Below are 288,358 nucleotides of genomic sequence, written 5' to 3'. Positions count from 1 at the left end.
TCTATCCACGGAAGGTGGGGGGGTGGGTTGGGGCGCCCGATTGCAGGGGGCGGGTGAAGCAGGTAATCTGGATCCAGCAGCTAAGTGAAAAGGCACTTACTTCCGAGTTCCAGCTCTCCTCCCTTTAGCCACCGGATTAAATTTAAATTGGTCGTTAAATATGAAGCACGCAGTCTCATTCTAATATTTAAATTGCCAACCAGCCTCTTTCTTGAGAGGGTTGGCTGCTTGCCACCGCCCCCCCCCAGTCCCGACTCCGTTAAAGTGGGCAGTTTGGGGTTGGGATTAAGATTTTTAAAATTTGAATATCCCACCTGAGCAGAAAAGGGATAGTGAGGTGAATGATCAGCCATGATCTTATTGAATGGTAGTGCAGGCTTGAAGGGCTGAATGGGCTACTCCTGCACCTATTTTCTATGGCCCCAAGTTTCCACATGATTTGCTCCTGATTTTTAGGAGCAACTGGTGGAGAACGGAGTATCTTAGAAATCAGAATTCTCCACATTTAAATTTTCTGCAGTTCTCGTCAGGTAGAACAGTTTCAGTTTTGAACAGAATTTTTTTTTCAAAAGGGGGCGTGTCTGGCCACTGACGCCTGATTTGAAAGTTTCCACAGTGAAAACGCACTCCAAACTAACTTAGAATGGAGCAAGTGAAGATTTTTGTAGGTTTGAAAAAACCTTGTCTACACATTACAAAATCAGGTGCAGGTTACAAATTAGGTGTCGGGAACGAGGTGGGGGGGGGGGGGGGGAGTCATTAAATTCTACAATCAATCCTTAGTTATACTTATACAAATATTTTACAAATAAATCCAACCTAAATAAAAATTTATAAGCAAAGAAAAGATTAAATAAACCATGTTCCTACCTGTGTGAAAGTGCTTCAGGCAGGCCTTTCAGGCAGCGGTTTGCCGTCGGGACCGACCGACGGCAGGGGGAGAAAGCTGGAAGAAGCCTCAGTGCTTGAGGCAGCGGTTTGCCGTCGGGACCGACCGACAGCAGGGAGAGAAAGCTGGAAGAAGCCTCAGTGCTGATCATGGAAGGGCAATGTGGTTTTATTAAAAAGTGTTAAAAATTGAACAGCTACAAAGAATTTGAATAGTCTCAAACAAGTGCATGTGTCCCGTTTATCACAGTCTATCTTTAATTACAGAATGCACTCCCTCACACACAGAAATATCAAGAAAATTAAAATGCAAGCCTTTGCAAGGGTTCAATAAACAAATTTTCACTTTTTCTGCAGCACTTTTTAAAATGGCCGAGTGCCAATGTTTACTTCAGACTGCGCGTGCGCGAACGCTCCAACGCGCACGCGCAGGGTTGCCGGCACAAAAAAAAACTCATTTAAATTGTACCCGCCCCCTCCTACTTACAAAATCGGCGCGAGTGTTAGGCTTCGCCCCCTGTGCGCCGCGCCAAGCAGACATCGAGCTGCAAGGCGCTCGAGAATACCGCGTTTTTTTTCAGGCGCCGTTTTCGGCGCGAAAAACGGGCGCCCAGCTCAGAGGGGCGCCTGTTTTTCCGCGTGTGGAAATTTGGGGCCTATGTTTCTGACCCAAACCCACCTATTTCTGGGGTTAAAACCCGCCTCCCCCCCCCCTGCCCCCCCCCACCCGATGCCTCTATTTATAAAGCCCAGGATCCCATATGCATTATAACTGCTTTGTTAACCTTCCTTGCCACCTTCAAAGGTTTGTGCACAAACATTTCCAGGTCTCTCTCAGTTCTTGCATCTAACACATGAAAAGATAGGGGGAGAAAAAGACCTGGTCCATCAAGCCACCCTGTTGTGTTGTGGTGTAACTTCTGTATACCATCACCCCAATCACACACACTCCTGGGAGAGGCAAATGAAAAACCAGAGAAAAATGTTAGGCCAAATAAGGTAAATTCTCTCCAAACCCCAAAAACAATCAAGTACATTTCAGAGGCCATGGTGGATATGTTTTCCACTCTCAGGAACGTTTTTATTTTAAAACTTTCATTACACTACAATTCTTTTTATTATCAGAGATGCCATCTTTATAACATTTTCTCCACCAAAAGGCTAAGGGGTGCTGGGTCAATTGAAATTTTCAAGACTGAGATTGATAGATTTGTTAGGCAAGGGTATCAAGGAATATGGAATAAAGATGGGTAAATGGAGTTTAGGTACAGATCAGCCATGATCTCACTGAACGGTCAAACAGGCACGAGAGATTAAATGGCCTACTCCAGTTCCTATGTAATAATACATTCCAGCAGTTCACTGTCTCTACTACTTGAGCGGTTCTGCGTGAAAATTAAAATCTCCCATTAAAACATTGATTTTACTGCATGCTTACATGATCTGATATCCCCGCTACACCGCCCCAAACCCCAACCAGCCACATTATCAGGTCAGTAGACAACTTCCAGCAGTCTTGCATCCTTTGCCGTTCCTTAATTTTACCCAGTGTTTCCACTATGATCACCCTTGCTGAAGTCCCTTCTTTCTACTGCTGTAATTGTGTATTTTATCAATATGGCTACTTGCTGTCCTTTTCAAATTTCCCCGTCCTTTCTAAAGCACATAGCTCAGATAGTAATTTTTTATATATATTCGTTCATGGGCTGTGGGCATCACTGGCAAGGCAAGCATTTATGGCCCATCCCTAACTGCCCTGGAGAAGATGGTGGTGAGCCATCTTCTTGAACCACTGCAATCCATGTAGTGAAGGTATTCCCTGTGCTGTTAGGGAGGGATTTCCAGGATTTTGATCCAGCAACGACAAAGGAAAAGCGATATATTTCCAAGTCAAGATGGTGTGTGACTTAGAGGGGAACGTGGAGGTGATGGTGTTCCCATGTGCCTGCTGCCCTTGTCCTTCGAGGTGGTAGAGGTCATGGGTTTGGGAGGTGCTGCCAAAGAAGCCATGGCGAGTTGCTGCAGTGCATCTTGTAGATGGTACATACTGCAGCCACGGTACGGCGGTGGTGGAGGAAGTAAATGTTTAAGGCAGCGGATGGGGTGCCAATCAAGCAGGCTGCTTTGTCCTGGATGGTGTCGAGCTTCTTGCATGTTGTTGGTGTTGCATTCATCCAGGCAAGTGGAGAATAGTCCATTACACTCCTGACTTGTGCCTTGTAGATGGTGGAAAGGCTTTGGGAAGTCAGGAGGAGAGACACTCTCTGCAGAATACCTGCTCTTGTTGCCACAATGTGTGTGTGGCTGGTCCAGTTAAGTTTCTGGTCAATGGTGACCCCCAGGATGTTGAAGGTGGGGGATTCGGCGATGGTAATGCTGTTGAATGTCAAGGGGCGTTGGTTAGACTCTCACTTGTTGGAAATGGTCATTGCCTGACACTTGTGTGGCGCGAATGTTACTTGCCACTTATCAGCCCAAGCCTAAATGTTGTCCAAGTCTTGCTCCATTATTTGAGGAATTGCGAATGACACTAAACACTGAGCAGTCATCAACAAATATCCCCATTTCTGACATGATGGAGGGAATGTCACTGATGAATCCAGAGATTACCACCCATGAGGCCCTGCATTTTAATTTAGCTCCTAGCACGCGACACTCTCTGACCATGACTTCAGTCCTGTTCTTTCCCATCTTTAGTTACGACATGGATCATGGTAACTGCTTCATCCCCCTCTCTTTCCAGTTGACTGGAGTTATCCCTCCCCTGGCATCAGGTTGGTAACACACACTCCTGGATTCTAGATCGCGACTGCAGAAAATACCCTTTTCCCCCATTATTATTGAATCTTTAACTACAACTTTTCTATTTTGCTTCTCCCCCCTCCCCCCCCCAACTGCCCCACGCACTAGTGCCTTGGTTAACATTCTGGCCATTCTCCTCGCTGTCTTGTTCTTCAGCACCACAGTTAGCAAGTACATTCTACCTGTTTAACCGGATCAGTTTCTGCAGCTCCTCCTTTTCTATCTCTGCTAGGCTCGCCCTCGCCTGTTGACTGTCATACACTCCTCTTCCTGTAACTTTTTTTTATTCATGCACTTGGTCGGTCCCTTTATCCAAGTCATCATTAATATAGATTGCAAATAGTTGAGGACCCAGCACCGATTCCTGCAGCACCTCACTAGTTACTGTTTGCCAACCGGAAAATGACCCATTTATCCCAACTCTGTTTTCTGTTAGTTAGCCAATCCTTGATCCATGCTAATATATTGCCCCCAACCCTGTGAACTTTTATCTTGTGCAGTAACTTGCTGGCATGGTTGGCAGGTGATGATGCACCTTCTTGAACCGCTGCAGTCCGTGTGGTGAAGGTTGGGAGTTTTGACCCAGCGACAATGCTATAGGTTGGGAGTTTTGACCCAGTAACAATGGAAGAATGGCGATACAGGTCCAAGTCAGGATGGAGTGTGACGGTGTTTTTATGCATGTGCTGCCTTTGCCCTTCTAGCTGGTCGTCACAGGTTTGGAAGATGCTGCCAAAGAAACCTTGGCGAGATGCTGCAGTGTATCCTGTAGATAGTACACACTACAACCATGATATGCGATGGTGGAGGGAGTGGAAGTTTAAGCCAGTGAATGGGGGTGCCAATCAAGCAGATTGCTTTGTCTTGGATAGTGTCAAGATTGAGTGTTATTGGAGCTGCATCCATCCAGAAAAGTGGAGAGTATTCTACCATATCCAGGTTTGTGCCTTGTAGGTAGTGGAGAACCTTTGTGAAGTCAAGAGGTGAGATATTTGCTGCAGACCTGCTCTAGTAATCACCTGGATTTCCAGAAGACATTCGATAAGGTGCCACATAAAAAGTTACTGCACAAGATAAAAGTTCACAGGGTTGGGGCAATATATTAGCATGGATCAAGGATTGGCTAACTAACAGAAAACAGAGAGTCGGGATAAACGGGTCATTTTCTGGTTGGCAAACAATAACTAGTGAGGTGCTGCAGGGATCGGTGCTGGGTCCTCAACTATTTACAATCTATATTAATGATGACTTGGATGAAGGGACCGAGTGCAAAGTAGCCAAGTTTTCTGATGATACAAAAATGGGTAGGAAAGCAAATGGTGAAGAGGACACAAAAAATCTGCAAAGGGATATAGACAGGCTAAGTGAGTGGGCAAAAAGTTAGCAGATGGAGTATAATGTAGGAAAATGTGAGGTTATCCACTTTGGCAGAAAAAAATGAAATGCAAATTATAATTTAAAATAGAGAAAAATTGCAAAGTGCTTCAGTACAGAGGGACCTGGGGATTCTTGTGCATGAAACACAAAAAGTTAGTATAGATACAGCAAGTAATCAGGAAGGCAAATGGAATGCTGGCCTTTATTGCAAGGGGGAGGATAGAGTATAAAAGCAGAGAAGTCCTGCTACAACTGAACAGGGTATTAGCGAGGCCACACCTGGAGTACTGCGTACAGTTTTGACCTCCGTATTTAAGGAAGGATCTCTCATCTTGGGCGGTCCCTCGAATCGAGGATGAATTGCTTCCACAGCAAGAAGGGATGAGTTCAATGAGTTCACAGATGTTTCAATGAAGGACCTAATATTCCAGGTCCCGAACTGCATATTGAAGGGTGGAAGATGCCTGTGCGTGGATTTTTTTTAAACGTGTGGTGGCCATTGCACACCAGCCACCACACAGGCTTGACAAAGCTTGGTCTTGATCCAGTGGCAAAGGTTAACCAAGACGACTGGAGACCAGCTCTGCTGCACCAACCTAGTGCGCATACATATCGCTGCGTGGGCGGGCCCGCCTCTTCTGGGCCCCGAACTCACGCCTCTTCTGGGCCCCAATCGCATTGTTCTGCAATCTCTCGCACTACTTCGCCCCGACCTCGCCGCTCCTGCTGTACCAGCCCACGCTCCAATCAGCGACCTGGGTTATGGTGACGTATGCTGTGGCTATCAAGATACACGTGCACTTTATTTTATTGCAATGCTTCCCCCACTGGGAAACTTTTCCATGATAGCAACATTTTGCTGTTATAAATGCCCCTAAGATATGGAAACAGAATTAACAGCCCCATTTTTTAAGGTTTGTCCTTCCATGATTGTTATGAATGCAGATACGATGCCTCCTCTTCAAGCCTATTTGCAGCCACACTAGGATCACTTGGGAGTCTCAGCTGGTGTTTCTTGGAACACTTGAGTATTATCTCTATTTGCTCTCCAAGGTGTTATTATTTGGGGGGGAAAAAAGATCTTTATTAGCTTTGACTGAAAATTCTGAACTTTGAGTGCTTGTGGAGTCAGATTCCATGGGTTGTAGGAAGCAGAGAGTCGGGATAAATGGGTCCTTTTCAGAATGGCAGGCAGTGACTAGTGGGGTGCCGCAGGGCTCAGTGCTGGGACCCCAGCTATTTACAATATACATTAATGACTTAGATGAAGGAATTGAGTGTATATCTCTAAGTTTGCAGATGACATTAAGCTGGGTGGCGGTGTGAGCTGTGAGGAGGACGCTGAGAGACTGCAGGGTGACTTCGACAGGTTAGGTGAGTGGGCAAACGCATGGCAGATGCAGTATAATGTCGATAAATGTGAGTTTATCCACTTCGGTGGCAAAAACACGAAGACAGAATATCTGAATGGCGGCAGATTAGGAAATGGGGAGGTGCAACGAGACCTGGATGTCATGGTACATCAGTCATTGAAAGTTGGCATGCAGGTACAGCAGGCGGTGAAGGAGGCAAATGGTATGTTGGCCTTCATAGCTAGGGGATTTGAGTATAGGAGCAGGGAGGTCTTACTGCAGTTGTACAGGGCCTTAGTGAGGCCTCAACTGGAAGATTTGGTCTCCTAATCGGAGGAAGGACATTCTTGCTGTTGAGAGTGTGCAGCTTAGGTTCACCAGACTGATTCCCGGGATGGCAGGACTGACATATGAGGAGAGACTGGATTGACTGGGCCTGTATTCACTGGAGTTTAGAAGGATGAGAGGGGATCTCATAGAAACATATAAAATTCTGACAGGACTGGACAGATTAGTTGCAAGAAGAATGTTCCCGATGTTGGAGAAGTCCAGAACCAGGGGACATAGTCTAAGGATTCGTGGTAAGCCATTTAGGGACTGAGATGAGGAGAAACCTCTTCACTCAGAGAGTTGTTAACCTGTGGAATTCCCTACCGCAGAGAGTTGTTGATGCCAGTTCACTGGATATATTCAAGAGGGAGTTAGATATGGCCCTTACGACTAAAGGGATCAAGGGGTATGGAGAGAAAGCAGGAAAGGGGTACTGAGGTGAATGATTAGCCATGATCTTATTGAATGGTGGTGCAGGCTCGAAGGGCCGAATGGCCTACTCCTGCAACTATTTTCTATGTTTCTATGTTTCTAAATCTCTACAATCATTTGCAGTTATTCTGCTTGTTAGGCAGGTGAAAAATCTACATAATGTTAACCACACTGGTAAAAGAGCAGTCCTAAATGGCATCAAAATGCTGTCATAATGGCATACTAAACAGTGTAAATTACTCATGGATGGGACTTCAACCCAGTGCATGGATAAAGTTCTCATTTCATGTGCACCCTGAACGTATGCTCTGTTCTCTCAAAATAGCCAAGTCTGTGGATATCTCTCTGGCAGAATCAGGATTCCCCTCTGAATCGGTGACTTGTTGCATATCAAATATGAATTACTAGTTCAAATCATTATATTCTGGGATAAAGCTGTTTTACACCGAATGAAAAACAATAGTGCTTTGACCTCCAAAACAAATATGGGAGCAAAAGGGAGAAAGCAAGTGCATGAAGTTAGATTAATCTGAGCAAACAGAAAATATAGATCAAGTTAGATTACAAAGAGTAAAAAATGGAGAATGGGAAAGAAATGTCAAAAATGGATGAGAATTTTTTTAAATTGTATTTTAAGTATTTACTATAGAAGTTTACAATTAATGTTACTCCATTAATGCTTCAGCGTCTGAGTAAGTCATCTAGAAACTTACAAAAACATTTGGCCCCAGGAGACAGGAATTTTGCCGAGCAGGATATACTTGCATTGGAGGCTGTTCAGAGAAGTGTCACTGGGTTGATTCCAGAGATGAGGGTGTTGACTTATGAAGTTAGGTTGAGACAGTTGGGACTATACTCATTGGAGTTAAGAATGAGAGGTGATCTTATCGAACCATACAAGATAATGAGAGGACTCGACAATCGACAAGTTGGAGGCAGAGGATATTTCCACTCAGAGGGAAACTAAAACTAGGGGGCATAGTCTCGGAATAAGGGAGCACCCATTTAAAACTGAGATGGAGGAATTTCTTCTCTCCGAGGATTGCAATTCTGTGGAATTCTCTGCCCGAGAGCTGTGGAGGCTGGGTCATTGAATATATTGAAGGTGGAGATAGACAGATTTTTGAGCGATAAAGGAATAAAGGTTATGGGGAGCTGCAGGGAAGTGGAGCTGGAATTGAGTCTATGATCAGATCAGCCATGATCTTATTAAATGGCGGAGCAGACTCGAGGGGTCTAATAGCCTGCTCCTATTTCTTATGTTCCCAGCATGTATGTAGCTGGCCAATAGTTTCTGGACAATGGTGAACCTCCCCACCCACCAAAACATGTATTTATGCTGCACCCAAACATCCCAAGGTGCTTCACGGGAGCGTTAGCAAACAACATTTGACAATGAACCACATAAGGAGATATTAGGGCAGAAAGAGGCAAGTTTTAAGGAGCGTCTTAAAAGGAGGAAAGAGAGGCGGAGAGATTTAGAGCTTAGGCAGCTGAAGGCACATCCACCAATGGCAGATTAAAAATCAGGGATGGGCAAGAGGCCACAATTGGAGCAACGGAGGGTTTGTAGGAGATTGCAGCGATAGAGGGCAGGGGAGGGCGGGGGCCATGGAGGGATTTGAAAACAAAGATGAGAATTTTTAAATTGAGGCATTGCTTAACTGGGAGCCAATGTAGGTCAGCAACCACAGGAATGATGGGTGAGCGGGACTTGAGGTGAGTTAGGATACGGGCAGCAGAGTTTTGGATGACCTCAAGTTAATGAAGGGTGGAAGTCGGAGGCTGGCCAGGAGTGCATTGGAATAGTCAAGTCTAGGGATAACAAAGGCATGCATGAGGGTTTCAGCAGCAGATGAGCGGAGGCAGAGATGGAGTCAGGTAATGTTGCGGAGATGGAAATCGGTGGTCTTCGTAATGGCACGGATAAGTAGTCGGAAGCTCATCTCCTCCAGGATGTTGATGGTGGGGGAACTCAGCGATGGTAATGGCACTGAATGTCATGGGGAGGTGGTTTGGCTCTCTCTTGTTGGAAATAGTTATTGCCGGTCACACATAGCATGAATATTACATGCCACTTATCAGCCCAAGCCTGGATGTTATCCAAGTCTTGCTGCATCTAGGCATGACCTGCTTCATTATGCAGAATTATGAATGGAGCTGAACACTGCAATGATCCACTTCTGACTTTATGGTGGAGGAAAGGTCACTGATGAAGCAGCTGAAGATAGTTGGGCCTAGGATATTGCCCTGAGGAAATCCTGCAGCAATGTCCTGGGATGAGTACAACAGACACAACTATCTTCCTTTGTGCCAGATATGACTCCAGCCACTGAATATTTTTTTCCCCCCTGATCTCTATTAACTTCAGTTTTACTGGGGCTCAAATGCTGACTCAGTGTCAAGAGCAGTCACTCTCACCTCACCTGAATTCAGCTTTTGTTTTAATGTTTGGACCTCTCTATGTTATGTGATGGGTGTTCTGGAGTAAACTATCTACATATTCCTCCCCTTGCTTATGCTTCGGATTGTCTCCAACCCCTGCTCCAGATTAACAACTGAGTTGGAGTGACTCAACACAGACATTTCCCACAAGTGTGGTCAATCCAGATGGACTCTCTGTCCACAAATTCCCATACTGCAGTCCTGACACACTGGTTGTACTGCCATTATCCACGTTACTGTAATACACACCATTTTATCTCCTTTCATATTGTTGCTTTTTTTATATATATGTCTTTTTGCAAAAATGCATCCTTAAAGCCGTTGTCTCATTTTGTGTTTGCATATAGAAACTAATTTTGAATTCTCAAAGAAATATTTCTTGTTTTATGGTTGTAATTTCTTCCAGAAATCTATTGAGCAATGTGTCGTTTGTCTGCAGCTGTCACTGCTCTCCACTCATTGCCCCTGGAATTCTTGCCGATCATGGACCGAAAACCTGTCCAACCTGAGGGGATGACTCATCAGGGGAAGGCAGCAGCAGCCAAGTTCATGGCACCGTGGGTGGCTCTGCTGCACAAGAGGGCAGGAAAAAGAGTGGGAGAGCGATAGCAATAGGGGATTCAATTGTAAGGGGAATAGATAGGCGTTTCTGCGGCCGCAACCGAGACTCCAGGATGGTATGTTGCCTCCCTGGTGCAAGGGTCAAGGATGGCTCGGAGTGGACGCAGGACATTCTGAAAAGGGAGGGTGAACAGCCAGTTGTCGTGGTGCATATAGGTACCAATGATATAGGTAAAAAACGGGATGAGGTTCTACGAGACGAATTTAGGGAGCTTGGAGCTAAATTAAAAAGTAGGACCTCAAAAGTAGTAATCTCAGGATTGCTACCATTTCCACGTGCTAGTCAGAGTAGGAATCGCAGGATAGCTCAGATGAATACGTGGCTTGAGGAGTGGTGCAGAAGGGAGGGATTCAAATTCCTGGGACATTAGAACCGGTTCTGGAGGAGGTGGGACCAGTATAAACCAGACGGTCTGCACCTGGGCAGGACCGGAACCAATGTCCTAGGGGGAGTGTTTGCTAGTGCTGTTGGGGAGGAGTTAAACTAATATGGCAGGGGATGGGAACCTATGCAGGGAGGCAGAGGGAAATAAAAGGGAGACAGAGGCAAAAGATAGAATGGAGAATAGTAAAAGTGGAAGGCAGAGAAACCCAAGGCAAAAAACAAAAAGCGCCACATTACAGCAAAATTCTAAAGGGGCAAAGTGTGTTAAAAAGACAAGCCTGAAGGCTCTGTGCCTCAATGCGAGGAGTATTCGGAATAAGGTGGACGAATTAACTGCGCAGATAGCAGTTAATGGATATGATGTAGTTGGCATCACGGAGACATGGCTCCAGGGTGACCAAGGCTGGGAACTCAACATCCAGGGGTATTCAACATTTAGGAAGGACAGACAGAAAGGAAAAGGAGGCGGGGTGGCGTTGCTGGTTAAAGAGGAAATTAATGCAATAATAAGGAAGGACACTGGTTTGGATGATGTGGAATCGGTATGGGCGGAGCCACGGAATACCAAAGGGCAGAAAATGCTGGTGGTAGTTGTGTACAGGTCACCAAACAGTAGTAGTGAGGTTGGGGACAGCATCAAACAAGAAATAAGGAATGTGTGCAATAAAGGTACAGCAGTTATCATGGGCGACTTTAATTTACATATTGATTGGGCTATCCAAACTGATAGCAATGCGGTGGAAGAGGATTTCCTGGAGTGCATTAGGGATGGTTTTCTTGACCAATATGTCGAGGAACCAACTAGAGAGCTGGCCATCCTAGGCTGGGTGATGTGTAATGAGAAGGGACTAATTAGCAATCTTGTTGTGCGAGGAAAGTGACCATAATATGGTAAAATTCTTTATTAAGATGGAGAGTGACACAGTGAAATCAGAAACTAGGGTTCTGAACTTAAGGAAAGCTAACTTCAACGGCATGAGGCGTGAATTGGCTAGAATAGACTGGCGAGTGATACTTAAAGGGTTGACGGTGGATAGGCAATGGCAAGCATTTATAGATCACATGGATGAACTTCAACAATTGTACATCCCTGTCTGGAGTAAAAATAAAACAGGGAAGGTGGCTCAACCGTGGCCAACAAGGGAAATTAAGGATAGTGTTAGATCCAAGGAAGAGGCATATAAATTGGCCAGAAAAAGTAGCAAACCAGAGGACTGGGAGAAATTTATAATTCAGCAGGGGAGGACAAAGGGTTTAATTAGGAGGGGGAAAATAGAGTACGAGAGGAAACTTGCCGGGAACATAAAAACTGACTGCAAAAGCCTCTATAGATATGTGAAGAGAAAAAGATTAGGGAAGACAAACGTAGGTCCCTTGCAGTCGGACTCGGGTGAATTTATAATGGGGAACAAAGAAATGGCAGACCAATTGAACAAATACTTTGGTTCTGTCTTCACGAAGGAAGACACAAATAACCATCCGGATGTACTTGGGGACCGAGTGAGAAAGAAGAATTGAAGGATATCCTAATTAGACGGGAAATTGATGGGATTGAAGGCCGATAAATCCCCAGGGCCTGATGGTCTGCATCCCAGAGTACTTAACGAAGTGGCCCTAGAAATAGTGGATGCATTGGTGATCATTTTCCAACAGTCTATCGACTCTGGATCAGTTCCTATGGACTGTAACACCACTTTATAAAAAAGGAGGGAGAGAGAAAACGGATAATTATAGACCGGTTAGCCTGACATCAGTAATGGGGAAAATATTGGAATCAATTATTAAAGTTGAAATAATAGCGCATTTGGAAAGCAGTGACAGGATCGGTCCAAGTTAACATGGATTTATGAAAGGGAAATCATGCTCAACAAATCTTCTAGAATTTTTTGAGGATGTAACTAGTAGAGTGGACAGGGGAGAACCAGTGGATGTGGTGTATTTGGACTTTCAAAAGGCTTTTGACAAGGTCCCACACAAGAGATTGGTGTGCAAAATTAAAGCACATGGTATTGGGGGTAATGTACTGACGTGGATAGAGAACTGGTTGGCAGACAGGAAGCAGAGAGTCGGGATAAACGGGTCCTTTTCGGAATGGGGGGCAGTGACTAGTAGAGTGCCGCAGGGCTCATTCCTTGGACCCCAGCTCTCTTTACAATATACATCAATGATTTGGATGAAGGAATTGAGTGTAATATCTCCAAGTTTGCAGAGGACACTAAACTGGGTGGCGGTGTGAGCTGTGAGGAGGATGCTAAGAGGCTGCAGGGTGATTTGGACAGGTTAGGTGAGTGGGCAAATGCATGGCAGATGCAGTATAATGTGAATAAATGTGAGGTTATCCACTTTGTTTGCAAAAACACGAAGGCAGATTATCTGAATGGTGGCAGATTAGGAAAAGGGGAGGTGCAACGAGACCTGGGTGTCATGGTTCATTAGTCATTGAAAGTTGGCATGCAGGTACAGCAGGCGGTGAAGAAGGCAAATGGCATGTTGGCCTTCATAGCTAGGGGATTTGAGTATAGGAGCAGGGAGGTCTTACTGCAATTGTACAAGGCCTTGGTGAGGCCTCACCTGGAATAGTGTGTTCAGTCTTGGTCTCCTAATCTGAGGAAGGACGTTCTTGCTATTGAGGGAGTGCAGCGAAGGTTCACCAGACTGATTCCAGGGATGGCTGGACTGACATACCGAGGAGAGACTGGATCAACTGGGCCTTTATACACTGTAGTTTAGAAGGATGAGAGGGGATCTCATAGAAACGTACAAGATTCTGACGGGACGGGACAGGTTAGATGCGGGAAGAATGTTCCCGATATTGGGGAAGTCCAGAACCAGAGGACACAGTCTTAGGATAAGGGGTAGGCCATTTAGGACTGAGATGAGGAGAAACTTCTTCACTGAGAGAGTTGTTAACCTGTGGAACTCCCTGCCGCAGAGAGTTGTTGATGTCAGTTCATTGGATGTATTCAAGAGGGAGTTAGATATGGCCCTTACGGCTAAAGGGATCAAGGGGTATGGAGAGAAAGCGGGAAAGGGTACTGAGGTGAAGGATCAACCACGATCTTATTGAATGGTGGTGCAGGCTCGAAGGTCCGAATGGCCTACTCCTGCACCTATTTTCTATGTTTCTATGTAACACAGTGATTATCAGTGGGAGTATTTTTTACATTTGATCTTGGGAAGTTGGTAATGGTGGTGGGGAATGTAGAGGGATGGAAAATATCAGAGGGCCACTAGCCCAACACATAGTTTAAGGGGTCTTTTTTTTTTTATAAACTTCACGAAAGTATAGACTTTTAGGAGATATGATTGCGGTCTATAAAGTAATAAAAAGATGCTCCTATTTGAGCTGGATAGGCTGTGGAGGATAAGAAATAGGAGCAGGAGCAGGCCATACAGCCCCTTCGAACTTGCTCCGCCATTTAATATAATCATGGCTGATCTGATTATAGACTCAGGTCCACTTCCCTGTCCACTCCCCATAACCCCTTATCGGTTTTTGTTATGTTGATTGAGGAATAAATATTGGCTAGGACAATAGTGCCATGGGATCTTTTACATCTACCTGAGAAAGCAGACAGGGTCTCAGTTTAACGTCTCATCCGAAAGACGGCACCTCCGACAGTGCAGCACTCTCTCAGTACTGCACTGGAGGGTCAGTCTAGATTTGTGTGCTCAAGTCCCTAGAGCGGGACTCAAACCCATAATCTCTGACTCAGGTGAGTGTGCTACCCACTGAGCCACAGCTGACGCTATGACAGATGCTACAGGAGTACTTCTTTTTGCAGTCATAGACTTCTGGAATAAGTTGTCAGCATGTGCAGTATTCAGATTTCCTGCAAACATTCAAAAGGGAGCTAGACAAGTTTGAGTACAGACAACCATAAGTCTTAAACTCAGTTTGTGACATTCAAAGCCACCTAATTATGGCCTTTCAAAAAAACTTGTCACTTTAAAAGAAAACAAAATAGGGTTTTGGGCTCCCTATTTGACTCTGAATCTTCCTTCCACTCCCACAACAAACAAATTGTGCTAATACATAGTGTTACATCTCATCCATGAATAATGTCAGAGCATGACTGAATTATCTTCAGAGAGAGGGCAGAAAACAAGTAGAAAAAAAAAGTTAGAGGCAGCCTTTTTTCTAGAAATCATACTGATATAATATGAAGTTCTACTTCAGCAACATGACTGGGTAGCCCATCATATCAATTCATGAGGTCACTGAAACAGAATTTCATGACATTATATTGGGCAATTTTGCACAAAATGTTTACTTTCCAGACACCTCTGCCGCTTGAACTGTGAAACTTAACTTTCTCTAGACACAAGTGAATTTATTTTCCTACAATTGTGAAAATGTTGATGAAAAATTCACCGTGCCAGTTAATCCTGGCCTCAAAATTAGCAAAATATATTTTAGAACTACTGTTCTTCCAATTTTCAGGTTTCCCGAGATTGTCCCCCCCATCTCCAATTCTCTTTCCTGTATTAACCCTCCACACAATCTGAAGCACAACAACCATGGCAGGCTGCAGTACCAACCAGAGGGCATGATCTTAGAATAAGGGGCCGCCCATTTAAAACAGAGATGAGGAGAAATTTCTTTTCTCCATGGGTTGTAAATCTGTGGAATTCGCTGCCTGAGAGCTGTGGAAGCTGGGACATTGAATAAATTTAAGACAGAAATAGACAGTTTCTTAAATGATAAGGGGATAAGGAGATAAGGGGTTATGGGAAGCGGGCGGGGAAGTGGAGCGGAGTCCATGATCAGATCAGCCATGATCTTATTGAATGGCGGAGCAGGCTCGAGGGGCCGTATGGCCTACTCCTGTTCCTATTTATGTTCTTATTAAGTGGAGAGCGCATCTCACAAGAAATATTAAATCATCAAACATGCATTCAAATCCCACAGAAGGATTTTTCTACATTACAAAAAAGTGACTACACTTAAAGTTAGCCTGTTGGAATAGTTTTAGATTTCTACTGAAAATCATGAAGTATCAGCTTTAAGTCGGATGAGACCGGTTGTTTAGAATGCATGGTAAATAGAATTCAAAACTATTAGATTACACAATCTCTGCATTGGATAACCAAGTAGCCCATCAGTTCCAGATTATAGCAAATTTGAAACCAAAGTCTGCCTCATCACCAGCTATAGTTTGGTACAGGAAAAACAGCATAGGTTTCAGAAGTAAATGTGCAAGTACAGCCTTATAACTTACCAGGACCCAAAATCTGTGTACCTGACTCCCTTTGTGTTTTGATCCTTCTACAACCTTAAAAGACAATGCTAAGCATCACCTAATCACTACTTCCCAAATTACATAACCTTCTATTTTACTTTTATCGACATGGTGTTCTGCACCACATGCCTTGGCCCTTCATGTTTTTTTCTCAATTTAAAAAAATGCAGCGGGAAGGAAACAATTAGGCATCCTACACAGAAAATAGTACTAATTTTGCCCCTTAAATGTTGTGGTCATACATTAATCACTAGCAGTGCAATTCTCTCATCTGGTGGAATTGTGGGGGGGAAAGGGAGGGAGGCACGTAGAGAACAACACGGATTTAAAAATATACAACAAATAAAACTTGCAGAAGTAGCTGGAGTCTTTTACTAACATAGTGCTTATCATGTGTGTTGCTGCAGTTCCAAAAACTGCAGAGAAAGCAGGTTTCAGCAAGATGGTGGTGGCAATGCAGTTAGCTTCAAATCCAAAGCCTAAAGAGAAGAAAAACATATCTTGGCCTGACTGCTATCCAGAGGGCCCTGTTGGAAATACAAGTACACCTATGTAAATGTTTGACAAGTTCAGAAATGAGCTTGTTTTTCACATCTCATTCTACTGACATCAATATCACTGACCATGTAACCATGTGGCAGTATACAGAAGAGAGAAAGAGTAAGGGTTAAACAAAAGGAAAAAAAAACACTCCAGTAACATTTCTATACTGACAAAAGATGTACTCTTGAAAACAAAATTTAGCTTTATTCGTTGAGCCTTCTAAGAGTAACAAATGCCACACAAATGATCAGCCTCACCACACTCGATCACAACCAAACCATGAAAAGCAGTGCCAATTGAAACTAATGACATGAAAACACAGCTTATGTTCAAGTCTGAAGACCTTTGCTTTACTCGTGAGCCCAGCTGAGTTACTAAAATGGAATATGGCCAGACACCTGTGGAGTCTAAGTCGTGAAAGAAAGTCTTTTAAAAATGGACACCAATTCGATCATTAAAATCCAAATTTGAAAATGAGGCATTCAAAATCAAATGTGCATATTTGATTTTTATGCATGTACAAAGCAGTTTTTCGCTCCAAAAATGTAAATAGAGCCTTTTATTATATTGGATAAAAAGGGAATAAATCATTCTCTTATCCAAGTAGTTCACACCTACAGTCATATAATGACTGGATTAACTGGAGTGACAGACATGACTAAGCCAAGTGCATCAACTAGTGTATACGTGCTGCCCGAGAAAATGAGTCAGACTGCAGGCAAGTGGCAAATGGCAACCAGCCTACACAGCTGTTTGCAAAATGGTAGCCCTGCCAGAGTTTAATATATAAACTGACTGATCAGTAGTAATAGAAATGTAACATTAGAATATCAATACTACAACTCTTGTGTTCCCTATTAATTTCCCAAGTTATTGGTGCATTTATTGTAACCCCCAAAACTTGGAATTTTCTTGTGCACTATCCTTATTACCCTTTTCAGCACCTTTCCATCTCTTTTTTTTCTCCTTAAATGGCATGGAGGAAGTTTTTCTCCCTTTAGCTGTAATTTAAAAAATAAAATCCAATCACTACAATATATGTTGCCTTTCTGAATTATTTAAACACTACCATATGTTGAAAGTGCATTTCAAAAGAGTAACACTGTCTCATACAATCACATTATCTTACAAAAATAATTAAAATGCTTGCAAGAAATGCAGAAAAATAGAAACCGAATTGCTAGTTAATTAAAACATTCGCCTTTCTGGGACTTGAGTTCAAGTCCAGCTAGTCAGATGGAATGAAAGTAAATTAGGTTATCTTCCAAATCGCAGAAAGGGTTCAACAAGAAATTAGTTTAGATAGTTTCTATCCAGTAGTCAGTGGCAAAGTAAATACCACTAATTCAGCACAAACTGGCTATCTCATTCAAAGACCATGAATTATGCTGGTATGGAAAATGCAAACATCGTGTCTGTGCAGCAGGGGTGCCAGTTTGTAGTTGGACTAAGAGATATTGGGAAGAGACAACTATTCCCTGGCAACACATCCTATGCTGTATCAGCCTTGGAAATCTTGAAGTTGACAAACATTCCAATGCTCTGAATTATCAACCCCTTTAGTCACGAGGTAAAATGTTGTCCAAAAATAGAAAAATCAAAGTAGGAATCATCTTGGGTAAAGCACTGATTATTTGTACTGTACTTTTTCTGTCCTTCTGTGCATGCAACCTGTCGAGACTCTGCCCCAACCTGAAGTGTGGGCCAGAACCAGAGGTAGGGCCCTGCAATCATTCCGACCATGTTCCGAGAGCTTCCGTGGGGGGGTTAAGGAGGGGAGGGAGGGAGAGGGGGCGGGTTAAGGAGGGGGGAGGGACGAGCGAGAGACGGGGGAGGGACGAGCGAGAGACGGGGGAGGGACGAGCGAGAGACGGGGGAGGGACGAGCGAGAGACGGGGGAGGGACGAGCGAGAGACGGGGGAGGGACGAGCGAGAGACGGGGGAGGGACGAGCGAGAGACGGGGGAGGGACGAGCGAGAGACGGGGGAGGGACGAGCGAGAGACGGGGGAGGGACGAGCGAGAGACGGGGGAGGGACGAGCGAGAGACGGGGGAGGGACGAGCGAGAGACGGGGGAGGGACGAGCGAGAGACGGGGGAGGGACGAGCGAGAGACGGGGGAGGGACGAGCGAGAGACGGGGGAGGGACGAGCGAGAGACGGGGGAGGGACGAGCGAGAGACGGGGGAGGGACGAGCGAGAGACGGGGGAGGGACGAGCGAGAGACGGGGGAGGGACGAGCGAGAGACGGGGGAGGGACGAGCGAGAGACGGGGGAGGGACGAGCGAGAGACGGGGGAGGGACGAGCGAGAGACGGGGGAGGGAAGAGCGAGAGACGGGGGAGGGAAGAGCGAGAGACGGGGGAGGGAAGAGCGAGAGACGGGGGAGGGAAGAGCGAGAGACGGGGGAGGGAAGAGCGAGAGACGGGGGAGGGAAGAGCGAGAGACGGGGGAGGGAAGAGCGAGAGACGGGGGAGGGAAGAGCGAGAGACGGGGGAGGGAAGAGCGAGAGACGGGGGAGGGAAGAGCGAGAGACGGGGGAGGGAAGAGCGAGAGACGGGGGAGGGAAGAGCGAGAGACGGGGGAGGGAAGAGCGAGAGACGGGGGAGGGAAGAGCGAGAGACGGGGGAGGGAAGAGCGAGAGACGGGGGAGGGAAGAGGGAAGAGCGAGAGACGGGGGAGGGAAGAGCGAGAGACGGGGGAGGGGGTGGGAAGAGCGCGAGACGGGGAAGGGGGGAGGGAAGAGCGAGAGACGGGGGAGGGGGAGGGAAGAGCGAGAGACGGGGGAGGGGGGAGGGAAGAGCGAGAGACGGGGGAGGGGGAGGGAAGAGCGAGAGACGGGGGAGGGGGGAGGGAAGAGCGAGACACGGGGGAGGGGGGAGGGAAGAGCGAGACACGGGGGAGGGGGAGGGAAGAGCGAGACACGGGGGAGGGGGGAGGGAAGAGCGAGACACGGGGGAGGGGGGAGGGAAGAGCGAGACACGGGGGAGGGGGGAGGGAAGAGCGAGACATGGGGGAGGGGGGAGGGAAGATTAATTATTTTTGAAGGCTAACATCCCAAAAAATAATCCGAACTTTTTTAATCAGTATGTAACAAGCCCAATAGGAGAGTGGGTGGTTTTGGATTTAGTTTTGGGGAATGAAGCTGGGCTGGTGGAAGGGGTATTAGTGGGAAAGCACTTGGGTGCCAGTGACCATAATTCAGTCAGATTCAAGATAGTTATGGATAAGGACAAGAATCGACCAGGAAAAAAGTCCCAAATTGGAGAAAAGCTAACTTTGCTAAGTTGAGGAGTGATTTGGTCACAGTGAACTGGAAACAGCTACTTGTACGTAAATCAATGTCGGAACAGTGGGAGGCATTCGAGGAGGAGATCCGGAAAGCTCAGGCCAAACATATGCCCTTCAAGAAAAAAGGGTGGGAATAACAATTCTAGAGCCCCTTGGATGTCGAGGGACTTACAGGGGAGAATAAAGAAAAAAGGGAAGCTTGTGTCACATACCAACGGCTAAATACTATGGAAACTTGAGGAATATAGAAAGTTGAGATAAAATTAAAAAGGATATTAGGAATGCTAAGAGAGAGCATGAAAAATTCTTGGCTAGTAAAATTAAGGAAAACCCAAAGATGTTCTATAAATATATTAAGAGCAAGAGGGTAACTAAAGAAAGGATAGGGCCTATTAGAAACCATGAGGGTAATCTTTGTGTGGAGACGGAAGATGTTGGTATCGTTCTTAAATGAATACTTTGCGTCCGTTTTCACAAAGGAAAGAGGCAATGTAGATACTGCTATCAAGGAGGAGTGTGAAATTCTGGATGAAAAAAAGTGAGAGAGGAGGTATTAAGGGGGTTAGCAGCTATGTAAATTGATAAGTTCCCAGGCCCAGATGAAATGTAGCCCAAGCTGTTGAGCAAAGTAAAAGAGGAACTAGCAGGGGCTTTGACCATCATTTTCCAGTCCTCTTTGGAGTCAAGCATGGTGCCGGAGGACTGCTAATGTGATACCCTTATTTAAGAAGGGAGAAAGGGATAGGCCGACTAATTACAGGCCTGTCAGCCTAACCCCAGTGGTGGGAAAATTATTGGGAAAAATCCTGAAAGACAGGATGAATCTACATTTGGAAAGGCAAGGATTAATTAGGGACAGTCAGCACAAATTTGTTAAGGGAAGATCGTGTTTGACTAACCTGATTGAATTTTTTGAGGAGGTAACCAAGAGGGTCGATGAGGGTAGTGCGTACAATGTATAGTATATGACCTTTATCAAAGCTTTTGATAAGGTCCCACATGGTTGACTGGTCACGAAGGTTAAAGCCCATGGGATCCAGGGCAAAGTGGCTAGTTGGATTCAAAAATAGCTTTGAGGTAGGAAACAAAGGGTAATAGTTGATGGATGTTTGTGTGACTTGAAGAATGTTACCAGTGGGGTTCCACAGGGCTCAGTACTGGGTCCCTTGCTTTTTGTGGTATATATCAATGATTTAGATTTGAATTTAGGGAGTATGATTAAGAAGTTTGCAGATGACATTAAAATTGGCTGTGTGGTTGATAATGAAGAGGAAAGTCATAGACTGCAGGAGGATATCAATCTACTGGTTAAGTGGGCAGAGCAGTGGCAAATGGAATTTAATTCAGAGAAGTGTGAGGTAATGCACTTGGGGAGGGTGAATGAGGGTATACACATTAAGTGGTAGGCCACTTAATAGTGTAGATGAACAAAGGGACCTTGGAGTGCTTGTCCACATCTCCCTGAAAGTAGGCGGCCAGGTGGATAGGTGGTTAAGAAGGCATAAGAATACTTGCCTTTATTAGATGAGGCATAGAATATAAGAGCAGGGATGTTATGCTTAAATTGTATAATACTCTGGTTAGGCCACAGCTGGAGTACTGCGTGCAGTTCTGGTCGCCATATTATAGGAAAGACATGATTGCACTAGAGAGGGTGCAGAGGAGATTTATTAGGATGCTGCCTGGAATGGAGAATCTTAGCTATGAGGACAGATTGCCTGCACTTGTTCTCATTGTAACAGGAGGTTCAGAGGAGACCTCATTGAGGTGTACAATTGAGGGGCCTGGATATAGTGGATAGCAAGGACCTATTTCCCTTGGTGGAGGGGTCAATTACAAGGGGGCATAGTTTTAAGGTGGTTGGTGGAAGGCTCAGAGGGGATTTGAGGGGGGGGGGCTTCTTCACACAGAGCATTGTGGGGGTCTGGAACTCACTGCCTGGAAGGGTGGTGGATTTGAAATCCCTCACCACATTTAAACGGTGCTTGGATGGGCACTTGAAGTGCCGTAACCTGCAGGGTTACGGACCTAGAGCTGTAATTGGGATTAGACTGGATAACCTCTTGTTGGCCGGCGCAGATACGATGGTTAAGTACTGCAGGGAATCGAATACGGCCAGGGTGATCACCTGGACTGGTTTCGATCGCCTGGATGGGTCGGAGAGGAATTTTCCCAGATTTTTTTCTCCCCAATTGGCCTCTCCCAGATCACATGGCTCCGGTTGGGGTGGAGTTGTAGAATGTTTCAGTGTATGGGGTGTCGCAGTTGTGTGGGGTGGACTGGTTGCTCTTTACCTTGCCGTCATTGTTCATAGGTTTATATGGAACCTTCAGAGCTGCTGACTGAGGCCGTGTGGCTCTGTGGGCCGGCGCGGACACGATGGGCCAAAATGGCCTCCTCCTGTGCTGTAAATTTCTATGTTTCTATGAACTGAATCGCAGAATTAAGTGCACATTGCTGAGGTATCAATCTATTGCCTGCACTTATTGCAATACTGTAGAATGATTTTAAAATGTTTATGTATTTAATATTCTAAACACAATTGAAAAATCAAACTGTTTTTGTAATCCTGCTCAAAAATATGCCCCTATACTTCACCCAAGGACAGGATCAGGTTTGACGCTTGTTTGGTAAGCATGCCCATCAACATTGACCATGCAGTTTCAAATGTAAAAAGTCAGGACATAGACAAACTACTAAAACAGTACATAGAAGTGAATTTTTAGAAAAATCAAAGGGGATAAAATTACTGGGCCTCATTATAGTCTTATAAATCAGTGGCTTTCAAACCTCCAGGAGAAATTTTTTTTTAAATGAAGGGACGGTGTGGAGCAAAAAAACTTCAAGCAATACCGTACGTTTCAATAGTGCTCTTCAAATAAAGAAAACATAGGCAGGAAAAAGAAATGGGTGAAAATAGTGGCAGAGAAATTTTGGAGCAAACATTGCTGACAGCAGAAATATAGTGACTGACAAAATAGCCATTGATGGTGTAGTAGAGTGAACGGGAGGTAAAGGGTAACCAAGTGCTAAAAACGTGGAGGAGGAAAACTACTCAAAGTGAAGCAAAGCTGTGGAAGAATATTAAAAAAAAGAGGTACTTGAAGTCAAATTTCTCAGACACCAAGATCCTGTGAAGCTTGGCAAGGACGGGGTTGACAAGTTTGCATGCTTTTTATGGAGGAGATGGTACAAGTCTCAGAATTATGAATATGGTGGAAGTCTGTGGAGGATGGAGTGTAGATGGCTGCGTAAAAAAGTGTTGGAGGAATCAATTCTTGAGGGGAGGAAAGTGTGATAAGGATTTTATAATGAGGAAGAGGTGGGCCTACAGGCAGACAATGCTGCTGATGAAAAGCACAAAGGAAAGTGGATACCTTCAGTTGAAAAGCCAGCACCAGCATAGGCGATGGACTGAATGATCTGTCTCTGGTCTGTAATTTCTATGATTCTAGATCTCGGCATTAGACAACACAGGAAACAAGGTTCAAATGAAACAGGATGTAGAGGTTCTAAATCTAGATTTAGTCTGATAAGACTGATGGAGTTGAGCTTAGAGGCACATCAGTGGTGGTAGGAGCCTAAGGAGAAAAGTTCTATGTTAGTAAAATTGAATCTAAGGAAATTTCAACTCGTCCACAATTTAATGTTTCAGCTAAAATCTTTTTATTTTCAGTACTCCTTCAATCTGGTTTCCATTTTCTCTCCTGCCTGTCCCAGAGCAGTCATTAGATCTCTTCCAATGTTTTCTTCTTCCGTGCCCAGTCATCTATTTTGTCTTCTCAGGGCTACATACACAATCCCCTTTTTCTTCATTTATATGCCGCCCATAGTGACATTATCGGCAAGCACAGAATCAGATTTTGCCATGTTTAATATCACCAATATTTAGCTGAAGAAAATTTTGACTCATCCATAATTTAATCATCAGACAGGCAGTTGGAGAGTATAGCAACAGCTTTGACATCAATGGTGCAGGCAGAGAGGTCGAGTTGGGTTATTATCGTAGAAGCTGACCCTGTGTGCTTGTGGGTGGTGTCACCATGATATAGTATATAAAAAAATGAAGAGAGAATTTGTGTCTCGATCAGTTTAGCCCACCCTCAATGCTATCCTGCTCTTAGACATTAAGAATGAGATAGGACAGTCTAAGAATACAGCCTTCAGCACAGATAACAAATGTGCCCATTAAAATCAACCCCTTCAACTTGTATACCAAATGTGGTTCAAATTCAAAGACACAGGAAAGTGATATTTGGCTTGGGCTCAAATCAGGCACTTAAAATAGTATTTTTCCATCAAACTGCTGGGAGAAAAAAATCTGAAGTATCCAATGACTAAAGTCTGGAAGCTCACTCTATAAATGTCTATATGAGATTTGCATTGTTCTAAAAAGCAGAAATGAAAAAGCCTGTCACAAGAAACAATATCCAGCACCAAGATTCTATATAATGAACAAGTACATAAATCACAGCGCTTTTTCCATATGCCCTGCGTATTTTTTTTTGGGGGGGTGGGGAGATAAATTAATGCCATCAGGAGCTGTCAGAGTCTGCAGTATGAAGTGTTTCGTAGCCCTCGTTTTAAGCTACAAATGCCAGTTTGCAAGAGCTGATTCTAGCCTTACTGAATTCAAGAGCACAATATTTGCGCATAACACTATAAATAAAGCTTTTAAAAGCAACATAAAATCATTTCCTGTTTACAGTAAACTGGTCCGGATTCTCTTCGTGATCTAAATCCGATTTCACAGACACACACAGAAAAATCACGATTTACGAAGATTTAAAATGTCTGCATTCCCGAGAGAATTGTAATTCGTACTACCAGACTGTGATGTTATACCGTAATTAAATCTAAGGAATTAAGTTAAATCTACTTCTTCATTTCCGATACATTTCCAAAGCATGTTTAGATGATTATTAAAAAAAACTTCCATTTAATTATCAACAGATTTGATTTGAATCACTTTCCCTTTTTTCTCCCCATAACCTACCTCAACCAACCTGTGCCTCGATCATCCAACACTTAAAATGAAATAAATGGTTGACTAGTCTCAGTTTCTTCCCTTCTTTGCACCGGCATCATGTCATTATGAGATTACTGGTATTATTTGCCAAACGGATTCGGACAACCCACATACAATGCTGCCTTACCACCCAGCGACTACAAGCATAAAGCCATTTTAGTTCAGTATAGTCGCGTCACCACTACCGTCCCTCAGAAAGCTGCAGCATTTTTAAGAGAAATTGCTGTCGAATCATATCTCATTGTCTTCAAATTAAAGAGATAGTATTCCCTTCAACATAAACCTTAAAATCTCAACAGCATTGAAAGTATATATAAACAAAAAGCTTTAAAGGGGTCTCCTTGTAAATTATTTGCTTCAAAATAAAACGTAAAATCCCAACAGCATTTATAAAGAAACATAAACCTATATATTAACAAATAAAGCTTTAAACGGGTCACCTTGTAAACTACTTCCTTCAATATAAACCTTAAAATCTCAAACACCATTGAAAAAAAACACAAACGTATATATTGTTAAAAAAACATATTAGCAAGAAATAAAGCTTTAAAAGGGTCTCCTAGTAAACCATTTCCTCAACATAAACCTTAAAATCTTTTCCAACAGCATTTGGAAAAACACAAACATACAGATTAGCAACAAATAAGGGTCTCCCCTCTCTACTGCAATCGTCATTATACAGTTATCTGTGCAAATATTTACTCCACAATCATAAGGGGAGGGGAGGGAGAGACTCTTAAAATGGGCTGGGAAAAATCTAAAACAAAAAGAAAATCCCAACAAAAAGAAAATCCCCCCAAAAAGCGAAGGGACATTACATTAAGCAATGTAAAAGTTGTTCTTTTTTCCACCCACCCCCCCAGCTCATCACACACACCTCCTGTTTCAGTCAGTCCAACCGCACAACACACAATATCCGATTGCTAGCGCGGGCCTTCGCTTCGCTCTTTTCCATTAAAACATCATTTTCGGCCTTTACCTTTTCGAAGGGACGTGTGAAGAAACGCGTTGAAAATTTCAGGACTGGGACGGAGGAAGGGAGAGGGGGGGGGGGGGGGAAGGTGGAGGGGGGAGAAAAAAAAACACAATTCACGCTGTCGAACCCCCACCAGGGAAAGCACGAGAATAACTATAACGTATTTTTGTTTATATATATTATTATTATAATAAAGCGAGAGAAATTATAAACGGCGAGACCTTTGATAAGGTTCCATCTCCGGGACGGCCTTTGACTTTCCGCGGGCCCAACGTTTCCTCTGGTTGGACGGAGTCGCGTCACGTGACCCGCCAGCCGAAGACTTTTGTTACGGGCCGTCTGATTGGCTGCTTTCCGGACGTCAGCCCGGCCTGGTCTGGTCAACGATTTACAATTTAAAAGGAATCCCGCTTCAGAGGAAAAAAAATAATAATATATTATGTACAATTCTCCTGGATAGGCGACAGATATATATATATATATTTTTTTTTATAAGCGGTTTGTATTGTTAAAAGTTCACCAACAACGGCAGCGAACCGCCAGTTCCCGGCATTCACCGGCGATCCGTGACGTAACGTCTTCGAAGAGACTGGAATGTTCTAGAAAAGGAAGGGGCTCTGCGGCGAGGCAAAGAGCTAGCAGTTGTCGAAGACCGGCTTGAAAAACTTTATACAATTTAAAAAAAATGTAAAGTTCGTTCGTTAGCGCAATTAGTTTTTTTTTTAGGACCCACGAAACGGTTGGTGAATTATAAGTGAGCGAATGTCGCTTTTTTGATATGTGTGTCGGTGGGGCTGGAGGTCGGTTGGGGGAAGAGTTGACAACGACGCGAGGTCCCTTGAGACGATGTTGGTTGCTACTGTTTCTTTTAAGGTGGGGGTTGGGGAAGTAGAGAGGATGTGCGCAGGCGCCGTAGCTTGCGGCGAACTGCTGCTTGTGGGTGAAGGATTTGCGCAGGCGCCGTAGCTTGCAGCTGCTTGTGGGTGAAGGAAGGGTTTGCACCGGCTACTTGAAGTAGTTGATTGTGACGTAGGTGTGGGGAGGGGGAGGAGGGGGGGGAAAGAAAGGATTTGCGGCAGTTGCTTTGTGAGTGCGCTTTGATCGACGGAGACTGACTGGGTGGGTGAAAGAGAAGGGTTTACGCAGGCGCAGAAGCAATTGTGGGGGGAGGGGGCTGTCTGGTAATGGCTTGTCGCAGTGTACGTAGACGCTCGATGGAGAGGAGGAAGCGGGAGGAAGAGTGTTGTGTAGGGGGAGGGGTGGGGTTAACGAACCTTTGGTCTCCTTGGAGCTTGGCAGCGGTACGCGCAGGCGCGGGATGGGGATTCCCGCGGCTCCCGATTATACGGTGTGTGGGGGAGGGGGAGATGGTGGACAATATGCGCCATCTGCAGCTGGGTGGTTCAGTGCAGGCAAAATACCGCCAATGATGCAAAGACACAGTTTGGATAACGGTTGCAGCTGAAGATTTGTAGGTGGGAGTGTTGTGTGTGCTGGCGAAGGGAGGGGAAGCTTGGCGGCTGTCTGTCTGGGAACGTTGTGCGCACGCGCGGTCCTGGCTTTGGAAAGTAATGGGTGAAGTGGAAAGTCCATCAGGTTACATGAGTGTTGGGAATGTTGCGGGCAAGAATTGAGGTGTAAATTTAGTTGTGCGAGGGGAAGTTTTTCAGTTGTACTACTTTGTTTGTTGAAGTCAAAAAAACATCCAATGTCAATGGGCAAAATGTAATCGTAATCCATGTAGCTGGAAAACCCAAATTTGTGCTTTAGTATATATTTTTATAAGTAGGAGTACGCACTTCCTGTATACGCATATGTAGATTGTGAACTTATTGACGGTATTTTTAAATGACGTATTCGTGATTTCTGTATGCTTAATGCAGTACTTAATAAAATTATTGTGCATTAATATGCTTTGTGATTTTTTTTTTTAATTAAAATATATTGGCCCAGAAGGTTTTAAGATAGCTGATCATTTTAACACGTTTGGAGTTTTTGACTACGTTGTCAATAATGTTTACTCGATTTTCGGAAATGTTAGACAATGCAATCCTTTGAGCGATTTATAAATTGTCAACATTCAACGACAAAACTGCATTCTTATTTTGTCTTGTCTAAATTTACAGTTCGGATTCGGTTTGAAGCACTTTATATACCATTTAAAATAAATGCTCATAAGGAAAGAATAGATGTAGCTAATACACTCCCTTTATTTTCGTTTTCTACGACTGGTTGAAAAATACATTGAACATCCGCATTTCCGTCCGAACTGAAGCAATGCCGTTTTTAAGGTCATTAGCTCGAAAACACTTGGTCACCTTGACCTAGTATCGTATAGCACGTGTTTGTTTTAGTACCTTTTACTAATGCATATTACAATTCACTTTTTACTCCGATACAAATTTGTGGTTTTATAATCGGGTCTGTGTTCACGGAGGCAGAAGACTTGAGACATACGCTATTTTTAGTTAAGCGGGGATAACTCACTGATGCAGATGCTTCATGAGTATGTATTTTGTACAACTTGCTGCACGATAAATTTTGATTATTAGATGTGAGTTCTTGAAATGAAAATGTAATGTGTAGTACAAGTTTTATGTTGGTAATAAAAACATTTTACAAAATGCTAGGATAAGATGGTTGCTCGTAGTGCAGTAAATGCAACAAAGATTTTTTTTAAAACCTAACCTATTCTAAAATTAGCAATCTTAATGGTACTTGGAATAAATTTAATATTTTTCCTTATCTAAGCGCCGTTTTATTAATACATAAAACGGGTTTCAAGTCCCTACACTGATTCCTTGCTGAGGAATAGTTTGGAATGCGTCAAGTGCTTCTGTAACAATTCTTGCAAGTCTCTTCTTGGGCGGTCCCTCGGATGGAGAATGACTGGCTTCCATGCCAAAAAGGATTAGTTCACAGGTGTTTCAATGAAGGACCTAATATTCCAGGTCCTGAACTGCATATTGAAGGGTAGAAGATGCTTGTGTGTGAATTTTTTTAACGTGTGGTGGCCGTTGCGCACCAACCACAGAGGGCTTGAGAGCATTAGGTCTTGGTCCAGTGGCAAGGGTTAAAACCAAGACCAGCTCTGCTGAACGGACATAGTGCGCATACGTTGCAGTGTGGGCTGGCCCCTGCAACCTGATCACATCGCTCTGCGATCTCTTGCTCCTTTGCCCCGACCTCGCCGCTTCTGAGATTCCTGCCTATGCTCCAATCATCAACCTGGGTTATGGTGACATCCAATCCATTGTCTCCCGCCTGCACCAGCTCGCGCTGTACCCTGTAGTGGTATGCTCCTTATAAGGCCTGCGGCAGAACATCTTGCCAGTCTAGGCAGTGTTAACAGGCTATTCATTAATGGCAATAGCACAGTCAACAATTTTGTTGAACCTATGAATCAAGTGCAACCTTGTTAAAGAGGCACTAAAACTGACAATTAAACTTTTAACTTTAAATGGTCAAATTAAAATTTGGTTGTTGGGGGTGATGATGCACTCTGGCGCCTACCTCTGTGGAAGGCTGAGAGTACTGGCAGACATCGTATGCTCCATCTCTAGGGACATCCTGGCTCGAATGTAACTGCGGGGGAGGGGCAGGTAGTCGGGCTGAACAACCACCCACTGCCTGGACCAGTTAATGGCCACGCCCAGGAGCAGGGCAACAGCACAGTCAAGTCAGATCCTCTCCGCTCACCTGATATCCACACAAACTGAAAGCAGGGTCACTCAACTGAACAAGAAGCTTGTCAGCTATTTTCTCTTCCCCCACCCTGACACTGAGGCTAATTACACAGTTTCTAATCACAAACTGGGAATTTATTGCAAATTTGGGTTTGATCCAGTTACTGATGGTTGCCATACAATATTAAATGCTTTTGGATGGAATAGGTTAATGATTTAAGCAGTGTAGAATTTTGTCCCTTCAGACTTTATAAAACCTATATGGCAAGTACAAAATAGCATTCCTAAGTCTTGTTTGAGCAGCGGAGGGGAAAAAACTGAACCAAAATCAGCAGTCAAAACCTTAGCTGAATCACAACATATTAAATGCTTGTGGAAAGCATTCCAGTGGAATGTGCTCTTAGTGATCACATTGATCTAATGCTCAAATTGTGCTTGCCAAAACCCACTTACATTAACTGCATTTTCCATCCGTCATGCTAATCAGTTTTGTACTAGACTCTCCATTTACCTTCTGATGCGGTCACCGCTCACGACCACCTTCTGATGTTGTTTTAATGCTGATGAGCAGCTGAGACTTTAAACAATAGAGCAATAAGCTATAAAAGCCCTGATATGCTGCTGCTTCATTTTTAAAGTCAGTGCTATAACTTACACTTTTGAATGTTGTTCCATTCATTGCTGTCAACCTAAAAGGTGATGTGGTTTCTGACCAGAGCTTTAGGATAATAGCAACAAATTGAATAAAATGAGACTATTTCATATATATGGCTTTTAAAACTTTATAAACCTTTAAAATAGTGTATCTGCAGCACACACTAACTTGCATAGAATATGGACACAACTATTTGTGCTAATAAAATGGCCTCTGTGTCTGGCTCACCATTATTACATGGCCTATTGCAAATTGGTCCCCTTGGAGGATAAGCCACACCTTGAAGTTTCTCTGGACTGTATAAATGGAACCGCCCAGCCCAAGTTCTGACTGACTTTGCGAATTGTAATTTGATCCATTCTGACATCTGAAGCCATAGAGGACAGATCTCAAACAACACAGCAAAAACTTCCCAGGTTCCAGCCGCAGTCCCCTACCCCAGTGCAAGTCTTGCCTCTCCCAGCCACCGTCCCTTACCCCAGCGCAAGTGCATGACCTTACCCCCTCCCCCGACAATCAAAGATGGGGCAGTGTGTGTGGATTGTCAACAGGTTTATTGGGTATAAAGTGAATAGTGACAGTGTCGTGACATCTGGATTTCATCCACTCCAACGATGTCCCTTGTAACACACGCACAGAGTTTTCCGAGAAATCGGGTGTGGGTGTAAAGGAGGTTGGAAGAACGTGATCTGTCTTCCCTGAGTTTCCCTCAAATCCCACACCTACCGACCTGTGTGTGTGTCTCTGTCTCTCCCCACCTCCTGGTGCTCTCTCTCTGCCACTGGTTCGGAGAAACAGCGTGATCAATTGCGGGGCCCCACTTCCAGTTGGGGGCAGAGTCCAACAGGCGCAGAAGGAACAGAAAAGTATTAATCACTCTGATACAATATACAGCACAGAAACAGGCCATTTGGCCCAACTAGTTTGTGCTGGTGACCAGTATCGTATAGCAGGTGTTTGTTTTAGTACCTTTACCAATGCATATTACAATTCACTTCACACTAGTCTCCTCCCATTCCATCTATCTATCTCTGTCTTTCAGCGTATCTTCCTATTCACCTTTCTCTCGGTGTCTCTCTCTCTCTCCCTCCCCCCTAAAGATTGGTATCTGCAAATTGATCATTGTTACTTATTCCCAAGTCCAAATCATTAATATAAAGCGGTGTTCAACAAGTGGTCCCAGCACTGGTTCTTGAGACACAGCTTTCCTCCTTCCTCTAATTTGTATAATTACCCTTTTACCTGTACTCTTTTTTTTTTTTAAAGCCAACTTTTATAGTCCCTTTGAATTTAAAAAAAGTCTCCAAAGAATTTAGGACAAAAAATAGATGGATACCAAGCAGTGCTGGGAAAAGGTTCAGGGCTCGTGACGAAAGCAAGATCAAAGGGGTGGGTTTTGATGGAATGAAGAGAGGTAGGGAGGTATGGAATACGGGGAGAGCATTCCAGGGTATGGGACAGAGACACCATTGTCTGGTTGCTGTCTAGTATGGCAGCTAAGTAAAAGCAGAATAGTAGTCAGAAGTGGAAGGCATTTTTAAAATTGACACTCATTTATACTTACACTCCTTGAATCATAAGTGGCATAAATATGAAATGCTGTATTCAGATCATGGTTGGTGCAATGTGTCATGGAAGCAAAAAATGTATAACTGTAGTGCTGCATATGTTGTATTTTAGTTTTGCTTCAATTCATTTTAGTTGCCACACTGGGTAGTGCACCAAATACACATAGCTGTGTGCTTGATTTGTATTCCACAGTAAAGGAAAGCTGGTAGTTCCCCTGTTGGCTCATCTAATGTTTGTGAAACATACGGACCAGGAGGGTCCCAGGTTTGATCCCTTTACACTGAGGCTCACTGTCTAGGCTTGCTTTTTTTTAAAATGGGGTGAGATACTGACTGGTTTGCATGTACCTGCAGAGCCATACCCGAACTTGATGAGACATAAGATAAAGTAGGGAATGGCTTTGTGTTGAAGATCTGTGTTTGTATGCTGCTTTTATTTTGCTTGGCTGTTTGTTATATCATAACATCACTATTTAATTTTGTTATATCATAACATCACTATTTAGTTTTGTATTAATGAGTAGTCGGCATTTTAAGGGAGTCCCACTTCAATCTGCATCATTCAATTCCCAATTTATAATTAGGATGTTGCATTTTTTTGTACAAAATATATTGTATAGATTAGCACACTTTGTACTTATGAAATTATTTTTCATATTTCCACACACCAGTGGCCACAAAAGGCAGCTGTGTTTTAACTTTATGGATATCTGTTGTCAATCTGGGTCACAAGGGTAATTTTTTTTCACTTTGAAGCTGTGCTCTGCTTTTAGTTTTCCTTTTCTGGAGCCTGAAGATGCAGATTTCCTTAGCATTTCTAATGCTCCCTCAGCTGAATCTGATTTTTTTTTTAAATAGAATACTGCGTGTGTGGTGCAATATGATTCCACTGATACTGCTGTCTTTTTTGTGCATTTGTAATGTCAATCCGCTTAGTTACTTCTGTTCTACTCCCTCCCTGTCCAGTGTCCTCTATATGTACTTGAAAGCTATCGGGTTATCCTTTGTTCAACCTGCTCTAGCTATGAATAATGGACTTGTTAAATACGTCACAATCAAAACTGCAACAGTTTTCCACTTACTGTTGACAGGATAATAACATTTTGAATGCTGGATGAAATAGCTAAATACTGTGCATTGCCCTTTCGCAGATGGACTTTATGTTTTTATTTATTCATTCACAGGATGTGGGTGTCGCTGACAAGGCTAGCATTTATTGCCCATCCCTAATTGCTCTTGAGAAGAAGGTGTGCTGACTTTTTGAACCACTGCAGTCTGTGTGATGCAGGTTTTCCCACAGTGCTGTTGGGTAGAGAGTTAATACCGAGTATTTAAAGGAATGATAAAACTAAAGGTGTATCTCTGGAATACTTATCCTTAGCATTTGCGAGCATTTGAGTACGTTGTGGTTTTTATTTTAAATATGCTACTCCACTAAATGCATGATGGGATAAGCCTAGTTGTTTTGAGACCAAGATGATGGTCCTGCCAATAATGGGCAAGCTGGTCAAAAAGGGTGGGGCTAACAAATCTAGAGACCCCTGGGTGTCAAAGGACTTACAGGGTAAGATAAATAACGAAAGGGAAACTTATGACAGATACCGAGAACTCAACACTGCAGAAACACGGAGTATAAGAAGTTTAATTAATAAAGATATCAGGAAAGTAAAGAGCATGAAAGAATGTTGGCAAGTAAAATCAGGGAAAACCCATAGGATCCAGGGCAAAGTGGCAAGTTGGATCCAAAATTGGCTGAGGCAGGAAGCAAAGGGTAATGATTGGGTTTTTTTAATGACTGGAAGGCTATATCCAGTGGGTTTTTGCAGGGTTTCATTGCTGGGTCCCTTGCTTTTTGTGGTATATATCAATGACTTGGACTTAAATGTTGGGAGTATAATTAAGAAGTTTGCAGGTGACACTAAAATAGGCTGTGTGGTTGATAATGAAGAAGAAAGCTGCAGACTGCAGTAAGATATCAATGTGGTGGGCAGAACAGTGGTAAATGGAATTCAATCTGGATAAGTGTGAGGTAATGCATTTCGGGAGGTCTAACGAGGCAAAGGAATTCACATTAAATGGTATGACGCTGAAAAGTGTAGAGGAACAAAGGAACCTTGGAGTGCAGGTCCACAGATCCCTGAAGGTAGCAGGCCAGGTGGATAAGGTGGTTAAGAAAGCCTACGGAATATTTGCCTATTAGTCGAGGCATGGAATACAAGAGCAAGGAGGTTATGCTTGAACTGTATAAAACACTATTTAGGCCACAGCTGGAGTATTGTGTGCAGTTCTGGTCACCACATTGCAGGAAAGATGTGATTGCACTGGAAAGGGTGCAGAGGAGATTTACAAGAATGTTGCCTGGACTGGAAAATTTTGGCTATGAGGAAAGATTGGAGATGCTAGGTCTGTTTTCTTTGGAACAGAAGATGCTGAGTGGAGACCCGATTGAGGTGTGTAAAATGATGAGGAGCCTGGATAGAGTGGATAGGAAGGACCCGTTTCCCTTGGCAGAGGGGTCAACAACTAGGGGGCATAGATTTAAAGTAATTGGGGGGTGGTTTAGAGGAGATATGAGAGGGTAATTTCTTCACCCAGAGGGTGGTGGAGGTCTGGAACTCATTGCCTGAAAGGATGGTAGAGGCAGAAACCCACACATTTAAAAGATACTTGGATGTGCATTTAAAGTGCCGTAACCTACAGGGCTACGGCCCAAGAGCTGGAAAGTGGGATTAGGCTGGATAGCTGTTGGTCGGCCGACGCAGACATGGGCCAAAATGGTCTCCTTCTGTGCTGTAACTTTCTATGATTTTAAGAAAATTGGTAGCCGTTTAAAATGGTTTTATTTAAATAAAAGCCATATGGATTTAAAAGTTATGACCACCTGAGTCAGAAGGTTGTGCGTTCAAGTCCCACTCCAGAGAATTGAGCACATAAATCTCGGCTAACACTGCTGTGCAGTACTGAGGGAGTGCTGCACTGTTAGAGATGCCACCTTTCGGATAAGGCATTAAACCGAAGCCCCATCTGCTCTCTTAGGTGGACATAAAAGATCCCATGGCACTATTTGGAAAAAGAGCAGGGGAGTTATCCCCAGTTACCTGGCCATTTATCCCTCAATCAACATCACTAAAAAAAACAGATTATCTGGTCATTATCACATTGCTGTTTGTGGGAGCTTAATGTGTGCAAATTAGCTGCTGTGTTTCCTACATTACAACCGTGAACACTTCAAAAAGTACTTCATTGGCTGTAAAGCACTTTGGGACGTCCAGTAGTCGTGAAATGCGCTAAAAAATGCAAGTTTTTTTTTTACATGATCTTGACATATATAACTGTTTAAGAATTAAACTAAAACACAGCACTAGGGTTTATTTGGAGTTATGGAATCTTTTCTACAGGCCATGTCCCTGTGACCTTTCTGGATAAGGGTGGACAACAACCTACAGAACCTTCAGAGCCAGTGTGTTGGGAGTCATGTGACATAAGCCATTTTAGTTACTTTCAGGAGCAAGATATGTGTTTATGCTGTTAAACCTGTTCTCTGTAGCTCAGTGGTATACTTGAAGACTAATTTTTAACCTAAGCTGCTGGGCAAATTGATCCAGAATCCAAATTAAATGAACAGTATAAAAGCAGCTTCTAGTTCTTTTTCCCAAATTTTCCTCCTTCCCTTACTTCTGCCTGCCCTACAAAAATATGTATGCTGAATTTTAGTTGGGTTAAGTTCCGTGTTATAGTGACAATGAACTACTTCATGGTAATTAATAACATTTGGAAAGGGGTACAGGTATATGGTGAAAGAAAGATTGCATTTAAATAGCAATCTCCGGACATCCCAAAGTGCTTTACAATCAAAGAAGTACTTTTGAAGTGTAGTTACCGCTGTAATGTAGGAAATACAGCCGTGTGTTAACCTCAAACATAGAAACATAGAAAATAGGTGCAGGAGTAGGCCATTCGGCCCTTCGAGCCTGCTCTGCCATTCAATGAGTTCATGGCTGAACATGCAACTTCAGTACCCCATTCCTGCTTTTTCGCCATACCCCTTGATCCCTCTAGTAGTAAGGACTTCATCTAACTCCTTTTTGAATATATTTAGTGAATTGGCCTCAACAACTTTCTGTGGTAGAGAATTCCACAGGTTCACCACTCTCTGGGTGAAGAAGTTCCTCCTCATCTCGATCCTAAATGGCTTACCCCATGTCCTTAGACTGTGACCCCTGGTTCTGGACTTCCCCAACATTGGGAACATTCTTCCTGCATCTAACCTGTCTAAACCCATCAGAATTTTAAATGTTTCCATGAGGTCCCCTCTCATTCTTCTGAACTCCAGTGAATACAAGCCCAGTTGATCCAGTCTTTCTTGATAGGTCAGTCCCGCCATCCTGGGAATCAGTCTGGTGAACCTTCGCTGCACTCCCTCAATAGCAAGAATGTCCTTCCTCAGGTTAGGAGACCAAAACTGTACACAACACTCCAGGTGTGGCCTCACCAAAGCCCTGTACAACTATAGCAACACCTCCCTGCCCCTGTACTCCAATCCCCTCACTATGAAGGCCAACATGCCATTTGCTTTCTTAACCGCCTGCTGTACCTGCATGCCAACCTTTAATGACCTTTAATGACATGACACCCAGGTCTCTTTGCACCTCCCCTTTTCCTAATCTGTCACCTTTCAGATAATAGTCTGTCTCTCTGTTTTTACCACCAAAGTGGATAACCTCACATTTATCCACATTATACTTCATCTGCCATGCATTTGCCCACTCACCTAACCTATCCAAGTTGCTCTGCAGCCTCATAGCAACCTCCTCGCAGCTCACACTGCCACCCAACTTAGTGTCATCCGCAAATTTGGAGATACTACATTTAATCCCCTTGTCTAAATCATTAATGTACAGTGTAAACAGCTGGGGCCCCAGCACAGAACCTTGCGGTACCCCACTAGTCACTGCCTGCCATTCTGAAAAGTCCCCATTTACTCCTACTCTTTGCTTCCTGTCTGACAACCAGTTCTCAATCCATGTCAGCACACTATCCCCAATCCCATGTGCTTTAAAACTATGCACGGCGCTGGCAGCTATTCAACTTGACTTTGGAATCTTGCGTCGGTGTTTTAGAAGTAGCCCGTTGATATTTAGAGTATGGCAACAGAATTATTGTATGCTGACCTTTTCTTAAACATGTCTGTAAATATGAAACTCTTTAAAATACAAGTATCTTGCAAAGTTATATGTATACTTAAACTGTTCTGGCTGTATTGACATTCACTTTCCTCAGTAATTCATTTCAAAGGAAATGCATTGTAGTCACTGAGATGGAAGTTTTGCATTTAAAAACTGAGAATCTGGTATAACACCAGATGTTATCTGGTATAACATCTGATATTACAGTTACCATATTGGTACAAATCTTAGTGATATTAGTCTGTAAATAGTTTGACAATATACTTCAGAATATTGTCAGTGCATTTCATGTTAAATGCTGGAATCTGCTTTGGAAATGGTTTTATAGGGAATGTATTCAGTTCTTTCCCCACCCTCTTCCCAGCAGTAAATGCCCAGTTTTGAAAAGAGTTCTACACCAAAATGTTAACTACCGTTCTTCACAGATGCTGTCTGACTTGTTATTTCCAGTATTTTTTGTTTTTATATTTAGTTCAAAACAGCATGTTACATGATTTACAAATTTGAGAATCTTTTTCAAGAGTAAGAAAGAAAAAACTTGTTTTTACATCGCAAAGTGCTTGACTACCATTAAATACTATTGAATTCCTTTTGTAGTGACTGTTGTAATACAGAAAAATGTGACTGCCAATTGGCAGACAGCAAGGTTCCCAAACCAACAATGAGATAAATGACCGTATAATTTTTTTTGCTGTTGGGGGATAAATATTAGTTAGGACACTGGGAGAACTCCCTTGCTTTTCTTTTAATAGTGCCATGGGATCTTTTACATCCACCTGAGGCCTTGGTTTAACATCTCATCCAAAGGACAGCATATCTGACATTTCAGTACAGAGCTGCACTGAAATGTCAGCTTTGATTATGTGCTTAAATCCTGGATTGGGACTGGAATCCACAACCGTGTGATTCTGATGAGAATGATATTATTGAGGCAAGGCTGACTTCTAAATCATTGCCTCTGCCCTGCGCTGTTTAGATTTGATCAAAAATGGTCATACCTGCTTTTCATAACGTTGTAATCTGATTGCAACCAGTTATAGCTCTAAATGACAAGTAAATTTATATTTAAAATAGTAAACATGTGACCAGTGAAAATGGAATATAATCTGACTTCTTTACTCGACCATCTGTGTAAGATCACGACTGCACGTTAGGCTGGAATCAGGAACAGATAGTTCGGGAGGGGTCATAAGCCTGGAGAAGGTTAGAGGCAAGGATGGGAAAGGCTATGCAGGGATACAAGGACAAAAATTTTGAATGTGAGGCAGATTTTATGGATAATTTTCACTTGTGAAACAGCAGCATACTTTTCTATGCTTTACCGATCATACCATTAAATATAGTGTGTTGGAATCCAATGGTAAAGATGAGGAATGAAACATAACTTTCTGCATTCCCACTCTACTTGTAGTTTTTAATACTGCATGGTCACCAATGAATGACGAGACTAAAATTACACTAAGATGCTCGTGTAGATCTTAGTGTTGAATGTGACAGCAATTGTTCCCATTTAGAAGGTTGTGAACTGAATTTTTTAAATTAATCTAGAATTTTTTAGCTGCAGATTTTTTTATTATTGTCATCCAAGGCCTAGGAACTCCATGGGCTAGGTTAGTACAGAAATATTTATCGTCCTATATTAAAATACCTATTTGGCAACATTGTCAATTTGCATCGTGATATCGACAGCTGCTATCAATCATTATTGCATCTGAATTTATATAATCCTCCCTTGTGTAGGAAATTGGCATTCAAACTGGAAATGAGGCAACAGTATACACCAGTTTGGCACCACTTTGGCAACTCCATGCCAAAAAGCCTGTTTCCCACAATGTCCAGTCTGGAGACAAACAATAAACCAAATCAGTAAGTTCTGCAGTTGTATAGATCTTAGATTAATGTGGATCACCTGTAATTCACCATTGACTGATATTATCTGTAAAGTTTTACAATAAATTACTGCTGCAATAGTGTTTCAGGTTAAATTTTGTTTGAGAAAGTAGTGAATTCTTCCCATCCACATCTACTTACTATTGCTAGGTTATACTTAGTAACTGTACTACATTGCTTTCTTTCTAATCCTTTGATTATGTTGCTACCACAGTTATAGGCTCAAGGACCTGTATGGTAACAAAATGGGGGATGGAAAAATTTCAGATATTTAAATCAATGACAAAATATTGTCATGTTACTATGGGGTTTTCATTATAAATATTGACATGAAGGTGTTACTCAAGTTGTGAAATCAGGAAGTAAGATTGTTGACAATTGTGTGCCATATCCAAATTTTCACATTTAGGTATGTAAAACCTCATTTTCATCTTGAATTACATCGAATATATGGTACAGAAACAGGCTATTCAGCCCAACCAGTCCATGCCAGCGTTTGTGCTCCCTCGCGAGCCTAAACATTCTTAAAACATAATGTTGCTTTTAACTTGCAAAAGTGCTATGAAAATGGCCTCATTAAACATTTTAGTGAAAGGCAAGAGCCTGAAGTGGACTAAATTCATAATGCTAAAAAAGATGGAAAAGGGAGGAAACTGAACCAGGAACAAATTAAGTTATAATTCAACAGGGGACAGCTGGCAATATCACTAATGTGGAAACTGAAGTCTGAATTTAATACTCATCATGGTCTTTAGAGCAGTAGATAAAAATCTGAATACAAGAATGATGGGAAGAATGCCTCTGGTACACGAACATGAAATAATGCAACTGTAATGATGATCTGCCAAACAAACACTAAGATTATAAATCAGAACATGTGGTGAGTTTAACTAGAGTTGTAAGAATTTATTGTATTCTAGTGTATCTGCTTCTCTTAACTGGTACTTTCCTACATGTGAGGATAAGACTTTTAAACCTATTTGTAGGTGTAGGACAAGATGTGGTCGGTATCAAGTTTTCCCAAATATAGGGCCCAAATTTGCCCAGGAGTTGCTCCCGTTTTTTTGCACCAACTTGATTTTTCTGGAGTATCTTAAAAATCCCCGTTCTGCACTTTCAATTTGTTATAGTTTTTTTTTCCAAAATGGGGCGTTACTAGCCACCTACGCCTGTTTTAGCCACTTAAGCCAGTTTGGACAGCTAATAGTTGCTCTAAACTAACTTAGGCCAGCGTATGTGGCCGCACAGAAAACCCTTGCGGAGAGTTACGAAATCAGCACAGGTAGGTACTTAATGACTTGACTAAAGAATGTGAATAGGATCAAACAGCTATACAGGACATATGACAAACTTCGCAAAGTTAATTTACTATACAACAGAAGCATTCTACAAAAATAAAAGTAGAGACAAAACATATTTACATAATTTTTTCAAAATATCCAAATAAAAAATAGAAGTACCTCCTGCTCGTAGGAAAGTATTTTCATCAACAGGGTTAAGGAAAGCCTGGAGTATGCTTATTAAAATTACTGGCTACACAGTTATCACCCACCCCCCCAAATCAAAACTCTCCTCTCTTTCCCTCCCCCCCCCCCCCCAAACTCTCTCTTCTTCACCCACCCCCCACCAAACTCTCCCCTCTCCTCCCACCCCGATCAAAAGTCTCCCTGCACCAACCATTTTTTTGTAGCCTTCAGCGCGGGAAGGCAGTGGCCGGCCTGGGCGGTTGGCCACTCGGCCCGGGACACGTTGGGTCCCACGCTGCAGGCACGCATCAAACATGGGAGGAGCTACTACACATGCGTGAACGCTCCACTGCCCATGTGGACAGCTGCCGGCACTCTTAGGCGCAGGGCCTTAGCTCTGCCCCCCAATGGACTCGCCGCGTTAAGCCCTGGGAGAGTCGGCAGAGGGGCCAGAGTCCGGGGGCACCTTTATGGATTGTAGGAAGTCGGCGCATCTCACGTGAGTGCGCTGAAAAAACGGATGGACCAAATTTGGGCCCATACTCTTTAGTTCTACCTCCCTCTGCTGGACAACTTCAGGGGTATTTCAGAAGGAACCAACCTGTTCTATTGAAACGGCTTTGTTAGTCACACTTAAAATTTAGAGCAGAGAGGATTTCAGTTGTCTACCTGGATGTCTTTTTTAATTAATTCTTGGGATGTGAGGCTCGCTGACAAGGCCGGCATTTATTGGTCATCCCCAGTTGCCCTCGTGGAGGGCTGCCTTCTTGAACCACAGGTAGCACTTTGAACCAGAGTGGCTTGCTAGGTCACTACAGAGGACAGTTAGGACATTGGTGTGAGACTGAAGTCACATACACCACACCTGGTAAGGACAGATGTGCTTCCCTAAAAGGACATTAGTGAACCAGCTTTGGTCACTTTTTTTTTTTAAATTTCCAGATTTTGTTTTAATGCTGAATTCAAATTCTCTACCTTTCATGGTGAGATTTGAACACTCATTTTCTGATTAGTCCAGTAACATAACCACTACACTACTATGCCTGTTGAAATTCAAACTATTCAGTGGATATAGTACCAATACAAAACCAGCTGTTACAATTGGTTCACACGGCTCAGCATTAGGCGGTCATTGTCAGCTGCCAGATTCAATCTGCAGAAGTCACATTTGTGTACTTCATGTGGAAACAGAAATTCAGGCAGAGGTGAGGGTGACTGCCCCAGAAATCAAGCAAGCATTCCACCATTGTGGTGCCAAAGAGCTCTAGTAAAACTGAGTAAATCTCTAGTGGCTAGAGTCATACCTAGCACAAAGGAAGATGGTTATGGTTGAGGCCAATTACCTCAGCCCCAGGACATTGCTGAAGAGCTCCTTAGGGCAATGCTCTTGGCCCAACTACCTTCCCTCCATCATAAGGTCAGCAATGGAGCTGTCTAATTTGATTAGAGTGTTAAGTTCCATTCACAATTCCTCAGATAATGAAGTTGTCCATGATTGCATGCAAGGTTCAGGTAATTAACATTCGTGCTGCATGACTACAAGGCAATGGCCACCTCTCCTTGATATTACTATCACCGAATCTCCTACCATGAATATTCTGGGGTTCACCATTGACCACAAACTCAACTGGATCAGCCACTTAAATGTCATAGTTAAGAGGCTGGTTATGCGGTGGCATGTAGCTCACCTTCTGGCCCTTCAAAGCCTCTCCACTTGCCTGGATGTGTGCAGTTACAACAATACCAAGTTCAACACCATCCAGGTCCAAGCAGTTCACCTGATCGACAGCCATCCACTACCTTAAACAGCTACTCCCTCCACCACCACTGCAGCGATATCTACAGGATGCACTGCAAAAACTCGCTGAGGCTTTTTTGACAGCAGTCTCAACCACCTAAATGGACAAGATCAGCAGGTGCATGGGAACATCATCACCTCCCAAGTTCTTCACAATCACACACCATTCCGACTTAGACATATATTGGTATTTCTTCATTGTCACTCGGTCAAAATCCTGGAACTCCCTACTAAACACCACTGTCTGCGCACCAGTTTATTGCTACTCTGTTTTCTGTCTGTTAACCAATCCTCAATCCATGCTAGTATATTACCCCCAATCCCATAAACCCTAATTTTGTTTAATAACCTCTTATGTGGGACCTTGTCAAAAGCCTTTTGAAAGTCCAAATACACCACATCCACTGGTTCCCTCCTATCTATTCTGCTAGTTACATCCTCAAAAAATTCTAACATTCGGCAAACATGATTTCCCTTTCATAAATCCATGTTGACTCTGTCCAATCCTATTTTCCATAAGTCCTGGCACTACGTCCTTAATAGATTCTAACATTTTCCTTACTACTGTCAGGTTTATCATCATAGGCGGTCCCTCGAACGAGGATGACTTGCTTCCACATGGGTTCACAGATGTTTCAATTAAGGACCCAATATTCCAGTCCTGAACTCCAATTGAAGGGGTGGAAGATGCGTGTGTGTGAATTTTTTTTAATGTGTGGTGACCGTTGCACATCAGCCACCACATGCCTTTATCCAGTGGCAAAGGTTAACCAGGACGACTGGAGACCTGCTCTGCTGCACGGACCTAGTGCACGCACATCGCAGAGTGTACTGGCCCCGTACTGCCCCTGGGCCCTCGGCTTTTCTGGGGCCCATACACTCATTTGCCGCTCCTCCGCCACGATCTCTCACTGCTGCTCTGCAGTACCTGGGTCCTGCCGATGCTCCAAATGGCGATCTGGGTTTTGATGACATCACCCAGTCATCCACTTCAAAGCCGTCGCACACTTGTAGTAGCTTGCCCTGGAAGGTGCAGTAGTATGTTCTTTTATGTCCCCGACCTGCGATGGTGTCCTCTCAGGTCAGGGGGCCAGGCTAACTGGTCTGTAGTTCCGTTTTCTCTCTCCCTCCTTTCTTAAAATAGTGGGGTTACATGTGCTATCTTCCAATCCGTGAGAACCATTCTAGAATCTATGGATTTTTGAATGATGACAACCAATTTATCTATTGCCACCTCTCTTAAAACCCTAGGATGTTGGCCATTAGGTCCAGGGGATTTATCAATTTTCAGTACTGGAGATATTAATTGGACTCTCTTTTAAACTGTAGCTGCACATATACAAGTTTGGGTGGGTTAGTAATTACATTTTTCTTCCAGCTGTATGGGATCCCAATTTTGAAACATTTCATCGACAGGGGAAGGGGGGACTGATAGAATAAAGTTGCATGGGGAGAAGGATACAATTAATGGCTTGAGCTAAAATGCCTGACATTAATAAGGGCAGATCTTTTGCAAGGGGAACATTTATTCTGAACAAAATCAGCTATTAGGGTACTTTGAAACAGTTGCTACAAAGTAGATTAAAGTAAACTGCCCTGGTAGTACAGAAAGCTATGACAACCTTTCTACTTGTATACTGAGTTCTGGGGTGAGTAGGAATAAATGTACTTAATAAAACAGCACCACAGGTTCAGACTTTATGGTGGGAAGAAAATGTTTTATTTTATATACATTTATACTTTGTGTACACAGACACTGAGATTACCTCAAATTCAAGACATAACTGATCTTGTAGATGGAAGGAGCTGGTTAAAGCCCTGGTTGAATTCCAAAACCAGGTCCCTTGGGTGGTTCTGTTAATGAAGTTAAACTTCCAGCAGGCTCACAAGAAAAACGGCCATTCCTAGAAAGGGCAAAAGGTAAACTGAAGCACTTTATATTATGTTTAAACACTATACAGTAAATGTTTGTCACAGTTTTTTCTTCATTCAAATATATGCTTGCATTCAGTATTATACCAGAGTGCTGAGCCCCATTAAAAGTTCAAATATAAAATGACTTTTTTCAGAATTTCTTTTCAAACATTTCACCCGATTAGTGTACTAACAACAACTACTTGCAATTATATAGCGCCTTTAACATAGTAAAACATCCAAAATAACTTCACAGGAGCAAACAAAATTTGACACTGAGCCACATATTGGGACAAATGAACAAAAGCTTGGTCAAAGTGAAAGGTTTATCAGGAGCATCTTAAAGGAGGAGAGATAGAGAACTGGAGATGTTTAGAGAAGGGAATTCTGGAGCCTAGAGTCTAAGCAGCTAAAAGCATGGCTGCTAATAGTGGAGCCATTTAAAATTGTGCTCAATGAGCCAGAATTGGATAGCCACAGAGATGTGAGGGTTGAAGGGCTAGAGGAGGTTACTGATAGGAAGGGGCGAGGCTAGGGAGGAATTTGAAAACAAAGATATTTGCTAACTTGAGGACCAACTTAAGTGGTTAGCAGCTTGGTGGAAATGGGGTTGAGGTAACAGGAGGCGGGTCTTATGGACAAGATCAGCTCAGAGGGCACGAGGAGAGCTAGGGAAGAAACTAGAGAAAGATGTGAGTTCAGAACTAGGGCAGCAGTGAACCTTGGGGACGTTTGGCCTGGTGGGCCAAGGGAATGGGCACAGGCAGTAGAACAGATGGTCTCAATCATAGTGACGAAGTCCATAAGCTCCTCACATTTGTTGGAGGTGAGGATAGAGGAGGCAGAGGAGAGGGGTTTAAGATGATGTTTGTAGTGAAGAGAAGTTAGGGGTTATCTTTTCATTCCCACTATATTACTGGGATAACTGACGTAAATGCTCTTAGTGTTACATCTGTAAAGATTTTTCAGAAGATTTTTATTGGCACATAGCATACATTACTGGGTCCCACAAGGAAAGTTGCGGCTTCCCCTGCCCCAGACTCCAACCCCTCCCCGCGACTTATTTTCTTGCCTCTGGCTCTCCTCTGAACTTCTATTTTGGGAAGACAGCTAACCAACATACAGATGAGGTTTGGAAGTTAAAAAGCCCGGCCTGAAAGTGTTTTACACTCGCCCACCCCACCCAAAGGTTGCTGAGAGTTAAAGTAGACCCCTTTGGCTAATATAGACGAAAGTTGAAGTGTCGAGGTAGATTAAATGAGATTCTGACATAGGTGAAGAAAAGAATAAAACCCAACATACCCTGACAGTTTTCTCCACAGCACAGTTGATACTGCCCTTCAGCTTCCTACATCAGACAAATGGAGCTGACCATTTGTCATTAACATTGGCATCAATTTTAAAAGGCGCGCTTAAAACTATTAAGCGCGCCAACTATTTTGAAAAGTTCAAGCAACTATTTACAATTACCTGTAAGTAGGACTTTTGTTTTGAATATTTCTCAATTAATTTTCCCTCGTGGAAAAAATGTTTCTTGAAGTTTAACAAGAGGAAATTACTTTAAAAAGCCTCTAGAACTCCTGTCTGCTGCTACGAGCCCTTCTTGCTGAGCTCGACACCTTCCAGCTCAGAATTAAAATGAAATACTGAAGACATGTTTGAAAAATCTGAATATGTGAAGATGTTCTGATAATGATACCGACTGCTGCTTTTGTTAATTTTGTCAGATGCTTTTAAATTTAGTTTGGATATTGAGAAAGCAGTTCTGGCTTCACTTCAGCCGGCATTCCAGCCATCACGTATAGCGGGCAAATCGTGTTCGCACAAACGCATCTGCTATAAGCGGTGAGGACTGCTGCCCTCAAGATCTGCTGCCTGATGAATTCACATGACTGAATAATGCAAAACTGATTAACTGAAACTTGGGAGCAAAGAGTCTTTTCAAACGCAGTGAACAAATCTACTCGATTTATTTATAGTACAATATACAGAACATATTTTATGCAAACCTACATTAGAATGTGCCATACAGCTTTTAAGTCAAAAAGCAAATGTTGAAGAATTGGACTGATTTACATAAACCCACTTTATATTTAGAAATTTCTGAAACTTGATCCAATTTGTCATTGGTTAATTTGACAAGAACCTAACAAGTAAACAGCTGACATATTCAGACATGTGACTGCCTGTTCTACATTCCCAAGTACAACAGAGGAGCTTGACTAATGTAACTGTCTAAACACATGCTTATGTAACAGAAAAACAAGATGGAAATTAAAATGCATCACAGTAGCTGCTGTTGGCTGTTTTTAATAACCCTCCTAAAAGTTTTTCAAATAAAATTGAGACTCAATTACTTTGTCTGAGAGCCGAAATACAAGATTATAGGATTTTGTATTAAATTACATAATAACTATAAATCAAATTTTATACCAGTGCTATAAGGATTAAAAAGGAAGCCCATTTAACAAGGCCAAATTCCCCTTACTCTCGTTCGGAAGTGCAACCATCAGCCACGATTCCAGTTCCTGATTACTATTCATAGTGTTTCTGGAAAATGCACTGTGCAGAAAAATCCGGTTGAGGACAAGATGAGTGTTAATTTCCATTCCATCATGATCAAAAACTGAATCGTGGTTATCTAAGCTGACAGGAATAATCACTTTCGGAAGAATTTCACATATTCTTGGAACTATACCCAAGCATAAAAGTTAGTATCTTTGGCGGGGAAATATGTAAGAGAAATTAAGATATTTAAAAAAAAATAATCACCTTAGCCCCAAAACTGGTATTTTGAGGGAATAAAGGTTATTTGGTTTGTAAGTTACTTTATAACAAAACAATAGGGTCAATTTTAACCCCAAGAGGATTTTGGGTAGGGAGAGGGCCAGCAGAAGATAAGAAATAGGAGCAGGAGTAGGCCATTTGGCCCTTCAAGCCTGCTCCGCCATTCAACAAGATCATGGCTGATCATCTACTTCAATTCCACTTTCCCGCACTATTCCCATATCCCTTAATTCCCTAAAATTTATCAACCTCTGTCTTGAATAAACTCAACTACTCAGGAGAGTGCAAAACGAATTTGTTAGCCTAAATTTCAGGACTGGATATTTTAACTGCTGGTCCCTTGCCCGCTCAGAACAGGTGGGTAGAAGGCACAGAGCTGCCAGGGGCAGGGAAAGGTCAGGCAGCCGGCAGCTTGCAGGTAAGTGGCGGCCCGGAGGAGTACTCCGTTTTACACTTCCCTTAGACGGCTTCTCTGCTCAGGCCCCAGTTAAAATGCAATTTTGGTCCTATTGATGCAATGGAACCCCAATTTAGGTAAATTCATAAGGCCCCTGGCTGCTTTAGGCAGATGTCGCATCCACCTGCAGGTTAGTCAGAAATGGCAGGAAATGGTCAAGACCCAAGAGGGTGAGTAACCTGTTTTTTTTTTTAAAGTGACCACTTGCAGAGTTTGTGCTGGGAAAATCAACCCCAAAATGTCAGTTTCTGTAAACAATCATCTCTAAGGCTAGATGTCAAACACAGATGACAGCATGAGGGCATAAATCCATCAAAACCCCACATGAAGGTCACAATCTTATCTATTTGCTAACACTGAAACTTTATTTACAGGTTCCTAAAACTAAGCATCTGGACTAACTGTAGAATTAGAAGTGGGGGGAAGTGAGTGTCTAAATTAAAAAGCACTGGATAATGCACAATATTATGGATTAAGAGGATAGTGTGAGCTGTGAGGAGGATGCTAAGAGGCTGCAGGGTGACTTGGACAGGGTGGTGAGTGGGCAAATACATGGCAGATGCGGTATAATGTAGATAAATGTGAAGTTATCCACCTTGGTGATAAAAACAGGAAGGCAGACTATTATCTGGATGGCGACAGATTAGGAAAAGGGGAGGTGCAACGAGACCTGGGTGTCATGGTACATCAGTCACTGAAAGCTGGTATGCAGGTACAGCAGGTGGTGAAGAAGGCAAATGGCATGTTGGCCTTCATAGCGTGAAGATTTGAGAATAGGAGCAGGGAGGTCATACTACAGTTGTACAGGGCCTTGGTGAGGCCACACCTTGAATATTGTGTACAGTTTTGGTCTCCTAATCTGAGGAAGGATATTCTTGCTATTGAGGGAGTGCAGCAAAGGTTCACCAGATCGATTCCCAGGAATGACAGGACTGACATATGAAGAAAGACTGGATCGACTAGGCTTGGATTCAATGGAATTTAGAAGATTGAGAGGGGATCTCATAGAAACATATAAAATTCTGACGGGATTGGACAGGTTAGATGCAGGAAGAATGTTCCCGATGTTGGGGAAGTCCAGTACCAGGGGTCACAGTCTAAGGATAAGGGGTAAGCTATTTAGGACCGAGATGAGGAGAAACTTCATGAGTTGTGAGCATGCGAAATTCTCTACCACAGAAAGGTGTTGAGGCCAGTTCGTTAGATATATTCAAAAGAGTTAGATGTGGCCCTTACGGCTAAAGGGATCAAGGGGTATGGAGAGAAAGCAGGAATGGGGTACTGAAGTGCATGATCAGCCATGATCATATTGAATGGTGGTGCAGGCTCGAAGGGCCGAATGTCCTACACCTGCACCTATTTTCTATGTGCAAAATATGAAAAATTAATTTACAGAATTAACAATATAGATTTAACATTTCATAATAGATGGAAGGATCTGAATGAAACAATAATTTAGATTCCAGTAAGCGTTTAGTGGCTCACGTTTCGGCCTGAGTTGCTCCTATTTTTTTTGGAGCAACTAGTTTAGAACGGAGCATCTTAGAAATTGCAATTCTCGGCATTTAGTTTGCTCCAGTTCTAGTGAGTTAGAATAGTTTCATTTTAGAACAGTTTTTTTTTTCAAAAGGGGGCGTGTCCAGCCACTTACGCCTGTTTTGCAAGTTTAGGCAGTGAAAATGTACTCCAAACTAATTTAGAATGGAGTAAGTGTAGATTTTTGTACACTCAGAAAAACCTTGCCTACACTTTAGAAATTAGGCGTAAGGAACGAGATGGAGGGGATGGGGGGAGTTTACAAGCATTAAACACTTCACTTTTACAAAAAGAGCCATCAATAATAAATGATAAATAAATCCATAAATAAATCAATCAAAATTAAATAAAAATAAAAAATAAATAATAAATCAATCAATAAATAAAAAAATAAGTTTCTACTCACCTACTGCACCACCAGGAGCCCCCCCAACATGCTGGGACGGGCTCCCCAGGAGATGCTGGTCAGACGGGCCCCGCCGCCGACCAGGAATTCGGGCGGGCCCCCACTGAGGACTTTGGGTGGGTTCCGCCCCAATGAGATGCCGGGTGGGCGGGCCCCGCCGCTGATGAGGCAAGGGCCGTCAGGCCACTCGGCCCGGGCTAGGAACGACGTCCCTTCGGCCAGGGATTGGGTCGTCGCCCGGACACGCTGGGAGGGCCAGGAGCTACTGCGCACGCGCGCAGCTGCCGGCACTGTTTTTGGCGCAGGGCTGTAGCTCCGCCCCCAGCAGTTCCTGCTATGCCGCGCCGAGCTGGAAACGAGCCTACAGATATCGGAGAATCGCGAGGTAAGTATTCTGCGCAATTTCTGTTCTACAAATTAGGCGGGCCTCTCCAATGTGCGGCTTTCTAATGAGGGTCCGAAACTTGAGCCCTATAGGTGAGTGTTTTAAAATCCTAGCACTCAAAAGCTTATTTAACTTTCTGCTATTACTCCAAATTAAAAAAATTTTTTGCAAACATTGCACTTTACAGCATTACTTTTTATTTACCTTGGGCCAGGTTTGGGAATCTTGCCAGCTTTTAATTCATCAATTATTTCCTCCATATCTTTCGGCGTTAGATCTTCCTGTAATGCAAATATGACGTTACTATCAGATGTAATTGTATACTCTGTTACCGTGAGGAAAGGTTCCAAGTACATGTATTTTAATGTAAATATAGCACATTCCCATGTAGTTTGATGGAAAGGATAGAGGGAACACCCAGTGCAGTGCTAAAGCTAAAAATCATAAACCCCAAGGTTCAATTCTTGATTTAAATTGAGTTCGCTGACGTCAGCTAGGGTTCCTACTCCTGATCATTAGTAGAAAGTACGAGTGTGTGGGCATTAGGTGAGAACAAGATCTGGCACCCTCCACAATCGGACAGCTTGCCAACATTCACTGTACTGACTCCGACAAGAAGAACGGCACTTGTGTTAGGTAGTGGGAAACGATTGGGTGCTCGTGGGACCATACACAAGGAAGAATCCAGAGGAGAAAATGTTGACAAGTAAACATTATAAATCTAATTGTGAAGCATATTTCCTTGAACAAAATGGTTTATGTCAAATTAATTTATGTAAATTCCAAATTACTAACTGCTTCAGTTAACAGCCACACTAGGTAAGTTAAGCAAGATTTTTATGCAATTGAAATTATAATTATCCTTAGTGCCGACAGTTGGATAGAGAGGGGTGTTGCGAATATTAAATGGCAGCCATTTCAATTTCCTTCAATTCTAAAATCTTCATGCTTTGGGAGCTTTGGATCGATTTTGAAAGTAGATTTACTAAAAGTTCTTGGAGTACAGAAGTATTGTTCCAGTTTCTGCCATTAAGATTGAATAGTTGCTTGAAGTTTTAGATTTATACAGTGTTTCAACTATTTCCATTATCTTTTTATTTTATCACCAATGGCAAAGCTGTACATGAAGGCCTAAAACAGTGACAATCCAGTTAAAAGACTTACATAATAGTTGTCATTAATTTGGACCATTGGTGCATTCACACAGGCACCCAGACACTCCACCTCTGCGACCGTGAACAGTTTGTCAGGCGTAGTTTCTCCAATAGCAATATCTAAAAATGAAATTAACTAAACTGAAAGCCATTTCACATCAAAAATACTGATGCACTTTGAGACCCATCAGAACCAGCCTGGATGGAGTAGTTTTAACAAAAAAACTTCAACTAGTTTAAAGGCTGGGTATCTTGCTACCATTGCTATACAGTTTTAGAAAAGGCACTTAAAAAAAACGGTAATTTAACTTTTGCAAAAACATAAATCAACTAAGAAATGTTTATTTTGGGCCTCTAAATATATAAAAAGTGGCATGACTTTAAGTTGAGTAAAACAATACATAATATGTATGCTTAATTTTTGTATAATCAACAGTCAAGGTTTGTCAATTGCCTTTAACCAAGAAAATAAAACAATTTACAATAGGATTCAAAATAATGAAGCCAAGAAAATTTAGACAAGAATTAAAATTTTAACTATCAAAATTATATACAGCACCAACTGGAATTTGGGTTATCCATTAGTTTCAATGGTAGAGCTCTTAACTCTCGACCAAGAGATCACAGCTTAAATCACAATCTCACCATCACCAATGTTTTCTGTTCTATTTTAAGAACATAAGAATTAGGAGTAGGCCGTACCACCCCTCGAGCCTACTGCTATTCAATAAGATCATGGCTGCTCTTCGACCTCAACTCCATGATCCCCATATCCCTTGATTCCCCTAGAATCCAAAAATCTATCGATCTCATCCTTGAACATACTCAATGATTCAGCATCCACAGCCCTTTTGTGATAGAGAATTCCAAAGAGTCACAACCTTTTGAGTGAAAAAATTCCTCCATCTCAGTCTTAAATGGATGACCCTTTATCCTGAGTCTATGCCCCATAGTTCTAGACTCTCCAGCCAGGGGAAACAACCTCTCAGCATCTAACCTGTCAATCCCCCTCAGAATCTTATCTTTCAATGAGATCGCCTCTCATTCTTCTAAACTCGAGAGCACAGGCCCAATCTACTCAACCTCTCCTCATTTTCTTTAGGCAAGTCTGTCAATTTGACAGGGGGGGGGGGGGGGGGGGGAAGGTAATTTCTAATTGCCAATTAAAGAGTAATTGGCAATTAGTGACGACTCCTGAGGACTGAACCCTGCTGACAGAAGCAGGGCGGTCTCTGGGAAGAAAATAGGAAAGTTAGTTACCATCTCCAGGATTCTTCCATAAATTAGAACAAGAGAATGAAGAGCTGTAGGTTATGATTTATAGCCGAGGAATGGTCAACCTGATTATCACTCGTGAGTGATAGTCACATGAGTTCTGGTCAGCAGTTCGCATGGGATACAATTCACATCCTATGTTCATATATTCTGAGCCATAGGGCATGAAGGTCTTCAATTCGATCTACGACTGCTCTGGGTTAGTTCTCAGCTGGGATAATGGTAGGGTCGTGTGTCTCCGAATTAGGAAGGAAGGGGAGAAAGAGGAAAAAAAAGGGATCAATACTTGAGCAGGAGGGTTAGGAAGAAAAGGGAGGATAAAGCAGAGTTAAAAGTATTATAGATGCTTCTTCAAAGAAATTGGATTCTAGATGAACAAAATGATTTAAAAAATCTTTTGAGAGCAAGAATGTAGATGGAAACGCTATAAAGAAGCCAAATGGGATCCTTTATTTTATAGGTAGGAGTATTAAATACAAAAGTAAGCAAATAATGATGAATTTGTATAAATAATTGATTAGGCCACAGTTGGAATAGTATGTGCCGTTTTAGAAAGGAAATTGGGCCTATGAAAAATGCAACAAACTTAAAAGCATGACACCGGGGATAAGAAGATATAGTTGTGGTAAGAAACTTGAAGTAGGACTGTATTTACTAGAGCAGAGGTTAATGGATCCAATAAAGTTCTGAAAATGTTTGAGACGGTAAATAACATAAGAAATAGGAGCAGGAGTAGGCCACCTGGCCCCTCGAGCCTGTTCCGCCATTTAATAAGATCATGGCTGATCTGATCATGGACTCTTCCTCTATGAAATATACTCTAGTGCATTTTACAGAGTATTCTGATGTTGTTAAATCAAATCTGCAGCTAGTGTTTAAAAAAAAACCAATCCTAACAAACCACTGCTATGACCTTGGGAGGTACACAAGAGTTACTTAATGACCAAGACCTATGTATGGGGATTCAGAAACAAAAAAGATACGGGCCTTCACCTTGACCAACATTTATCCTGCAACCAAGACCACCAAAACAGAATAATTGGTCTTTCACCTCATTGCTGTTTGTGACACCTTGCTATGTTCAAATTGGTTCAAACACAATCCTGTCAGTAATGTGGATTAAATTCTTTTAAGTACAAAAGTTTTCCCATTTCAGTAACTAACTGGAATATCCAGACTTTCTGCTTACCAAGCTTTTTCTTGATGCATGTTACAATGCTGTCAGAGTCTCGGAGCATGCATGGTGTGGTTGTGCAGATCTGAATGTGGTATTTTCCCATTGGCTTGCGATTAAACATAGTGTAAAATGTTGCTACTTCATATACCCTCATGGCAGGCATATTCAGAAGCTCACCAACCTTTTAAGGAAAAAATACAGAAATGAAATTATAGAAAGCTATTCTAACATTTGCTTCCTGGAATGGACTCCAACAGAAACAGGATTGCAACTCCTTCAACTTCTCATTCAGTCCTGCATTTTCAAATAACTCAATATTTTAATACAATGTATGCAATTGATGAGATTTTCTCTGTATATTTCATTGTATGTCAACACATCTTTTCGTGCTTCCCAACATATATGAACTGACACAAGTGAAAGTCCAGCAAAGAAATGCTACATTTCTGAGACTATGGAAATACATAATGATGTCTTCTGTTTAAAAATCTTTATCTAATTGAATACATCCTGACGTATCAGTTGATCTTTATGGGAGAAAGCTAACCCCTTAAATTTTAGGCAGTAAAATCAAACTAAGTCTTCAGAGGATCACCAACTTAGTCAAATTTATTGAAGAGGTCATAAAGTTGATGGATAATGGTTGCCTGGTTGATATGATGCTTCTGGACTTCAAAAACCCTTTGATAAAGTACCACATGAAAGACTGCATCCTGTGGGATTACAAATTGGTTCCAATTACAAATTAGAATCTTGTCTCAGATAATCTCGGATACACTGATGATAGCTACTTCCATAAGCAGTCTTGGATTTTAAAAAGTGTGCATAAACTGCCCAATATATAACGGATAGTGTAACCCAGCATTGTAACAATAGTATCCCCCTTGTGATTTGAACAGGATATTCATATCTTTCACAAAGCCTCTAATCTTTTCCAAAGTGGACCAAGAAAATGTTTGGTAAAGAAAAGGCCAGATACAAAATAATTAAACATTTATTTCACAGGTAAGCATATCAAGGAATATGGACTTATCAATGAATATGGACTTATCAAGGAATATCAATGAATATGAAGATGGTAAATAGAATTGAGGTACAGATGAGCCATGATCTAACTGAATGGCGGAACAGGCTCAAGGGGCTGAAATACTACACTTCCCCATGTCAATGGATTGCGTTGCTTGATTTAAACAAAATAACTTCTAAGTAACTTCCTGCATTCTAACCTCTTTACTCTGGCAAAAGCTTGGCCACGCAACTTTCTGTTTAAAAACACCTGATGTATTGAGTGTTTGTCTGAAATCTGTACAGGCAGAGTACAAAAGCAAGGAAGCTATGCTCAATCTTTACTAAATCATAGTTTGGACTCAGCTGGAATATTGTGTCCAATTCTGCGGACCTCAGTTGAGGAACGATGTCAAGGCTTTGGAGTTGGTGCAGAGGAAATGTATGAGAATGATTCCAGGGATGGAGAGACCAGCTTTTGAGAGAGACTAGAGAAGTTGAGATTGTTCTCCTTCACACAGAGAAGGTTAAGGGGCGATTTAATAGAAATGATCAAAATTATGAAGGAGAAACTGGTGGTTGGATCAGTAACTAGAAGACATAGAAACATATAAAATAGGTGCAGGAATAGGCCATTCGGCCCTTCTAGCCTGCACCACCATTCAATGAGTTCATGGCTGAACATGCAACTTCAGTACCCCATTCCTGCTTTCTCGCCATACCCCTTGATCCCCCTAGTAGTAAGGACTTCATCTAACTCCTTTTTGAAAATATTTAGTGAATTGGCCTCAACAACTTTCTGTGGTAGAGAATTCCACAGGTTCACCACTCTCTGCGTGAAGAAGTTTCTCCTCATCTCGGTCCTAAATGGCTTACCCCTTGTCCTTAGACTGTGTCCCCTGGTTCTGGACTTCCCCAACATTGGGAACATTCTTCCTGCATCTAACCAGTCTAACCCCGTCAGAATTTTAAACGTTTCTATGAGGTCCCCTCTCATTCGTCTGAACTCCAGTGAATACAAGCCCAGTTGATCCAGTCTTTCTTGATAGGTCAGTCCCGCCATCCCGGGAATCAGTCTGGTGAACCTTCGCTGCACTCCCTCAATAGCAAGAACGTCCTTCCTCAGGTTAGGAGACCAAAACTGTACACAATACTCCAGGTGTGGCCTCACCAAGGCCCTGTACAACTGTAGCAACACCTCCCTGCCCCTGTACTCAAATCCCCTCGCTATGAAGGCCAACATGCCATTTGCTTTCTTAACCGCCTGCTGTACCTGCATGCCAACCTTCAATGACTGATGTACCATGACACCCAGGTCTCTTTGCACCTCCCCTTTTCCTAATCTGTCACCATTCAGATAATAGTCTGTCTCTCTGTTTTTACCACCAAAGTGGATAACCTCACATTTATCCACATTATACTTCATCTGCCATGCATTTGCCCACTCACATAACCTATCCAAGTCGCTCTGCAGCCTCATAGCATCCTCCTCGTAGCTCACACTGCCGCCCAACTTAGTGTCATCCGCAAATTTGGAGATACTACATTTAATCCCCTCGTCTAAATCATTAACGTACAGTGTAAACAGCTGGGGCCCCAGCACAGAACCTTGCGGTACCCCACTAGTCACTGCCTGCCATTCTGAAAAGTACCCATTTACTCCTACTCTTTGCTTCCTGTCTGACAACCAGTTCTCAATACATGTCAGCGCACTACCCCCAATCTCATGTGCTTTAACTTTGCACATTAATCTCTTGTGTGGGACCTTGTCGAAAGCCTTCTGAAAGTCCAAATATACCACATCAATTGATTCTCCCTTGTCCACTCTACTGGAAACATCCTCAAAAAATTCCAGATTTGTCAAGCATGATTTCCCTTTCACAAATCCATGCTGACTTGGACCTATCATGTCACCTCTTTCCAAATGCACTGCTATGACATCTTTAATAATTGATTCCATCATTTTACCCACTACTGAGGTCAGGCTGACCGGTCTATAATTCCCTGTTATCTCTCTCCCTCCTTTTTTTAAAAAGTGGGGTTACATTGGCTACCCTCCACTCCATAGGAACTGATCCCGAGTCAATGGAATGTTGGAAAATGACTGTCAATGCATCCACTATTTCCAAGGCCACCTCCTCAAGTACTCTGGGATGCAGTCCATCAGGCCCTGGGGATTTATCGGCCTTCAATCCCATCAATTTCCCCAACACAATTTCCCGACTAATAAGGATTTCCCTCAGTTCCTCCTCCTTACTAGACCCTCCGACCCCTTTTATATCCGGAAGGTTGTTTGTGTCCTCCTTAGTGAATACCGAACCAAAGTACTTGTTCAATTGGTCCGCCATTTCTTTGTTCCCCGTTATGACTTCCCCTGATTCTGACTGCAGGGGATCTACGTTTGTCTTTACTAACCTTTTTCTCTTTACATATCTATAGCAGCTTTTGCAATCCGTCTTAATGTTCCCTGCAAGCTTCTTCTCGTACTCCATTTTCCCTGCCCTAATCAAACCCTTTGTCCTTCTCTGCTGAGTTCTAAATTTCTCCCAGTCCCCGGGTTCGCTGCTATTTCTGGCCAATTTGTATGCCACTTCCTTGGCTTTAATACTATCCCTGATTTCCCTTGATAGCCACGGTTGAGCCACCTTCCCTTTTTTATTTTTACACCAGACAGGAATGTACAATTCTTGTAGTTCATCCATGCGGTCTCTAAATGTCTGCCATTGCCTATCCACAGTCAACCCCTTCAGTATCATTCGCCAATCTATCCTAGCCAATTCACGCCTCATACCTTCAAAGTTACCCTTCTTTAAGTTCTGGACCATGGTCTCCATCCTAATGCAGAATTCCACCATATTATGGTCGCTCTTCCCCAAGGGGCCTCGCACAACGAGATTGCTAATTAATCTCCTCTCATTACACAACACCCAGTCTAAGATGGCCTCCCCCTAGTTGGTTCCTCGACATATTGGTCTCGAAAACCATCCCTTATGCATTCCAGGAAATCCTCCTCCACCGTATTGCTTCCAGTTTGGTTTGCCCTATCTATATGCATATTAAAGTCACCCATGATAACTGCTGCACCTTTATTGCATGCACCCCTAATTTCCTGTTTGATGCCCTCCCCAACATCACTACGACTGTTTGGAGGTCTGTACACAACTCCCACTAACGTTTTTTGCCCTTTGGTGTTCTGCAGCTCTACCCATATAGATTCCACATCATACAAGCTAATGTCCTTCCTAACTATTGCATTAATCTCCTCCTTAACCAGCAATGCTACCCCACCTCCTTTTCCTTTTATTCTATCCTTCCTGAATGTTGAATACCCCCGGATGTTGAGTTCCCAGCCCTGATCATCCTGGAGCCACGTCTCTGTAATCCCAATCACATCATATTTGTTAACATCTATTTGCACAGTTAATTCATCCACCTTATTATGGATACTCCTTGCGTTAAGACACAAAGCCTTCAGGCTTGTTTTTTTAACACCCTTTGTCCTTTTAGAATTTTGCTGTACAATGGCCTTTTTGTTCTTTGCCTTGGGTTTCTCTGCCCTCCACTTTTCCTCATCTCCTTTCTGTCTTTTGCTTTTGTCTCCTTTTTGTTTCCCTCCGAGTCCCTGCATTGGTTCTCATCCCCCTGCCATATTAGTTTAACTCCTCCCCAACAGCACTAGCAAACAAACAAAGACATATATTTAAGAAAATTGGCAAAAGAACCAGAGGAAAGAGTAGGATAAAAAAATTTACACAGCAAGTTATGATCTGGAATGGACTGCCTGAGAGTGGTGAAAGCAGATCCAAGGCTGGGAACTCAACATCCAGGGGTAAATGATTGGCTGGTGATTGGTGAGTAGCTTTTCTTTTTCTTTTTTATATCAGTAAGTAACCTGTTAACATTGTTGTCGCCAAATTAAGTGTATCTAAGGGTTAATTCATGGCAGGAGAGCTCGGTCACGTGGTATGCTCCTCCTGTACCATGTGGGAACTCAGGGACACTTCCGGTGTCCCTGACGACTACGTGTGCGGGAAGTGTATCCGCCTCCAGCTCCTGACGGTCCGGGTTGCGGAATTGGAGCTGAGGGTGGATTCACTGTGGAGCATCCACGATGCTGAGAATGACGTTATAATGGGTGACTTTAATATGCACATAGATTGGGCTAACCAAACTGGAAGCAATACGGTGGAGGAGGATTTCCTGGAGTGCATAAGGGATGGTTTTCTAGACCAATATGTCAAGGAACCAACTAGGGGGGAGGCCATCTTAGACTGGGTGTTGTGTAATGAGAGAGGATTAATTAGCAATCTCGTTCTGCGAGGCCCCTTGGGGAAGAGTGACCATAATATGGTGGAATTCTGCATTAGGATGGAGAATGAAACAGTTAATTCAGAGACCATGGTCCAGAACTTAAAGAAGGGTAACTTTGAAGGTATGAGGCGTGAATTGGCTAGGATAGATTGGCGAATGATACTGAAGGGGTTGACTGTGGATGGGCAATGGCAGACATTTAGAGACCGCATGGATGAACTACAACAATTGTACATTCCTGTCTGGCGTAAAAATAAAAAAGGGAAGGTGGCTCAACCGTGTCTATCAAGGGAAATCAGGGATAGTATTAAAGCCAAGGAAGTGGCATACAAATTGGCCAGAAATAGCAGCGAACCCGGGTACTGGGAGAAATTTAGAACTCAGCAGAGGAGGACAAAGGGTTTGATTAGGGCAGGGAAAATGGAGTACGAGAAGAAGCTTGCAGGGAACATTAAGACGGATTGCAAAAGTTTCTATAGATATGTAAAGAGAAAAAGGTTAGTAAAGACAAACGTAGGTCCCCTGCAGTCAGAATCAGGGGAAGTCATAACGGGGAACAAAGAAATGGCAGACCAATTGAACAAGTACTTTGGTTCGGTATTCACTAAGGAGGACACAAACAACCTTCCGGATAGAAAAGGGGTCGGAGGGTCTAGTAAGGAGGAGGAACTGAGGGAAATCCTTATTAGTCGGGAAATTGTGTTGGGGAAATCGATGGGATTGAAGGCCGATAAATCCCCAGGGCCTGATGGACTGCATCCCAGAGTACTTAAGGAGGTGGCCTTGGAAATAGTGGATGCATTGACAGTCATTTTCCAACATTCCATTGACTCGGGATCAGTTCCTATGGAGTGGAGGGTAGGCAAAGTAACCCCACTTTTTAAAAAAGGAGGGAGAGAGATAACAGGGAATTATAGACTGGTCAGTCTGACATCGGTAGTGGGTAAAATGATGGAATCAATTATTAAAGATGTCATAGCAGTGCATTTGGAAAGAGGTGATATGATAGGTCCAAGTCAGCATGGATTTGTGAAAGGGAAATCATGCTTGACAAATCTTCTGGAATATTTTGAGGATGTTTCCAGTGGAGTGGACAAGGGAGAACCAGTTGATGTGGTATATTTGGACTTTCAGAAGGCTTTCGACAAGGTCCCACACAAGAGATTAATGTGCAAAGTTAAAGCACATGGGATTGGGGGTAGTGTGCTGACATGGATTGAGAACTGGTTGTCAGACAGGAAGCAAAGAGTAGGAGTAAATGGGTACTTTTCAGAATGGCAGGCAGTGACTAGTGGGGTACCGCAAGGTTCTGTGCTGGGGCCCCAGCTGTTTACACTGTACATTAATGATTTAGACGAGGGGATTAAATGTAGTATCTCCAAATTTGCGGATGACACTAAGTTGGGTGGCAGTGTGAGCTGCGAGGAGGATGCTATGAGGCTGCAGAGCGACTTGGATAGGTTAGGTGAGTGGGCAAATGCATGGCAGATGAAGTATAATGTGGATAAATGTGAGGTTATCCACTTTGGTGGTAAAAACAGAGAGACAGACTATTATCTGAATGGTGACAGATTAGGAAAAGGGGAGGTGCAAAGAGACCTGGGTGTCATGGTACATCAGTCATTGAAGGTTGGCATGCAGGTACAGCAGGCGGTTAAGAAAGAAAATGGCATGTTGGCCTTCATAGCGAGGGGATTTGAGTATAGGGGCAGGGAGGTGTTGCTACAGTTGTACAGGGCCTTGGTGAGGCCACACCTGGAGTATTGTGTACAGTTTTGGTCTCCTAACCTGAGGAAGGACATTCTTGCTATTGAGGGAGGCAGCGAAGGTTCACCAGACTGATTCCCGGGATGGCGGGACTGACCTATCAAGAAAGACTGGATCAACTGGGCTTGTATTCACTGGAGTTCAGAAGAATGAGAGGGGACCTCATAGAAACATTTAAAATTCTGACAGGGTTAGACAGGTTAGTTGCAGGAAGAATGTTCCCAATGTTGGGGAAGTCCAGAACCAGGGGACACAGTCTAAGGACAAGGGGTAAGCCATTTAGGACCGAGATGAGGAGGAATTTCTTCACCCAGAGAGTGGTGAACCTGTGGAATTCTCTACCACAGAAAGTTGTTGAGGCCAATTCACTAAATATATTCAAAAAGGAGTTAGATGAAGTCCTTACTACTAGGGGGATCAAGGGGTATGGTGAGAAAGCAGTAATGGGGTACTGAAGTTGCATGTTCAGCCATGAACTCATTGAATGGCGGTGCAGGCTAGAAGGGCCTAATGGCCTACTCCTGCACCTATTTTCAATGTTTCTATGTTTCTATGACGTGAGTAGCACATGTAGCGAGTTGGTCTTACTGCAGGTGAAGGGTCCACAGCCCGATAAGGAATGGAAGACCAGAAGGAAGAGCAGTGCAAGGAAGGTAGTGCAGGGGTCCCCTGCGGTCATCCCACTGCAAAACAGATACACCTCTTTGAGTACTGTTGAGGGGGATGACTCATCAGGGGAGGGCAGCAGCAGCCAAGTTCATGGCACCATGGCTGGCTCTGCTGCATAGGAGGGCAGGAAAAAGTGGGAGAGCGATAGTGATAGGGGATTCAATTGTAAGGGGAATAGACAGGCGTTTCTGCGGCCGCAACCAAGACTCCACGATGGTATGTTGCCTCCCTGGTGCAAGGGTCAAGGATGTCTCGGAGCGGGTGCAGGACATTCTGAAAAGGGAGGGTGAACAGCCAGTTGTCGTGGTGCATATAGGTACCAACGATATAGGTAAAAAATGGGATGAGGTCCTACGAGACGAATTTAAGGAGCTATATTAAAAAGTAGGACCTCAAAAGTAGTAATCTCAGGATTGCTACCAGTGGCACGAGCTAGTCAGAGTAGGAATCGCAGGATAGCTCAGATGAATACGTGGCTTGAGCAGTGGTGCAGCAGGGAGGGATTCAAATTCCTGGGGCATTGGAACCGGTTCTGGGGGAGGTGGGACCAGTACAAACCGGACGGTCTGCACCTAGCCAGGACCGGAACCAATGTCCTAGGGGGAAGTGTTTGCTAGTGCTGTTGGGGAGGAGTTAAACTAATATGGCAGGGGGATGGGAACCAATACAGAGAGACAGAGGAAAAAAAATGGAGACAGAAGCAAAAGACAGAAAGGAGATGAGTAAAAGTGGAGGGCAGAGAAGCCCAAGGCAAAAAATAAAAAGGGCCACTGTATAGCAAAATTCTAAAAGGTCAAAAGTGTAATAAAAAGGCAAGCCTGAAAGCTCGGTGCCTCAATGCGAGGAGTATTCGGAACCCAGGAGAGGGCTCTGAGCTAGTTAGAGTGGGTGAGAACTCAGATGAACAGGACCCCAAGAAAGAATGCAAAAGGCAGGAGGCAGGAGGCAACAGAGCAGACTAGCACTGGGGTAAGTGTAAACCACAAGGTGATAGGAAGGGACAATATGTATGAATATAAAGGGGCTGCAGGAGGGGTCAAAACTAAAAATCATGGTTTAAAAACTAGTATTAAAACACTCTACCTAATTGCACGCAGCATTCGAAAAAAAGTAAATGAGTTGACGGCACAAATCATTACAAATGGTATGATTTGGTGGCCATTACAGAAACGTGGTTGCAGGGTGGCCAAGACTGGGAATTAAACATACAGGGGTATCTGACAATTCGGAAAGATAGACAAGAAGGGAAAGGAGGTGGGGTAGCTCTGTTAATAAAGGATGATATCAGGGCAGTTGTGAGAGATGATATTGGCTCTAATGAACAAAATGTTGAATCATTGTGGGTGGAGATTAGAGATAGCAAAGGGAAAAAGTCACTGGTGGGCGTAGTTTAAAGGCCCCCAAATAATAACTTCACGGTGGGGCGGACAATAATCAAGGGAATAATGGAGGCATGTGAAAAAGGAACGGCAGTAATCATGGGAGATTTTAACCTACATATCGATTGGTCAAATCAAATCGCACGGGGTAGCCTTGAGGAGGAATTCATAGAATGCATACGGGATTGTTTCTTAGAACAGTATGTTACAGAACCTACAAGGGAGCAAGCTATCTTAGATCTGGTCCTGTGTAATGAGACAGGAATAATAACCGATCTTCTAGTAAAAGATCCTCTCGGAATGAGTGATCACAGTATAGTTGAATTTGTAATACAGATTGAGGGTGAGGGAGTCGTGTCTCAAACAAGCGTACTATGCTTCAACAAAGGGGACTACAGTGGCAGACAGGCTAATGGGACTCAAGGTAGACAAGTCCCCTGGTCCTGATGAAATGCATCCCAGGGTATTAAAAGAGATGGCGGAAGTTATAGCAGATGCATTCGTTATAATCTACTAAAATTCTCTGGACTCTGGGGAGGTGCAATCGGATTGGAAAGCAGCTAATGTAACGCCTCTGTTTAAAAAAGGGGGCAGACAAAAGGCAGGTAACTATAGGCCGGTTAGTTTAGCATCTGTAGTGGGGAAAATGCTTGAAGCTATCATTAAGGAAGAAATAGCAGGACATCTAGATAGGAATAGTGCAATCAAGCAGGCGCAACATGGATTCATGAAGGGGAAATCATGCTTAACTAATTTATTGGAATTCTTTGAGGATATAACAAGCATGGTGGATAGAGGTGTACCGATGGATGTGGTGTAATTAGATTTCCAAAAGGCATTCGATAAGGTGCCACACAAAAGGTTACTGCAGAAGATAAAGGTACGCGGAGTCAGAAGAAATGTATTAAGCATGGATCGAGAATTGGCTGGCTAACAGAAAGCAGAGAGCCAGGATAAATGGGTCCTTGTTGGGTTGGAAATCGGTGGTTAGTGGTGTGCCACAGGGATCGGTGCTGGGACAACTGTTTACAATATACATAGATGACCTGGAAGAGGGGACAGAGTGTAGTGTAACAAAATTTGCAGATGACACAAAGATTAGTGGGAAAGCGGGTTGTGTAGAGGACACAGAAAGGCTGCAAAGGTTAAGATAGGTTAAGCGAATGGGCTAAGGTTTGGCAGATGGAATACAATGTCGGAAAATGTGAGGTCATCCACCTTGGAAAAAAAAAGTCAAAGGGAATATTAATTGAATGGGAAGAAATTACAACATGCTGAGGTGCAGAGGGACCTGGGGGTCCTTGTGCATGAAACTCTTTTAGAGTCTACCTATAAAACATAAAACATTAAACCGTGCCACCAGACCTGGGTGACACACCAGACATTTACAAGGCCCTTTTTTTTCTTTTTTTGGTTTTTTTTTTGTGTTTTTCTTTTTTTTGGTTTTTTTTTTTGGGGCGCTAAAATCAAATTTTTTCCAGTGCCCCCTATAAAAGCGGAGGGGGACACTAAATGCTCCGGCAATTAAAACAAATTAAACTTTAAAACGTAAAATCAAATTAAAATTTGGTTGCCGGGCGTGATGATGCACTCCAGTCCCTCCGGTGCCCACCTCTCGCGGAAGGCCGCGAGCGTACCGGTGGACACCGCGTGCTCCATCTCCAAGGACACCCTGGACCGGATGTAAGAGCGGAAGAGAGGCAGGCAGTCAGGTTGAACGACCCCCTCGACCGCCCGCTGCCTGGACCGGCTGATGGCTCCCTTGGCCGTGCCCAGGAGCAGTCCTACAAGGAGGCCTTCGGACCTACCCGCTCCCCTCCGCACAGGGTGCCCAAAGATCAGGAGAGTGGGACTGAAGTGCAGCCAGAATTTCAGGAGCAGCCCCTTCAAATAATGGAACAGGGGCTGCAACCTCGTGCACTCAATAAAAACATGGAACACGGACTCCTCCAGACCGCAGAAATTGCAGGCGGCCTGGGAGTCCGTGAACCGGCTTAAAAATTTGTTGCACGGCACTGCTCCGTGCATCCCAAAAAGTTAGTTTGCAGGTGCAGCAGGTAATCAAAAAGGCAAATGGAATGTTGGCCTTCATTGCGAGAGGGATGGAGTACAAAAGCAGGGAGGTCCTGCTGCAACTGTACAGGGTATTGGTGAGGCCGTACCTGGAGTACTGAGTGCAGTTTTGGTCACCTTACTTAAGGAAGGATATACTAGCTTTGGAGGGGGTACAGAGACGATTCACTAGGCTGATTCCGGAGCTGAGGGGGTTACCTTATGATGATAGATTGAATAGACTGGGTCTTTACTCGTTGGGAGTTCAGAAGGATGTGGGGTGATCTTATAGAAACATTTAAAATAATGAAAGGGATAGACAAGATAGAGGCAGAGAGGTTGTTTCCACTGGTTGGGGAGACTAGAACTAGGGGGCACAGCCTCAAAATACGGGGGAGCCAATTTAAAACCGAGTTGAGAAGGAATTTCTTCTCCCAGAGGGTTGTGAATCTGTGGAATTCTCTGCCCAAAGAAGCAGTTGAGGCTAGCTCATTAAATGTATTCAAATCACAGATAGATAGATTTTTAACCAATAAGGGAATTAAGGGTTACAGGGAGCGGGCGGGTAAGTGGAGCTGAGTCCACGGCCAGATCAGCAATGATCTTGTTGAATGGCGTAGCAGGCTCGAGGGGCTAGATGGCCTATTCCTGTTCCTAATTCTTAATTCAACATTCAGGAAGAATAGACAGAAAGGAAAAGGAGGTGGGGTAGCGTTGCTGGTTAAAGAGGAAATTAACACAATAGTAAGGAAGGACATTAGCTTGGATGATGTGGAATCTGTATGGGTGGAGCAGCGGAACACCAAAGGGCAGAAAACGCTAGTGGGAGTTGTGTACAGACCACCAAACAGTAGTAGTGAGGTTGGGGACAGCATCAAACAAGAAATTAGGGATACGTGCAATAAAGGTACAGCAGTTATCATGGGCGACTTTAATCTACATATAGATTGGGCTATCCAAACTGGTAGCAAAACAATGGAGGAGGATTTCCTGGAGTGGATTAGGGATGGTTTTCTGGATCAATATGTCGAGGAACCAACTAGAGAGCTGGCCATCCTAGACTGGGTGATGTGTAATGAGAAGGGACTAATTAGCAATCTTGTTGTGCGAGGCCCCTTGGGGAAGAATGACCATAATATGGTAGAATTCTTTATTAAGATGGAGTGTGACACAGTTAAATCAGAAACTAGGGTCCTGAACTTAAGGAAAGCTAACTTCAACGGCATGAGGCATGAATTGGCTAGAATAGACTGGCGAGTGATACTTAAAGGGTTGACGGTGGATAGGCAATGGCAAACATTTATAGATCACATGGATGAACGTCAACAATTGTACATCCCTGTCTGGAGTAAAAATGAAACAGGGAAGGTGGCTCAACCGTGGCTAACAAGGGAAATTAAGGATAGTGTTAAATCCAAGGAAGAGGCATATAAATTGGCCAGAAAAAGTAGCAAACCAAAGGACTGGGAGAAATTTAGAATTCAGCAGAGGAGGACAAAGGGTTTAATTAGGAGGGGGAAAATAGAGTACGAAAGGAAGCTTGCCGGGAACATAAAAACTGACTGCAAAAACCTCTATAGATATGTGAAGAGAAAAAGATTAGTGAAGACAAACGTAAGTCCCTTGCAGTCGGACTCGGGTGAATTTATAATGGGGAACAAAGAAATGGCAGACCAATTGAACAAATACTTTGGTTCTGTCTTCACGAAGGAAGACACAAATAACCTTCCGGATGGACTAGGGGACCGAGGATCTAGTGAGAAAGAGGAATTGAAGGATATCCTAATTAGGCGGGAAATTGCGTTGGGGAAATTGATGGGATTGAAGGCCGATAAATCCCCGGGGCCTGATTGTCTGCATCCCAGAGTACTCAACGAAGTGGCCCTAGAAATAATGGATGCATTGGTGATCATTTTCCAACAGTCTATCGACTCTGGATCAGTTCATATGGACTGGAGGGTAGCTAATGTAACACCACTTTTTAAAAAAGGAGGGAGAGAGAAAACGGGTAATTATAGACTGGTTAGCCTGACATCAGTAATGGGGAAAATATTGGAATCAATTATTAAAGTTGAAATAATAGTGCATTTGGAAAGCAGTGACAGGATCGGTCCAAGTCAGCATGGATTTATGAAAGGGAAATCATGCTTAACAAATCTTCTGGAATTTTTTGAGAATGTAACTAGTAGAGTGGACAAGGGAGAACCAGTGGATGTGGTGTATTTGGACTTTCAAAAGGCTTTTGACAAGGTCCCACACAAGAGTTTGGTGTGCAAAATTAAAGCACATGGTATTGGGTGTAATGTACTGACGTGGATAGAGAACTGGTTGGCAGACAGGAAGCAGAGAGTCGGGATAAACGGGTCCTTTTCAGAATGGCAGGCGGTGACCAGTGGGGTGCTGCAGGGCTCAGTGCTGGGACCCCTGCTATTTACAATATACATTAATGATTTAGATGAAGGAATTGAATATAATATCTCCAAGTTTGCAGATGACACTAAACTGGGTGGTGGTGTGAGCTGTGAGGAGGACGCTAAGAGGCTGCAGGATGACTTGGACAGGTTAGGTGAGTGGGCAAATGCATGGCAGATGCAGTATAATGTGAAGTCATCCACTTTGGGGGCAAAAACATGAAGGCAGAATATTATCCGAATGGCGGCAGATCAGGAAAAGGGGAGGTGCAACGAGAGCTGGGTGTCATGGTACATCAGTTATTGAAAGTTGGCATGCAGGTACAGCAGGCGGTAAATGGTAGGGGTTTATAGCTAGGGATTTTGAGTATAGGAGCAGGGAGGTCTTACTGCAGTTGTACAGGGCCCTAGTGAGGCCTCACCTGGAATATTGTGTTCAGTTTTGGTCTCCTAATCTGAGGAAGGACATTCTTGCTATTGAGGGAGTGCAGCGAAGGTTCACCAGACTGATTCCCGGGATGGCTGGACTAACATATGAGAAGAGACTGGATCGACTGGGCCTTTATTCACTGGAGTTTAGAAAGATGAGAGGGGATCTCATAGAAACATATAAAATTCTGACGGGACTGGACAGGTTAGATACAGGATGTTGGGGAAGCTCAGAACTAGGGGACACAGTCTAAGGACAAGGGGTAAGCCATTTAGGACTGAGATGAGGAGAAACTCTTCACTCAGAGAATTGTGAACCTGTGGAATTCTCTACCGCAGAGAGTTGTTGATGCAAGTTCATTGGATATATTCAAGAGGGAGTTAGATGTGGCCCTTAAGGCTAAAGGGATCAAGGGGTATGGAGAGAAAGCAGGAAAGGGGTACTGTGGTGAATGATCAGCCATGATCTTATTGAATGGTGGTGCAGACTCGAAGGGCCGAATGGCCTACTCCAGAACCTATTTTCTATGTTTCAATAGTAACTTTCAGAAGGAAATTGGATATATACATGAACGAAATATTTGCAGAGCTATGGGGAAAGAGCAGGGGAGTGGGACTCATTGGATAGCTCTTCCAAAGAACCGGCACAGGCACAATGGGCCGAATGGCCTCCTATGTGATAAAATTATTACTTTGTTCCCTGAATGTCTTGGGCATTGCAAGCTGGGTGATGGGGAGAGGGGGTGGTGGTAAGTGGGTTAATGGTGCACATACTGTACCATGTCTGGATGGACAAGCTGGATGGACTAGTTGGTCCTTTCCTGGCTTTAATGTCTGATGCACTTCATTTTAATATCACAAATTGGAAAGAAGCTGCATTCTAGTTTGACCATCATCTATATATACAATATATCTTTCAGAATCCAATCCCCATTTATCAACAAAAAAAGATAATATAAAGCCCCTAGTTTTGCTTACTCAAGTGTCAGCTCATAAAACCTGTAAATATGTTTGACATTTTACTATCGGTTGCTTTCTACCATCACATGCGTTTATTTCGTGACTGTTTTTGTCCCCTGGGCCTCTTACTGCCAACATCATAATAACATGGATGCCGTTTACTGAGCTAAAAAACATCAGAGCAAAATTGCATTTAACTGGAACAGAAGACCAACAAAATTGTGCCTGAATAGATCTGATGTGCTGCAACACACAACAGATGGCAGACAACACAATGCCTGATATATAGTACTCCCGAAACCAAGGTTATTTCTCAGTAATTCTACAGGACCATCAGATCAATCTCTGCAGTAAGTCACCATTCTGAAGGAGGCACTCACTATCAAAGTAATATTATGTAGTATTGTTTTTAAGTAGGTAAAAGAAACAGACTACATAACTGAAGAAAAGTGATAAACAGGAACATGCACAAAAACACAGCAGATGGTCAGAATTACAATGTTGAGTCATTCATATGGCATATACTGAGTTTGGCGCGCTCTCAATAATTTTAAACACACCATCTGATCAAGCTAGGTGCAGCACTGAACTATTTAAAGGCCTCCCAATTAGTAGAAAGGAATTGTTGGGTCATTTGTTTGAATCATATTAAATGCATTAAACTGTGGACAAAGCATAAACATTGAAAGATTTTCTTTCCCTTCTATTCATATCGATATTATTCACACTTGTATACAGTATACCGAAGCTAAAATGTTACCTTCTAAATCATGATTGAAAAATAATTTTTAAAATTGTGAACCCAGTGAAACATTTTCTTTCAACCCTGTAACTTGTGAATTTAATTTTCAGGACAGCCAGACATTCAAATTTTCCACCAGACAGAAGTATTTCTGATTTAATTTCAGGGTGTGGGCAACCTTGCCATGGCTGCAATTTTGCCCATCCCTAGTTGCCCTGAAGTGATGGTGGTGGGCAGTCCTCTTGAACCGATATAGTCTAAATGATGGAAGAAGAGTTGTATATATCCAAGTTAGGATGATCAGGGGGAGGAGAGAGAAGAGGAATTGATCAGGTTTTCCATCACAACTCCCAGTGGTGACTCCCCATACTGCAAGGCACATAAAGGAAGGTAAAATCCCTGCATGCAGATCAGGAGGTTGAAAAAAAACTGGAAAGGAGTTTCCCCATGATACCCATGTAAAGTTCCTACAGACTAATACCAGAATAAGAGTAGCAAAGTCACTTGCCCAGCTTATATGGGAAAATGTGGTATGGGAGGTTATTTTAAAATATATAACTGAATGAGGGGAAAAAATATATAGTATTATGCCAATCACAAACTTTTGATCCTGCTTATTATTTACCTTATTCATGGCAGAGATAGGTAGCCAACCATGTTGTCTCTGTGCCAGATCTAGCACTGGAATTACACCAGCTGACTTATGCCCTTCTGGATAACTACTGAGAATGACCTCTAGCCGCTGCAAAAATGAACATAAAAAGGTAGATTACTTTCAGAAAGTGTTTTGTTAACTATGACTAAAATTGCAAAAGTACAATCAGTCTGGAGGCAATTGGAACACAGGCACACTGGTTTACAGAATGATGTGACATGGGTTGATGCCACAGCCTTCACACTATTGACTTCCCAGCTGCGTTGTTGGAGGGAGGAAATACTTGCATTTCTATAGTTTCTTTCTCGACCTCAAGGCATCCCAAAGTACTTCACAGCCAGAGGACGAGGAGGGAGGCAAGAGTAATGTTTTTATCCTAACCCTAAGAATATGAAAGCACCAATTCTACACCAAAGAATGTATCATGATTATTAATACCACTCCATGTTTAACAAACTTATCCACTCAGTAGTATAGTTTAACATTTAAGTGGTACCTTATTAGGTTCCAAGCACATCTAAAGTGCTTCACAATCAATTAATTACTTTTGAAGAGCAGTCAATATGACTTCTATACAAGTCACACACCCATTTTCAATCCCCAATGATCTAAATTTCTAAATTTTACATGCGAGTCGAATACAATGGACAGAATTAGGGTGGGGTGGGGGGTAGAAAGTAGCAGTCTTGGCTCACTCCAGCTGAAAACTCTCGCTCAGAATGTGAAGACTCAGGCAGTAGTAGGATGCAGGCTAATGGTTGCAAGCATACACATGCAGAATTCCCAACCTCAGCTATGCTGTATGGAAAATCTGCAAGCATGGATAAAGTACTCTTACTAAATAAATAGCCATGGTTACATAAGGAAAATAGGCCATATCCAGCTGAAGATGGATAGCTTTTAGGGGTTTGGATTTGGACTTTCAACTTTCCAATAGAAATTTCTCAAAATGGCTGTAACATGATTTTTTCCGTGTATGAATAGCAAACATTTAAGAGGTAAATATTCAGGAGTTACTGAAATTGTGTGTTTTTTTTTAAAAAGGGTAGACAAGTTCTCAAAGATATTTACTTTTATTAAAGCTACATTGGAGTCTTACCGAAAAAGTTAACCTATTTTTTTTTCTTTACAGATGCTGAAGAATGAACTGTGTATTTCCAACATTGTGTGTTTTAATTTCAGGTCAATTAAACTTACAATGTAAAATCTGTTATGTGCAAAACATATTTCCCTGTTTTTAAAAAAAACTGTAGAAACAAAGTCTCCCCAAATATTGTTATACAAAATCTTCATGGCTACTGTCTAGGAAGTACACCTTGGGTTGACTTGCTCACTATATGGAATCAGCTCACCTCCAAGGAGGTGTCTCTCTCTCTCTCTCGCATTTTCCTCCTCCATTGCTCCCACCCACTCTCCAAGGAACAGATCTGAAACTCCCCATCTGAGGAAAAGCTGCTAGCCTAATACCACATATCCACAAATAAGCTGCAATGTCATCTTAAGATTATTTAACACTGCAAATATTATTTTATTGAATTTGCCAAAAATTACTTCTGGGCAAGACCTCCAAAAGAAGAAAACTTAAGAGTTACAAATGCCATGGTTTTCTTACCTTATAATTTTCTGGTGTGAAATCAAATGGTGTTTCTTGATTGTTTTCAGGTGTATCCCTATGCTTAATGGAAGAAGAAGTGTTAAATATACATTGATAATGGAAAGTAGCTCACTTCACCATACAACACACACTTTTATAGTGCCATTTAACATATTAAAATATCTGAAAGCACTTCAGAGAAGCAAAAATAAGACGACATCAAGCAGTGGTGCAAGAAGGGTTGGGTGGTGAAAGCAAGTACGAAGAAGTAGATTTTGAGAAGACTACTAAGAACATAATAGGAGCAGGATTAGGCCATTTGGCCCCTCGAGCCTGCTCCGCCATTCAATAAGATCATGGACTCAGCTCCACTTCCCTTCCCGCTCCCCATACCTTTACTCTCATCATTCAAAAATCTGTCCGTCTCCGCCTTAAATATATTCAATGACCCAGCCTCCACAGCTCTCTGGGGCAGAGAATTCCACAGATTTACAACCTTCAGAAGAAATTCCTCCTCATCTCAGTTTAAATGGACGACCCCTTATTCTAAAACTATACCCCCTCGTTCTAGATTCCCCCATGAGTGGAAACATCCTCTCTGCATCTACCTTGTCGAGCCCCCTCAGTATCTTACATGTTTCAATAAGATCACCTCTCAATGGAGTGAAGTAGTAAGTTGGAGGGATTTAGGGAGAACATTTCAGAAGGCAGGCTGAGACAGCTAAGACTCTGGAGCAGAGGGATAGGAGATGCAAAGGAGGCCAGTCGGAAGAATGAAGGAGTGTGAAGGAACATAGGACTGAGGAAGGTTTCAGAGGTAGTGAAAGGTAAGGCCATGGAAGATTGTCGCTGAGGGCGAGGATTTTATAAATGATGCATTGCGACAATAGGCAATGAGCGTTGATGAGGACAGAAGTTATGGGGTGTGGGATGGGGAAATGGTGTGGAGTTCTGGACTAGTTTCAATTTGCAAAAGGCAGAACTAAGGTCTGCAAAGGCACCATTGCAATAATTGAGACTGGAGGTGACCAAGACCTAAAACATTTCAGTGGTGGTGGGGAAAGGATAGGAATAGAGGCAACTAGGTTGCATATGTGAAAAATTAAGGTCTTGCGGGTGGCTAAGATAAGGGGTTTGAAGCCCACTTAGGGCCAAACATGACACTAAGGTTGCTTTTGTTTTGCTAATATTGAGTTGAAGGAAGATCTTGCTCAGTCAGGCAGTCGGACAGCACAATAACATCAAAGGTAATGCTAACTGTTGTCTACAACTAGCCTACAAATGATGCACCAAGGGGCAGCATGTAGGTGAGAGAAAAAAAAAGGGTGCCAGGGATGGACCATTAGACACGCTTAAGGTGACCATGCAGTGGTGGAAGATGTGCTGTCTTTGTTAGGACAGTTAAAAGTGGAACCAAGCTAGAGCATTAACTCAGAAGGACTACTGAAGGAGGATGGGGCAGAAGAGGACTTTTACAGAGGAAGGGACATTGGAAATAGGATGAGAGGAGTATTGAGGGTTTTTTCAAAGAGGTAATAGTCTTGAAGCGTGAGGTAGACAGAACCAAAGGAGAGGGAAACTGATGATGATGATGATAGCAAGCACTGGGCCAAACAGGATTAGAGGGAAGTCTATTGGTGGAGCCTGGAGGATAAAAGCTGTAGAGTGATATGGTGCTGCTCAAAGACAGATAATATTGTTGCATCAGGATTCTAAAATCTCATTAATTTCTTAGAAATTTTGGGTGGTAGCAAACAATATTTAATGTGATCAGCTTTTTTTCTAAATTAATTTCTCAGCTAGTCTATAAACACAAACCAGCAGTCTATCAAATCTTGAACACCATTATCTGCTGTAGGTCTGCTGTACTCAAAAGGCTAGGGTATTCTTAATGCAATTCACACAAGTTCCCCAATGGCCTATATCATGTTTATAAGTGACTGTTTTAAGTAGAGAAATTTGGAATAGGCTGCATCACTATGTGCTATAGAACCAGTTAAGTGTACAGTATATTGCAAGTCAGTCACAGTACTAACAGCAACAAAATAAGTATCCCATAAGCTTGCAAATCCAGGGAAGTCAAACAGGGTAGCATGCAGAATTTCTAGCCTCTACAGCCAGCTGAGCTTCTTCAGGTGGGTCTTTGCACCTCTGCAAGTAAAATTGCTGCCTAATTTGCCTTGTAGTACTGCCAATGCTGTTAGACTGAATGTAATGCTGCATTTACCTAAGGTAGTCATCATAAAACCTTGTAGAAACGACAGCATGGTAGTTCTTAACCAGGACATCAACTTATCTGGATCTTGGCTCAAGACTACAACTTAAAACAATGCACTTCCATTTAGCAATCTAATAGTACAATGGTCATTATACCCATCAATGGAGTAATGATTTTCAAATCATGAGGTTGCAGACTTTAATCAATTTGATAGTAATTACGATTCTAACCCTGATTTTACATTTCTTTGTCAAGATACATGCTGCTTTCAGAAATATCCTATATAAGGCATTAGAGACCACATCTGGAGTATTGTGTACAGTTTTGGTCTCCTTATGTAAGAAATGATATACTTGTCATAGAGGGAGTCCAGACTGATTCCTGGGATGGGGGTTTGTCCTATGAGGAGAGATTGAGTAGACTAGGTCTATATTCTATAGGTTTAGAAGAATGAAAGGTGGTGTCACTGAAACATACAGGGTTTGACGGGGTAGACACAGGAGGATGTTTCCCCTAGCTGGGGAGTCTTAAACTGGGGGTCACAATCTCAATAAGAGGTTGGCCATTTAGGACTGAGATGAGGAGAAACTTCTTCACTCAGTAGGTGGCGAATCTTTGGAATTCTCCACCCTAGAGGCTGTGGTGGCTCAGTCGTTGAGTATATTCAAGACAGATTTTTGGATATTAAGGGAATCAAGGGATATGGGGATAGTGCAGGAAAATGGAGTTGCGTTAGAAGATATTATTATAATAACTTATTTATATAGCACCTTTAACGTAGTAAAATATCCCAAGGCGCTTCACAACAGTGTTACAGACAAACAGATAAATTTGACACCGAGCCACAGAAGAAATTAAGGCAGATGATCAAAAGCTTGTTTAAAGAGGTAGGTTTTAACGAGCGTCTTAGAGGAGGAAAGAGAGGTGGAGGGACTTAGGGAGGAAGTTCCAGTGCTTTGGGCCCAGGCAGCTGAAAGCACGTCCACTGATGGTTGCGCAGTTATAATGAGGGATGTTCACGAGGCCAGAATTTGAGGAGCGCAGAATCTCGTGGGGTTGAAAAAGATTGCAGGGATAGGGAGGCCGTGGAGTGATTTGTAAACAAGGATGAAAATTTTGAAATTAAGGCGTTGTTTAACTGGGACCCAATGTAGGTCAGAAAGCACAGGGGTGATGGGTGATCTTGACTTGGTGCGGGTTAGTACACGGGCTGCTGAGTTTTGGATCACTTCCAAGTTTGCGTAGTGTGGAATGTGGGAGGCCGGCCAGGAGTGAGTTGGAGTAGTTAAGTCTGGAGGTAACATCGGCACGAATGAGGGTTTCAGCAGCAGAAGAGCTGAGGCAGAGTTGGAGGCGGACAATGTTACGGAGGTGGAAAAAGGCGGGCTTTAGTTATGCCATGGATATGTGGCTGGAAACTCATTTCAGGGTCAAATAAGAAACCTAGGTTGCGAACAATCTTGTTCACCCTCAGATTGATGCTAGGGAGAGGGATGGAGTCAGTGGTTAGGGAGCGCAGTTTGTGGCAGGGACCAAAGTTAATGGCTTCGGTCTTCCCAATATTTAACTGGAGAAAATTTCTGCTCATCCAGTACTGGATGTCAGACAAGCAATCTGATAATTTAGATACCAAGCAGGGGTCGACAGAAGTGGTGGAGAGGTAGAGCTGGGTGTCGTCTGCATACGTGTGGAAACTGACTCCGTGCTTTCGGATGATATCGCCAAGGGGCAGCATATATATGAGAAATAAGAGGGGACCAAGGACAGATTCTTGGGGGACACCAGAGGTAACGATGTGGGAGTGGGAAGAGAAGCCATTGCTGGAGATTTTCTGGCTATGATTGGATAGATAAGAATGGAACCAGGTGAGTTCAGTCCCACCTAGCTGGACATTGGTGGAGAGGCACTGGAGGAGGATGGAGTGGTCAACTGTGTCAAAGGCTGCAGACAGGTCCAGAAGGATCTGCCATGTACATAAGAACATAGGAAATAGGAGCAGGAGTAGGCCATTTGACACCTCGAGCCGTACTGCCATTTAATAAGATCATGGCTGATCTGATCATGGACTCAACTCCACTTCCCTGCCCGCTCCCCATAACCCTTTATTCCCTTATCGCTCAAAAATCTGTCTATCTCAGCCTTAAATATATTCAATGACACAGCCTCCACAGCTCTCTGGGGCAGAGAATTCCACAGATTTACAACCCTCAGAAGAAATTCCTCCTCATCTCAGTTTAAATGGGCGGCCCCTTATTCTGAGACTATGCTCCCTAGTTTTAGTTTCCCCTATGAGTGGAATTATCCTCTCTGCATCCACCTTGTCAAATCCCCTCATTATCTTATATGTTTCAATAAGATCACGTCTCATTCTTCTGAACTCCAATGAGTATAGGCCCAACCTACTCAACCTATCTTCGTAAGTCAACACCCTCATCTCCGGAATCAACCCAGTGAACCTTCTCTGAACAGCCTCTGTACTTATCCTTCCTTAGATACGGAGACATAGAAACATAGGAACATAGAAAATAGGTGCAGGAGTAGGCCATTCGGCCCTTCGAGCCTGCACCACCATTCAATAAGATCATGGCTAATCATTCACCTCAGTACCCCTTTCCTGCTTTCTCTCCATACCCCTTGATCCCTTTAGTTGCAAGGGCCATATCTAACTCCCTCTTGAATACATCCAACGAACTGGCATCAAGACCAAAACTGTACGCAGTACTCAAGGTGCGGCCTCACCAGTATCCTGTACAGTTGTAGCAGGACTTCTCTGCTTTTATACTCTATCCCTCTTTTATACAGCCTCTGTACTTATCCTTCCTTAGATACGGAGACATAGAAACATAGGAACATAGAAAATAGGTGCAGGAGTAGACCATTCGGCCCTTCGGAAGGATAAAGACCTTCCTGATTACTTGCTGTACATGTATACTCACTTTTTGTGTTTCATGCATAAGGACCCCCAGGTCCCTTTGTACTACAGCACTTTGCAATTTTTCTCCATTTAAATTATAATTTGCTTTTCTATTATTTCTGCCAAACTGAATAACCTCACATTTTCCCACATTGTACTCCATCTGCCAAATTTTTGCCCACTCACTTAGCCTGTCAATATCCCTTTGCAGATTGTTTGTGTTCTCCTCACAACTTGCTTTCCCACCTATCTTTGTATCATCAGCAAACTTGGCTACATTACCACTCGGTCCCTTCATCCAAGTCATTAATATAGATTGTAAATAGTTGAGGCCCCAGCACCGATCCCTGCGGCATCCCATTAGTTACTGTTTGTCAACCGGAAAATGACCCGTTTATCCCGACTCTCTGTTTTCTGTTAGATAGGCAATCCTCTATCCATGCTAATATATTACCCCCAACCTCGTGAACTTTTATTTTGTGCAGTAACCTTTTATGTGGCATCTTAGCGAATGCCTTCTGGAAATCCAAATACATCACATCCACTCGTTCCCCCTTATCCACCTTACATCCTCAAAGAATTCCAGCAAATTTGTCAAACACGATATCCCTTTCATAAAACCATGTTGACTCTGCTTGATTGAATTATGTTTTTCCAAACTTCCTGCTACTGCTTCCTTAATAATGGACTCCAGTATTTTCCCAATGACAGATGTTAGGCTAACCGGTCTATAGTTTCCTGCTTTCTGTCTGCCTCTTTTTTTAAATAGGGGCGTTACATTTGCGATTTTCCAATCCGCTGGGATTGGGATCCGCCCCCATGATCTTACTGAATGGCGGAGCAGGCTTGAGAGGCCAAATGGTCAACTCCTGCTCATATTTCTTATGTTCTTAATACAAGTTTCACAGATAGTTCTATTCTAGATGCAATTCTTACAGGCACTTTGCAAGGATTTGAAAAACATTTTACTATGCCGCTGAAATTATTTTTAAATTTTTCTTTACATGAAGTCACTTGCAAAATGACAGCTGAAATATTTTCAGTTCTGTCGTTGTTCATAGATTGCTAATACTTCTGCAATGTACAAAAGCATATTGGAAAAACCCATTAATCTCATGTGCAACAAATAATGGTTAAATGGTCTTCCAAGTGACCTCAATTTAAATACCATGCATTTGCTACTCTCCACATTTTAACAAAGACTGCTTGTCATATATATTTGAGCGGGATACAAGAATAATGCCCCATGTCTGGTAAACTGAACTACTGGGCAGACATTACAGAACTTGTAATACTGTATACAACAGACACAAAATGTCCCAAAACAATGCTGAGTGGAAGGTCAAATCAGTGATTTCAATGACAAGAGGACCTCTGAACTTCACTTATTTCGTGGTCTCTCTCTTTCTATCGTGAGGCGAGCAGTGAGCAGATTTTTTGGTTACTACTGTCTGTTTATGCAGTGTCACAGAGAAGCAAAGGTAGGAAGGAGTGATGTTTTCATCCCTAACCTTTTCGAAACCCATTGTAATGCTGAGTTTCTGAAAAAATAAATCGATTGTGCAAAATCCTGTCATTTATAGTGACAAATAGGATTGACTGAGGAGTTCCATTTACTTCAATCTACTATTTTAAATAGAATGCTATTTGCAGGCTACAGCTGCTGCTACACTACTCCACCAATGTAACACCAAATATTTCCACTTAAGTGTCAATTACATCCGATATGGGCAGTAGTGCTGTTAATTTGTCGTGGGTTGAGCCTACCCTAAATTGCTTTTACTTAAGATCCTTACAGCCAGAGAGAAAAAAAAGTTTCAACCCATCACCTCTAGTACCTGGATGCAAACCCAGGTACCAGAGGTGAAGGCAGAATTCTAATTACTGCACCATCAAGTTAATCCAAATGAAAAATAGCTGAATGAAAATAAAGACTTATTTATAAAATTTCAACTTTGTTTTATTAAATGGATATTGTATATATTGTGCACTGATTGCTTACCACAAACGAGGCTGCACCACTTCCTCCTGCACATTGTGCTGTCCTTTGTATAGAACGGATCTGTCTCACCTAGAATGCAAGAATAAAAGTTTCAAATTCTCAGACCCAGTATCAGGAATAGAAATACTGTTTTATTGTAGTCATTGTCAAAATGTAATTTCATTTTAGAGCATTTTTAAACTGGCTGATCCAAAACCACTACTAAAGGCTAATATGGCGTGACGTCCGGTCACTTGCCGACATAATTACCGCAGTTAGTAAGAGCCACAATACTGGAATTTGAAAATGTTTTAAAATCCATTGTTGCAGACAATATAAAAATACACAGATCCCTCAATGATTCAAATATTAAGCAAGCATTCACAAGAAGTTACATGATTAAGTTTAGCATTGGTGGGGGGAGGGGTAGAGTTATAATTCTACCTGTAATTTGTTAATAACGTTAAAAAAATATACAAATAGAGAAGCACTCTTAACCCCGCAACGGTCAACATGTTAAAAGTTGGTAGCCTGAGTAGATTGCAACTGGGCCTTCTCGTTCATTATGAGTAGTGACAAGACACGAGAAGTTACAATAACGAATCTATGCCTGGAAATATAACACAGGCACACTAAATAAAAATAGGGGGCAGAGAGAGAGAGCAGCACACACTGGATTCTTGCCTGGTACATTGTGAAGTGGCAGGGCACTGGTTCACATTTGCAACCTCCATAATGGAGGATGTCTAGCTGCGGTGTTCAAAGCAGCACTAGAGAAGGTATGGGAACAGTCCCCTCACCTTCAAATTATAAAGGAAGTCTCAAGATAAGGGAAAAGAACAGAAATAAAATATATTAAGGGAGGAACATTCATGCCCAAGACAATAATACACTAAATTTACAATTTTTGAGCACTAATGTAACATATTATCAGCTCAACACTAAAGCACAATGTTCTAATATACCAACCATTCTTTGGAAATTTTTAATTCAAGATAACTGTATTCTGAATATGGTCATAGCGCTTTATGAGTTGCTTTCTCTCACTTTGCATCTCTTAATATAGCAATACGCTTCCTCACTAAAACCTTGATGCAGGGTGCGTTGGAGGAGCTGTCTCTCCATTAAATCCTTCAATTTAGGGCCTTCAGCTGTTCATGCTGAGCTTGTGACAACTGGTTCTTGAACTGGAATTTCAAAAAGTGCATCTTTGAAAATCCTCTTGCAACAGACACTACCATCAGACCAAAGGCTTCAGAATTCTTCGAGTGCAACTCGAGTCCAACCTAGTGATGGCGGACATTTGTTCCACCTTTGAAGATGTATTATACAGTTGTTTAGGAGTACAAAAACAGCTGCGAATTGTCTACAAGAGCACTTTGGCTTCAGAGTCCATTTTAATAAAAACTAGAGAACTTCAACAGATTGTCAAGATCGTGGGAATACTGGTAAGTAACACCACCGTTCAAAAATAACAACTCATTCACATCAAGGGATTGGATCAGTAACTGGCCTTTCAAGTTGGGCAGGAAAGAAATAGTAAATAAAACAGTCCAGGAAGAGTGGTATTGAAATTTCCATCTCCCAGTCTGGCCTATTTATTCTGCCACTAACTCCAAATGAGGTCAGGAAACCCTTGATTCCCATCAATAAGTGGGCTTCCTGGAATCGAGCCTGCATTCTTTGTATGCTGGCACACTTCTATACCCAGCAGTGCACCCGCCAGCTGAGCTACTGGTGTGCCTCTATTCATTTTAACGAAAAAATATACTCAGGTGAAATCGAACAATTGCCTTTCTCATCAGCTAATTAAATCTATTGTTCACCCAAGTGCATTTAAAATGATTTAATAGCAAGTTTGTACAAGTGTTTAACTGCCAGCGGCAACTCCAAGGTCGACTAAGTAAATGAACTGGTGCTCCTACTGCTGCATGCGGTACAGAACACCAAAGTGATTTATCTAATGACATGACTTGAGACATTAAATGTAAATGCAGCACTGAAGGCAAAGGCACCCAAAAAAACCGACATACTCCTGTGTGTCCAGTACAAGCTGTTGCACTGTCCTCCAGTCCTCTGGCACCATTCCCATATCGAAGGAGCATTGGAAGACTGAGGCCAGAGCCTCTGCAATTTCCACCTTCATTTCCCTCAGCAACCTAGGATGCTTCCCATCTGGATCAGATGACTTTTAAAAAATTTTGAACCCTGCTAATCTTTTAAGTGCCTCCTCTTTGTCTATTTTTATTTTATCCAATTTTTCTACTACCTCCTCCTTTGTTATGATATTGACAGCATCCTCTTCTTTACTGAAGACAGATGCAAAGTACTCATTTAGTACATTATGCCATGCCCTCTGCCTCCACAAGATGATCTCCTTTGTGGTCCCTAATCGACCCCACCTTTCCTTTGACGAACATTTTACTATTTATATGTTTATAAAAGACTTCTGTGTTCGTTTTATGTTACCTGATAACCTATTCTTATACACTGTCTTTGCCCTTCTTAGTTCCTTGTTCAGTTCTCTATACTTTTTGTATTCCGCTTAGTTCTCTATTGAATTATGAACCAGACGTTTATTATAGGCCACATTTATCTGTTTCATTTTAATCTCTACTTAGTCACCCAGGGAGCTCTAGCTTTGGATGTCCTTTCTTTCTCCCTCATGGGAATGTGACCAGTCTATACGTGAACTATCTCCTCTTTGAAGGCCTCCCATTGCTCATTTATTGTTTTACCTGCCAATCTTTGATTCTAATCAACCTGGGCCAGATCCTCTTTCAACCCAATGAAATTAGCTCTCTTCCAGTTCAGTATTTTCACATTTGATTTTTCCTTGTCCTTTTCCACAGCTACTTTAAACCTACTGATACTGTTATCACTGTTTCCCCACCTGACACCATTGTGGGAGCACAATCCCCACAAGAACTTCCAAAGTTCAAGGAGAAAGTCTACTTCTTGCGGTAATTCAGGGTGGCCAATAAATTAAGCCTTGCCAGCGCCACTCACATCCAGAAAACAATGCCTAATTTTTCAGTAAAACCCCACACCAATCACATGCAATTTTTTAGGGTATTCAAAAAATAAATTGCGTTAATTGTTTATGCTGTCCATAGACCCACTGGAATCTAATTTTGAAAAGAGAGACGAGGTCTTCTGTCATTCCAAAACAGTTTCCAACAGGCCTTCAGGAGAATGGAGTGAAAGGACAATATAAAACAAGTGTACAGAGGTTAATTCAGCATTGGCTCTCCCAAAACTATGATTAAATGAAAAGCACCTTTAGTGACAACACTAATTGACGGCCAGTGATTACAGCAATTGCTTTAAGATCACTGGAAAATTCGTGAACCAATAAATTACATATTCTTAATTTGTAGTAGAATTACAAGAGCAGTTAATTATTCACAAACTGAAGCAAAAACATTCATAGCCTTTGATAAAAAGACTTGCATTTATATAGCGCCTTTCACGACCACAGGACGTCTCAAAGCCATTTTACAACCAATGAAGTACTTTTGGAATTTAGTCAGTGTTGTAATGTAGGAAATCCAGCAGCCAATTTGCGCACAGCACAGCTCCCACAAATAGCAATGTGATAATGACCAGATAATCTGTTTTTGTTACGTTGATTGACCAGGACATCAGGGATAACTCCTCTACTCTTCTTCGAAATAGTACCATGGGATCTTTTACGTCCACCTGAGACAGCAGACGCGACCTCAGTTTTATCTTCTCATCCAAAAGACAACACTCCCTCAGCAATGCCCTAGTGTTTCAGCCAAGATCTGGAGTGGGACTTGAATCCACAACCTTCTTAAATCAGAGGCGAGAGTGCTACCCACTGAGCCACAGGTATCACCACAATTGACTACTGCAGCTCGCATCTACTGTATATCCTTATATATCCCAAGGCATTTTAACAGAGGCATAAACAGACAAAAATGGATACTAAGCCAAAGGAGGAGTTATTAGGGAAGAGGGATCTGGGCTGAAGGTCATCAAAGGAGGAGACACCAGAGTGTCAACACATTAATATTCATTTGAAATTTTTAAAACTACATTAAATCAAATAGAATTGGGGATATTGAGCTGTTGGGGTTCAGTTCCTGAGGTTACTAAATAAAGCCTATAGTCTTTCAGATGAGACATTAAACTGAGGCTGCGTCTGGCCGCTCAGGTGGACATAAAAAATCCCCTTGACACTATTGCGAAGAGTAGAGAAGTTATCCCCAGTGTCCTGGCCAATAGTTATTTCTCGACCAACATCACTAAAAAACAGATTATCTGGTCATTATCACATTGCTGTTTGTGGGAGCTTGCTGTGCGCAAATTGGCTGCGCGTTTCCCACATTACAACAGTGCACTTTGGGGGGGGGAGAGGGGAAGTACTTCATTAGCTGTAAAATGCTTTGAGACGTCTTGAAATCGTGAAAGGCGCTATATAAATGCAAGTCGTTCTTTCAGTGGAACTCATTTAGCCCCCTATTGGAGAGGGAGAGAGAATTAAAAGCTGAGACAACTATAAATAAATAGGGGTTTAAAAAAGCTGGTGCAGCGCCGGTGGGTGGATGGTTTTAAATAAAGGCTGCGGCTGCAGCGACCTTTGGGAGGGGACGATCTCCCCGCGAAGGTCGAGCCGCCGGCACCGCCGCCATCATAACTCTTCGCCCGGCCCGGCCACCGAGGGCCCCACAACAAGCGGCTTTAACTCATCCTTTTCAAACCGGTTCTTTCCCCGCCTCCCAAACAATCCCACTCGGATTTGGGGGGAAAAAACACCCGTGAATGATTTTAACCAGTCAGTTCTTACGGAGTGCGAGGCGACAGAGCGACACAGGCCTGACAGCAACATGGCGGCGGCGACGCTCCCCTGGCAACTCTCAGCATCGACACGATCGTTCAGCCACTGCGCAGCGCCGACAATCGAACTCCGAACGCTTGACGCAGCCAGATGTGGCAGCTGCATCTGATGCACATGTATCAATGGCAGATTGGGGTGACCACATTTTCTAAACCAAAGCAGGGGCACTGCAAAAATAGCCAGGACGAAAAATGTAGGTTGCGCAGCGAGGCAAAATGTTTTTTTTTAAGCTGCCTACTTTTTTTAAATAGTTGCACAGATACACTACAAATGCAAAGCAAATGTGCAAATCATTACAAAAGGGAAAATACTGGAATCTGAAATAAAAACAGAATGCTAGCAATCTCAGCGGGCCAGGCAGCATCTGTGGAGAGAAAAACAGAGTTAATAATTACCTTGGATGTGATGTCACACTATTGAAGCGCATTCAGACACTGTTTCATTTATAAATACCAGGTTGAACCTCCCATTATCCGGAACCCTCGGGACCTGGCCCGTTGAGGATTTTTCCGGACGAGGGGTGGTCACATCAAATTGGATGGTCCAGGTACTGAGCAAGGAGATATCGGGGCTGGCGGGCTTGGGGCTGGGAGTGCGGCAGAGAGATCATGGGAGGGACGGCGATTGCAGGAGTCTGCAGCGAGGAAGGACTTCAATTTGTTCATGTCGAAGTTCTGCGCATGCGCCACCCAGTGGCCGGGAATGGTTTCTGACGAGGGGTGGTTCCGGATAAGGGAATTCTGGATAAGGGAGGTTCATCCTGTAATACAACAACACTGTTCGGTCCAGTGACCTGAAACTGTGATTCTATCTAGCGGTATGATGTGTGTATATTCCAATTACTATGGCTCTGGTTGATTCGGGGATGAATTTCATGAACCGGGGACTCTTCCGGGGCAGTGTTTGCCCAGGGACATAGTACCTCATCCGGGAACTGTCCCCGGAAAACGGGGACGTATGGTCATCCTTTTTTATATACTGTATATTTATATACCTATATTACATACAGGTGGCTTATATATTGCATTGTGTCCTGAACAATAGTTATCCTTCAACCAATATCACTAAAACTGATTATCTGGTCATTTACCACATTGCTGTTTGTGGGAGCTTGCTGTGCGCAAATTGGCTGCTGCATTGCCTACATTACAACGGTGACTACACTCCAAAAGTACTTCATTGTCTGTAAAGTGGCTTTGAGATGTCCGGTGGTCGTGAAAGGTGCTATATAAATGCAAGTCTTTCTCTGAATGTATATATGCTGTCCCTTCTCTTTCTCTCTCTCCATATTGTATATATATATATGTAGTGTGTGTATGTATATATAGTGAGAGAGCTACTAGAGCAGGTCAGAGGCTGGGTATTCTGTTGCAAGCTCACCTCCTGATTCTCCAACGACTCTCCACCACCTGCAAGACAAGAGTGGTGAGAATATGGAGTGGTTGAGGCAAATCGCATGGATGCATTTAAGGGGAAACTAGATAAGTACAAAAAGGAGAAAAGAACGGAAGGATATGTTGATAGGGTGAGATGAAATAAGGTGGGAGGAGGCTCTTGGGGAGCATAAACACTGGCATAGACATGTTGGGCTGAGTGGCCTGTTTTCTGTGCTGTAAAATTCTATGTAAGGCACAAGTCAGGAACGTGATGGAATACTCTCCACTTGCCTGGATGGGTGCAGATGAACTCAAGAAGCTCAACACCAACCAGGACAATGCAGTAAGCTGGATCGACACCCAGCCACCAGCTTAAACATCCACTCAATCCACCAGCAATGTACCATGGATGCTCTCTACTGGATGCACTGCTGCAACTTGCCAGCAACTCCCAAACCTGTGACCTCCACCATCTAGAAGGACATGGGAATATTATCACCTGCAAGTTCCCCTCCAAATCACACGCCATTTAACTTAGCTGGGGCAAGATCCTGCGGGATGTTGTGGGAGCACTGTAGCGGTTAAAGAAGAAGGCCCAACACTATCTTCTCAAGAGCACCGAGGGATAGTAATAAATAAGAATATGTGCTTATCATAACTTAAGCTGCATTAACTCTTATAATAGAGTTTGCAAAAGAGTTAGGTTTAGAAATGACTGAAGGGGCATGTGAGTACCGATGGCATGAGGTTTATTTTCTGGAGGGTGATACGTGGATATAACAGCCCGTCTGAAATTTTTTTGACATCTAATTTGGTGAATTTTCTGGCAATTTTGAACCTATTATAATTCTGAGTGTGAATCTTTTAAAATAAACAACTTGCATTTGTATAGAGGCTATAATGTAGTGAAACGTCCAAAGGTGTTTCACAGGAACATTAAATTAAAACTCATCAGCACTCCAACGCTGCTCCCTATAGTCCCAGTTTGTTGGTTAGCTGAGTGGACTCCCCGACCTTGGTACTAAGGAGACTAGTCGTGCCTGTGCCTGCGCATCCCAGGGTATTAAAAGAGATGGTGGAAGTTATAGCAGATGCATTCGTTATAATCTACCAAAATTCTCTGGACTCTGGGGAGGTACCAGCGGATTGGAAAGCAGCTAATGTAACGCCTCTGTTTAAAAAAGGGGGCAGACAAAAGGCAGGTAACTACAGGCCAGTTAGTTTAACATCTGTAGTGGGGAAAATGCTTGAAGCTATCAATAAGGAAGAAATAGCGGGACACCTAGATAGGAATAGTGCAATCAAGCAGACGCAACATGGATTCATGAAGGGGAAATCATGTTTAACTAATTTACTGGAATTCTTTGAGGATATAACGAGCATGGTGGATAGAGGTGTACCGATGGATGTGGTGAATTTAGATTTCCAAAAGGCATTCGATAAGGTGCCACACAAAAGGTTACTGCAGAAGATAAAGGTACGCGGAGTCAGAGGAAATGTATTAGCATGGATCGAGAAAGCAGAGAGCCAGGATAAATGGGTCCTTTTCGGGTTGGAAATCGGTGGTTAGTGGTGTGCCACAGGGATCGGTGCTGGGACCACAACTGTTTACAATATACATAGATGACCTGGAAGAGGGGACAGAGTGTAGTGTAACAAAATTTGCAGATGACAGAAAGATTAGTGGGAAAGCAGGTTGTGTAGAGGACACAGAGAGGCTGCAAAGAGATTTAGATAGGTTAAGCGAATGGGCTAAGGTTTGGCAGATGGAATACAATGTCGTAAAATGTGAGGTCATCCACCTTGGGGAAAAAAAAACAGTAAAAGGGAATATTATTTGAATGGGGAGAAATTACAACATGCTGCAGTGCAGAGGGACCTGGGGGTCCTTGTGCATGAAACTCTTTTGAGTTTACCTGTGAAAACATAAAACATGTATCCGTGCCACCCGACCTGGATGACACACACAAGACATTTACAAGGCCCTTTTTTTTTTTTTTTGTGTTTTTTTTTGTGTTTTTTTTTGGGCACTAAAATCAAATTTTCCTTTTTTCCAGTGCCCCCTATAAAAGGAGAGGGGGACACTAAAAGCACCGGCAATTAAAACAAATTAAACTTTAAAACGTAAAATCAAATTAAAATTTGGTTGCCGGGCGTGATGATGCACTCCAGTCCCTCCGGTGCCCACCTCTCGTCCTTGTGCATGAATCCCAAAAAGTTAGTTTGCAGGTGCAGCAGGTAATCAGGAAGGCGAATGGAATGTTGGCCTTCATTGCGAGAGGGATGGAGTACAAAAGCAGGGAGGTCCTGCTGCAACTGTATAGGGTATTGGTGAGGCCGCACCTGGAGTACTGCGTACAGTTTTGGTCACCTTACTTAAGGAAGGATATACTAGCTTTGGAGGGGGTACAGAGACGATTCACTAGGCTGATTCCAGAGATGAGGGGGTTACCTTATGATGTTAGATTGAGTAGACTGGGTCTTTACTCATTGGAGTTCAGAAGGATGTGGGGTGATCTTATAGAAACATTTAAAATAATGAAAGGGATAGATAAGATAGAGGCAGAGAGGTTGTTTCCACTGGTCGGGGAGACTAGAACTAGGGCGCACAGCCTCAAAATAAGGGGGAGCCAATTTAAAACTGAGTTGAGAAGGAATTTCTTCTCCCAGAGGGTTGTGAATCTGTGGAATTCTCTGCCCAAGGAAGCAGTTGAGGCTAGCTCATTGAATGTATTCAAGTCACAGATAGATAGATTTTTAACCAATAAGGGAATTAAGGGTTATGGGGAGTGGGCGGGTAAATGGAGCTGAGTCCACGGCCAGATCAGCCATGATCTTGTTGAATGGCGGAGCAGGCTCGAGGGGCTAGATGGCCTACTCCTGTTCCTAATTCTTATGTTCTTATGCCGCCGGCATATACTCCCAGCGGTGGGCAGACACTGTCAGTGTGTCTGAGCGAGGCAGCTAGCCATGGCGTCTCCTTCACAGCTCACAATTCATGCTTCACTTGACCTGTGAAAATGACAGTTAATTAAGACAGCATAGGGGCGGCCATGGCCATGGCAACAATGAATGGTACTCCTCAAGTTTCTCAAGTGTGGCTTCTGATGCTGCAGAAACATTTCAATGGATGGGGCGGGGTGTGTGGGGTGGGGGCTGCAGTGGTGGAGGCAGTGAGGTGAACATTCTGGGAACCCAGGATCCCAAAAATTCTTAATGCGGCTCTGCTTAAAGGAGTAGTTACAACCTTGGAAAGTAAGGTGCAGGAATTTAACAAGGGACAGACAAAAGAACATGATTTTTGAGGGTAAATGGATAATATTAGATTCAATAAGTGAGTCATCCCAGGAGACATAGCTAGGTTAGCATCAGATCTCAAGAGTGAACTTTGAGGGATTGTTATTCAGTATGACATTGTCCTTTCAATAGTTATGGTCTTGAGCATAGGTGAAACCCCTTTATAACCTGATAGCTGGATAATTTTATTTATGCTAAGGGGTATGTGCAAAAACTGTCACTAAGTTTGTACATAAGAAGTAGGAGCAGGAGTAGGCCGTTTGGCCCCTCAAGCCTGCTCCGCCATTCAGTGAGATCAAGCTGATCTGATCTTGGCCTCAAATCCACTTTCCTGCCTGTTTCCCATAACTCTTGACTCTTCTATAAATCCAGAATCTGTCTATCTCTGCCTTGAATATATTCAATGACCCGGTCACCACAGCTCGCTGGGGTAGAGAATTACAAAGATTCACCACCCTCTGAGAGAAGAAATTCCTCCTCATCTCTGTCTTAAATGGGCAACCTCTTATTCTGAAACTATATCCCCTAGTTCTAGAATCCCCCATGAAGGGAAACATCCTCTCAGCATCTGTCATTTTAAGCCCCCTCAAAATCTTATATGGTTCAATAAGATCACCTCTCATTCTTCTAAACTCCAATAAGTACAGGCCCAACCTGCACAACCTTTCCTCATAAAACAACCCCTTCACCCCAGGAATCAACTTAGTGAGCCTTCTCTGAACTGCCTCCTGTAGTGTATGGAGAAAGAGTCAGACAGAACACTGTGAGCTCAAAGTAAAGTGTGACCGTAGTCTTTTATTGCAGGTCTCCAGAGTGCCTCTCCAATCTGTGAAGCACTCTTAAATACCTGTGCTCCCAAGGTATTATGAGATCCTTTGGGACTCCGGGGAATGAGCTCTCTGGTGGCTGTACAGAGTATATACAAGTCCAGATAGATAACACCTCCAATGCAAGTATATCCTTCCCTTATGTACCATACTGTTAAAGTACTCAAACATCAGTCACTAAGTCTTCATTCCTAAATACACAGGAGATCTCTAAGGGAATGAATGGATATGGGGATAGTGCAGGAAAGTGGAGTTGAAGTAGAAGATCAGCCATGATCTTATTGAATGGCGGAGCAGGCTTGAGGAGCCAAATGGCCCACTCCTGCGTTTAATTCTTATGATTTTATGTCTCTAAGGCAGTTTTAAAAGTATTTGAACAATATTTGACACCTATGTCTCCGTATTCAATACATGCATAATTAGATCGCTCCCTATTGCGCTACTATTGTACGTAGTGTCAGCTTGGCTCGGTGGTAGCATTCTGCCCTCTGAGCCATAGGTTGTAGGTTGAAGGTCCATGCCAGGATTTGAGTACATAAACGACATTGACACTTCATGCGTTCTGAGGGAGTGCTGCATTGTTGAAGGTGGCGTTTTTCCACTTGGAATGTTATTGTGAGACTCGGTTACCCATTCAGTGGGATGTGAAAGCACACGTTAAAAGAACAGCAGAGAATTCTCGTTGTGCCCTGGTCAACATTCATCTTTTAACCACCATCAAAATAAAAAAACAAATTAACTAGTCATTCATTACACTACTGCTTCAGGGACCTTACTGTGCGCTGATTGACTGCTGCGTTTGCCTTATAAAAATAACTGTGACTGCATGCCAAACGTAGTTTGGGACATCATGTGGCCATGAAAGGTGCTGTATAAATGCTCGTTCCTTCGTTCTTAACTCTTCCTAGCAACTGAGTTGCTGAAACTGGTCAGCAGTAGCGACAAACCTCTGTAAAACTGTGCAGTGAAATATTAGTAATAAATACAGTACAATAAAACAACTTGTATTTATATAACACCTTTAATCTAGTCCCCAGGCACGCCACAGGAGTATTATAAGACAAAACAATTGACAGTGAGCCAAATATTGAGAAATTAAGGCAGATGACTAAAAACTTGGTCAAAGTGGTAGGTTTTAAAGAAGAAAGAGATGTAGTGAGATGGAGAAATTTACGGAGGGAATTCCAGAGCTTAGGACTTAGGCAGCTTAAGGCACGGCTACCAATGGTTGAGCAATTATAATCAGGGATGGTCAAGGGGGCAGAATTCAAAGCGTGCAGACATCTCTGGGGGGTTGTGGGGCTGGAGGTGATTACAGAGATAGGGAGGGGTGAGACCATGGAGAGACTTGAAAACAAGGATGAGAATTTTAAAATTGAAGCGTTGCTTAACCACGAGCCAATGTAGGTCAGCGAGCACAGGGGTGACGGGTGAACTTGGTGCGAGTTAGGACACGTGCAGCCGAGTTTTGGATGATCTCAAGTTTATGTAGGGTAGAACGTGGGAGTCCAGCCAGGAATGCGTTGGAATGGTCAAGTTTAGAGGTAACAAAGGCATGGATGATGGTTTCAGCAGCAGATGAGCTGAGGCAAGGGCGGAGTCGGGCGATGTTACAGAGGTGGAAATAGGCAGTCTTAGTCATGGCACGGATATGTGGTCAGAAGCTCATTTCAGGGTCAATTATGACACATAGGTTGTGAACAGTCTGGTTCAGCCTCAGACAGGTGCTATGGATGGAGTCAGTGGCTAGGGAACAGAATTTGTGGTGGGGCCCAAAGACAGTGGCTTCGATCTTTCCGAAATTTAATTGACTGATGCTGTGTTTTCGGATGATGTAATTGAGGGGCAGCATCTAGATGAGAACTAGGAGGGGCCCAAGGACAGATCCTTCGGGGACACCAGAGGTAACGATGCAGGAATTGGGAGAAGCCATTGCAGTTAATGCTCTGGCTACGATTAGATAGGTAAGAATGGAACCAGTCGAGTGCAGTCCCATCCAGGCGGACAACGGTGGGAGGCGTTGGAGGAAAATGGAATAGTCAACCATCAAAGGCTGCAGACATGCCAAAGAGGACGAGGAGGGATAGTTTGCCTTTGTCACAGTAAAAAAAAAAGATGTCATTTGTGACTTTGATGAGAGCCATTTTGGTACAATGGCAGGCGCAGAAACTGGATTTGTATGAAATTTATTTGTAATTTAAACAAATAATATGCAACACTTCAGTATTCTGTGCAAATAGATGTTAACAAATATGATGTGATTGGGATTACGGAGACGTGGCTCCAGGATGAGCAGGGCTGGGAACTCAACATCCAGGGGTATTCAACATTCAGGAAGGATAGAATAAAAGGAAAAGGAGGTGGGGTAGCATTGCTGGTTAAGGAGGAGATTAAGGCAATAGTTAGGAAGGACATTAGCTTGGATGATGTGGAATCTATATGGGTAGAGCTGCAGAACACCAAAGGGCAAAAAATGTTAGTGGGAGTTGTGTACAGACCTCCAAACAGTAGTAGTGATGTTGGGGAGGGCATCAAACAGGAAATTAGGGGTGCGTGCAATAAAGGTGCAGCAGTTATAATGGGTGACTTTAATATGCACATAGATTGGGCTAACCAAACTGGAAGCAATACGGTGGAGGAGGATTTTCTGGAGTGCATAAGGGATGGTTTTTTAGACCAATATGTCGAGGAACCAACTAGGGGGGAGGCCATCTTAGACTGGGTGTTATGTAATGAGAAAGGATTAATTAGCAATCTCGTTGTGCGAGGCCCCTTGGGGAAGAGTGACCATAATATGGTGGAATTCTGCATTAGGATGGAGAATGAAACAGTTAATTCAGAGACCATGGTCCAGAACTTAAAGAAGGCTAACTTTGAAGGTATGAGGCGTGAATTGGCTGAGATGGATTGGCGAATGATACTTAAGGGGTTGACTGTGGATGGGCAATGGCAGACATTTAGAGACCGCATGGATGAACTACAACAATTGTACATTCCTGTCTGGCATAGAAATAAAAAAGGGAAGGTGGCTCAACCGTGGCTATCAAGGGAAATCAGGGATAGTATTAAAGCCAAGGAAGTGGCATACAAATTGGCCAGAAATAGCAGCGAACCTGGGGACTGGGAGAAATTTAGAACTCAGCAGAGGAGGACAAAGGGTTTGATTAGGGCAGGGAAAATGGAGTATGAGAAGAAGCTTGCAGGGAACATTAAGACGGATTGCAAAAGTTTCTATAGATATGTAAAGAGAAAAAGGTTAGTAAAGACAAATGTAGGTCCCCTGCAGTCAGAATCAGGGGAAGTCATAACGGGGAACAAAGAAATGGCGGACCAATTGAACAAGTACTTTGGTTCGGTATTCACGAAGGAGGACACGAACAACCTTCCGGTTATAAAAGGGGTCGGGGGGTCTAGTAAGGAGGAGGAACTGAGGGAAATCCTTATTAGTCGGGAAATTGTGTTGGGGAAATTGATGGGATTGAAGGCCGATAAATCCCCAGGGCCTGATGGACTGCATCCCAGAGTACTTAAGGAGGTGGCCTTGGAAATAGTGGATGCGTTGACAGTCATTTTCCAACATTCCATTGACTCTGGATCAGTTCCTATGGAGTGGAGGGTAGCCAATGTAACCCCACTTTTTAAAAAAGGAGGGAGAGAGAAAACAGGGAATTATAGACCGGTCAGCCTGACATCGGTAGTGGGTAAAATGATGGAATCAATTATTAAGGATGTCATAGCAGTGCATTTGGAAAGAGGTGACATGATAGGTCCAAGTCAGCATGGATTTGTGAAAGGGAAATCATGCTTGACAAATCTTCTGGAATTTTTTGAGGATGTTTCCAGTAGAGTGGATAAGGGAGAACCAGTTGATGTGGTATATTTGGACTTTCAGAAGGCGTTCGACAAGGTCCCACACAAGAGATTGATGTGCAAAGTTAGAGCACATGGGATTGGGGGTAGTGTACTGACATGGATTGAGAACTGGTTGTCAGACAGGAAGCAAAGAGTAGGAGTAAATGGGTACTTTTCAGAATGGCAGGCAGTGACTAGTGGGGTACCGCAAGGTTCTGTGCTGGGGCCCCAGCTGTTTACACTGTACATTAATGATTTAGATGAGGGGATTAAATGTAGTATCTCCAAATTTGCGGATGACACTAAGTTGGGTGGCAGTGTGAGCTGCGAGGAGGATGCTGTGAGGCTGCAGAGCGACTTGGATAGGTTAGGTGAGTGGGCAAATGCATGGCAGATGAAGTATAATGTGGATAAATGTGAGGTTATCCACTTTGGTGGTAAAAACAGAGAGACAGACTATTATCTGAATGGTGACAGATTAGGAAAAGGGGAGGTGCAAAGAGACCTGGGTGTCATGGTACATCAGTCATTGAAGGTTGGCATGCAGGTGCAGCAGGCGGTTAAGAAAGCAAATGGCATGTTGGCCTTCATAGCAAGGGGATTTGAGTACAGGGGCAGGGAGGTGTTGCTACAGTTGTACAGGGCATTGGTGAGGCCACACCTGGAGTATTGTGTACAGTTTTGGTCTCCTAACCTGAGGAAGGACATTCTTGCTATTGAGGGAGTGCAGCGAAGGTTCACCAGACTGATTCCCGGGATGGCGGGACTGACCTATCAAGAAAGACTGGATCAACTGGGCTTGTATTCACTGGAGTTCAGAAGAATGAGAGGGGACCTCATAGAAACATATAAAATTCTGACGGGGTTAGACAGGTTAGATGCAGGAAGAATGTTCCCAATGTTGGGGAAGTCCAGAACCAGGGGTCACAGTCTAAGGATAAGAGGTAAGCCATTTAGGACCGAGATGCGGAGGAACTTCTTCACCCAGAGAGTGGTGAACCTGTGGAATTCTCTACCACAGAAAGTTGTTGAGGCCAATTCACTAAATATATTCAAAAAGGAGTTAGATGAGGTCCTTACTGCTAGGGGGATCAAGGGGTATGGCGAGAAAGCAGGAATGGGGTACTGAAGTTGAATGTTCAGCCATGAACTCATTGAATGGCGGTGCAGGCTAGAAGGGCCGAATGGCCTACTCCTGCACCTATTTTCTATGTTTCTATGTTTCTATTCTGCCTGAAGCACCATTCACAATGAGTGCTGGCTGGCAGGCTATTTGTTGAGGGCTTAAAATAAATGGGTTTACCCTATTTAAATTTTAACATGACCTTGTTAACATGTTCATTAGTAATATCAAAGAGCATGATTTCAACCCATTGGTCAAGTACAGAAAGACCTGCGTTTTCAAAAAATGAAGTTTAAATATTAATAAAGAAATTAAGGAGACATTTTTAGTGAAGAAGCACTTTGTTTTCAAGGAGAAAATCTTTCCATTTAGCGTCTCAAATTAGGAAGCAGTCTCTAGCGCCCCCCTCTTGGCAACATTGGAAATGCTGATTAAATAACTGAACTCCAAATAAAATAATCACAGGAGCTGTAATTTTATAGTATTGCATTTTTATAGTAATCGAGGTTGCTACTATAAGCAATGTTGCTTATAATATATGTTCCTCCCTCATCCCTTTCTGGGATAAGGTGTCATGGGAACCTTTTGTGCTCCAGTGACTGGCCAAAGCTTACCATAATTCATAATTCAGGGCTGTGCTAGATAGATTCTTGAACTCCAGCGATATGGAAATCTGGCAGGAAAGTGGAGTTGAGGTTGAAGATCAGCCATGATCTTATTGAATGGCTTACTCCTGCTCCTAATTCTTATGTTTTTACATAGGATTACATAGGGTATATAGGACAGAACAGGCCATTCAGCCCAACCAGCCCAGGCCGACATTTATGCTCCACTCAAGCCTCCTCCCGTCCTTCCTCATATAAATCTATCAGCATAACCTTCTATTCCCTTCTCCCTCATGTTCTTGTCTAGCCTCCCCTTAAAAGCAACTATACTATTCGCTTTAACCACTCCCTGTGGTCGTGAGTTCCACATTCTCACCACTCTTTGGGTAAAGAATTTTATTTTGAATTCCCTATTGGATTTCTTGGTGACTATCTTATATTGATGGCCTTGCTCTTCCCCACAAGTGGCAACATTCTCTCTTTGTCCACCCTGTAAAGTCCTTACACAATACCACAAATCCACACGAGGCACATTCTATGCACAAGGTCACTCCATGACCTGAACTTTATTCACAGGACCAAGAAGTGATGACCCTGCATGGAACCTTCCTTTATATACCTGGATGACCAGGTGAGGAGTGTCTTCCACAAGTTCACCCCCCTGTGGTCAAGGTGTGCATTTCTTACATATATACAGTATTGCAATGTTGTTACATAAAGGTTACATACATGACATCACCTCCCCTCAACATCTTATTGGGATCATAGGTTAAGTCTCTCGGGTGGTCTGCGCTCTCTCGTGGAGTGCCGCAGTTGGGGCTCTGGTTGTTGAGCCTTGGTATGCGTGTCTGTCCTCTGTGGTGATTCCGGCCTGTCCGGGCTGACCGCAGGGACTGTGCATGCTGCTGAATGTTCTTGTTGCTCGTTCACTGGCGGTGGTGTGAGCACCATCTCATGATCTTCCTCAGGTTCCTCAGTGTCCATGCTGAACCTTTTTTTTACTTGATCCAGATGCTTGCGGCATATCTGCCCATTGTTAAGTTTAACCACTATGACCCTATTCCCCGCTTTGTCTATTACAGTACCCTCAAGCCATTTGGGCCCCAAAGCATGATTGAGAACAAATACGGGGTCATCAATTTCTATACATCTCCCCCTTGAATTTCGGTCATGGTACTCGTTTTGGGACTGGCGCTTGCCCTCAGCAATGTCGGATAGGACTGGATGAATGAGGGACAGCCGAGATTTGAGTGTTCGTTTCATGAGTAGCTCCGCGGGCGGGATCCCCGTGAGTGAGTGCGGTTGGGACCTATAGGCCAGCAGGAGGCGCGATAGGCGGCATTGAAGGGAGGGTCCTTGAATCCGGAGCATGCCTTGTTTTATGATTTGGACCGCACGTTCAGCCTGGCCATTGGAGGCCGGCTTGAACGGTGCTGTCCTGACATGGTTAATGCCATTACCCGACATGAACTCCCGGAATTCGTAGCTTGTGAAACATGGGCCATTATCGCTAACAAGGATGTTCAGCAAGCCGTGGGTTGCAAAGACCGCACGCAGACTCTCCACTGTGGCGAATGTCGTGCACGAATTCAAAATGATGCACTCGATCCATTTCGAGTACGCACCAACCACAATGAGAAACATTTTTCCCATGAACGGGCCCGCGTAGTCTATGTGAATACGTGACCATGGCCTGGTGGGCCGGGGTCACGGGCTGAGTGGGGCCTCCCTGGGGGCATTACCTAGCTGGGGACACCTGCGAACACAGTGTTCCAGGTCTGAGTCAATTCCCGGCCACCATACATGTGACCGGGCAATGGCCTTCATCAGCACGATGCCTGGGTGCTCGCTGTGGAGTTCCCTGATGAATGCTTCCCTGCCCCTCTGGGGCATGACTATCCGGCTGCCCCATAGTAGGCAGTCGGCTTGGATGGTGAGCTCATCCATCCGTCTGTGAAACGGTCTGACCTCCTCAGGGCATGCTCCGTGTGCGGGCGCCCAATCCACACTCAGGGCAAATTTCTTAATCAAGGATAAGAGGGGATCTCTGTTGGTCCAAATTCTGATCTGGCGGGCTGTGATGGGGGAGCCTGTGCTGTCAAAGGCATCGACAGCCATGACCATCTCAGCGCTTTGCTCCGCTGCCCCCTCAGTGGTGGCCAGTGGAAGCCTGCTGAGTGCGTCAGCGCAGTTTTTGGTGCCGGGCCGGTGCCGGATGGTGTAGTCATACGCAGCAAGCGTGTGAGCCCATCGATGTATGCGAGCTGACGCATTGGCATTGACAGCCTTGCTGTCTGACAGCAGGGATGTTAACGGCTTATGGTCCATTTCTAATTTGAACCTCCTGCCAAAAAGGTACTGATGCATCTTTTTCACCCCATAGACACATGCGAGTGCTTCCTTTTCAACCATCCCATATCCACGTTCAGCTTGAGAGAGCGACCTGGAGGCAAATGCCACAGGTTGGAGTTGGACCTCAGCGTTACCCTGCTGCAACACGCACCCAACCCCATAGGACGATGCATCACATGTCAGAACCAATTTCTTACGGGGGTCGTACAGGGTCAACAACTTATTTGAACAAAGTAGGTTCCGCGCCCGATTGAAAGCCCGTTCCTGACAGTCCCCCCAAAACCAATCGCAACCCTTATGCAGGGGCACGTGTAGCAGCTCCAACAATGTGCTTAAGTTCGGCAGAAAGTTCCCGAAATAGTTCAAGAGTCCCAGAAATGAACGCAGCTCTGATGTGTTGCAGGGCCTGGGCGCACGATGAATCGCCTCCGTTTTGGATTCGGTAGGCTGGATCCTGTCTGTGGCAACCCTCCTGCCCAGAAACTTGACCTTGGGAGCCAAAAACACACATTTAGAACTTCTTGAGCCGCAGGCCTACCCGGTCCAGTCGGTGAAGCACCTCCTCCAGGTTGTGGAGATGTTCCTCGATCTCTCGACCCGTGATGAGGATGTTGTCTTGAAATACGATCGTTCCAGGAATGGATTTGAGCAGGCTTTCCATGTTTCTTTGAAAAATCGCGGCCGCTGACCGAATGCCAAACGGACACCTGTTGTAAACAAACAGTCCCTTGTGCGTGGTGATTGTGGTCAGTAGTTTAGATTCATCGGCCAGTTCTTGGGTCATGTAAGCTGAAGTGAGGTCCAACTTGGTGAACAGCTTGCCGCCTGCCAGCGTGGCAAAAAGGTCCTCCGCTCTCGGGAGCGGGACACCCGGTTGATAGTGGCCTTGTGGTCGCCACAGATCCTGACCGAGCCATCCGCTTTTAGGATGGGAACGATGGGGCTCGCCCAGTCGCTAAATTCAACAGGCGAGATGATGCCCTCTCTCAGCAACTGTCCAACTCGCTCTCAATTTTCTCCCGCATCACATACGGCACAGCTCTGGCTTTGGTACCTTTGAACGTTCCGACGCCAGGTTGAAATAGTGACTCAAATTGCTGTAGGACCTGTGAGCATGAACTTCGCTCCACAGATGACATGGCGTGCACATTCCCCCATTTCCAGTTCATCTCAGCTAACCAGCTCCTCCCCAATTGTGCGGGACCATTGCTCGGGACAATCCAGAGCGGCAGCCGGTTCACCGATCCATTGTGTGTGACCGCCAACATTGCACTGCCTAGCACTGGAATGATTTCTTTGGTGTACGTCCGTAATTGCGTCTCAATGCGTTCTACTTTGGGTCTGCTGGCTTTGAGTGGCCACAGCTTTTTGAATTGTTGAACACTCATGAGTGACTGGCTGGCCCCGTGTCCAGCTCCACGCATACAGGGATGCCGTTTAATAGGACTTTCATCATCATAGGTGGTGTTTTGGTATATGAGCTGTGAATGTGGCTTGACCCATCCACCTCCACGGAGGTGTGTGGGGGACCTGACCCATCCACCTCCATGGCACGAACCTGGTATTGCAGTACTTCCAGGAACGGTGCAGTGGCTCTAGGCCTTTTGGCTAAGAGCATTGGCGCAGAGTGATCCTTGGCGTGTGCAAGGTGACCTCTGGCGTTTGTGATTTGACAAAGAATTGGAACGATTGGCTACGAATTTCAAAAAAAAAAAAAAAAAAATATGACCTGTGAATGTTTGCCACATAAACCCGCTGAACTTCAGCGTCCATTGATTTGCCCCAAGCGTCATCCTGCCTCGCAGACCTCTCATCTGGTTCATCCACCTCCTATATTAGCCTGGCTACAGGCTTTCTGCATATTCTGGCTAAATGGCCAATGAGGTTACAATTTCTGCAGGCGAACTGTTGAAACCTGCAAGTCCTGGCAGCATGTCTGCCCCCACACCTCCAGCATGAACTGAGGTTCCCATTGTTGTGAACAAAAGAGCAGTTACAAGGCATTCCTCGCTGATTGTCCCTTTGACTGCTCTTGAGCACCCTGTTAGTGGGTGTCAATGGCCCCATCCCGGGCCTCATTGTCCACTGGGGGGGTGTAAATGTCCATTCAGCCTGCCATTGTCTCTGTTGGAGACTTACTCTTGGGTCTACTGCTGCCTGGGATGTGTCGAACTGCCCTTGCCTGCCTGCAGGGCTCTGTGTCGCGTTTATGATATTGACTCCCTGATCCATCGCCACGTTGGAGGTAGAATTGCGCGCGTATATTATCTTGGTTTCCTCCTCCCCCGCCATAAAAGTCTAAGCCATCAATGCCGCCGCTTCCAAGGTCAAGTTCTTGGTCTCGATTAACTTTCTGAAAATCCCAGCATGACAGATGCTCTAATAAAGAAATCCCTTAGCATCTCCCCTCTTCAGGCGTCTGTAAACTTAGAGGCTGGCCAAGCGCTAGAGGTCCGCAACAAAATCTGGTATGCTCTGTCCTTCCCGACGTCGGTGGGTATAGAATCTGTGTCGGGCCAAGTGTACGCTGCTTGCCGTTTTGAGGTGCTCACCGATTAGTTTGCTGAGCTCTTCAAAGGTTTTGTCCGCCGGCTTCTCGGGTGCTAGCAGGTCTTTCATGAGCGCATAAGTCTTAGGTCCACAGCTGGTCAGCAGATGAGCCCTTCGCTTTCGGTCGCTGTGTCTCCCAGCCAGTCCTTTGTGACAAAACTCTGCTGGAGCCTCTCAATGAAATCGTCCCAGTCCTCACCAACACAGTACCGTTCATCTGTGCTGCCGGTGGCCATTCTCATGGGTCGTTGATTCCCGTTTCTCATCACCAATGTAAAGTCCTTGCACAATACCACAAATCCACCCGAGGCACATTCTATGGACAAGGTCACTCCATGACCTGAACCTTTATTCACGGGACCAAGAAGTGATGACCATGCGTGGGACCTCCCTTTATATACCTGGATGACCAGGTGAGGAGTGTCTCCCACAAGTTCACCCCCTGTGGTTAAGGTGTGCATTTCTTATGTATATACAGTATTGCAGTGTTGTTACATAAAGGTTACATACATGTCACACCCTATCAAAACCTTTCATAATTTTAAAGACCTCTATTAGGTCACCCCTGAACCTTTTTTCAAATGAAAAGAGACCCAGCCTGTTCATCCTTTCCTGACTGCTAATGTGGTACCTTTGTTTAAGAAGGGAGAAAGGGATAGACCGAGTAATTACAGGGCCAGTCAGCCTAACCTCAGTAGTGGGAAAATTATTGGAAAAAATCCTGAAGGACAGGATAAATCTACATTTAGAAAGACACAGATTAATCAAGGACAGTCAGCACGGATTTGTTAAGGGAAGGTCGTGTCTGACTAACTTGATTGAATTTTTCGAGGAGGTAACCAGGAGGGTCGATGAGGGAAGTGTGTATGATGTAGTGTATATGGATTTTAGCAAAGCTTTTGATAAGGTCCCACGTGGCAGACTGGTCACGAAAGTAAAAGCCCATGGAATCCAGGGCAAAGTGGCAAATTGGATCCAAAATTGGTTCAGAGGCAGGAAGCAAAGGGTAACGGTTGATGGGTGTTTTTGTGATTGGAAGGATGTTTCTGCAGGGCTCAGTGCTGGATCCCTTGCTTTTTGTGGTATACATCAATGATCTAGACTTGAATATAGCGGGTATGATTAAGAAGTTTGCAGATGATACAAAAATAAGCTGTGTGGTTGACAACGAAGAAAAAAGCTGCGGACTGCAGGAAGATATTAATCAACTGGTCAGGTGGGCAGAACAGTGGCAAATGGAATTTAATCCAGGGAAGTGTGAGGTAATGCATTTGGGGAGGGCTAACAAGGCAAGGGAATATACATTAAGTGGTAGGACACTGAGAAGTGTAGAGGAACAAAGTGACCTTGGAGTGCAGGTCCACAGATCCCTCAAGGTAGCAGGCCAGGTAGATAAGGTGGTTAAAAAGGCAAATGGAATTCTTGCCTTTATTAGCCGAGGCATAGAATATAAGAGCAGGGGGGTTATGCTTGAACTGTATAAAACACTTGTTAGGCCACAGCTGGAGTACTGCGTGTAGTTCTGGTCACCGCATTACAGGAAGGATGTGATTGCACTGGAGAGGGTACAGAGGAGATTTACGAGGATGTTGCCAGGAGTGGAGGCTGAGGGGAGACCTCATTGAGGTGTATAAAATTATGAGGGGCCTAGATATAGTGGATAGGAAGGGCCTATTTCCCTTAGCAGAGGGGTCAATAACCAGGAGACATAAATTTAAAGTAATTGGTAGAAGGTTTAGAGGGGATTTGAGGGGAAATGTCTTCACTCAGAGGGTGGTGGGGGTCTGGAACTCACTGCCTGAAAGGGTGGTAGAGGCAGAAACCCTCACCACATTTAAAAAGTACTTGGATGTGCACTTGTAGTGCCGTAACGGCAGGGGTTACAGACCTGGAGCTGGAAAGTGGGATTAGGCTGGGCAGCCTCTTGTTGGCCGGCGCGGACACGATGGGCCGAAATGGCCTCCTTCCGTGCTGTAAACGTCTATGATTCTATGGGGCCACATTTGGTGCAGGTTGCGCCCGCAGCCGCCGAGGATCCACTGGAAATGTATGTTTTCTGGGTGATTCCTCCAGAACCGCCCATCTGCCGTCCAGGTTCCGTCCGGCGCCAGATTGGTTGCGGAGGGATCCGCCGGCGTGACGTCACATCTCCCGCCCATGCCAGATGCTGCAAATCGGCCATTTTGGTGAGGGATGCTAGCCTCAGATCAACCCGCCGCCCGCCAGAAGGACCACTCGCAAAAAGCAGGTGTGACCTGGCCGTGAGTGAGGCAGCAGGGAGAAGGGCTCCGAGTGCTGCAGCACTGCACGCCGCGGCTATGGTGCAGAGGCTGGACCCTCCTGAGTGGGACTGCTGGAAAAAAGTTAGGCGGATGTTGCTTTACTTTATTGCTGATGGTCAGGTTTAATTTGGATGTGATAAAAGCGACTGGAATGTGTCTAGGCTGATGGAAGCTTTTTTCTTTGACCTTGCTGAAAGATCTTCATTGAGAAGCCCAATGGCGAAGGCAAAGTAATTATGAATAAGTGAAAAGTTACATTTTGTCCATCCAAGCTGATTAATTAATTCTGTGACGCAGCCCTTCAAGAAGTTCTGAGGGAAGCACCACATATCACATAGAGGGTGAGAGGGTTAGGGTTAGAATGATCTATTGTAAGCCTCAGGCAGCAGCAGACTCTGACAACATTTGTTTGGGAGGAAAACGGTATAAAGTTACAGCTATTCGACTTTAGGGGCAGCGCGATTACAGACCAAACTGAGGAAGGACTACGGTCAATGGAACACAGCAAGAGACAAGCGCTGCGGTGATTCAGTAGCCTACCGTTGAGGTTTCAACGACTAGACTGTCACTATCGCCTTGGTAATGTGTCTTTCTTTGTACTGCAAGGAAACTACTTCATAAAATCTGTTCTGATACATCACAAAAGACCTGTACCCAGCATGCCTTGTTGTGGTGATGGACATAACGCTATTCTGAGAGATGTAATTAATCTGACACATCGGATAACCCTCACAGCACAAAGCGTGTTGCGATGGCCTGATGACCGCACCCATTATACAGTACAGGCATATGTGGATGGGAAGATATTCCTGATAAAGCAGATGACCTGAGGGACAGATGTGTGATTCTCACAAGGCACCACACATGACGTTAAAATCGGACACTCACCAAGAGAGGGTCAACAATGTGAGTGTATTTACAAGTGCACAATAACAAAGGTTACATAACATTTACACCACCAACACCCACTCCTCTACCCGGCACCACCATCTCTCTCCCCACCCCTTGAAGCGATACCCAAGCTCCTCTTCCTCGCCCCGCCTACACCACGGTATTCCGCTCCCCTGCCCCTCTCTGCCTCTGGTTGACGAGGTTGTGCAGGAGGGCAGTGGGATGTCTGCAGACGTGTGCGTCTTGGTGAGAAGGCAGGGGGCGCGGCCGAAGGTGCCGGGATCTCCTGCTCCCCCGGACCAGTCTACCTTGAGGGTTTAGGGTCGGGGGCTTGAACTGCGTGTCCAGAAGCCATCTCTTGCCTCATCGCCTCAACGGTCTCAGTTGTGCGCTCCTACACAGTGATGAGCCGGTCCCTCGTCATCATGCTGCTGGGTGAAGGTGGCCATGCTGGTATCTATCCCAGCCATGGTCTGGAGCATATCGCGACCTATCTGCAGGCTTGTCCGTGATAGCTGGACCATCTCCAGGATTACAGAGAGCCGTGGTGAATGCTCAGGTGGGTGCTCGTTCCTGGTGGGTTCTGGCACCTTGCTTGCCTTCGCGCCGCGGCCTCTGCACTTGGTTGAGCTTGTCAGTGTGGAGTCCGTTCCAAACCCCAGGAACTCTGAGGCCAACGCCGAGGTTCTGCTGATACCTGGCTCACATGGCAGGAGGCTGCTGTTATCCTCTTCCTGCTCCTGGAGCTCAAGGGGCTCAGACGGGCCCTTCTCCCTCTGCTCTCTCCTCTTTTTTGTGGCTCAGGGTGGCAGAGGTGGGAGTGGTGGAAATGGGTGATCTAGGGAGGGGTGGGGGAGAGGAGGAGGGATCTGCTGTCTTGGGCTGGGGGCGACGTCGGCGTGGGAAATGTTGGGGTCTGACGACTTCTCTGAAGGCCAGAGATCAATGGTGTGCCTTGATCCGTGCAGTCCAAGTCATCATCTGCAAGTAGAGGATGACATTTCAGTCAGTGGGGGGCTGGGGTGGGTGGTGCTGGTCAAGCTGAGATGTCAGCCGTGCTATCTCACATTCTGCCACCAAGGAGTTCCATCTCTACATGGGCACAACAATAATGGCCAACAAAATGGTAGGCCACTTAATAGCCTAGATGAACAAAGGGACCTTGGAGTGTTTGTCCATAGATCCCTGAAAGTAGCAGGCCAGGTGGATAAGGTGGTTAAGAAGACATACAGAATGCTTGCCTTTATTGGCCGAGGCATAGAACACAAGAGCAGGGAGGTTATGCTTAAATTGTTTAGGCCACAACTGGAGTAATGCGTGCAGTTCTGGTCGCTGTTTTTTAGGAAGGACGTGATTGCACTAGAGAGGGTGCAGTGGAGATTTACTAGGATGCTGCCTGGAATGGAGAATGTTAGTTATGAGGACAGATTGGATAGGCTGGGTTTGTTCTCATTGGAACAGAGGAGGTTGGGAGGAGACCTCATTGAGGGGCCTAGATATAGTGGATAGCAAGGGCCTATTTCCATTGGTGGAGGGGCCAATTACAAGGGGGCATAGTTTTAAGGTGGTTGGTGGAAGGTTCAGAGGGGATTTGAGGGGGGTCTTCTTCACGCAGAGGGTTGTGGGGGTCTGGAACTCACTGCCTCGAAGGGTGGTGGATACAGAAACCCTCACCACATTTAAAAGGTGCTTGGATGGGCATTTAACATGCCGTAACCTGCAGGGTTACCTGCACGGCCAGGGTGGTCTCCTGGACTAGTTTCGATCACCTGGATGGGTCGGAGAGGAATTTCTGCAGATTTTTTTCCCCAATTGGCCTGGGTTTTTATATGTTTTTTTCCCCAGGAGATCACATGGCTCCAGTTGGGGTGGAGTGTAGAATGTTTTAGTTTAAGGTGTGGGGCGGACTGATTGGGCCCGATGCTCTTTACCTTTCCGCCATTGTTCATTGTTCATAGGTTTATATGTAACCTTCAGGGCTGCTGACCGAGGGCCATGCGGCTCTTTGTCAGCCGGCGTGGACACGATGGGCCAACATGGCCTCCTTCTGCGCTGTAACTTTCTATGTTCTATGTTAAAGTGTGCGGTAAACCGCGAGTGCATTGACATCGCATGTCCTTTCATTCCATGAGCGTGGCTCACACCGGAGATTAATATAACCTTACCATGCTGTGGCATCAGATCTGCATCACCCTTTGTGGTTGCACGGCAACGGGCACCCACCAATGCCAATGCACACTCCTCCAGCCTGCTCAATTTGAGCACTTCTGCTGGGCCCACTCCCGTCACTCTCAGCTTGCTGCCTTGAATGCTTTTTTCTTCTGCACAGAAACGTTGCAGCATTTAGCCCCTTTCTGATGCCCCCCCCCCGCCCCCCGCCACACACACGCACACACACATCTGGTGCATTACCTTTTTGCCGTTGGACAGGAGGAGGCGAATACATTTGTACTTACTCTTGCTGCCGTCAGCAAATCATTCCAATCGTTTCTGACATTGGTCCCCATCGCACTCCACGTTGCCCATTGCACTCACGATCTCACCGATCTCCCTCCAAATGTGTTAGTATTGGGGTGGTGGAGGCTTGCCATGACCATCCCAGGTGAGGTCTTTGTACCCGCACTCCACCTCCATTACTAGCTCCTCCAATTCCTGCTCATTAAACCAGGGAGCTCTGGGCCTGGTTTTGCCGGTGTCCATTGCTGGTTTCTGACCACTCATCGTCAATGATGAAACGAAGGCTGCTCAACAGTTTGTGTGTCTCAGTTTCCCCGACTGCCCCCTTTGCAACCTCCAACTCTGTCCTCTCCAACCTCCAACTCTCTCCTCTCCAACCTCCAACTCTCTCCTCTCCAACCTCCAACTCTCTCCTCTCCAACCTCCAACTCTCTCCTCTCCCACCTCCAACTCTTTTCTCTCCAATCTCCAAATCTGTCCTCTCCTCAGCTTCCAACTCTTTCCTCTCCAACCTCCAACTCTCTCCCCTCCAACCTCCAACCCTATCCTCACAAATGCCAACTCTCCCCTCTCACACTCACAGGTGGAATTAAGTGGTGTGCCTTTATGCGCATGCGAAGTATAGCAATGAGCCTCATGCAGCCCCAAAATGACAACACGTCGGAAGACAAAAACTGACAAAAAAAATTCGCAAAGTCTCGCGCATGTGCAGTGGAGACCCTCCGAAGATCCCCGCGTGGAGAGGCTTCCAACTGCCGCACACTGATGAAGCTGGCCGTTCCCACCCGCTCCCACCCAGCAACTGCCGCGGCCGCCCACACAACGGAGCCGAAAGTGGCTCCCGATGGGACCCGGCGGAAGCTAGGTGCCGCCCGGGAACCACCGAAAAGTAGGCGGCGACTAAGTTCGGCCCCTATGATTCTGATATGTATACCCTCGCAATTCTGGTATCATCCGTGTAAATCTTCTCTGCACCCTCTCCAGTGCCTCTATATCCTTTTTATAATATGGTGACCAGAACTCTAAGTGTGGTCTAGCTAAGGTTCAATACAGGTTTAGCATAACTTCCCTACTCTTCAATTCTATACCTCGAGAAATAAGCGCTAGTGCTTGGTTTGCTTTTTATGGCCTTGCTAACCTGTGTCGTAACTTTTAGAGATTTGTGTATTAGTACTCCGAGATCGCTTTGTTCCTCTGCCCCACCCAGACTCGCACCCTCCAAGTAATAAGTGACCTCCCTATTCTTCCTATCAAAATGTAATACCTCACATTTATCTGTGCTGAACTTCATTTGCCAATTATATGCCCATTCTGCAAGTTTATTAATGTCCTCCTGTAATTTGTTGCCGCCCTCCTCAGTATTGACTATCCCCTCCTCCAATTTGGCGTCATCCACAAATTTAGAAATTGTGTTTTTGATTCCAAAGTCTAAATTGATAATGGTCCTGAAATCCCGGCCTACCCGGGTCCGTACAGAGTTTCTACGGACCCGGGAAGGCATCGGAAAATGCGCACAATGCGCATGCGCTGAAAACCGGCTTTTCCGAGCTTCACAGATCCAACGCAGATCGGGAGCGAGGACATTTGCACGGGCAAGATTGCGGGATTTACCGATATCTTGTCCGGCAAATGTCCTCAAAACTCTTGCGCCTGATTAAAAGCAGGCGCACAACCTACTTTTACAGGCGTAAGATTTTTAAAACATACAAAAATATAATTCAATTAAATTTAAAAAATTAAATTATTTTTTAAAAACCCTGCCACTACGTTACATTTATTTTTAACCATAATTTTAAAAACTTTTTTAAAACTCCGGAAAAAAAATTCTCTAAGGTATTTAATTTCAATTAATTTTAGTTATGTGAGGTGTGTTTTTTATTTTTTATTATATGTGTTTAGTGTCTGTTTTTTTTCTTCTCATTAATAGCAATGAAAATTCGTAGATACGGAGTTCTCATTGCTATTAATGAGAAAGCTGTGGAATACTGTACCTGATTGGCTGAGCAGTCACATGTGACTGCACCTTCTGTGTGGGAACCTGGAGGACGGGAGCACGCTTTGCAGCGCGGGAAGAGAAGGCCTCCCCACCGGGATCGCAGGCTCCTCCGGGATCACCAGCTACATTCGTAGAAATGTTTCAGGTCGGAGGCAATTGCCCGCGGGAAGCCTTCGTCCGGAATTTCAGCCCCAGTATAAATTGTGAACAACAGTGGTCCCAGCACTGATCCTTGTGAAACATCACTACCCACCCTCTGCCACTGTGAATAGCTACCTTTTACCCCTACTCTCTGCTTTCTGTCTTGAAGCCAACTAGCTATCCATTCTGCTACTTGTCCCCTGATTCTGCATTCTCTGACCTTGTTATCAGTCTATTATGGGGTACCTGTTCTGATATGTGAGCCGATACAGTGAGTGTCAGGAAATTATTTAACTGTAGGGGCATCACAGTTGAGCCCAATCCTCCCCCCTCCCCCCACCCAAAGTCAGCACACATGTACTTATCAGATGTGGCCACTGGACAACAATCAGAAGTGGGAAGCTTGTCTGATTTCTACTCTTCCTCCCTGCCCAGAGTGCTGATCTTAATCGTGGGCCCCTCATCATAGGCAGTCCTTCGAAATCGAAGAAGACTTGCTTCCACTCTAAAAGTGAGTTCTCAGGTGACCGTACAGTCCAATACAGGAATTACAGTTTCTGTCACAGGTGGGACAGACAGTGGTTGAAGGAAAGGGTGGTGGGGAGTCTGGTTTGCCGCACGCTCCTTCCGCTGCCTGCACTTGTTTTCCGCATGCTCTCGACGACGAGACTCGAGGAGCTCAGCGCCCTCCCGGATGCTCTTCCTCCACTTTGGGCGGTCTTGGGCTAGGGACTCCCAGGTGTCGGTGGGGATGTTGCACTCTATCAAGGAAGCTTTGATGGTGTCCTTGAAAGGTTTCTTCTGCCCATCTGGAGCTCGCTTGCCGTGTAGGACTTCCGAGTAGAGCGCTTGCTTTGGGAATCTTGCGAACAATGTGGCCCGCCCAACGGAGCTGGTCGAGTGTGGTCAGTGCTTCAATGCTGGGCCCTTACTGTTAGGCATGCTGAGATCAGTCAACTCAGTACAAACCAAATATTGGAACTGGGGTTTATCCTGATCTGTTCCACAATGAGCAGCGCATTTACCAACTAAGCCATTGTGGGGGTTCATAATATAACATTTTCAATGTGAAAACTCACTGTTGCTTGCCTTTTTAAAGTGGAATAATGTATATTGTTGGAACTGGACGCGGTGCTCTTTCAGGTTGTCAGGCCATTTTGGCTGTTCAGAGAGCATGTACATTTCCTACCTCCATGTCCATGCCACTAAACCGTTCAGAAACAGACACAATAGGATCATTATCCCAGCCGCAACTGTGACTGGCCTTGAAAGCACAGATGTCAGTGAGACTGTCCTAATTGAGGTCTTGCTACAATAATATTTAAAAATTGTATTAAAATATTATTAACAACATATTTGGAGGGGCAGCGAGTATTTATGTGATAATGCTCTTTAAATAGACAAATTAGAATGTCCTTGACATTCCTGATTTGTTTTCGAAACAATGAGGAATGTTTTGTTCTTAAATTCAGCAAAGCAGCTCTCCCAATTCCTCAGCGGGTACATGAATCACTCGTGTTCTACCAAGTTATACATGCCAGCAGGATCCCAGGTTTGATCCCAGATCTGTGCAGTATTAACTGATCAGTCGAATGAGTAGCGCAGAGGCAACAATTAAGCTCAAAATTCCTGGATTAGGGAGTGAAAATATAAAAGAAAAGAAAGACTTACATTATACAGCGCCTTTCATGACCACCGGACGCCCCAAAGCGCTTTACAGTTGAAGTACTTTTGAAGTGTAGTCACTGTTGTAACGTAGGAAACGCGGCAGCCAATTTGAGTATAGCAAGCTCCCATAGGAGCAGATAATCTATTTTAGTGATGTTGATTGAGGGATAAACTTTTGGTTAGGACACCGGGGATAACTCCCCTGTTTTTCTTCGAAATAGTGCCAAGGGATCTTTTACATACACCCAAGAGGACAGATGGGGCCTCGGTTTAGCGTCTCAACCGAAAGACGGCACATCTGACAGAGCAGCACTCCCTCAGTACTGCACTGGAGTGTCAGCCTAGATTTATGTCTCTGGAGGGGCACTTAAACCCACAACCTTCTGACACAAGGGCGAAGAGTGCTACCACTGAGCCACAGCTGACACTAAAAGATACACATAAAATACGATTCTCACCGAGTGATGCTTGCTGGAAAATGCACATTTTTTGATATCAGTGAAACCGAGATTGGCCTTAACTATGATGCCTCTCCCAAGTCGAATAGTCCAACTTTCACTACGCAGCCTCACACATCAAGAACGGCCACTCGGTTGAGCTACTGGATTGCTGCTGGTGCTCATAGGCAGACACCCATCGGGAGCACAAATATAAAATTCTGACGGGATTGGACAGGTTAGATGCAGGAAGAATGTTCCCGATGTTGGGGGAGTCCATAACCAGGGGACACAGTCTAAGGATAAGGGGTAAGCCATTTAGGACTGAGATGAGGAGAAACTTCTTCACTCAGAGAGTTGTTAACCTGTGGAATTCTCTTCCTCAGAGAGTTGTTGATGCCAATTCATTAGATATATTCAAGAGGGAGTTGGATATGGCCCTTACGGCTAAAGGGATCAAGGGGTATGGAGAGAAAGCAGGAAAGGGGTACTGAGGCGAATGATCAGCCATGATCTTATTGAATGGTGGTGCAGGCTCGAAGGACTGAATGGCCAACTCCTGCACCTATTTTCTATGTTTCTATGTTTCTATGTCTTACCCAGCGTGAGGCACCATGAAAGCAGAGGACAACATGATCAGGAAAAGAAATCTGAAAAGAGTCATTTTTTTAAAGCATTTCAAAACTGCTTTAAAAATAAAATTTCTCAAATATTCCTTTCCTTCTTAAAGCACTGTTGCATGCTCTTAGTACAGTTACTGAATAAGAACATCAGACTGTACGGAGTTCCAAGGCTTCCTGTTGGAAATGTTTGTGTATGGATGTTTGGGCTCAGCAGATGCGATGAATACTCGGGGTTCACAGGAAGAATTATCACTTGGGTGAAAATGTATCAGAGGGCAACTGATACCCATGGAACCGTAAATGAGTAAGGAGTGAATTCTTCATGACAGGAGATGGGGAAGGGAGACAATTAGCAGGGTACAGTAGTGCAGTGGTTAAGGAAGCAACTCAGTCTAAGTTGAGTTCAAGTTCCACCATGGCATTTTGTGAAAGTTTGAACTCAATAAGTATGCTGCTTTGTGTGGTAGCTCCAGAAAAATTGACAATGAAAGCTGCCGGATTGTCATAACAAACCAACTTACCACTCTTACCTGGTCAAGGTAAGGCCTATATAAAGCCTATTTAAAAAAGGAGGCAGATAAAAAACAGGAACTATAGACCAGTTAGCCTAACATCTGTGGTTGGTATTATGTTCAGAATAACTCCACAAGACTGTGTTGTAAGCTCAAACCATTGTGACCTTGGTCTCTTTAATGTAACTCCAAAGTGAGGAAACAGCTTGGTGTTTTATGCCTGCTTGCCCAGGGTGCACAGGTTACCATTAGGTCTCCCACAGGTGTGCCCCCTGGCGGCAAGTCTTACACATTGGTGAGGTTTGCATACATAACATCACTCCCCCCCCCCCCCCCAAAGTCTTATGTACAAGTTATTTACAGGTTGAGGCGATCTGGCGCTCTGCGTTCCCAGGTCGATCACCTGAGTTGAAGTCCTGGCATGGATGAGTTGGTTGAATCATTGCTGGACTGCAGCGCGGCTGGTCTGATTGGACTGTCAGGCATGGTGGGTTCATCCTCGTGGTTGGCAGCAAAGTCGATTGTGTTATGTCTTTAGATGCTCTGATAATGACTCCCCGGCAAGTACTGTGCACAGAGTGGCGCCTTTTAGAGGCTGGACTATAGAACGTGAACCTTCTCAGGGAAGAGAGAACAGGCCCCCGAGTCCCTTAAGTCAGAGTCCGCCGAGGGGGGCTAACCGAGTAGCTCCATGCTGGCGTTGTAGAGGGAATCACAGGGCTCACCAGTGCCGCTTTAAAGACTATGTGTGTAAAAGCTGCAACACAAAGGGCCACCTTCAGCGAATGTGTAAGAGAAATATGACTCACTGTGTTGATGAAGAGTCTGCAGATGGCCATGAATCCAGCGCGGATTATGCAACGATAGTCAGAAAGGCAGCTCAGCCCCACGATGAGGTATATGGCATGTTTACCTGCACCACCGACGTTCCTCGTTGAGGATGGAAGTCGAAATAAATGGCGTTCTAGTCTTCATGGAAATGGACATGGGGGCGAGCCAGTCAGTAATGAATCAAGAAGCCTTTGAGTCGCCTGCTGTGAAGAAATGGTCGAGCCTCTCCACAAAGGTGTCCCAAGCATCACCATCGGCGAACTGCTGCAACATACCAGGGGTAGCCATTTTTGCGTGAAGGTCCGTAATCTCGTCCCAATTGTTATGTCTTTAGATGCTCTGATAATGACTCCACGAGGCAATGTATTGTACTTGAACTGTAGTGACCTTAGTCCTTTATTGATAACTCCAGAGTGAGGATCACACCTGCCTTTTATACTAGGCCTGGCACACCTGTACAGGTAAACTATAAGTCTCCCACTGAGGTGCCCCCTGGTGGCACACCTTGTAATAGTCCAAGCAGTAACCATGTAGGATACATGATAGATTGCTGCTTGGGTGTGTCTTGGTGGATCATAGATGGTAAAGTCTTCTTCAAACTGTTCTTGTTTGTCAGTGAATCACAGTTTGGTCTGATCCAAGTGCTTTCTACACGTTTGCCCATTCAACAGTTTAACAAACACTCTATTCCCCTCCTTGGCTAAAACAGTGCCAACAATCCATTTGGGACCGTGACCATAATTGAGAACAAACACCGGATCATTAACCTCAATGTCATGCGATACAGCTGTGCGATCGTGGCACACGTTATGCCGCTGCTGCCAGGTTTCTACGTAATCATTGCGGTCCAGGTGGACTAAGGAGAGCCTGGTTTTGAGTGCTCTCTTCATTAACAATTCTGCAGGGGGAACCCGGTGAGCAAGTGGGGGCGTGTCCGGTAGCTGAGCAAGATCCGAGATAACCGGGTATGCAAGGAGCCATCCATGATGGCTTGAACTGCCCGTTCCGCTTGACCATTGGAAGTGGGCTTAAATGGGACAGACCTGACATGCTTAATTCCATTGCGGGTCATGAACTTGTTGAATTCTGAGCTGGTGAAACATGGTCCATTGTCACTAACAAGGACGTCGGGCAAACCATGGGTGGTGAACATGGCCCTGAGGCTTTCAATGGTGGCAGTGGACGTACATGATGACATTATTATACATTCAATCTATTTGGAGTAAGCATCCACTGCTACTAGAAACATCTTTCCTAGCCAGCAAAATCTACGTGGACCCTGGACCACAGTTTGGAGGGCCATGACCACCGGCTCAGTGGGGCCTACCTGGGTGCATTGCTCAACTGTGAGCAAGTGTTGCATTGGTGTATGCATGACTCCAATTCGGAGTCAATACCGAGCCACCAAACGAGCGATCTGGCGATAGCCTTCATCATGACTATGCCTGAGTGGGTACTGTGTAGGTCGTGTATAAATGTTTCCCTGCCTTTTTTTGGCAAAACCACGCGATTCCCCTATAGGAGACAATTGGATGGACAATTCATCCTTATGACGGTGGAACGGCTTAATTTCATCTTGCATTTCCCCGGGAACCGCCGACCAGCTCCCATTGAGAATGCAGCTTTTTACTAGTGATAGCACAGGGTCTTGGCTAGTCCAGGTCCTGATCTGGCAAGCCGTGACGGGTGACCCCTTGCTCTCAAAAGCACCATTACCAGAAGCAAGTCTGCGGGTTGCGTCATTTCCACCCTGGTGGTGGGCAATGGTAGCCGACTGAGGGCGTCAGCGCAGTTCTCAGTGCCTGGTCTGTGGAGGGTCATACGCAAACAATGTTAGTGCCCATCTTTGGATGTGGGCCGAAGCATTAGTATTGATACCTTTGCTTTCTGAGAGCAGTGAGGTAAGCAGTTTGTGGTTGGTTTCAAGCTCGAACCAGAGACCAAATAGGTATTGGTGCATTTTCTTAACCCTGTATACACATGCTAATGCTTCTCTCTCAACCATATTGTAGGCTCTTTCAGCCTTGGATAAATTTCTGGACACATATGCAACTGATTGCAGTTGGCCTGACACATTTGCTTGTTGTAACACATAACTGACCCCGTACGATAAAGCATCACAAGCTAGTACTAAATGTTTACATGAGTCATACAATACAAGTAACTTGTTAGAGCATAGCAGGTATCTGGCCTTATTAAAGGTTGTCTCTTGAGATTTACCCCAAACCCAGTTGTCACCCTTGCGTAGCAATAAATGCAAGGGTTCCAGCAACGTGCTCAACCCCGGTAGAAAGTTACCAAAATAGTTGAGGAGTCCCAAGAACGAACGCAGCCCCATCACATTCTGTGGTCTGGGTGCATTCTTGATGGCCTCCGTCTTGGAGTCTGTGGGTCTGATGCCGTCTGTGCAATCTTTCTCCCCAGAAATTCGACCTCTGGCGCCAGGAAAGCACACTTGGAGCGTTTCAGCCTGAGTCCCACCCTGTCCAGTCGCTTTAGAACCTCTTCTAGATTGTGCAAGTGTTCGGTGGTGTTGCGACCAGTGATTAAGATGTCGTCTTGGAACACCACGGTGCATGGAACCGATTTCAGCAGACACTCCATATTCCTCTGGAAGATGGACGCAGCCGAGCGAATTCCGAAGGGGCATCTGTGGTACACGAACAGTCCTTTGTGCATGTCGATGCACGTCAATTTCTTTGATGGTTCAGCCAGCTCCTGTGTCATGTAAGCAGAGGTTAGATCTAGCTTGGTGAATTACTTTCCCCCTGCTAGCGTTGCGAATAGGTCCTCCGCTTTAGGTAGTGGATACTGGTCCTGTAACGAGACTTGGTTGATCGTTACCTTGTAGGCCCAGCAGATTCTGACCGTCCCATTGCTCTTTAGCACTGGCACAATTGGACTGGCTCACTCATTGAACTTGATTGGCGATATGATTCCCTCTCATTGGAGTCTGTCCAGCTCGATCTTGACTTTCTCTTGCATCGTATATGGGATTGCTCGGGCTTTGTGATGAACGGGGCATGCCCCAGGAACAAGATGGATCTGCACCTTGGTGCCTGTGAAGTTGTCGATGCCTGGCTCAATTAACGGCTGGAATTTGTTTAGCACCTGAGCGCACGAGGCGTCTTCCACCGAAGACAGTGCTTTGATGTCGTCCCAGTTCCACCGGATCTTTCCTAACCAGCTTCTGCCGAACAGCATTGGGCCATCGCCTGGTACAATCCAAAGCGGTAAATCATGCACCATTCCATCGTACGATACTTTCACTGCCACACTGCTGATAACAGGTATGAGTTCTTTGATGTACGTATGCAGTGTTGTGTGAATCGGGCTCAGTTTTGGCTTCTGTGCCTTGTTGCCCCACAGTTTCTCAAAAGCCTTCTGGCTCATGATTGATTGACTCGTCCCTGTGTCCAATTCCATGGAGACTGGGATGCTGTTAAGTTTAACTTTTAACATTATCGGAGGGCTTTTGGTGGTGGAGGTGTGTACCCCATACACTTCCTCGTCATCCTCTGGTTGAGTTGCCTCTCCTGCTCGTTCAGCGTGATCCGTGCTGGATCGGTCATCCTCTGCTGACTCTGCCACGTGATGAGTCAGAGATCGTTTGCACTTTCGCTGGAGGTGCCCCATTGTTCCACAGCCCTTGCACACATAGTGCATGAATCGACATTGATGGGCTCTATGACTGCCCCCGCAGCACCAACATGGTGTTAATGGATACGCATTCACACCCCACAGTGGCCTCTGAGTCACCCTAGGCCTGGCCTCTGCAGTCGTGTAGGCCCTGCCATGTACAGTTCTGCCTGCTGAAGGCATTATTTTATGCACAGTACTTGCTGGTGAGCTTCGATGCTGTGAAGATATCTGTTTCGTGTTGTCGCTCGTGGATATGAAGGCTTGGGCTATTGTGATGGCCTTGCTCAGATCTAGGAACTCGGCAGACAGCAGTTTGCGAAGAATGACCTCATGGCCGATTCCAAGCACGAAAAAGTCCCGCAACATTTCCCCCCAAAATCCGACAAATTCACACTGTCTCGCAAGGCATCTTAGGTCGGCGACAAAGCTCGCCACGTTCTGGCCCTCGGAGCGTGTAAAAGCGATACCTGGTCATTAGGATGCTCTCCTTTGGCTTGAGGTGTTGCCGAACCAGCGTGCACAGCTCTGTGTAAGTCTTGTCCGTTGGTTTGACCAGCAGATTTTTGAGGAGACCCACATATGGTGAGGAGAATCACCCTGCGCTTGACTGCCGTCTCAGCCGTGTCCAGCTCGTTGGCCACAAAGTACTGGTCAAGACGCTCAACGAAGGCTTCCCAATCATCACCCTCAACAAATCTCTCAAGAATACCAATGGCAGCCATTACCACAAGAAAGTTCGTGATCTGCAACTCGTCGCTAATTATTATGTTCAGAATAACCCACAAGACTGTGTTGTAAGCTCAAACCATTATGACCTTGGTCTCTTTAATGTAACTCCAAAGTGAGGAAGCAGCATGGTGGATTGCCTTTTACACCTGCTTGCCTAGGGTGCACAGGTGACCCTTAGGTCTCCCACAGGTGTGCCTCCTGGCGGTAAGTCTTACACATTGGTGAGATTTGCATGTATAACACTTGGGAAAATGTTGGAGTCCATTATTAAAGAAGCAGTAGCAGGACATTTGGAAAAGCAAAATTCAGTCAGGCAGAGTCAGCATGGATTTATGAAGAGGAAGCCATGTTTGACAAATTTGCTGGAATTCTTTGAGGATGTCACAAACAGGGTGGATCAAGGGGAACCAGTGGATGTGGTGTATTTGGACTTCCAAAAGGCATTTGACAAGGTGCCACATAAAAGGTTACTGCACAAGATAAAAGTTCACAGGGTTGGGGGTAATATATTAGCATGGATAGAGGATTGGGTAACTAACAGAGAACAGAGAGTCGGAATAAATGGTTCATTCTCGGGTTGGCAATCAGTAACCAGTGGGGTGCCGCAGGAATCAGTGCTGGGACCCCAACGATTAACGACTTGGAGGAAGGGACTAAGTGTAACGTAGCCAAGTTTGCTGACGATACAAAGGTGGAAGGGAAAGCAATGCATGAGGAGGACACAAAAATCTGCAAACGGATATAAACAGGCTAAGTGAGTGGGCAAAAATTTGGCAGATGGAGTATAATGTTGGAAAGTGTGAGGTCATGCACTTTGGCAGAAAAAAAATCAAAGAGCAAGTTATTATTTAAATGAAGAAAGATTGCAAAGTGCTGCAGTACAGCAGGACCTGGGGGTACTTGTGCATGAAACACAAAAGGTTAGTATGCAGGAACAGCAATTGATCAGGAAGGCCAATGGAATCTTGGTCTTTATTGCAACGGGGATGGAGTAGAAAAGCAGGGACGTCTTGCTACAGTTGTACAGAGTATTGGTGAGGCCACACCTGGAATATTCACAGAGAAGGTTCACAAGATTGATTCCAGAGATGAGGGGGTTGATATATGAGGAAAGGTTGAGTAGGTTGGGCCTCTACTCATTGGAATTCAGAAGAATGAGGGATGATCTTATCGAAATGTATAAGATTATCAGGGGGTTTGACAAGGTGGATGCAGAGAGGATGTTTCCACTGATAGGGGAGACTAGAACTAGAGGGCATAATCTTAGAATAAGGGGCCGCCTATTTAAAACTGAGATGAGCAGACATTTCTTCTCTCAGAGAGCTGTGGAAGCTGGGACATTGACTAAACTTAAGACAGAAATAGACAGTTTCTTAAACGATAAGGGAATAAAGGGTTATGGAGAGCAGGCAGGGAAGTGGACCTGAGTCGATGATCAGATTAGCCATGATCGTATTAAATGGCTGAGCAGGCCCGAGGGGCCGTATGGCCTACTCCTGTTCCAATTTCTTACGTTCTTATGTTCTTATGTTTTTATAATCTATGTAAGTCGATATTCACTAGAGTTTAGAGAATGAGAGGTGATCTAATTGAAACATATATAATTCTTAAGTGGTTGAGAGAGTTAATACTGAGAAGATGCTTCCCCTGGCTGGGGAGACTAGAACACAGGATCACAGTCTCAGAATAAGGGGTCGGCCATTTAGGACTGAGATGTGGAGACATTTCTTGAATCAAAGGGTTGTGAATCTTTGGAATTTGTGGAGGCTCAGTCATTGAGTATATTCAAGCCAGAGGTTGATAAATTTTGGGGAACAAGGGAATTAAGGGATATGTGGATAGTGTGGGAAGGTAGAGTTGAGGTAGAAGATCAGCCATGAGCTTATTGAATGGCGGAGCTTGCTCGAGGGGCAGAATGGCCTACTCCTGCTCCTAACAACCTTCTGGATATAAACCTTAACAAACAACCTTCCGGATATAAAAGGGGTCAGAGGGTCTAGTAAGCAGGAGGAACTGAGGGAAATCCTTATTAGTCAGGAAATTGTGTTGGGGAAATTGATGGGATTGAAGGCCGATAAATCCCCAGGGCCTGATGGACTGCATCCCAGAGTACTTAAGGAGGTGGCCTTGCAAATAGCGGATGCATTCTCAGTCATTTTCCAACATTCCATAGACTCTGGATCAGTTCTTATGGAGTGGAGGGTAGCCAATGTAACCCCACTTTTTAAGAAAGGAGGGAGAGAGAAAACAGGGAATTATAGACCGGTCAGCCTGACATCGGTAGTGAGTAAAATGATGGAATCAATTATTAAGGATATCATAGCAGTGCATTTGGAAAGAGGTGACATGATAGGTCCAAGTCTGCATGGATTTGTGAAAGGGAAATCATGCTTGACAAATCTTCTGGAATTTTTTGAGGATGTTTCCAGTAGAGTGGACAAGGGAGAACCAGTTGATGTGGTATATTTGGACTTTCAGAAGGCTTTCGACAAGGTCCCACACAAGAGATTAATGTGCAAAGTTAGAGCACATGGGATTGGGGGTAGTGTGCTGACATGGATTGAGAACTGGTTGTCAGACAGGAAGCAAAGAGTAGGAGTAAATGGATACTTTTCAGAATGGCAGGCAGTGACTAGTGGGGTACCGCAAGGTTCTGTGCTGGGGCCCCAGCTGTTTACATTGTACATTAATGATTTAGACAAGGCGATTAAATGTAGTATCTCTAAATTTGCGGATGACACTAAGTTGGATGGCAGTGTGAGCTGCGAGAAGGATGCTATGAGGCTGCAGAGTGACTTGGATAGGTTAGGTGAGTGGGCAAATGCATGGCAGATGAAGTATAATGTGGATAAATGTGAGGTTATCCACTTTGGTGGTAAAAACAGAGGCAGACTATTATCTGAATGGTGACAGATTAGGAAAAGGGGAGGTGCAACGAGACCTGGGTGTCATGGTACATCAGTCATTGAAGGTTGGCATGCAGGTACAGCAGGCGGTTAAGAAAGCAAATGTCATGTTGGCCTTCATAGCGAGGGGATTTGAGTACAAGGGCAGGGAGGTGTTGCTACAGTTGTACAGGGCCTTGGTGAGGCCACACCTGGAGTATTGTGTACAGTTTTGGTCTCCTAACTTGAGGAAGGACATTCTTGCTATTGAGGGAGTGCAGCGAAGGTTCACCAGACTAATTCCCGGGATGGCGAGACTGACATATCAAGAAAGACTGGATCAACTGGGCTTGTATTCACTGGAGTTCAGAAGAATGAGAGGGGATCTCATAGAAACGTTTAAAATTCTGACAGGTTTAGACAGGTTAGATGCAGGAAGAATGTTCCCAATGTTGGGGAAGTGCAGAACCAGGGGTCACAGTCTAAGTTTAAGGGGTAAGCCATTTAGGACCGAGATGAGGAGAAACTTCTTCACCCAGAGAGTGGTGAACCTGTGGAATTCTCTACCACAGAAAGTTGTTGAGGCCAATTCACTAAATATATTCAAAAAGGAGTTAGATGTAGTCCTTACTACTAGGGGGATCAAGGGGTATGGCGAGAAAGCAGGAATGGGGTACTGAAGTTACATGTTCAGCCATGAACTCATTGAATGGCGGTGCAGGCTCGAAGGGCCGAATGGCCTACTCCTGCACCTATTTTCTATGTTTCTATGTTTTTATGTTTCTATAATTCTTATGTTCTTATGTTCTAGACTATATGTGACTCCAGTCCCACAATATGTGGTTGACTCTTTAAGCCCTCTGAAGTGGCCAAGCAAGCCGCTCAGTTGTAAAAACAATTGCTGTTCAGGGCAATTTGGGATGAGCAATAAATATGGCCTTGCCAGTGTTGAACACTTTCTGAAATCAATTATTTCTTTTTAAAGTGATGTAACATATTCTGCAAATCATAGAAAATATGAATAATATGATATATACTAATTGATTTGTACATCACTGCAACATCCACAGTCTCAAGTCTTCTCTCTCCTGAATATATCCATGTTTAGCTTTTTATACTTTTTGTTACGTATAAGACTCTTGGTTACTCTACCAGAAAACATCAAGACTGGTTCAATGAGAACGACCAGGAGATCCAGGAGCTAATAAACTGCAAACGCAAGGCATTTTTGAATTGGAAACAACACCACAACCTGAGTGAAGGAAAGCAGATCTACAGACAACTGAAGGCCGAGGTCCAACAAAAACCTCGGGACCTAAAGAACACATGGTGAGTGGAAACAGCATAGGATTTACAGCAACTAGCCGACAATCACCTACGGCCCAAGCACTCAAGGTTCTATTCCACTGAGAACCAAGAACAGAGGGGTGTTCATCAAGGACAGAGAGGTAGTCAGTTCCCACTGGAAAGGAGCACTTCGAGGGTCTCCTCAACCAACACTGTGTCTTTGACATGAGTGTCCTTGACTCCACCCCACAACATGCTACCCGTCACCACCTCGGCACAATCCCAGCCCGGCATAAGGTTGAAAAGGCCATCCGTCAACTGAAAAACAACAAGGCCTCAGGAGCAGATGGAATCCCCGCCGAAGTACTGAAGCATGGCAGAGAAGTACTCGGCGCAAATCCATGACCGCATCTCTCTTATCTGGAAAGAGGAGAGCATGTCAGGGGATCTCAGAGACGCCGTAATCATCACCATTGTCAAGAAAGGTGACAAGTCTGATTGTGGTAATTACAGAGGAGTTTCCCTGCTGTCTGCCGCAGGGAAAATCATTGCAAGAATCCTCCTCACAATCATCTCCTCCTAGTGGCTGAAGAGCTCCTCCCAGAGTCGCAATGCAGATTCTTCCCACTAAGCGGCACAATGGACATGATCTTCACCACGTGACAAATCGAAGAAAAATGAAGGAACCAGCATCAACCTCTGCACATGGCTTTCTTTGACCTAACAAAAGCCTTCACCTCTGTCAACCATGAGGGATTATGGAGCGTCCTTATCAAATTTGGCTGCCCTCAAAAATTTGTCACCATTCACCAACTGATCCACCATAGACCCAATACAAGTGTAGACCGGGGTCAAGCAAGGCTGTGTCATCGCACCAATGCTCTTCTCAATCTTCCTTGCTGCAATGCTTCATCTCACCTTTAACAAGCTCCCCGCTGGAGTGAAGTTAATCTACAGGACGTGGAAACTTGTTCACCTCCGACGCCTCCAATCCAGATCCAAGGTTGCTCCAACCTCTGCCATTGAATTACAGTAAGCAAATGAGGCTTGCGTTTGTGCACACTCAGAGTCGGAACCCCAATCATTGACACCTTCACCGAAGCGTACGAGAGTCTGGGCCTTACATTAAACATCAGTAAGACAAAGGTTCTCTACCAAACTGCCCTCACCACACACTACTGCCCCCTGATTATCAAGATCCATGACGAGACCTTGGACAATGTGGACCACTTCCCATATGTTGAGAGCCAACTATCAGCAAGGACAGACATCAATGACGAAATCCAACACCACCTTCAGTGTGCCAGTGCAGCCTTCGGCCGCCTGAGGAAAAGAGTGTTCGAAGTCTAGGCTCTAAAATCTGACACCATGCTAATGGTCGACAGAGCAGTCGTGATACCCACCCCCCTAGATGCCTCAGAGACATGGACTATATACAGTAGGCACCTCAATGCACTGGAGAAGTACCACCAACGCTGCATCCGCAAAATCCTGCAAATTCATTGGCAGGATAGGCACACAAACATCAGCATTCCCTCTCAGGCCAACAACCCCATCATCGAGGCATTGACCACTCTTGATCAGCTCCGATGAGCGGGCCACATTGTCCCCAAGCCCGATACTAGACTCCTGAAACAAGCACTCTACTCTGAGCTACGTCATAGTAGGTGAGCCCCAGGAGGGCAGAGAAAACGTTTCAAAGACATCCTCAAAGCCTCCTTAAAAAAATGTAACATCCCCACCAACTCTTGGGAATCCTTGGCTGAACATAAGAACATAAGAACACAAGAATTAGGAACAGGAGTAGGCCATCTAGCCCCTCGAGCCTGCTCTGCCACTCAATAAGATCATGGCTGATCTGGCCGTGGACTCAGCTCCACTTACCCGCCCACTCCCCATAGCCCTTAATTCCCTTATTGGTTAAAAATCTATCTATCTATGATTTCAATACATTCAATGAGCTAGCCTCAACTGCTTCCTTGGGCAGAGAATTCCACAGATTTGCAACCCTCTGGGAGAAGAAATTCCTTCTCAACTCGGTTTTAAATTGGCTCCCCCGTATTTTGAGGCTGTGCCCCATAGTTCTAGTCTCCCCGACCAGTGGAAACAACCTCTCTGCCTCTATCTTATCTATCCCTTTCATTATTTTAAATGTTTCTATAAGATCACCCCACATCCTTCTGAACTCCAATGAGTAAAGACCCAGTCTACTCAATCTATCATCATAAGGTAACCCCCTCATCTCCGGAATCAGCCTAATGAATCGTCTCTGTACCCTCTCCAAGGCTAGTATATCCTTCCTTAAGTAAGGTCACCAAAACTGCACGCAGTACTCCAGGTGCGGCCTCACCAGTACCCTGTACAGTTGCAGCAGGACCTCCCTGCTTTTGTACTCCATCCCTCTCGCAATGAAGGCCAACATTGCATTCGCCTTCCTGATTACCTGCTGCACCTGCAAATTAACTTTTTGGGATTCATGCACAAGGAGCCCCAGGTCCCTCTGCACTGCAACATGTTGTAATTTCTCCCCATTCAAGTAATATTCCCTTTTACTGTTTTTTTTTTCCAAGGTGGATGACCTCACATTTTCCAACATTATATTCCATCTGCCAAACCTTAGCCCATTCGCTTAACCTATCTAAATCTCTTTGCAGCCTCTCTGTGTCCTCTACACAACCCGCATTCCCACTAATCTTTATGTCATCTGCAAATTTTGTTACACTACACTTTGTCCCCTCTTTCAGGTCATCTATGTATATTGTAAACAGTTGTGGTCCCAGCACCGATCCCTGTGGCACACCACTAACCACCGATTTCCAACCCGAAAAGGATCCATTTATTCCGACTCTCTGCTTTCTGTTAGCCAGCCAATTCTCGATCCATGCTAATAAATTTCCTCTGACTCCGCGTACCTTTATCTTCTGCAGTAACCTTTTGTGTGGCACCTTATCGAATGCCTTTTGGAAATCCAAATACACCACATCCATCGGTACACCTCTATCCACCATGCTCGTTATATCCTCAAAGAATTCTAGTAAATTAGTTAAACATGATTTCCCCTTCATGAATCCATGTTGCGTCTGCTTGATTGCACTGTTCCTATCTAGATGTCCCGCTATTTCTTCCTTAATGATAGCTTCAAGCATTTTCCCCACTACAGATGTTAAACTAACTGGCCTATAGTTACCTGCCTTTTGTCTGCCCCCTTTTTTAAACAGAGGCATTATATTAGCTGCTTTCCAATCCGCTGGTACCTCCCCAGTGTCCAGAGAATTTTGGTAGTTTATAACGAATGCATCTGCTATAACTTCCGCCATCTCTTTTAATACCCTTGGATGCATTTCATCAGGACCAGGGGACTTGTCTACCATGAGTCCCATTAGCCTGTCCAGCACTACCTCCCTAGTGATAGTGATTGTCTCAAGGTCCTCCCTTCCCACATTCCCGTGACCAGCAATTTTTGGCATGGTTTTTGTGTCTTCCACTGTGAAGACCGAAGCAAAATAATTGCTTAAGGTCTCAGCCATTTCCACATTTCCCATTATTAAATCTCCCTTCTCATCTTCTAAGGGACCAACATTTACTTTAGTTTTATATATCGGTAAAAGCTTTTACTATCTGTTTTTATGTTTTGCGCAAGTTTACTTTCGTAATCTATCTTTCCTTTCTTTATTGCTTTCTTAGTCATTCTTTGCTGTCATTTAAAAGTTTCCCAATCTTCTAGTTTCCCACTAACCTTGGCCACCTTATACGCATTGGTTTTTAATTTGATACTCTCCTTTATTTCCTTGGTTATCCACCGCTGGTTATCTCTTCTCTTACCGCCCTTCTTTTTCACTGGAATATATTTTTGTTGAGCACAATGAAAGAGCTCCTTAAAAGTCCTCCACTGTTCCTCAAGGCCGCTCAAAGTGGAGGAGAAGCATCCAAGAAGGTCCGAATACTTTGAATCTCTTGGCCGGGAGCACGCGGAAGTCAAGCACAAACAGCGGAAGGAGTGTACAACAACCCAAGCACCCCACGCACCCATCCCTCCAACCACCACCTGCCCCAGCTGTGACAGAGACTGCAGATCTCGCATTGGTCTAATCAATCACTTTAGAACTTATTTTAGTGTGGAAGCAATTCATCCTTGACTCCGGGGGACTGCATAAAAAGGATACTTATTGAGACGTTTCTTCTGATAGGCTCCACTATTTGTTGCAGGCTGAACATGTGTAATTATGTGTGTTATTTCCTTTCCATCAGGAGAGGATGAACAGGCTGGTTCTCTTGAAAAAAGAAGGCTGAGGGGTGACCTAATAGAGGTCTTTAAAATTATGAAAGGTTTTAATAGAATGGGTGCAGAGAGAATGATTCCACTTGTGGGGAAGAGCATAACTAGAGGCCGTCAATATAAGATCGTCACCAAGAAATCCAATAAGAAATTCAGAAGAAACTCTTTACCCAAAGAATGTGGTGAGAATGTGGAACTCACTACCACAGGGAGTGGCTGAAGCGAATAGTATAGATGCATTTAAAGGGAGGCTAGACAAGCATATGAGGGAAAAGGGAGTAGAGGGTTATGCTAATAGAGTTAGATAATGAACATCATGGGCCTCCCTGACCGCAGGTCGGTGCTATAAATAGAGCTGGAGCGTCGGGCCCTGGAACATCATGGGCCTCCCTGACCTGTGTGAGAACACCACTGCAGGTCGGTGCTATAAATAGAGCTGGAGCGTCGGGCCCTGGAACATCGTGGGCCTCCCTGACCTGTGTGAGAACACCACTGCAGGTCGGTGCTATAAATAGAGCTGGAGCGTCGGGCCCTGGAACATCGTGGGCGAAGTTGCGGCAAATGAGGGTTTGGGGCCCAGAAAGGCCGAGGGCCCAGGGACAGCACGGACCTGCCCACACTGCGATATGTGTGCGCACTAGGTCTGTGCAGCAGAGCAGGTCTCCAGTCGTGCTGGTTAATCCTTGCCACTAGATAAAGGCCTAGTTCTGCCAAGCCCGTGTGGTGGCTGAAGTGCAACGGTTACCACACGTTAAAAAAAAATTCACGCACAGGCATCTTCCATCCCCTCACCTGGAGTTCAGGACTGAAACATCTGTGAACTCTCGCAGAAGCAAGTCACCCTCGTTCGAGGGACCGCCTATGATATGATGCGATAATGAAAGATGGGAGGAGGCTGGAGTCAAGCATAAACGCCGGCATGGACTGGTTGGGCCGAATGCTATGCCGTATATCCTAAGTAATCCTATGTAAAGTGGATTCATCCTTTTTTTAATCATTTTTTGCAGTAAGTGCAATGGTTGAAGGGCCGATAACCAGAGGGCACAGACTGGCAAAAGAACAATTGGCGACATGAGGAAAACTTTCTTACACAGCGAGTGGTTAGGATTTGGACTGCACTGCCTGATAGGGTGATGGAAATAGAATCGATAGTTGCCTTCAAAAGGGAATTGGATAAATGCTTGAAGGAGAAAAAATTGCAATGCGTGTGGGGAAAGAGCGGGGGAATGGGACTAACTGGATTCCTGTTGGACAGAGCCGGTGCACTCGATGGGCCGAATTGCTGTACAATTCTATGATTCTATGATAATTGCAGTGATTGTTCCCGCCAATTTTAGTGCTTCTTTGCTGTGCTTCGCAAACAGCACTTGCTCGACTTCTTAAAGCTGTACCTCATCTCCTATCTTAAATCTGTGCCCTCTGGTTAGCTGTGCACGTTTTGTCAGAGAACTGTCGTTCCTTTACCGGAAGCCTTTCCCTCCCTCTATCTGAAGATTCTGGAGCCGGATCGGAGGAGCCGTTCAGAACAAGAGCATCTGAAAGTCAGGCGATTTAAGCGGGAATCGCCTGTGTGTCCAGCTCCAGGCAATCCTACTTGGAGATAGCCGAAGACACATGTCTGGAGAGATTAGCAAGCCCCAAATGATACAGGAATAAGCCCAACCTGATTGGGTCCCTGTTTCCTGGGGGTGGAACTTTCGAAACCTGCAATTGGACAGCCCGTCCTATGGACCACATCACCATATAGAAACATAGAAAATAGGTGCAGAGTAGGCCATTCGGCCCTTCGAGCCTGCACCACCATTCAATAAGATCATGGCTGATCATTCACTTCAGTACCCCTTTCCTGCTTTCTCTCCAGATCCCTTGATCCCTTTAGCCGTAAGGGCCATATCTAACTCCCTCTTGAATATATCCAATGAACTAGTGGGTGGCACCAGCCAGAGAGAACAGTGAGGGCACTGCCAATGTAACCAGAAACTACGAGGGGGAGCGTCATGTACTTGGTTTGCGTTTAGAAACATTATGCACTGCGACACTTGAATTAAAATGTATCCGTTGAGCTATGATTTCTGCATTGGCGGTATATTATCACGGTGCAGAGGGGTTTTAGCTTGACGTGAACCAGTTAGTGGGAGCCAAGTATTGCAGCGGGCTGGTCTGTGGCAGGTACCCGGGGCGGAGCCTGTCGAGGTCCCTGGTACATTGTGCGAATCGCCTCCCCAGTTGTGTTCAGTGCAGTCTTTGCCAGAGCGGTTTCCCCCATTCAGGAGATGACTATGACTTCCGAAAGAGTTTCTGTGAAAAAGTTGGTGTACCAGCCCGACCCATTTCTCCAGCCAGGCGCTCACGTCGCAGATTTGGAAACGTACAGAAAACTACACAAGAAATCTGTTGAAAACCCAGAAGGTATGTTTTTTTTAAACAAACGGACGAATAAAAACGAGCTGACGGACATCCAATTGGGCATAAATATTTATCTATATATTTAGTCTGTATAACTCGTCTAACATTGAGGTGTTTGCCAACTTCAGCTTTATGTTTTTGATGTTCTGTTTGTAGCAATGATTGAATAAACAAACTTGGTTCACGGTCCAGTTAAAAGCTGAGTATGTACAGAACTGCCTTTCTGTGATACAGACAACCATAGACATTTACGGCACAGAAGGAGGCCATTCGACCCATCTGTTTATGCCGGTCAAAAAAGAGCTATTCAGCCTAATCCCACTTTCCAGCTCTTGGTCCTACACTTCAAATGCATGTCCAAGTACTTCTTAAATGTGGTTAGGGTTTCTGCCTCTACACCCTTTCCAGGCCCTCACCACCCTCTCAACTCTCAACTCCCGTCTCATCCTGCTACCAATTACTTAAAATCTATGCCCCCTGCTTATTAATCCCTCTGCTAAGGGAAATAGATCCTTCATATCCACTCTATCTAGGCCCCTCATCATATTACAGTCAATTAAGTCTCCCCTCAGCCTCCTCTGCTCCAAAGAAAATAATCTTAGCTTATCCAAATTTTCCTCATAGCTAAAATTATTCAGTCCAGGCACCATCCTTGTAAATCTCCTCTGTGCCCTCTCTCATGCGACCAATATTTTACATAGAGCATTTTTTGTGAGCGGTCTATGGGCAAAGCAATCTTCCCAATATCTGGCAGGCATTTTACAACAATAGCATTTGGCCCCTGTCTGATGTTTAATGCATTAAAGAGAAAATTGAGGATGTATTTACCAGCGATTGGAGGAGTTCAATGATGTCACAAAATATGATGGTGAAGTTTGGTTCAAAATTGTCATTCAACCTCAGGGATGATATTTTTGATCGAAAGTCACCGCATGCATCATGTGTATTGGTGCATCACAAGATCACAAGATAATTACAGGTGATGAAGGCCATTCTGACTATATTTGTTCAGCCATTCAGAGTTACCTTAAAATCCCCTCCCCCATTGCAACATCCAATTGTTTCTTAATTATTCCCGAATGTTTGCCTCCACTGCTCCATCTGGGAGTCTAATCCAAGTGTTGATCACTCTATGTATGATGTAGAATTGGTGCCAGTCTTGGCTCAACGGAAGCCATCTCAGTTCTGAGCCAGAAAATTGTGGGTCCAAATCCAGATTTGAGCACATAATCAAGGCTGACACTTAAGTGGAGTGCTGCACTGTTGGGGATGCCGACCGGCAAATTGGGCCTGTTTACATAGGATTACAGAGGATATACAGCACATGAAACAAACCATTTGGCACAACTAGTCCATGCCGGCGTTTATGTTCCATTTGAGCCTCCTTTCGTATTTCCTCATCTAAATCTAACAGTCGTTAAGGCTGTTTTGGAAGTAAAAATGGCGGCGCGGAACGGGTTGGGCGCCATTTTGAGCAGGTCGTCAGCGCTGCCGTTGCCTGCGCTCGCTCCAGATATTTAGCTGAGCCAGATCGTGACGTCAATCAGCGTGAAACGCTGAATTGGTGCACAATCTGGTATTTTCCTTTTAATGTCCTCTCCAATGCTGCAGCAGTATGACAGATCCCCTACCAGCGCTTCTTAAAGGCACAGACGCAACTTTCAGGTAAGTTTAGATTTTTGCTTTTGTGCTGGTTTCTTGACATTTTATTGGTATAAGGACATGAGAAAATAAGAAATAAGAGCTAGAGTAGGCCATTTGGCCTTTCGAGCCTGCTCAGCCAGTCAACAAGATCATGGCTGATCTTCTACCGCATCTCCACCTTCCCGCACAATCCCCATATCCTTTAATTCCCTTAGTTCCCAAACATTTATCGACCTCTGTCGTGAATATACTCAAAGACTGAGCATCCACAGCCCTCTGGGGTAGAGAATCCCAAAGATTCACCACCCTTTGAATGAAGAAATTTCTCCTCATCTCAGTCGTAAATGGCCGACCTCTTATTCTGTGACTGTCACCCCGTGTTCTAGATTCATCAGCCAGGGGAAACATTTTCTCAGCATTAACCCTGTTAAGAATTGTATATGTTTCAATTAGATCACCTCTCATTCTTCTAAACTCTAGGGAATATATACCGAGACTACTCAATCTCTCCTCAGATTGAGGATTTTAAAAGTTGTTAAAGTATGCACAGAGTGCTGCTGGACATTTGCAAGGCTTTGGCTCTTCAAGGAAGGCCTCTGAGAACGTCACTTGCTCTCAGTCATAGAAATTTATGGCACAGAAAGAGGCCATTTGACCCATCGTGCCTGAGTCCTTGGGGCTCCAATTATAATCCCTCTTGGGTTGCAGTATGACATGCAGATGGAGCAGAGGCAGTAAAAGGTACAAACTGCTCGCAGAGGTAAGAGGAGAGGAGGAGGAAGAGGAGGAAAAAGCAGAAGAAGAAAAAGCAGGAGGAAGCAGAATGAAGGAGAAAACCCAGACTGCCCCTTTCTGGCCGGGATAGTGGAGATCAAATCATCCGCTGTAGTACCAGTGAACACAACCCCAATTCCCCTTTAAACATTAGTCCCACACCGTACCTTCCCTCTGTTACTGGCCATTACAGCAGCCTCTTGGCCACGATGCAGAAATAAAAGCCACCACAAAGCAAATTTTCCAATCCAACTTTATCCAAATATGCATCCAATATTACAGCAAAAAAATAACAAATCACCCTTGTGCATTCCTCTAGTGACTGTCTTGTGTGTGCTTTTGCTTTTCTTAGTGCTCTTACGCAATGCTACCCCAGTGGCTGCAGCATGGCTGGTGGAAGGCTGCTAACTTTCAGCGGGGGATGGCTTTGCAGGATGACCTTGAGAAGCTGGTGGCTGGGAGTGTGAATTTGAGTGACCGTGTTTCCACTTTTTCTTCTTCACTCTCCTCTCTCTCTTCGGGTGACCCACTGGCTGGGCAGGCAGGATTTCTTGGGTGTCTGAAATGGGGAAAGCACAAGGGTAGGGTTGTGGTGAGGGGAGGGCATAGATGCTTGCTTGCGCCATGTGCAGCTTGTAAATCAGAAGATATTGTGGAATGAGGGGCAAGTGGGATGTGAGTATAATGTATGTGGATACCAGCGCTTTGTACTCTTTCAGCCCCCTGCTGGCCAAGGGCTCAGCCATGCCCCTGCCAAGAATGGCCGCCATCGTCTCCTCCAAGGGGGTGAAGTGAAGTTTGGAATTTGAGGTGCGCTTCGTGTTTGGTAGAGATTGTTGGCAAGGGAGTGATGGGAGGAGGGAATATCGTTCATTGAACAGTGTGTAAGGCTAGTGCTGCAGTTGGTAGGAGACGGCTTTTGAAGATGCATTCACTGACTTTGACTACACGTCTGATGTCATGAAACTTTTTTGGGAACTGGAGCCAGGTCCTGCGGGCAACACTGCTGGCAGTGACCGCCTTGGCCATCTGGTCCCACATCTTTCTTTCTGAAGGGCCTCCTGGCCCCCTGCTGATAGAGGACCCCTCTTGCAGTGCTGACCCCATGCACAAAGCTCTAGTGCTGGTCCAAGACCCTGAGTGCCCTTTCCCTGGCCTGTTAATTCAGTTGGGTTAGTGCTGAAGCACTTTTACCATTTTTCATCAGCAGAAGGCAGCTCACTTTTAAGAGGTGCAGACTGCCTTTAATGGGTGTGGGGATATCTCGCATTGCGGTGCCCGCACCTGTTTTTTGGATTATCTGGTTTCTGGGCTGCCATCTTTCAGATTAGGTATTAATTCGAGGTCCCATCTGCCTTCTCATGTGGATGTAAATGTCTCGTGGCATTAATTTGAAGAACAGAAGGGGTGTTCTTCTGGTGTCCTGGCCAATATTTATCACTCAACCAACATCGCTGAAAACAGATTATGTCTGTGGGAGCTTGCTATGCACAAATTGGCTGCTGGTGTCCCTTATACCACAATGGTAACTACAGCTCAAAAGCACTTCATTGGCTGTAAAGCACTTTGGGATGTCGTGAGGTCATGGAAGGTGACCTATAAATGCAACTTCTTTACTTAAATGCTGTCTTTTATTAGTTTGCATCTATTGCCCCTTGTTCTACTCATGCCTTTTATTTTAATGTAATCTTCGGATTTACCTTTTCCATACCACTCACATTTTACTTACCACTCTAAGATCACCTCACAGAGAGAATAGGGGCAAAATTGCTCCTTTTTAAAGCCTCGTTAGCGCCTCCATGGGAAGGGGGGGGCACTAATGGGGCAAAGGAGAATTTTTGCCTGAGGGAGGATGACGCTACCACCTCCCAGGAACGTGCCCGGGAATTTGTGGAGGCGCTGCCATGGCAGTGTCGCGCCCCACGGTTAGTGCCCCGGGCCGCTGCGCAACCGGCTATGACGTCATCGCCATGCTTGCCGACCTCTCACCGTCCCGTGCTGACCTCTCACCGTCCTGTGCTGACCTCTCACCGTCCCATGCTGACCTCTCACCGTCCCGTACTGACCTCTCACTGTCCCGTACTGACCTTCACCGTCCCGTACTGACCTCTCACCGTCCCATGCTGACCTCTCACCGTCCCGTACTGACCTCTCACCGTCCCATGCTGACCTCTCACCGTCCCATACTGACCTCTCACCGTCCCGTACTGACCTCTCACCGTCCCGTACTGACCTCTCCACCGTCCCATGCTGACCTCTCACCGTCCCATGCTGACCTCTCACCGTCCCGTACTGACCTCTCACCGTCCCGTACTGACCCCTCACCATCCTGTACTGACCCCTCACTGCACCGTACTGACCTCTCACCGTCCCGTACTGACCCCTCAGCGGCCCGTACTGACCTCTCACCGTCCCATGCTGACCTCTCACCGTCCCGTACTGACCTCTCACCATCCCGTACTGACCCCTCACCGTCCCGTGCTGACCTCTCACCGTCTCGTACTGACCTCTCACCGTCCCGTACTGACCTCTCACCGTCCCGTACTGACCCCTCACTGCACCGTACTGACCTCTCACCGTCCCATACTGACCCCTCACTGCACCATGCTGACCTCTCACCGTCCCGTGCTGACCTCTCACCGTCCCGTACTGACCCCTCACTGCACCATGCTGACCTCACTGCACCGTACTGACCTCTCACCGTCCCGTACTGACCTCTCACGGTCCCGTACTGACCCCTCACGGTCCCGTACTGACCCCTCACCGTCCCGTACTGACCTCTCACCGTCCCGTACTGACCTCTCACCGTCCCGTACTGACCCCTCACCGTCCCGTGCTGACCTCTCACCGTCCCGTACTGACCCCTCAATGCACCGTACTGACCTCTCACCGTCCCGTACTGACCCCTCACCGTCCCGTGTTGACCCCTCACCATCCCGTATGACCTCTCACCGTCCTGTACTGACCTCTCACCGTCCCGTACTGACCTCTCACTGCACCGTACTGACCTCTCACCGTCCCGTGTTGACCTCTCACCGTCCCGTACTGACCCCTCACCGTCCCGTGTTGACCCCTCACCGTCCCGTACTGACCTCTCACCGTCCCGTACTGACCTCTCACCATCCCGTACTGACCCCTCACTGCACCGTACTGACCTCTCACCGTCCTGTACTGACCCCTCACTGCACCATGCTGACCTCTCACCGTCCCGTGCTGACCTCTCACTGCACCGTACTGACCTCTCACCGTCCCGTGCTGACCTCTCACCGTCCCGTGCTGACCTCTCACTGCACCGTACTGACCTTTCACCGTCCCGTGCTGACCTCTCACCGTCCCGTACTGACCCCTCACTGCACCATGCTGACCTCTCACCGTCCCGTACTGACCCCTCACCGTCCCGTACTGACCTCTCACTGCACCGTACTGACCTCTCACCGTCCCGTACTGACCTCTCACTGCACCGTGCTGACCTCTCACCGTCCCGTGCTGACCTCTCACCGTCCCATGCTGACCTCTCACTGCACCGTGCTGACCTCTCACCGTCCCGTGCTGACTTCTCACTGCACCGAACTGACCTCTCACTGCACCGTACTGACCTCTCACTGCACCGTACTGACCTCTCACTGCACCATGCTGACCTTTCACCGTCCCGTGCTGACCTCTCACTGCACCGTACTGACCTCTCACTGCACCGTACTGACCTCTCACTGCACCGTACTGACCTCTCACCGTCCCGTACTGACCCCTCACCGTCCCGTGCTGACCCCTCACCGTCCCGTGCTGACCTCTCACCGTCCCGTGCTGACCTCTCACCGTCCCGTGCTGACCTCTCACCGTCCCGTACTGACCTCTCACTGCACCGTGCTGACCTCTCACCGTCCCGTGCTGACCTCTCACCGTCCCATGCTGACCTCTCACTGCACCGTGCTGACTTCTCACCATCCTGTGCTGACCTCTCACTGCACCGTACTGACCCCTAACCGTGCCGTGCTGACCTCTCACTGTCCCGTGCTGACCGCTCACCGTCCCGTGCTAACCTCTCACTGCACCGTACTGACCTCTCACTGCACCATGCTGACCTTTCACCGTCCCGTGCTGACCTCTCACTGCACCGTACTGACCTCTCACTGCACCGTACTGACCTCTCACCGTCCCGTACTGACCCCTCACCGTCCCGTGCTGACCCCTCACCGTCCCGTGCTGACCTCTCACCGTCCCGTGCTGACCTCTCACCGTCCCGTACTGACCTCTCACTGCACCGTGCTGACTTCTCACCGTCCCGTGCTGACCTCTCACCGTCCCATGCTGACCTCTCACTGCACCGTGCTGACCTCTCACCATCCTGTGCTGACCTCTCACTGCACCGTACTGACCCCTCACCGTGCCGTGCTGACCTCTCACTGCACCGTACTGACCTCTCACCGTCCCGTACTGACCTCTCACCATCCCATACTGACCTCTCACTCCCGTGCTGACCTCTCACTGCACCGTACTGACCTCTCACTGTCCCGTGCTGACCGCTCACCGTCCCGTGCTAACCTCTCACTGCACCGTACTGACCTCTCACCGTCCCGTACTGACCTCTCACCGTCCCATGCTGACCTCTCACCGTCCCGTGCTGACCTCTCACCGTCCCGTACTGACCCCTCACCGTCCCGTACTGACCTCTCACCGTCCCGTACTGACCTCTCACCGTCCCGTGCTGACCTCTCACCGTCCCGTGCTGACCTCTCACCGTCCCGTGCTGACCTCTCACCGTCCCGTGCTGACCTCTCACTGCACCATGCTGACCCCTTACCGTCCCACGGGAGAAATTGCCCCGCGGGCTGCGAGGCTGCCGCGAGCTAATGTCAACTCCAGCTTTGCGGGTCGCGAAGCTGGCCGACATCCGCTCTCGGGGCGCTCCTGAAAGGGGAGGGCACAAATGCCGTGGACCTACATCTTTTTTGCATTGCCGACACTCGGGTCGGCTCACCGTTGGCGGCCCTAGCGTGGCCCGGTCCGCCATCGTGCAGCCTGGCACTCTGTTTTGGAAAGTTCCCGCCCCCCAATCGGGACGCAGGGCAATTTCGCCCCCAATATTTCCAGTTATGGGGAAGAGCAAAACTAGAGGGCATCAATATAAGATAATCACCAAGAAATCCAATAGGGAATTCAGAAGAAATGTCTTTACCCAGAGAGTGGTGAGAATGTGGAACTCGCTACCACAGGGAGTGGTTGAAGCGAATAGTATAGATGCAGTCAAGGGGAAGCTAGATAAGCATATAAGGGAGAATGGAATAGAGGGTTATGCTGATGGTGTTAGATGAGGAAAGACGGGAGGTGGCTCAAGTGGAGCATAAACGCCGGCATGGGCTGGTTGGGCCAATTGTCCTGTTTCTGTACTGTTATATTCTATGTAATCCTATGTAATACCTTGTTTGAAGGATGAAAAGCCCAAGTTTCTGCAATCTTTTCTCATAACTCAACCCTTGACACTAGGGATCCACCTCAGGTCTTCTCTGCACTACCTCTAAATCATAAATGACTCCAATGTGTTTAATGGATTAGAACCATACACTGCACTAAAGGTGTGTGAATAGTACAAGAAATCTCTGACCTTGTATTCTACTGTTTTGACTATGTCGATTACCATTCTATTGGCTTTGTTGATTGCTGCTCTTCATTGGTTGAACATGTTTGGCGTTAAATCTCTACGTGGCGGGGGGGAAGAAATTGAACATCTCTGTGCTTGCTTTTGTGGGCATTAAATCATCACGGGGGAGACTAATTTCAAGCCACGACTCCAATCTCTAATTATTTCCAGGTGTACAGGGCGCCCGCCTGAAACGAGTTAGGCACTTAGCATAGTCAACTGAGGGTCCTAAGGCAAGTTGTAGGACCCGGATCAAAATTGGTCAGCACGTGGGCGGAGCTTGTGCCGCGCTTGCTCCGCCCAGCTGTTCTGCTTCTTCAGCGGCCTAATCAGAGCTGCTGAAAGGACCTGCTGGAGGCCCCTCCAAAAAATAAGAATGCTCCTCCTGGCTCCACAAAAATACTGCAGGCCACTGATGGCCTGTGCCCATCCCCTCCACTTTGCCTCCTGTGGTCTGGCCCAGCACCAGAGCCGACCGGAACTGGACAGGCCCCGACCAGCGACGTGCATAGGGGGACCCATTTGGCGTCTGCAGCTCGCCGATTCATTGCAAACAAAGCTCGAGGCTCAGTTTTGCTCAGGCCTCAGTCTTCGGGTGTGCGCTGGGATTGTGGCCCCCATTTTGTGCCGCAAACTGGCACGAGTTGAATTTCTCCCTCTAGGTCTTTTTCAATTTAATCTTGAACTAATTGAAGGGGCCGACTTTCATCGATGTCCCGTCTGCAGCCGCCGAGGTTCCGCCGGAAATGGCCGATTTCTGGGCGATTCCTCTGGAACCGCCCATCTCCCGTCAAGGATCCGCCCGGCAGAAGATTGGTGGGGAAGGGTTCCGCCCATGTCGCAGTGCCCCGCCCGCCCATGCCGGAAGTCAGAGAATCGCCATTTTGATCACTTTTGCTGCACTCCCGCTGACCTGCCGCCCGCCAGAAGGACCTCCAGTGAGCTGGGCGGCAGTGGGCCAGCAATCACTCATCAGGCAGAAGGCAGCACTATTAGCGGTTTGAATCGGGAGGGCGGGAAGGCGGGAGCAGTGTGAGCGGTGTCAATCCGGAGATCGGGAAGAAGACAGCACTATTTCGGCATCAGTCGGGAGGGCAGGAGCAGTGTAATCGGGCAGCAATCACACATCGGCTGGGTGGGAGGGAGGGAGAGTTGGAGTGCATTGGGGCAGCTCTGGCACATCGACTGGGAGGAAGCGCTGGTGGCTATCACATCACGGCAGCCAGTCGGATTCTGCACCATATCAGTGGGACTGCTGGAAAGAAGTTAGGTCAATGTTGCATAACTTTCTTGCTGATGGTGATGTTTAAATTGGATGTGATAAAACCGACTGAAATGTGTGTAAGCTAATGGAAGCTTTTTTGTTGCATCTTGTTGAAAGTCCTTCATTGAGAAGGCAAAGGGAAAATTATTATGAGTGACTGAAAAGTCTTCAGCATCTCCCATGTTGTACATCCAAGCTGATTCATTAATTGTCTCGCACAACGTACTGCAATGCAACTGATGACCATGTCACTCCTCCATGTTTGGCCTCGCAAGAAGAGGGTTGAAGTGCAAGCCTTAAGGTCTGCCCTGCAACTTGGTAAACCGGTGTAATTGAATGGCAGCCTTCCTGCATTCATTGTCGTCTTGCGACGGCCTGATGACAGGACACATTATACACTGCAGTCAGACGTGGATGGGAAGATATTCCTGATGAAGCAGATGACCTGAGGGACAGATGTGTGGTTGGCGCAACGCACCACAAATATGACGCTAAAATGACACACACAAGCAGAGGGTCAACAATGTGAGTGTATTTACAAGTGCACAATGATAAACGTTACATAATATTCTCACATATACATACAGTTACACGAGGAAGCAACACCCACCTCTTGACCCAGCACCACACTTCTCTTTCCACTCCCCTTTGCAGCCATGCCCGCTTTCCTCTTCCTCCCCACGCCTACACGATGGAGTGGCCCTCCCCTGCCCCTCACTGCCTCTGGTTCAGGAGGTTGTGTAGGAGGGCAGCGCGATGTGTGTAGATGTGTGCGTCTCGGTGAGAACGTAGGGCGCGGGACCGAAGGCGTCGGGATCTCCTGCTCCTCCGCCTCTGTCTGCCTTGAGGGTGTGGAGTCCGGGGCTTGCACCACGCGTGCAGAAGCCATCTCCTGCCGAATGGCTTTGATGTTTTCTGACGTGCGCTCCAACACTGTGGGAGGGGGCGCCCCATCCTTTCATCGTGCTGCTGAGCGATTGTGGCGATTGCGGTGATTATGTATCCCAGCCATGGTCTGCTGAATCTCGCGACCTACCTCCAAGCCGGTGGTTGAGAGTTGGACCATCTGGCTCAATAGAATGATCCGTCCTGCATCCGCAGGTGGCTGCTTGCTGCTGCTGGGTGCTGGGGCCTTGTTTCCCTTTGCACCACGGACTCTGCGCTTGCTTGAGCTTGCTTGTTGAGTTTGTTGGAAACCCCAGGAAATCTGAGCCCGACGCCGGGGTTCTGCGGACACTTGGCTGACTTGGCAGGGAGCTGATGTCAGGCACTTCCGGATCCTCCAGGAGAAGAGGCACAAATATGGGCCTTTTTCCCTCGTCTCTCTCCTCTTCTTCCTGGCCCTGGATGGCGGAGGTGGGAGCGGTGGACATGGGTAATGTGGGCTGGGGATGAAAGAAGGATCCAATGTCCTCGGGTGTGGAGAATGTCGGGGTGGAAGATTCTGAGGCGTGACGGCTTCTGTGAAGGCCAGAGATCGATGGTCTCTCTAGATCCGTGGTGTCTGAGTCATCATCTGCAAGTAGAGGACAACATTTCAATCTATAGTGGGGGCGGGGGGGGGGGGCGGGGGGAGGGGGGGGGGGTGCGATGGTGGTGAAAGTGAGTTGTGAGCTGTTCCATCTCACATTATGCCAGCAAGGAGTCCCATCCCTACATGTCCACACCAATAATGGCCGACAAAATCTGCATTCAACGATGAGTGCCTTAACATTGCAAGTACTTTCATGCCATGACCATCGCTGACACCAGAGATGAGTGTAGCCTTACCCTGTGGTAGCACCGGATCTGCAGAAACGTTTGTGGTTGGAATGCGACGATGTCCCACGAATACCAACGCAGGCTCCTCCAGCCTGTTCAATTCCACCACATCTTCTGGGCCCCCTCCGGTTGCACTCGGGCTTGCCTGTTTGGCTGCTTGTTTTCTCTGCAGAAAGAAACATTGCAGCCTTTACCCCCTTTGCTGATGCCCCCCACACACACTCCCACACACACACACACACACACACACATCGCGCGCACAATCTTTTTGGCCTTGGACAGCAGGGGCTGAAAACATTTGTACTCAGTTTAGCTGCCGCCACCAAATCGTTCCACCATTTGCGGCGTCGGTTCCCATCCCGCTCCACGTTGCCCGTTGCACTAACCATCTGACCTATGTCCACCCAAAGATGTCGGTATTGGGCTGGCGGAGGCTTGCCACGCCCATCCAGGGTGAGTTTGCTGTACCTGCGCTCCACCTCTGTCACTAGCTCCTCCAACTCCAGCTCACTGAACCACAGAGTTCTGGGCCTGGTTCTGCCAGTCTTCATTGATGCTTTCTGCCCACTCATCCTCTATGATGAAAGGAATGGCTGCTCAACAGTTTGGTTATAAAGTTGTCACACTGCCCCCTCTGCAACTCAGACTGGCCCCTCTCCAATGCCACCTCTGCTCTCTAACCTCCAACTCTCTCCTCTCTCTCTCCTCTCTCTCTCCTCTCTCCTTCCTCTCTCTCTCCTCTCTCTCTCTCTCTCCTCTCTCTCTCTCTCCTCTCTCTCTCTCTCCTCTTTCTCCCTCCTCTCCTCTCTCCTTCCTCTCTCCTCTCTCCTTCCTCTCTCTCTCCTCTCTCTCCTCTCTCTCTTTCCTCTCTCTCTCTCTTCTCTCCTTCCTCTCGCTCTCCTCGCTCTCTCCTCTCTCCTTCCTCTCTCTCTCCTCTCTCTCTCCCTCTCTCCTCTCTCTCCTCTCTCTCTTTCCTCTCTCTCTCTCCTCTCTCCTTTCTCTCTCTCTCCTCTCTCTCCTCTTTCTCCCTCCTCTCCTCTCTCCTTCCTCTCTCTCCTCTCTCTCTTTCCTCTCTCCTCTCTCCTCTATATTCTCTCTCTCCTCCTCTCTCTCTCTTCTCTCTCTCCTCTCCCCTCTCTCTCTCTCCTCTCTCTCCTCCTCTCTCCTTCCTCACTCTCTCCTCTCTCCTCCTCTCTCCTTCCTCTCTTTCTCCTCGCTCCTCTCTCCTCTCTCTCCTCTCCTCTCCCCTCTCTCTCTCCTCTCTCTCCTCCTCTCTCCTTCCTCTCTCTCTCTCCTCTCTCTCTCCTCTCTCCTCTCTCTCCTCTCCAGACTGGCCCCTCTCCAATGTCAACTGTGCAAATGGACATAGACAGGCTAAGTGAGTGGGCAAAAATTTGGCAGATGGAGTATAATGTTGGAAAATATGAGGTCATGCACTTTGTCAGAAAAAAAATCAAAGAGCAAGTTATATTTAAATGGAGAAAGATTGCAAAGTGCCGCAGTACAGCAGGACCTGGGGGTACTTGTGCATGAAACACAAAAGGATAGTATGCAGGTACAGCAAGTGATCAGGAAGACCAATGGTATCTTGGCCTTTATTGCAAAGGAGATGGAGTATAAAAGCAGGGACGTCTTGGTACAGCTATATAAGGTATTGGTGATGCCACACCTGGAATACTGCGTGCAGTTTTGATGTCCGAGAAAGGGATAAAATGTCTTTCACAGAGGAAAGTCCACCCAGAATGAAACCTGTACCCACTACATCCTGTCAGCCTGAAGTGAAATTTACGAAAGGATATACTTGCTTTGGAGGCAGTTCAGAGAAGGTTCACTACATTGATTCTGGGGATGAAGGGGTTGACTTATGAGGAAATGTTGAGTAGGTTGGGCTTCTACTCATTGGAATGCAGAAGAATGAGAGGTGACCTTATCAAAACGTATAAGATTATGAGGGGGCTTTACAAGGTGGATGCAGAGAGAATGTTTCCACTGATGGGGGAGACTAGACCGAGAGTGCATGATCTTAGAATAAGGGGCCGCTCATTTAAAACTGAGATGAGGAGAAATTTCTTCTCTCAGAGGGTTGTAAATCTGTGGAATTCACTGCCTCAGAGAGCTATGGAAGCTGGAACATTGAATAAATTTAAGACAGAAATAGACAGTTTCTTAAACGATAAGGGAATAAGGAGTTATGGGGAGCGGGCGGGGAAGTGGAGCCGAGTCCATGATCAGATCAGCCATGATCGTATTAAATGGTGGAGCAGGTCGAGGGGCCGTATGGCCTACTCCTGCCCCTATTTCTTATGTTCTTATATTCTCTCTCTTCTCCTCTCCTCTCCTCTCCTCTCCTCTCAACTCCTCTCGCAGGTGAAATTGAGTGATGACCTTTTATGGCCCTGAGCACTTACTCAATTAGCGTACAAGGGCCACAAAAGGACTACAACAGGCTACACAGAACTACAATTTAAAAAAACGCCTAAATCCCGTGCATGCGCAGTGGAGGCCCCCCGAAAAAAAAACAAGTTTTGTGCCTCCCTGGTGCCAGGGTCAAGGATGACACCAAACGGACACAGGGCATTCTGGGGAGGGAGGGTAAACAGCTCGAGGTCGTGGTCCATATCGGGACCAACGACATAGGTAAAAGGGCGGATGAGGTCCTACAGGCAGAATTCAGGGAGCTAGGAAGAAAATTAAAGGGTAGGACCTCAAAGGTAGTAATCTCCGGGTTACTACCGGTGCCATGTGCTAATGAGTATAAGAATAGAAGGATCGAGAGGATGAACACCTGGCTGGAAAATTGGTGTAGGAGGGAGGGCTTTAAATTCTTGAGGCATTGGGACCGCTTCTGGAGGAGATAGGATCTGTACAAACTGGACAGGTTGTACCGCAATAGCGCCGGGACCAATATCCTCGCGGGGAGTTTTACTGGTGGGAGAGTTTAAACGAGCTTGGCAGGGGGATGGGAACCTGAGAACAAATTCAAGAGGGAAGGAAGTAAAGCAGAAATTGAATAGCAAGAATCTAGAAAGTGAATATGTTAGAAAGAGGAAACAAGGCTTAGTAAGTAATAAGCAAGGAGGTCTTCCTGTGCTAAATGGTATATACTTTAATGCAAGGAGCATAGTGAATAAGGCAGATGAGCTAAGAGCACAGGTAGACACTTGTGAGTATGACATTATAGTCATTACAGAAACATGGCTGAAAGAGGGGCAGGTTTCCCAGATCAATATTCCTGGTTACAGGATTTTTAGACAAGATAGAGGGGGGGGGCGTAAAAAGAGGAGTGGTGTCACGGTACTGATTAAAGAAACTATTACAGAGGTGAGGAGGGAGGATATGTTAGAGGGATCATCAAATGAGGCCATTTGGGTCGAATTAAAAAATTAAAAAAGGGTGATCACGCTGCGGGGCGTGTATTATAGACCCCCAAACAGTGGGATAGAGATAGAGGAGCAAATATGTAGGTAAGTTGCTGTGTAGTCCAAAAACCATAGGGTAGTAATAGTAGGGGATTTTAACTATCGAAACATAGAAACATAGAAAATAGGTGCAGGAGTAAGCCATTCGGCCCTTCTATCCTGCACCACCATTCAATGAGTTCATGGCTGAACATGCAACTTCAGTACCCCATTCCTGCTTTCTCGCCATACCCCTTGATCCCCCTAGTAGTAAGGACTTCATCTAACTCCTTTTTGAATATATTTAGTGAATTGGCCTCAACAACTTTCTGTGATAGAGAATTCCACAGATTCACCACTCTCTGGGTGAAGAAGTTCCTCCGCATCTCGGTCCTAAATGGCTTACCCCTTATCCTTAGACTGTGTCCCCTGGTTCTGGACTTCCCCAACATTGGGAACATTCTTCCTGCATCTAACCTGTCTAACCCCGTCAGAATTTTAAACGTTTCTATGAGGTCCCCTCTCATTCTTCTGAACTCCAGTGAATACAAGCCCAGTTGATCCAGTCTTTCTTGATAGGTCAGTCCCGCCATCCCGGGAATCAGTCTGGTGAACCTTCGCTGCACTCCCTCAATAGCAAGAATGTCCTTCCTCAGGTTAGGAGACCAAAACTGTACACAATACTCCAGGTGTGGCCTCACCAAGGCCCTGTACAACTGTAGCAACACCTCCCTGCCCCTATACTCAAATCCCTTCGCTATGAAGGCCAACATGCCATTTGCTTTCTTAACCGCCTGCTGTACCTGCATGCCAACCTTCAATGACTGATGTACCATGACACCCAGGTCTCGTTGCACCTCCCCTTTTCCTAATCTGTTACCATTCAGATAATAGTCTGTCTCTCTGTTTTTACCACCAGAGTGGATAACCTCACATTTATCCACATTATACTTCATCTGCCATGCATTTGCCCACTCACCTAACCTATCCAAGTCGCTCTGCAGCCTCATAGCATCCTCCTCGCAGCTCACACTGCCACCCAACTTAGTGTCATCCGCAAATTTGGAGATACTACATTTAATCCCCTTGTCTAAATCATTGATGTACAGTGTAAACATCTGGGGCCCCAGAACAGAACCTTGCGGTACCCCACTAGTCACTGCCTGCCATTCTGAAAAGTACCCATTTACTCCTACTCTTTGCTTCCTGTCTGACAACCAGTTCTCAATCCATGTCAGCACACTACACCCAATCCCATGTGCTTTAACTTTGCACATTAATCTCTTGTGTGGGACCTTGTCGAAAGCCTTCTGAAAGTTCAAATATACCACATCAACTGGTTCTCCCTTGTCCACTCTACTGGAAACATCCTCAAAAAATCCCAGAAGATTTGTCAAGCATGATTTCGCTTTCACAAATCTATGCAGACTTGGACCTATCATGTCACCTCTTTCCAAATGCGCTGCTATGACATCCTTAATAATTGATTCCATCATTTTACCCACTACCGATGTCAGGCTGACCGGTCTATAATTCCCTGTTTTCTCTCTCCCTCCTTTTTTAAAAAGTGGGGTTACATTGGCTACCCTCTACTCCATATGAACTGATCCAGAGTCCAAATATTGATTGGGACAAATATAGTGTGAAGGGTATAGAGGGTGCGGAATTCTTGAAATGCATTCAAGGCAACTTTTTTAGTTAGTATGTAGCTAGCCCAACATGAGAAGGGGCGGTCTTAGATTTAGTTTTGGGGAAAGAAGCTGGGCAGGTTGAAGGGGTATTAGTGGGAGAGCAGTTGGGTGCCAGTGACCATAATTCAGTCAGATTCAAGTTGGTTATGGATAAGGACAAGGATAGGCCTGAATTGGGGAAAAACTAATTTTGCTAAGTTAAGGAGTGATTTGGCCGCAGTGGACTGGAAACAACTACTTGTGGGTAAATCGGTGTCAGAACAGTGGGAGGCATTCAAGGAGGAGATCTGGAAGGCTCAGGCCAAACATGTGCGCTTAAAGAAAAGGGTTAGGAATAATAATTCTAGAGCCCCCTGGATGTCTAGGGATAAAGAAAAAAAGGGACGCTTAAGTCATATACCAACGGCTAAATACTATAGAATCTTTAGAGGAATATAGAAAGTTAAGAGGTAAAATTAAAAAGGATATTAGGAATGCTAAGAGAGAGCATGAGAAATTCTTGGCTAGTAAAACTAAAGAAAACCCTAAGATGTTCTATGAATATATTAAGAGTAAGAGGATAACTAAAGAAAGGGTGGGGGTTATTAGAGAGCATGAGGGTGATCGTTGTGTGGAGGCAGAAGATGTTGGTAAGATTCTTAACGAATACTTTGCATCTGTTTTCACAAAGGAAAGGGGCAATGCAGATACTGCTATTGAGGAGGAGTGTGATATTCTGGATGAAATAAATATAGTGAGAGAGGAAGTATTAAGGGGTTTAGCAGCTTTGAAAGTAGATAAGTCCCCAGGCCCGGATGAAATGCATCCCAGGCTGTTGAGCAAAGTAATAAAGGAAATAGCAGAGGCCTTGACCATCATTTTCCAGTCCTCTTTGGATTTCGGCATGGTGCCAGAGGATTGGAGGACTGCTAATGTAGTACCCTTGTTTAAGAAGGGAGAAAGGATAGGCTGAGTAATTACAGGCTTGTCAGTCTAACCTTGGTGGTGGGAAAATTATTGGAAAAAGTCCTGAAAGGCAGGATAAATCTACATTTGGAAAGGCAAGGATTAATTAGGGACAGTCAGCACGGATTTGTTAAGGGAAGATCGTCTTTGACTAACGTGATTGAATTTTTTGAGGAGATAACCAAAAGGGTCGATGAGGGTAGTATGTACGATATAGTATATATGGACTTTAGCAAGGCTTTTGATAAGGTCCCACATGGTAGACTTGTCAAGAAGGTTAAAGCCCATGGGATCCAGGGCAAAGTGGCAAGTTGGATCCAAAATTGGCTTGGAGGTAGGAAGGAACTGGTAATGGTTGATGGATGATTTTTTGACTGGAAAGATGTTTCCAGTGGGGTCCCGTAGGGCTCAGTACTGGGTCCCGTCGGGCTCAGTACTGGATCCCTTGCTTTTTGTGGTATATATCAATGATTTAGATTTGAATATAGGGAGTAGGATTAAGAAGTTTGCAGACGACACTAAAATTGGCTGTGTGGTTGATAATGAAGAGGAAAGTCATGGGCTGCAGGAGGATATCAATCTACTGGTCAAGTGGGCAGAGCAATGGCAAATGGAATTGAATTTAGAGAAGTGTGAGGTGATGCACTTTAGGAGGGCTAATAAGGAAAGGGTATATACATTAAGCGATAGGCCACTTAATAGCGTAGATGAACAAAGGGACCTTGGAGTGCTTGTCCACAGATCCCTGAAAGTAGCAGGCCAGGTGGTAAGGTGGTTAAGAAGGCATATGGAATGCTTGCCTTTATTGGCCGAGGCATATAATATAAGAGCGGAGAGGTTATGCTTGGATTGTATAATACTTTGGTTACGCCACAGCTGGAGTATTGCGTGCAGTTCTGGTCGCCGTATTATAGGAAAGACGTGATTGCACTAGAAAGGGTGCAGAGGAGATTTACTAGGATGCTGCCTGGAATGGAGAATGTTAGTTATGAGGACAGATTAGATAGGCTGGGTTTGTTCTCATTGGAACAGAGGAGGCTGAGAGTAGACCTCATTGAGGTGTACCAAATATTGAGGGGCGTGGACATAGTGGATAATAAGGGTCTATTTCCATGGGTGGAGGGGTCTATTATGAGGGGGCATAGTTTTAAGGTGGCGGGTGGAAGTTTTAGAGGGGGGGGGCTTCTTTACGCAGAGGGTTGTGGGTATCTGGAACTCGCTGCCTGGAAGGATGATGGATGCAGAAACTCGCACCACTTTTAAGAGATGGTTGGATGGGCACTTAAAGTGCTGTAACCTGCAGGGTTTTGGACCTAGAGCTGGTAATTGTGATTAGACTGGATGACCTTTTGTTGGCCGGCACAGATATAATGGTAAGTACTGCAGGGAATCGAATACGTCCAGGGTGATCTCCAGGACTAGTTTCGATCGCCTGGATGGGTCAGAGAGGAATTTTCCCAGATTTTTTTTTCCCTAAATTGGCCTGGGTTTTTATCTGGTTTTTGCCTCTCCCAGGAAATCACATGGCTCTGGTTGGGTGGAGGGTAGAATGTTTCAGTATAAGAGGTGTCGCAGTTGTGTGAGGCAGACTGGTTGGGCTGGGTACTCTTTGCCTTTCGTCATTGTTCATAGGTTTATATGTAACCTTCAGGGCTGCTGACCGAGGGCCGTGCGGCTCTTTTTCGGCTGGTGTGGACACGATGGGCCGAAATGACCTCCTTCTGCGCTGTATGTTTCTATGTTTCTATGAGTGCAGAGGCTTCCACCTGATGCATTCTGATGATGCTTGCCGCCCAGTCCCGCTCCCACTCACCGATTGACGTTCGCTGTCCCTCCCGTTGCTGCCCACACAAAGGCGACCAAAGTGGCTCCCAATGGGATCGCAGGCAGCGGGCATAAAAATGGACCTCCTGCTTGGTGGCCACCGAGAAATGGGCGGCTATCAAAGTTGTCCTCCTAGATTCATGGAATATGTGCGTTGCTCATCTTTGCTTCCTATGAGCAGTACTTTACACCTGTCTGTATTAAAATCCCTCTGCCTTTTTCTGCCCCCTTACATCCAACTCATTCTGTAATTTCTGAGCTGCCTCCTAATGATATTCTGATTGAAGAATGAACGATTGTGACATAATCGATACAAATTTACTGATATTTAATCTATAATTCAGTATGAGGCAACCGCACAGCCATTAGGTGGGGATTAATGGTAGGCTCTCCATGTTGGCTCAGTGGGTAAATAGCAGCTCAAAGTGGTATTAAGGCTTAGACTCGGAGAGTCAATTTCAATCTCTGATCTGACCTAAGTTAGCTGATCGCTAGCTATAGGAGTACGTCAGACCCCACTGAGCTTAGTGGAGGGCTGGGCTGCAGAGTGCGCATGTTCAGGCAATGGATGAGAGCAGGATCAGAATTAGCTGTATTGACCGTCCAAATTTTTGAAGAGTTTGGCAGCTCGCACTGACTATGGTTGTATATTAAGAATGCATACAAAGAGATTGGCTACTTGACTGACGTTTCAGACCAGATTATGTGGTCAAATCTCTGGAGTGGGGATTGAACCAACAACATTCAGAGGTAAGGGAGCTACCACTGAGCCACTGCAGATGTAAATGCCATGGTTACTAGAGCAGGTTAGAGGCTCGTTATTCTCACCTCCTGACTCCTCAAAGACACAAGTCAGGAGTGTGATGGAATGATCTCCACTTGCCTGGATGGGTACAAGCTGCAACAACGCTTGAATCGCTCGTACCATCCAGGACAAAACCGTCCAGTTGATTGGCACTTCATCTATCCTAAATATTCACCCCTCCATAACTGGCGTAAAATAAAAAAAATATATAAAATTCTGACGGGATTGGACAGGTTAGATGCAGGAAGAATGTTCCCGATGTTGGGGAAGACCAGAACCAGGGGTCATAGTCTAAGGATAAGGGGTAAGCCATTTAGGAGCGAGATGATGAGAAACCTCTTCACTCAGAGAATTGTGAACCTGTGGAATTCTCTACCACAGAAAGTTGTTGAGGCCAGTTCATTAGATGTATTCAAAAGTGAGTTAGATGTGGCCCTTGCGGCTAAAAGGATCAAAGGGTATGGAGAGAAAGCAGGAATGGGGTACTGAAGTTGCATGATCAGCCATGATCTTATTGAATGGTGGTGCAGGCTCGAAGGGCCGAATGGCCTACTCCTGCATCTATTTTCTATGTTTCTATGTTTTCTATGTGACAGAAATAGACAGTTTCTTAAACGATAAGGGGATAAGGGTTAATGGAGAGCGGACAGGGAAGTGGAGCTGAGTCCATGATTAGATCAGCCATGATCATATTGAATGGCGGAGCAGGCTTGAGGGGCCGTATGGCCTACTCCTGTTCCTATTTCTTATGTTCTTATATGACTGCACTGTGTGCTATCTACAGATAGCTTGCAGCAAGTCCCCAAGTCTTCTTCGTCAGCACCTCACAAATCCGTGACCGCCACCGCCTAGAAGGACAGGGCAGTAGGTGCATAGGAGCACCACCACCTCCACGTTCCCCTCCAAGCCACACAATATTTTGACTTGAACATCTATCACTGTTTATTCATCATCGCTGGATCAAAATCCTAGAGCTTCCTACCTAATAGTGCTGTGGGAGTACCATCACAACACAGATTGCAGCAGTTCAAGAAAGCAGCCCACCACCACCTTCACAAGGGCAACTAGCGATGGACAATAAGTGCTGGCCTTGCCTCACATCTTCAGAATGGAATAAAAAATAGTTGCAATAATTATCATTATGTTCATGACATCATCTCGTCAAGAATAAAAGACTTTTAACCTGTGGCCAATTTCTGGGAAATAGCACTGCTTGTATGTTTCAGTTTTTTTGAAAGGTATGTTCTATTATTTATAGATCTTGTTCTACACATTATTCTATTTTTCAGTGTCAGCCACGGCTCAGTGGATAGCACTTTCACCTCTGGGCCAGAAAGTTGTGGGTTCAAGTCCCACTCCAGAGACTTGAGCACAAAAATCTTGGCTGACACTCCAGTGCAGTGCTGAGGGAGCATTGCAATGTCAGAGGTGCTGTCTTTTGGATGAGGCATTAAACCGAGGCCCTGTCTGCTCTCTCAGATGGAAGTAAAAGATCCCACGGCACTATTTCCAAGAAGAGCAGGGGAATTATCCCCGGTGTCCTGGCCAATATTTATCCCTCAATCAACATCACTAAAATATATTATCTGGTCATTATCACATTACTGTTTGTGGGAGCTTGCGTACAAATTGGCTGCCGCATTTCCTACATTAAAACAGTGACTACGCTTCAAAAGTACTTCCTTGGCTGTAAAGTGCTTTGAGATGTCCGGTGGTCGTGAAAGGCGCTATATAAATCCAATTCTTTCTTCTTTTTTCAAACAGAATTCTGGAGTGAGCTTGCTAAAGAGTTTTATTGGAACAGTCCGCCGACAGGACTAATTCTAGACTACAATTTTGATGTGACGAAGGGGAAAGTGTATGTGAAGTTCATGGAAGGAGCAACTACAAACATCTGCTACAACGTTCTGGATAGAAACATACAAGAAAATGACCATGGAGAGAAAATAGCTTATTACTGGTAATCAAAGGCTTTATATTGTTGTTCTTCCTTTATATATATAGTTAATTAAAAAAATTTACTTATCAAAAATGATTTGAGATCCAGTAGATGATTAATGTTCTAAACCATAACTTTTGCTTAGATCTCAAAAAGAATAGACAAAATGTTAATTTTATTGATCCAGGCAATAATTCAAGAGGATGACAACTCCCTTTGTCTCCTAAAGACACTGACTAATGTTGGAGTATGGCTCCGTTGCAGCCAACACCCTATGGTACCTCACCCAAGTGGTTACTCTTCATGTGATAGAATACCGTGAAAGAAAAAATGAAAGGAAAATGCAGAGATGTGGGATTGGAGTCGATGGCCTCATTTGAAGAGTTAGCACCAGTGCAGGACTAAATCGTCCCCCTGCAGTAATATCTATAATTTATATGATTCTATGTATCAGGGGAAGGGAGAGATATCTGAGAGTGATCACTGGATTGGCTGCTGTTACCAACTCCCTTAAGGGTGGAACAATGGCTCTGGTGGAGGCAAGGGAATAGGTTTTCTGGTTGGCATTGCAGTTGCAGTAAGTGTGTGTGAGCCTGGTGTTGGGGATATGTATAGGTTGAAAAATGAGTAAAGGGTAAAAAGTGATTTCCATATTCTGAACCTTATCTGGCTCTTCAACATTGATTCATCATATGATTTTCTATATAACTAAACCAAATATTTGGCAACAATTTGGCAGATGGAGTATAATGTTGGAAAGTGTGAGGTCATGCACTTTGGCAGAAAACATCAAAGAGCGAGTTATTATTTAAATGGAAAGTGCCACAGTACAGCGGGGCCTGGGGGTACTTGTGCATGAAACACAAAAGGACTGAATGCAGGTACAGCAAGTGATCAGGAAGGCCAATGGTATCTTGACCTTTATTGCAAAGGAGATGGAGTATAAAAGCAGGGAAGTTTTGCTACAGCTATATAAGGTGTTGGTGAGGCCACACCTGGAATACTGTGTGCAGTTTTGGTTTCCATATTTACGAAAGGATATACTTGCTTTGGAGGCAGTTCAGAGAAGGTTCACTGGGTTGATTCCAGAGATGAGGGGGTTGACTTATGAGGAAAGGTTGAGTAGGTTGGGCCTCTACTCATTGGAATTCAGAAGAATGAGAGGTAATCTTATCGAAACGTATAAGATTATGAGGGGGCTTGACAGGGTGGATGCAGAGAGGATGTTTCCACTGATGGGGGAGACTAGAACTAGAGGGCATGACCTTAGAATAAGGGCCCGTCCATTTAAAACAGAGATGAGGAGAAATTTCTTCTCTCAGAGGGTTGTAAATCTGTGGAATTCGCTGCCTCAGAGAGCTGTGGAAGCTGGGACATTGAATAAATTTAAGACAGAAATAGACAGTTTCGTAAACGATAAGGGGATAAGGGGATATGGTGAGCGGGCAGGGAAGTGGAGCTGAGTCCATGATCAGATCAGCCATAATCTAATTGAATGGCGGAGCAGGTGCGAGGGGCCGTCTGGTCTACTCCTGTTCCTATTTCTTATGTTCTTATGTTCTTAAATTAAAGTAACACAATAAGGCACAGTAGCCTAGTGGTTATGGTAGTAGACTAGTAACCCAGAGGTTGTGAGTTTAAACCCAGCAAGTTTTTCAAACCTTGCGCCCCCCGCCCCCACACCCCACCTTCCAAACATTTAGAAGGACTCAGCTGGAATGGCCTTCCCAATGGGAATGCCCCTGTTCTGCATTATAATGGAGGAGGAAGAGGAGCAGCAGAGGCAAGAGGCTACGAGAGTGAGGTAGAAGACAGGTACCTATTTGATGTTACCCATATTGGTGGTGCTACATTTGTACCTGTTTTATGGTGGTTTTTACATTCTGGTGTAGGCAAATGAAAACCGCTGGAAATTTTGGCATAAGTTTGCATCAGCAAGTTCATCACAGGAACCGTCGCACATTTTGGCTTAATTTTTATGTAAGTGCAATCCAGAAAATTCTGTTGAATACGCTTAAACCTACCTATAAAGTGTTTGCTGTGTCTTTAAGTGATGGATTTTCCTGTCGAGGACAAGAGTAGCAATGGGTGGGACTTCCACCTGACCCCAACTCTACCCCAACCATGACCCATTTCCCTGGAGCACGAGACATTTTTCCTGGCAGGATTTCCACAGCCAAGTGAGAGCAGCCCCGATGGTCCCGAGACACTGCTACTGCAGCACCGCAAGAAGCAGGTGCCATGTTAAAGGGGCAGAAAAGCGCCAAAGGTTGGAAGAGCTATCCCATTGAAGGCCTTGACTGAGACCGTGACCTTCAGCGCTTGGCCTGCAGGCAGGTAAGCAAGGCTGGTGGTGATCTCGGCAGGGGAAAGGGGGCGGAGTCAGGTAATCATCCTCACCACCTGCATTTTCCCTCATTTGCCCTCAGTGTCAGCTGTGGCTCAGTGGGGAGTACTCTCGCCTCTGGATCCAAAGGTTGTGGGTTCACGCCCCACTCCAGGAACTTGAGTATAAAAATCTAGGCTGATATTCCAGTGCAGTGATGAGGGAGTGCTGCACTGTCAGAGGTGCCATCTTTCGGATGTGACATTAAACCGAGGCCCTGGTCTGCTCTCTCAAGTGGGTGTAAAAGATCCCATAGCACTATTTTAAAGAAGAGCAGGGGCATTATCCCTGGTGTCTTAGCCATTATTTAACCCTCAATCAACATCACTAAAACAGATTATCTAGTCATTATCACATTGCTGTTGGAAAAATTGACGACCACGTTTCCTACACTCCAAAAGTACTCCATTGGATGTAAAGTGCTTTGAGATGTCCGGTGGTCGTGAAAGACGCTATATAAATGCAAGTTATTCTTTCTTTCTTCTTTAACTTGCGGCATGCACCACTATTTTCATATGGGATCTTCTTTCTTGGCATATTTTTAAATTTTCCAACAAAATTACACGGGTTTTTGATCCTGAAAATTCATTTGATGGTCATTTTATTTTTTATTCTGAACCCTGATTGCTGGGCTGCACCTGATTCTTGAAAATTATTTTCTACCATTTTACGAAGTTTTATTGGGCCTGCAGCATGTATGTGACCCCCGCCCAATCACCATGGGCTAGAAATTGATCAAAGGTCGCCACTGCCCATTTACTGCCCAGAAAACTGCTAAGATTCTGCCATTAACGCCGGCGGAAAATTGACCATAAAATAGAAAAAATACCGGCCAGCGGTAAAAATGAGCATTGCACGTGGATTCTCGGTGGTCCTGGTCAAATTAAGTCCGAGGCTAGAGTCGGCCGAGGGAGGGGGGGGAAAACATGAAAAATATCTTTTCAAAAAATAAAATATAAAACATCGGAAAACATTCACAGGACCCTTTTCCACTGAATCGCTGCAAAAGAATGAAAAAAGAACGTTCACTTACCTTTTTTAGCAGGGTTACATACCTACCGTCCATCGAAAGGCTGCTCCAACTGGGCGTTTTTTTTTAAGAAGTACGGATCATCGCTCCCACCAAACTTAGGCGGGAGCGGTTTTCTCAGCGGTGTACACCAGCGTCTGCTCCCTAACGGTATTTCAAAACCGCCGGCGGAAGACTGCAATGAATTTTCCACCGATTCGTTTTCAGCCCAAAATGCCGAAATACCGCCGAGAAACCCAGCGTTAGGCTGATCAATTTCTAGCTCTAAGAATTTAAAAGCTGGATATCTGAAACACAGAAAATGCTGGACATACTGAGCGTTCCCAGCATTTTCTGCTTTTATAACCAAAAATTTAGAGTGAGGTACAGGTTGAACCTCCCTTATCCTGGACTCCCTTATCCAGCACCACCTCTTGTCCAGAACCATTCCCGGCCGCTCCGACATGAACAAATTGAAGTCCTTCCTCACTGCCGACTCCAGCAATCGCTGGCCTGACCCCGTGATCCACTCCACATGATCTCTCTGTCGAACTCCCAGCCCCAAGCCAGCCAGCCCTGATATCCCTTTGCTCAGTGCCTGTTCCATATAATTTAACATGACCACCCCTCGCCCGGAAAAATACCTTATCCAGAACAGGCCAGGTCCCAAGGGTTCTGGGTAAGGGAGGTTCAACCTGTATTTGCACTTATATATTTTTCTTTTTTTTCTGCATATACTTGGCATATACCCCATACAAATGATTTGTTTTCAGTTTCATTACGTTTTTTTATTAATTCACCGGATGTGGGCGTCGCTGGCAAGGCTAGCATTTATTGCCCATGCCTAATTGCTCTCGAGAAGGTGGTGGTGAGCCGCCTTATACAACGGAGTGTCTTGCTAAGCTGTTTCAGAGGGCAGTTAAGAATCAACCACATTGCTGTGGGTCTGGAGCCACTTATAGACCAGACCAAGTGAGGAAGGCAGATTTCCTTCCCTAAAAGACAATAGTGAACCAGTTAGGTTTTTATGACAATCCGGTGGTTTCATGGTCACCATTACTGATACTAGTTTTTTATTTCAGATTTTTAAAGTTAAATGAAATAAAAATTCCCCAGCTGTTGTGGTGGGATTTGACTCGTGTTTCACGATCATTAGTCTAGGCCTTTGAATTACTGGTACAGTAACATAATTACTATGCTACCGTACCCTTAATCATGCAACCTCCCTTTACTTGTACATGAGTAAGGGAGTTGCATTAACTGTAAGACATATACTTTTCGATACAAGAATCACAGAAACATGGAATGGTTACTGTTATGTATGCAACCCTATGTAACGAGCATTATTCTGCCACCAGAGGGTGTTTCTGTTGGAGTCCCAAAGGATCCCAGCATCCTTTGGGAGCACTGTATATAAGCAGCCCTCCCATGCTGTACTAGCACTCTGGAGTTAGAATAAGGAGACTAAAGTCACACTTACTCATGTCTATAATACTCAGTCACATTGCTTTATTCAAGACATAACAACTGGCGACGAGATAACGAACCATGCAGAGAATGCAGAGAACTGTTGGTATCCTGGTGAAGTTCTCAGAAGGGGATGATTGGAAGGCCTTTGTGGAGCAACTGGACCAATATTTCGTGGCCAATGAGCTGGAAGGGAGTGCGAATGCTGCCAAACAAAGGGAAATCTGCGGGGCAACAACCTATGGCCTCATGAAGAATCTTCTTGTTCCGGTGAAACCAACAACCAAATCGTATGAAGAACTCTGTACGCTGGTCTGGGAGCACCTACATCCGAAGGAGAGCATTCTGATGGCAAGATATCGATTTTACACATGTCAATGGTCTGAAGGCCAGGAAGTGGCGAGCTACGTTGCCGAACTAAGGCGCCTTGCAGGACATTGCAAATTCGTTGGATTCCTGGAGCAAATGCGAAGAGACGTTTTTGTGCTTGGCATTGGCCATCAGGTTATCCTCCGCAAACTATTGACTGTTGAAACACCGAACCTGAGCAAAGCCATAACGATAGCCCAGGCATTTATGTCCATCAGCAATAACACCAAAGAAATTTTGCAGCATAAAGATGTTTCGGCAAGTACTGTACACAAAGTAACATCATTTTCAGCCAGGAATGCATGTGGCAGAACGTACACGCCTGCAACTGCACGACCTCAGATGACTCAGAGTCCGCCATCAAGTGTGAATGCGAGGCAATTGACACCTTGTTGGCGCTGTGGAGGTGATCATCGAGCCCATCAATGCCTCTTCAAACACCGCTGCAAAGGCCGTGGAACAATGGGACACCTCCAGCGAATGTGCAGACGAGCTGCAAACCCTGAAAACTACCACGTTGCAGAGGAAGACCGATCCATGGCGGATCAAACTGAACTAGAGACTCAAACCGAAGAGGCAGAAGTGTACAGGGTACAAACCTTCACCACGAAATGTCCACCGGTCATGTTAAAAGTTGAACTGAACGGAATTCCAGTATCCATGGAATTGGACACTGGGTGTGAGTCAGTCCATTATGAGCAAAAAGGCCTTCGACAGGCTGTGGAGCAACAAGGCACACAGGCCCAAGCTGAGCCCTATTCATACCAAGCTGAGAACTTACACTAAAGAGCTGATCCCTGTAATTGGCAGCGCAGCAGTAAAAGTCTCCTATGATGGAGCAGTGCACGAACTGCCACTATGGATTGTACCAGGAGATGGCCCCACATTGTTCGGCAGAAGCTGGCTGGGAAAAATCCGCTGGAACTGAGACGACATCCAAGGGCTTTCGCCCGTCGACGATGCCTCATGTGCCCAGGTTCTGAGTAAGTTTCCGTCGTTGTTTGAGGCAGGCATCAGAAGTTTCTTGGGGGTGGGGGTGTAGATCCACTTGATTCTCGGTACACGACCCATCCATCACAAGGCACGGGCAGTGCCATATATGATGCGAGAGAAAGTGGAAATTGAGCTGGACAGGCTGCAACAAGAGGGCATCATCGCGCCGGTGGAGTTCAATGAGTGGGCCAGTCCGATTGTTCCGGTTCTCAAGGGCGATGGCATGGTCAGAATTTGTGGGGTCTATAAAGTAACGATTAACCGTTTTTTAGCTGCAGGATCAGTACCCACTACCCAAGGCAGATGACCTATTTGCAAGGCTGGCAGGAGGAAAGACTTTCACCAAGTTGGACCTGACCTCGGCCTACGTGATGCAGGAACTGGCGGAATCTTCGAAAGGCCTCACCTGCATCAACACGCACAAAGGTCTGTTCATCTTCAATAGATGCCCGTTTGGGATTCGATTGGCCGCGGCAATTTTCCAAAGGAACATGGAGAGTCTGCTAAAGTCGGTTCCACGCACCATGGTTTTCCAGGACGATATATTGATCACAGGTCAGGACACCATCGAACACTTGCAGAACCTGGAAGAGGTTCTAAGTCGGCTAGATCGTGTGGGACTCAGGTTGAAACGCTCGAAGTGTGTTCTCCTGGCGCCAGAGGTTGAGTACTTAGGCTGAAGAATCGCGGCAGATGGCTTCAGACCCACCAACGCCAAGACGGAGGCCATCAAGAACGCGCCGAGACCACTGAATGTGACGGAGCTGTGGTTGTTCCTGGGACTCCTCAATTATTTTGGTAATTTCCTACCCGGGTTAAGCACCTTGCTAGAAACTCTACACGTGTTGCTACGCAAGGGAGATGTCTGGGTATGAGGGAAATCACAAGAGACAGCTTTTGAGAAAGCCCGAAATCTGTTATATTCCAACAAACTGCTTGTCCTGTATGATCCTTGTAAACGTTTAGTGCTAGCTTGCGATGCGTCTTCGTATGGGGTTGGGTGTGTGTTACTACAAGCAAACGAATCGGGAACATTGCAACCAGTCGCTTATGTGTCCAGGAACTTGTCCAAGGCCAAAAGGTCCTACAGCATGATTGAAAAAGAAGCTCTGGCATGCGTTTACGGGGTAATAAAAATGCATCAGTATCTGTTTGGGCTTAAGTTCGAGTTAGAAACTGACCATAAGCCACTCATATCGCTATTCTCAGAGAGCAAAGGTATCAATACCAATGCCTCTGCTCGCATCCAAAGATGGGCACTCACGCTGTCTGCATATAAATGTAATTCACCACAGGGAACTATGTAATTCATCGCAGAGAACTGTGCTGACGTCCTCAGTCGGCTACCATTGCTCACCACCGGGGTGGAAATGGCACAGCCTGCAAACTTGCTCTTGGTGATGGATGCATTTGAAAACGAAAAGTCACCCGTTGCGGCCTGCCAGATCAGGACCTGGACCAGCCAGGATCCTTTACTGTCTCTTGTAAAAAACTGTGTCCTCCATGGGAGCTGGTCCAGCATCACAGCGGAGATGCATGAAGCGATCAAGCCATTCCAGCGGCGTAAAGATGAAATGTCCATACAGGTGGACTTCCTTTTGTGGGGTAATTGCGTGGTTTTGCCCAAGAAAGGCAGGGAAACATTCATACAGTACCTACCCAGGCATAGTAATGATGAAAGCTATAGCCATCCCATGTGTGGTGGCCCGTCATCAACTCAGATTTGGAGTTTTGTGTGCGCCAAAGAAACACTTGCTCTCAACTGAGCAATGCACCAGGGAAGCACCGCTAAGTTTGTGGTCATGGTCCTCCATGGTCTAGGATCCACATTGACTTTGCTGGCCCATTTCTAGGCAAAATTTTCTTGGTTGCTGTGGATGCTTATTCAAAATGGATTGAGTGTGTAATAATATCTGTAATCATGTCCACTGCCACCATCGAAAACCTACGAGCCATGTTTGCCACGCACGGCCTGCCTGATGACCTTGTCAGCGACAACGGACCGTACTTCACTAGCGCTGAATTCAAGGAATTCATGACCCGCAATGGGATCAAGCACGTCACATCTACCCTGTTAAAGCCCGCATCCAACGGTCAGGCAGAACGGGCAGTCCAAACCATCAAGCAAAGCTTGAAACATGTGTCGGACGGCTCCCTGCAGACCCACCTATCCCGCGTCCTGCTTAGCTACCACACTAGATCTCACTCGCTGGGGATCCCCCAGCTGAGCTGCTCATGAAAAGGGCGCTCAAATCAAGGCTCTCTCTCATGCACCCTGATCTCCATGGTCACGTCGAGGGCAGGCGGCATCAACACAGTATGTACCATGATCGTGCAAATTTGTCACGCAATATTGAAGTCAATGACCCTATATTTATACTCAACTATGGACATGATCCCAAATGGCTTGCTGGCACTGTCATAGCCAAAGAAGGGAGTAGGGTGTTTCAGGTCAAACTCGCAAATGGACGAACTTGCAGAAAGCATTTGGACCAAACCAAACTGTGATTCACAGACAGCCATGAGTAACCTGAAGAGGACACCACCAACTTCGATCCTCCGACACACACACAAGTGGCAACCGACAGCACGGTTGACCATGAAGCTGAACTTATCATCCCCAGCAGCCCAGCAAGGCCAGCTGCGCAGCAGCCCAGCGAAGGCCCAACCAACTCACCTGCATTTGTACCAAGACGATCGACAAGGGAGCGAAAAGCCCCAGATCGTCTCACCCTGTAAATAAGTGTACTATTGACTTTGGGATGGAGTGATGTTATGTATGCAACCCTATGTTGTAACCAGCATTCTACTGCCACCAGAGAGCGTATCTGTTGGAGTCCCAAGGGATCCCAGCATCCCTTGGGAGCACTGTATATAAGCAGGCCTCCCATGCTGTACCAGCAACCTGGAGTCAGAATAAAGAGACTAAGGTCACACTTACTTAAGTCTACAGTACTCAGTCACATTACTTTATTTCTGACATAACAGTTGCAGCATTGAAGGAGGCTATTCGGCCCGTCAAGCCTGTGCCGGCTCTCTGCAAGAGCACTTCAGCCAGTCACAATCCCCGTAGCCCTGCAATTTTTTTTCCTTCAGGTACTTATCCAATTCCCTTTTGAAAGCCACAGATTGTATCTGCCTCCACCACCCTTTCAGCCAGTGCATTCCAGATCCTACCCACTCGCTGCGTAAAAAGGTTTTTCCTCATGTCGCCTTTGGTTCTTTTGCCAATCACCATAAATCTGTGTCCTCTGGTTCTCGACCCTTCCGCCAATGGGAACAGTTTCTCTCTATCTACTCTGTCCAGACCCCTCATGATTTTGAACACCTCTATCAAATCTCCTCTCAACCTTCTCTGCTATAAGGAGAACAACCAGCTTCTCCAGTCTTGGAAAAACCTAGGATTTGAGTTGATATTATTTCTAGAGCTAACACTATCTACTGAGGAGAAGTATCTGTACCTCTGCCTGCATTCTCTGGATGCCGCAGTCTGAACACGTGCAGTGTATGGAATCTTAATCTTCAGCACTTCCCAGATCCTTCCTCATGGGTTATTGACATGCCTCCACTCTATTCTCCTTGACCTCATGCTCTGGATGATCTCTGATGCCGCTATGTACCTAGTGCAGCAACTATCACTAAGTGCTCTCAAACCCAGACCCATCTCCAAGACCCATCATCACCGGTAAGTACTTCCAACCCAATACCCATAAGATTATAAGAACATCAGAAATAGGAGCAGGAGTAGGCCATTTGGCCCCTCGAGCCTGCTCCGCCATTCAATAAGATCATGATTTTGGCCTCAACTCCACTTCCCTGCCCGCTCCCCATTACACTTGACTCCCTTATCATTCAAAAATCTGTCTATCTCCACTTAAAATACATTCAATGACCCAGCCTCCACAGCGCTCTGGGTAGAGAATTCCATAGATTCACGACCCTCTGAGAGAAGAAATTCCTCCTCATCTCCTTTTTAAATGCGCGACCACTTATTCTGAAACTATGCTTTATAGTTCTAGATTTCCCAATGTGGGGAAACATCCTCTCTGCATCTACCCTGTCAATCCTCCTCAGAATCTTATATGTTTCAATAAGATCACCTCTCATTCTTCTAAACTCCAATGTATAGACCCAAACTGCTCAACCTTTCTTCAAAAAACAACTCCTTCATCTCAGGAATCAACATAGTGAATCTTCTCTGAATAGCCTCCAATGCAAGTACATCCCCCCTTAAATAAGGAGACCAAAACTGTACACAGTACTCCAGGTGTGGTCTCACCAACCACCTGTACAGTTGTAGCAGAACTTCCCTACTTTTATATTCCATCACCCTTGCATCACCATTTGCCTTCTTAATTATTTGCTGTACCTGCATTCTAACTTTTTGTGTTTCATGTACAAGGACCCCCTGATCTCTTTGTACCGGAGCATTTTATAATCTCTCCCAATTTAAATAATAATTTGCTTTTTTATGTTTCCTACCAACGTGGATAACCTCACATTTTCCCACATTATACTCTAGCTGTCAAATTTTTGTCCACTCACTTAGCCTATCTATATCCCTTTGCAGATTCTTTGCGGTCTCCTCACAACTTGCTTTACCATCTTTGTATCATCAGCAAATTTAGCTACATTACACTTGGTCCCTTCATCCAAGTCATTAATATAGATTGTAAATAGTTGAGGCCCCAGCACTGATCCCTGTAGCACCCCAGTAGTTACAGTTTGCCAACCTGAAAATGTTCCATTTATCCTGACTCTCTGTTTTCTGTTAGTTAACCAATTCTCTATCCATGCTAATATATTACCCCCAATCCCGTGAGCTCTTAACTTGTGCAGTAACCTTTTACGTGGCACCTTATCGAATGCCTTCTGGAAATCCAAATACACAACATCTACTGGTTCCCTTTATCCACCCTGCTCATTACATTCTCAAAGAATTCCAGCAAATTTGTCAAATGTGATTTCCCTTTCATAAAACCATGCTGACTCTGCCTGACTTGTATTATGATTTTCTAAATGTCCTGCTACTACTTCCTTATTAATGGACTCCAGCATTTTCCCAATGACAGATGTTAGGCTAACTGGTCTATAGTTTCCTGCTTTTTGTCTCTCTCCTTTCTTAAATAGGGGCGTTACATTTGCGGTTTTTCAATGCGCTGGGCCTCTCCAGAATCCAGGGAATATTGGTAGATTACATCCAATACAGCCACTTCTTTTAAGACCCTAGGAAGCAGATCGTCAGGTCCAGGGGACTTGTCCACCTTTAGTCCCATTAGTTTGCCTAGAACTTTTTCTCCAGTGATAGTGATTGTTTTAAGTTGCCCCCTCCCTATAGCCCCTTGATTATCAATTATTGGGATGCTTTTATAAAGTATCTTCTACTGTGAAGACCGATGCAAAATATTTGTTCAAATTCTCTGCCATTTCCCTGTTTCCCATTATTAATTCCTCAGTCTCATCCGCTAAGGGACCAATGTTTTCTTTAGCTACTCTCTTCCTTTCCGTATACCTGTGGAATCTCTTACTGTCAGTTTTTAGATTTCTTGCTAGTTAACTCTCCTAATCTATCTGCTCTCTATTTATTACTTTGTTAGTCATCCTTTGCTGGTTTCTAAACATTTCCTAATCCTTTGGCCTTCGCAGCATTGTATGCCTTTGTTTTCAATTTGATACCATCCTTAACTTCCTTAGTTGGCCACTGATGGTTCATCCTTCTCTTAGAGTCTTTCTTTCTCACTGGTATATATCTTTACTGAGAGTTATGGAATATCTCCTTAAATATCTCCGCCTTACCCTTAATCTATTTTCCCAGTCCACTTTAGCCAACTCTGTCTTCATACCTTTGTAATTGCCTTTATTTAAGTTCAGGACACTAGTTTGAGACCTAGCTTTCTCACCCTCAAACTGATTTTGAAATTCTACCATGCTATGATCACTCTTCCCAAGAGGATCCTTTACTATAAGATCATTAATTACTCCAGTCTCATTACACATTACCAGATCTAAAATAGTCTGCTCCCTGGTTGGTTCCACAACGTATTGTTCTAAGAAATCATCCCGAATACACTCTATGAACTCTTCCTCAAGGCTACCTTTGCCAATTTGATTTGTCCAATCAATAAGAAGATTAAAATCACCCATGATTATTGCCATACCTTTCTTACAAGCCTCCATTATTTTTTGATTTATACTCTGTGCTACAGTGTGGCTACTGTTAGGGGGCCTATAGACTACTCCCACCAGTGACTTCTTTCCCTTATTATTTCTTATCTCCACCCACACTGATTCTACATCTTGATCTTCTGAGCCAATATCGTTTCTCACTAACGCACTGATCTCATCCTTTATTAACAGAGCTACCCCACCTCCTTTTCCTTTCTGTCTATCCTTCCAAAATGGCAAATACCCCTGAATATTCAGTTCCCAGCCTTGGTCACCTTGCAACCACATCTCTGTAATGGCTGTCAGAACATACCCATTTATTTCTATTTGTGCCGTCAGCTCATCTATCTTGTTACGAATGCTCCGCGCATTCAGATAAAGAATTTTGAATTTTGTCTTTGTGCCATTTTTTCCTTACTCTGACCCCACTTTCTGATGCACTCTTTTTTATTTAAATGCTCTGTCTCTTCCTGTCACACTCTGGTTAATCATTACCCCTATCGCTACCCCGCACTATTGCCTTCTCCTTTCTCTTGACTTTTTAAATTTCCACTCACCTGAACCCTCCCCCCGCCCCCCCAAAAAAATTTAGTTGAAAGCCTTCTCTACAACCCTAGTTATTCGATCCGCCAGGATACTGGTCCCAGCCTGGTTCAAGTGAAGCCCGTCCCAATGGAACAGCTCCCTTTTACCCCAGTACTGGTGCCAGTGCCCCATGAATCGAAACCCGTTTCTCCCACACCAATCTTTGAGCCACGCATTCATCGCTCTGATCTTATTTGCACTATGCAAGTTTCCTCGTGACTCAGGTAGTAATTCAGAGCTTTTTAATTTAGCCCCTAGCTGCTCATACTCCCTCAGCAGAACCTCTTTCTTTGTCCTGCCTATGTCGTCTCTGTAAAGTCCTTACTCCACAGCATGAAACCACACGAGGCACATTCCAGGGACAAAGCCACTCTGTGACCATAACTCTTTATTACAGGACTCCAGAAGTGATGACCCTGCGTGGGACCTCCCTTCATATACCTGTGTGATCAGGTAAGGAGTGTCTCTCACAAGTTCACCCCCTGTGGTCAAGGTGTGCATCTAAGTTGAGTGTATACAGTAATACAGTGGTGTTACATTGTAGTTACAAACATGACATCACCTTCCCCCCACCCCCCAAAGTCTTACAGGGATCATAGGTTTAGTCTTTCAGGTGGTCTACGCTCCCTCGTGGAGCGCCGCAGTTGGGGCTCTGGTTGTTGGACGCTGACGTGAGTGTCTGTCGTCTGTGGTGATTCCGGCCTGTCCGGGCTGACCTCAGGGACTGTGCATTCTTCTGAATGCTCTTGTTGCACGTTCGCTGGCGGTAGTGTGAGCTCCATCTCATGGTCTTCTTCAGGTTCCTCCATGTCCATGCTGAACCTATTTTTTACTTGGTCCAGATGCTTGCGGCATGTCTGGCCATTGTTGAGTTTTACCACATCTCCTCCCAAACCAACTCCTCTTAGTAACTCCCACCCCTTTGCTTCCCCTTCCTCGCAGCATAAGTCCTCACTTCCACACTTTCCCTTTTACATGCAGCCTCATTACAGCCTTGGCCCAAACATGGACAAAAAAGCTGAATCCCAGAGATGAGGTGAGAGTGATTGCCCGTGAGCCCTAGTAAAATTGAAGTCAATGGGAATCAGGGGGAAAACTCCCCCCTGGCTGGAGTCACACCAAGCACAAAGGAAGATGGTTGTGGCTGTTGGAAGTCAATCATCCCAGTCCCAGGATATCGCTGCGGGAGTTCCCCAGGGCATGTACTAGGCTCAACCATCTTCAGCTGCTTCATCAATCACCTTCCCTCCATCATAAGGTCAGAAGTGGGGATGTTCGCTGATGACTGCACCGTGTTCAGTTCCATTCGCAACTCCTCAGTAAATGAAGCACTTCATGCCCGCATACAGCAAGACCTGGACGACATTCAGGCTTGGGCTGATAAGTGGCAAGTAACATTCGCGCCACACAAGTGCCAGGCAATGACCATCTCCAACAAGCGAGAGTCTAACCACCACCCCTTGACATTCAACAGCATTACCATCGCCAAATCACCCACCATCACCATCCTGCAGGTCACCATTGACCAGAAACTTAACTGAATCAGCCACATAAATACCGTGGCAACAAGAGCAGGTCAGAGGCTGGGTATTCTGTGGCAAGCGTCTCATCTCCTGACTCCCCAAAGCCTTTCCACCATCTACAAGGCACAAGTCAGGAGTGTGATGGACTACTTTCCACTTGCCTGAATGAGTGCAGCCCCAACAGCACTCAAGAAGATTGGTACCCATCCACCACCTTCAACATTCACTTCCTCCACCACCAGCGCACCGTGGCTGCAGTGTGCACCATCTACAAGATGCAGTGCAGCAACTCACCAAGGCTTCTTCGCCAGCACCTCCCAAACCAGCAACCTCTACGACCTAGAAGGACAAGGGCAGCAGGCGCATGGAACCACCACCACCTCCACCTTCCCCTCTAAGTCACACACAATCCTGACTTGGAAATATATCGGCGTTCCTTCATCATCGCTGGGTCAAAATCCTCAAACTCCCTCCGTAACAGCACTGTGGGAGTACCTTCACCACAAGGACTGCAGCGGTTAAAGAAGGTGGCTGACCACCACCGTCTCAAGGGCAGTTAGGGATGTGCAATAAATGCGGGCCTTGCCAACGACGCCCACATCCCGGAACGAATACAAAAACGTGCACCACATAAATACATAGGAATAAGTCGAAATTACAACATGACAACTGGCCTGAAGAGTGTGTGTTGGTGTTGATCCTCCATGTGAGCAAATAGTTTGAATCACATTTACCCAATATGTTCCCATATCCCTTCAACCCCTTTTCCTTCATCCACCTATCCACTCCAATCTTGATATTTAACATAGGGGGCCAAATTTCCTACTGCCCTGGCTGCTAAATTGGGCTTACTGCCCCAGAGCGGACGTGCAGCACAATATCGCATGCGCCACTTCCTTTTGGGGGCGGGACTGGGGCGTTAACTTCGGGAATTTTGCAGCACTACGCAGAGAGCCACGTAGGGGGGGGGGGGTGGGCGGGGGGCGGGAAGTGAGAGGATTTTCCAAAGAATTAAACACTTCACTTTTAACAATAAAGAAGCATAGAAACCATCATCAATAATAAGTGAAAAATAAATCAATTAATAAAAAATTAAAAGGTCCTACCTCACATACTGCAGCACGCAGCGCCTATCCGTTCAGGCCGTTCGGTCAGGGGCTAGAGGCGGGATCCAAAGAATGAGCACCAGGAGCCTTCCGGGGCAGCACACGCAGCAGCGCCTATCCATTCAGGCTGTTCGGCCAGGGGCTAGGGGCGGGAACCAATGGCCGATTGCCAATGTTTGTGAGCCAATGCGCATGCACAACGCTGCTGGCACTCAGAGACACGCTGGGCCCTAGCCCCGCCCCCTGCCGGCTGTGTTCACACAGCACGGCCATAGCTCCGCCCCCTGCTGGTTCTGCTGCACTTTTTTTTCCAGAAAGTTGGCGCACCCCACGGAGGTGTGCCATTCTAAGGGTCGGGGGAAGCTTGGGCCCATAGTTTCTGTCTCAACCACCAACCCTTGAAGTGAATTCAACATCCTCACAACTCGGTGTGAAGAATTTTATCCTGCTCTCAGTTCTCAACATTTAATTTTGTATTTATGGCCGCATATTCATCACCTGTCAACTCCTGGAAACAGTCTGCTTCTATTTACCCTGTCCTATCCTTCCATAATTTCAACCACTTCTATCATACGGCCCTCTAATCTGCAGTGTTCTAATGAATAAAGACCCAAGTTTTCAAGTCTTTCTTTGGATTTGTATTTCCTCAATCCAGGCAACATCCTCGTGAATCTGCATTGTACCTTCTCTAAAGCCTCAGTATCGTTCCTCTAATGGGGAGCCCTTCCTGATCCTGATAGCTACCTCTAAAGTGGTACATGTTGCCTCTCACCTTGTGTTGTAGATCATGGGGCTAGAACCTCCACTTTTTTTGCATGCTTAACGCCCATTTAACGCCCATTTTACCGCTGAAATGATGTATAACACCCATATATCGCCCATTTTGGCACAAAATGGAAACTGGCGGGCATTTTTCGGAAACTTATCGCCGAGCGTTACTTTCCCCATGTGCTTAACGGCAAGAAAAAATATTACCGTCTATCCACTTTTTTGGGGCAGAATCAGCAGAATGGGCGAATTCAACGCCCATAATATCGGCCAACGTTACTTTCCGCACGGATTTAACGGCGAGATTCAATATTAACGCCTGCTCACTTTTTTTTTGTCGTAAAGAGCATATTTACCGCAACTAGCGGCCATGAGATCGCCCAGTTTCAATTTCACCACCTCGCACACGCATCGCCCACAATATCGCTCTCCCAAAAAAGCGCCCACAAACAGTGGAACTAACCAGAACTAATCACAGCGTTATGGACGCCATGTTCTAGATCACATGTCGCATTCTTTAAAAGGCTGCTGTGCTTCAACCTCGGCGGAGTTCGGATGTACTCTGCAGGTCATTGGAGTTGATGTGAACATCTGTAAAAACATCTTGACTATACTGTGACCGATTAGAATTGAAAAGGTGTCTTCATCGGGACATTCCTTGTTTGTGACCAATCGGTGGAAAACAGAGCTATTGCAATGGGGCATGTCCTTTCTCACCCTCTTTTGGTGACCAAATACATGCAGCAGACTCGACATCACTGAAAGAACGCTCCACTAAATTATGTGCCCAATGTAAAACATACAGACAGATGAGGAGGACCAGACGTTACACCCCCCGCAAGTACAAAGAGAAGCAGTCTTACCTCAACTTGCCCGACACCACCTGCCTTGGGAGATGGCGCTTCCACAAAGAGGTTATCACTGAGGTATACCAGCTGATAAGGGCAGATCTGCACCATCAGAACTGCACTGTCCGTCGAGGTCAAAGTCACCATGGCACTGTCGTTCTACGCCTCATGTTCTTTTCAGGCCACAGCTGGCGACATTTGCAGACTTTCTCAGCATGCCATACATCGCTGCATTAGACAGGTCACTGAAGCCCTGTATGCACGCAGGAGGGACTTGATCAGCTTCCCTGTGACCAGGGAGGCACAGAGTGACAGGGCTCTAGGATTCTCCAGAATTGCAAACTTACCCAAGGTGCAGGGAGCAATAGACTGTACGCACATCGCGATGCAGGCATCTTTTCAGGATGCTGAAGTTTTCAGGAACCGCAAGGGATTTCACTCCCTGAATGTCCAGCTAGTTGTCGACCACCAGCAAATTATACTGGCTATGAATGCTCAATTTCCAGGCAGCATCCATGATGCTCACATCCTGCGTGAGAGCACTGTATCTGACTTGTTTAACAATGAGCCACAAGGTCAATGCTGGATGCTTGGTGACAAAGGATATGGCTTCGCCACCTGGCTGATGACCCCCCCTGCGTGACACCCACACTGAGGCTGAGAGGCAATACAACGAGAGCCACAGAGCAACTCGCAATATTATGGAGAAAACCATTGGAGTGCTGAAGCAGCGCTTTAGATGCCTGGACCACTCAGGAGGCGAACTCCAATACCACCCTCAGCAGGTCGCTCAATTCGTGGTGGTGTGCTCCATGCTACACAACTTGGCTATCAGGAGGGGACAAGAATTGCCTGATGAGTCTGACAGTCCATCTCACCAGAGAGAGGAAGAGGAGGATGAGGAGGCGGACGCTGACATCGGGCCAGACAATCAGGCTGACGCTGAAGCCATGTCCCTGCTCCCCCCTGTAAACCGCATGAAAGGGCCCATGGTGGCATGATAACTGCAAGAGCCTTACGTCAGGAGCTCATCAATGATCGCTTTGCCTGAAAGAACGTTGGTGTTATTTACAAGGCTGACACACTGCTGGGTGGGGTGTGCAGGTCATACATCAATGGTGGGCATCACCTTGGTGACAGTTAAAGTTTAAGTTGATTGAAGTTAAGTGTGATTATACCCTTTGATGTCAAGGAATCACCAGTGTGTAATTGTGCAGCTATTTGAGCCAATGTGACACAAGGTTTTGTTAAATAAAAAACATTTAAACTGAACATTAGTCTGAAATCATCAGTATTTCTGTACAAACCAACTCTTCCCTTCCCCCCCCCCCCCGCCCGCTTTTCCTCCCCACCTCTACCCCTTCCCCTTCCCCTCCTGACTCCAAGCCGCCTGGCTGAGGAGCTCCTCAGGCGATGCTTCATTGGTGGGGGGGGGGGGTGGAATGGCAGCCAAACCGCTGCTTGGACGGATACAGGAGAGGATGGTCCAGAGGTGGGAACGTGCTCCGAGCCAGAAGCAAAATGTTGCTGCTGGCTCTCATGTGTGGTTGGCAATGGGGGTGCAGCACCTTGGGGTGCAGTGCCCCGCTCCGGGACCACTGGGAGCTCTCTGCCACCAGTGTTCCTGGCTACTAGCTCCAAGCCCTCCTCCATCCCTTCCATGTTATATCTTATTTGTGGGACAAAAACTCGGTGCCAACTATGTTCTTGGTGCTTAGTAGGCTTTTTGCTGCTGGTGAATCTCCCTTGTGTCTCCCACAACAGCCAGACAAGCACACACCACAGCCACACATGCTTTCAGTCCCTCTGAGCTCCCTCTCTCTCTGTCTCCTCTTCTGCGCATTTCATGATGACCCTTGACCTCCTGAATTGCAGGAATCAAGCGTTGCCATGCCGTTGCTAAGGATGGCCACACTTTATGGCAGAAGGTCAAAAACATTTAACGCTACATTTGATATCCCATTTTCAAAAATGGAAATGAGGTGTTTTGAGAATGGGTGAGAAGCCGGCGATCTGAAAGCCCTTTTTTAACACCCACGCTGGAAATAACACCCATTTTTGGGTGATAAGCACAAAAGTGGAGGTTCTAGCCCATAGGCTTTAAAGAAGTTAAGAAATGGGGAAATGGGGTTTGCGGTGGGCTAGACCCTTGCCTTTCACCTCTGAAACCTCGTGAATGCAGCACATGCTGTACATTTAAATTCATGGTAAATTTAATTCTGTGCTCAATTTAAATGTTCAAATATAGCAACATTAATTTGGCTGTGAACATTTCCTGCATTGCAATATTTAAGTTGTAACATAAAATAAATGTGGTACCTGAAACATGTATGCTCAATTTCGGCTGTCTTACATATTTGACTTGTATTGGTAGAACAACAACAACTTGTGTTTATATAGCGCCTTTAACGTAGTAAAACATCCCAAGGTGTTTCACAGATGTATTATAAGACAACAAATTTGATGCTGAGCCATTTAAGGAGAAATTAGGGCAGATAATCAAAAACTTGGTCAAAGAGATTGATTTTAAGGAGCATCTTAAGGGAGGAATGAGAGGCAGAGAGTATTAGGCAGTGAATTCCAGACATCTCAGGAGGTTGTGGGGCTGGAGGACATTACAGAGATAGCGAGGGCTCAGGCAATATGCTTAGAGTGATACTTTCTTTGTCTGAAAACTGTTATGGTGAGGTAGCAGAAACACATACTTGATGCTTGAACTGTATAAAACACTGGTTAGGCCGCAGCTGGAATACTGTGTGCAGTTCTGGTCACCACATTACAGGAAACATGTGATTGCACTGGAAAAGGTGCAGAGGAGATTTGTTGCCTGGACTGCAGAATTTTGGCTATGAGGAAAGGTTGGAGATGCTGGGTCTGTTTTCTTTGGAACAGAGGAGGCTAAGGGGAGACCTGATTGAGGTGTATAAAATGATGAGGGGCCTGAATAGAGTGGATAGGAAGGATCTGTTTCCCTTGGCAGAAGGGTCAACAACGAGGGGACATAGATTTAAAGTAATTGGTAGGAGGTATAGAGGAGATATGAGGGGACATTTCTTTACCCAGAGGGTGGTGGAGGTCTGGAACTCACTGCCTGAAAGGGTGGTAGAGGCAGGAACCCTCGCCACATTTAAAAGATACTTAAAGTGCCATAACCTACAGGGCTACAGACCAAGAGCTGGAAAGTGGGATTAGACTGGCTAACTCTTGGTCGGCCGCGCGGACACGATGGGATGAAATGGCTTCCTTCCTTGCTCTAAATTTCTATGATTCTATGATTCAATGACATACATATTCAAAATCAGTGGGGGTAATTTTTAACCATGGATGATGTTGTAAAACAGGGGATATCAAATTGGCTGACCATTATACACTGCACCCGATTTCCCTTCCAATGTCTTCGATGGGAAGCAAGATGGGCCATGGTATATAATGGATGGCCGAGTCAATAGTGCCCAAAGTTAAAATTATCCCACTGAATTTTTTAACGCCATGTTCCAGGAGGTTATAAGGTGCACGATGGCCTGGTGCTTATGGTACTGGACGAGCAACTCAGAGATTGTGAGCTCAAATCTGGCTAATAGGAAATTGAATGTAATAGATCTGCTAAGTTGTGGCTCGCACTAGAAACAAGATGACCATAAAAGCTTCAAGGAAGACAAACTACCATCCCTTACTGGTCTCATCATCATATCATAGGCAGTCCCTCGGAATCGAGAAAGACTTGTTTCCACTCTAAAAATGAATCCGCTGTGGTTGAACAGTCCACTGCGAGAACCAGAGTCCCTGTCACAGGTGGGACAGATTGTCGTTGAGGGAAAGGGTGGGTGGGGAGTCTGGTTTTCCACACGCTCTTTCCGCTGTCTGCGCTTGGTTTCTGCGTGCGCTCGGCGATGAGACTCGGGGTGCTCAGGGCCCTCCCGGATGTACTTCCTCCACTTAGTCTTTGGCCAGGGACTCCCAGGTATCAGTGGGGTGTTGCACTTTATCAGGGAGGCTTTGAGGGTTTCCTTGTAACGTTTCCTCTGCCTACCTTTGAAGGAGTTCCGAGTGCTTTGGGAGTCTCGTGTCTGGCATGTGAACAATGTGGCCTGCCCATCGGAGCTGATCGAGTGTGGTCAGTGCTTCAATGCTTGGGATGTTGGCCTCGTCGAGGATGCTAACGTCGGTGCATCTGTCCTCCCAAAGGGATTTGCAGGATCTTGCGGAGACACCATTGGTGGTATTTCTCCAGTGACTTGAGGTGTCTACTGTACATGGTCCATGTCTCTGAGCCATATAGGAGGGCGGCTATTACTACCATGAGCTTGGTGGCAGATTTGAGGGCTTGGTCTTCAAACACTCTTTTCCTCAGGTGGCCGAAGGCTGCACTGGCGCACTGGAGGCGGTGTTGAATCTCGTCGTCAATGTCTGCTCTTATTGATAAGAGGCTCCCGAGGTATGGAAAATGGTCCACGTTTTCCAGGGCCACGGCATGGATCTTGATGACTGGGTGTCAGTGCTGTGCGGCAAGGACAGGTTGGTGTAGGACCTTTGTCTTATGATATTTAGTGTAAGGCCATGCTTTCATATGCCTCAGTAAATACGTAGACTATGACTTGGAGTTCGGTCTCTGTATGTGCGCAGACGCAGGCATCGTCCGCGTACTGTAGCTCGACGACAGAGGTTGGGGTCGTCTTGGACCTGGCCTGGAGACAACGAAGTTTGAATACGTTCTCACTGGTTCTGTAGTTTAGTTCCACTCTAGTGGGAGCTTGTCGACTGTGAGGTGGATCATGGCAGCGAGGAAGATTGAGAAGAGGGTTGGGGCGATGACGCAGCCCTGTTTCACCCCAGTCCGGATGTGGATTGGGTCTGTGATGGATCAGTTGGTAAGGATCACGGCCTGCATGTCGTCATGGAGCAGGCGGAGGATGGTGACGAACTTTTGGGGGCATCCGAAACGGAGGAGGACGCTCCATAGACCCTCGCGATTGACAGTGTCAAAGGCCTTTGTAAGGTCGAAGAAGGCCATGTATAAGGGTTGGTACTGTTCCCTGCATTTTTCCTGCAGCTGTCACGCTGCAAAAATCATGTCCGTTTTGCCCCGAAGGGGACGAAATCCGCACTGCGACTTCGGGAGGAGCTCCTCGGCCACAGGGAGAAGACGGTTGAGGAGGTCTGGCCTACATGTGACTCCAGTCTCACAATATGTCATTGACTTTCAATCTCCTCAGGCAACTAGGTATTGATGGGAAGTAAATATTGCCTATGTCTAAATGGCAACATAAAAATGAACATATTTACTCAGTGAAAACTGGATTTTATGCAGCTCTTGAGCACAGTCAGTGCGACTAGCATCTTTCTGAGTTTGGACATGAAGGTTAGAGTTTGTATATGCTCCCCCCTGGCTCAGTTGGGAAGTATACAATTTAGCCCCGATTTTAACTCCGGCCAGAAATCGGTGATGCGGGGGCCAAAGTGGGCGGCGATCCGTCCGGCCTCCTGGAGTGTGAGGCCTGCGAGATTTTAACTCCCGAGTCTCCTCATCATACTCTTGTTACTGACTCCAGCCTGAAGCTGCTGGGAATGGCGTCACCGATGTGGGCGGAGTTGAAAATTGAGACGGGGGCTGGGGAGGGTCAGTTCACTGCCGGGGACCACGGAAACGGTCCCCGGTAAGGTAAGTGAGGAAGGGGTGAATTGTTAAAGTCTGGAATTGAAGGAAGTGGGAAGCCCAGGACAATGGGGGCTCAAGGTAACAATTTAAAAAAAAATGAGCATACCTGGGCCTCCTGTGGCCAGGATTCTTGCATTGGCAGGTTTGAGACTCTGTGGATCTTAGTCGGGCCCGCAGTTAAAATGGCGTGTGTGTCCTGGTGAGGCCCCTGTTCATGCATTTCATTGGCTGTAAAGTGCTTTGGGATGTGCTGAGGTCGTGAAAGGCGCTATATAAATGCAAGTCTTTTTTCTTTTACAACCTGCCAACCCAGAAATGACCCGTTTATTCCTACTCTCTGTTTTCTGTCCGTTAACCAATCATCAATCAATGCTAATATATTACCTTCAATCCCTTGAGTCCTAATCTTGTGTAAAAACCTCTTGTATGGCACCTTATCGAAAACCTTCTTTACTCACTGGAATAACAGAGCTAGAGTCACTGGAATAACACAGCACTGCTCGACTCATTGGAATAACACAGCTAGAGTCACTGGAATAACAGAGCTCTCTGCTCACTGGAATAACACAGCTAGAGTCACTGAAATAACACAGCACAGCTAGACTCACTGGAATAACAAATCTTTCTTTCTTGTCTATGGAATGGGAGGCTTTTCCGTACCTGAATTCAGACAAATTAAAATAGGGAGGGTTGCGGGAGCACGGCACAAATGACTGCTCCCCCCCACACCCCCCACGACTTAACCCCCTCCACACTGTACCTGCCAGGTTGGGGGCAAGGGGTTAAAATACCTCCTAAAAATTTGTGTATGCCTCTGATATTTGGGGAAAAAACTGGTTCTAGAAACCTCCCTGTTTTATGTAAGAGGAGAATTCACAAACTGCCGTGCAGTTAAAAAAACCATCTGGCACTCTTTGCACTCTTTTGTGCAATATTTTTCTTTACCCTGCTTTAGCCTTTAAGGATAGCTAAAGAAATCTAGAGTAAAAGAAAAATCAACTGCTATTCATGAGTAATCTTATACAGTAACTTTTTCGAATTTACTTTTTTTTTGATGGGCCCATGCAGTGAATACAATGCAGTGAAAGTGCTGCATAAACAATAATCAGCCAACTCATGCAAACTTTGGCTTGGAAATTGGCCTCCTTCGCGCCTCCCATTATCGCCTCTAGGGAGCGATAACTGGGCGCTAAGCACTTACCGACCAGGCTATATTTGGAGAGAATATTTGGCGGGAGGCTTGCGGCGACGGTACGGCGTTGCACCCCGATCTCCTTCGCCCGGAGATCGTGATGTCATCGCCATGGTAGCGCCCCAAACCCGAACTACGGATCTGCCCTCTGCAACATCGCCGGGCAAAAACACCGGCAGCAGGAGGCAATCATCGGCAGGCCGGGTGCTTCGGGAGCGATGCTTAAAGACGAGGTGGCCGAGGTTGGTGAACAAAGTTTTTTGCCTGCGATTGATCAGCCCGGCACTCTGCTGCGTGCATCGGGCTGATCGGGCCGGATCGCCGTTGCCGTCGGGGAACAGCTGAGTTCTTCTTTTGCAGAGCCTGCAGCGATGGCCCTTCCCTTTAAGGGAGGGAAGGAGCCTTCCAATCCGGCAGTGCTACACGGCCCAGTGTGTAACGCTGCACACCTACCGCCTCTTGTGCTCCAGGAAGGAAGCGAAGCGCTTGATTTAGCACTCCATTTCCTTCCTGAAGGGCAAATGCCGAACTTTTGAAAAGTTAAAAAACATGAGCGCCTGCCGTTAACTTTTTCAAAAGTTAGTGCGCCCAAATGCGGTGCTCCTGAATTTCTCCACCTTTGTCCCTTGGCTCAATACCGGACTGTGCAGTTACCATCTGAGCAATACAGCAGCTGATATATGCTTTTTAGTATATCTTTTATAAACTTTAGGCACACTGTATATACAGTGTGTAGCCATGGCTCAGGCTAGCACTCTCAACCTCTGAGTCAGAAGGTTCTGGCTTCACCCCCAACTTCCGACACTTGAATACATCATTCAAGCTAACACCTCGGTGCAGTACTGAGGGAGTGCTGCATCGTCGATGAGACGTTAAACCGAGGCCACGCCTGCCCTCTCAGATGGATGTAAAAGATCCGAAGGCACTATTCGGCGAAGATCAGCGGAGTATTCATGGAGTCCTGGCCAATATTTATCCCTCAACCAACATCAGTAAAACAGATTATCTGGTCATATATCTCATTGCTGTTTATGGAACCTTGCTGTGCGCAAATTGGCAGCTGTATTCCTCTACACTCCAATAGTGGCAAAACGTCAAAAGCACTTCAGTGGCTGTTAATCGCTTTAAGAACATAAGAACATAAGAATTAGGAGCAGGAATAGACCATTTGGTCCCTTGAGCCTGCTCCACCATTCAATAAGATCATGGCTGATCTGATCTTGGCCTCAACTCCACTTCCCTGCCTGTTCCCCATAAGTTGACTCTCCTATAATTCAAAAATCTGTCTATCTCTGCCTTCAATATATTCAATGACCCAGCCTCCACAGCTCTCTGGGGTAGAGAATTCCAAAGATTCACGACCCTCTGAGAGAAGAAATTCCTCCTCATCTCCGTCTTAAATGGCCTTATTCTGAAACGATGCCCCCTGGTTCCAGATTCCCCCTCAAAATCTTGTATGTTTCAATAAGATCAACTCTCATTCTTCTAAACTCCAGTGAGTATAGGCCCAACCTGCTCAATGTTGGCATAAGACAATCCTTTCATCTCAGGAATCAACCAAATGAACCTTCTCTGAACTGCCTCCAATGCAAGTATATCCCTCTTTAAATAAGGAGAGCAAAACTGTATGCAGTGCACGAGGTGTGATCTCATCAATGCACTGTACAGTTGTAGCAGGACTTCTCTGCTTTTATAGTCCTGGGATATTCTGAGGTTATATAAATGCAAGTCTTTTCCTTTTCTTTTCTTTCTTTTCCTGGATGAATGAGATCTCATTGAAATATATAAGATTCTGAGGGGGCTTGACAAGGTAGATGCTGAAAGGTTGTTTCCCCTGGATGGAGAATCTAGAACTAGGGGGCATAGACTCAGGGGTCGGCCATTTAAGACTGAGATGAGGTTGAATTTTTTTCACTCAGAGGGTTGTAAATCTTTTGAATTTTCTGCCCCAGAGGGCTGTAGAAGCTGAGTCATTGAACATATTCAAAGCTGAGATAGATAGATTTTTGGGCCCCAGGTTTCCACATGATTTGCTCCTGATTTTTAGGAGCAACTGGTGGAGAACGGACTATCTTAGAAATCGCAATTCTCCACATTTTTCTTTCTGCAGTTCTAGTCAGGTAGAACAGTTTCACTTTGGAACAGAATTTTTTCTTCAAAAGGGGGCGTGTCCGGCCACTGACGCCTGATTTCAAAGTTTCCACAGTGAAAACGTACTCCAAACTAACTTAGAATGGAACAAGTGAAGATTTTTGTCGGCCTGAAAAAACCTTGTCTACACATTAAAAAATCAGACGCAGGTTACAAATTAGGCATCGGGAACGAGGTGGGGGGGGGGGGGAGGGGGGAAGGGAAGTCATTACATTCGACAATAAATCCTTAGTTATACTTATACAAATATTATACAAATAAATCCAACCTGAATAAACATTTATAAGCAAAGAAAAGATTAAATAAACCATCTTCCTACCTGTGTGAAAGTGCTTCAGGCAGGGAGAATGCTGCAGGAAGCCTCACAAAACGAGGCAGCCATTCCCGACGGCGGGGGGGGGGGAGGCAGTAAGGGCCTGACCGACCGCAGCGGGGGGCAGGCAGGGAGGAGGCAGCCGTTCCCGACGGCAGGGGGCGGGGAGGAGGCAGTGAGAAGGCTGCAGGAAGCCTCAGAAGTTGAGCAGCCATTCCCGATGCAGCGGGGGAGAGGCCGTCGGGAAACGGCTGCCTCAACTTCTGAGGCTTCCTGCAGCCTTCTCACTGCTGCAAGAAGCCTCAGTGCTGATGGCAATGTGCTTTTATTAAAAAATGTTAAAAAATTAAACAGCTACAAAGAACTATAAAAATGGCCGAGTGCCAATGTTTCCTTCACACTGCGCGTGCGCGAACGCTCCAACGCGCACGCGCAGGGTTGCCGGCACGAAAAAAACTAATTTAAATGGTACCCGCCCCCTCCTACTTACAAAATCGGCGCGAGTGGTAGGCTCCGCCCCCTGGGCGCCGCGCCAAGCTGCCATGGAGCTGCAGGGCGCTCCAGAATCGCGCGTTTTTTTCAGGCGCCGTTTTCGGCGCGAAAAACGGGCGCCCAGCTCGGAGGGGCGCCCGTTTTGTAGCGTTTGGAAACTTGGGGCCTTGGACTCTAAGGAAATCAAGGGATATGGGGATCGGGTGGGAAAGTGGAGTTGAAGTCAAAGATCAGCTATTATCTTATTGAATGGTGGAGCAGGCTTGAAGGGCTGCACGGCCTACTCCTGCTCCTATTTCTTACGTTCTTATTTTCTTTAACTGATATACTCTCTATGGAGAAAATGCAGACAAGTACTATCCTGGTAACCGAGTAAGTAAATGGCTTTATGTGGTGTGGTTCTGAACTGCATGGACCAGAATAGTTCCTTAATCGGAGCTGAATTAGCTGACCTCAGACACGTGGCAAATAAAATAGTTCCTGCTTGTGAAAACTACCCAACAAACCCTGTTGGAAGTGGTAGAGACGGCCCATTGTTTTAGACCTGGTCATTAGAGTAGATGTACCTCTGGTATGGTAGTTATCCTTAGTCAAGTAGGAGTAAAGGAAGAAAATTGCAGAAGGATATGAATAATAAGAAACAAACTGGACCAGTATTTAGCTGACCAGCATCACCTTGACAAACAAAGCAACATAGAAAATAGGTGTAGGAGTAGGCCATTCGGCCCTTCGAGCCTGCACCACCATTCAATATGATCATGGCTGATCATGCAACTTTAGTCACTGCCTGCCATTCTGAAAAGGACTCGTTTATTCCTACTCTTTGCTTCCTGTCTGCCAACCAGTTCTCTATCCACGTCAATACATTACCCCCAATACCATGTGCTTTAATTTTGCACACTAATCTCTTGTGTGGGACCTTGCCAAAAGCCTTTTGAAAGTCCAAATACACCACATCCACTGGTTCTCCCTTGTCCACTTCACTAGTTTCATCCTCAAAAAATTGTAGAAGATTTGTCAAGCATGATTTCCCTTTCATAAATCCATGCTGACTTGGACCGATCCTGTCACTGCTTTTCAAATGCACTGCTATTATATCTTTAATAATTGATTCCAACATTTTCCCCACTACCGATGTCAGGCTAACCGGTCTATAATTCCCTGTTTTCTCTCTCCTTTTTTAAAAAGCGGGGTTACATTAGCTACCCTCCAATCCATAGGAACTGATCCAGAGTCGAAGGAATGTTGGAAAATGACCACCAATGTATCCACTATTTCTAGGGCCACTTCCTTAAGTACTCTGGGATGCAGACTATCAGGCCCTGGGGATTTATTGGCCTTCACTCTCATCAATTTCCCTAACACAATTTCCTGAGTAATAAGGATTTCCTTCAGTTCCTCCTTCTTGCTAGTCCCTTGGTCCCCTAGTATTTCCGGAAGGTTATTTGTGTCTTCCTTTGTGAAGACAGAACCAAAGTATTTGTTCAATTGATCTGCCATTTTTTTGTTCCCCATTATAAATTCACCTAATTTCTGATGGCAAGCGACCTACATTTGTCTTCACTAATCTTTTTCTCTTCACATATCTATAGAAGCTTTTGCAGTCAATGATCCCTGCAGGCTTACTCTCATACTCTATTTTACCCCTCCTAATTAAACCCTTTGTCCTCCTCTGCTTAATTCCACATTTCTCCCAGTCCTCAGGTTTGCTGCTTTTTCTGGCCAATTTATATGCCTCTTCTTTGGATTTAACACTATCCCTAATTTTCCTTGTGAGCCACCTTCCTTGTTTTATTTTTACGCCAGACAGGGATGTACAATTGTTGAAGTTCATCCATGTAATCTTTAAATGTCTGCCATTGCCTATCCACCGTCAACCCTTTAAGTATCATTCTCCAGTCTATCCTAACCAATTCACGTCTCATACCATCGAAGTTACCTTTCTTTAAGTTCAGGACCCTAGTCTCTGAATTAACTGTATCACTCTCCATCTTAATGAACAATTCTACCATATTATGGTCACTCTTCCCCAAGGGGCTTCTCACAACAAGATTGCTAATTAATCCTCTCTCATTACACAAGACCCAGTCTAGGATGGCCAGCTCTCTAGTTGGATGTTCGACATATTGGTCTAGAAAACCATCCCTCATACACTCCAGGAAATCCTCCACCACCGTATTGCTACCAGTTTGGTTAGCCCAATCAATATGTAGATTAAAGTCACCCATGATAACTGCTATACCTTTATTGCATGCATCCCTAATGTCCTGTTTGATGCCATCACTACTACTGTTTGGTGGTCTGTACACAACTCCCAGTAGTGTTTTCTGCCCTTTATTGTTCCGCAGCTCTATCCATACAGATTCCACATCATCCAAGCTAATGTCCTTCCTTACTATTGCGTTAATCTCTTTAACCAGCAACGCTACCCCACCTCCTTTTCCTTTCTGTCTATCCTTCCTGAATATTGAATACCCCTGGATGTTGAGTTCCCAGCCTTGGTCACCCTGGAGCCATGTCTCCGTAATCCCAATTACAACATATCCGTTAACAGCTATTTGCGCAGTTAATTCATCCACATTATTACGAATGCTCTTTGCATTGAGACACAGAGACGTCAAGCTTGTTTTTTGTCCTTTTAGAATCATGTTGTAATGTGGCCTTTTTTGATTTTTGCCTTTGATTTCTCTGCCCTCCACTTTTCCTTACCTCCTTTCTACCTTTTGCTTCTGCCCGAATTTTACTTCCCTCTCTCTCCATGCATAGATTCCCATCACCCTGCCATATTAGTTTAAACCCTCCCCAACAGCACTAGCAAACACTCTCCCTAGGTCATTGGTTCCAGAGGTGCAGGACCCACCTCCCCCAGAACCGGTTCCAATGTCCCAGGAATTTGAATCCCTCCCTCTTGTACCATTCCTCAAGCCACGTATTCATCTTAACTATCCTGCTATTTCTACTCTGACTGGCACGTGGCACTGGTAGCAATCCTGAGATTACTACCTTTGAGGTCCTACTTTTTAATTTAACTCCTAGCTCCCTAAATTCAGCTTGTAGGACCTCATTCCATTTTTTACCTATATCGTTGGTATCTATATGTACCACGACAACTGGTTGTTCACCCTTCCCCTCTATAATGCCCTGTAGATGCTCTGAGACATCCTTGACCCTTGCACCAGGGAGGCAACATACCATCCTGGAGTCTTGGTTGTGGCCGCAGAAATGCCTATCTATTCCCCTTACAATAGAATCCCTACCACTATCGCTCTCCCACTCTTTTTCCTGCCCTCCTGTGCAGCAGAACCACCCATGGTGCCATGAACTTGGCTGCTGCTGCCTTCCCCTGATGAGTCATCTCCCCCAACAATATCCAAAACAGTATATCTGTTTTGGAGGAAGATGACCGCAGGGGACCCCTGCACTACCTTCTTTCCACTGCTCTGCTTGATGGTCATCCATTCCCTATCTGCCTATGTAACCTTTACCTGCGGTGTGACCAACTCACTAAGCATGCTATTCACGACATCCTCAGCATCGCGGATGCTCCAGAGTGAATCCATGCGCAGCTCCAGTGCCGCAATGCGGTCTATCAGTAGCTGCAGCTGGACACATTTCCTGCACACATAGTAGTCAGGGACACTGGAAGCGTGCCTGACTTCCCACATGGCACAGGAGGGGCATGACACAGTTCTGGGCTCTCCTGCCATGACTTAACCCTTAAATTAACTTAATTTGGCAACAATGCCAAAGGTTACCTACTGATAAGAAAAGAAAAAGAAAACGAAAAAGATTAAATACTCACCAATCCACCAGCCAATCACTTACCCGCTTGGCTGTGACGTTACACTTCGATTTCTTATTACTTCTTTGTTTACTTTTGTCCCTGCACCAGCTTCCGCTCCCGACTGCTGCTCCCGACTGCCATTGCACCTGGCCTTTTATAGGCCTCGATCCTCGACCTCCCGCTCCCGATTACCGCTCCCGACTAGCCTGAATAAATTAGGAAATTGGGTTAGACTTTACACTCAATAATAGTGAATGTGCAGAAATGTAGCCCTTCGAATGTCTACATATAGTGCACATGGAACGGTTCGTGATCCATGACTGCCCCACCCACAGCCCTTCACTACGCCAATGGAAGGGACCCTGCTCTTCACTGCCCACATCAACGCTCCCTGAGACTACTCACTGAACAAATCTCACCCACATACAGTGAGCTTCTTGACCTTGCTCTAAGCCCGCCTCTATCAAGGAATGACACAATTAGTTTTCAATCCCAAATCTATGGCCGAAGTTTTCTCCAAGTAGGCGGGGGCCTCCGAGGTGGTCGGGATACCTGGGCGGCCTGACGACTTTAACGGCTAGATCTGATTTGCACGTGAGGCCTCGGATTCCCGCCCACAGCCAGCCAGATTGAGAGGCTGGCTGGCTGCAGGCACGTAGGCCTGCGATGTGGAGGGGGAGCGAGGGGTCGTCGGGGGGGGGGGGGGGGAGGTCGTGAGGCGGTGGGTCCGGGGATTGGCTGGCTCGGTCGGGAATTGCGGGAGGTCTGGGGGTGGGGGTCATGGATTGGCGGCGGAGGATCGGGGATCGCAGGAGGGGAGGATTGGGATGGGGGAGGTCAGGCATCATTGGGGGTAGACAGGGTTGGAGCGGGCACGATAAGATCGTGGCCGGCTTCAGCATCATCATTGGGGTAGACGGGGAGAGGCCTCATGGTGGGGATCGGAGACCTGGTGAGGCGATCGGTGGCCCTGTGAAGTAGTCTCTGATCGCGGGGGTGGGTTAGGCAGGGACCCTGGATCCAGGAGGTAGGTATAAAGCCAATTACCTCCTGGATCCACAAGTCCCTGTCTCGGTTTAACTGCCGGGTTTCACAGGTTGGTCGGCCGCCCCCATCCTGCCTCCATTAAAACCGTAAGTGGGTGAGTTGGAGGTGGGATCAGGTCCGGAATCCCATTTTTAACAATTTAACTGTCCCCACGCTCCAAACCCAACTGTTTTATTTCGGGGGAAATTCCGGCCTATCTATCTGCTGGAACCAAGCAACCTGTAATGCACGTGGACCTACAGAAGCAAATAACTTCCACTGAACATTTTTTAGCTTAAAAGAAAATTTGAAAATGGATGATCTTCTATCACACAATTAATGCTTTGGAAGTCGTTTGAGAGCACGACACTGTGCTTGAACGATTAGCCTATGGGAATAATGCATTGTGCTTGGACTATAAGATCTTGGGAACTAGGTCAGGCATCATTGGGGGTAGACAGGGTTGGAGCGGGCACGATAAGATCGTGGCCGGCTTCAGCATCATCACTGGGGTAGACGGGGAGAGGCCTCATGGTGGGGATCGGAGACCTGGTGAGGCGATCGGTGGCCCTGTGAAGTAGTCTCCGATCGCGGGGGTGGGTTAGGCAGGGACCCTGGATCCAGGAGGTAGGTATAAAGCCTATGAGACATTGCAACAATCCAGAACCCTTACTTACTGAAGACTGGCTGTCATATTGGTGATCGCTTGTTGTCTTTATCTGTTGTTATTGAACAAAGAGCTGTGTCACTTTTTCAGAGCATGGTTTCAGCAAGACCTTGGTAATGCAAGTCATTCAAGGTCTTTCACTGTAAAGATATTTTCAATCTGTAACTAGGAAGTTTCAGCCTTGGCATTTTATTCTGCAATATTGTCCTTGAAATGCGTGTACACAATGTTGAGTAGCAGGCAGCAAATGTAGCTAGGCAGCTGGCGAACGATTTATTTGTCCATTTTGAATCTTATGCAGTGGACAACTGTCAAGAATGATTTTCGGAGTGACTGGAGGTGTGGTTGATTACAAGTGCTCTCTGATATAAGTGACAGGATACTCGAGTGATATTAACAGGACACCACTCTTTGGGGCCGAAATTGCCCTGTTCTGCGCCTCCAGTTAGCGCCTCCGGAGGGGGGGGGGGGGAACGCTAATGGGGCGCAAAACTGTTTTTGTCCTGGGGTGGGGTGGGGTGGGGGGGGTGGGCGTTAATGGCTCCCACGAAATTGTATGGGACTTAGTGGAGGCACGAACACGGCAACGTCATGCCCCGCTAATACCGCCCAGAGCCGCCGCGCCTCCGCCGATGATGTCACCGCCGTGCTTGGCGACCCCTTTCCGCCCCGCGGTGGAAATTGCCTCGCGCCCCGTGAGGCTGGCGTGGGCATCGGAAGTTAAAAGGGAGTTGCGCTGAGCAGTGCACCGCCATTTTCTTTCTTCAGCCGACTCACCGGTCGGCCCATGCTCCAGCGATGCTGCGTGGTCCGGGCCTCCATCGTGCAGCGCGCCACTCCATTTTTTTGTTAATTCCATATTTATTTAATTAATTGAATTTAAATTCTCCCCAGCTGCTGTGGTGGGATTTGAACTCACGTCTCCAGATTATTTGTCAAGGTCCCTGGATTACTAGTCCAGTAACTTAACCGTACCCAGTAAAATTGACCCCACTATGTCCTGCCGAGCTTTGCTGGGATGATGGGCCTTCCACAGGAGATCTTGAATGAGGACGAGAAGCCAATATAAAGAGCGCTTTACCAGCAGCAGCAGTAGCAGGAGGAAGAAGCGGGATGAGCCCTTGGAACTGAGAGAGACATATTAAGCAAAATCCGATAAATACCACCTTCTCCAACCAACCTTTTTCTTCTTAGGCAGTCCCCCGGAGTCGAGAATGACTTGCTGCCACACTAAAATGAGTTCTAAGGTGACTGATGAGATCAATGCGGGATCTACAGTCTGTGTCACATGTGGGGCAGACGGTAATTGGAGGGACGGGTGGGTGGGGTGTTTGATTTGTCGTATGCTCCTTCTGCTGTTTGTACTTCTCCTCCACTTTGAATGGTCTTGGGCCAGGGACTCCCAAGATTCAGTGGGGATGTTACATTTTTTTAAGGAGGCTTTGAGGATGTACCTTGAAGCGTTTTCTCTGCCCTCCTGTGTCTTGCCTGCCGTGACGTAGCTCAGAGTAGAGTGCTTTATTTGGAAGTCTAGTATCGGGCATGCGGACAATATGGTTCGTCCATCGGAGCTGATCGAGCGTGGTCAATGCCTCGATGTTGGGGATGTTGGCCTGAGAGAGAATGCAGACATTGGTGTACCTATCTTGCCAATGAAGTTGCAGGATTTTGCAGAGGCAGAGTTGGTGATATGGAAGGGGTTAGGGAAAACCAACTCCACTGGTATCTTCCTCCTGATGAAATGCTCAGAACGTCATCATCATCATCAGAGGCAGTCCCTCGGAATCGAGAAAGACTTGCTTCCACTCTTAAAATGAGTCCTTAGGTGACTGAACAGTCCAATATGAGAGCCACTGTCACAGGTGGGACAGATAGTCGTTGAGGGAAGGGGTGGGTGGGACTGGTTTGCCGCACGCTCTTTCCGCTGCCTGCGCTTGATTTCTGCATGCTCTCGGCGATGAGACTCGAGGGGCTCAGCGCCCTCCCGGATGCACTTTCTCCACTTAGGGTGGTCTTTGGCCAGGGACTCCCAGGTGTCAGTGGGGATGTTGCACTTTATCAAGGAGGCTTTGAGGGTGTCCCTGTAATGTTTCCTCTGCCCACCTTTGGCTTGTTTGCCGCGAGGAGTTCCAAGTAGAACGCTTGCCTTGGGAGTCTCGTGTCTGGCATGCGAACATTGAAGCAAAGCTGACCAAGTGTGGTCAGTGCTTCAATGCTGGTGATTTTAGCCTGGACGAGGACGCTAACGTTGGTGCATCTGTCCTCCCAGAGGATTTGTAGGATCTTGCGGAGGCATCGTTGGTGATATTTCTCCAGCGACTTGAGGTGCCTACTGTACATGGTCCATGTCTCTGAGCCATACAGGAGGGCGGGTATTACTACAGCCCTGTAGACCATGAGCTTGGTGGCAGTTTTGAGGGTCTGGTCTTCAAACACTCCTTTCCTCAGGCGGCTGAAGGCTGCACTGGAGGCGGTGGAGATGCTCAACATCTATAAGATAAACGTCCTCCACCAGCCTGTCCTCGCCGCACAGCACTGCCCCCTGGTCATCAAGATCCATGGCACGGCCCTGGACAACGTGGACCATTTCCAATACTTCTTATCAACAAGAGCAGACATTGGCGACGAGATTCAGAACATAGTCTTGTCATAACCAATATCTTGTTTCGTCCAACCAACCAGTAAAGAGGTGGCCCTCTGTTGTAGCCCTTATACTGACACAATCCTTTGTCCTTATTGTCAACCAAATGGCCTTTCCTGTTCCCTTTTACCTTGGTTCAAGAATAGCACTTCTGCCTCTGTGTTAGAAGATCTGAAGTGTCCAGAGACTTAAGCTCATAATCTGGGATGACACTTCAGTGCAGTATTGAGGGAGCGCTGCACTGTCGGAGCTGGCGTCCTTCAGATGAGATGTTACCCTCACAGGTAGATATAAAATATCCTATGGCAATATTTGAAGAATAGTAAAGGCAGTTCTCTTAGAAGATAAATGCAGTATTATTTCCAATCTTATAAGTACACCTCTTAATGCGGTAGACATTCAAAATTTATGCTGAACTATGGAGAGTCTTGCGATCTATGCTTATGGCAGCTCGGAACTAGGCTGATCCTGGGCCAATGCCACATCCACTATAGCCAGCAGAGAGAGGACACTTTCATTCATTCAAACACAGGAGCTCTTTCACTGTGCCTCACTGTACCCCTGACACAGGCCAGATGAGTTTCATCAGGTTTGGAGAAGGCTCCATGGAAGAAAGTGGTTAAAAGGCCAATGAAGGCCGTGAAAAAAGCAAACCAAGCACTAGGGTTTATTTCTAGAGGCATAGAATTGAAAAGTAGGGAAGTTATACGAAACCTGTATCGAATCTTGCTTGGACCACACTTAAAGTACTGCATACAGTTCTGGTCGCCATATTATAAAAAGGATATAGAGGCACTGGAGGGGGTGCAGAGAAGATTTACAAGGATGATACCAGAAATGCGAGGCTATACATATCAGGAAAGGATGACCAGACTGCGTCTCTTTTCTCTTGAAAAATGAAGGCTGACGACCTAATAGAGGTCTTTAAAATTTTGAAAGGTTTTGATAGAGTGGATACAGAGAGAATGTTTCCACTTGTGGGAAAATGCATAACTAGAGGCCATCGATATAAGATAGTCACCAAGAAATCCAATGGGGGATTGAGCAGTGTGGGTAGAATGTGGAACTTGCTACCACAGGGAGTGGTTGAAGCAAATAGTATAGATACATTTAAGGGGAGGCTAGACAAGCATTTGAGGGAGGAGGGAATAGAGAGTTATACTGATAGATTTAGATGAGGAAAGATGGGAGGAGGCTCGAGTGGAGTATAAACGGCAGTATGAACTGGTTGGGCCGAATGGCCTGTTTCTGTGCCGTTACCCTATGTAATCTATATAATAAATAATGAAATTGATTAAAAGGGGTGCGGGGGGGAGGGGGGGTTGCTGCGCTGTGGCTGCGTGTTTAGCTAAATCACAGAGATCAGGAAAAACCTAGGCTTGTGCTGAGTAATCGGAACTCAAACAGGGCAGCATTCAGCATTACAACTGGCTTCAGCGGCTCCGGGTTAACAAGGGGGAATTTGGCTTGACTTCCAGCTCCTGATTGCTTTTCAATGATCCCTATGTAGGTTTCAGCATTAGGTGAGGACAGGACTGAGTTTTACTGAGGTGCCCATTCGATTGAAACATATGATAATGTTCACTGTCACGGGCACACCCCTGAATAATGGCCACTTGGATGAGGTACTGGAGGACAAACAATGCCCATAGAACCAAACTTCAGATTGGATCACCGGCTTCAGGAATGGAGGGGAGAAATTCACTGAGATAAAAAGAAGGGGTTTGAAGAGAGAGTGTAATAAAACAAAACATTCTGTTGATTTCCAAACAGAGAGGCATTGATGATGTTGGTGTTGTACATTTTTTTAATCAGGATAATTTTTGACTTACTATTCCAGGGAAGGAAATGAGCCCCATGACTGCTCCACCATAACCTACTCTCAGCTCCTAAAGGAAGTCTGCAAGTTTGCCAATGTCCTACGGACTTTAGGTGAATAATCCCTTTTTCCAGGCAGGACTAGAGAGTTCTTATCTTATCCATGTAAGTAGCGAGCTCTGTTATTCCAGTAAGTAGAGAAGGTATTCGATAAGATGCCACACAAGAGATTGTGACACAAGATTAGGGCTTGGGGGTAATATATTAGTATGAATTGAGGATTGGTTAACGGACAGAAAACCTAGAGTAGGGATAAATGGGTCATTTTTGGGTTGGCAGGCATAACTAGTGGGGTGCCGCAAGGATCAGTGCTTCGGCCTGAGCTAATTACAATCTATATCAATGACTTAGATGAAAGGACCGAGTGTAACATATCCAAGTTTGACAATACAAAGCTAGGTGGGAAAATAAGCTGTGAGGAGGATGCAAAGAGACTGCAAAGGGATATAGACAGGTTAAGTGATTGGGCAAGAAGGTGGCAGATGGAGTATAATGTGGAGAAATGTGAAATTATCCACTTTACTAGGAAGAATAGAAAAGCAGAATATTTTAAGAAGGTGAGAGACTAGTACATGGGATTCAGAGGGACCTGGGTGTCCTTGTACACAAATCACAGAACGTTAGCATGCAGGTACAGCTAGCAATTAGGAAGGCAAATGGTACGTTAGCCTTTAATGCAAGGGGGTTGGAGTACAAGAGTAAGGAAGTCTTGCTGCAGTTATATAGGCCCCCACCTCATTGGTGAGACCACACCTGGAGTACTGGTCTCCTTACCTAAGGAAGGATATACTTGTCAGAGGGGGTGCAACGAAGGTTCACTAGATTGAATCCTGGGATGAGAGGGTTGTCCTATGAGGAGAGATTGATTAGAATGAGATTATATTCCCTAGAGTTTAGAAAAATGAGAAGTCATCTTAGAGGGCTTGACAGGGTAGATGCTGAGAGCTTGTTTCACCTGGCTGGTGTGTCTAAAACTAGGGGTCACAATCTCAGAATAAGGGGTCAACCATTTACGACTAAGTTGAGGAGAAATTTCTTCACTCAGTTGGTTGTGAATTTTTGGAATTCTCTTCTCCAGATGGCTGTGAATGCTCAGTCACTGAGGCTATTGAATTCTAAGATCAATAGATTTTTGGGCACTCAGGGAATCCAGGGATATGGCGGGAAATTGGAGTTGATATAAAAGATCAGTCATGACCTTATTAAATGGCGGAGCTTGATCAAGTGGCTGTATGGCCTACTCCTACTCTTGCCCGTATTTCTTACAGAGCTCTGTTATTCCAGTGAGTAGAGAGCTCTGTTATTCTACTGAGTAGGGCACTCTGTTATTTCAGAGAGTGACTGTATCTGCAGTGTGATAGCAGGATGTAACTGAGCTGCATGATTCTCCAGTCAGTTTCTGGTATGAGCCAGGCATTGTGAGGGCATCCAGAGATACTTCCCCCAGGAAAGGGACTGAAGGTAAAGAAAGAGGAGAAAAACAAATGCAGGTTGCTATCATACAGCTCCAAGTGGTTGATAATAGTCTCGTTACAGGAGTCAGGGTTCTAAAGGTAGAAGGATTATAATACAACTTGATTTTCTAAAAAAAAAACAGGAGAGTGTAGGCAATAAGAAATGGGAGATTTTCGCCCTCAATCTTCTATTAAATCAAAGTAATAGAAGAATATTTCTTTTTCTTTTATGGTGTCTTGTGATAAATCTTTTTTGTGTGCATTTTACTTACATAAAACTACATACAATATACTGCACTGATCAGGCCATTTGGCCCAACCAGTCTGTGCTGGTGTTTAACTCGACATGAGTCTCCATCCACTCCATCTGCCTCATTGCAGCCTTTCAGCATATCTATCTATTCCATTTTCTCTCAAGTACTCATGTAGTTTCCTTTTGAAAGCATCTAAGCATCTAATCTATTGCCTTAACCACTTCCTAACCACTCTCTGAGCAAAGACATTTTTTCTTATTTCCCAATTGAATTGATTAGTAACCATCTTTAGTAACCAGGCAGGGAAGTCATCCCCGGTGTCCTGGCCAATATTTATCCCTCAATCAACGTAACAAAAACGATTATCTGGCCATTATCACATTGCTGTTTGTGGGAGCTTGCTGTGCGCAAATTGGCTGCTGCGTTTCCCACATTACAACAGTCACTACACTCCAAAAAGTACTTCATTGGCTGTAAAGCGCTTTGAGACGTCCGGTGGTCGTGAAAGGCACTGTATAAATGCAATTATTTCTTTCTTTTATTTATGGCCTCTAGTTCTAGATTCTCCCACAAGTGGAAACATTCTCTTCCTTGGTGCGATTTTTTATAAAGTCTGGTGCCATTGCAGGAAATATGCACCACTTTAGGAGTAAAGTCACAGCAACAGACATCAAAAGCACAACCAAGAACAGGAAATGCTGAACATTGCCAGGGTAACCTTAGAGAAGCTATCATAGCATCATAGAATGGTTACAGCGCAGAAGGAGGCCATTCGGCCCATCGAGCCCGTACTGGCTCTCTGCAAGAACACGTCAGCTAGACCCACTCCCCTGCCCTTTCCCCGTAGCTTTGCAAATGTTATTCCCTCAGGTACTTATCTACCGTAATTCCCTTTTGAAAGCCACGATTGAATCTGCCTCCACCACCCTCTCAGGCAGTGCATGCCAGATCCTAACCACTCGCACAACATACCATGCAGGTATACCCAACTTTTCATCACACTTGTTACAGTACACACAAGCAGAGTTAGCAGCAGGCGTTTGACGGGGGCTGTGACATGATCTTGTGAATTTACTGCCATTTCTGAATTGTCATTATGAATGCCCATCAGTATGTTTTAATGAAATAAAATGATTAACACTCCAACTTACTCCCGTTTCATTTCATCACCATGGCAATTCCACCACAGAGACAACAAATTAAACCAGTTAATGCACTCATATCAGGTAACAGCCACCTTATCTCCAGAAAGCAGCTGTAGCTAATATTACACAAAATTAAACCTTCATATAAGACGACAGCTATTCATGCCCCAGAAGGTTCTTGTCGAAGTAAATAAAAACATTAATAAGTGCATTTTAACCATATAATTGTTATATATCACATTGCAGAATTGACATAATCCCATCTGTTAGGTTATGATTGTGCCCCCTGGAGCTCTCTAGTGTAGACTCCAGCAGGGTAAGCAGGGTCAGAAGGAGGCCCACCTCATCGGCATGGGGCCGGTGAGTGAGTGCCTGTGTCACTCTGGTCCATACTGCTGGACACCCTTTGTCATAATCATCATCATCATCATAGGCAGTCCCTCGGGATCGAGGAAGACTTGCTTCCACTCTTAGCATGGGTTCTTAGGTGGCTCTGTACAGTCCAATATGAGAACCACAGTCTCTGTCACAGGTCGGACAGACAGTGGTTGAAGGAAAGGGTGGGCGGGGAGTCTGGTTTGCTGCACGCTCCTTCTGCTGCATGCGCTTGATTTCTGCATGCACTCGGTGACGAGACTCGAGGATGCACTTCCTCCACTTAGGGCGGTCTATGGCCACGGACTCCCAGGTGCCAGTGGGGATGTCGCACTTTATCAGGGAGGCGTTGAGGATGTCCTTGAAACGTTTCCGCTGTCCACCTTTGGCTCGTTTGCTGTGGATGAGTTCCGAGTAGAGCACTTGTTTTGGGAGTCTCGTGTCTGGCATGCGAACTATGTGGCCTGCCCAGCGGAGTTGATCAAGTGTGGTCAGTGCTTCAATGCTGGGGATGTTGGCCTGGACGAGGACGCTAACGTTGGTGCATCTGTCCTCCCAGGGGATTTGTAAGGGCGCCATGGGTGGCACATTTTCACAAATAAACTTGCATTTTCTTTGGGGGCTCCATAACCCGGACACCCACCACACGCCCTCTCTCTCCCTTTCTCCCCCATGGGGCCTACACGTGCCTTTCTGGAGGCTGGTGTGCCTCACCCAACTCACCATATCAGCATCCAAACATATGCCGGGTCCCATTAGGACCGGGCAAGCCGGAATTCCTCGTGTGGTGGTGCCCTGCCCCCTCGCCCTCAGTGTCCTGGTTTAGCGCAGGCAGAGGTCTTTGCTCCAAGCAAGGCCACTACACACTCCTGTATAAGGCTGGAACCCACCATGTCTGGATCCCAGTTGACAGAGTTCAGTTGGGAGTTCATAAGAACATAAGAACATGAGAAATAGGAGCAGGAGTAGGACAGCTGGCCCCTCGAGCCTGCTCCGCCATTTAATAAGATCATGACTGATCTGATCATGGACTCAGCTCCACTTCCCTGCCCGCTCCCCATAACCTTTCACTCCCTTATTGCTCAAAAATTTGTCTATCTCCACCTTAAATATATTCAATGACCCAACCTCCACAGCTCTCTGGGTCAGAGAATTCCACAGATTTATGACCCTCTGAGAGAAGAAATTCCTCCTCATCTCAGTTCTAAATGGGCAGTGCCTTATTCTGAAATTATGCCCCCTAGTTCTAGATTTCCCCATGAAGGGAAACATCCTCTCTGCATCTACCTTGTTGAGCCCCCTCAGTATCTTATATGTTATATAAGGGGTTATGGGGAGCGGGCGGGGAAGTGGAGCTGAATCCATGATCAGATCAGCCATGATCGTATTGAATGGCGGAGCAGGCTCAAGGGACCGTATGGCCTACTCCTGTTCCTATTTCTTATGTTCTTATGTTCTTATGTTCAATAAGATCACCTCTAGTTCGCTAGAACAGTAAGTTGGAGTTAATTTCTTTGAGGGCAAACATAACAAAACTGTGACTCTCAGAAATCAACTATTTATTTTAAAATTTTCTGCCTCAAGTTTGTGCACAAAAAAAATGACAAAAGAAGTAATGTCTGATTGGTTCCAGCTCTGCCCTCCAACCTATCTGGTTCTGACAGGCTCCAGTCGAACATCTCAAATGATCTGATTGGTGATTGGGCCTCGCCAGAAACTCTGTATCCTCACCATCGATTCCATCTCCCTCCCTTGCCATTGTCTCATCCCCAATTTTCATTGCACCACCATTGGCGGCCTTGCCTTCAATTGCCGAGGCCCTAAGTTCTGCAATTCCCTCCCGTGACTTCTCCGCCTCTCGCTCCTCCTTTAATACGCTCCTTAAAACCAACCTCTTTGACCAAGCTTTTGGTCACTTGTCGTAATATCTCCTAAGTTTCTCAATGTCAAATATTGTTTGATAACGCTCCTGTGACATGCCTTGGGTTGCTTTACCGTTTAATGGCGCTATATAAATGCAAGTTATTATTGTTGGATCAGACTGCGCACAATCTTTGCAACTGATTCGACCCAAGTTGGGCTTCGGACTCCATACACTCATCATTACAAAAACAGTTTATTGACACCTCTGTACCATTGTCACCCCTACCCCTGCCTCAACCCACCTGCTGCTGACACCCTTGTCCATGTCTTTATGACCTCAAGACTCAGCTATTGCAATACTTGTCTGGATGGCCTCCCATCCTCCGCGCTCTGTAAGCTTCAGCAATTGACTTGCAACACTTCAAATTTAAAATCTTACCTTCGTACTTAAATCCCATTGTGGCCTCGCCGCTCCCTATCTCTGTAAGCTCCCCCAGCCCTATCCTGAGCTCTCCGTTACTCTGAACCTTTGTGCTTTCTCCCCTCTCTTGCCCCACCATTGATGTAAACTCTAAAAGTTCCCTCCCTTTCTCCTCTGCCTCTCCATCTCCTCCTTAAAACCTACCTCTTTGACCAAACTTTCGGTCACCCTTCCTTGTATCTCCTTTGTCTCAGTGTTCATATTTGTCTCATTTTGCCTCTGTGAAGCACCTTGGAATGTTTTTTCTACATTACTGTTGCTGTTGTTATTGACAAGCTTCTAATGCCAGTGAGAAAAAAGCAGATTTTTTTCTTCTGAAATACTGACAAGCAAACACATGAGTCAACAAAAAAAGTTGTCAGCTTAAAATGCTGATGCATGTATGTTGGAGAGAAAATAAAGTGAAATTCTTGAGGAAAGGCTATAAATGGAACACAGAGACTGAAGGTGATGCTGTTGGAGAGAGACAGAATTTTCCACTGGTTGGGACATTCATTCAGGACTGATAGACTGAACCCTTGTCAAGTTTCATAGCCCTGTCAATTTAAATCCAAACACTTAACATCAGAAATCTTCCAATCAGTCATAACTAAACTGCAGAATATCTAATTCTCTTTGTAGGGGTGCAGAAAGGAGACAGGGTTGCCATATACTTACCAGTGATCCCGGAGCTGATATATGCAATGCTGGCATGCGCAAGAATAGGAGCAGTACACTCAATAGTGGTATGTATGTCCTTGGAATATCCGACTGCTCGATGAGCATTGTGTTTTTAAATCAATAAATGCAGGTGAGGGGCCAAAAAACCATTGTAAAATACAACGCCAAGGTTGAAAGAGTAGAACAAAAGACAAGGTGCACATGAAACATGGAGGGCAGGTTCGCTGTCCTCGGGGAAGGCGGGGGGTGGGGATCGCTGGGGAGTGCAAGCTGGTATGACTGGTGAGACATAAAGCTGAGGCCCCATCCATCCACTCAGGTGAATGTAAAAAAGTCAAAGACTAAATCTGAAAAAGAGTATGGGCGTTCTCCTGATGTCCTAGCCAACATTTATTTATCAACCAACACCACTACAAATAAGATTATCTGGCTATTTAACTCACTGTTTTTTTTATAGGGACCTTGCTATGTGCAAATTGGCCGCTGTGGCAGATTACATTCAAATATATATTTCATTGGCTGCGAAGTATTTTGTACCTGGGGCGGCATTAGGACCTTGCAACCAGTGCAATTTCACGGGGTTCTGAGCTAGTCAGGGGTCACAAGCCAGTCAGGTGTCACAAGCCAGTCAGCGGTCGCGAGTTAATCAGGAGTCATGAGCCAGTCAGTGGTGGTGAGCCAGTCAGGGGTCGCGAGTCAATCAGGGGTTATGAGCCAGTCAGGGTTCGTGAGCCAGTCAGAGGTCGTGAGCCAGTCAGGGGTTATGAGCCAGTCAGGGGTCGTGAGCCAGTCAGGGGTCGTGAGCCAGTCAGGGGTTATGAGCCAGTCAGAGTTCGTGAGCCAGTCAGGGTTCGTGAGCCAGTCAGGGGTTGTGAGCCAGTCAGGGATTATGAGCCAGTCAGGGGTCGTGAGCCAGTCAGGGGTCATGAGCCAGTCAGGGGTTATGAGCCAGTCAGAGGTCGTGAGCCAGTCAGGGGTCGCGAGTCAATCAGGGGTTATGAGCCAGTCAGGGATCGTGAGCCAGTCAGGGGTCGAGAGTCAGTCAGGGATTATGAGCCAGGGGTTCCAAGGGTACATCAGCGGCAGGTCAGGGCCACAAAAGGAGCGGGAAGTGGCGGCCATGGGCAGCGTGGAGGCCCTGACCTGTGAGAAACCATCAACGGCAGGTCGGGGCAATAAAAGGAATGGTGAGCGACCCAGGGAGCAGCGTGGAGGCATGCCACTACAAAGTACAGCACGTGCTGGTGCAGAAGGGTGACGGCTGTGAAGAGTGACGTCATCAAGATCCAGGTCCATGATTGGGGCCTAGGGGAGGTGTGAGTTCGGAACTGGGGGCCCAGGGGCAGCATGGGCCAGCCCACATTGCGATAGGTCCGTGCAGCAGAGCTGGTCTCCAGTCGTCTTGGGTAATCCTTGCTACTGCACCAAGACATAGCTCTGTCAAGCCCGTGTGGTGGCTGGTGTGCAATGGCCACCCCACATTAAAAAAATTGATGCACAGGCATCTTCCACCCTTAAGGATGTAGTTCGGATCCTTCATTGAAACACTGTGAACTCTTCCTTTTTTTGGCGTGGAAGCAAGTCATCTTCGTTTGAAGGGGTGCCTATGATGAACTAGTCAAGGATCCCGAGCCAGTCAGGGGTCATGAATCAATCAGGGGTTGCGAGCCAGTCAGGGGTCATGAGCCAGTCAGGGGTCATGAGCCAGTCAGTGGTCATGAGCCAGTCAGGGGTCACGAGTGAATCAGGGGTGCCAAGCCATTCAGGGATTCTGAACCAGTCAGGGGTCACGAGCCAGTCATGAGTCACGAGCCAATCAGGGATCACGAGCTAGTCAGGGGTCACGAGCCAGTCAGGGGTGGGAGCGGATCCAGTGAAAGGATACCATGCAGTGGTAATAGTTGATCCTTGATCATTTTGTCAACTTTTTATATTACATATTGCAAACATGCCTTTTGATGATTGTACTTCTGTGGATTTGACACCAAATTAAGTAGATAGTGTTGTGTATCTGTAAAGCATGCACTCCTATGTTCTGCCACCAGGGACCGCATCCCCTGAAGTCCCAAAGGATCCCAGCATCCCTTGGGAGCACTGTATATAAGCTGGCCTTTAAGGTCTGTTACTCACTCTGGAGTGTCTTAATAAAGACTGAGGTCACTGTTACTTTAACCTCCCTGTGTGCAGTCTCATCTGTGTTAGGAACACAACAACTGGCGACGAGTACACGAATCCAACGCAAAGATGCAGCAAACTGTGGGCATCCTGGAGAAGTTCTCGGAGGATGAGGACTGGGAAGCCTATGTCGAATGGTTAGACCAGTACTTTGTAGTCAACGAGCTGGACGGAGAAGGAAGCGCTGCAAAAAGGAGAGCGGTCCTCCTCACGGTCTGCGGGGCACCGACCTACAGCCTCATGAAAAATCTTCTGGCTCAGGTGAAACCCACAGATAAGTCGTATGAGGAGCTGTGTACACTGGTTCTGGAGCATCTTAACATGAGGGAGAACGTGCTGATGGTGAGGTATTGGTTCTTTACATACCAGCGATCTGAAGGTCAGGCAGTGGCGAGCTACGTCGCCGAGCTAAGGCGACTTGCAGGACAATGTGAGTTTGATGGCTACCTGGAGCAAATGCTCAGAGACTTTTTTGTACTGGGCATTGGCCACGAGACCATCCTACGAGAACTTTTGACTGTAGAGACACCGACCCTCAGCAAGACCATTGCGATAGCACAGGCGTTTATGTCCACCAGTGATAACACCAAACAAATCTCTCAGCACACAAGTGTTAACAATGTTCATAAATTAACTGGAACTGTGCTTGCGAGCAGAAATGTACAGGGCAGAACCCACGAGTCTGCAACTACCAGCGCCTCAGATGACTCAGAGTCCACAACAAAGGATGAATGCAAGGCAATTCATACCTTGTTAGCATTGTGGAGGCTTCCATTCAGCCTATTCATGTCGCTTCAAAGGGTATGTTTGCAAGAGCTGTGGAACAATGGGGCACCTCCAACGAGCTTGCAGATGAGCTGCAAGCTCTCCAAAACCTGCTAACCACCACATGGCAGAGGAAGATCGGTCCATGGTGGATCAAAGCAATTTTGAGCCACAGAGAGAGGAGGCAGATGCTGAAGTACATGGGATGCACACAGTTTCGACGAAATGTCCACTTATAATGCTAAACGCAAAATTGAATGGCTTACCCGTAGCCATGGAAGTGGACACTGGCGCTAGCCAATCCATTATGAGTAAAAAGATGTTTGAGAGACTGTGGTGCAACAAGGCATTCAGACCAGCCCTGCGCCCCATCCATACGAAACTGAGAACGTACACTAAAGAGCTTATCACTGTCCTGGGCAGCTCCATGGTCAAGGTCACCTACGAGGGCATGGTGCACGAGCTGCCACTCTGGATTGTCCCGGGCGATGGCCCCACACTGCTTGGAAGGAACTGGCTGGGCAAAATCCGCTGGAACTGGGATGACATCCGAGCGCTATCACATGTCGATGAGGCCTCATATACCCAGGTTCTGAACAAATTTCCTTCCCTTTTTGAGCCAGGCATTGGAAACTTTTCCGGGGCGAAGGTGTGGATCCACTTGGTCCCAGAGGCACGACCCATTCACCACAAGGCGCGAGCGGTACCTCATATGATGAGGGGGAGAGTGGAAATCGAGCTGGACAGGCTGCAACGTGAGGGAATCATCTCCCCAGTGGAATTCAGTGAGTGGGCCAGCCCGATTGTTCCAGTACTCAAAAGTGATGGCACGGTCAGGATTTGCGGCGATTATAAAGTAACTATTAATCGTTTCTCGCTTCAAGACCAATAGCCGCTACCTAAGGCAGATGACCTATTTGCGACGCTAGCAGGAGGCAAGACGTTCACCAAGCTCGACCTGACTTCGGCCTACATGACGCAGGAGCTGGAGGAGTCTTCGAAGGGCCTCACCTGCATCAACACGCACAAGGGACTGTTCATCTACAACAGATGCCCGTTTGGAATTCGGTCGGCTGCAGCGATCTTCCAGAGAAACATGGAGAGCCTACTCAAGTCGGTACCACCCACGGTGGTTTTTCAGGAAGACATATTGGTCACGGGTTGGGACACTGCCGAGCATCTACAAATCCTGCAGGAGGTCCTCCAGCAACTGGATCGCGTAGGGCTGCGGCTGAAGAGGTTGAAATGCATCTTCATGGCAACAGAAGTGGAGTTTTTGGGGAGAAAGATCACGGCGGACGGCATTCGGCCCACAGACGCCAAGACAGAGGCTATCAGGAACACGCCCAGGTCACAGAACGTCACGGAGCTGTGGTCGTTCTTGGGACTCCTCAACTATTTTGGTAACTTCCTACCGGGGTTAAGCACCCTTTTAGAGCCCCTACATGTGTTATTGCGCAAAGGTGAGAACTGGGTATGGGGTAAAAAATCAAGTAATTGCTTTTGAGAAAGCCAGAAGCATTTTATGCTCCAACAAGCTGCTTGTATTGTATAACCCGTATAAAAGACCGTACGAGCATGTGATGCGTCGTCGTACGGAGTTGGGTGTGTATTACAACAAGCTAACGTTGCGGGAAAGTTGCAACCTGTCGCCTATGCTTCCAGGAGCTTGTCTAAGGCCGAGAGGGCCTACAGTATGATTGAGAAAGAGGTATTAGCGTGTGTGCTCGGGGTAAAGAAAAGGCATCAGTACCTGTTTGGCCTCAAATTTGAGCTGAAAACCGGCCACAAGCCCCTCATATCACTGTTCGCTGAAAACAAGGGGATAAATACTAATGCCTCAGCCCGCATACAAAGGTGGGCACTTGCACTATCAGCGTATAACTATACCATCCGCCACAGGCCAGGCACCGAGAACTGTACGGATACTCTCAGTCGGCTACCATTGCCCACCACGGGGGTGGAAATGGCGCAGCCTGCAAACTTGTTGATGGTGGCGCAGCCCGCAGACTTGTTGATAGTCATGGAAGCATTTGAAAATGATAAATCACCTGTCACGGCCTGCCAAATTAGGACTTGGACCAGCCAAGATCCTCTGCTGTCCCTAGTAAAAAACTGCGTACTGCATGGGAGCTGGGCCAGCCTCCCCGTTGAAATGCAAGAGCTAATCAAGCCGTTCCAGCGGCGAAAGGACAAGCTGTCCATTCAGGCAGACTGCCTGTTGTGGGGTAACCGCATAGTGCTACCCAAAAAAGGGTAGGGAGACGTTCATCTCGGATCTCCACAGCACACACCCGGGTATAGTAATGATGAAAGCGATAGCCAGATCCCACATGTGGTGGCTCGGTATCGACTCTGACTTAGAGTCCTGTGTACGGCAATGCAGCGTATGTGCTCAGTTGAGCAATGCGTCCCGAGAGACACCACTAAGTTTGAGGTCCTGGCCCTCCAGACCATGGTCGAGGATCCATGTCGACTATGTGGGCCCGTTTCTCGTTAAAATGTTCCTGGTGGTGGTGATGCTTTTTCAAAATGGATTGAATGTGAAATAATGTCGGGAAGCACCGCCACCGCCACCATTGAAAGCCTGAGGGCCATGTTTGCCACCCACGGCCTGCCTGACATACTGGTCAGTGACAACAGGCCATGTTTCACCAGTGCCGAATTTAAAGAATTGATGACCCGCAATGGGATCAAACATGTCACCTCGGCCCCGTTTAAACCAGCCTCCAATGAACAGGCAGAGCGGGCAGTACAAACCATCAAACAGAGCCTCAAACGAGTTACAGAAGGCTCATTCCAAACCCGCCTGTCCCGAGTACTGCTCAGCTATTGCACGAGACCCCACTCGCTCACAGGGGTGCCCCCGGCTGAGCTACTCATGAAAAGGACATTTAAAACCCGACTCTCGCTGGTTCACCCCAAGCTGCATGATCAGGTAGAGAGCAGGCGGCAGCAACAAAATGTAAACGATGGTCGCGCCATTGTGTCACGGGAAATTGATCTGAATGACCCTGTGTATGTGCTAAACTATGGACATGGTGGATCGCGGGCACGATGATAGCTAAAGAAGGGAATAGGGTGTTTGTAGTCAAACTAGACAATGGACAAATTTGCAGAAAACACCTGGACCAAACGAGGCTGCGGTTCACAGACTGCCCTGAGCAACCCACAGCAGACACCACCTTTTTCGAGCCCACAACACACATCCAAAGGATCACACCACCCCGGACCAGGAAATCAAACCCATCACGCCCAACAGCCAAGCAAGGCCAGGCTCACCCAGCAGCCCTGCAGGGCCAACAACATGCCAGCCCAGCGAGGGCACAGCAAACACACCAGAACAGACATTTGTACCAGGGAAAGAAAGACTCCCGACCGCCTCACCTTGTAAATAGTTTTCACTTTGACTTTGTGGGGGAGTGATGTTGTGTATCTGTAAAGCATGCACTCCCATGTTCCGCCACCAGGGAGCGCATCCCCTGAAGTCCCAAGGAATCCCAGCATCCCTTGGGAGCACTGTATATAAGCCAGCCCCTAAGGCCTGTTCCTCACTCTGGAGTGTCTTATTAAAGACTGAGGTCACTGTTACTTTAACCTCCCTGTGTGCAGTCTCATCTGTGTTAGGAACACAACAGATAGTATTTAGTATCAGTGTCTAGTAAAATGCAGAGGTCCCAAACCAAGCTTTTGCAAGGGGCCCTCGCAGGCAAACACCGCTCCTGTTTGTGACATCCTGAGATCATGAAGGGTATTTTAAGTTTTTCTTATTAATCATCTTTTGTGTGAAGAACTATTTTCTGACATCAATTGGGGATTTGCTGCTGTGTGGTGCATATAATACCCAATGGCATTAGTCAAGTGTTGTAGCTTTCAGCTCGTGAAGTGCAGGGTTAGCAGCTTGACAAGTGACTTAGCATTACTGCTGGGGTGTTCTGATTGGCTCTTCAGTTGTGCGTTAAGTGGAACGCCTCTGACCTTGTGGAAATGCCACAAAAAGTTGTGCATTGAGGGGACAAATAAATTGATTCTCATTTAACATATTCCCTGTGTGGTAAGACCAATTTCAGGCCCTTATAACTCGAGTTCCTTCAAGGTTTGATGGGAACTAAGACTTGGGCTAAACCACACTATTTATTCCCATTGGCCACCATGGGTAGGGCACTCACCAAAAGCCTTTGTCCGCTGTGCTGATTAAACAGCACACGTCATTACAGCTGTTTTATGTGTTTCTTGTTTAGTTTGCAGGTTTCTCAGCTGAATCTCTGTGTGAAAGAATATTAGACTCCCAATGTATATTACTGGTTACTGCAGGTAAGGAATCTGTCATTCCTCTTTGTGATTCAATTGTGACTGACTGTGCTCTCTCTAATCGTCTGAATCTTATTCTAGTAAGTGGCTGTAGCTGTAAGTGCCAGAAAGCTTTGCCGACCTGTGCTGGAAAAGTCATGTTACTTCACACTTCTATTTTTCTGCCACTCAGATGGTTTTTACAGAGGAGAAAAGCTGGTAAACCTAAAGCAGATCGCAGACGACGCTTTGGAGAAGTGCAAAGACAAGTGAGCTTTTTGCTATGAGCACCTTTTTGAGTGTTACCTTGTGAGGGAGACAGTGCTCAGTAAAACCCACTGTTCAGTTCATGCTGAATTGCAGCTGATCAATAGAGGATATTGCAAAGGACATAAGAACATAAGTACATAACATAAGAATTAGGAAGAGGAGTAGGCCATCTAGCCCTCGAGCCTGCTCCGCCATTCAACAAGATCATGGCTGATCTGGCCGTGGACTCAGCTCCACTTACCCGCCCGCTCCCCGTAACCCTTAATTCCCTTATTGGTTAAAAATCTATCTATCTGTGATTTGAATACATTCAATGAGCTCACCTCAACTGCTTCCTTGGGCAGAGAATTCCACAGATTCACAACTCTCTGGGAGAAGAAATTCCTTCTCAACTCAGTTTTAAATTGGCTCCCCTGTATTTTGAGGCTGTGCCCCCTAGTTCTAGTCTCCCTGACCAGTGAAAACAATTTCTCTGCCTCTATCTTGTCTATCCCTTTCATTATTTTAAATGTTTCTATAAGATCACCCCTCATCCTTCTGAACACCAACAAGTAAAGACCCAGTTTACTCAATCTATCATCATAAAGTAACCCTCTCATCTCCGGAATCAGCCTAGTGAATCGTCTCTGTACCCTCTCCAAGGCTAGTATATCCTTCCTTAAGTAAGGTCACCAAAACTGCACGCAGTACTCCAGGTGCGGCCTCACCAGTACCCTGTACAGTTGCAGCAGGACCTCCCTGCTTTTGTACTCCATCCCTCTCGCAATGAAGGCCAACATTCCATTCGCCTTCCTGATTACCTGCTGCACCTGCAAACTAACTTTTTGGGATTCATGCACAAGGACCCCCAGGTCCCTCTGCACCGCAGCATGTTGTAATTTCTCCCCATTCAAATAATATTCCCTTTTACTGTTTTTTTTTTCCAAGGTGGATGACCTCACATTTTCCAACATTGTATTCCATCTGCCAAACCTTAGCCCATTCGCTTAACCTATCTAAATCTCTTTGCAGCCTCTCTGTGTCCTCTACAGAACCCGCTTTCCCACTAATCTTTGTGTCATCTGCAAATTTTGTTACCCTACACTCTGTCCCCTCTTCCAGGTCATCTATGTATATTGTAAACAGTTGTGGTCCCAGCACCAATCCCTGTGGCACACCACTAACCACCGATTTCCAACCCGAAAATAACCCATTTATCCCGACTCTCTGCTTTCTGTTAGCCAGCCAATTCTCGATCCATGCTAATACATTTCCTCTGACTCCGCATACCTTTATCTTCTGCAGTAACCTTTTGTGTGGCACCTTATCGCACATTATTGAATACCACATTCATTTCATGTGTGTAAGAGACCCTCGAACGTGAGCCATGGAGTTAAACAGTTCTCCCTAAATGGAATAAACACGGAGCTGGATTTGCGGTTTTTCTGTTTTCGGGGCGATAATGGCGGCGGGGCGGGAAAGTTAGCGGCGGGGAATAGTTTGCACTTTAGTTGTTAAGTTTGGGCATCTAGGCCGTGCGTCAGGGGGCTCAGCACTAAGCGAGGCGTTGTACACCTCTCGTGGCGCAAAGATGGGAAACTCCCGAGCTAAACAAGGAGCGCTCCGAGAGAGGCCTGGGGGGGGGGGGCAACTTAAAAAAAACCACAAAAAACTTTCCTAAATCATTGCCCATGCCACCACAGTACAAATCGCACAAAAAATTACAACAAAAAACAATCGAACTTACTTTTGGAGTCCATTACCCTCCTCTCCGCCGCTGGGATCGCTGGACTACTCTGATTTCCCAGACGGTCATTGCGGGCGGACGGGTCGGGCAGGACTCAAAACTCACGCTGGTATCGCACCTGGAGGATCGTGATGGAACGCTGTAGACCTCACCGCCGCCTTTCACGCCGCTCCGGGGTGAAACCCGGAGTGCAAAGTACCGGAAAATCCAGTCCATTGAGTTGAAGAATTTTTAGTGCAGTATTCCGTTTTATATGTTTGGTATGTATGTCAACCAAATTCTAACGTACAATCCTAATTCTTTATTCTATAAATTACAGGATTACTTTCAGCTAAGGCTACTTCCCAAAAATTTCACTCTACTTTATTTATTTTTATTACAGCAATGTGAAATACTTAATTCTGAGCATTGATTGAGTAAGTTTTATTACACATTGTTAGATGAAGATATTGTGTGAGAAACAGTAAGCATAGATTTCATTGCACAGTTAAAATACACAGGTTGCCCTTGTGACTGGAATTAACTTTGTTTTATGCCAAATTCCTTACATTTCTCTGCATCATACTGGCTCTTGCACAATACTCTCACTCTCGTTCCCATATATTGCAGGTACTCCGAGTCATGTCGACCATTGCTCCTTACTCTCTGATTCTAGTTACTTTGCATTATTCTTAGGAACATAGGAACATAGGAGCAGGAGTAGGCCATTTAACCCCTTGAGCCTGTTCTGTCATTCAGTGAGATCATGGCTGATCTGCGACCTAACTCCATATACCCAACTTTGGACCATATCCCTTAATACCACTGGTTAACAAAATCTATCAATCTCAGATTTAAAATTAACAATTGATCTAGCATCAATTGCCATTTGTGGAAGGGAGTTCCAAACTTCTACCACCCTAGGGGCCCAATTTTGGCCATGACTTGCATCAATTTTTTTGGAGTAAGTTGTTTTTTCTGGCGTAAGTTAGAAAATGCCATTTTCCTCCTAAAATTTGCTCCAGAGTAAGTCAGTTAGGTACGATTTTCTTTAGGTCAGTTTTTTTTTTCAAAAGGGGGACGTTCCCAGACACTTTTGGCCATTTATGCCACTTTGGCCAGCAAAAAAGTACTCCGGATCCACTTAGATCAGCGTATGTGGCCAGCTCTGAAAAACCTTGCAGGCAGTTAAGAAAAAGCAGCTCACATTCAACAGACATTAGGACAGGGATAGGGGAGGGAAGGGAACTGGAGAGGACCTCAACATACAAGCAGCAAACATTAAAGAAAAGCTCAAACCAATAAAATACAATAAAAAAAGAAGTAAATCCTACCTTATCTTTAAAGTCTGCCCAGGAAAGGCAGCGGGCCTGGGATTCGGCCTGGGATAGGGGAGGGAAGTTGCAGCTGCTGGAGCCAAGTTTTCTTTCTATTTCTGTTTATTGCGCATGTGCGCACGTCGGGGCCGGCACCACGGTGCATGCGCGAAGGTGCCGGCAGTGTTTTCGGTGCGGGTGTTTGGCTCTGCCCCCCCACTTCAACATCGACGCCACGCCAGGACTCCGGGGACTGCACGCAGCGGCCAGGATGGGCCGGGTTTTTGCCAGCGCCGTTTCCAGCGCGCAAAGTCAGCGCGCTTGAGGTCAATTCGCCCACAAATCTTGTTGGGAAAATCTAGCCCTTTGTGTGTAGAAGTGTTTCCTAATTTCACTCCTGAAAGGTCTGGCTCTAACTTTTAGACTATCCGCCCTAGTCCTCATCTCCCCAACCAGCAGAAATAGTTTATCTCTATATCTACCCCCATCTGTTCCCTTTAATACCTTACACATTACTCTCTCACTGCAGTACCTGCATGCTCCTGCACATTACCCTCTGTCAACTTCGTGAATGATAAGGGAGTTAAGCGTTTTGGGGAGCGGGCAGGGAAGTGGAGTTGAGGTCAAGATCAGATCAGCCATGATCTTATTGAATGGCGGAGCAGGCTCGAGGGGCCAAATGGCCTACTCCTGTTCCTATTTCTTTAGTTCTTATGTTCTTATGACCATGTATTATTTTATTATGTCTCCTCCTGCCCATTACTTTCTACTACACTAGTTCCTGGACCTTACTATGAGTTATGTTGGCTCTTTTGTCCTGATCAGTTTGTGCGACAGGATATTTTTATTTTACAGTTTCCAATTTAAATGAACAATGCTCTCAGAATCCTTGGCAGCTCATTCAGTTGTTCTGTGGGAGGAGTCTGACAGACTTGGAGAGGATCAGAGTGGGAGAGAAATCAGGAGGAAACAAAATCTACAAGTCGAAGGGAAGCGACTGGGGAAAGCAACAGAGCAGGGCAGCAGTTGCAACATTGAACCCACAGCCAGTCGAGAGAGTGGCAATGGTGGAACTATAGCAAAAGCTGCGGAGTGCCACAAATATCAAAATAATATGTTCAAATCCCCTCAAAATGTGCTATTTCTTATGGCATAAAAAGGCAGTCCTGCTATCTGTAGAATATATGACATTTTTATTGTATTTTTTAAAATGGAACGTTCTTTATAATTTGATTTATAATTTCTGTTAGAGAGGATTTTGTTGTGAAAAAGTGCATTGTAGTGCAACATCTTGGCGACAAGGTGAAGAACAACCATGGACAAACGTGCTGTAACATACTGCAGGTAAATGCTGATTCAATAAAAAAATAACTAAATGATGACTAATGGTTGATATGTGACATAAATCTGGGATCGGGAAAAGACCATTTGGCCCATCAAGCCTGCCCCTCCCACAGTCCGTGCATGACTCCCTCATTCAGAAACATCCCCTCCCTCCTCCCTCCACCCTCCCTCCCCCTTCTGCCCCATCCACCCTCTCTCCCTCCCCTCCATCCCCTCCATCCTCCCTGCCCTCCCCTCCACCCTCCCTGCCCACCCTCCACCCTCCCTCCCGGCCTCATCCACCCTCCTTCTCTCACACACTCCTCCCTCCTCCCTCCCCCCGCCCCCATCCACCCTCTTCCCCTCCATCCTCCCTCTCCCCCTCCTCCCTCCACCCTCCCTCACCCCTCCCTTCCCTTCTCCCGCCCCCATCCACCCTCCTCTCTCCCCTCCCTCCTCCCTCCACCTTCCCTCCCCCCCTCCCGCCCCCATCCATCCTCCCTCCCTTCCCTCCTCCCTCGCCCTTCCACCCTCCCTCCCCGCTCCTGCTTCCATCCTCCCTCCACCCTCCCGCCCCCAAGATCTCAACACTCTTCTTAACTCCCATGGAACAGTGAATATTTTTATAGACTTTAGTTTGGATCCCAGGGCAACAAATAAACAATTTAAATTTTTTTTAGCCCACTCAGACTCAGAATTATTATTTTCTATTCACTTGTCTCCACTCCCCACCTCTCCCAAGAAACTGTTAACTCTGTTACTGGGCTATGATTTCAGAGGAGATAGTTGCAGTCCGGTGCCTTGCTAAAGTGGCTGTCATTTGTGTATGTTAAACCAACTGTGCGGAGCATTATAATCCGGCCCGATCCTGTCCGCAGCTGGCTTCTACAATACACACTTAGGAGTAAGCTTGGTTGCATCGTGATGAGGAGCAGCAGTTCAGACAAATTTCCCATTTCTAATCCAGGGCCCAGTTGTAGCACCCTTACTGGTGCAGTAATGGTGACTAGCTAACCTGGCATAGACCATGCGACGGACACCTCGAGCCTCTTCGCCGGGAGCACGCGGAAGCCAAGTGTAAACAGCGGAAGGAGCATACAACAACCCAAACACCCTACCCACCCGTCCCTCCAACCACCATCTGCCCCACCTGTGACAGAGACTGTAGGTCCCGCATTGGACTCATCAATCACCTGAGAACTCGTATTAGTGTGGAAGCAAGTCATCCTTGACTCCGAGGGACTGCCTAAGAAGAAGAGAAAATAGAGCAGAGAATTACTTCCTGTTTTTTCCTTTTCGTAGCTTCATCATTTTTACTGAGGAGAGAACACAGGCTTTCTGCTGTTTCTTAACAAACTTATAGGATCAACCAGCACCTGCGTGTACGGTAGCATAGTGGTAATGTTACTGGATGAGTAATCCTGAGGCCTGGACTAATGAAATAGAGACAAGAGTTCAAATCCCACCATGGCAGCTGGGGAATTTAAATTTGGTTATTAAATAAATCTGGAATAAAAAGCTAGTGCCAGTAATGGTGACTGTGAAACTACCGGATTGTTGTAAAAACCCAACTGGTTCACTGGTGTCCTTTAGGGAAGGAAATCTGCTGCCCTTACCTGGTCTGGCCTACATGTGACTCCTGACCCACAGCAATGAGATTGATTTTTATCTGTCCTCTGAAATGGCCTAGCAAGCCACTCAAGGGCAATTAGGGATGGACAATTAATGCTGGCCTTGCCAGCGATGCCCACATATCATGAATGAATAAAAATAAACTCGAGGAGCGCTTGCCAAGAGTGCGAGGGTGTGAGTTTGGCTTGTGATTTCCCCACATGGCAAGTTACCACTGTATTGTCACACAGAGGTGCCAGGTGTTCTCAGCACTCGAGAGGGAATATTGGAGAGATGTCTTTTTAAAAATGTGCTCATGGGATGTGGGCATCGCTGGCAAGGCCAACATTTATTGCCCATCACTAATTGCCCTTAAGGTGGTGATGAGCTGCTGCATGGTGTGTGGTGAAGGAACTTCCACAGTAGCAGTTTGGTACGACTAATTCCTTAGTTGTTGAAATGGCTAGTTAAGAGTCAACCATATAGCTGTGGGTCTGGTGGCAGATTTCCTTCCCTAAGGACATTAGTGGGTTTTACGACAATTCATAGTCACCCTTATTAATACTAGCTTTTTATTCCAGAGTTTTGATTTAATTAGCTGAATTTAAATTTCTCAGTTGCCGTGGTGGATTTGAACTCATGTTTCCGGAATGTCCAGGGTGGCGAAATTTCCCTTTATTATAGCCCCATTAGCGCTGCCGGGCGGGGGGGGGGGGGGCTATTGGGGTGCAACGAGGTTATTGCCTGGGGGAAGGAGTCAGTAGCGCCTCCGGGAAAATTGCCCCGGAGGTTTTGGGGGGTGGAGACGGTGTGTCGTTAGCACGCGCCCCGCGATTTGCGCCCTGGGCTGGTGCACACACGGCGACGAAGCAGAGATCCGCATAGCGCCGGCGGGGCGCTGGGCTCCAATAGCGCTCCGCCTCCATTGAAGGGCGGAAGGGACGAATTCCACGCTGGGAATGGAACATCCGCGCCGGGCGCTAAATGTCTCGGCTCCGGAAGGTTACCGCCTCCAAACAGCGCGCGGGGCGATTTCGCCCCCCCAGGTCTCTGGATTACTAGCCCAGTAACATAACCACTAGGCTACTGCACCCCAATGCCGTGAATGACATTCCATTGCAGTGAAGAACAATTCACTGTCGGCCTGTTTTACTGAAATGAATGGAAGGAAAAGTCCTGCGGGATCTATAAAGCACGTGCGATCCTCCCTGTCAGAATTTCCTTTTTGTGCTTAATGCCCAGGGGGTAAGCATGAAAATCTAGTCTATTATATTGATAGAACAAGTGGCATTTTCTCATTCTGAGCTTTATTATGTGGCCGCCACATGGTACATTCGGAAATACGTTAATGCCCTAATTCTTTGTGTTTTTCTCACAGTTATTCTGGAACTCTGTGACTGACATGCGCTGGGATGTACTAATGAAGGATGCCATTGAGCAGTGTGAGCCAGAGTGGGTAGATGCTGAGCATCCACTCTTCATCCTCTACACAAGTGGCTCTACTGGGAAACCCAAGGTAAGTCTTCTGTCTGCATGTGATTTTCACCATTGTACCCTACTTGTACAAAAATATCTACCTCTCTCTTACACTTTCACTGTGTTGAAATCAAGTCAGATTGTACACCTCCTATTCTAACCAATGCTTTCCACAACCTCGCAACTGTCGAACTCTTTACCTCCCTCAGTCTTTTCTTCCTTCGACAAGCTATTAAAACCCAACCTTCATTCACCTTATCACAGACAGACAAAGAGGACCAAGCAGGTAGTGCAGGAGTCTCCTGAGTGTATCTCGCTCTCCAACCAGTATTCTGTCAAGGGCAATAGTTCCTCGGGTGTATAGCCAGAGCCAATCCATGGCACCACGGGTGGCTCAGCTGTACAGGGAGGGAGGAGGACAATCAGGGAAGCAATAGTGATAGGAGATTCAATAGTTAGGGGAACAGACAGACGTTTCTGCGGCCACAGACTTGATTCCAGGATGGTATGTTGCCTCCCTGGTGCCAGGGTCAAGGATGTCACTGAGCAGCTGCAGAACATTTTGAGGGGGTAGGGTGAACAGCCAGATGTCATGGTCCATATCGGTATCAGCAACATAGGTAGAAAGAGGGATGAGGTCCTGCAAGCAGAGATTAGGGAGCTAGGAGAGAGATTAAAAAGCAGGACCTCAAAGTAATCTCCGCTAGTGAGTACCGAAATAGGAGGATAGAGCAGATGAAAGCGTGGCTGGAGAGATGGTGCAGGAGGGAGGGCTTTAGATTCCTGAGGCATTGGGACTGTTTCTGGAGGAGGTGGGACCTGTACGGGCCAGACGGGTTGCACCTCAACAGAGCTGGGACCAATGTCCTCACGGCAGGTTTTGCTAGTGCTGTTGGGGAGGGTTTAAACTAATTTGGCAGGGGTGGGCACCAGGATGTAACATTAATAAGGAGAAACAAAGGGCACAAAGGATTGGGAGAGACAGGTATCACTAGAGTAAGAAATAGTGCCGTATTAGGTTGGGTCAGACTTAGCGAGAATACAAGAAGGTTTACGATAGGTTTACAGTGCATGTGTGTAAATGCACGAAATGTGGTAAATAAGACTGGTGAGCTGCAGGTACAAATAGACACATGGGAATATCATGTTGTGGCGATAAAGGAGCCCAGGCTCAAAAAAGGGCAGGATTGGGTGCTAAATATTCCTGGATATAAGCAGTTCAGGAAAGATAGGGAAGGAAAGAAAGAGGGGGGTGGGTGGCAGTATTGATTAAGGAGAATGTTCGTGCTGGAGAGGAAGGATGTCCTGGAGGAATCAAGGAGATAATCTATTTGGTTAGAGTTGAGAAACAAAAGAGGTGCCATTATACTAGTAGGTGTATTTTATCGGCCACCAATTAGTGGGAAGGATATAGAGGAGCAAAGTTGCAGAGAAGTTACAGAGAGGTGCAAGAACTATAGAGCAGTGACATTGGGAGACTTCAACTATCCTAATATAGACTGGGATAGTAATAGTGTAAAGGGCAGAGAGGGAGAAGTATGTTCAGGAGCACTTTTTTGATCAGTACGTTTCTGTCATTGTTGGATCTGGTTCTGGGGAATGAGGTGGGTCAAGTACAGGAAGTGTCAACAACAAAAACAGCTTTTATTTATCTAGCGCCTTTAACATAGTGAAACATCCCAAGGCGCTTCACAGGAGTATTATGAGATAAAAAATTTGACACCAAGCCACATAAGTAGAAATTAGCGCACTTGGTCAAAGAGGTATGTTTTAAGAAGCATCTTGAAGGAGGAAAGAGAAGTAGAGAGGCGGAGAGGTTTAGGCAGGGAGTTCCAGAGCTTGGGGCCCAGGCAACAGAAGGCACGGCCACCAATGGTTGAGCGATTATAATCAGGAATGCTCAAGAGGGCAGAATTAGAGGAGCGCAGACATCTGGTGGGGCTGGAGGAGATTATAGGGATAGGGAGAGGAGAGGAGAGGCATGGAGGGATTTGAAAATAAGGAGGAGAATTTTAAAATCGAGGTGTTGCTTAACTGGAACCCAATGTAGGTCAGCGAGCACAGGGGTGATGGGTGAGCGGGACTTGGTGCGACTTGGTGCAGGGCGTGGAGGAGGAGGCGCGGTGAGTCGGGAGGCCTATAAAAGGTCCAACAGGCTGGGAGCAGCCAGCGGGACGTCAAGGAGCAGGCGTGGTGAGTCAGGAGGCCTATAAAAGGTCCAACAGGCAGGGAGCAGCCAGCGGGATGATGAGGAGGCAGTGCGGTGAGTCGGGAGGCCAGCTGGTGCAGTAGCAGGAAGAGAAGGCAAAAAAGATGTAGAAAGAAATCGAAGGATGATATCACAGCCAAGGGGGTAAGCGATTGGCTGGTGATTGGTGAGTAGTTTTTGTTTTTCTTTTCCTTTATCAGTAGGTAACCTTTATCATTGTTGCCAAATTAAGTTAATCTAGAGATTAAGTCATGGCAGGAGAGCTCGGACACGTGTCATGCTCCTCCTATGCTATGTGGGAACTCAGGGACGCTTCATGTGCGGGAAGTGTATCCTGCTGCAGCTCCTGACGGACCGCATTGCGGCACTGGAGCTGTGGGTGGATTCACTCTGGAGCATCCGCGATGCTGAGGATGTCGTGAATAGCACATTTACTGAGTTGGTCACACCGCAGGTAAAGGTTACACAGACAGATCGCGAATGGGTGACCAGCAGGAAGAGCAGTGGAAGGAAGGTAGTGCAGGGGTCCCCTGCGATCATCCCCCTCCAAAACAGATACACCGTTTTGGGTACTGTTGGGGGGGATGACTCATCAGGGGAGGGCAGCAGCAGCCAAGTTCATGGCACCGAGGGTGGCTCTGCTGCACAGGAGGGCAAGAAAACGAGTGGGAGAGCTATAGTAGTAGGGGATTCTATTTGTAAGGGGAATAGATAGGTGTTTCTGCAACTGCAATCGAGACTCCAGGATGGTATGTTGCCTCCCTGGTGCAAGGGTCAAGGATGTCTCGGAGTGGCTGCAGGACATTTTGGAGGGGGAGGGTGAACAGCCAGTTGTCGTGGTGCATATAGGTACCAACGATATAGATAAAAAATGGGATGAGGTCCTACAAGCTGAATTTAGGGAGCTAGGAGTTAAATTAAAAAGTAGAACCTCAAAGGTAGTAATCTCAGGATTGCTACCAGTGCCACATGCTAGTCAGAGTAGGAATTTCAGGATAGCTAAGATGAATACGTGGCTTGAAGAGTGGTGCAGAAGGTAGGGATTCAAATTCCTGGGACATTGGAACCGGTTCTGGGGGAGGTGGGTCCAGTACAAACCGGACGGTCTACACCTGGGCAGGACCAGAACCAATGTCCTAGGGGGAGTGTTTGCTAGTGCTGTTGTGGAGGGGTTAAATTAATATGGAAGGTGGATGGGAACCTATACAGGGAGAGAGACGGAAGTAGAATGGGGGCAGATGCAAAAGATAGAAAGAAGAAAAGTAAAAGTGGAAGGCAGAGAAACCCAAGGCAAAAATCAAAAAGGGCCACTTACAGCAAAATTCTAAAGGGGCAAAGTGTGTTAAAAAGACAAGCCTGAAGGCTCTGTGCCTCAATGAGAGGAGTATTCGTAATAAGGTGGACGAATTAACTGCGCAGGCAGCAATTAACGAATATGATGTAATTGGCATCTCGGAGACATGGTTCCAGGGTGACCAAGGCTGGGAACTCAACATCCAGGGGTATTCAACATTCAGGAAGGATAGATAGAAAGGAAAAGGAGGTGGGGTAGCATTGCTGGTTAAAGAGGAAATTAACGCAATAGTAAGGAAGGACATTAGCTTGGATGATGTGGAATCTGTATGGGTGGAGCTACGGAATACCAAAGGGCAGAAAACATTAGTGGGAGTTGTGTACAGACCACCAAACAGTAGAAGTGAGGTTGGGGACAGCATCAAACAAAAAATTAGGGATGCGTGCAATAAAGATACATCATGGGCGACTTTAATCTACATATAGATTGGGCTAACCAAACTGGTAGCAATACGGTGGAGGAGGATTTCTTGGAGTGTATTAGGGATGGTTTTCTAGACCAATATGTCAAGGAACCAACTAGAGGGCTTGCCAACCTAGACTGGTTGATGTGTAATGAGAAAGGACTAATTAGCAATCTTGTTGTGCGAGGCCCCTTGGGGAAAAGTGACCATAATATGGTAGAATTCTTTATTAAGATGGAGAGTGACACAGTTAATTCAGAGACTAGGGTCCTGAACTTAAGGAGCAGTAACTTCGATGGTATGAGATGTGATTTGGCTAGAATAGACTGGCAAATAATAGTTAAAGGGTTGACGGTGGATAGGCAATGGCAAACATTTAAAAATCACATGGATGAACTTCAACAATTGTAGATCCCTGTCTGGAGTAAAAATAAAACTGGGAAGGTGGCTCAACCATGGCTAACAAGGGAAATTAAGGAAAGTGTTAAATCCAAGGAAGAGGCACATAAGTTGGCCAGAAAAAGCAGCAAACCTGAGGACTGGGAGAAATTTAGAATTCAGCAGAAAAGGACAAAGGATTTAATTAGGAGGGGGAAAATAGAGTATGAGAGGAAGTGTGCTGGAAACATAAAAACTGACTGCAAAAGCTTCTATAGATATGTGAAGAGAAAAAGATTAGTGATGACAAACATTGGTCCCTTGCAGTCAGATTCAGGTGAATTTATAATGGGGAACAAAGAATTGGCAAACTAGTTGAACAAATACTTTAGTTCTGTCTTCACGAAGGAAGACACAACTAACCTTCCGGAAATACTAGGGGACCGAGGGTCTAGTGAGAAGGAGGAACTGAAGGAAATTCTTATTTGGCGGAAAATTGTGTTCGGGAAATTGATGGGATTGAAGGCTGATAAATCCCTGGGGCCTGAAAGTGTGCAATCCAGAGAACTTAAGCAAGTGGCCCTAGAAATAGTGGATGCATTGGTGATCATTTTCCAACAGTCTATCGACTGTGGATCAGTTCCTATGGACTGGAGGGTAGCTAATGTAACACCACTTTTTCAAAAAGGAGGGAGAGAGAAAACGGATAATTATAGACCGGTTAGCCTGACATCAGTGGTGGGGAAAATGTTGGAATCAATTATTAAGGATGAAATAGCAGCGCATTTGAAAAGCAGTGACAGGATTGGTCCAAGTCAGCATGTATTTATGAAAGGGAAATCATGCTTGACAAATCTTCTACAATTTTTTGAGGATGTAACTAGTAGAGTGGACAAGGGAGAACCAGTGGATGTAGTGCATTTGGACTTTCAAAAGGCCTTTGACAAGGTCCCACAAAAGAGATTGGTGCTCAAAATTAAAGCACATGGTATTGGGGGTAATGTACTGATGTGGATAGAGAACTGGTTGGCACAAAGGAAGCAGAGAGTCAGGATAAACGGGTCCTTTTTAGAATGGCAGGCAGTGGCTAGAGGGGCGCTGCAGGACTCAGTGCTGGAACCCCAGCTATTTACAATATACATCAATGATTTAGATGAAGGAATAGAGTGTAATATCTCCAAGTTTGCAGATGACACTAAGCTGGGTGGCGGTGTGAGCTGTGAGGAGGATGCTAAGAGGCTGCAGGGTGACTTGGACAGGTTAGGTGTGTGGATAAATGCATGGCAAATGCAGATAATGTGAATAACTGTGAGATTATCCACTTTGCTGGAAAAAACACGAAGTCAGAATATTATCTGAATGGTGGCAGATTAGGAAAAGGGGAGGTGCAACGAGACCTGGGTGTCATGGTACATCAGTCATTGAAAGTTGCCATACAGGTACAGCAGGTGGTGAAGAAGGCAAATGGTATGTTGGCCTTCATAGCTAGGGGATTTGAGTATAGGAGCAGAGAGGTCTTACTTCAATTGTACAGGGCCTTAGTGAGGCCTCACCTGGAAAATTGTGTTCAGTTTTGGTCTCCTAATCTGAGGAAGGACGTTCTTGCTATTGAGGGAATGCAGCGAAGGTTCATCAGACTGATTTCCGGCATGGCAGTACTGACATATGAGGAGAGACTTGATCGACTGGGCCTGTATTCATTGGAGTTTAGAAGGATGAGAGGGGATCTTATAGAAACATATAAAATTGTGACGTGACTGGACAGGTTAGATGCAGGAAGAATATTCCCAATGTTGGGGAAGTCCAGAACCAGGGGACACAGTCTAAGGATAAGGGGTAAGCCATTTAGGACTGAGATGAGGAAAAACCTCTTCACTCAGAGAGTTGTTAACCTGTGGAATTCCCTACCGCAGAGAATTGTTGATGCCAGTTCAAGAGGGAGTTAGATATGGCCCTTACAGCTAAAGGGAGCAAGGGGTATGGAGAGAAAGCAGGAAAGGGGTACTGAGGTGAATGATCAGCCATGATCTTATTGAATGGTTGTGCAGGCTCGAAGGGCTGAATGGCCTACTCCTGCACCTATTTTCTATGTTTCTATGAGTTAGGTGGTGTCATTCGGGGAAGATTTAGGGAACAGTGATCACAATAACATAATTTAGATTAGCTGTGAAAAAGGACAGGGAGCAATGTAGAGTAAACATACTTAATTGGAGGAGGGCTAATTTTATTGGGTTGAGAATGGATGTGGCCCGGGTAAAATGGAATCAAAGATTGGCAGGCACAACTGTAATTGAACAATAGGCAGCCATTAAAGTGGGGATGGTTTGGGTACAGTCGACGTACATTACCAAGAGGGGGAAAGGTAGGGCAACCAGAGTCAGAACTCCCTGGATGACGAAGGAGATTGTGAGTAAGATGAAGCAGAAAAAGAGGATGTATGACAGATGTCAGGCTGAGAATACAAGTGGGAACCAGGCTGAATACAGGAAGTTCAGAGGGGAAGTGCAAAAGGAAATAAGAGGGGCAAAGAGAGAGTATGAGAATAGATTGGCAGCTAACATAAAAGGGAATCCAAAAGTCTTCTATAGGTATATAAATAGTAAACGGGTGATAAGAGGAGGGCTGGGGCCAATTAGAAACCAAAATGGAGACCTACGCATGGAGGCAGAGGGTATGGCTGAGGTACTAAATGAGTACTTTGTGTCAGTCTTTATCAAGGAAGAAGATGCTGCCAAAGTTATAGTGAAAGAGGAGGTAGTGGAGATACTGGATGGGATAAAAATTGATAAGGAGGAGGTACTTGAAAGACTGGCTGTACTTAAAGTAGATAAGTCACCAGGACCGGATAGGAAGCATCCTAGGATGCTGAGTGAAGTAAAGATGGAAATTGCAGAGGTACTCGCCATAATCTTCCAATCATTGAAGGTGGCAGGGCAGGTTGAGAAAGCGGTTAAAAAAGATTACAGGATCCTGGACTTCATAAACAGAGGCATAGAGTACAAAATCAAGGAAGTTATAAGGAACCTTTATAAAACAATGGTTCGGCCTCAACTGGAGTATTGTTTCTAATTCTGGGCATCACACTTTAGGAAGGATGTGAAGTCCTTAGAAAGGGTACAGAAAAGATTTACAAGAGTGGTTCCAGGGAATGAAGGACTTAGTTTATTCGATAGACGAGAAGCTGCGGTTGTTCTCCTTCGAGTAGAGAAGGTTGAGAGAAGATTTGATAGAGGTGTTCAAAATGATGAGGGTCTGGACAGAGTAGAGAGCGAGAAATTGTTCCCATTGACAGAAAGGGCCGAGGACCAGAGGACACAGATTTAAGGTGATTGGTTGAAGAACCAAAGGCGACATGAGGAAAAACCTTTTTACACAGCGAGTGATTAGGATCTGGAATGCACTGCCTGAAAGGGTGGAGGAGGCAGATTTAATCGTGGCGTTTAAAAAGAAATTGGATAAGTACCTGAAGGAAAATAAATTGCAGAACTATGGGGAAAGGGCGGGGGAGTGGGACTAGCCGAAGTGCTCTTGCAATGAGCCGGCATGTGCTCGATGGGCCGAATGGCCCCCTTCTGTGCTGTAACCATTCTATGATACTATCACTACTTCTTGATTTTACCTTTCCTTCTCTGTTGCTCTTTTTAACCATGGTGGCGTCCTGCACTGCCCTCCTTAATTCTTCACCTCCGTTTGTCAGCAAAAAAAAGTAAAGCACTTAAGTGCAATTTAATATATTTTATAAATAAATGTACTCAGTGATTTATACATTTGCAATTTCCTTATTTTTCTGTGCCTCAATTACCTCAATGACATTAAGTACCTTATTTAGATTAACCTAACATTCAAGTTTCTGTTTGCGACGGAAGGATGCCGAGTTATTGCAGTGTGCAGCGAGTCGCTCTCAGTCCCAAGCTCCTGGAGGTTGCCAACCACATACGCACAGGAGGATGGAGTTCTGGGTGGAGTGCAGGTTGAGGATGGGGGTGTGTGATGGAGGAGTAGTTGGGGGGTGGGCTGGGGATGGGTTAGGGAGTGTTAGGCTGGGGGGATGGTGTTGTGGGGGGGGTTGGGAGGGTTGGGGGCGGGAGCCTGTGGGAGGTGGGCTGGGGCTGTGGGGGTTCGATGGTTGGAAGGGGTTGGAGTGGTTGGGTGGTGGGAGGGGGTGTAGGGGTTGGGGATTGGGAGTGTTGGGGTGGGAGTGGTTGGGGGGTGGGCTGGGGGAATGGAGGTTGGGGTGCTGGGCTCGGGGCGAGTTTGGGAGGGTTGGGGCGGGAGCCTGTGAGAGGTGGGCTAAGGCGGTGGGGGTTCGATGGTTGGAGTGGTTGGGTGGTGGGGGGGAGGGTAGTGTTGGGAGTGGGGATTGGGAGGGTTGGGGTGGGAGCATGCGGGGGGTGGGCTGGGGGAATGGAGGTTGGTGGGGGGAGAAAATGGGCTCGGGCCAGGTTGGAATGGTTGGGAGTGGGAGCGTGTGCGGTGTGGGCTGGGGAAGTGGGGTTGAGAGGGTTGAGGTGGGGATGTGTAGTGGGTGGACTAGTAGATGAGGACTGGAGGCGGGGGTTGGGGGAGGGGTTGGGAGGGTTGGGGTGGGAGCGTGTGGGAGGGCTGGGGTTTGAGGTTTGGGTGGTGGGCTGGGAGTGGTGTTGGGAGGGTTATTGTGGGAGTGTGTAGGGGGAGGGCTAGGGGATGAGGATTGGGGGATGGGGTTGGGAAGGTTGGGGTGGGAGTGTGTGTCGGTGGGCTGGAAGATGGGGGTTGGAGGCATGGGCTGGGGGAGCGGTTGGGAGTGTTGGGGTGGGAGCATGTGGGATGTGGGGATTGGATGGTTGGAGGGGGTTGGAGTGGTTGGGGGGGAGGGGGGAGTTGGGGGTAGGGATTGTTCTCGTGTACCTCCTCTCCTTTTGTCAGTGGTTGCATCAATTCCTGTAGCTGTTGAGCGATAGTCTCCAGAATGAAGACTGACTGCATATGGAGCCAGTGGTAATCAACAAGCTGGTGGCAGTCAGTTTCACCACCATGACTCAACATGTTGCCACAAGGCAGACTCTACTGATCATCACCTTGTTGCTTTAATTCTAGGGCGTACTACACACTGTTGCGGGCTACCTCATTTACACAGCAATCAGTTTTAAATACGTTTTTGACTACCACGCTGATGATGTGTACTGGTGCACGGCTGATATTGGATGGATTACTGGACATTCATACGTTGCCTATGGGCCGCTGGCAAACGGGGCAACAAGTGTTCTAGTGAGTAGAGGCAGTATTGTGTGCATGTGTTGGAATCGGGAAGATATTCTAAATAGGTCTGGCTAATGTATAGAAGGTAAATCATCATCATAGGCAGTCCCTCAGAATCGAGGAATACTTGCTTCCACTCCTGAAGTGAGTTCTTTGGTGGCTGAACAGTCCAATACGAGAGCCACAGACTCTGTCACAGGTGGGACAGATAGTCATTGAGGGAAGGGGTGGATGGGACTGGTTTGCCGCACGCCCTTTGCGTTTGATTGCTGCACGCTCTCGGCGTTGAGACTCGAGGTGCTCAGCGCCCTCCCGGATGCACTTCCTCCACTTAGGGCAGTCTTTGGCCAGGGACTTCCAGGTGTCAGTGGTGATGTTGCACTTTATCAGGGAGGCTTTGAGGGTGTCCTTGTACTGTTTCCTCTGCCCACCTTTGGCTCGTTTGCCGTGAAGGAGCTCCGCATAGGGCACTTGCTTGGGGTAAAAGTTCCCACCTTGTTGAGGTCCTTTCATTCTCTTTGCAGGTCTAGCACTGCATGGCACTGCCCCTGTCTGAGAGACAATCTACTCCCAGCCTGCTAGTCAGTGTCATTATTATTTCATTCATTTTGGGTCATAAACAGTGCTAAAGATATAAGGGTTCACAACTGAAGAGTTAGAATCATGGAATCATAGAATCCTGTAGCACAGAAGGGGGCATTTGGGCCATTGTGCCTGTGTCGACACTCTGAAGGAGCTGACAATTGGTCCCACTCTCCTGCTCTTTCCTCATAGCCCCGCAAATTTATAGAATCATTACAGCACTGTTGACATCCCATTTACTAGAATTGTGGGATAATTCTCTTTGGCTTCAGCTTACACCAACTGTGTGCAATTGATTTTACACAAGCTTTTCAGTATGTATTTATCAGCTGTTCAGTAAGGTGCAAGAGAGGAGGTCGGGACAGGCTAACAGGAGCGAAATACATTGGCGGTGTCTTCACCTCGTGCCACATCACATGGCCTGGCTGATTCAGAATTTATAATGTGGGATAGTAAAGTGGGGGGGGGGGGGGGCGGGGTTTGCAGCGTGTTGTAGATAAAAGCGGGAGAGCTTGGGGCAGCAGAGGCCCAGACTTCCCATGTGGGGCTTGGAGGAGTGCTCCTGGCACCATAAAGATCAATTTGAAGGTTTAAAGGCAGCCCCTTAAGTCATCAATTAATATGCCTTTGGGGTCCTAATGACATTGTAAGTCCCTGATTTACATGATCAGGCAGGCCCCTCGGCTGCCTAAACAAAGGCCCAGTTAAAGTGGCGGCAGGTGGGAATGGAGCGGGGTGATAAGTTTTTGGAGGCGATTGTAACTGTGGGCCTGTTGGGCGGAGTGGGTTAAATCGCCTCCTTGGGCTCTGGTGATCATTGCACAGTTCATAGAATCATAGAATGATACATCACAAAAGGAGGCTGTTCAGTCCGTCGAGCCGGGTTGAGCTATCCAATTAGTCCCACTCCCCTGCTCTTTCCCCATAGCCCTGTAAGGTTTTTCCCTTCACGTACTTATCCAATTCGCTTTTAAAACTTACTATTGAATCTGCTTCCACCACCCTTGTAGGCAGTGCATTACAGGTCACAACTCGCTGCGTAAAAAAATGTTTCCTCATATTGCCTCCGGCTCTTTTACCAATCACCTTAAATCTGTGCCCTCTGGTTACCGACCCTTCTGCCATTGGAAACAATTTCATGGAATCAAAGAATGGTTACTGCACAGAAGGAGGCCATTTGGCCCGTCGAGCCTATGTCAGCTCTCTGCAAGAGCACCTCAGCCAGTCCCACTCCCCTAACCTTTCCCCCGTAGCCTTGCAATTATTTTCCTTCAGGTACTTATCCAACTCCCTTTCAAAAGTCACAATTGAATCTGCCTCCACCCCCCTCTCAGGCAGTGCATTCCAGGTCATAACTCACTAGCTGCGTAAAAAATGGTTTTCCTTATGTCGCCTTTGGTTCTTTGGACAATCACCTTAAATCTGTGTCCTCTGGATCTCGACCCTTCCTTATTTACTCTATCAAAACCATTCATGATTTTGAACACCTCCATCAAATGTCGTCTTAAGCTTCTCTGCTCTAAGGAGAACAACCCCAACTTCTCCAGTCTATCCATGTAACTGATCCCTGGAACCATTCTGGTAAACCTTTTCTGCACCCTCTCTAAGGCCTTCACATCCTTCCTAAATATGATGCCCAGAATTGGACACAATAATGTTAATATTGAATTAAATAACGATATACAGGAGCACAACTTTAGAATCATTTAGAGAGCTCTGGGAGATATTAGTAGGTTACAGCATGAGAAAGTAACGCAGAAGCGAATGAGTTTTAAAAAAATAATTTAAGCGATATGGGGAGAAATACAACCATTCTTTGATCACAATGGCTAAATGAGGAGGTGAAGCCAAGTTACAGTAGCACACTTTCTCACATTCAGTTACAGGACAGCAAAGGCAGAGGTCCAGAATTAAATCACTTGCTTAGACTCCCAGTAATGTGGAGAAATGTAAAGAGGGAGAGGGTGGAATATATAAGGTGGATGTGCAATACCGACCACCAAACAGTGGCGATATGATTGACATGGAGATGAGATAGAGGAGGAATCCTGCAGAGTTCAGAGAGATATGTAAGAACAACAAAACAATAATATTACATGGTTTTAACTATCCCAAGATAGACTGGAATAAATGCAATCTTTATGGTCAAAGTGAGAGACGTGTTTTTGTCTCATAATAATCCTGTGAAGCGCCTTGGGACATTTCACTACATTAAAGGCACCATATAAATACATGTTTTTGTTGTTGTTGCTTTAGAAAGAATAGGGTAGCTTCCTACATCAGTCCAGCAATGAATGAAGCATTGCTTGATTCAGATCGGGGAAATGAAGTGGTGCAAATCACTGGTGAGAGTAGGAGAACAATTGGGAAATAGTGACCCCCAACAATATAAAATAGAAAAAGGATAACGAATAATCAAAAGGAAGGTTGTTGGATTGTAAAAAAGATAAAGTTCAACAAGGTAAAATTGGATCTGGCCCAAATGAACTGAACAGAAAAGTTAACAAACGGGTCAAAGGATTAACAGTGGGAAATCTTCAAATATCAGTTGGCTAGTGCACAGAATAACTATGTTCCTATAAGATGAAAAGAGCATCATTGGGGAATAATTCCGTGGATCTGGAGAGATTAAAGCTTCTACGTTCTATTGTGGCCATCAGCCATCCCTCCCGACATTAGGAATCAGCGGAAATGGAAGCATGGAGGATGTTATGAAAAAGATTGATAGGTCTCTTTTTGACTTAGCGTATACAAGCGGGAAAGATAAAATGAATGATGCATTTGTGCCATGCTGCCCGCCCAAAGTCAACGTTGGGGGTTTTGGGCCATTTGCGATTTGGGCCTCATTTAAATGGCGGCACCTAGACGCCAACACCAAGCCCCGCTGTAGCTCGCCTATTGCGGCAGCTCGGGAACTCAGCTGGCTCACACGCTGAGCTGACTGCCAGGTCTGGCCAGGAACATAACAAATAGGAGCAGGAGTAGGCCACCTGGCCTCTCAAGCCTGCTCTGCCATTTAATAAGATCATGGCTGACCTGATCATGGACTCAGCTCCACTTCCCTTATTCTGAGACTAAGGGTTCAAATTTGGCCCACCCCTTTTTTCAGCGCACTTACTGGAGATGCGCCGCTTTTTTCCGTCGATAAGTGGGCCAAAATAAATCGCTCCCCACTTTGGCCGCTGTCCAGCCTCTTCTCAGTCTTCGCGCAGTGTGGCCAGTCGAGTTGAGGGCGGAGCCAGCGTCCTGCACTGAAAACAGTGCCGGGACGTCTGAGCATGCGCAATGGAGTGTCCAAGCATGTGTAGTAGCTCCTCGCCCCCAGCCTCTCTGTGTGCGTGCTGCAGCCGTTGTGTGTGTGGGACCTGATGCCCGCCTCTAGCCCTGGTCGAGTGGTGTCCCAGTGCGACCGACCTCAGGTTTGAAATTTTATGCATTGTAGCTATTTTTGAACTTTCTTAATGGCTTGTCATTTTTCTGGACTTTAGGATATTTTGAAAAAATTATGTAAATGTGTTTTGTCTCTTGTGAATAATGGTGACCATTTGTCAAGTCTATTCACCTGGTGCTATTGTGAAAGAAGAACATAAGTGACGGAGGAACACTGAGAGAATATCTTATTTATTGAAGTAGATTTTATTTAGATAATATGGGCTCAATTTTGTCCCAGTATAATCATTGCAAACAAATAGTTGTTTAAATTAGTTGTGAGATTAGGGCAATTTAATTCAACTACTTTTACTTCTTTTATTTTTGTAGTTTAAGCTTCATGAATGCTTCTGTTGTATAGTAAATTAACTTTGCGAAGTTTGTCATATGATGTCTTGTAAAGCTGTTTGATCCTATTCACATTCTTTAGTCAAGTCATTAAGTTCTGCTGGCCTCCGATGTACCTACCTGCGCTGATTTCTTAACTCTCCACAGGGGTTTTCTGAAGTGGCCATATACGCTGGCCTAAGTAGATTTGGAGTAACTATTAGCTGGCCAAAGTGGCCTAAATAGCCAAAACTGGCATAGGTGGCTGGTAACGCCCCCTTTTGAGAAAAACTAAACTAAACTAAAAAAATTGTAACTAACTCACTTACACTGGCACAAATTGAATGTACAAATTGGGGATTTTTAAGATACTCTGGAAAAATCAAGTTGCTCCAAAAAAAACAGAGCAACTCCTGGCCAATTTTGAGCCCAATGTCCCCTAGTTCGAGTTTCCCCTATGAGTGGAAATATCCTCTCTGCATCCACCTTGTCGAGCCCTCTCATTATCTTATATGTTTCGATAAGATCACCTCCCATTCTTCTGAACTCTAATGTGTATAGGCCCAAACTACTCAACCTATCCTCATAGGTCAACACACTTGTCTCCCGAATCAACCGAGTGAACCTTCTCTGAGCAGAAGGAAGGCGATCCAAGGATTGGGAAGGGGATTCCACGGGTCGACAGTGGACCGGAGTAGTTTCATTGTCCCAGAGGTAGCACTGTGCTCCTACTGACCCCACAAAAATAAAAATGTAAAATTTCTTTGGCTGTTTTCTGAGTGCCCTCCAGCTGTCCGTAAAGAGACGCGCAATGCCTGGTGCAAATGGGCAGAGCGTGCGCAGCCTATTTATAGGCCCGCCTGAAAAGTGCATCCATTGGGCCTGAGGTATCAATGGGGGCAGCTGAGGTGCAACACCCCCCCCCCCCTCCCCCAGCGCCCGCTGATTTCACCTGCCGGACGCCTGTATTTCAGATGAGAAATGACGGTTGAAAATGGCGCCCGTAACTCACAAGTACTGTTGGGGAGGTTGGGTGCAGCAGTCACAACGAGTGTTGTCTTCTCTACTTTACTTCTATGTTCTCCAAATATATCCTGGCAATTTTAAGTAATGGAAGCAGATTCACACCTTTTTGTAAACTTCCTTTTCACACATTTCTACTTAAAAAAAAATCATGCAAAAAGAAACAGAGGAACATCTAAGACATATAAGATTCTGAGGGGGATTGACAGGATAGATGCTGAGAGCTTGTTTCCCCTGACTGGAGAGTCTAGAACTAGAGGGCACAGGCTCAGGATAAGGGGTAGGTCATTAAAGCAGAGATGAGGAGGAATGTTTTCACTCAGAGGGTTGTGAATCCGTGGAATTCTCTACCTCAAAGAGCTGGTGGATGCTGAATCGTTGAGTATCTTCCCGGCTGAGATAGGTAGATTTTTGGACTCTAGGAGAATCAAGTGATATGGAGATCGGGCGGTAAAGGGAGCCAAGGTAGAAGATAAGCCATGGTCTTATTGAATGGTGGAGCAGGCTCGAGGGGCCGTATGGTCTACTCCTGCTCCGATTTCTTATTTTCTTAAAACATAGCCAAATAAAAGAGCCAGTAACAGTCGTATGTTATTTGCTTTCCTTGGATCTGCCTATGCCAGGCCTAACTTTGTTTGAGAGAGAGAGGACAGGCAGACGACCTGCTCCCAGCGCTCTACAAATTGGTCTTCTCTATGAGAACGTGTGCTGGTGAGGGGAGGAGGCGATTGACCTGTCAGTTTTCCCTCCCAATCTGTGGGTGTAGTCCGACCGTTGCTGCTCAGCTCATCGCCCGTGGCCCGACCGAATCTCTCAACTCCCGCAATCGCAGGAGCCACATCTCCCCGCTGAGTGACTGGGTGGAGGGCAGTAATGCCAGAAGCCTAGCAACAAAACTGAAGGGCAGATTTGAGAAAGAAAAAAAAAATGCCCCATGAATTGGATGATTTTTCAACAAATACGTTTTCAGTAAACTTCTCTCCATTTGTTTAAGTTTGAAGGTCTGCTGCTGTACCCACATGTGGGTAGGTTGTACGAAATGATTGAAAAGTACAAAGTGACTAAGCTATACACGGCGCCCACCGTCATTAGAATGCTGATGAAGTTTGGAGAAGAACCCGTGAGAAAGTAAGGATGTTGAGCATGGGATTTGAAGTATCCATTTGTATGTATAATGCATTCGGAGCATGCCCTTCGCGACTGCAATTTTACAGTGCTCAGGAGCGCTTTGTGCAATGATCAATCAAAGCAAAGGACTCCTGTGTTCTTTGTGGTTCAATGGGCAGCACACTTGCCTCTGGGTCAGAAGGTTGTGGGTTCAAGCCCCGCTCCAGGAACTTGAGCACATAAGTCTATGCTGACCCTCCAGTGAGCGAATGCTGCACTGTCGGAGGTGCTGAGTTTTGGATGAGACGTTAAACCGAGGCCCCATCTGCTCTCTCAGGTGAACGTAAAAGACAATATTTACCCCTCAATCAACATAACAAAAAAATTGATTATCTGGTCATTATCACATTACTGTTTGTGGGAGCTTGCTGTGTGCAAATTGGCCACCGCATTTCCCTCATTACAACAGTGACGACACTCCAAAAGTACTTCATTGGCTGTAAAGCGCTATGAGACGTCCGGTGGTCGTGAAAGGCAATAGCCAAATGCAAGTCTTTTCTTCTCTCTCTTCGCTGCTCGTGTGGAGGACAAACGCCAACGCGGACTAGTTGAGCCGAAAAGTCTGTTTCCATGTTGTAGTTTCTACACAATTTCTACACAGTATGTACACTGGATCCCTCAAACAGTCTTGTCTATTCTAAAACCTTAAAATTTGGTTTTATTTAAATAATTATTCCATTAAGTACTTAAAACTGTGAATGATGATGCTGTTTTCCGGGCTTTGGTTTCAGTGAAGGTGTTGCACAGGTTCATCAGCGCTGTTCAAACAATGATGCAATCTGAGAACAAGATGGAGTAGTGAGGCATAATGAGGCCTGCACCTGTGGGCCCCATTGACTGTCTTTATCATGGTGACTGTCTCTATTTCTTTCTCAATTATCTGTCTGCAATTATGAAAAGTTGTTACTCTTTCCAATCTTCCTCTCTTTTAGCCAGTCTTTGGGCTAGAATTTTGACAACGTAGCTCTCAGTCATTTGGCGCTACGGTGCCGATTTGTTTCCAAAACCACATCCGCGGCGTGCAAGCACAATTCTGGTGCAGGCTGCACCGGACACCATCTTGGTAAAGGCCAAATAAGAGGCACCCTTTACTCGCGCCTGAAGCAGGCTTTGGAACATAAGAACATAAGAAATAGGAGCAGGAGTAGGTTATTTAGCCCCTCGAGCCTGCCCCGCCATTCAATAAGATCATGGCTAATCTGATCATGGGCTCAGCTCCACTTCCCTGCCTGCTCCCCATAATCCTTTACTCCCTTATCACTCAAAAATCTGTCTATCTCCGCCTTAAATATATTCAATGACCCAGTCTCCACAGCTCTCTGGGGCAGAGAATTCCATAGATTTACAACCCTCTGAGAGAAGAAATTCCTCCACATCTCTGTTTTAAATGGGCGGCCCCTTATTCTGAGACTATGGGCCCAAATTCCCCCTAACCTCTTTTTCTGGCGTCCTCACTCGAGCTGCGCCGCTTTTGCCCACCTCCAAGCGCGCCGAAAAAAGACCTCCGTATTTTGGCCACTCCCCAGCCTCTCCTCCGTCGTGGCGCAGCGTGGCCCAATGGATTGGGGGCGGAGCCAGGTTCCGCCGCTGAAAACAGTGCGGGTACTTTTGCACATGCGCGCTAGAGTTTGCGCACATGTGCAGTAGCTCCTGGCAGGCTGTTTCTGCAAACCCTGCAGGCTGTGTGGGAGGGGCCCGAAGCACGCCGCCCCTAGCCCTGGCCGAATGGGCTCCCTCATCGGCAGCCCGCTGTGTTCCCTAAGGTAGGACTTCTATTTTTTATTTGTTATTTACTGATTGATTTTGGTGCTTTAGGGGCAGTGTTCCTTCTCTTTTTTTATTTATTATTTATTTATTGCCTATTACTTTGGTCTTGGTGATTTAGGGGCAGGGTTCCTTCTATTTTATTTGTTAATTAATTGCTTATTACTGCTTGTGCTTTGTTTGGTGCTTGGTGGTGCTTTAAATGTAGTTACTTGCGCCGATTCCTTAACTGTAAGTAAGGTCTTTCTGTGCGGACAAAAGTGGACACATACGCTGCCCTAAGTTAGTTTAGTACAACTTTTTTCTGGCCAAATTGGCGTAAGTGGCTGGGAACGCCCCCTTTTGGAAAAAAAACTGACCTAACAAAAAACCTAACTAACTCACTTACACTGGCGCACATTAAATGGCCATATTTGCAACTACAAAGAAACACCAGAAAAATCAAGTTACACCAAAAGAAACGGTGCAACTCATGGGGAAATTTGGGCCCTATGTCCCCTAGTTATAGTTTCCCCTTTGAGTGGAAATATCCTCTCTGCATCCACCTTGTCGAGCCCCCTCATTATCTTATATGTTTCGATAAGATCACCTCTCATTCTTCTTAATTCCAATGTGTATAGGCCCAACCTATCTTCATAAGTCATTCCCCTGATCTCCGGAATCAATCTAGTAAACCTTCTCTGAACAGCCTCCAATGCAAGTATATCCTTCCTTAAATACGGAGACCAAAACTGGACGCAGTATTCTAGGTGTGGCCTCACCAATTCCCTGTACAGTTGTAGAAGGACTTCTCTGCTTTTATACTCCATCCCGCTTGCAATAAAGGCCAACGTTCTATTTGCCTTCCTGACTACTTGCTGTACCTACATACTAACTTTTTGTGTTTCATGCACAAGGAGCCCCCAGGTCCCACTGTACCATTAACAAGTGCAAAAAAGGGGCCTAACACCTGCTTCTGCATCCTCTTGGAACTTTGGATTGTGGCTGAGGCAGCCAGTGCTGATTGCCTCCTATAAAACCAATGCTAAACAGCACAGAATTTTAAAAAAGGGTAAGTACTTACCGTAATCACTGTCGCCCCCGGTCCCGAGATTTCCGACCTCACTCCTGAGTCTGACATCTGATCTCCCCCCGACCCTGGCCGCGACCTCTGAACCCACCCAAACAGCACACCCAACCCGCCCACCACCCCCCAACAACACTCCAGACCTATGTTCCATTCCAGGTATCCCGGGCAGCTGGCTTGTGGCTTTTCAATGCAAAAACCGCACGGTAGTTTAAATCGACTGAAACAAATTACAGAGGACATTGCCCTATACTGCCATGACCTTCTTCTTCAACAGCCCTTCAATCACACTCCGAGGCCCAGCCGTTCCTCCTCCAGACCCGCGCGATCTTACCCAATCACTGAAAATTGGCACACGAACCTGTGTGTGCTCCTACTGCTAAGCCATCTACATGATCATGGGGTCTGAGACCCAAAATCCTGGGCTCCTTGGACCTCCCCATTTGAGTGCGGGCAGTTAGTGCTCTGCGGGTAAGGTGCCCAAAGGTGGAAGCTACCGAGTTTCTAGGCCGTTGTCTTTTTCTCCTTATCTTCTACTCTTCCTCCCTTGATTTCCGTTCCCCACCCCCTATCTTCTTCAGCAAGTGAGCTGGGAGAGTGAGTGTCAACAGGTTATTCAATTATGAGGCCAACACGGTGAGCTGAGCCCAATCCTAACCTCACCAAAATGTCCATGCATGTATTTTCCAGTGGCAATCACCGGATGGTGATCAGGTGAGGCCACCCTTATTTCACCACATGAGAAATTCTTCCTCAGTGTTTGTTGTCAGGCTGTTGCAGACTAACAGTTCAGAACATGTGCCGTCTGTGTACATGGGAGGATAAAGACATTCCAGTAACACACGCTAATATTGCAATTCTGATTATCATAGTTACCATTTGTTAACAAATTCAGGCATTCCATAGAAACTTAGTATAATAGTAAGATCTGCACTACAAACTTTAAATTTAGTGGCTGGTATTTATTATTGTTGAGGAATATTTAAAAAAAAATGTTCTGTCCCATTAAAATAATTGTTAAAGTTCTGATGAGAAGTCATATCTAAAATGTGAATCTTATCTTTCCATTTCAACGCTGGCTGACTGGCGAGCTGTGTGTTCCTACAGTTCTCTGTTTTTAATGCCCAATGCTTTCTTTCCCCTCTATTGCATATATAAAAGCCCAAGTAGCCGATGAATGGTCAGCTAAAAGGTCAATCTGTCTTTTCTCTTTCAGATGCAGATGGACCTCCTGCACATGACCAGTGTCTTCACATTTTTATTTCAGCTGAAAGGGTTTTTTACTTCCCGCCTTCTTAATCCAAATGTCTGCTATATTGGAACTTATCATGATTTAAAAATCCTAATTTCCCCTGTAAGATGTTGTTTTTCACCTTTTGACCGCTTCAGGTTCAATCTCAAGTCTTTGAGGATCCTGGGCTGTGCTGGAGAGCCCATTAACCCCGAGGCTTGGACATGGTATTATAACATCATCGGCAATGGGCAGTGTCCCATTGTGGATACCTTTTGGCAGACTGAAACGGTAAACATTCCTGTTAAAGAGGGATCCTCGCGGGCTTTGTTTACGAGGGTCAGACCCCAGGACAGTGGCACGGCATTGTCATCCCAGCGATGTGACATGCAAGCAAGGCAGTGATACTTCGTTCTAACATGATTGCATCCACATAATTTGAAACTGTTGCAGATTTGGAGACTTAGCGTGCTGGATTTCCCATCCAGTGACTATGAATTAATGGGGTACTATGGATCCCATCAGGTTTCTGGGACATCACCCATGTTTAAAGCTTTCCATAGGGGTGATAATGCCCATTTTGAGGATCCCACAGTACAGTACAAGAAATAGAAAGATTGGATACAGTTCATTGTCTGAATATTACCTTCCGAAAAGTCTTAGTTGGTAAAAACACTTGGGGCCCGAACTTGGTCAAAGCCAAGGCCCGCCCAAGTGCCGTCCAAAGGACCGCCGATGGCCACCGAGAGACCGGGCGGTACTTTGCCAGGAAGATTCCTCTGAAAGAGATGGTAGTACCACCCGGCAGCAAAATAATGGCTTACATAGTCAATCTGGGCGGCAGCGGCCGTCAGCGGGCGGTTCCCGGCGGTACTCCCCTCCCGCTGGCTGCAGATCCGGAGGAATCTGTCACCGAGGGGAGTCCGCTGAAAAAACTCGGCGGCAGCCCCGGGCCCTTAGTGTGGTACTGAGCTAAGAAGACGAGGAAGACCCAAGTTTGAATCCTGCTGAGTTTGCTGATGTATGTTTGGGTTCCTTAGCCTTGGAGCCCTGCAATAGGGAATGGGAAATCCCCCAGAATGCCTGAGTTCCAGGCTTGCTACCAATGGCCGCTGCTGTAAGGTGAGCATGGGTATGAACATCAGGTAATGATGGCACCTGCCTTGGCTGCGATACCGCCAATACTCACTATCTAGACTATCAAATGGTGAGAGACCAGAGAGAGGCCAGAGAGTGAAAGAATCAGGCCTGGCAGGAGTGAAAATTGGAGGGGGAATACATAATATATATAATATAAAGTATGGAAAAGCGAAAGATTTTCCAACTTTGAAAATATGCATTTCTCATCTTTCACATAATTATAAAACTTGATTTGTATTCAGACTTTCTAAAATAAGACTTGTACAGAAGAGGTAGGAGCGCCGCTGTTAAACTCCCGTGGCATTTCGCGGGAGTCGGTAGCAGCGCTGCCCCCAGGCAGTAAGTCCCCAGGGGCACTAATGGGACGTGCAAACGACCCGAATTCCCCCCCCCCTTGTGTTCCATAGGTAGATTGGGAGTTTTTTTTATTCGTTCATGGGGTGTGGCAAGGCCAGCATTGATTGCCCATCCCTTGAGAAGGTGGTGGTGAGCACCTTCTTGAACCGCTGCAGTCTGTGAGGTGAAGGCACTCCCACAGTGCCGTTAGGGAGGGAGTTCCAGGATTTTGACCCAATGACGATGAAGGAACAGCGATATATTTCCAAGTCAGGATGCTGTGTGACTTGGAGGGCAACTTGCAGGTGATGGTGCTCCCATGCGTCTGCTGCCCTTGTCCTTCTAGGTGATAGAGGTCACGGGTTTGGGAGGTGCTGCCGAAGAAGCCTTGGCGAATTGCTTCAGTGCATCCTGTAGATGGTGCACACGGCAGCCACGGTACACCGGTGGTGGAGGGAGTGACTGTTTAAGCTGGTGGATGGGGTGCCGATCAAGCGGGATAGCACTGATGAATTATGTTGACCAACTGAGAATACTTCTATTCTAGGCTTTAGCATTGAACAAAAGTCCGATGATCAGAATATTACTACATGAACAATGATCTGCACCTTATTGTTTTGTATGTCCATACAGGGTGGCCCAATGATGACTCCTTTGCCAGCAGCTACACCACTGAAACCGGGATCTGCTGTAAGCTTCACTTTTAATTAATTGCATCATCATCTTCATTTTCATGGCTGGAGTTATTTCTTTCCTTCACAAACTGATTCTATAAATTGTCTTGTTTCCCCCCCTCCCCCTCCCCTCCCCAGACATTTCCGTTCTTTGGGGTTCTCCCTGCTATTCTCAATGAACACGGTGAGGAGCTGGAAGGAGAAGCTGAGGGCTACTTGGTAGGTGCCTCGTTCAGCTCAGAAAGGGCTTTCTGAAACTCGTGAATTGGTTACCAACTACCTCGCACAACTGTGAGATTCAAGTCCGGTCCTGTAAACAAGGGAAATATTCATTCTTATCTCAGCTCGAAAATGAGGAAGGACCTGAAGGCTTTGGGGCATTACAGTTAACTAGACTAGAGAAGCTGGGGCTGCTCTTCTTGGAATAGAGAAGACTAAGAAGAAATTTGATCGGGGTGTTTAAAGGATGAAGGATTTGGATAGAGTGAATACAGAGAAACTCCAACGGCTGAAGGGTCGATAATGGGAGGGCGCGGATTTAAGGTGATTGACAAAAGAACCAGAGGAAAAAATATTTTACGCAACGAGTGGTTAGGATTTGGAATGCACTGCTTAATAGGGTGGTTGAAACAGATTCAATAGTAACCTTCAAAAGGGAATTAGATAAATACTTGAAGGATAAAAAAATAGCAGGGATATGGTGAGAGAGCAGGGGAGTAGGACTAATAGGATCACTCTTCAAATGAGCCGGTGCAGACTCGATGGGCTGAATGGCTTTCTATGCTGTACTATTCAAAGATTCTATTCTATAAGTTACATTGAATCCTTTAATGCTGATACTGTGCTATGTAGGGTTATATCACTTTGATGCTGTTTCTTTTCTACAAGATTATGAAAGTTTTGTCATGCAGGCAATGGTTCAATGTAACAAATTGAGCTACAATTCACTGTACGTAAAGTGCTTTGAGATGTTTCCGAGAAGTGTGATAAGACACAATATAAATGTAAGCATTTATTTCCTTCTAAGCTTCCCTTTCCCTTGCTATGTATATAATTAGATGTAGAGATTTACTACATTGGATGATTTTAAAATTGGAATACAGCAGATTATATATTGTGTTGTGTTACATACGGCTTGTACAACACATCTGTAGTGAGTTCAAAGTGATAAACATAAATATCTTGCAATGTTAACGTTGAATATGCTCAGCAAAACAAAGGAATGACCAAATTGACTTCAACTCCATTTGCCAGGGTTGCATTGAGCAATCCTGTGACTTGCTCCTATAATGGATGATATATTGTGCAGTATTTCTAATCATATAATGAACGTGTCCAGTCACTATGTCCATAAAAATATGATGATAGTCAAGAGGTGAGCATTCATTCATGAACAAAGTGCAAAGTGAGAGTCTATTATATCTGGTGATAGTTCAGCCGATTGAAGTGGTGGCAAACTATGAATGGAAAATTTTCAGAGTTCATTTTAAATGAGTGGAAGGAAAATCGAGGGGGTTGGGGGTGGGGTGGGGTAGGGTGGTGGGGGGGGAGAGGCAGTGGATGGGGGGTGGGGGGGGGGTGGAGTCTTTTTACAGGAGTTGTGCTCTGGCCCACATGATTTTCTGGTATTCACAGACCAGAAAATCTCCTCCAAGCTGAACCACTGGAACAGATATATTGTGCAGCACCATACAATGAGCGTGTCCAGTCACTGATATGTCCTTACTATACAGTATAAATGCACACGAGGCCCATACTTGAAAGAAGGTCACTCTGTGACCAGTTATCTTTATTACCAAGACCTCAAGTGATGAAGGTGGGTGGAGCTTCCCCTTTTATACCTGAAAGTCCAGGTTAGGAGTGTCTCCCACAAGTTCACCCCCTTGTGGTCAATGTTCTCAAGGTGTACAACTTAGGTCAACTGATACATGGGTTACAATGATAGTTAAATACATGACAGTCACTATGTCCATAAAAATATGATGATTGTCAGGAGGTGAGCATTCATTCATGAACAAAGTGGAAAGTGAGAGTCTAATAGATCTGGTGATAGTTCAGCTGTTTGAAGTGGTGGCAAAGTATGAATGGAAATGTTTCCGAGCTCATTTTAAATGAATGGAAGAGTTGGAGGGGGGAGGGGGCGGGGTGGGGGCTGGCGGTGGCCGGGAGGGGGGTGGGAGGCGAGGTGCTGTGGATGGCTGGTGCCTTTGGAACTTTGGAACTGTGCCTCAACAAGAAGCCAGCTCCATCAGGAGAGGAAGGGCAGAAGGGATTGTGAGAATACAAGAGCAGGGAAGTTGTGTTGGAACTGTATATAGCACTAGTTAGGCTACAGCTAGAGTACTGTGTGCAGTTCTGGTCACCACATTACAGGAAGGATGTGATTGCACTAGAGAGGGTACAGAGGAGATTTACGAGGATGTTGCCAGGACTGGAAAACTTTAGCTATGAGGAAAGATTGGATAGGCTGGGATCGTTTTCTTTGGAACAGACGAGGCTGAGGGGAGACCTTATTGAGGTGTATGAAATTATGAGGGGCCTAGATAGAATGGATAGGAAAGACCAATTTCCCTTAGCAGAGGGGCAACAACCAGGGGGCATAGATTTAAAGTAGTTGGTAGAAGGATTAGAGGGGAGATGAGGAAACATGTCTTCACCCAGAGGATGGTGGGGGTCTGGAACTCACTGCCTGAAAGGGTGGTAGAGGCAGAAACCCTCACCACATTTAAAAGGTACTTGGATGTGCACTTAAAGAGATATAACCTGCAGGGCTACGAACCTAGTGCTGGAAGGTGGGATTAGGCTGGGTAGCTCTTTTTCGACCGGCACAGACATGGGCTGAATGACTCCCTTCTGTGTTGTAATTTTCTCTGATTCTCTGATTCTATGAACATGGGTCGAGGGGGAAGGTGGAAGACGAAAGGATTAATCAATAAAGGGGTCCTTCGTACAGTACTGGTACTGATAATGGTTCGCACCTGAACTGTTAACCTTGCTTTCTCTTCGAGCTGCTGACTGGCCTGCTAGGCAGCAGCAGCATTATCTGTTTGTCTTTTTAATCTCATACATTTAATTTTAAATAGTGGCGCTTATGGTAGTTCTGACAGGAGTGATGACTGTTATGTCTGCAGAATAAAGAATAAAAATGACTTGCATTTAGATAGCGTCTTTCATGGCATCCCAAAGCACTTTACAGCCAATGAAGTACTTTTGAAGTGTAGTCACATTTTGTAATGCAGGAAACACAGCAGTCATTTTGCACACAGCAAGCTCCCACAAACAGCAACGTGGTCATTATCAGATAATCTCTATCTTTAGTGATGTCAATTGAGGGATAAATATTGACCAGGACACTGAGGATAACTCCCCTGTTCTTCTTCGGAATAGTGCCATAGAATCTTTTACATCCACCTGAGAGAGGTGACGGGGCCTCGGTTTAACGTCACATCTGAAAGACGGCACATTCGACAGTGCAGCACTCCCTCGGTAATGCACTGGAGTGTCAGCCTAGATTTATGTGCTCAAGTCTCTGCAGTGGGACTCAAAACCATAACCTTCTGACTCAGAGGCGAGAGTGCTGCCAACTGATCCATGGCTGACACTATATAACTGGTGCTGTGATGTAATGTAGTTAAAAGAATAATGATGTAAACAAGTAACACAATGCCAATGGTGTACCTCGAGTGTTCGGCAGATAGTTTTTTCTACTGGTGGGATCATCCTGTTTTGTCTTTATTTCAGGTTTTCAAGCAGCCTTGGCCATCTGTACTGCGCACTGTGTATGGAGACAATGAGCGCTTTGAAACGACGTACTTCAAACAGTTCCCGGGGTTTTACCTGACTGGAGATAGTAAATTACTATTTTACATTCAATGATTTTTAGCGTTAGATGTAGCTTTACATCTTTCTGTCGGAAGCTGATTGGATTAACTTTGTGCTGGGCCCATGTTTGTTGGGTAGTTCATGGTGATCAATATAAAGCTATGTGAACGGAAAATGTTTATATTCTACTTCCTCAATACAACAAAAATCGCAATGCTGAAGAAATTTAGGTGCCAAATCCTGGGACATAATTTGCTGGGTCAAGAACCAGAGGACACAGATTTAAGGCTTTTGGCAAAAGAACCAAAGGCGATGTAAGAAAAAACATTTTACGCAGCGAATGATTAAGATCTGGAATGCACGGCCTGAAAGGGTGGTGGAGGCAGACTCAATTTTATCTTTCAAAAGAGAGTTGGATAAGTGTCTGAAGGAAATAAAATTGCGGGGCTACGGGGAAAGGACAGGGGAGTCGGACTCGCTGAGAGCTGGCATGGGCTCGATGGGCCGAATGGCCCTCTTCCGTGCTGTAACCATTCTCTGATTCTCCTGTATGGATCAGAGGTATGGATGATGTACAGAAGACACCTCAAGTCGCTGCAGGTATATCACCAACGAATTCTCCGCAAGATCCTGCAAATCCCCTGGAAGGACAGGTGCACTAACCTCAGTGTCCTCACCCAGGTTAACATCCCCAGCATTAAAGCATTGACCACACTCGATCAACTTCGCTGGGCAGGCCACATAGCTCGCATGCCAGACACGAGACTCCCTAAGCAGTTGCTCTATGCGGAGCTCCTTCACGGCAAATGAGCCAAAGGTGGGCAGCGGAAACATTACAAGGACACCCTCAAAGCCTCCCTGGTAAAGTGCGACATCACCGCTGACACCTGGGAGACCCTGGCTGAAGACCGCCCGAGGTGGAGAAAGTGCATCCGGGAGGGCGTTGAGCTCTTCGAATCTCAACGCCATGAGCGTGAAGAGGTCAGGCGTAGGCAGCGGAAGGAACGTGCGGCAAACCAGCCCACCACCCCCTCCCTCGACGAATGTCTGTCCCACCTGTAACAGGGTCTGTGGCTCTCGTATTGGACTGTTTAGCCACCAAAGGACTCACTTTAGGAGTGGAAGCAAGTCTTCCTCGATTCCGAGGGGCTGCCTATAATGATGATGATGAACCATGCACCAATACATGGCATCACAGATTGGAATGACGTATGTTTGGACTGATTCTGATTTGAATGACCTATTTACCATGAGGGGATTTTAAAAAATTAAAATTTTTAATTTTTATCTTTCCCCCGTAATGGTTTATTGGTGCAAGCAAATTTTTAAATAATTTTATTCAAATATTTTCTAATGGTAGATGGAGATTCAGAATCTAGTCTTGGGGCTTCACTCAGTTCCCTATTCACAATTACAGGGCGTTAAAAAAAAACTCTTCAAATTTTAATGCGAGGGGAAGATAAGCAGAGGGAGAGATATTGGCCTGGAAACTCGATCGTGCCCGAAAATGGGGGGGGACGTGGGAGGGGAGACATGTTGCATGGGCCTGTTCATGTGGCCACAGGGACCACGTGCAATTGGTGCTGCCAGCTCATTACAGTGAGTCAGGTGTGCAGCAAGCACTACCCGTGCTGCTTATTGACTGTGAACCTGTTTGTCAGGGTAGGAAATCGGGCTTAACTCATGCCACTTAAAGGCAGCCAGCACCCCTTAAAGTGGAGCTGTACTCTGGCTGCAGAGAGCAGGGAAACCTTCTCAAAGGGATAAAGTGATTGGAAGAGGTACGAAATAGGTACCCAGGTTCTCGGAAGCAGCTTCAGAATTCATTTTGAACCATTCAATACAAGTCAAAGGACGTTATTCCATTCTTAAACAGGTCCTTGGTTAGACCACATCTAGAGTATGGCGCCTAGTTGTGAATCTCTGGTATGGTGGGTGATATAGTAGCCTTGGAAAAGGTTCAGAGCAGAGCTACAAGAATGATTCCTCGTTTAAAGAATCTTAGATATGCTTAAAGAGCTGGGTCTATTTACTTTACAGCAGCATAGAAACCTGATAGAGGCATATAAAATAACGAAAGGGCTGGATTGCGTACCTATTGATAGATTACTTCAGTTTGACAGATTGGGGAAGAGCAGGGGACGTGAATTTAATCGATGTAAGAGTAGGAATAAGCTAGATGTTAGGCGGTATTTCTTTTCCCAGAGAGTAGCGAGCCTCTGGTGTGCATTGCCAGCTTCTGCTTGACTCGCTGTATGCCTTCAAAAGGGAGCTGGACCGGTTGCTGGCTGGGGCAGAGATCACATCATATAGAAGGTAAGTGGTTTAACAGTTAACGTATACATGGTCAATGTGATCTCCGAGACTGGATTCGATCGCCTGAGGGGGTCGGAGTGGAATTTTCCAGTTTTTGCCCTGGGTTTTTGTCTGGGATTTTTTTGCCTCTCCCAGCAGATGATATGGCTGCTGGGGAGGGTAGGAAGTGCCTAGTCCTGGTGCTCTAGGAATCATGTGTAGCAGGTTTGCTGGTCCAGCTGTTCTACAGTGCACCTAGCATGTATGTAAAGGTGTAAATGCCCGTCATTTTTGTACGTTCGTTAAAAAAACTAAATCTGGAATAAAGCGATGGTGTCTGTAAAGGTGACCGTGAAGCTGACAGATTGTTGTAAAAAGCCAACTGGTTCACTAACGTCCTTTACGGAAGGAAGCTTGCTGTCCTTACCCGGTTTGGCCTACATCCGGCTGCAGGCCCACAACAATGTGGTTGACTCTGAGCTGCCCTCTGCGTGCCCGAGCAATCCTCTCAGTTGTATCAAACCACAGCAAAGAATAAACACCGCGTAGACTGCGGCAATTCAAGGGTAACTCAGAATGGGCGAGAAGTGTTGACCTAGCCAGTGACACCCACATCCCGAGAGTGAATATTTTAGAAAGTGCACAGTTCACCTTTACACACCACACTTCAAAAAAAAATAATTGTGTCACTGATAACTCCAGCATTTATTACCCGTCCCAAATGCCCTTGTAGTTAAAGAGTCAACCACATTGCTGTGGGTCTGGAGTCACATATAGGCCAGAACAGGTACGGATGGCAGATTTCCTCCCTAAAGAGCATTCGTGAACCACAAGGGTTTTTACAACAATGCAGTATATTCAGGGTCATCATTACTGATACTAGCTTTTTATTCCAGATTTATTTAATTAACTGCATTTAAATTCCCCAGCTGTCATGATTTGAACTCGCGTCTCTGGATCATTAGTCCAGGCCTCTGGATTATTAGTACCAGTAACATTACCACTATGCTATCGTTCCCAACTGTTCACCTTTATACATCGCAGTGTGCACTGTTCACCTTTACACACCTACAATTGTGTGACGGTGTGGTGGGGATGGTGAGGGTCGAGGGGGTCAGGCAGAGTTCATGGCTGTCCTTGCTGCCAATGATTCAGATTCAGCTTCAATTGGAGTAATGATCTGAACAGAAGCAACAGCATCGCGAGTGATTCAATTGTGAATGTGACTTAACGTGACATTTAAACCTGTTTTTTGTACTTGTTCTTTTACAATTTATCAGCATAGACGGATAAATAATAAAGCACCTTCTTTTACAGCTGACTGATTGCCAGTGTTTCTCACAGAGACATTTGTTGTGCAGGTTGCAGGAGAGATGGCGATGGCTATTACTGGATCACTGGAAGAATAGATGATATGCTGAATGTCTCAGGTAGAGATTTTTAACTGCCTTTCACAAATGGGCTATCAGTTTGTCCAGGCCTGGTTGTAATTAAAGCAAAGAAGCCAAATGTCATTTCTGAGCAGCAGAAGAAGTGTCCATATGTGAGAGAGAGTCTGAGGTTGCCGTGTATTTCTGTGTAAGGGTGTCGCCCAAATTAAAAAAAGACTTGCATTTATATAGCACCTTTCACAGCCCCAGGTTGTCTCAAAAAGCTTTACAGCCAATGAAACATAGAAACATAAAAAATAGGTGCAGGAGTAGGCCATTCGGCCCTTCTAGCCTGCACCGCCATTCAATGAGTTCATGACTGAACATGCAACTTCAGTACCCCATTCCTGCTTTCTCACCATACCCCTTGATTCCCCGAGTAGTAAGGACTTCATCTAACTCCTTTTTGAATATATTTAGTGAATTGGCCTCAACAACTTTCTGTGGTAGAGAATTTCACAGGTTCACCACTCTCTGGGTGAAGAAATTCCTCCTCATCTCGGTCCTAAATGGCTTCCCCCTTATCCTTAGACTGTGTCCCCTGGTTCTGGACTTCCCCAACATTGGGAACATTCTTCCTGCATCTAACCTGTCTAACCCCGTCAGAATTTTAAACGTTTCTATGAGGTCCCCTCTCATAGAACTCCAGTGAATACAAGCCCAGTTGATCCAGTCTTTCTTGATAGGTCAGTCCCGCCATCCCGGGAATCAGTCTGGTGAACCTTCGCTGCACTCCCTCAATAGCAAGAATGTCCTTCCTCAGGTTAGGAGACCAAAACTGTACACAATACTCCAGGTGTGGCCTCACAAAGGCCCTGTACAATTGTAGCAACACCTCCCTGCCCCTGTACTCAAATCCCCTCGCTATGAAGGCCAACATGCCATTTGCTTTCTTAACCGCCTGCTGTACCTGCATGCCAACCTTCAATGACTGATGTACCATGATACCCAGGTCTCTTTGCACCTCCCCTTTTCCTAATCTGTCACCATTCAGATAATAGTCTGTCTCTCTGTTTTTACCACCAAAGTGGATAACCTCACATTTATCCACATTATACTTCATCTGCCATGCATTTGCCCACTCACCTAACCTATCCAAGTCTCTCTGCAGCCTCATTGCATCCGCCTCGCAGCTCACACTGCCACCCAACTTAGTGTCATCCGCAAATTTGGAGATACTACATTTAATCCCCTCGTCTAAATCATTAATGTACAGTGTAAACAGCTGGGGCCCCAAAACAGAACCTTGCGGTACCCCACTAGTCACTGCCTGCCATTCTGAAAAGTCCCCATTTACTCCTACTCTTTGCTTCCTGTCTGACAACCAGTTCTCAATCCATGTCAGCACATTACCCCCAATCCCATGTGCTTTAACTTTTCACATTAATCTCTTGTGTGGGACCTTGTCGAAAGCCTTCTGAAAGTCCAAATATACCACATCAACTGGTTCTCCCTTGTCCACTCTACTGGAAACATCCTCAAAAAATTCCAGAAGATTTGTCAAGCATGATTTCCCTTTCACAAATCCATGCTGACTTGGACCTATCATATTACCTCTTTCCAAATGCACTGCTATGACATCCTTAATAATTGATTCCATCATTTTACCCACTACCGATGTCAGGCTGACCGGTCTATAATTCCGTTTTCTCTCTCCCTCCTTTTTTAAAAAGTGGGGTTACATTGGCTACCCTCCACTCCATAGGAACTGATCCAGAGTCAATGGAATGTTGGAAAATGACTGTCAATGCATCCACTATTTCCAAGGCCACCTCCTTAAGTACTCTGGGATGCAGTCCATCAGGCCCTGGGGATTTATCGGCCTTCAATCCCATCAATTTCCCCAACACAATTTCCCGACTAATAAGGATTTCCTTCAGTTCCTCCTCCTTACTAGACCCTCTGACCCCTTTTATATCCGGAAGGTTGTTTGTGTCCTCCTCAGTGAATACCGAACCAAAGTACTTGTTCAATTGGTCCGCCATTTCTTTGTTCCCCGTTATGACTTCCCCTGATTCTGACTGCAGGGGACCTACGTTTGTCTTTACTAACCTTTTTCTCTTTACATATTTATAGAAACTTTTGCAATCCGTCTTAATGTTCTCGTACTCCATTTTCCCTGCCCTAATCAAACCCTTTGTCCTTCTCTGCTGAGTTCTAAATTTCTCCCAGTCCCTGGGTTCGCTGCTATTTCTGGCCAATTTGTATGCCACTTCCTTGGTTTTAATGCTATCCCTGATTTCCCTTGATAGCCACGGTTGAGCCACCTTCCCTTTTTTATTTTTACGCCAGACAGGAATGTACAATTCTTGTAGTTCATCCATGCGGTCTCTAAATGTCTGCCATTGCCCATCCACAGTCAACCCCTTCAGTATCATTCGCCAATCTATCCTAGCCAATTCACGCTTCATACCTTCAAAGTTACCCTTCTTTAAGTTCTGGACCATGGTCTCTGAATTAACTGTTTCATTCTCCATCCTAATGCAGAATTCCACCATATTATGGTCACTCTTCCCCAAGGGGCCTCGCACAACGAGATTACTAATTAATCCTCTCTCATTACACAACACCCAGTCTAAGATGGCCTCCCCCTAGTTGGTTCCTTGACATATTGGTCTAAAAAACCATCCCTTATGCACTCCAGGAAATCCTCCTCCACCGTATTGCTTCCAGTTTGGTTAACCCAATCTATGTGCATATTAAAGTCACCCATTATAACTGCTACACCTTTATTGCACGCACCCCTAATTTCATGGTTGATGTCCTTCCCAACATCACTACTACTGTTTGGAGGTCTGTACACAACTCCCACTAACGTTTTTTGCCCTTTGGTATTCTGCAGCTCTACCCATATAGATTCCACATCATCCAAGCTAATGCATTCCGAACTATTGCCTTAATTTGCTCCTTAACCAGCAATGCTACCCGACCTCCTTTTTCTTTTATTCTATCTTTCTATCTTTCCTGAATGTTGAATACCCCTGGATGAAGTACTTTTTGAAGGGAAGTCACTGTTGTAATGTTAGAAACGCGGCAGCCGATTTGCGCACAGCAAGCTCCCACAAACCGTAACGTGATAATGACCAGATAATCTGTTTCAGTGATATTGATAGAGGGATGAATATTGGCCAGGACACCGGGGATAACTCCCCTGTTCTTCTTCGCAATAGCGCCACGGGATCTTTTATGTCCACCTGAGAGGGAAGACGGGGCCTCGGTTTAATGTCTCATCTCATCACCTCCGACAGTGCAGCACTCCCTCAGAACTGCACTGGAGTGTCAGCCTGGAATATGTACTCAAGTCTCTGCAGTGGGACTCAAACCCACAACTTTTTGACTCAGAGATGAGTGTGCTACCATTGAGCCACACCTGGCATCTGCAGGGCAAAGGTTCTGCTTATATGCTGCTTCCAAGAATTATTTCATACATTATAGAAAAGCAGCAGATCTGCACTGCGCATTATCCGAGATAGTGCACTGAGGTTCATTACTCGTTGCATGTGGATTGCTTGAAGTGATCATCCAGGAAAAGCAGCCCACTTGATTGGGACCCCATTTACCACCTTCAACATTCACTCCCTTCAACGTGGCTGCAGTGTACACCATCTACAAGATGCACTGCAGCAATTCACCAAGGCTTCTTCGGCAGCACCTCCCAAACCCACGACCTCTACCACCTAGAAGGACAAGGGCAGCAGGTGCTTGGGAACACCGCCACCTCCATGTTCCCCTCCAAGTCACACACCATTCTGACTTGGAAACATAGCTCCGTTTCTTCATCGTCGCTGGGTCAAAATCCTGGAACTCCCTCCCTCACAGCACTGTGGGAGTTCCTTCACAACACGGACTGCAGCGCTTCAAGAAGGCGGCTCACCACCACCTTCTCAAGGACAATTAGGGATGGGTAATAAATGCTGGCCTTGGCAGCGACACCCACATTCCGGAACAATATAAAAAAAAAATGTGTCCTTGTGCCCTGTCCCTTAAAGAGGCCTCTTCCCAGCACTCCCCAATGGGTTGCCAGGAATATTTCTAGGATTTAGGTGCTTGGATTAAAGATAACTGACAATTCTTGGCTGCAGTTTGGGACACCAGAAGAACCACATGAAAGTGCATTTAAAAAATATATATATTTATTCATGTGGGTGTCACTGGCAAGGCCAGCATTTATTGCCCATCCCTAATTGCCCTTGAGAAGGTGGTGGTGAGCTGCCTTCTTGAATTGTTGCCGTCCTTGTGGTGAAAGTACTCCCACAGTGACTTTGTCGTAGTGGCTTGGTACAACTGTCTGGCTTGCTGGGCCATTTCAGGGGGCAGTTAAGAGTCAACCACATTGCTGTGGGTCTGGAGTCACATATAGGCCAGACCGGGTAAGGACGGCAGATTTCCTTCCCTAAAGGACATTTTATTGTTATGGCAGTTCCTTCCCCTCCTCTTTGCCTCATGCATATGGATTAAGCACATGTGGAACATATGCCAGTCATAGTTAGTGATGTATGGCCCTCACCAAGGCTCATACAATACTAATAGTATGAACATCTCTCCCTTGAAACCAATGAAAGATGAACCCCATCACGAACTCCACAATACACCCATGCAGAGGGAGCGATAGGCTGATACAGGGGGAGATGTGATTACACCATGGCTGCAATAACCAAAACAATAGTGACACAGACAAGGGTAAATTCTGTGCACCCCTGGCTGACTAACTTCCAGTTCTCCCATCACCTGGCTGCAAGTGTCCTAGGCTCAACTACCTGCTGCTGCTTCATTAATGATTTTACCTCCATCACAAAGTCAAAAGTGTATGATTGCCCTAAGTTCAGCTCCATTCTCATTTGCTCAGATAATGAAGCAGTCGTGTCCACATGCAGCAAGATCTGGACCTGGACAACATCCAGGCTTGGGCTGATAAGTGGCAAGTAACATTTGCGCCATGCAATTGCCAGGCGATGCTGATCTCCAACGAGTGCGAACCTAACCACCTTGACATTCAATGGCATTGCCATTACCAAATCGCCCACCATCAACATCACCATTTACCAGAAACTGAACTGGATCAGCCACATAAATACCGTGGCTACTAGGTCAGAGGCTGGGTATTCTGTGGCAAGTGACTCACCTCCTGATTCCCCAAAGCCTTTCCACCATCTACAAGGCACAAGCCAGGTGTGTGATGGAGTACTCTCCAGTGGCCTGGATGGGTGCAGCTCCAACAACACCCAAAGAAGCTCAATACCATCCAGAGCAAAGCAGTTTGCATGATCGACACTCCATCCACCAACTTAAAAACCCACTCACTCCACCACGGCACCATGGCTGCACTGTATACTATCAACAGGATGCAATGCAGCAAGTTGTCAAAGCTTCTTCGGTAGCACCCCCCAAACCCCCGACTTTCTGATCCTAGAATGAGAAGGGCAGCAGGTGCATGGGAGCATCATAACTTCCACGTTCCCCTCCAAGTCACACACCACCCTGACTTGGAAATCTATCGCCATCCCTTCATCGTCACTGGATCAAAATCCTGGAACTCCCTCCCTAACAGCACTGTGGGAGCATCTTCACCCAATGGTCTGCAGCGGTTCAAGAAGAAGGCTCACCTCCATCTTCTCCAGGACAACTAGGGATGGGCAATAAATGCTGGCCATGCCAGCAGTGCCCACAGCCCGAAGAATGGTCAAATAAAAATAATATTGAAGCATGTATGAGAAATTACTCACTGGGGTGATTTTAACAGCCAGGGTTTTTCAGGGGAGACCCACAGGCTTTGGTTAGCTTCCCGCTTGTCCGCCCACATCAGAATGGACCCATGGCAATTTTATCCGCTGGGCCTCATTAATACGCTACAGTTTATGGATATTTGGCAGGCCTCTGGCTTCCTGCCGGCTCGCAGGTAAGTGTGAGGACTGGAGGGTGTAGGGAAGTGGGGGGAGCAGGTGTTTGGGGAAAGGGAGACCTAAAACTTCCTTGAGAGGTCTCCTACTCTTCCTGGCCCCACAAAGGAAAGTGAAGAAACTTACTTTGAATGACCTCTTCTGCTTCAGATCCTCTTCCGACGGGAGTTTACCTGGTGGGAAGGCTTTCCCTGCTCCTGGTCACAGTTAAAATAGCGGTCGGGGTCCGGTGCTGCGATGAATCACTTGTCCCACTGATCACATCGATGTGTGCTTTGACATCTTGGCTTTTAAACCAACAGGTCATCTGCTGAGCAGCGCTGAGGTGGAATCAGCCCTGGCGGAGCACAATGCCGTAGCGGAAGTTGCCGTGGTGAGCCATCCACACCCTGTGAAGGGCGAATGCATCTACTGTTTTGTCACTTTGAAGGAGGGAAGAGAATTGACTCAGTCCATTACAGATGAACTGAAAAAGAAAGGTATCTTTGCCTCTTCCCACTCCTGCATTGTTACCTCTGGTCTCCCCCAAGGATCTGTTCTTGGTCTCCTCTTATTTCTCATCTATATGCTGCCCCTTGGCGATATCATCTGAAAACACGGAGCCAGTTTCCACACATATGCTGACGACACCCAGCTCTACCTCTCCACCACTTCTGTCGACCCCTGCTTGGTATATAAATTGTCAGGCTGTTTGTCCGACATCCAGTACTGGATGAGCAGAAATTTTCTCCAATTAAATATTGGGAAGACCGAAGCCATTATCTTTGGTCCCCGCCACAAACTGCGTTCCCTAACCACTGACTCCATCCCTCTCCCTAGCATCAATCTGAGGGTGAACAAGACTGTTCACAACCTAGGTGTCATTTTTGACCCTAAAATGAGTTTCCAACCACACATCCGCGGCATAATTAAACCGCCTTTTTCCACCCCGTAACATTGCCCGCCTCTGCCCCTGCCTCAGCTCTTCTGCTGCTGAAACCCTCATTCATGCCTTTGTTACCTCTAGACTTAATGACTCCAACTCACTCCTGGCCGGCCTCCCACATTCCACACTATGTAAACTTGAAGTCATCCAAAACTCAGCAGCCCGTGTAGTAACCCGTACCAAGTCAAGATCACCCATCACCCCTGTGCTTTCTGACCTACATTGGCTCCCAGTTAAACAACGCCTTAATTTCAAAATTTTCATCCTTGTTTACAAATCACTCCATGGACTTGCCCTTCCCTATCTCTGTAATCTTTTTCAGCCTCACAATCCCACAAGATGTCTGCGCTCCTCAAATTCTGGCCTCTTGAACATCTCTCATTATAACTGCTCAATCATCGGTGGCCGTGCCTTCAGCTGCCTGGGCCCCAAGCTCTGGAACTCCACCTCTCCACCTCTCCACCTCTCTTTCCTCCTTTCAAGGCGCTCGTTAAAACCTACCTCTTAAAACAAGCTTTTGATCATCTGCCTTAATTTCTTCTGTGGCTCGGTGTTAAATTTATCTGTTTGTCTGTAACACTGTTGTGAAGCGCCTTGGGATATTTTACTACGTTAAAGGCTCTATATAAATAAAAGTTATTATTATTACAGATGGATGGGTCTTAGATTGCACTGGGAAGGCTCCGAATGGGGGAACCCAGTAGCAGAAACATTCCAACATGGATCTGCACCCATGTTGTTAATTAATTTACTCTCATGCAGGACCTATACACCCATTGTGTGTTCCCAGAATTTCTGTTTTCATCCTAGATCTACATGTGTAGACTTTCTCTGTGGTTTTCCTAATGTTCCTATTTTTTTGCCCATTCCCCTGGTAATCTCCTGGGAGAGACGAAAAACCAGCTAAAAACCCAGGCCAATTAGTGGGGGGGGGGGGGGGGTGAAATCTGCAAAATTCCTCTCCGATCCCCTTAGGCAATCAAAACTAGTTCAAGAGATCACCTACATATAATTTATATTACAGGAAACCTATATCTTGTACAATGTGGTCACCACTTCAGCCAGAATCAGGTCTAGCTCTTTCCTAAAGGAACACAGTGGCTAACTAAAGAAATAAAGGATGGTATCCAATTAAAAACAAGGGCACACAAAGTGGCCAAAACTAGTGGGAGGACAGAAGATTGGGAAGCTTTTAAAAGCCAGCAAATAATGACTAAAAAAATGATTAAGAAAGGGAAGATAGACTATGAAAGTAAACTAGCACGAAATATAAAAACAGCTAGCAAGAGTTTCTATAGGTATATAAAAAGGAAAAGAGTGGCTAAAGTAAATGTTAGTCCCTTAGAGGATGAGACTGGGGAATTAGTAATGGGGAACATGGAGATGGCAGAAACTCTGAACAAATATTTTGTATCAGTCTTTACGGTAGAGGACACTAACAATATCCCAACAGTGGATAGTCAAGGGACAATAGGGGGTGAGGAACTTAACACAATTATAATCACGAAGGAGGTGGTACTCAGTGAGATAATGGGACAAAAGGTGGGCAAATCCCTTGGACCTGATGGCTTGCATCCTAGGGTCTTAGAAGTAGCGGCTGGGATAGTGGATACATTGGTTGTAATTTACCAAAATTCCCTGGATTCTGGGAGGTCCCAGCAGATTAGAAAACTGCAAAGGTAACACCCCTATTTAAAAAAAGGAGGCAGAAACTAGCAAGAAACTATAGACCAGTTAGCCTAACATCTGTGGTTGGGAAAATGTTGGAATCCATTAGCAGAAGCATTAGCAGGACAGTCGGAAAAACATAATTCAGTCAGGCAGAGTCAGCATGGATTTATGAAAGGGAAGTAATGTTTGATAAATTTGCTGGAATTCTTTGAGGATGTAACGAACAGAGTGGAGAAAGGAGAACCTGTGGATGTGGAGTATTTGGACTTCGAGAAGGCATTTGACAAGGTGCCACATTAAAGGTTACTGCACAAGATAAAAGTTCACAGAGTTGGGGGTAATATATTAGCATGGATAGAGGATTGGCGAACTAACAGAAGACAGAGAGTTGGGATAAATGGTTCATTCTCGGTTTGGTAATTAGTAACTAGTAGGGTGCTGCAGGGATCAGTGATGGGACCCCAACTATTTACAATCTATATTAATGACTTGGAAGAAGGGACCGAGTGTAATGTAGCCAAGTTTGTTGATGATACAAAGATGGTAGGAAAAGCAATGTGTGAGGAGGATACAAAAAATCTGCAAAAGGACATAGTCAGGCTAAGTGAATGGGCAAAAATTTGACAGATGGAGTATAATGTTGGAAAGTGTGAGGTTATGAACTTTGGCAGAAAAAAATCAAAGAGCAAGTTATTATTTAAATGGAGAAAAATTGCAAAGTGCTGCAATACAGCGGGACCTGGGGGTACTTGTGCATGAAACCCAAAAGGTTAGTAGGCAGGTACAGCAAGTGATCAGGAAGGCCAATGGTATCTTGGCCTTTATTGCAAAGGGGATGGAGTATAAAAGCAGGGAAGTCTTACTACGTTATACAAAGTATTGTTGAGGCCACACCTGGAATACTGCGTACAGTTTTGTTTTCCATATTTAAGAAAGGATATACTTGTTTTGGAGGCAGTTCAGAGAAGGTTCATCAGGTTGATTCTGGAGATGAGAGGGTTGATTTATAAGAGCATAAGAACATAAGAAATATGATCAGGAGTAGGCCATATGGCCCCTCGAGCCTGCTCCGCCATTCAATAAGATCATGGTTGATCTGATCATGGACTCAGCTCCACTTCCCTGTCCGCTCCCCATAACCCCTTATCGTTTAAGAAACTGTATTTCTGTCTGAAATTTATTCAATGTTCCAGCTTCCACAGCTCTCAGAGGCAGCGAATTCCACAGATTCACAACCCTCTGAGAGAAAAAATTTCTCCTCATCTCTGTTTTAACTGGGCGGGCCCTTATTCTAACATTGTGCCCTCTAGTTCTAGTCTCCCCTATTAGTGGAAACATCCTCTCTGCATCCACCTTGTCAAGCTCCCTCATAATCTTATATGTTTCGATAAGATCACCTTTCATTCTTCTGAATTCCAATGAGTAGAGGCCCAACCTACTCAACCTTTCCTCATAAGTCAACTCCCTCATCCCCGAAATCAGCCTAGTGAACCTTCTCTGAACTACCTCCAAAACAAGCATATCCTTTCGTAAATATGGAAACCAAAACTGCACGCAGTATTCCAGGTGTGGCCTCACCAATACCTTATATAGCTGTAGTAAGACATCCCTGCTTTTATACTCCATCCCCTTTGCAATAAAGACCAAGATACCATTGGCCTTCCTGATCTTTTGCTGTATCTGCATAATATCCTTTTGTGTTTCATGCACAAATACCCCCATGTCCCGCTGTACTGCGGCACTTTGTGATCTTTCTCCATTTAAATAATAACTTGCTCTTTGATTTTTTTCAGCCAAAGTGCATGACCTCACACTTTCCAACATTATACTCCATCTGCCAAATTTTTGCCCACTCACTTAGCCCATCTATGTCCTTTTGCAGATTTTTTGTGTCCTCCTCACACATTGCTTTTCCTCCCATCTTTGTATCATCAGCAAACATGGCTATGTTACACTTAGTCCTTTCTTCCAAGTTGTTAATGTAGATTGTAAATAGTTGGGGTCCCAGCACTGATTCCTGTGGCACCCCACTAGTTACTGGTTGCCAACCAGAGAATGAATCATTTATCCTGACTCTCTGTTCTCTGTTAGTTAGCCAATCCTCTATCCATGCTAATATATTACCCCCAACCCCGTGAAATGTTATCTGGTGCAGTAACCTTTTACATGGCACCTTATCAAATGCCTTCTGGAAGTCGAAATACAACATATCCACTGGCTTCCCTTTATCCACCCTGTTCGTTACATACTCAAAGAACTCCAGCAAATTTATCAAACATGACTTCCCCTTCATAAATCCATGCTGACTCTGCCTGACCGAATTTTGCTTTTCCAAATGTCCTGCTACTGCTTCTTTAGGAATGGACTCCAACATTTTCTCAACCACAGATGTTAGGCTAACTGGTATGAGGAAAGATTGAGGAGGTTGGGCCTCTACTCATTGGAATTAGAAGAACGAGAGGCGATCTTATCTTTTTGGATCTGCCCACATGCGGAACACAAGAGTTTTACGCATGAGAGTTTTAAGCTAAACATTATTTACAAAACACAGGCCCCTTCTTCTAACACATCAAGATCTGCTTAAAGTAGTTGAGCATCGTGTACAGTTGAACATGCTTACATATCTTGGCAAACTTGTGGATCATTTCTTCCAACACCAACCTCTTAATTATTAATAAAAATAGTAAATAGTAGAGGTCCTCACACCAGTCCCTGGGGGACACCATTGATAACTGGTCTCCAAGCAGATCCAAATTTGTTGACCACAATTTTCTGCCTATGGGGATTCAGCCAATTCTCAATCCCCTGCAGCAGCTTAGCATTACTTCACACGATTCTATCTTATAGAGAAGCCTCTTGTGAGATACCTTATCACAATCATCCTGAAAGGCCAGGTGGACAATGTCAACCGGTTTACCCTCATCCACTAACCTGGTGACTTCTTAAAAAAATTCAATCAATTTTATATCGACCTTTTTTGGAAGCTGCATTGAATGTCCCTGTTTTCTATGTAAGTGGTCATACAGGGCATCCCTAATGATTCCTTCAAGTATCTTACCTGTTATTGAAGTTAAGCTACTAACATAGAAACATAGAAACATAGAAAATAGGTGCAGGAGTAGGCCATTCGGCCCTTCGAGCCTGCACCACCATTCAATGAGTTCATGCTGAACATGAAACTTCAGTACTCCATTCCTGCTTTCTCGCCATACCCCTTGATCCCCCTAGTAGTAAGGACTTCATCTAACTCCTTTTTGAATATATTTAGTGAATTGGCCTCAACAACTTTCTGTGGTAGAGAATTCCACAGGTTCACCACTCTCTGGGTGAAGAAGTCTCTCCTCATCTCGGTCCTAATCCTTATCCTTAGACTATGTCCCCTGGCCCTGGACTTCCCCAACATCAGGAACATTCTTCCTGCATCTAACCTGGCCAGTCCCATCAGAATTTTGTATGTTTCTATGAGATCCCCTCTCATCCTTCTAAATTCCAGTGAATACAGGCTCAGTTGATCCAGTCTCTCCTCATATGTCAGTCCTGCCATCCCGGGAATCAGTTTGGTGAACCTTCGCTGCACTCCCTCAATAGCAAGAACGTCCTTCCTCAGATTAGGAGACCAAAACTGAACACAATATTCCAGGTGAGGCCTCACTAAGGCCCTATACAACTGCAGTAAGACCTCCCTGCTCCTATACTCAAATCCTCTAGCTATGAAGGCCAACATACCATTTGCCTTCTTCACCGCCTGCTGTACCTGCATGCCAACTTTCAATGACTGATGTACCATGACACCCAGGTCTCGTTACACCTCCCCTTTTCCTAATCTGTCGCAATTCAGATAATATTCTGCCTTCGTGTTTTTCCCCGCAAAGTGGATAACCTCACATTTATCCACATTATGCTGCATCTGCCAAGCGTTTGCTCACTCACCTAACCTGTCCAAGTCACTGCAACCTTTTAGCATCCCCCTCACAGCTCACACTGCCACCCAGCTTAGTGTCATTTGCAAACTTGGAGATATTACACTCAATTCCCTCATCTAAATCATTAATGTATATTGTAAATAGTTGGGATCCCAGCACTGAGCCCTGCAGCACCCTACTAGTCACTGCCTGCCATACTGAAAAGGACCGATTGTTTATCCCGACTCTCTGCTTCCTGTCTGCCAACCAGTTCTCTATCCACATCAGTACATTACCCCCAGTACCATTTAATTTTGCACACCAATCTCTTGTGTGGGACCTTGTCAAAAGCCTTCTGAAAGTCCAAATACACCACATCCACTGGTTCTACCTTGTCCACCCTATCAGTTACATACTCAAAACATTCTAGAAGATTTGTCAAGCAGGATTTCCCTTTCATAAATCCATGCTGACTTGGACCGATCCCATCACTGCTTTCCAAATGTGCTGCTATTTCATCTTTAATAATTGATTTCAACATTTTCTCCACTACTGATGTCAGGCTAACCGATCTATAATTCCTTGTTTTCTCCCTCCCTCCTTTCTTAAAAAGTGGTGTTACATTAGCTACCCTCCAGTCCATAGGAACCGATCCAGAGTCGATAGACTGTTGGAAAATGATCACCAATGCATCCACTATTTCTAGGGTACTTAAGTACTCTGGGATGCAGACTATCAGGCCTCGGGGATTTATCGGCCTTCAAGCCCATCAATTTCCCTAACACAATTTCCTGCCTAATAAGGATTTCCTTCAGTTCCTTCTTCCCACTAGACCCTCGGTCCCCTAATGTTTCTGGAAGGTTATTCATGTCTTCCTTCGTGAATATAGAACCAAAGTATTTGCTTAACTGGTCTGCCATTTCTTTGTTCCCCATTATAAATTCACCTGAATCTGACTGCAAGGGACCTACGTTTGTCTTCACTAATCTTTTTCTCTTCACATATCTATCGAAGCTTTTGCAGTCAGCTTTTATGTTGCCATCAAGCTTCCTCTCATACTCTATTTTCCCCCTCCTAATTAAACCCTTTGTTCTCCTCTGCTGTATTACAAAATGTTTCCAGTTCTCAGGTTTGCTGTTTTATCTGGCCAATTTGTATGCCTCTTCCTTGGATTTAACACTATCCTTAATTTCCCTTGTTGGCCACGGTTGAGCCATCTTCCCCGTTTTATTTTTACTCCAGACAGGGATGTACAATTGTTGAATTTCATCCATGTGATCTATAAATGTTTGCCATTGCCTATCCACCGTCAACCCTTTAAGTATCACTCAGCAGTCTATTCTAGCCAATTCACATCTCATACCATCGAAGTTACCTTTCCTTAAGTTCAGGACCCTAGTCTCTGAATTAACTGTGCCACTCTCCATCTTAATAAAGAATTCTACCATATTATGGCCACTCTTCCCCAAGGGGCCTCTCACAACAAGATTGCTAATTAGCCCTTTCTCGTTACACATCACCCAGTCTAGGATGGCCAGCCCTCTAGTTGGTTCCTTGACATATTGGTCGAGAAAATCATCCCTAATACACTCCAGGAAATCCTCCTCCACTGCATTGCTACCAGTTTGGTTAGCCCAATCAATATGTAGATTAAAGTCGCCCATGATAACTGCTGTACCTTTATTGCACGCATCCCTAATTTCTTGTTTGATGCTGTCCCCAACCTCACTACTACTGTTTGGCGGCCTGTACACAACTCCCACCAGCGTTTTCTGCCCTTTGGTATTCCGTAGCTCCACCCATACCGATTCCACATCATCCAGGCTAATGTTCTTCCTTATTATTGCATTCATTTAGTCTTTAACCAGCAACGCCACCCCGCCTCCTTTTCCTTTCTGTCTGTCCTTCCTAAATGTTGAATACCCCTGTATGTTGAGTTCCCAGCCTTGGTCACCCTGGAGCCACATCTCCATGATGCTTTTAAGGGAACAGTGGAGAACCATTTGAATCAGAGGTAGATATGAAGAGTGAGCTGGGCAGGGGGCCTAGTTTTGGATTGCTCTAAGTATGGGCTCAATTTTCCCCAAAGCCGTTTTTTGGCATATTTGAAGAGTTACACCTGTTTCTTTGGTGCCCAACTACGCCAAAAAAAAATCATCCCACTTTCCCTGTTTGAATTGTTCATTTTGGCACTGCCTAGCTGTCCTTTAGCTTTGGGGATGGAGCCTAAGATCTGCGCCCAAAAGATCGCGTTGCCAGGGTAACGAGGGACACACTGCTGGTTGAGGCTGGAAAGTGAAACATACAACACATTCTGGCCAGCTCACAGCAACCTGCACAAGGACATTGCACATTGCAGCAGCATTCCATCATTAAATTATTGAAGTGTTTATTCCAAAAGTCTATCACCCCCTGCCCTCCCGGTGCTGGGTGCCGCTTCTAACTCTGGTTGAAAGGCCTCCCGGTGCCGGTGCCCCTCCTAACCCTGGCCGAAAGGCTTCCCTCTCCTCCCGGTGCCCCTCCTAACCCTGGCCGAAAGGCTTCCCTCTCCTCCCGGTGCCCCTCCTAACCCTGGCCGAAAGGCTTCCCTCTCCTCCCGGTGCCCCTCCTAACCCTGGCCGAAAGGCTTCCCTCTCCTCCCGGTGCCCCTCCTAACCCTGGCCGAAAGGCTTCCCTCTCCTCCCGGTGCCCCTCCTAACCCTGGCCGAAAGGCTTCCCTCTCCTCCCGGTGCCGGTTGCTGCTCCTAACCCTGGCCGAAAGGCTTCCAGTTGCCGGTGCCGGGTGCCAGGTGCCTTCCCAACCCTGACTGAAAGGCTTCCCTACCCTTCCGGTGCCGGTGCCAGTTGGCGCTGCTAGCCCTGGCCGAATGGCCTCCCCCACCCGGAGCCGGTTGCCGCTCCTAACTCTGGCTGAAAGACCTCCCCCCTCTCTCTCCCCGCTCTCCTCTCTCCTGTCCCCCCCTTCTCTGCTGCTGCTATCCGAGCCGTGGAACTGCATCTGCTGCACTGATTCTCTTACCTACGACGATTTTTTAACTGTCCAGAAGGTTTTTCCAGAGTGGTCACATATGCTGTCCTAAGAAAAATTGGAGTAAATTGGAACTGGCCAAACTTGCTTAAACGGCCAGAATTGGCACGGGTGACAGGTCACGCCCCCAATGAGGTAAAAAAAAATTGGAGGCTAAAAAAAATCCTACCTAAGTGAATTACACTAGTGCAGAAACTTTGGGGAAACTTGGAGATTTTAATTTACTCCAAAAAAAATGGTGCATGCCAAAAAAACAGCGCAGAAAATTGAGTCCGTTAATGAGTTGACACAGACACCAAGGGCCCAATGTGTTGTAAACTTCTTTGGTTTTGTGATTCTTTATAATATCTTCCTGATTGAGATTATCTTTTACATCATTTAACAATCTTGTACTTTTCTTTTAAGCTGGTTACATGTCATTAAACTCATTAAATTCCTATGATTGGAGAATCTCTGTTTTCCTTTACGATTCTGCTAATATGCTTATTAATTTTTCAGTGCTGAGGAGGCTTTGTGCCTGAAAAGTTAACTTGACCTTTATCTCCGCAGATGCAGATTGACATTTTCCGTTCTTGTTCCAGATTGTCAGCATCTGCAGTTTTTTTTGCTTTTTTTTATAAGCTTAGAAACTACTGTTTGCAATAGCAGCATACAAACACAGAACCTATTGATGTGACATTCTCTTGTCTGCCCTTTGAAACAGGTCAATGGCTTTGTAACAATAGTGGACAATGAGTGCATTAAATGCCCATGCGCCCATATAGCACAAAGTTACAACAAGGGTACACAGGTGGGGCCCAGATTTAAACCCATGGGGGAGGGGCTATTTTCAACAGTTTACGTAGAAAAATGGAAGCGCAAGGCATACAAAAACCTAACGCCGAAAACCAATTTTGAGAGCAGGCTTCGAAATGGGCGGTTGGCACTCTTGTCTGTAACATTCAGCACATTCTGGAGGGGAGGGGGTTGAGGGTTTTAATCTTTACTTGCACTCCCTGACCGTACTATTTTTTTTCTTGGCTAAAACCCACCTGTTCTCAGAAGTTTGCTGGATATTGAATCACGGAACATAAGAACATAAGAAATAGGAACAGGAGTAGGCCATACGGCCCCTCGAGCCTGCTCTGCCATTCAATGGGATTATGGCTGATCATCGACCTCAATTCCACTTACCCGCCCTATCCCCACATCCCTTGATTCCCCAGACTCCAAAAATCGATCTCAGCCGTGACTATATTCAGAGACTCAGCATCCACAGCCTCTGGGGCAGAGAATTCCAAAGATTCACAACCCTCTGAGTGAAGAAATTCCTCCTCATCTCTGTTTTTAAATGGCCTTCTCCTTATCCTGAGACTGTGACCTCCTAGATCTAGACACTCCAACCAGGGGAAACAACCTCTCAGCATCTACCCTGTCAATCTCCTTCAGAATCTTGTACGTTTCTAATAGATCACCTCTCATTCTTCTAAACTATCGTATTCTATTCTAAAGTATAGGCCCATTTTGCACAATCTCTCATCATAAGACAGCCCTCTCATCCCAGGAATCAGTCTGGTGAATCAATCAATCTTGTAGCCTGTGCTTTTACTGGCAGGTGCTGAACACAGCACATTTGTTCACTGACACTGCCACTTACTGCTGCTTAATGTTATCTGCAAATCAAGGAGCGGCTGTCATTGCCAGAATCAGCGGGATAGCAGCGAGACAGGAATGAGATTGCATTGCATTACCCGCCAGAGAGAACCCGGTGACAGATGAAAAAAGAAAAACAGAATAGCATTGGGGAATTTTATGCATGCAGGAATTAAAATTCATAAAACAATGGCGGCAGAATCCTGAAATATATAGCAGTTGAAAGAGACATTTCAGGGGGGTGTTCGTTTGAACTTTACTCTTCCAAATGCTGACAGAATTGCTGTTTCTCTCCAACATTTTCTGTTATTATTTCAGATTTCTTCTTTACTAGCTAAAATTCCTAGGTGATTAATGATATCCTTCAGGGCAAAACTGGATCTGGCACATGCTCTAACATTTAGCTAACTCATGAAGTCTTGAGATGGAGATAATGGTCTGCTTCTTGTGACAAACTGGTCAGATGTGAAAGATCAGCTGTTTAAGCTCAACGGCACACTGAAGGAAAGAAAGATTTTCATTTATATAGCGCCTTTCATGACCTCAGGACGTCCCATTGCGCTTTACAGTAGGTGAAGTACTTTTGAAGTGCAGTCTGACAGCCTGACAGCTAATTTGCGCATAGCAATCTCCCACAAACAGCAATGAGCTAACGAATATGATATAAACGAATTAACACAGCTATTAACGAATATGATATAATTGGAATTATGGAGGCATGGCTCCAGGGTAACCAAGACTGGGAACGCAACATCCAGGGGTATTCAACATTCAGGAAGGATAGACAGAAGGAAAAGGAGGTGGGGGAGCGTTGCTGGTTAAAGAGGAAATTAACGCAATATTAAGGAAGGACATTAGCTTGGATGATGTGGAATCTGTATGGGTAGAGCTGCGGAATACCAAAGGGCAGAAAACAATAGTGGGAGTTGTGCACAGACCACCAAACAGTAGTAGTGAGGTTGGGGACAGCATCAAACAAGAAATAAGGGATGCGTGCAATAAAGGTACAGCAGTTATCATGGGCGACTTTAATCTACATATAGATTGGGCTAACCAAACTGGTAGCAGTACGGTGGCAGAGGATTTCCTGGAGTGTATTAGGGATGGTTTTCTAGACCAATATGTTGAGGAACCAACTAGAGGTTGGCCATCTTAGACTGGGTGATGTGTAACGAGAAAGGACTAATTAGCAATCTTGTTGTGCAAGGCCCCTTGGGGAAGAGTGACCATAATATGGTAGAATTCTTTATTAAGATGGAGAGTGACACAGTTAATTCAGAGACTAGGGTCCTGAACTTAAGGAAAGGTAACTTTGATGGTATGAGACGTGAATTGGCTAGAATAGACTGGCGAATGATACTTAAAGGGTTGATGGTGGATGGGCAATGGCAGACATTTAAAGATCACATGGATGAACTTCAACAATTGTACATCCCTGTCTTGAGTAAAAATGAAACGGGGAAGGTGGCTTAACCGTGGCTAATGAGGAAAATTAAGGATAGTGTTAAATCCAAGGAAGAAGCATATAAATTGGCCAGAAAAAGCAGCAAACCTGAGGACTGGGAGAAATTTAGAATTCAGCAGAGGAGGACAAAGGGTTTAATTAGGAGGGGGAAAATAGAGTATGAGAGGAAGCTTGCTAGGAACATAAAAACTGACTGCAAAAGCTTCTATAGATATATGAAGAGAAAAAGATTATTGCAGACAAACATAGGTCCCTTGCATTCAGAATCAGGTGAATATATAATGGGGAACAAAGAAATGGCAGACCAATTGAACAACTACTTTGGTTCTGTCTTCATGAAGGAAGACACAAATAACGTTCCGGAAATACAAGGGGACCGAGGGTCTAGCGAGAAGGAGGAACTGAAGGAAATCCTTATTAGTCAGGAAATTGTGTTCAGGAAATTGATGGGATTGAAGGCCGATAAATCCCCAGGGCCTGATAGTCTTCAGCCGAGAGTACTTAAGGAAGTGGCCCTAGAAACAGTGGATGCTTTGGTGATCATTTTCCAGCAGTCTATCGACTCTGGATCAGTTCCAATGGACTGGAGGGTAGCTAAAGTAACACCACTTTTTAAGAAAGGAGGGAGAGAGAAAACGGGGAATTATAGATCGGTTAGCCTGACATCAGTAGTGGGGAAAATTTTGGAATCAATTATTAAAGATGAAATAGCAGCGCATTTGGAAAGCAGTGACAGGATTGGTCCAAGTCAGCATGGATTTATGAAAGGGAAATCATGCTTGACAAATCTTTTGGAATTTTTTGAGGATGTAACTGGTAGAGTGGACAAGGGAGAACCAGTGGATGTGGTGTATTTGGACTTTCAAAAGGCTTTTGACAAGGTCCCACACAAGAGATTGGTGTGCAAAATGAAAGCACATGGTATTGGGGGTAATATATTGATGTGGATAGAGAACTGGTTGGCAGACAGGAAGCAGAGAGTTGGGATAAACGGGTCCTTTTCAGAATGGCAGGCAGTGACTCGTGGGGTGCCGCAGGGCTCAGTGCTGGGACCTTAGCTCTTTACAATGATTTAGATGAAGGAATTGAGTGTAAGTTTGCAGATGACACTAAACTGGGTGGCAATGTGAGCTGTGAGGAGGACGCTAAGAGGCTGCAGGGTGACTTGAACATGTTAGGTGAGTGGGCAAATACATGGCAGATGCAGTATAATGTGGATAAATGTGAGGCTATCCACTTTGGGGGCAAAAACATGAAGGTAGAATATTATCTGAATGGCGGAAAATTAGAAAAAGGGGAGGTGCAACGAGACCTGAGTGTCATGGTACATCAGTCATTGAAGGTTGGCATGCAGGTGCAGCAGATGGTGAAGAAGGCAAATGGCATGTTGGCATTCATAGCTAGGGGATTTGAGTATAGTAGCAGGGAGGTCTTGCTGCAGCTGTACAGGGCCTTGGTGAGGCCTCACCTGGAATATTGTGTTCAGTTTCCTTCTCCTAATCTGAGGAAGGACATTCTTGCTATTGAGGGAGTGCAGCGAAGGTTCACCAGACTGATTCCCGGGATGGCAGGACTGACATATGAGGAGAGACTGGATTGACTGGGCCTGTATTCACTGGAATTTAGAAGAATGAGAGGGGATCTCATAGAAACATATAGCATTCTGACGGGACTGGACAGGTTAGATGCAGGAAGAATGTTCCCGATGTTGGGGGAGTCCAGAACCAAGGCTCACAGTCTAAGGATAAGGGGTAAGCTATTTAGGACCAAGATGAGGAGAAACTTCTTCACTCAGAGTGTTGTTAACCTGTGGAGTTCTCTTCCGCAGAGAGTTGTTGGTGCCAGTTCGTTCGATATATTCAAGAGGGAGTTGGATATGGCCCTTACAGCTAAAGTAATCAAGGGGTATGGAGAGAAAGTGGTACTGAGGTGAATGATCAGCCATGATCTTATTGAATGGTGGTACAGGCTGGAAGGGCCGAATGGCCTACTCCTGCACCTATTTTCTATATTTCTATGTTTCTATGACCAGATAATCTGCTTTCAGTGATGTTGTTTGAAGGATAAATATTGGCCCGAACTCTCTTGCTCTTCTTTGAATAGTGCAATGGGATCTTTTATGTCCTCCTGAGAGGACAGATGGGGTCTTGGTTTAACACCTCATCTAAACGATGGCACTTCCAACAGTGTTGCCCTCCCTCAGTACTGCACTGGAGTGTCAGCCTAGATTTTTGTGCTCAAGTCCCTGGAGTGGGACTTGAACCCTCAACCTTCCTACTCAGAGATGAGAGTGCTACCCATGATGTTTATCTACTTTGAAGCACATATTAAAAATGTCACATGGATGGCCGTTGTGAGAAAAGAAACATCACATTGATGCCGTGGGTGGCACTTTTATGACCTTGCCGATGTTCTTGTTGTAAGAAAATTGTATTGCATCTGATGTGGGAGTGCTTGATGCACAAACTTGTGAAAGAAAATGGAACAGTGTTCATTCCTGGTTGCTCTTCACCTTGACAAAGAACACAACAAAATCACAAGAAAATAATGCAGTTGCACTTACTAAAATCCTTTATTGTCTCCTTTTTACATTTGTAGTACGACAAAAGATCGGACCGATAGCCACGCCGGACTTCATACAAAATGCACCTGGGCTCCCAAAAACCCGATCAGGTAAACCACACATTGCCGTGAAGTCCCGAGACCGCAGTCAGGGACACATGCATCGGTTGTAAAAAGTGTCCAACTCATGACAGAACCAATTTTAACCCAGTATTTCTTCCTTCCTCAAAGGTAAAATAATGAGGCGTATCCTGAGGCACATTGCTTGCAATGAGAAAGATTTGGGGGATATTTCCACCCTCATAGACCCAACCGTGGTGGAAGTCCTGTTCAGCCAGCGATGCCAAGCAGCTGCTTAGAGTAACGCGGTGAGCTGCCTGTTCGGGTCAGATCCAATACTCCGTTCCAATAAAAAGCAGAGAGCCTTGAGCAGACTGGTCGGTAATTGCACTTCACAGATATACTAGCTAACAACATATTTGTAATGTGGCAAAGTCACATGATGATAGTTTTCTGTATCGGAGCCATCTTGTATCTGTTAGTGTTGTCGTCAGTATATATCACAGCATTGTTAAAGAAAAAACATTCCAAATACTTAATAATCTGTCTCGTTCAGAAATGTCTTCGTATAAACATGTAATTGTCTCTTAAATGATTCCAGGGTTTTATGCCTCCACTACTTTTATTTCACATGTTGATTTTTTTGTGAAAGAAGAATTTCCTGCTATCAGTCCTAGCATTACACCGACTTGAAACGTTAACTCTGTTTCCCTCTCCACAGGTGCTGCCTGACTTGCTGAGTATTTCCAGCATTTTCTGGTTTTTATTACCTTTTTACTAGTTTGAATTTATGCCCCCTATTCCTAGTCGCACAATTTAAAGCATTAACTTTTTCTATACTATTAACAATCTTCACCACCTTTCCAAGTTGATCTCTCAGATGCCTCCTTGCCAGGCTGCAGGTTGCTGCAGCCTTTCCCCAGAGCCTCAGGCCTGCGACACTGGGGTCAGCTTTAATGCTCTTCTCTGCATTACATCCGGTGCTTGAATGTCTCCTCTATTTCTTAATGATCATCTTATTTATATTTAAGTCACTATACTTGCAATATCTTTGTTTGAAGAGGGCATGCTGATTACATTTCCTCTTGTCAATACTTGTGCTCATCTTCGGTTTAGAGCCCGTTTACACCTTTTATAGTTTTCACCTCTCCTCTGACTGTCATCTTGTAGTTGTGGTGCTGAAAGAATGATTTATTATTAAGCTGCTCTGCTCCTTTGCCTCTCTGATCACTCTGTATTTTCTTGCTTTTATCCCAGTGAGCCCTTTCTCTTTTCTTCATGCGGTATTTGTACAGATCACGTTTCCTCTTTGTCCCACTTTCAATTTGTTTGCCAATCTATTGAGGGTCACACCGAGTTAGGCCTCACCTGGAGCACTGTGGACAATTTTGGGCAGCACACTTCAGGAAAGGGTGCAGAGGAAGTTTACCATGAAGTTACCAGGGATGAGGGATTTCAGATTTGAGGAGAGGTTGGAAAAGTTAGGACTGTTCTCCTTGGAACAGGGAAGGTTAAGAAGTGACCTCATAGAGGTTTTCAAGATAATGAGAGGTTTCGATAGAGTAGATAGAGAAAAATGATTCCCTCAATACAAAATCATTGGCAAAAGATCTCGAGGGGAGATGAGGAGCCATTTTTTCAGTCAGAGAATTGTCGTGATCTGGAACGCTCTACCTGAAAAGGTGGTGGAAACTGATTCTATAAATAATTTTAAAAGGGAGTTGGACAGGTACTTGAGGACGAGGAACTTACAGGGTTATGGGCAAAACACGGGGATGTGGTTCTAAACCCTACTGCTCTTTCGAAGATCTGGCACAGGCTCGACGGGCCAAATAGCCCCCTTCTGTGCTGTAAGTTTTTGAGATTCTATGAGATGTTTAGTCTGAACTTGTATGTTTTGGGAATATATTTATCCTGGATGCTCAGCATTATAACTTTTTATATAGAATTAGATACAAGTTTAAAAAACTAAACCATGTCATTCGGCCCAACTAGTCTAACTGTGCTGGTGTTTAGCTTCCGAATGAGCAGTAGCCCTATTCCCAATGGCTCACCCTATTCCTATATCCCTTTATTTCCCTTTCCTTTAACCACCTATCTAAACTATTCCCTTGTTTCAATCATTAACTCTGATAATGATTCGACAACCTTACAACCTTCTATGTAAAAAGGTTTCTCATTCGCTCTGCCGTCAACCTTTTACAGTTCATCTTATATCTGTGTCCTCTCAGTCTTGACCCCTCAATCACTGGATTCTATCTACTTTGCCCCATCTCTTCAAATATTAAATACCCATTTCAAATCAGCCCATAATCTCGTTTTTTAAACAAAAACGGCTCCAATTTCTCAAGTCTTTCTTCATATTTGTATTTCCTCATACCAGGCAGCATCCTCGTGCATTTGCATTGTAACCTCCTTAAATACTTTAATATACTTTCTATATTGTGGAGCCCAAATTTGCAAACAGTGCTCAATCTGAGGTCATATGAACATTTTATATAGATTCCCCATTACATCTCAACTTTTATATTCTATTGTATTTGCCATAAAACTCAGTATCCCATTAGCTTTTTAAAAAAAATGGCCTTATCCACTTGAGGTAATACTTTTAAGGTTTTGTGAACCTGAACCACCAAATCCCTCTGCTCCTTTACATTAGCCAGATTTTCCCCATTCAAAGTATAATTACTATTACTTTTCTGACCAAATTGCATTATCTCACATTTACTGACATGGAATTCCATCTGCCACGTTTTTTGCCCATTCTTAAAGAAAAAAATTAATTGGGCTGGATTTTCGGCTATGATGATTTCGGGGCGGTAATGGCGGCGGGGCAGTAAAGTTTGAGCCCGCGAACAGTTTACGCCTCAGTAAGTAACATTAGGCAGCTGGGCCGTGAGGCTGGGGTGCAGCGCTAAGGGAAGCTTAGCATGGGAAATTCCTGAGCTAAAGAGCCGGGCCGGGAACGCTCCCAGAGACGCCTGCTGAAAAAAAATGCTCCCCGGCTCCCCCCACCCCAAAAAAACATTCCCAAAACATTGCCCAGGCCACCACAACATAAAGCACAAAAAAAATGAAAAGAACAATCAATCACCTTAGGAGTCCATTACTTATCTCTGTAGTCGGTATCGTTGGACTGCCTGATTTCCCAGGCGTTCACTGCAGGGCGCGTTTCGGGGCGAATAGGTTGGGCTGAAGTCAATACTCGTGCTGGTATCACAATTAGGGGCGTTGCACACCAGCACAGCTCTTCCGGGTGGTGCTGCTCCGTGTCGTTGCAAAGCTGGGGCGCTGGTGGCTGACTCCTGGCCAGAAGACCTCACCGCCACCATTGTCGCCAGTGGGGCTAAAAAGGGAGCGCAGAAGACCCGAAAATGCACCCCTTGCATTTAATATAGCACCTTTCACGACCACCGGACCTCCCTAAGTGCTTTACAACCAATTAAGAGCTTTTTGGAGTGTAGTCATTGTTGTAATGTAAGAAACATGGCAGTCAATCTGCACACAGTAAGCTTCCATAAACAACAATGAGATAATGACCAGATAATCTGTTTTTGTTATGTTGATTGAGGGATAAAAATTGGCCGGGTCACCGGGAATAACTCCCCTGTTCTTCTTCGAAATAGTGTCATGGGATCTTTTACATCCCCCTGAGAGGCCAGACTGTGCCTCCGTTTAACGTCTCATCCAAAAGACGGCACCTCTGACAGCATTCCCCTCAGCACTGCACTGGAGTGTTAACTTACATTTTTATGCTTAAATCTTTCGAGTGGGACCTGAACCCACAACCATCTGACTCAAAGGCAGCTCACTGAGTCAATGGCTGACATTTTTTTTGCCCATTCTAAAAGAAAAAAAGAGATTAGCATTTATATAGTGCCTCTCATGACCATCAGACATGCCAAAGGATCAATATCTCCTTGTAGCTTCCTTTGGTCCTCAGTATTATTTACAACACCTATTTTAGGATCTTCTGCAAGTTTGTCTTCACTCGTTCCAGTTCAATATACAAACCATTGACCTACACAGTGAATGGAAACAATTCCAGAACCGAACCAGTGGTGCAACCACTAACTACTTCCAACCACTCTGAGAAACTGCCTTCAATTCGTCCTCTGTTTAATCCTTTATAACTTCTTTTTAATCCAATTTGCTACACTTCCCATGATTCCATAGTCCTTAATTGAAATATAGACACAGAAATTTACAGCGCAGAAGGAGGCCATTTCGGCCCATCGTGTCTGTGCCGGCCGACAAAGAGCCACACGGCCCTCGGTCAGCAGCCCTGAAGGTTACATCTAAACCTATGAACAATGAGCAATGGCAGACAGAGAAAGAGCACCCAGCCCAACCAGTCCGCCCCACACAACTGTGACACCCCATGTATCGCAACACTTTACACTCCACCCCGACCAGAGCCGTACGATCTCCTGGGAGAAGCAAAAAAACAGATAAAAACCCAGGCCAATTGGGGAAAAAAAATCTGGGAAAATTCCTCTCTGATCCATCCAGGTGATCGAAACTAGTCCAGGAAACCACTCTGGCTGTATTAGATTCCCTGAAGTACTTACCATTATATCTGCGCCAGCCAACAAGAGATTATCCAGTCTAATCTCACTTCCCAGCTCTTGGTCCCGTTACCTCGCAGGTTACGGCACTTCAAGTGCCCATTCAAGCACCTATTAAATGTCGTGAGGGTTTCTGCCTCTACCACCTTTCCAGGCAGAGAGTTCCAGAAATTTATAGATGAAGAATCCAAAAACGGCTGTGATCGTACCTGTCTCTTTAAACTGATACCGCAGTATGCTATTTTCTGCCCGTCAATGGAAAAACTCCAAATCAAAAGCATTTCTAATTCTTGGGGTGTCATTCAAATTAAGCTGATACCAAAAACTGCAATGGGGTCAGCCTTTTTAAACTCAGGAGCGTGAGTTATGCTAGATGTGCTTCGGATTTCGCCCGAGTGGAAAAACTAGTTTACCATCGTTAACATGATACAAAATACACAGGAGTTAAAAAAAGGTCTAGCAAATCCACAGTGGCGTGATCCCATCAGTTACACCGTAATCATTCTTCCTGTTGGACTCTGTTGCTGATCCTGTCGGGGTCAGAGGGAGGGCCCTCCAGGTTTGGAGGTACATCTGTGGCACCACCCCCTCCCTATTGCCGCCCCCCGCCCCCCCCCCCCCCCCGCCACCAAACACTGTGATGGGCACTGAGGCACAGGCAGGTGCCCTTTGAATTATACCTAAACAAGAGCCAGGGCCATTAAGAAGAGAAGTGTAGAGAACTGGAAAAACATAAAATGAATCAGAATTGTGGTGATTGGTGCTGAATGTTACCTCACTATCAATATTTTAGAGATTGATTACAGGAGGGAAATGAATTGATCCACATGATCCTTTTAGGGACCTCATACAGGTGAGAGAATTTTGGGAAATATTTAATACATAAACTTGAGCTTATCTAAAATCCTGCTGCCCGAATCCTAACTCTCACTCGAGGACTGGTAACGTATAATAAACTGCTTCAGCAATCATTTTTCTGGGGACAAAATGTTAAATATATACTTAGAGAAAAATCTTATCCTTATGTACAAATCCCTCTTTGGCCTCATCCCTCCCGATGTCTGCAACCTCCTCCAGCCCTACAACCCTCTGAGATCTCTGCTTCCTCCAATTCTGGCTTCTTGCATATCCCGATTTTTAATCACTCCACCATTGGCGGCTGTGACCTTCAGCTACCTAAGCCCTAAGCTCTGGAATTCCCTCCCTAAACCTCTCCGCCTCTCTACCTCTCCTCCTTTAAGATGCGCCTTAAAACCTACTTCTTTGTCCAAGATCTGTCCTATTATCTCCTTATGTGGCTCGGTGTCAAATTCTGTTTGCTAACGCCCCCGTGAAGCTCCTTGGGCGGTTTTAGTACGTCAAAGGTGCTATATAAATGCAAGTTGTTGTTGTACATGTTTGGTCAGCCCCACTGTAGTTTATATGTTACTGCTGCTATTGGCACGTGCATAATCTATATAACTAAAAGCCTGTTACAATGTTATTTAATTCACTCTTCATGTTCTTTGAGCAACTGGGGGTGGGTAGAATACAAAAAATATTTCTCTGTGTCACAATAATGTGACAGAATTACCATTTTATCAACAAAATAATTAATTGTCATAATTAATGTGAGCTGTGTGTGAGAGAGCAATTTATCAAGTGCAAGAACATAAGAAAAGGAAAGTGTAAGCAAAAGACATTTGATTGATTAAGCTCATGCCTTGAATATTTCAGCTCACTGTATTTTGAACATTTCCATCGTCTTTGATTCTGCCACCTCAACTTGGTCGATTATTCCAAATATTTATCAACCCTTGAGTAAATACATTTTCTTATGGTCTGTTTTAAATTTATCTTCACCCCAAACTCCATTCCCTAGCCACTGACTCTATCCCTCCCCCCAACTTCTGTCTGAGGCTGAACCAGACTGTTCGCAACCTTGCTGTCATATTTGACCCTGAAATGAGCTTTTGACCACATATCCGCAGCATAACTAAGACCGCCTATTCCCACCTCCGTAACTTCGCCCGTCTCCACCCTTGCCTCAGTTCATCCGCTGCTGAAGTCCTCATCCTTACCTTTGTTGCCTCTAGACTTGACTATTCCAATGCACTCCTGGCCGGCCTCCCACATTCTACCCTATGTAAACTAGAGATGATCGAAAACTCGCTGCCTATGTCCTAACTCGCACCAAGTCCCGCTCACCCATCACCCCTGTGCTCGCTGACTTACATTGTCTTCCAGTTAAGCAATGCCTTGATTTCAAAAATTTTCATTCTTATTTTCAAATCCCTTCATGGCCTCGCTCTCCCTATTTCTATAATCTGCTCCAGACCCACAACCCCCCCGAGATGTCTGCGCTCCTCTAATTCTGCCCTCTTAAGCATCTCTGATTATAATTGCTCAACCATTGGTGGCCGTGCCTTCTGTTGCCTAGGCCCCAAGCTCTGGAACTCCCTCCCTAAACCTCTCTGTGTCTCTACCGCTCCTCCTTCAAGATGCTCCTTAAACCATACCTTTTTGACCAAGCTTTTGGTCATTTGTGCTAATTTCTCCTTATACGGTTCGGTGTCACATTTTTAATCTCATAATACTCACGTGAAGCGCCTTAGGACGTTTCACTACGTTAAAGGTGCTATATAATTACAAGTTGTTATTGTTGTTGTTGTTTGAATAATATAATCTTGTCTGGTTCTACCAGCCTGCTTACTGTGATGTGACAGTCTGGGTTCACCTGAACTTTCCATAACTCAGTGAGGCCTTGCTTAAGCTCCTCTATATTGTGGAGTTTAAACTTCTCTAATCTCTGCTCACAGCTCATCCCTGTTAGACTTGAAAGCACTCGTATTCCTTCTCTCTGCATCCTCTCCAGTGCATTTGCATCCAGTTTTGCCAATAAAATATTTCTTGTGGAATAAAAAGATGGTCTGGTATTGTAGTGGTAAGCCTGCCATCACTTGGTTCAAAGCAGAATACTGATTTTGCAAACAGTACTTTGTACATGTAATAGCTGCACTTTAAAGTGATAACTGCTTTACTTTACAAACTGGTCTTTTAATATGCATAATCTCTTCTGATAAATGGAAATTGATACCTTATTATGCACTGTCTTTAAAAAAATATTAATAGTGAATAAAAATTTGCTTGCAAATATTTGTGTTTTCCTCTACTTGAGACAAAGGCCGGAATTTTGCAGGGTGTCAGCGGGCGGGATTGGGGGCAGGTCAGGTGGGAACGTTTTTTTTTTACACAGCGGGTCGGGAACCCTCTGTCAACTCACTGCAACACATCTTTCTCAATGTCGGGTCTGTCAGTGCTGAGCAGACCCAGCAGACAGCAGCGGGCAACCGAATTAAACTCATCGTAAAGTACTTACCAGACCATTAACAGGCTTTTAAACTTACTTCTTAACTTTAACTTCATGGCCATGGGAACCACACTGTTCGGTGACCACGCCTGTCAACCTGAGGCGGGAGTTCTCCGGCCATTGCCCCAGCTGATTACTTGACTGCTTCAGATGTACAGTAACAGCTCCCATCTGACAGAAATCACATTCCTCAGCCATAAGCTGAGTTGCCCACTGCATTTCCACAACAGATTCTGCAGGCTGCAAGTCTTTCCACAAGTCTCCATCCAGTCTCACCTCATGACCTCTCTCACCATTGACAGATCGCTTTTGTCATCTGTAATCCACCTGCCAGCTATTCCACCAGCATGGGTTCCGTTTATACCGTCTCCCCTTGGTCCTCAGAATCGGACCACCATCAGCCCCAACACCAACTGCACCAGGCACACCAGCAGCACCAAACTTCTCCGCACTCGCCTGATGCTGCACAGGACACAGAGCATTGCTGCCCAGGAGGCCAGGGATGGCCTCACCATGGCCAGATTTACTTCACTGGACGCTGTACTCCCTGGCTGCCAAATAATGCACCAGGTTGGCACCACCCCACACCAACACCATAAAGCATCCTTACAATAACCAAAGCCATTCCTTTCACATTGCAGGGAATACCGTTATGTCTCACCATTCACTGCAATTCACTAAGCCACTTCCAAAGATGCACGCAAATCTGTCCAAGCACAGAAAATGTTGAAATAAAGATTTCAATGTTTGGCAGCACATTAAAGGAAACTTCACATAAACATTGGATAAAACACCCAAGTGGCTACTCTTTGTGTTGTTAGCTTGTATGATTGCACTAGGATGAGGGCGTGTGAGGGGTGACTAGTGAGATGGGGATGTGATAATGTAGATAGAGAGGTGGAGGTGCAAGCTAAGTTGGTGTGAGTAAGGATTTGCAGGAGTAGGGTAGGGAAGGCAGAGTGATGGGGATGTGATGAGAGGCACAGCTGGATGAGGTTGAATGTGGCTTTGTACGAGTGTTTTGTGATCTAATGTTTGTGCCACTGCAGCCTGATCCTCCTGATGACATCCCTGCTTGTGCCCTCCTCTGCAATGTGCAACCAGGCTGCATTGGTCTCCTGGGGAGGCCTCTTCCTCCCATCGGAAGGGAAGAGAGCCTCCCTGCATAAGCATATGGAGGGAGTGATGGGCGAGCCTGGGTGCAGCCCTGTGCCTCTGTGCATTGATTGTCAGTGTTTGCAGAAGCTCAATGCCATAGAACACTGATAATGTCAAAAGTTAGCCATGGTCCCTTTAAGGAAACTGGCTGATGTCGTGTCGTGAATGACGTCACCCGACCCACTTCCTCTAATTGCAGCAGGAAATGTGCTGGGCGGGCTTAACAAGACCTTTCAAGATAAATTCATTTTCGACACCGCCCGTCCCGGATCCACTGAGTTAAGGAAAATCCCGGCCACAGTGATCTTGGGAGCAGGGGGCGGGAGGGTCACAAGACCAAGCCTAAGCCTTTCCTTACCCGATGGTCACAATGGCCCCGATTTTAACTCAGGGTGGATTAAAATCACAGTCGGGTCTCAATGATGTCATCGGGTCGCAACATGCATAGAACCCTGTTGGCTCCGGGCGTCTGTCCTTGCTGCCTGCTCAGGAGAAAAGGTTAAAATTGCTGATGTTATGATCGTGGCGGCTTTCGGGCAGGTAAGAACCAGGGCGATTTTAACCGCCCATCCGCCAGGTCTCTGCTGAGCGAAGGGGGTTAACATCGCCCCCTGAACTCTCCACCACTGGATAGCACATTGTGCAGTACCTTCCCCCTCCCCACACCGGAGCACTGAAACTATTGTAGTGCCATCGTTCCTGATTGAGATCAGCTGATTCAGTATACACTAAGCTTGATGGGCCGAATGGCCTACTTCTGCATTGTATGATTCGAGGAAACCAAGAATCAAAAAGGGACTGCCAGTACCCCACGATGTGGTGAATTTATCAACTGAGCAATCAGGGAGTTACCTTAATATTTGTGATGAAATAAACCATTAGTACTATGAACCATGAATTGTTTTATGGATGAAGCTTTGCAGTTACTGATATTTAAAAATCAGCACTCTTTAACTCATTTTAATGTAAAAATGTGTTGGAAAATCAGCACGATAAGAACATAAGAAATAGGAGCAGGAGTAGGCCATACAGCCCCTCTGGCCTGCTCTGATGAAGACTATCATTGACATCAGTGGTGTTAGTACCTGTTCCTCTTTAAATTCTTACTGATTGATGCATTTATCTGAAAGAAAGGATTGATGGATATGGTGAGAAGCTGGGTCGGTGGGGTTAATACATCCAGGGACAGCTTGTTGGGCATAAAGATATTTTCTTTTTCTAAATAATTTCAATGCACAATGTATCATGTCCACTATCCCTGTTATGGCAAGCAACAGAAGTAAGACAAGAAGAGATTTCTCCTCCCGGGTCTCGTGACAGATAACATTGTGTATTAAATCCTTGAGACAAAATTATCAGCAACAGTCTGTCATCCTACTCATATTCCCACACTTTGAAAGCCCATGGGTGGGGAGTTTCATATCGAAGAAGTTCATTTGATTTACATAAACAAGCTGGTGCTCTCGGTAAAGTAGTGGAACAAGGAATTTCCATGAGTGCGATAATGCTCTTGTTACTAATATCACACTATGTGACTCCAGCCTCATTGAGACCAATTCTAGTGTCCCTACCACCGCCTCAGCTGACTTGGCACAAATGGTCCTGGTCGAAATGACTCAGAACTAACCTTTTACTCATTAAGCCCTCAAGGCGGGACTCTGAATTATGGATTTAAAAAGAAAAGATAGACTTACATTATTATAGCACCTTTCACGACCACCGACGTCTCAAAGCACTTTACAGCCAATGAAGTACTGTTGGAGTGTAGTCGCTGTTGTAATGTGGGAAACGCTGCAGCCAAATTGCGCACAGCAAGCTCCCACAAACAGCAATGTGATAATGACCAGGTAAACTGTTTTTATTATGTTGAATGAGGGATAAATATTGGCCAAGACACCGGGGATAACTTCCCTGCTCTTCTTCGAAATAGTGCCATGGGATCTTTTACATCCACCTGAGATGGTAGACTAGGCCTCGGTTTAACATCTCATCTGAAAGACGGCACTTCTGACAGTGCATTGCTCCCTTAAGCACTGCATTGGAGTGTCAGCCTAGATTTTTGTGTTCAAGTGCCTGAAGTACCTTCTGACTCAGAGGCAAGTGTACTGCCCACTGAGCCACAGCTGGCACATTTAAATAAATAACGGCACTTCAAAACGTAATGCAATATTGTGGTTGTGTTTAGTTAGCTGCTTATGATTAATAATAATTCAAAAAAATCAATATGTTCAAAACACTATGTGACATTTCCCCCAGTGTGATTTTAATTTTTTTTCTTCCTGTTTTTGGCTACTGTTTCTCCTCCAGCTGTGAGCCCTTCCGACATCAATCCACAGACATAGCAAGTTATTAGCTGTAAAATCTCTTGCTCCAGCATTTGTCATACCAGCTGTACCTGACTTCTGCTATTTGACAGGGCGATGCTTATCCCCCAGTACAATGGGTCCACTTCACTGTACATTGGTCCTGAACCAGTACAAATAGACTTGGGGTGAGCAAACCAGCAGTTCATAACTGGATTTGCTTCACAGTCACTTGTAAATGTAATCTCATCTGCTCTTAAAACTAATTAGATCGCAACAAGACAATTTTACTAAGAGGCAGAATTACAAGGTATTAATAGTTTCTGGTATTCTGTTATGAAATAATGGGCCATCAATCACATAGAATAATGTATTAAAACCATTCAAGTAAATGATGTGCATGTCTCATTTTAATTATCGTTCCCACTTTATCATTTGTTAGATCTTATACTGCTTTTCAGGACATTCTCATCTCATTAGGGAGTCTCGATGCATATTGCACTGAGTGATATGACTCCATAATTGCAGCATTTGAACTTACGATAAAGGACAGGGAAAGACCAGCTGGTCTGTCAGGCCTGCCCCATACTGTCATGGTGTAACCTCTGCACTCCATCACCCCACCACCCCCATCCAACCCCCTTCTCCCCCGCCCTACCCACCAGCCTTGCAATCACCTGGGGAGGTGGATAAACCTCAGGCAAGTTTAGGAACAAAAATTGAGAAATTCCTTTCCAACCCCTGAAGGCAGTCATACCGTTCCAAGAAACCTTGGCAACAGGGTGACACATTCCCCAGTGACCCGCCGACCTTCTCATTACAGTTATGTTGTCTACTCTTAGGAACTCATACAGCTCAATGCTCACTGTACCAGCCATCAACTCGATCCAGAGGTCAATGGCTCTGTGAAAGGAACTACCTCCGAATATTTAGACTTAAGTCCCGGTTCTCTCTAACCTATCTAGCTCAAATAGCCTATCTACATGGGCTGAATCAAATACAATCATTATTTTCTAAAACTACAAAGAAATCTCCTTAAGGCTTACTACAGTCAAAAGCCTCAGCGTTCGAAGCCTATTGTGATAACTTTTGGCCTTTGAACTAGGCACTAGTCCAGTGACCCACTGAACCTTCTCCAGGGCTTCCTTATCATCCACCATGCAAGGAGACCAAAACTAGACACAGTAAGGTTGAAGAGCCCTGGCCAAGGTTTATACAGAGACAGCATTTCTTGTTTTATATTTCATCATCATCATAGGCGGTCCCTTGAGTTGAGGATGACTTGCTTCCATGCCAAAAAGTTCACAGGTGTTTCAATGAAGGACCCAATATTCAGATCCCGAACTAAATCTTGACGGGTGGAAGATGTTGTGCGTGGATTTTTTTTAGCATGTGGTGGCCGTTGTACACCAGTCACCGCACGGGCTTGACAGAGCTAGGTCTTGGTCCAGTGGCAAGGGTTATCCAAGACGACTGGAGACCAGCTCTGCTGCACTGACCTAGTGCACACACATATCGCAGTGTGGGCTCGCCTCTTCTGGGCCCTGAACTTATGCCTCTCCAGGGCCTCGATCACGTCCCTCTACAATCTCTCGCCGCTCCTTCGCCCTGACCTCGCCGCTCCTGCTGCACCTGCCCACACTCCAATCAGCGACCTGGATCTTGGTGCTGTCCAATCCCATCACCCTCTTCGCAGCCGTTGCTCTCCTGCTCCAGTACGTGCTGCTCCCTGGAGTGGTTCACCACCACACTGCTCCTTCCGCACCCCGGCCTGCTCCGATGGTGCTCACAGGCCGGGGGCCGCTCAGCCTGCTGGGCCAGGCCGCCACACTGCTCCTTCCGCTCCCCGGTAACAACATATTTAATTGTCCTGGCAATACTAACACACTTCCATCGGATCATCCCTCAGTCTCGAGAAAAGAGCCCCAGATTGTTCAGCCAATCTTGATATGTCCATCCTCATGGAGAGGATGAATTTTAGGGCTGAAAACATTGTACTGTAAGGATAGGCACATGCAAATTATTAAACAAATAAGCTAGTTGGATAATACTGAGCTAAAGGGTTGTTAGGTTAAAACACATAGAGGGGAATTTTAGCACACAAAAGCAGGTGGATTGGGGTCGGGTCAGATGTTAAAATTTTTAAAATCTGAAATTGGACCCATCCGCCTCCAGTCTGCCCACTTCTGAATTTTATGGAGGCTGGACAAGAGGTGGGCAGCCAATCTGTTCCAGGGAGGCGATTTAAATATTTTAATGAGGTTGGCATCCTCTGATTAAGCTGCTTTACAGGTTTTACACTGGGCAGTCGGGTTTCCCAGGCTTCGGGGGGAAGCTCAACAGCTGAAGAGAGGCGAGGGTAGCAGCGGAGAGAAGGTAAGTGCCTTCACAGCACTTCTTTGAAGCCAGGAGGAGCAGGAATCAATCCCAGCCAACCCTCCAAGCACCCTCAACCCCCTCCTATCATACCCCCCTGTGCTATACAAAGACCCCTAGGGTCGAGGACCGGACCGCCCCTGCCCCGTGATTGGACCTCTCCCTGGGGTCAGGGATCAGATGCTCTCTGGGGGTCGTGGATTGGACCTACCTGGTCCTGTGGCCTGCCCCGGAGTCTTCGCTCCCCAACTGGAAGCTAAGCCGGTCAAGGACAAAAGACGTACACTCTGGAGTTAAAACTCCATAGCATGCGCTGGGTTTCCCGTCCAATACTCCGCCGCATGCGCTGGGTTTCCTGTCCAATACTCCGCCCATGTTTGACAAATTTGTTGGAGTTCTTTGAGGATGTAACGAGCAGGATGGATAAAGGGGAACCAGTGGATGTGGTGTATTTGGACTTCCAGAAGGCATTTGACAAGGTGCCACATAAAAGGTTACTGCACAAGATAAAATTCACGGGGTTGGGGGTAATATATTAGCATGGATAGAGGATTGGCTAACTAACAGAGAACAGAGAGTCGGGATAAATTCTGTGTTTGGCAACCAGTAACTCGTGGGGTGCCGCAGGGATCAGTGCTGGGACCCCAACTATTTACAATCTATATTAACGACTTGGGAGAAGAGACTGAGTGTAATGTAACCAAGTTGCTGACGATACAAAGATGGGAGGAAAAGTAATGTGTGAGGAGGACATAAGAAATCTGCAAAAGAACATAAACAGGCTGAGTGAGTGGGCAGAAATTTGGCAGATGGACTATAATGTTGGAAAGTGTGAGGTCATGCAATTTGGCAGAAAAAAAATCAAAGAGCAAGTTATTATTTAAATGGAGAAAGATTGCAAAGTGCCGCAGTACAGCGGGACCTAGGGGCTCTTGTGCATGAAACACAAAAGGATAGTATGCAGGTACAGCAACTGATCAGGAAGGCCAATGGTATCTTGGCCTTTATTGCAAAGGGGGTGGAGTATAAAAGCAGGGAAGTCTTACTACAGCTATACAGGGTATTGGTGAGGCCACACCTGGAATACTATGTGCAGTTTTGGGTTCCATATTTATGAAAGGATATCCTTGCTTTGGAGGCAGTTCAGAGAAGGTTCACTAGGTTGATTCCAGGGATGAGGGAGTTGACTTATGAAGAAAGGTTGAGTAGGTTGGACCTCTACTCATTGGAATTCAGAAGAATGAGAGGTGATCTTATCGAAACGCAAAAGCTTATGAGGGGGCTTGACAAGATAGGTGCAGAGAGGATGTTTCCACTGATGGGGGAGACTAGAACTAGAGGGCATGATCTTAGAATAAGGGGCCGCCCATTTAAAACAGAGATGAGGAGAAATTTCTTCTCTCAGAGGGTCGTAAATCTGTGGAATTCGCTGCCTCAAAGAGCTGTGGAAGCTGGGACATTGAATACATTTAAGACAGAAATAGACAGTTTCTTAAATGATAAGGGGATAAGGGGAAAGACAGACTATTATCTGAATGATGACAGATTAGGAAAAGAGGAGGTGCAACGAGACCTGGGTGTCATGGTACATCAGTCATTGAAGGTTGGCATACAAGTACAGCAGGCGGTTAAGAAAGCAAATGGCATGTTGGCCTTCATAGCAAGGGGATTTGAGTACAGGGGCAGGGAGGTATTACTACAGTTGTACAGGGCCTTGGTGAGGCCACACCTGGAGTATTGTGTACAGTTTTGGTCTCCTAACTTGAGGAAGGACATTCTTGCAATTGAGGGATTAGTCAGGAACGACCGCAGCTCTGTCACATTCTGAGGTCTCGGCGCGTTCTTGATGGCCTCCGTCATGGCATCGGTGGGTCTGATGCCGTGTGCTGTGATTCTTCTTCCCAAGAACTAGACCTCTGGTGCCAGGAAAACACACTTTGAGCATTTCAACCTGAGTCCCAAGCGATCTAGCCGACTTAGAACTTTTTCCAGGTTCTTCAAGTGTTCGATGGTGTCCCGACGTGTGACCAGTATGTCGTCCTGGAAAACCACGGTGCGTGGAACTGACTTTAGCAGGCTCTCCATGTTCCGTTGGAAGATTGCTGCAGCCGAACGAATTCCAAACGGGAATTTGTTATCGATGAACAGACCTTTGCGCCCGTTGATGCAGGTGAGGCCTTTCGAAGATTCCGCCAGCTCCTCCGTCATGTAGGCCAATGTCAAGTCCAACTTGGTGAATAGCTTTCCTCCAGCCAGGGTCGCAAATAGGTCATCTGCCTTGGGTAGTGGGTACTGGTCCTGTAGCGAAAAATGGTTTATCGTTACTTTATAGTCCTCACAAATTCTGACCGTGCCGTTACCTTTGAGTACCGGGACAATCAGAATGGCCCACTCATTGAATTCCACCGATGATGCCTTCTTGTTGCAGCCTGTCCAGCTCAATTTCCACTTTCTCTCTCATCATATACGGTACAGCCCGTGCCTTGTGGTGGATGGGTCGTGTACCGGGAACCAAGTGGGTCTGCACTTTCGCCCCCGAGAAACTTCCAATGCCTGGCTCGAACAACGATGGGAATCTGCTCAGAACCTGGGCACATGAGGCGTCGTCGACGGACAAAAGCGCTTGAATGTCGTCCCAGTTCCAGCGTTTTTCCCAGCCAGCTTCTGCCGAACAGTGTGGGGCCATCCCCTGGCACGATCCATAGTGGGAGTTCATGCACTGCTCCATCATAGGAGACTTTTACTTCTGCGCTGCCAATTACAGGGATCAGCTCTTTGGTGTAAATTCTTAGCTTGGTATGAATGGGGCTGAGCTTGGGCCTGTGTGCTTTATTGCACCACAGCCTGTCAAAGGCTTTTTTGCTCATTATGGACTGACTCGCACCCGTGTCCAGTTCCATGGATACTGGAATTTTGTTCAGTTCAACTTTTAACATAATCGGTGGACATTTCGTGGTGAAGGTGTGTACCCTGTAAACTTCTGCCTCCTCGGTTCGAGTCTCTAGTTCAGCCTGATCCACCGTGGATCGATCTTCCTCTGCAACTTGGTGGTTTGCAGGGTTTGCAGCTCGCCTGCATGTTCGCTAGAGGTGTCCCATTGTTCTGCAGCCGTTGCATGCATAGTGTTTGAAGCGGCATTGATGGGCCCGATGATCACCTCCACAACGCCAACAAGGTGTTAACTGCCTTGTATTAACGATTGATGGCGGACTCTGGGTCATCTGAGGTCGTGCAGCAGTTGGCGTGTATGTTCTGCCATCTATATTCCTGCTTGAAAATGATGTTACTTTGTGCTCAGTACTAGCCGAAACCTTTTTATGCTGCGAAATTTGTTTGGTATTATCGCTGGTGGACATAAATACTGGGCTATCGTTATGGTTTTGCACAGATTCGGTGTTTCAACAGTCAATAGTTTGCGAATGATTACCTCATGGCCAATGCCAAGCACAAAAAAAGTCTCTCAGCATTTGTCAAAGAAATCCATCAAATTCGCAAACTGCAAGGCGTCTTAGTTCGGCGACGTAGCTCGCCACTTCCTGGTCCTCCGACCATTGACATGTGTAGAACCGATACCTCGCCATCAAAATGCTTTCCTTAGGATTTAGATGCTCCCGGACCAGCCTACACAATTCTCCATAGGATATGGTTGTTGGTGTCACCGGAGCTAGAAAATTCTTCATGAGGCCATAGGTTGTTGCCCCACAGATGGTAAACATAGAAACATAGAAAATAGGTGCAGGAGTAGGCCATTCAGCCCTTCGAGCCTGCACCACCATTTAATAAGATCATGGCTGATCATTCACCTCAGTACCCCTTTCCTGCTTTCTCTCCATACCCCTTGATCCCTTTAGCTGTAAGGGCCATATCTAACTCCCTCTTGACTATATCAACGAACTGGCCGCAACAACTTTCTGTGGTAGAGAATTCCACAGGTTAACAACTCTCTGAGTGAAGAAGTTTCTCCTCATTTCAATCCTAAATGGCTAACCCTTTATCCTTAGACTGTGACCCCTGGTTCTGGACTTCCCCAGTATCAGGAACATTCTTCCTGCCTCTAACCTGTCCAATCCCGTCAGAATTTTATGTTTCTATGAGATCCCCTCTCATTCTTCTAAACTCCAGTGAATACAGGCCCAGTCGATCCAGTCTTTTCTCATATGTCAGTCCTGCCATCCCGGGAATCAGTCTGGTGAACCTTTGCTGCATTCCCTCAATAGCAAGAACGTCCTTCCTCAGATTAGGAGACCAAAACTGAACACAATATTCCAGGTGGGGCCTCACCAAGGCCCTGTACAACTGCAGTAAGACTTCCCTGCTCCTATACTCAAATCCCCTAGCTATGAAGGCCAACATACCATTTGCCTTCTTCACCGCCTGCTGTACCTGCATGCCAACTTTCAATGACTGGCGTACCATGACACCCAGGTCTCGTTGCACCTCCCCTTTTCCTAATATGTTGCCATTCAGATAATATTCTGTCTTCCTGTTTTTGCCACCAAAGTGGATAACCTCACATTTATCCACATTACACTGCATCTTCACATTTATCCACATTATACTGTATCTAAGGAGGATCGCCCTTCGTTTGGCAGCATTTTAGTCCCCTTCCACTCATTGGCCATGAAGTATTGGTCGAGTCTCTCAACAAAGGCCTCCCAATCACCCCCTTCTGAGAATTTCTCCAGGATACCAACAGTTCTTTGCATTTTCGCGCAGTTGTTCATTACCTCGTCGCCAATTATTATGCTCATAATAAAGGATGAAACTGTGTACTGTATAAAATGAGTAAGTGTGACCTTAGCTTCTTTCTTTAGACTCCAGAGTGCTGGTATAGCATGGGGGGGCCTGCTTATATACAGTGCTCCCAAGGGATGCTGGGATCCCTTTGGACTCCAACAAGTAGGCCTTCTGGTGGTGGTGTGATTACAGGTTGCCAAGGTTTACATACATAACAGTTATGTTCTTATGTACCCCCTCCTGCCGACCTAACCCACCCCTGTTAATATTCAGGCCTTAGGCTTTTAAAACACAGCCTTCTCTTCTCCAGTGATATGAGCCCCAGTCTGTTCAAACTTCCCTGATAGCTACAACCTCTCAGTTGTGGTACTAGTAAATCATTTTTGCACTGTCTCCAGCCCTCAAAGTCCAGGCAACTCAGTCCCTTTCTGTGCTTATATGTTACATATCTTGGTTTGTCCTGTTTACAGTATTCAGGCCTGACGGTTCTGGGAAGGGCTGTTTCTTTTTTGCTCTGTTGCCTCAGAACCGAGAGATTGCCTAGTATCAGTAACTTAAGATACATGGAAATCAATGCACCACCTTTGTGGGGGCTGAGATTCTGTGGCGATTCCGGTGAGGAGATTGGTGGAAAGGCCAGAGTCCATGGAACCCCCCCAGAGTTTGAGCCCCTATATATGGACACGGCTTCTTGGCATTCACCTGTGCAGCTGATAAATCTTATGAGAGGCATTATATTTGTGTATGTCCATTCTTCCTCCTTTATTTCCTCCCTTCCTTCGTTGCTGGGCCTCCATTGATTCCATTGCCCTGCTTGGTTTAGCATCATTTGCAAAATTGGCCATTTTACATTGAGTTTTTTAATTCAAGTTATTGCTGTAAATTAGAAACTGTATTGGGGTCCAATACTGAGCCCTGGGGCACCCAAGTCAGTATTTCTCCCCACCCTTGATATTACCCCAACATCCATTACCTGTTGTTTTCAGCCAATTTCTTATCTATACCTACATTTTGCCCTGAATGTCCACAGCTTTGCATTTAATTAGTGAACTTTCTTGTGGATCTTCAGCAAATGCCTTTTGGAAGTCCAAGTACACAATGTTGTAAGGTTTACCACATCCATTGTCACTTCCTCAAAGAAATCAAGGAAGTTGATCAGGAAGGATCTGCCTTATTTAAAGCCATGTTGTCTGCTGTTTACATGGTATTGTTGTGTAGATAATCCTTACGTTTACTTCTGATAATCAAATCCATTATTTTACATGGAATGGAGGGAAGACTAATGTGTCTGTAGTTGTCTGTTTTGTCACCTCTATTGAATAAATATGGGTATCACATTAGCTTGTTTCCAATCAATTGATACCTCCCCAGTGTCTATTGGCTCCCTCATAATGAGCATCAATGCCTCACAAATCTCCGTGTTAGTCTCTCTTAACACTGATAAATACTATCTAACTCTGGCATTTACTTAAGGTTAAGTCCTTTTAGCTTGTCTAGGACTTTTACCTAATCTATATCAAATTCCTGAATTTTGCCTTGGCACTATTTTTTCAGGAAAGCTACATTGTTCATGTCTTCCCTTGTGAAAATACTTGGAAAAAGTAATTGGTCAGAATCTTTACTATTTTGTGCTCATTCTCAGTTTCAGGTCCATTTTCATCTTTAATGTTGTCAATCGTAGTAACGATGAATTTTCACCACCATTCTGCGCCGGCTTTTTGGCCTTTGCTGCTTTTTTTGGAGCATACTAAAAACTGCAAGTTTCGCCAAAGTTTCTGCGCTGTTCTAAAGTAGGTACGTCTGATTTTTTTAGTTCCCGATTTTTTTATGTTGCTGGGGACGGAACCTGCCGGGTGTGCCATTTCTGGCCATTTAAGTGAGTTTGGACAAGTATGATTTTTTTCTAAAACGGCACACTGCACCCTTCTGAAAAACCTTACATACGCTTAAGGAAATCGGCACAGAAAAGAGAAAATCGGCGGCGAGAAGATGCCATTGTTTCAGCGGAGCTGAAGACATGGGACCTGAGGGGGACAGGGGGGCCTTTCGGCCCGGGTTAGAAGTGGCAGGCACCGGGTGTGGGTTGTGGGGGGGGGGGGGAGGGTATCATGAGGTCATGGTTGTGTTTACAAAGAGACAAATCAATTTTTTACAATTAGGCTCTTGGAATGCTTACACCTGTTGTGAAAATAGCAGTTCTTGGGAGAGGAAAAAAACAGCAATGACACTACAGGATAAATTCAGCATCCCTCATTACCCTGGCAACCTCAGTTTTTCGGCGGAGATCTTAAGCTCCACCCACAGAACTTAAGGACATCTGCACGCTCCAAAATGAAAGGTTATGCCAGTGAAGCTTGGAACTTTTATTTTTACCGCAGTCGGGCCACTAAAAAATCAGACGTACCTCTACATCTGCGCCAAAAAAAGTCCATGAGGCATTTTGGGCCCATAGAATCATAGAACGATACAGCAGAGAAGGAGTCAATTCCACCATCGCACCTGTGCCGGCTCTTTGGTAGAGCTGTTCAATTAATCCCACTCCCTTGCTCTTTCCTCATAGCCCTATAAATATTTTCCCTTTGAGTATTTATCCAATTCCCTTTAGAAAGTTACTATTGAATCTGCTTCCACCACCCTTTCAGACAGAGCATTCCAGATCATAACAACTCGCAGCGAATCCCCCACCATCGACATCCTGGGGGTCCCCATTCACCAGAAGCTTAACTGGACCAGCCACATAAATACTGTGGCAACAAAAGAGCAGGTAGAGGCTGGGTATTCTGCAGCGAGTGTCTCACCTGCTGACTCCCCAAGGCACAAGTCAGGAGTGTGATGGAATACTCTCCACTTGCCCTGGATGAGTGCAGCTCCAACAACACTCAAGAAGCTCGACACCAGCCAGGACAAAGCAGACCGCTTGATTGGCAACCCATCCACCACCTTAAACATTCACTTCCTCCACCACCAGCGTACCGTGGCTGCAGTGTGTACCATCTACAAGATGCACTGCAGCAACTCGCCAAGGCCTCTTTGGCAGCACCTCCTAAACCCGCGACCTCTACCACCTAAAAGGACAAGGGAAGCAGGCACATGGGAACACCACCACCTCCAAGTTCCCCTCCAAGTCACACACCATCCTGACTTGGAAATATATTGCTGTTCCTTCATCGTCGATGGGTCAAAATCCTGGAACTCCCTCCCTAACAGCACTGTGGGAGTACCTTCACCACACGGACTGCAGCAGTTCAAGAAGGCTGCTCATCACCACCTTCTCAAGGGAAATTAGGGATGGGCAATAAATGCTGGCCTTGCCAGAATTGCCCACACCCCGGAACAAAAAAAAATCTAATCTTATTCCATTTATGTTACTTGACTTGTAATCTAGGGACCTGAAATACCAGTGACCATAATTCAATCAGATTCAAGATGTTTAAGGATAGGCCTGGAATAAAAGTCCCGAATTGGGGAAAAGCTAATTTTGCTAAGTTAAGGAGTGATTTGGCCACAGTGGACTGGAAACAGCTACTTGTGGGTAAATCAGTGTCGGAACAGTGGGAGGCATTCAAGGAGGAGATTCGGAATACTCAGGCCAAACATGTGCCCTTAAAGAAAAATGTTGGGAATAATAATTCTAGAGCCCCCTGGATGTTAAGGACTTACAGGGGAGGATAAAGAAAAAAAGGGACGCTTATGTCATATACCAACGGCTAAATACTATAGAATCTTTAGAGGAATATAGAAAGTTAAGAGGCAAAATTAAAAAGGATATTAGGAATGCTAAGAGAGAGCACGAGAAATGTTTGGCTAGTAAAATTAAGGAAAACCCTAAGATGTTCTATAAATATATTAAGAGTAGATGGTAACTAAAGAAAGGGTAGGGCCTATTAGAGACCATGAGGGTAATCTTTGTGTGGAGGCGGAAGATGTTGGTAAGGTTCTTAACGAATACTTTGCGTCTGTTTTCACAAAGGAAAGGGGCAATGCAGATACTGCTATCGAGGAGGCGTGTGATATTCTGGATGAAATAAATATAGTGAGAGAGGAAGTATTAAGGGATTTAGCAGCTTTGAAAGTAGATAATTTCCCAGGCTGTTGAGAGAAGTAAAAGAGGAAATAGCAGAGGTCTTGACCATCATTTTCCAGTCCTCTTTGGATTTGGGCATGGTGGTGGAGGATTGGAGGACTGCTAATGTAGTACCCTTGTTTAAGAAGGGAGAAAGGGATAAGCATTACAGCCTAACCTTGGTGGTGGGAAAATTATTGGAAAAAATCCTGAAAGACAGGATAAATCTACATTTGGAAAGGCAAGGATTAATTAGGGACAGTCAGCATGGATTTGACTAACCTGATTGAATTTCTTGAGGAGGTAACCAAGAGGGTCGATGAGGGTAGTGCGTACGATGTAGTGTATATGGACTTTAGCAAAGCTTTTGATAAGGTCCCACATGGTAGACTGGTCATGAAGATTAAAGCCCATGGGATCCAGGGCAAAGTGGCAAGTTGGATCCAAAATTGGCTTGGAGGTAGGAAGCAAAGGGTAATGGTCGATAGATGTTTTTGTGACTGGAAGGATGTTTCCAGTAGGTTTCCGCAGGGCTCAGTACTGGGTCCCTTACTTTTTGTGGTATATATCAACGATTTAGATTTGAATATAGGGAGTATGATTAAGAAGTTTGCAGATTACACCAAAATTGGCTGTGTGGTTGATAATGAAGAGGAAAGTCATGGGCTGCAGGAGGATATCAATCTACTAGTCAGATGGGCAGAGCAGTGGCAATGGAATTTAATTCAGAGAAGTGTGAGGTGATGCACTTTAGGAGGGCGAATAAAGAAAGGGTATACACATTAAGTGGCAGGCTACTTAATAGTGTAGATAAACAAAGGGACCTTGGAATGCTTGTCCTCAGATCCCTGAAAGTAACAGACCAGGTGGATAAGGTGGTTAAGAAGGCATACGGAATGCTTGTCTTTATTTGCTGAGGCATAGAATATAAGAGCAGGGAGGTTATGTTTAAATTGTATATCATCATAAGCAATCGTTCGGAATCGAGGAAGACTTGCTTCCACTCCTGAAGTGAGTTCTTTGGTGGCTGGACAGTCAATTACGAGAGACACAGGTGGGACAGATAGTCGTTGAGGGCAGCGGTGGGTGGGACTGGTTTGCCGCACGCTCTTTCTGCTCCCTGCGCTTGATTTCTGCACGCTCTTGGCGTTGAGACTCGAGGTGCTCAGCGTCGTCCCAGATGCACTTTATCCACGTAGGGCGGTCTTTCGCCAGAGACTCCCAGGTGTCAGTGTGGATGTCGCACTTTATCAGGGAGGCTGCCCACCTTTGGCTCGTTTGCTGTGAAGGAGCTCCGCATAAAGCGTTTGCTTTGGGAGTCTCGTGTCTGGTATGCGAACTATGTGGCCTGCCCAACGGAGCTGATCGAGTGTGGTCAGTGCTTCAATGCTGGGGATGTTAGCCTGAAAGAAAATGCTGATGTTGGTGCGCCTGTCCTCCCATGGGATTTGTAGGATCTTGCGGAGACATCGTTGGTGATATATCTCTTGACGTGTGTACTGTACATGGTCCATGCCTCTGAGCCAATACTTTGGTTAGGCCACAGCTGGAGTACTGCGTGCAGTTCTGGTCGCCGTATTATAGGAAGGGTGTGATTGCACTAGAGAGGGTGCAGAGGAAATTTACTAGGATGCTGCCTGGAATGGAGAATCTTAGTTATGAGGACAGATTGGATAGGCTGGGTTTGTTCTCATTGGAACAGAGGAGGTTGAGAGGAGACCTCATTGAGGTGTACAAAATATTGAGGGGCCTGGACACAGTGGATAGTAAGGGCCTATTTCCATTGGTGGAGGGGTCTATTACGAGGGGGCATAGTTTTAAGGTGGTTGGTGGAAGGTTTCGAGGGGATTTGAGGGGGGGGCTTCTTTACGCAGAGGGTTGTGGGGATCTGGAACTCGCTGCCTGGAAGAATGGTGGATGCAGAAACCCTCACCACTTTTAAGAGATGGTTGGATGGGCACTTAAAGTGCAGTAACCTGCAGGGGTTACGGACCTAGAGTTGGTAATTGGGATTAGACTGGATGGCCTTTTGTTGGACGGTGCAGATATAATGGTAAGTACTGCAGGGAATAGAATACGGCCAGGGTGATCTCCTGGACTAATGTCGATCGCCTGGCTGGGTTGGAGAGGAATTTTCCCAGATTTTTTTCTGCCTAAATTGTTCTGGGTTTTTATCTGGTTTTTGCCTCTCCCAGGAGATCACATGGCTCCGGTTGGGGTGGAGTGTAGAATGTTTCAGTATAAGGGGTGTCGCAGTTGTGTGAGGTGGACTGGTTGGGCTGGATGCTCTTTGCCTTTCCGTCATTGTTCATAGATTTATATGTAGCCTTCAGAGCTGCTGACCAAGGGCCGTCCGGCTCTTTGTCGGCCGGCGCGGACACGATGGGCCGAAATAGCCTCCTTCTGCGCTGTAAATTTCTATGTTTCTATGCTTCTATAATCCAGAGACGTGAGTTCAAATGCCACATTGGTTGCTGGGAGATTTAAATTCAATTAAGTATATCTGGAATTAAAAAGCTAGTGTCAATAATGGTGACCATGAAACTACCGGAGTGTCGTTAAAAGCCCAAATGCTTCACTAATATCCTTTAGGGAAGGAAACCTGCCGTCCTTACCCGGTCTGGCCTATGTGACTATATGTGACTCCAGACCCACAGCAACTTGGTTGTCTCTTAACTGCCCTCTGAAATGACCCAGAGAGCCACTCAGTTGTACCAAACTGCTGCAACAAAGTCAGCACTGTGGGAGTACCTTCACCACACGGACTGCAGCGGTTCAAGAAGACAGCTCACCACTGCCTTCTCAAGGGCAATTAGGGATGGGCAATAAATGCTGGCCTTACCAGCGATGCCCACATCCCAGGAATGAGTAAATAAAAAACAAATTTCTTTAAAGGTGCTCCATTTGTTTTCCACTGAAATCTTGTTAATCATCCTCCTGTAACCATTTGTTTTAAATCTTCCCTCATCTTTAGAATTCAACCCTTTAAAAATTCTAAACCTTGCTCATGGTTTTAACTTTCATTGGGTCCCAGTCCATGTTAAACTCGATCATTCAGTCGTCACTGCCCCCCGGGATGCTAGGCTTTCAATTCCTGTACAGTGCCTGGGTCATTTGCGAATACCAGGTCAAGTTGAAAGCTACTTCTTGCACACTGCCAGACTTTAAATCTGAATCGATGTTGGAAACATTAAATGAAAAGCAGTATACTTGCCAGAACACTTACTGTATAACTGAGTGTCATTATCTTACATGCGATTTAATAATGCCAAAAATGATCTTAAAGATTTATTATCACTATCTGCTACAAAGGGTATAACTTAGTCTGTTCCATTTTTAAAATGCTTATCGGGAGTATTTTTTAATTGAATGTTATAACTCCTTTCCTGATGTATAGCGTAGCATAGGCAGGAATCTTTAGAGGTATTTATTAAACGTAAGTGAAATGCCAAGGCCCATTGTATGGTACACTGCCAAAGCTACTCAGTTTCATTTATAAAATGTCATATCATGTCTTAGAAATATCTAAAATATCCAAGCTGTTGCACAGTTACTGTTGTGTAGGTGAATAATGTATTAATTTGTACTTTTCTGAGTTGAATTTCATCTGCCACGTGTCTGCCCATTCCACCAGCCTGTCTATGTCCTCTTGAAGTCTATCACTATCCTCCTCATTGTTCACAATAGTAATTTTAAAATTGTACCCTGTACATCTAAGTCTAAATCATTAATATATATCAAGAAAAGCAGTGATCCTAGTACCGACTCCTGGGGAACACCACTGTATACCTTCCTCCAGTCCGATAAACTACCTTTCACCACTACTCTCTGTTTCCTGTCACTTAGTCAATTTCGTATTAATGCTGCCATTGTCCCTTTTATTCTATGGGCTTCAACCTTGTTGGTAAGCCTATTATGTGGCACTTTATCAAACGCGTTTTGGTAGTCCATGTACACCACATCAATCGCATTGCCCTCATCAACCCTCTCTGTTACCTCATCAAAAAACTCAATCAAGTTATTTAAACACGATTTGCTTTTAATAAACCTTTGCCTGCTGGCTTTCCTTAATTAATCCACACTTGTCCAAGTGACTGTTAATTTTGTCCCGGATTATCGTTTTTAAAAGCTTCCCCACTATCGAGGTTAAAGTGACTGGCCTGTAGTTGCTGGGTTTATCCTTTTGCAATTGTCCAGTCCTCTGGGATCAGCCCTGTATCTAAGGAGGATTGGAATATTATGCCCAGTACCTCTACAATTTCCACCTTTATTTCCTTCAGCATCCTAGGATGCATCCCATCCGATCCTGGTGACCTATCTACTTTAAGAACAGCCAACCTTTCCAGTACCTCATCTTTATCAATTTTTATCCCATCCAGTCTCTAAACTACATCCTCTTTCACCATGACCTTCCTTGGTAAACACTGATGCAAAGTATTCATTTAGTACCTCAGCCATGCCTTCTGCCTCCACCAATAGCTATCCATTTTGGTCGCATCGCTCCTATGACAACCCTTTTACTGTTAATATGCCTATAGAAGACCTTTGGATTCCCCTTTATGTTAGTTGCCAATCGATTCTCTATTACACAGGGAAAAACTAATTACAGAGAGACGAAGAGAAATGTAAAGCAGGATTATTGATCATTCACAAACCGAGTGCCCGATTTCAGCTGTAACATTATAGGATGCACAGGAAAAAAATGTCATCATTAGGAGGCACAGAAAACTTGAAAGAATTATTGTAGTTATTTCTGGCATCCAGTTTCATCAGTCTGTCTGCCATGATCTCAAATGCAGGAATACCAGGAAAGAGGAATGGATGAAAATAACTCAAAAATATGTCTCCCAGTAAATAAACCCATGGGCTTACATCGAAGCGTAGATATAATATATGATACGATGTGATGTGATGTGATATATTATATTATAAGAACAAGGTGGAAATCCAAATTAATCAGCTATCAAGCAATAACAGTGATGATGTATATCCTTTTCTATTCATAGATTTCACACATTTTCAGTTTATTAATGCCACTGCTCTCCTTGCTGCTTTGCTCAATCTTATAGACTCTTTTTTTACCGTTCGTAATTTTCTTTTGCAACTACGTTCTAGCCATGACCTCGATTAAAGGCTTCTTCTAAATCCATAAACCCCAAGCACAATGGTTTGCTGTCATTTGCTGCGTTGTCTGTGCTATTTTTCTGGTAAGAAGTACTTGTGCTGAAGTTCCACTGTAACTCGTAAAATAACATTGTTACCCCTTCGGTTAAGATGGACATAATAGACCCTGGCACTAAAACAACACCAACTTGTATTTCTATAATGCCTTTAAGATAGTGAAATGTCCCAAGGCGCTTCACAGGAGTATTATGAGATTAAAAAAATGTGACACCGACCCATATAAGGAGGAATTAGGGCAGATGACCAAAAGCTTGGTCAAAGGGGTATGTTTTAAGGAGCGTCTTGAAGGAGGAAATAGAGGTAAAGAGGCGGAGAAGTTTAGGCAGGGAATTCCGGAGCTTAGGGCCTAAACAACAGAAAGCACAGCCACCAATGGTTGAACGTTTATGATCAGGGATGCTCAAGAGAGCAGAATTAGAGGAGCGCATACATCCTGGGTGTTGTGGGGCTAGAGGAGATAATAGAGATAGGGAGGAGTGAGGCCCTCAAAGAAGTCAAAGTGTGATATCCATGTATCCTGGGCAGCATTCCTCTCCCAACCAACACCATAACCAAACAGATTTACTGGTCACTCAGGGCACCCATTGGCTGCATGCGCACCCTGCCAGCCTCACATGTGCCCACTTGCCTCTCCACCCCCTCAGCTAAAATCGGGACATTTGTGTTATAACAGAATGGTTTTTCTTTGTGGAGAATTTGCTTCTGCTTTAAGAGACTCATTTTCAATTGTAGAATTTATACTGAAGTGTAAGAGACCACGACTAAAATGTACTTGCTTCATGGGTTCTTTGTTTCAGAATTCATAGCAACACATTGCTATTAAGAACTAGTTGGTTTATTAACAAAGGTTTAACAATCACACTACACATTACCTGGTAAAGTGCAACATCTCCACTGATACCTGGGAGTCCCTGGTCAAAGACTGCCCTAAGTGGAGGAAGTCCATCCGGGAGGGCGCTGAGCACCTCGAGTCTCAACGCTGAGAGCGTGCAGAAATCAAGCGCAGGCAGCGGAAAGAGTGTGCGGCAAACCAGTCCCACCCACCCTTACCCTCAACAACTATCTGCCCCACCTGTGACAGAGACTGTGGCTCTCGTATTGGACTGTTCAGCCACCTAGGGACTCATGTTAAGAGTGGAAGCAAGTCTTCCTCGACTTCGAGGGACTGCCTATGATGATGACATTACCAGTTCATCCACTAGGCTCACTCATCGTGCATACTCATCGTGGATGACCTAGACCCAACTGACTGGGGTTATATTGAGTATTGTGAACATCACATGACTGGCTAAGGCACTCACAATGCAATAGCTCTACAAACCTGTGAGCATAGTCAAAGGTGCATACATTACAATGACTTACAAATAACTACTGTGGATGTAAAGTGGAAAGCCTGTGACACTTCACTCAAATTAATCTATAATTTAAATCTTCACTCAGGACTGTTCAACATTGAGTGGTAGGATTACTTAAATTGAATAATAACCAGTGCCTGGCTTCCAGGTTCCTGTTTGTAGATCTTTAAAACACAGATTTGTTATATTGTATTCTTGAGACAGTCAGTTTAAATGGAGTAGGAATCAGTAATACTTTTGGAGGCTTTACACAGCATTCATGAAATGTACCACAGTAAACATCTACCAGGAAGACTAACAGCTTCAAGTATTGGAAATTAAAGGTAAGAGTAGACTAGGCCTATATTCTTGGGTTCAGAAGTATAAGAGGTGATCTCATTGAAACATACAACATTCTTATAGGGTAGATGCAGGGAGGATGTGCCCCCTGGCTGAGGAGTCTGGAACCAAGGGTCACAGTCTAGAGTAAGGGGTTGGCCATTTAGGATTAAGAGAGGGAGAAGTTTCTTCACTCAGAGGGTGGTGAATCTTTGGAATTCTCTACCCCCGAAGGCTAAGGCGGTTCAGTCACTGAGTATATTCAAGAAGCCCGACGCCATCCAGGACAAAGCAGCCCGCTTGATTTGCACCCCATCCACCACCTTAAACATTCACTCCCTCCACCACCGGCACAAGATGCACTGCAGCAACTCACCAAGGCTTCTTCGGCAGCACCTCTCAAACCATGACCTCTACCGAGCTAGAGGGACAAGGGCAGCAGGCACATGGGAACACCATCACCTGCAAGTTCCCCTCCAAGTCACACACACCATCCTGACTTGAAAGTATATCGCCGTTCCTTCTTTATCGCTGGGTCAAAATCCTGGTTCTCCCTCCCTAACAGCACTGTGGGAGTACCTTCACCACATGGACTGCAGTGGTTCAAGAAGGCAGCTCATCACCATCTTCTCGAGGGCAATTAGGGATGGGCAATAAATGCTGGCCTTGCCAGCGATGCCCACAAATCATGAAGGAATAATTTAAAGAAAAATGTATACCTATCCAAAGTGATGCAGAGGTATCAAGGAATGAAGATAAGCTGAAGGTCACTGATGAATAATGGCTGCCCGAACAGTGTTGAGGAAGAACCTTTTCAAGAAAAGAAGTGGAAGTGCTCATTAATAGGAAATCGTTTTGAGCTCTTTGCTAACAGCCTGTATAACCATAGATTAAAAATGGAGCGCTTTCTGTATTCATTTTGAAATTGAGGTGACAGCTTTCTATAAATTCCAGGCAAGGAGCAAAGTTCGCTGCAGTTTCTATTAATGTGTGTTCACCCGCCCTCTTCAGGTTCCTTTCCAGTGCTCAGTCTGCTGACCTCTCTGTGACACCCCAGCTGTGATAGTCTCTCACTGAAATGTAAACTTAATTTTACTCTTACTATTTTCTTGTGCTCAACAAAATGAAGGACGTACGCTGAACGAATTATGCAATATGAATCTTTGTACAAAATTCCTTTGCTTCTATATGAATGGGTTAATGTCTCTGTAAAAGTAGCTTCAGCAACATTTCAAGGTCTTTAATATCAGACAATTAGAATGAGCATCACGTAGTCGCCAGTTGTTGGTCAGGTTTCGCACAGTCTTAACTGCAACGTCAGGGTAACACCCCCTACTGAACCACAGTGAATGTTTGCATATGCCAGGCCATCTGTCCTCAACTCTTTCTCAGTGACTTTGTCAATCTAACACCAATTTATGTTAGGCCATCATTTTCCTGTGGCAGGTCATTTTAACGGCTTCTGCAATTTGTTAGACTTGCCTTTGCACGCTCGCCACGCAAAAAATTCAATAGTTGCGGTCCAAGATGTGCTGCTCCACCGTTAGCTTCGCAAAAATGGCATCGCGGCGAGGGGAAGCAGGGTATCTGGGACCTGAGTGAACAGGTCAAGCAACTGTGTATCTCCTCAACCAATCAGATTGAAGGATTGAGGAATAAACAGCGCAAGGACTGAGAAGCAAGCGTAAATTAGAGTGGGTGAATTCCAACGTCAAATCAGGCACAGAAGGAGAAATAAAGAGAGAGAAAGGAAGAATGAATTTTAAAATAAATCTTCAACAATTAAAAGCTGCAGGAATGAGACTCCACACTTGGAATAGTTAATTTTCAGTGCCAGAGAGGTTGATGCCATTTTTGCAAAGCTAACGGTGAAGCGGCACATCTTGGACCGCAACTATTGAATTTTTGAATTTAATCACGTATCTGCTCTTCGCTTGAAGCTGCTGTACCATTTGCACATAAATAACAGCGAGTGCCATTAGCCTCACCGTTATTTTGACAGGAGTATCTGGGCTGGTAAATTGTGGTC

The 288,358-nt window shown here is 45.5% G+C and overlaps 3 protein-coding genes across 9 annotated transcripts in view; 1 reads left to right on the top strand and 2 right to left on the bottom strand.

The window, feature by feature from the left end:
* The window catches only part of ankrd12 (ankyrin repeat domain 12), a 304,379-nt gene extending 278,058 nt beyond the window's left edge, over window positions 1-26,321 (bottom strand). For 3 of the 5 annotated variants that reach the window (XR_011596100.1, XM_070896030.1, XM_070896060.1), the window contains exons 1-2: window positions 26,235-26,321; window positions 25,932-26,120 (exon numbers count right to left, since the gene is read on the bottom strand). The gene's annotated coding sequence lies outside the window, so the exon portion shown is untranslated. Of the gene's footprint in view, window positions 1-25,611; window positions 26,121-26,234 lie in introns of those variants that run through there. The other 2 variants (XM_070896039.1, XM_070896048.1) reach the window with 2 other exon arrangements.
* A 17,335-nt stretch (window positions 26,322-43,656) lies between these two features.
* ndufv2 (NADH:ubiquinone oxidoreductase core subunit V2) lies at window positions 43,657-83,055 on the bottom strand. The gene is made up of 8 exons (XM_070877010.1): window positions 82,951-83,055; window positions 78,159-78,227; window positions 71,043-71,105; window positions 69,401-69,517; window positions 53,063-53,231; window positions 50,609-50,718; window positions 49,649-49,725; window positions 43,657-43,863 (listed from the first exon to the last, which is right to left on the bottom strand). The coding sequence occupies exons 1-8, from the start codon at window positions 82,990-82,992 to the stop codon at window positions 43,770-43,772; spliced, it is 741 nt and encodes a 246-aa protein (XP_070733111.1). The 5' UTR covers window positions 82,993-83,055; the 3' UTR covers window positions 43,657-43,769.
* A 42,638-nt stretch (window positions 83,056-125,693) lies between these two features.
* On the top strand, window positions 125,694-264,619 carry acss2l (acyl-CoA synthetase short chain family member 2 like). 3 transcript variants are annotated; one of them, XM_070895999.1, is made up of 18 exons: window positions 125,694-126,049; window positions 147,552-147,747; window positions 184,708-184,799; window positions 190,939-191,042; window positions 198,159-198,231; window positions 198,401-198,476; window positions 202,749-202,842; window positions 205,811-205,948; window positions 215,329-215,499; window positions 221,846-221,979; window positions 226,238-226,370; window positions 228,189-228,245; window positions 228,368-228,448; window positions 231,971-232,079; window positions 235,708-235,776; window positions 241,976-242,152; window positions 256,895-256,969; window positions 257,090-264,619. In XM_070895999.1, exons 1-18 carry the CDS (start codon window positions 125,914-125,916, stop codon window positions 257,215-257,217), a joined length of 2,043 nt encoding a protein of 680 aa, XP_070752100.1. In that variant the 5' UTR covers window positions 125,694-125,913; the 3' UTR covers window positions 257,218-264,619. The 3 variants fall into 3 exon arrangements, with proteins under 3 accessions (XP_070752100.1, XP_070752118.1, XP_070752108.1); XM_070896017.1 differs by lacking the exons at window positions 125,694-126,049; window positions 184,708-184,799 and having other exon boundaries at window positions 147,662-147,747; XM_070896007.1 differs by lacking the exons at window positions 125,694-126,049; window positions 147,552-147,747 and having other exon boundaries at window positions 184,717-184,850.
* The last annotated feature ends 23,739 nt before the right edge of the window (window positions 264,620-288,358 follow it).

This window comes from Pristiophorus japonicus, chromosome 1, assembly GCF_044704955.1.
Source record: "Pristiophorus japonicus isolate sPriJap1 chromosome 1, sPriJap1.hap1, whole genome shotgun sequence".
Classification (NCBI taxonomy): Eukaryota; Metazoa; Chordata; class Chondrichthyes; family Pristiophoridae; genus Pristiophorus; species Pristiophorus japonicus.
The sequence above is the reverse complement of the archived record's forward strand: the minus strand, read 5'-3'. Positions and strand labels throughout refer to the sequence as shown.

Coding starts and splice junctions, on each gene's coding strand:
- ndufv2 (XM_070877010.1), bottom strand. CDS start 82,992: ATGTTGCTGTCAGGCCTGTGTCGCTCTGTCGCCTCGCACTCC. Junction 50,719..53,062: donor ATGCATCAAGAAAAAGCTTG/GTAAGCAGAAAG, acceptor TTTCATTTTTAG/ATATTGCTATTGGAGAAACT. Junction 49,726..50,608: donor AAATTAATGACAACTATTAT/GTAAGTCTTTTA, acceptor TTTGCATTACAG/GAAGATCTAACGCCGAAAGA.
- acss2l (XM_070895999.1), top strand. CDS start 125,914: ATGACTATGACTTCCGAAAGAGTTTCTGTGAAAAAGTTGGTGTACCAG. Junction 221,980..226,237: donor GGAGAAGAACCCGTGAGAAA/GTAAGGATGTTG, acceptor TGACCGCTTCAG/GTTCAATCTCAAGTCTTTGA. Junction 235,777..241,975: donor TGATATGCTGAATGTCTCAG/GTAGAGATTTTT, acceptor TTAAACCAACAG/GTCATCTGCTGAGCAGCGCT.